This window comes from Gymnogyps californianus, chromosome 24, assembly GCF_018139145.2.
Source record: "Gymnogyps californianus isolate 813 chromosome 24, ASM1813914v2, whole genome shotgun sequence".
NCBI lineage: Eukaryota > Metazoa > Chordata > Aves > Accipitriformes > Cathartidae > Gymnogyps > Gymnogyps californianus.
Genome location: NC_059494.1, coordinates 1,936,395 through 2,179,911, shown reverse-complemented (window position 1 = coordinate 2,179,911; position 243,517 = coordinate 1,936,395). Strand labels below are relative to the sequence as shown.

General features: G+C 46.4%; 11 protein-coding genes across 16 annotated transcripts in view; 7 read left to right on the top strand and 4 right to left on the bottom strand.

Annotated features, from left to right (window-relative positions):
• Positions 1 to 9,369: 9,369 nt before the first annotated feature.
• HAUS8 (HAUS augmin like complex subunit 8) lies at positions 9,370 to 17,988 on the bottom strand. Its single transcript, XM_050910613.1, has 11 exons — positions 17,689 to 17,988; positions 17,249 to 17,319; positions 17,086 to 17,141; positions 16,680 to 16,776; positions 15,859 to 15,972; positions 15,253 to 15,335; positions 13,974 to 14,045; positions 13,312 to 13,470; positions 12,204 to 12,345; positions 10,999 to 11,140; positions 9,370 to 10,234 (listed from the first exon to the last, which is right to left on the bottom strand). Exons 2-11 carry the CDS (start codon positions 17,316 to 17,318, stop codon positions 10,114 to 10,116), a joined length of 1,056 nt encoding a protein of 351 aa, XP_050766570.1. The 5' UTR covers position 17,319; positions 17,689 to 17,988; the 3' UTR covers positions 9,370 to 10,113.
• A 6,931-nt stretch (positions 17,989 to 24,919) lies between these two features.
• Positions 24,920 to 63,701, top strand: MYO9B (myosin IXB). Its single transcript, XM_050910425.1, has 42 exons — positions 24,920 to 24,940; positions 28,201 to 29,094; positions 37,180 to 37,274; positions 38,980 to 39,042; positions 39,169 to 39,268; positions 39,417 to 39,517; positions 39,740 to 39,869; positions 40,351 to 40,440; positions 40,678 to 40,794; positions 41,081 to 41,215; positions 43,195 to 43,316; positions 43,921 to 44,062; positions 44,347 to 44,542; positions 45,113 to 45,188; positions 45,652 to 45,741; positions 46,794 to 46,904; positions 47,996 to 48,035; positions 48,565 to 48,687; positions 49,105 to 49,185; positions 49,392 to 49,502; positions 50,049 to 50,171; positions 50,678 to 50,827; positions 50,931 to 51,097; positions 51,486 to 52,427; positions 52,972 to 53,038; positions 53,411 to 53,541; positions 54,205 to 54,362; positions 54,472 to 54,662; positions 55,131 to 55,229; positions 55,750 to 55,926; positions 56,410 to 56,451; positions 56,991 to 57,102; positions 57,286 to 57,356; positions 57,826 to 58,018; positions 58,347 to 58,475; positions 59,103 to 59,208; positions 59,949 to 60,080; positions 61,051 to 61,174; positions 61,649 to 61,696; positions 62,206 to 62,345; positions 62,630 to 62,757; positions 62,911 to 63,701. Exons 2-42 carry the CDS (start codon positions 28,258 to 28,260, stop codon positions 63,348 to 63,350), a joined length of 6,630 nt encoding a protein of 2,209 aa, XP_050766382.1. The 5' UTR covers positions 24,920 to 24,940; positions 28,201 to 28,257; the 3' UTR covers positions 63,351 to 63,701.
• An 823-nt stretch (positions 63,702 to 64,524) lies between these two features.
• Positions 64,525 to 69,038, top strand: USE1 (unconventional SNARE in the ER 1). Of its 3 annotated transcripts, XM_050910514.1 has the most exons (8): positions 64,525 to 64,626; positions 64,880 to 64,929; positions 65,400 to 65,478; positions 66,006 to 66,158; positions 66,380 to 66,398; positions 67,137 to 67,167; positions 67,410 to 67,572; positions 67,804 to 69,038. In XM_050910514.1, the coding sequence occupies exons 1-8, from the start codon at positions 64,525 to 64,527 to the stop codon at positions 67,984 to 67,986; spliced, it is 780 nt and encodes a 259-aa protein (XP_050766471.1). In that variant the 3' UTR covers positions 67,987 to 69,038. The 3 variants fall into 3 exon arrangements, with proteins under 3 accessions (XP_050766471.1, XP_050766472.1, XP_050766473.1); XM_050910515.1 differs by lacking the exon at positions 66,380 to 66,398 and having other exon boundaries at positions 66,006 to 66,162; XM_050910516.1 differs by lacking the exon at positions 64,525 to 64,626 and having other exon boundaries at positions 64,813 to 64,929; positions 67,804 to 69,037.
• An 8,372-nt stretch (positions 69,039 to 77,410) lies between these two features.
• Positions 77,411 to 128,945, top strand: INSR (insulin receptor). Its single transcript, XM_050910568.1, has 21 exons — positions 77,411 to 77,512; positions 85,831 to 86,382; positions 109,659 to 109,974; positions 111,534 to 111,679; positions 111,978 to 112,122; positions 112,369 to 112,583; positions 114,932 to 115,058; positions 115,694 to 115,944; positions 116,352 to 116,519; positions 117,233 to 117,434; positions 122,134 to 122,405; positions 122,617 to 122,759; positions 123,441 to 123,600; positions 123,925 to 124,024; positions 124,285 to 124,352; positions 124,572 to 124,801; positions 125,148 to 125,258; positions 125,337 to 125,496; positions 126,308 to 126,437; positions 126,681 to 126,815; positions 128,495 to 128,945. The coding sequence occupies exons 1-21, from the start codon at positions 77,431 to 77,433 to the stop codon at positions 128,847 to 128,849; spliced, it is 4,068 nt and encodes a 1,355-aa protein (XP_050766525.1). The 5' UTR covers positions 77,411 to 77,430; the 3' UTR covers positions 128,850 to 128,945.
• A 10,456-nt stretch (positions 128,946 to 139,401) lies between these two features.
• ARHGEF18 (Rho/Rac guanine nucleotide exchange factor 18) lies at positions 139,402 to 190,597 on the top strand. Its single transcript, XM_050910538.1, has 32 exons — positions 139,402 to 139,484; positions 139,678 to 139,771; positions 145,035 to 145,171; positions 145,659 to 146,158; positions 147,799 to 148,009; positions 148,862 to 148,976; positions 149,912 to 149,969; positions 150,184 to 150,228; positions 150,515 to 150,595; positions 150,995 to 151,100; positions 151,657 to 151,831; positions 163,819 to 163,886; positions 165,459 to 165,522; positions 168,608 to 168,752; positions 169,590 to 169,702; positions 169,867 to 170,007; positions 170,504 to 170,754; positions 171,489 to 171,614; positions 172,878 to 172,995; positions 173,418 to 173,666; positions 174,515 to 174,591; positions 176,854 to 177,032; positions 177,428 to 177,519; positions 177,834 to 178,022; positions 178,699 to 178,836; positions 180,018 to 180,139; positions 180,590 to 180,646; positions 181,341 to 181,388; positions 181,984 to 182,451; positions 183,173 to 183,500; positions 185,252 to 185,374; positions 185,468 to 190,597. Exons 2-32 carry the CDS (start codon positions 139,696 to 139,698, stop codon positions 185,626 to 185,628), a joined length of 4,761 nt encoding a protein of 1,586 aa, XP_050766495.1. The 5' UTR covers positions 139,402 to 139,484; positions 139,678 to 139,695; the 3' UTR covers positions 185,629 to 190,597.
• A 5,069-nt stretch (positions 190,598 to 195,666) lies between these two features.
• Positions 195,667 to 199,036, bottom strand: LOC127025517 (ectoderm-neural cortex protein 1-like). The gene is made up of 2 exons (XM_050910552.1): positions 197,240 to 199,036; positions 195,667 to 196,261 (listed from the first exon to the last, which is right to left on the bottom strand). Exon 1 carries the CDS (start codon positions 199,034 to 199,036, stop codon positions 197,267 to 197,269), a length of 1,770 nt encoding a protein of 589 aa, XP_050766509.1. The 3' UTR covers positions 195,667 to 196,261; positions 197,240 to 197,266.
• A 2,056-nt stretch (positions 199,037 to 201,092) lies between these two features.
• PEX11G (peroxisomal biogenesis factor 11 gamma) lies at positions 201,093 to 203,199 on the bottom strand. Its single transcript, XM_050910618.1, has 5 exons — positions 203,134 to 203,199; positions 202,869 to 203,057; positions 202,608 to 202,786; positions 202,364 to 202,407; positions 201,093 to 202,259 (listed from the first exon to the last, which is right to left on the bottom strand). Exons 1-5 carry the CDS (start codon positions 203,197 to 203,199, stop codon positions 202,018 to 202,020), a joined length of 720 nt encoding a protein of 239 aa, XP_050766575.1. The 3' UTR covers positions 201,093 to 202,017.
• A 147-nt stretch (positions 203,200 to 203,346) lies between these two features.
• On the top strand, positions 203,347 to 208,842 carry TEX45 (testis expressed 45). Its single transcript, XM_050910708.1, has 9 exons — positions 203,347 to 203,881; positions 204,421 to 204,524; positions 204,710 to 204,804; positions 204,896 to 205,011; positions 205,360 to 205,478; positions 205,678 to 205,879; positions 206,844 to 206,929; positions 207,479 to 207,648; positions 208,830 to 208,842. The coding sequence occupies exons 1-9, from the start codon at positions 203,347 to 203,349 to the stop codon at positions 208,840 to 208,842; spliced, it is 1,440 nt and encodes a 479-aa protein (XP_050766665.1).
• Positions 208,843 to 209,179: 337 nt separating this feature from the next.
• On the top strand, positions 209,180 to 219,269 carry ARRDC2 (arrestin domain containing 2). Of its 4 annotated transcripts, none has more exons than XM_050910424.1 (8): positions 209,180 to 209,670; positions 215,456 to 215,522; positions 215,672 to 215,819; positions 216,154 to 216,256; positions 216,553 to 216,809; positions 217,155 to 217,314; positions 217,601 to 217,752; positions 217,844 to 219,269. In XM_050910424.1, the coding sequence occupies exons 1-8, from the start codon at positions 209,406 to 209,408 to the stop codon at positions 217,895 to 217,897; spliced, it is 1,206 nt and encodes a 401-aa protein (XP_050766381.1). In that variant the 5' UTR covers positions 209,180 to 209,405; the 3' UTR covers positions 217,898 to 219,269. The 4 variants fall into 4 exon arrangements, with proteins under 4 accessions (XP_050766381.1, XP_050766380.1, XP_050766378.1 ...); XM_050910423.1 differs by lacking the exon at positions 209,180 to 209,670 and adding an exon at positions 213,839 to 214,433 and having other exon boundaries at positions 215,426 to 215,522; XM_050910421.1 differs by lacking the exon at positions 209,180 to 209,670 and adding an exon at positions 213,839 to 214,463 and having other exon boundaries at positions 215,411 to 215,522.
• A 9,938-nt stretch (positions 219,270 to 229,207) lies between these two features.
• On the bottom strand, positions 229,208 to 233,205 carry IL12RB1 (interleukin 12 receptor subunit beta 1). The gene is given in 14 exon segments (XM_050910750.1): positions 229,208 to 229,630; positions 229,728 to 229,821; positions 229,909 to 230,005; positions 230,149 to 230,292; positions 230,394 to 230,540; positions 230,644 to 230,745; positions 230,837 to 231,023; positions 231,026 to 231,322; positions 231,405 to 231,487; positions 231,571 to 231,681; positions 231,860 to 231,896; positions 232,424 to 232,575; positions 232,648 to 232,817; positions 233,003 to 233,205. Coding segments are annotated over 14 exon segments (2,247 nt in total).
• A 6,356-nt stretch (positions 233,206 to 239,561) lies between these two features.
• The window catches only part of MAST3 (microtubule associated serine/threonine kinase 3), a 22,252-nt gene continuing 18,296 nt past the window's right edge, over positions 239,562 to 243,517 (top strand). The window contains 2 exon segments of the mRNA XM_050910686.1: positions 239,562 to 239,608; positions 240,219 to 240,308. Coding sequence (XP_050766643.1) covers positions 239,562 to 239,608; positions 240,219 to 240,308 — 137 coding nt within the window.

Genomic DNA, 243,517 nt, shown 5'->3' with positions numbered 1-243,517 from the left:
CCAACCAGCCCCGGGAGAGCACCTGCCTCGGCTCTCTGCCTTCCTCCTCGAGTCCCCGAAGGTGCCGGTGTGCCTCACGCAGATGCGAGAGCTGCAAAAGCTTAGTTCCTAAAGGTCCCATCAACCTGGACCAGGGCACAGCACCCCCTGCATGGTCTGGTCCCATTAACTGAGCCTTTGTACTCCGAGGCACTGCACTGAGCACCACCAAAGAACTGCTTTCCGACTCAAAATCCAGTGCCAGGAGTGATGCTACTCTATCCTCCTCCATCCTTAGGCCCTAATCTATCCATCTCCATCCCTCTGTCCTAGCCCGTGGTTACAGGGGCTTGAGACAGGAGGGGGAGCTCTCACTACACCAGTCTGAAGAAGAAGGTGCAGCGTAAGAGTAGAGCTTACACAAATCAGGGAAAAGCATATCCAAAGCAACAGCAGAGATTCAAGGTGACAGAATAAATGGCATATCTCACAGGGATGGATTAAATGCCGCATACAGATACCAAGGAATGATTTCTCTGATCCTTGCTGCAGGATCCAGGCAAGCCAGGATCCCAGATGTGCTTCAGCAGAGCTGAACTCTCCCTCCAGGAATAAATGAAAACCCTCAACATAGGTAGTTTGAATCATATTTTTTCCCCCCAACACTACACACTTGGCTTAAGGTAAACTACTAGGAAAACAGAAACAAAATTATAAAGTACCATTATTTTTTCTAGGTTAGCTCCGTTATTTGAACCTCAGTCCCACTTCTTCTAAAAATCACTGATATGGAGCCCCGCATTTTCTTCAGCAAAAATACAGATTTGTATCCAAAAGTAAACTCGATAGTTTACCAAAGGCCCTTTTTCTTCTAGCTTCTGACAAGAAAAACAGCAAATCAAGTTGCTAAAGCTGCTAAACTTGTAAAATTATTTTTCTCCCTCTTAAAATTATTTCAATTGCCATATATTTTAGCAGTAACATTACTAGCTAACACATTTTCTGCAAGTCAGTCCATTCCCTAAAAACACAAAGTCATCAAAAGCAGTGACGTTTCCCTGACTACTTCAGCAACAGGACTTCAGAGGCTGATCAGTCCATAGCCAGGAGAGCAACAAAATGGTGCCTAAATTTTTATCTTGTTTGAAACTTACACTGATTTTAATATGACTTCTCTTAAAAAAATTTAAAATCATTAACTCAGTAGCTTTTTGATAAGTTCAGATTATCTTCAGTAATGGGTAACACTGCTAGATGTGGCTACATTTTCCTACTTAAACCTATCTTAAAAGAGAATTGTCTTATTTTTGTGGAGAGGCATAACAAGTCTAGAAGAGGGAACAGATTTTGTCAAATTAAAAAAAAAAAAAAAAGCTGGGCTAGAGCTTTAAAAAGTATATCTCACCTGAAAATTCTTTATACCAGACAACTTAACAGTCTCAAATCAAAAGGACTATGTATTTTGCAAAGCTCATGACAGTTTTTAGGATTGGACACGACAGTTAAAATCATAGCCAAGCAAGTTTGGAAGGTTTTAAAGAAATCACCTATTTAAACCACTCTTGTTACATCAACAATCCTTGACTAACGTTTGTCTACAGATCCTGTTTTAAGACCTGCCCTAATTGTCCAGATCAGGGTGGAGAACTGAAGGAATTTTATTGAACACAATAAGAACATCAGAAGTATGCTCTCACTACTGAACAAGAAGTTTTTAAAGATTGTTCACCACCTTGGGAAAGGTTGTTTTTATTTATTTTTAATGGGATTTTTCTAGCTATAGCTCATCTGTGGGAGGAGTTGCAGAACATCTTGGAGCAGCTTTCAGCTTTTAATATTATGTAAGCTGAATCCATTTTGCTTGCTGCTGTGCTATTTAAGCACAACTGCTCCTCTCTTGCTCACTTCATTGCTCATGTATCTTCACATGACAAAACAACGCTATGAGAGCTACCAAGGGACTCTTTTGTTTGCCCAAAATTGAAGACACGTGCAAGAAAGCATGAAGTCAAAAAGAGGCCCTCCTAACACATCTTTTCTCTCCATCTTTAAAGCATATAGGGTTTTTCCTCTGATCTCCCATTCCTCAGAAATGTATAATTGTACTCAAATGGTACTATTCTTCTTGTACTAGGAGTTGTACTAGCTATGATGGTCAAGGATATGAGTGACGTAGTCTCTGTAAGAATAGGTAACATATTTTGTTAGATTATGTTAATTAGTTTAAGACATGAACACCCTCCACAAACCTTGCACTAGTATTCTTTGGGGTGATGTCAGTTCAATTGACATTACACTGGTTTTACATGGAATTAAATATAATGCTCACCATCCAGATCTTTTAAGAGCTGTATTTTTCTACAAATGTTTCACTAGAACATTAGTCTTATCTTTCTCCGTACTACATGCAGCTATGGCACAGTTGAGATCAACATCAACTTGCATCAACTGTGTCCAACCTAGTTCGCACTTCAGTTTACAATACTCTTAATAAAATAACTCTGTTTTATAACACAGCTTGGCCTCAAACTTAAATAGAAATGGAAACAATTTAAGAGTGGATTCTTCCTTACTGCTGCATTCTCCTTCAGTTCTTTCAAACTCATTCAAACTCTAGAACCATAGAGATCATTTCGCAAGTAAACCAGCTAGGCTTTATGAGAAGCAACTTATTAGAAAGCACATTAAAGTAGGAATGTTGGGGGTTTTTTTATTGAGACAAACCGAAACATGCAAAGATAAAGCAAAATCTGGTAATTCCAAATTCTTTTTCAGCTTCATCATTTTCTCAGATACATCCACAGAACCCTGTATGCCTCAGTAATTTCCTGTCTGCAAAGTAGGAACACTAATGTTAGCCTCCTTCCTAAGGGTAACACTTCAGAGCATGTTGGAATCCTTTGATTTAAAGACATTAAGGAGGCAAAATGAAAACGAAGCACCTCTGCTGTTCTCATGGTATAGCAGCCCATAACTGATGTACAATACCTCATCAATCAAAACAATGATTTTGATACTAGTCCTGCAGAGATCAGGTAAGTTTTGGGTGAAACAGTATCATGCTTTCGAAAAAATAATTATCTCTACACTTAATCCACACCTCTTTATAGAGCAGACCCACAAATGGTTCCTTACAGACTCATGCCTGAGATCTATGGGGTACATACCAAAAAAACCCACAAAGTGCCACTAAACACCCATTCTGTAGTAATCCACATTTTATCTTTGAAAAAGCTCTGGGTATGGACTTCAAAGAAGCAACATGATTCAGCAATGAATTGATGAACGCAGCAGAGTACACTTCTAAAATGGAGCTCCATCATCTTCAGCATAATGCTATAATATTTTTGAACACAAACCCGGGTATTTCTACATTTCAGAAATCACAGCTAGAAATTATCATTATGTGGAGTATAGCCATTTTAAATCATTGTTAACTTTTTTAAAGGAGAGAATTCTTCCAAATTGAAGATTTTCTACTTGATATTTACTGACTATAAGAAATATCAAGCAATTACAGTCTCTAAAGACTGCAAACCATCTTCTAATTATGAAAGTATGTGCAATCCTGTAAATAAGGCTAGAATCAGCTTGGTCTGAGAAAAAAGGAGGCTTTAGATATCATTTCAAACTATTTAGTTACTGAAATGGAATTTTCTGTGCCTGCCAAAATGAATCCTATTCAGTGTGATGCAACAGGTGTTGGAATTCCAGCAGCCGCTTGCAACCCACATCTGGTAATAGTTAGGAGTTTAAAGGAAGTTCTGTAAGAACTGCTTATGTATAAAAACTATTCATCAGTCAAATCTATGGGCCATATTCACCCACCCGCTTGCACTGTGCATAGTTCAGATTTTTATTTCGTTTACAAAAAACGTAATTCTGCTCCTCATGACATTTTAGGAATCTCAGGCACTTGTCTAGATTGAAAGTGTGCAGGGGATTGGTATGGTTATACTGGTGTGTCAGAAAGGTGAGGGAGGGACTGCAGTTTATAGAAGAAGGTGTGAATACATCTGTATTGGTTCTGACTACATCTAATTTGCATCCTGACCGCTTGTACATGCTCATCATTACTCTGCGGAAGAAAATTTCCCCCCCGCCACGTCACATCTACCTAGTAAATAAACTATGTGCAATGTTAAAATTATCAGACAGCTATTTGTCAAACAAAAAACAGAGTTAACATTAAGCTCTAAATAATACTAATCCTTGAGTACTGTTACTCTCAGCTGTGCCTGCTTTTGCTGTTTTTCCCCCCAATTGCAAAATTCAAATCAGTAATACTCCTCACAAGAATCAAGTGGTAGGATCATGCCATTAACAATTAGCCCTTGTGAACTGCCTCAGCATTAGTGTGATCACTAACTTCTCACACAGATGACCAGACCTAAAGGCACAGGAGGTAATACTCACTTATTTAAAGGTTTTGAGAATACAGGCTCAAATTGTGCACGTAAGAAAAGATGCCGCCGTAAAAAAAAGGCTATTAATGATTCAGTTTTGCATTAAGTCCTGTATGCACTAGATATCAGTAGAAGGTGCATGAAAAATAAATAACAACGGACAAGTCATCAGCTTTAGGGAAGCCAGAATCATTTGTCCTCCCTTCCCAATGGAAAAACATTTGTGTCAGTCGTTACATACCACCAGACAAGAATAAGGTCTTAGTTAATTTTTACAGCATTATATTTGTGGTAAAAAACCACACCCATTTCTTTAACTCCCAGTTTTGTTCTCCCTTTGTGTTTCTGTGACAGCGTCCTTTCTGTTAGCCAAACATAGATATCTAATGTAGAAACTGATAACTGCAAAACAAGTGTCCTCTTGGCTTCGCCATACTACTGCAAGCTTACCAGCAATGAGGATAATGTCTTTTAACAGAAACTACATCAGTCCAGATACAGAGTGGTAGAAACAAGACTGATCCTGCCTCCCAGGAATACAAGCATCTCTAGAACAAAATTACAAGGAAAGGATAATTAAAGAGCACATTCAAAATAAGAATGTAATCTGAGTAGCATATAACAACAGGATAATGATATTGAGAATATAATTATTAAATAGTTCTGTCAAAAATGCTTATTAATCATCTATAGAACAGGACAGGCTGATCTTTCACAGTAGGATAACATTTTAATTCCTGACAAAATGACTGAAATAGTACTAAGAAATCATTCATATGGGCAGATGCTGATTTAGAACAGGAATAGAGCACTGTGCTTAATCAGAAGTGGCTGTCATTAAGACATTCAGTAAGAAATTACTTCCCAGTTTTCTTCTAAGCCTCTACATATGACTGATGCAATAGAAGTTTGTGCATAGCCTCGTGTTTGGTGGAAGTTTTATACATAAGGGATCAAGAGAGGTTGTGAAGTCTCCACACTTAAGAGTTATTAAAAATTCAGCTGGACACCTTTATAACTAGGAATGGGTAGAGGTGTCCTTCTATTATACAAGTCATATCAATTCAAGAAATTTGATTTTGTTCAGTTAGGTGAAGACAAATTTCTCAGGACAAAAAAGGTAGCAAGAAAGGGTTACGGGCTCTCAACCTCTATGGGTACTGCCTATACAGATTCTATACTTACCCTGTCCATAATACGCTGAAGTTGTATAAGTGTACTAACATTGCTCTATAGTCAAGCTAATAAGCTTCATCCTGATTTAGCTGGGGATCAGCGCTGCACTCCTATAGTTACTTGTTTACCATTTCACTTACTGAAATACTGTCCAAAAAGTTCTGAAGAAATACACACAAAGCCTGACTGCTGAAAGGATTAAGTGCCACAGACAGAATATCTTTTTGAGTAGCAGTCCTGAAAACTCTACTCATCCATCAGCTGTTTAACTTCCCACCCCCACATGCAGTAGATATTAAAACACGGAATTAAGTTTTGATACCCTACAGGCCATCTCCGAACACATGGTATCTATATAAACGAAAAACTAGTTATGTCTTAAGAGGCAAATTGTGTTTGCTTCCCTAACATAGGAAATCTAAGATCTTGAAATAGCAGGAAACTCAATAGGTCTTGCATATACATTATCACAGAAATATTTTAAAAGAAACTGATCAGAGGCATTTGAGACTACTCTGCAAGCCTCCACCCTTGTGCTTGCTTTACAGACCACACACAAATACAGCGGAAGAAACAACCTAAAATCATTTCTGTGAGTTGAACAGGAATGCTCACATAATCACTGGAAACGCTCTTAATTGGTGTGGCTCAGTGGTGCATTTCAGAGCTGTTAGATCTTCTGCCGCTGTGGAACTCTTTTCATGTCCTGGCAATCACAGTCCAGCCAGCAGTTTGTTTATCATATTCTGTATGAGTTTCCGGATCTCCAACAAAGTGGTATTTACTCCGAGGCAGGGAAGACTGCAGTAATCCAATAAGTTCTCATTAGCCTAAAATGCAGAAACATCTGCTGGGGTCATGAGCTGCTTACTTGCTGTTGATGAGCAAAGAATCAGCTCCATTTGAAGCTAGTGTGAACAAAGAATGGTAGGGTTGGGGGGGGGTGGTGAAGAGACAAATGGGCCTCGATTATCTCCTGGGCTGCAGCCCCACTATCCTGCACCACAGCCAAGAGGGATGCTCCCTTACCTTGACCCCTGGCGACCCTAACGCAGAAGGCACAGGAATTACAGCAAAAAATGTTTTGACTCAGCCCTCCCAAGCTGGTGGTCAAAACAGTCAGGCAACACCAGTGTAACTGAAAAGAATGTAGTCAGAGCTCCCCAAGAAATACCAGAATCCAGGCAGGGCAATCTGTGCAGTGCAAACCTCGTTTAAAATCTTTGCCAATCACTTTTTAGACAACTAAGAGAATTTTGCAAGGGACGAATACTTACATTTCTGCGCTCCCCCCTTCCCACCCAGACTCTCAGACCTAGCTGGCTCATTTCACAATTGCTTTCAGTTTTTGGAAGAGAAAAAAAGCCTTCCTCCCTCACCTCCCCCCCGCTGTAGGCACTGTAGGACACGTGAATGTTAACAATTGGTCAATAAGAACTTGTGGCCTAAAAGATAAATACATAAGTACTGCACAAGTTCAGATAGAAGAAAACTAAATCTACATTGATACAAGTAACAGAAGTAAGAACACTATTAATTCTAGGTTAAAAAAAAAAAAAGATTGATAACCTTAATAAAAAGAGTCCTTAAGTTGTTTAGGATTCCAGATTCAGAGCATGTGACATTGTCAGAAAATAAGTGGAAAATACAAAATAAGTGGTGTCACATCTGTTTAGCTCCTGCTCCAGTGATTCTGCAGTTCTTTGTTGTTGTTTGTACAGTGTTAAATACAGCAGCATCTAACTCTGTGGCTATTTCAAGGTGGAGGAGCCTAAAACACTTCTGCAAAGAGCCAAAACAGAACCACTTAGAAAGAATATTCAGGAAAATCAAGATGGAAAAGTCTCATTTCAAAATAGTTTAAAACTCTTTCCTGGAGAGGCTGAGCTGCTTTATCTAACACTTGTTCTACCGTTTGTACAAAGAATTACACAAGTGTTCAATTTAAGGAAAAGAATGGCCAGAATGCTCAAATCAATGCCTATGATTCTTCTGAAACAATGAGTGCACATCCCCAAGCACATTATTGTTTTGTACATGCAGTTGGCCTTTAGCTCCAGGACTCCCACTTTGCCTTAGGCTTGTTGTATAGATAATGACTGCCACCTGCAGCAGCAAGGACGAACTACTTCCCCAAAAGATTTAGAGCCTTTAATTGTGATCACAGCAAGCAGAACCTTTCTCCTCCACCCTTCTTTGTGGGAGAGAACTAATAGCATTCCACTTCACTTTATAATATCAATGCAGATATATTGCACTTGATTAGTCTAGAAATTGAGAAAACCCAGAAGGAAGCTGAAACTCTACCCAAGTCCTCTTTCACCCCTCTCCAAATTACCGAGTGAAAGGATATATGTAACATTAAAATCAGAGCATGCACATTTATGCCTTAGATGGAAAATATGTATCTGAAATCAAAGCACTTCTTGTCTGTTACTTAATTAACATTTGGGTGTGTATGGATACACACAATAGTATCTCAATGGTAGAAAGTCACTTGACTGAAGAGTATGGGTTTAATTTAAAAGTATTTCTTAAAAAAAAAAATTTTTGTAGACCAGCAATGAGGTCTACCATCAAGAAATCCTAGGAAAGACATTCTGACTTGTGTCTGGGCAGAGACAGAATTATCAAGACACTCTAAACTTGATTTTCACTTCATCCCTCCCCCCCTCATATTTAAGACGACCCCTCTTAACTTTCTGAGTCTCAGAATGACACACTTATGACAAGCAGGTTAAAGGCATGAGGACACACATCCTAGCAATTACCCAAACCTAGGAAAAACAGTTGTTTGACCAGTAGTTTCATCATATAGGCGCCTTTCTACTGAGATTTCCATCCACCAAAAATAAACAGACTACTAATTTGCAGCTAACCCATGACTTGACTGCTTAGCAAAGTTCCCCCTCCAGTGGCCAACTTCGTAGGTGCAGCTTATGTTCCTGGCCCAGAGCATGATCCTGCTGCGTGCAGCCCCTATGACTCACGGACTGAATGGCAGCACACACAGGTGAACTATTAGGTGCAGATCATCTAACATGTTTGAGGAAGAAGAAATAACAGATGAGTAACTTAAAATAACTCATTGCCCTCCCACTGGCTCATGGATAAGTTGCTGCGAAGAAAATGACACTGATATTATATACAAGGAGGCTCTTAATAGTTTGTTATATGTTGACTTCTCATCCGGTGCACTGCATATCTTACTGATTCAGTTACTATAGCTTAATTTACTCTTATTTTTTAATAAGAGGAGACAAGAATCTAGTTAGACCCTTAGTAATACCAGGAAGAAAGCCTGAATAGCACTTCAAGGAGTGCAAGGAGAATGCTCCAAGTATTTTTTGAGCAGGCCAAAAAGCTTTATAGACACAGCTTAAGCCAGAAAAGTAACACTAAGCAGGCAATACAAAGCAAAGCTTTTGAAAAACCATCACAGAAAGAGGTTCCACAGCTAAAAAAATACAGGATACAGCATGTCTTTCAGAGAGAAATGCATTCCATGTACAAAAATGGAAAGTATGTTGAAAAAACCTGCCACATCCGGCATGTATGTTCATAACAGAGCACACTCATTCTCGGGCACTTACTCAGTAGTTAGGTTTGAGGTTTGTCTCCACATTCACACTCTTCTGGCCTCAGGACTTTGGGTGCCAGTAAGTCATGGCTTGCCATTGGGACTGGTTAGTGCCTATAAGTCTGTCACTGCATATATTGTGTAGTATTCGCCCTATGTAAGCCCAGATGGAAACAAAAGCTTCTGCAGGAGATCAGTGAAGATATTCAAACATGAAGGCTATTGATATAGCAGTGGAAAATAGTCTTTATTACTAAAAAGAATAAAGTCCTTAAAGAGAAGGTGTCAGGTTAACACAAAAGCATTTATGATTTTAATAATTTGTTCCCAAGACAATTAGGCAACAAGCTACCAAAACTTTTCACTTGTTACAAGTGACCAGGCTCCTTCCAAGCATCAGCCTCATTATTTGCTACCCATGTAGCTTTTTCTCTCAGCAAATCCAGAAATAAGGGACAATTAAGAGTTCCTCCAGAATTTGTTCACTGAGTGACCAATGATCATGCTGTACATTCCTACAGATCCTCCTGATGAGATCAGCAAATGCAAAGTACCACATACACGATTCCACATCTATATTCTGATATGCTGCCCTCTAAGGAACGCTACTTCGGAAAGAGATGCAAATCAGTGCACTTGAAGCCAGGTGCAAGAAAGTAAAACAAGAAGTTTAAGAATACATAGGTCATACTTGCTAAGAATAACATTTCTTTTTACTTTTCAGTATTGTCAAGGCAGAAAGTGACGAGAAAGGTGTCACAGAAATTCATGTTAAAAAAAAAAAGTCTCCCTATGGGACAGCATGCAGAACAAAACTCCGTTTCTTATATTAGTAAGCATAGATGCTGCTGGTTTCATATTCTGGTACAACTGAAAATTTGGACAAGTTATATGTTCATACAAGAAGTAAAAAGATAACAAGTCTGCTGGCATTGATTTAGTACCCACCCATTAGTACAACAATACACAAACTTAGTTGAAGTACCAGTGTTTCACAACATCTAGTCCATGATTCTCTTCGCATATTCTTTGGTTATGCAGAGAAACTTCTTTACTAACTTCAAACGACAGGTTCTGCACTTGTGTGAAGCTCCTGGAACAAATGAAGCAAGCTAAATCAGTTACTCTGGAGGATAACAACTCCTGCTTAACCTCAAAGGCTATGCGCCTGGACATTCGCATCATTCTCCTACCACGGAGCCACCAGAAGAAAAAACGTAAAATGTGAATTTTCTTCCCAAAGGCTAGAATTTGGAGGAGAGGAGGGGCAGTTTGCAGGAGGGGGAGATGCGTGGCTTTATGGTCTACCAATCTTCAAAGGTTTTAGCTGTAATCTCTTCTAGGGAAATGAAGGAAGGAAAGGGAATTTATCACGCTTTATCTCTTCCTCATGCTCTCAGTGATACTTCGTATTTGTTGACACAGTACTTGAGGAAAAAAACCTTTTCTGTGCTCCTTGTACCTCCTAAAGGATGATATATTTGCATGGTTGTTACTTAAGACGTAGTGCTTCCAGTTCACTTTTCTTTGTCCTGGAGTTCTCCGCTCTCCTACATATTTGCACTTTACCAGGGCTATTCTTGCTCACTGAAATTCTCAGCTAAAGTGTCAGAGAATGGCACACTAAAGTAGTTCACTTAGAGTACACAAACAAAAAACCCCAAACATCTTTACTTTGACTGTAGGTAGGGTAGGGACAGAAATACAGATGTCTGCTATGAACAGAATTAAACTTAGTGCCACTATCCCCTCAGTTACTCCTCCTCCCATATACATTCTGGATATATTCTGGCGAGACTATAGATTTTACTCTGAATATTTAGCCAACGAGTCTTTTCACCTGATTGTTGTAAATACCTTTGAAGCTCTTTATCCAGTTTCTGAGAAACTTCTTTAAGGTCTTTCAGTACACTAAATGCTTTTGCACTTTCTTCTGAGTAGCTTGGCATAACTTCTGTCAGAAGTTCCTGTGTGATAGTTAACTGCTTTTGCAGTTCATCTACAATATGAGATGTTAAAGATATTATTCAAAAATGCGTGCAATGGCATCAGTTAATACAAGATTACTTAATAGCTGCAGTAACCACAGAAACAGGTGAACTACATGATGGAAAACTAGCGTTTGTTCAGCTTTCACAAACACACTACAAGAAAACTGAGAGCACCGAATTATTTTTAGCTATGAAGACTAGCACCAGCAACAGGCTATTAAAATTGCTAATCAAGCTCTCATTTAGAGTATGAAAAAGATTTTTACGAGATAAATGCAAGAGAAAAAACAAGTTTTAAACATCCATAATTCCCTGGCCAGTTACATATATTGCTATTGGCATGTACCCCCAACACGAAGTTTATCCAGTCCTTTCCTTTAGCACTCACAAACCAAAAATACATATTTATTTCCTTTCAAGCCTTCTTACAAGAATTCTAAGTTCTTCAATAAACCTTTTCCATTTGTTTTAAAGTGTAAGCAAGATTATTGTAAATGGTTTAAGAATCTCGTTTCTTGCAGACCAGCAGTTTAAAAATGTAACTTTTTGTCCAGACTTCAATACAAAACACAAGTACTAATTTATTAAACAAACATTCTCTGATTCAAGACATCACACAATACATTTAAGCTCTAGTTGTACAGGAAATGTGAGCAAGTCTACCCATGTGACTATCGCTCAAACACAGAAACAAGAAGAGATCACAGTATTTCTACAACTCGCTTACCCATTAGGAACAAGAAAGGAGGAGGAATGCTGTGAATACAGTTAAAAGACACAGAAACTCGCTAAAGAAAGTGTATGTGAAAACTGCCCTAGTTTAGAAAGTTATTTTTTTTCCTGCAGCAAGATAAAAAACTTGTTCAAGTGCAGTTTAGTGGTTAAACGGAGACAAGAATTATTCACAGCAAAACATGTGACTAACGTTGCAGCCCAGTGTCCATGCAAGCTCTAAGAGCACACAAAATTCCTCCAGTGGCCCCAGATAGATCCAGCAATAACAATGTAAGAATTTTAGCATACCAAAACCACTATTTTTGAAAATAAATTTGATTAATCAAATTTTCATACCAAGGTATGTTAGCATATCTCCTTCTATGTGAATATTCTTTATGGGTAATTCATGTCTAGTGGCATCCAGGGAAACTGCAAAGCTTTTATATCGGTCTTTAAACTGTTCACAAACAGGAACAAGGGGAGAAAGTACTTCTATCTGAAAAAGACACATGATGAACCAACACTTCTTCAAAAGCAGCCATTTTGTTAGTACAGACCTGGCTCAATACAGAAAAATCATTTATAAAAAACCCCAAGTACCATTCTGAAATGCTCGTTGACAGAGAAATTCAAGAAGATTGTAGTACGATACTCCTATCATGCTGTTTAATAAGTTTTCCTCTACCACCCCAAAACACCTAGGTCAATACCAGTTTCCTTGTTACTGTAGCTCAGAGATATTAGCAACATAGCAGGAAAGCGTTTTATATATGATACTTTGACTGTAGTTAACAGTGTATTCACCAGAAGACAAAAGTCTTGTTTAATTTTCGCAATGCATGTTTCTTAAAAGCAAACATAGGTTCAGTTTTGAAAATTAATTATTCAAAAAGTACTACCTTTTAATTTGACACAACAGAACTAACAAAATACTGAAAAAGAGGGGAGGCTTTAGCTTCTAAGATCACCTATTATCGAGAACTTCATTAGAAACTTGCCTTCTTACAACCAGGCCAGAACTATTGCTGTCTGACGTATAAAAATAAGACAAATAAAGAACAGATGTTCACTTCTCACCTAAGGGTTAGCATCTCAGTTCTAGCCATGACTGTAATTGCATAACTGCAGGATGTTTACATGGTTTAAGACACTTGCATCTCCTGTGCATCAAGTGTAAACTGCTCTGGCAACCGGTGCACTACTGCTGCCTCTTGCCCAATAGCTCTAACTTCTCCTTCCTGCCCATCCACAAGGGACAACCAACAAAGGGACAAAAGCATTTGCTTAGGTTACTAGAGAGCATTACATGCCACAACAGGAAGCAGATATTTATGTTGTTTAAGATGCATAAAATTGTACCCCAGCAGACCACAGAAGCAGAGAAATCTTCTCTGGATAAAGGACTACTTCTTAAGCAGGCTTGTTTAAATATAGCAGAAGCATAAATTGTAATAAAGCCTACCTGTTTGTCTAATGCATCATCAAGCTGCTTCTCTCTCTCTTTGAGCAGAATTTCACGCTTCAACTCACAGAGCTTCTCCTGTTGTCTCTCCTTTTCTTCACACAACATTAGCAAGTTTTTTTCTGCTTTTTTCTCCAGCTCAGCAAGATTTTTTCCTGCCTATTACATCCAAAAAATATTCACAACTAAGTAATTAACATATGCTGAATAAACAAGTGAGCCTCAGACCAGGTCAAAGAGCTTCAATTAATGAATTGGAGACCTCACGCAACAAGCACAGTACATTATAATTAAAGCCTCCCTCTATCTTCTCCCCCCACCACTGCTAATATTTTTGTAAAGGAAAAATATACATATACAGCACTGAGTGAACAAAGAACAAAGTCACTGCTACAACCTTGAACCCCAAACACTCTCACTCACAGTTTTCCCAAAACTTCTGCATACCCCTGCTTTATGAAGAACCAGCACCAGCTTAATAAACTGGCAGTGAATTCACTCTAAGAGAGTTTTCAAAGTCAGTCATACAGTTTTATAACCATAAACACATCAAGTCACAAAAATCTAACTTTTACGGATCAGAAACCAGAGACAAGAAATTAAACAATTCCTCAATATCAAATTCTTCTATCTGAAACACCAAATACTTGACTGACTCTCACCTTTACTCTTAGGTAAGTTAAAAGCAGTGTCTGAGATTCCAGCTCTTCCATCAGAGCACCAGAATCATTTCCCTTCAGAAAAGAAAAGAATGTACTAGATCAATTTTGGTATTTAAACAATTATCTTTTCAATGTTCAAATAAATTACTGAAAGTCCAATTTATGCCTGGAATTATCAACAGTGAGCTTGATGAAAAAAGTTTGGGTTTTTAAACAACACATGTTAATTAAATATACCTCTCTGTTCTTTGTTCCACCACTTTTTGTAACATTTTCAGCAGATTTTCATAATACTATGTGCTGGTTTTGGCTGGGGTAGAGTTAATTTTCTTCATAGTAGCTGGTATGGGACTATGTTTTGGATTTGTGCTAGAAACAGTGTTGATAATACAGGGATGTTTTCATTATTGCCGAGCAGCGCTTACACAGAGTCAAGGCCTTTTCTGCTCCTCATACCACCCCGCCAGTGAGTAGGCTGGGGGTGCACAAAAAGTTGGGAGACACAGCCGGGACAGCTGACGTACCATATGATGTCATGCTCAGCATATAAAGCTGGAGGAAGGGGCGGGGGGGAATGTTCAGCGTTATGGCATTTGTCTTCCAAAGTAACCGTTACATGTGATGGAGCCCTGCTTTCCTGGAGATGGCTGAACACCTGCCTGCCAATTGGAAGTAGTGAATGAATTCCTTGTTTTGCTTTGCTTGTGTGCACGGCTTTCAATTTACCTATTAAACTGTCTTTATCTCAACCCACGAGTTTTCTCACTTTTCCGATTCTCTCTCCCATCCCATCGGCAGGGAGTGAGTGAGCGGCTGTGTGGTGCTTAGTTGTCGGTTGGGGTTAAACCATGACGTACTGGTAGAGAACTTGAAGCTTCAGTGCTACGTTGAATGAGATCCCTAAATAAGGCACTTCAAATTAGGTTGAATCAATGTTAGTTTTCTGAGCAAAAATGTCAGAAAACATTTAAAGATAATGTGATATAATTAAAAGGTATGGACAGGAATACAAAAAGAATCCACTTGAGGAGATGCTACAATTGGAGCAGATTCTTTACCACAAGAAATGGAGGCAAAGCTTCAGTCAGTGTTGAGACATCTGATAAACAAAACAAACACCGCTAGCAGTAGAACAGACTTATCCTCTGACTTCTGTCAGAACAGCTTTAGATCATCCCAGGACCCGAAAGTTGTTATTAAGATTAAAGATAAACTGAAAATCTTCATTTCACACATTTCAAAATAAATATGCTTAACAAATGAAAGCAGTGAGACTCACCGCTTTTTTGGTTTTTTGACGTGTCCCTTTATCTCCTTTGCAAGCAGCTTTTGAACTAGGAGTCTTTTTGCGGACAGTTTTATCTGTATCACAACAGAAAAGTTATTGCTCTCTTCTACCAAAGTATATAGGGTGGGTCAACATACCATCAGGTTCTTCAAAGGCAAAGATAATTTCACATTTATTATGTGTACCAGTAAAGATGACTTGTACTCTATTTCTGGCTCTGATGATACTCATGAGATGTGGATCACATAAGCATTTAGCTTTAAGTGACAGTTAAGAGATAGATGCGATACAATTTTCAGAAGGGCTGGTAATCTAACACCCATCTGTTATAGGAACAAAGACTTGAGAGTACTTTGTTCTTTAATATTTGATCTTAAACAAAAAGAACAGAGCACCCAAAAGATACTAAAAATCGAGAGATTAATTTAAACCCCAAAGGTCTTAACACCTCTGCTTAAAGACACTTGAAATAACATTCACCTTATTTAAGAAAATCCTTTTGTGAATATAGAAGAATACAAGGGTTACTTATCATCAAGTTACAGCACATATGTTAAAAATAATAAAACAAGAAATTGAGTATGAGTGGAAGCTTACCATTAATAGCTGAAAGATCAAGGTCCGGTCGACTAATTTTATCTTCATCTAATAAAGTGGACTGCAAGTCACCTTTCTCAAAACTACTCTGATTTAATGAGCTAGGGACACCACCTGTAGAAAGAAGCTATTATCAAACTAAAAGAATTAGAACAGATTCTGCACAAGTTCACAATTATATATGCTTCACTAATATGTGGCAACCTTATGCAAACTTTTACACATTTATTTTATATACATCATTGGTACACTCCCTAACTTACCTAGAGATAAGGTAGTTCAGAGTGTCATCCTCTTAAACATTTCACAGTTCAACACCACCACCCAGATGTGAAAAGGGAATAATGTTATTTCCTCAGGATTTTCAAGTCAAGTTAAGGTCTTACCAGAAAATTCTTCTGCAATTCTTGCAAAAGAAATAAAAATGGACTGTTTTGCAGACAGGGATTTTCAGTCATTTACACTGGGTTTATTAAAAATTTTAAATAAAAAAAAGCAGGGCAATGGTAAGGGCATAGTAAAAGAGTAGTTCAAAGCCTTGCGCAGAAGGCAAGAGATATGCTTATTTTAGACAACCCAATTACTCAGTTCCAGATTAGTTTTCTATCAGAACATCCAGACAAGAGTTTAATGCATTTGAGTTTACATCCCTCAATCCCACATCAAGTTTCTTAATTCCCTTTGTATACAGATAATAACTGGCAGTGATGCAAGTAATACAAAATATCATCTCTTAACAACATTTTAGAGTTGTTAGGAGTTCCACAGGTTGGAAATACAAACTCACAAAAGAATAGCTTTTAAATTCTGGTAAAACCTACCAGTAGAAGTTTTACATTTCTGAGGAAGAACTGATCTTGGTTTAGTTGCAGCAGATGGTTTAGCAGTAGACGTTGAAAAGGAATTTGCTGAAGTATCCTGACAATCAAGAAACAGATAAGACTGAACACAAGCAGTAATTGCGATCAGCAATATACCTTACCTCCAACTTGAATTCTGACAATAAACAACTACAATCCCAAGGCGTCTTGGTGCTTTGCAAGTCACCTGAGTAGAGTCCCAAGTTCCCATCCCAGTCTGCATCTAGTAATACACCACGACTCCCTCATAACCCCAACAGAGTCATTTTTTGCTTAGGTCTCGCTGCCACACGTCCGAGCCGCCCCTCACGCCATTTCCATCCTTTGCTGAGCGACGCCTGAGCTCGGCAGCGAGGCGTCCAAGTACCTTCTTGGTGTCTTTCTTATCGTACTGCAGGTAGCGAGACTTCACGATTCTTCCTCCTGAAGAAGGAGCAAAGAGAGCTCAGCCGGGCCCGCCGCCGCGCTTCCCACCTCAGCGACCCGCCACGCCTCAGTCGGAGCGGGCTCCCCCCTCACCCCACGGCTACCTTTCCGCTTATTCTTAGACACTTCTCCGCCCGCCACCGTAGTACTGGAGTCGCTCGCCAGCGCAGACATCCTGCAAAGACAGAACGGGAGATGAGAACGGCACCGGGCGACGAGTGAGGGGCCGGGCGGCGAGACGCTCCCCCTCTCTCACCCTCCCGCCGCCTCAGCCGCCATCCCGTTCGAACCGCCGCGCAGGCGCAGCACCGCCCCCGTGCTCCAGGGGCAGAAGAAGCCGCCCGCCCCCTAGCGGCGCGGAGGGACGAAACAAGCCGCCACCGCCGGCCTCACCCGGGGCGGACACTCACCGCACGGGCATGGGGCCCTCCCCGAAGGGGACGCCTCCCACCCGGGCTGCGCCTGCAGAGGACTGCTACGCTCCCCTCCGCACCCAGAGTAAAGCAAGAAATGAGGGCCTGACAACGCTTACAGTATGACTGACCCCAAATGCTGTTCTTTCCCCAGGCTTTTGGTGGGAGGTGGTCACTATCTGCGGCTTCAGCTGGTGAACCTCAAGAACAGCATGCTAGGGATCTTCTGCGCTGCCCCAGTGCTCTAACAAATCGCTGGAAAAGGGCGGTGAGCACCAGCAACACCGCCGCCTCTGCAGCAGGAGCCCTCACAGCGCCGGGAGGCGAGGCTCCCAGCCGAGAACAGCACTGGGGTTCTTCGGTTTTGACAGGAATCCACCCACTCCCGCTTCTCGCCGCAGGGCCCTGCCTCAGAAAACACCTCGCTGCCGACGAGCGCCCGTTCCCGAGCTGCGTTGGGAGCCGCGGGCGGGGGCGAGGCAGCCGAGCCGAGCCGAGCACTGGCCGCCACAACCCCGGGCGACGCTTCGCGCCTCCCGCCCCGGCGCGCCGCGCGGCCCCGCCGCGGGGTGGAGCGCATGCGCAGTGCGCGCGCGGCGCTGAATGGGCGCCGCCCTGCCTCCCCCTACCCGGAAGTGGTGAGCGGGGCCTGTGGCGGGCGGCGGTGCTGGTTGCCAGCGCTTCACCCACCGGCTGAGGTAAACGGCGGCGGAGCGCGGCCCTGTGCCCCCGATGGGTGCCCATTCTCTTCCTTCCTTCCTTCCTTTCCTCCTCTGTGGGCGACCGAACTCTGTGGTGGTGGCGCCTCAGAGGGACGGGGTCTCACACCGAGCCGGGACGGCGCTGCCCACCGAGGGCTGGGGCCGGTGGGGCGGGCGGGGGAGTTGTGTGTGTCTGTGTGTGTCTGCGTGTGTGTGTGTGTCTGCGTGTGTGTGTGTGTCTGCGTGTGTGTGTGTGTCTGCGTGTGTGTGTGTGTGTGTGTGTGTGTGTGTCTGTGGAGCGAGGGGTTCTGGCGGGAGCCGTGGGGCTCCGCCGCTTCTCTTGGGAGCCTGGCGACCGGGAGCCGTTCCTCGGGGGTCGCCCCTGGGGCCGGCCGGGGCGGTGGGCGCTGGAGCGGTGCGCTGCTCGGGGCCGGGATGAGGAGCAGGCTGAAGCTGTGGTGTGGCTGGCTTTTGGGCGGCTGCGTGGGCTTGTAACGGACGGGATGGCAGATGTGTTGCTGCTGGCTCGTTTTGCATCTGATGTGCCCGAAGAGCTGGACGTGCCCTAAGGGAAGGAACATGCCTCGCCGCCCGTCTGCACCTCCCGTCTCTCAGGCGATATGCAGGGGGAAGATCTTGCCGTTGATCAGGGCACGATGTTAACTTCCATCTCCTGCTTACTGATCTTTCAGCCTTCTGCTTTTTCACATGATGTCTCTAACTCTCGGTATGAACAGCCTGTAAAATTTCGTACAAATATCTCGGCATCTTTCAAAAAATTCGTTAAAACTCTCTAGGTTCTTTTGTTTCTTTGTTTTATTTTTGGGCAACTCTTGACAATATCAGTGCTGCTGCTTTGTTGAGGTCGTGCGTTATCATGGTGACCATCATTGCCTAATTGATATATGCCTCTAGCTGTTTGTATCTTGGTAGTGCTGTGTCTTTTTGGTAAGTTTGGTTTTGCAATCTCTGGAAAGTAAAACTTTTGCAAGCTGGGAACATCTTTGTGTTACATGTTTGTAGACTAAAAGTAGCAGAGTACTATCCTGATTCATGACTATTGTGACTATACAGTTGATATAGGCATGTGTGAGCCTAATGTGCGATGACTTCCCAGTATAATTTTTAGCCTTGTTTTCTATTGCTCCATAAGTATTTTGGCAAAATTCTTACCCAGCTTTATTTGCAAGTCCTGTTTGTGAAAAGTGAGAAGTACTTTGGATGCAAATGAGTTCGGTATTCTTTGGAATACCTTCTGGAAATGGGTGGCAGTGTAGCAAAGGGCTGGAGATGATCTCAGGCATCTGGCAAATGCAATTAGCTTTTCAAAGATGTCATCAGCATCCTCCCACGTTACTCCTAGAGTTGGATTGGTATCGGTTTGTCTACCTAGCTGTTTGCAAATAAGAGTTTGTCATGGGTAATTAGAAGCTCTCTGATTTCAGGTCTGTTAGCTGGAATACATGACTGAAGTACTTGCCCTAAAGTAACAGTGTGAGGTAACCCTGCATTCCGGTTTAGTATATTGGTGTCACACCCATCAAGTTTTAGTAAGTCTTTGGTGTCTTTAACTCGGAATCTTGTCAGCAACAAATCCATTTAATGTAGGGGAAGCAATATGGGGAACTTGTAACACATATGTATATTCATATTAGTTTCAAGATTCATTGTGACTCTTTTTAGAAAAGTTAATCTTGATTATTTTTGTCTGTGAACTAATAATGAGATTCTTTACCTGCTCTACATGTAAAGTCCAGTAACATTGTCTGTGCTTATCAGGATGATGCATCTAAGGCCATTTCCTTAATCATTAGTGTTTACTTATTAGCATAGAACTCAGGAGATACTGCAGTAATGTGACGGAACTGTTTTTGTAGAACTGTACAGTTTGGGTTGTTTAGGGTTTCTTGGGGGGTTTTTTGTTGCCCTGCTTGAATGTTTGTCTCAACAAAAAACTTTTTCAGTAGTTGAATGTTGTAGTTTCTGCAGTGACGGGGCAGCTGTCTGTGCAAATGGATAGTCTAATCAGAGTGGGAAGACTCATAGGTTTGTGTTTTTCTGTGGACCCTAAAACACTTACAGAACTGAATAATTTAGAAAGAGTAAATGCAGCTGATGAAAAATTTAAATGAGGTTCACCTAGAAAGTAATGCTTTGTACAGACTGAGTTTTCTGACAAATAATGATTCAAACATTAGACCTCTTGAATAATCCTGTGTATGAATAACTGTTTGACTCATATGCACGTAGTTCAATATTACTTAGGCTAAATATGGCCTTTCCTTAGCTGGATGGTCAAATACCATGATTCGCATATCTTAAGCATTTCAAAAGGAAAAATTCCTACAAGATGCAACTGTATTAGCTATCTCAACAGTCAAGGAAAACGGAGAAAAATTATGATTCAACAGAAAGTCTGTGGTTGAGTACTTTTTTGTGAATTTGAAGGCTGAAGTTGTTTATTAATCACATTTCTAAGAAACAAGACCTACTTATTCTAATATCAAGGAGAAGTAAAGCCTGAGATGCTGATAAGGTTTTATTTTTTTCAATAGATGGCTATTTTAATAGATGATTTGCCTTCTGAAAGGACTAGGAGTGTCTTTATTTCAGAAAATGAAAATTCAGAGGTTTTGTCTCTAGTATATCATGTCTTCTTGATGTATCAAGTGATTTAAGTGTGGCTTGCAGAGTTGCTTTTATCTAGGCTTTATTGTGTTGTTTGTATCTGATTACCAAATGAAACTCAATGCAGATCCCAGAAAAATATGCTATTCCTGTAAAGACCAACAATGTTTAACAGTAAAAGTGTTTTTAAAGGTATTTTTTACATGTGTACATTTTGCTGATGAACCCCTCCTTTTTTTTTTCTTCTAATTCACACAAAAGTTCAACCTAAAGTTTCTTAAGAAAATTACTTATCAGTGTAAATGCAGCATTAGACCAGTGAAATTTTTACTTCCTTTGTTGACAGCTGTAATGCTATTAAGGATAAAATTAAGAAAACTACAAAGGATAAAATTAAGAAAACTACAAAAGGTGGTAGAATAGTCTCCAAGGTTCTTTTGGCTTACATTCTTTGCCTCTAACACTCTCGGTTGTTTTGCCTTCATTCCTTGTTTTCTCAACAGGGCCACATTTTCATTTCCTCTGATTCATACTCAAGCATACATCTGTAAGTCTGACATCACACTTTTTGTAAGGTAATAGCATGTTATAGACCTCTAATGTCACTGTAAGCCTGATAAGGTATCCTTCTCTTGAGGTTAAATTGTGCATCTGAGTCATTAAGAGGATGTAGAGGTCTGCATCTTAGGTGGTTTGAGGGCATAGATTGGGATCAGGGTCTCAAGGGCCATAGGGAGTAGAGAGAAGGTAACTGAGAAGGAAGTGCCTGTAATGAAGGTAATTTCTTTGGCTTTTTCCTGTATTACGTTGCATTACTTGCATTGCAGTCCAGCTTCTCCTTTGTTAGGCAGTCTGTGGCAGTAACTTCCCTGGCAGGGTTGATTACAAAGAGTAGTAACAAATGTGTTGTAAATTTGCATGCTCCATTCAGAACTACTCCTTTTGGAGTAGAAAAAGCCAAAAGCTTTTAGTTAAACAAAACCAAGGATCTAAAGTTGTTTAGTCCAGCAGAATTTTTTTATGACCAAGAAAAATATTGAAGTGTTACTAGAATGCTAAGCAATTTTCAGGTAATCTACGAATGTCTGGAATACTGGAAAAAAAATAAAATTAATTGTGTTCAACTAACGGCAACTGTGTGTCCTTATGACATGAGGTGAGGCAAGGGTTGAGGCCTTTGCCTTACCTGCAATGCACAGTTAATTGCAGAAACTTTAGGGTGTCTTTATAGCCTGTTGTCTTGCTGGAAATTGCTTGCTTTGGAAATCAAGGATTAGTAATAGCTGAATATTTTTGAAATTGCTAAATGTTTTCAATTTTATCAGTCAGAGGGGTCTCTTTTGGGGATGGTCATTGGCGATTCTGATATTCAAGAACATTAGAGGCCAAGTACTTGTGATATGTTTCTACCTTTGTGTTGAAAATTACTTGATGAATGATGGGAGAAGCTTGAATCTTTCAGTTTGAGAAACGCAGCACTGGAAATGTACATGAAAATGTGAAGAAGTGGAATATTATAAAGTTCATCCTCAACAATTTTGCTGTAATGGTAGCTTTCCCTTTTTAACTTCACTATGATTCATTGACTAAATATGTGGCTTCAAATTATGGCCTTATTTAAACTAAACAGATACCCTGCGCTGATTGGGGCGAAGTTCTCTTCTAGAATTTTACTACATTATTAAGTGGACAATGTTGGCTTTAATGCATATTAAAAAAATAATTGGCTTAATGGAGACTTGAAAACACTTAGAAAATACCATCAAAATTACCATATAGAATTGGAATTTTTGGTTTTCTATTTCTATTAACATTGAGCAAAAAGTAAAATTACATATTGATGATAAATTATGTCGCCTACTGCCTTTCTTCTACAAAGTATTGAAGTAGTTACCTGAAATGTTGCCCTACTCAGTGATTTAAGTGGCAAGTATAATCAATCCTCCAGTGATGGACTAAATAGTACAGCCCCATGTTCGCTTAGATTATTGTTTGGTAAGCCCAGTGGGTTTTTATTTTTTTAATAAGCAAATGAAAGTTCTATAATTGATAGGTAATATAAAAATAAATATGGCATTAGACTGTTGCCTTATAAACTCGTTATGTTAGTGCTATTAACAAGTACACTGTTTGTAGAACTTGCAAAGGATGGGGTAGAGGAACAAAATCCTGAAAAGAGATTTTAGATTGGTTAGACTTACTTCCATTTTTCTAGACCTGTTGGAATTATCCTGCTAGGATAGTTGAGTAAAGGTGGCCTGTAACTGGTACCTTATATTTAAATTTGTCTAGCGCTATTCCAGATTTACTTCTCTTCAATCTCACTTGAAATAAGTACCATTAAATTGTGTATGTTATACTGGCACAATGAAACCACTGTCTCAAGGGTGCAAATTGTATATCACTACATCCTTTAACACACTAATCCCATGCAGCTGTTGCCCCACTCATGCCCACAGAATTAATATAGTCTAATGTTTTGAATAAAAGGTTAGAATCAAAAGCTTTGCATGTCTAACTTTTTTGACTGTTTTGTCTTGCCTAGCTTGCCTAACTCTGTGTTTGCATCTGTAAAACAGGAGTGTAGTGAAAAATAATGCTTTGCTGTGTTTTGTAGATGCTGATGACTGTACTTAGTAAATTTTAAGTGCTGTGAAAACGTATACTTGTGCTACAAAAGGCTTGTGAAAAGTAAAACATTTTAAGGCAAACAGGAAGGAGTCTGAATGTGAAGTCTAAAATTAGTTGATGTGCACCTAGTGCCAGCTTCTGCCTCCCACTTATTAAATTCTCTAACACACAGCTTTGTTTTTTCCCCATGCATTAGAGTGGAGCTTCGTATAAGAAAGGGTATTGAAAGAAATTGAGGTAACTTTGCAGAATTTCCATCTACAGAAAGAACTCAACAGTGGTGGTTAGGCTGCTGTTTTCCTGAGTTTGCTGTTTTGCATGCTGAGCAATATGGTTTCATTATTACCTTCTACTCTTGTATTTCTCCTTTTTCTTCCAGTATTCTCTGCACCTGAATTCAGGCGTGTGCTTCCTTGATGAGCCAAATTACATAGAATAAATATTTCAATTGCTTAAAAATTTTTCTAAATAATTAGAGATCATAAAATTAGAAGGAATCATTGTAATTGTCTGTTCAGACCACTTGACATAAATGAGAGGGTGGTACCTAATTAACTTTCCTAATTAAGAGGCACATCTGTAACTGGGGACTGGCCGATTTTCTAAAAAGAACTTTAGCAAACAGGCCTCATCGTTAGTGTCAGTTAAGTTTTTGCAATGTAGGGTAGCCTTCTGGTGACACTTATGTCTTATGTTAGTCTGAGTTTGTCTAGCTTTGAATTCCAGCCACTGGCTTGTGTTACAGCTTTGTCCTCCAGACTGGTGATTGTTAACAAACTCTAGTTCTCCATGCAAGGACTTAAACTGATATCAGTCTCTTCCATGTGTTTCTCATAGACAAAGCTTCTAGAGTATTTTGCTGTAAGGGGGTATTTTCTAACAGATTTTGTTGTTGTTGTTATCTCAGCTTCTTAACTGAATTTTGGATGTATTCTAGATGCAGTATTGGTCACGTAGCTTCTGAGTACAAGGGTAATATGGCTGCCTAACTAAATATTCATTTGATGTTTATCTGGGGATGACATTCACTATCATGCTTGTGGTGTTACATTAGAATAGCATGTTTAAATGATTACTCGCTATGGTTTTCAAGCCTATTTCAGGATAGCTCCCATTCTATCCCTCTGGTATGGATTGTTTCTTGGATAAATTTGAAGTTATATATCTATAAATTGAGCTGAAATTTGTTTAGCATTTGTTTTCTTGCTCCTGTACTACTGAACTATATAATTGATCTAGCTTTTTGATTACTTACTGCCTTCTCAATATCTCTATGATACATTCTTTATCAGTAACTCTTCTCTTTCTTTTAGAACCATCATGAAAATGTTTACTTTGATGCCAGGAATCCAACTTCACTAGAATCTAATCCTCCAGTTGCTTGATGATAACCTGTCCTTAGTTGAATACTGGGACTCATTAGGTAACCAATTTATAATCTGTTCAGTGTATGCTCTTTTGCTTTTATGTTCAAATTTGTGACTTGAACTACTGTTTAGTACGAAGTCAGATGTCTGTCTCTTTTAGAGCAGTATTATCAAATAAATTTGATACCCTTTCTAAGAAAATCACAAGTAGTTGGAGACCAGCAGGTTTTCCTCAAACCTCTGTTTGTAATGACTAGATATTCTCATTCTGATTCTCGGACAGAAGAATTTAAGCATCATGTTATTTCTTCTGGGACTCATGTAGTGCATTTTCAGGTAAATAAACTGTAGGTAACAAAAGCAGAGTTGGTTAAAAGGAATTAAAAGTAATTGGGTGCTACTCTTGCTTAAGTGACTTCTAGAATTTAATTTTTTTTTTCTTCTTAAAGCCTCATAATCAGTATTAAGTGATTCAAAGTAGCATATCTGTTTTAAGTTGTTGAGTGAAAGAGCAGTCTTAAAGCTCAATGCTGTTGAAAACAAGCAAGTACTGTCTGGATTTCATATCTGGTTAAAATGGGGCAGTGTTATGCTGACTGTCTTTCTGTTTACTGTTGATGTGACTGTGCATTGAAATCATGTTTCAGCAAGTTCTTTCTACTGTGGATTATCTTCCAAATCATTCCTGTAGAGCAATGGATGCCTGCTTGAACTTCCATCGAGTTGTATGATGACTGCATAATTTAGAAATCTGTATGTAGCATTAAGGTTGTTGTCTGCATGTTGCTTTGTCAGAAATCTGTCGTCTTCAGGATGAGAGGTCTTTCTCTTTCTAGTTTTTCAGTCATACACACCTGAGCAGACACTACCAGCTATCGCATTGCTGCTTGCTGTAATTGGCCTGGGTTTTTCACCGGTAGAGAAGAGGCCATTTGTGTTCCGGTTTCCTCTTTGGAAAGTGTGATATGGGAGTCTTGAGCAATGTACCAGATATATCTTGGTAGCTGACATGAGATGAGGTTAGGAAATGTATATGGTAAAAATCAGAGGTCAGCACCTTGGTTCAGCTCTTCTATGTGGGCAAAAAGTTGGCGCCACGTTTCTTAGGGTGCTCTTTTGGCAAAAGTGCTTACTGAGGGGACTTCCTCTATCATACCAGACTGTGTGTCTGAAACTAATTGCTGGGAAAAAAAAAGGAAGTCTGCACAAGACTGTCTCCCTTGAACTGCCTGGCTAACTTGAGAGAAAAATGGTCACTGTTGTTCTTTTTTGTCTGTGCTCCAGATTCATCTTCCCCATGAGCAGCAGTCGAGTGTAGATTCTACTATCAGTTAAGGTGTTTGAGCTTCTATAAGTTAAGAATGCTTTACACTTGCACAATTACTTCAAAGGTACTTCAGACTTATTAGCTACTGGTCAGTGATAATTATAGGAAGTGGAGAGGGGACTTTGAGCTCGCTGGTCCATCCTTCCGTATGACCAAGTTCTTGCAATAAGCTTTCCGTAATGAATGAAGAATGAAATTTAACGGGGCAAAAAAAAATATTCTCGGAGGGATCATACAGCTTGACCAGAGACGTGCTGTGGTTTGTCTTGCTGTCTGTGGCTTGCTCAGCCTTCCTTTTGATGAGTACCCACTAAAAATGATCCAGCTTGCATAACAATGTCTTCTGTAAGCTTACTATTCAGAGTTCCCTTAAAGCACAGTTCTCTACTCTGAGGCTATTCCTGAGGCAGAACTATGTCATATGTTTCTGTGAAGTGATTCATTACTTGCAGTGGAAGTGGCAGCTAAATGCTTCCAACTCTACTGATTTTAATTTGAAATGATTGTTCTCTGTGGCCTTATGCAAGTTCCTGTGCAGTTGTTTAGTGGCAAAAAGCAACTTCATTGGCACTTCTCTGCTTTTTTTCTTTTTTTTTTTTTTTTTAGTATCTATTCAGCATGTAAGTGTATAATTAGAACGCTTTGTTCTTGAAACAAAAATTGAACTGATATTCTGGGTATGAAGTTTTACAGTCTGTTAAAGCAAAGGGAGTACTTCATTGTCCTTGTCCTTTTACTACCCATTGATAAGCTAATAAACTGTTGAACTAAAGCAGTGTAAGCAAACCTAGTCCTGGTGATCTGAGTGTACTGAACTGCAGTTGAGAGAAAAATCACCGGCAAAAGCACAGAATGTTACTAAGTCTAGAGGCTTTTAGATGTGGCAGTAAGGAGGAGGTTGACTTCTGTGAATTTGATGTTAGGTTGAAGTTAGGTTGCTGGCCTGCATCAGGGGTGAAAGGAGGAAAAAGCAATCAGAATGAATGATTTTTGGAGACTTACGCATGAGGTTCCTAAAACCCAGTGAGGAAAGAGTTGATGTGATAGGTATAAAGGCTTGTGAATGAAGTGGGTTGTTTGGGATCTTGTTAGCTGAACGGAAAAGTAGTTGCAATAAGACTAATTTTACTTTGTTGCCTAAAATGGAAGATAAAAAGCATGTTCAAACCTTTCTGTAGCAAGGATGTGGTTCACTCAGGTGAAATTAGCAGTCTCTTGTCTGGGTAAATTATACATGTTCAAGAAATCACTATGGTGTGCAGGGTTAGAAGGAGTTGACAGCAGTATTTGCACTAGTCAGGTCTAGGCTCTGTTTCCTTAAAGCTGAGTGGGGGTAAATACTGTACCTATCTTGTGTCTTTCATGAAAAGAGGTCAGTTGGGGGAAATGAGAAAAATGTGTGGATTTCGGTGTCGGAACCATCTTCCTCCTTGCAGCTATGCACTGTTCCTTCTGCCATAGTTCATGGCTGCTCTGAACTGTCACTGCTGATTTACGAAGTGATCAAACCCTGTTTCTACCTCAAGCTGCTTGTGCAGCTTTAAGGGAGGATTTATGTGGGAGGATGAGTAAATGTTTGTGTAGCCATACAGTGAACCAGGTCAGGGAAATTATTTGGGTTAAAACTAACCTGGGGGAACAAGGAAGTTTTAATTTGGACATTTATCCCAGTTCAGTTTGCTTTGTGGCTGTATGAATGCTTGTGCTGCCGTAATGGGGAGGAAGGGATGGCATGGGAATAGAAGGAAAAGTGAAAAGAGGATAGATATTGTGGCAGCTATCCATTCCATGGGATAGACTAAGCAGACTGTTTGAAATAGTATCACTGATGTGCATAAATAGTGCATTTGTTCTTTAATAATTTGACTACTTAATAACTTTATTCTCATCCTCCAGAAAATAATACCTTGCCCTAATACCTCTTGTACACATTTTAACACCTGACTTTTTTCTTTCTTTCTTTTTTTTTTTTTTTTTTTTTTTTTTTAGACGATGGGCACTGCATATTAAGCAGGGGTGGAAGACTGAAGCCCGTTTGGGGACAGAATGAGTTTAAAAGATGCTGACAGTGCAGTTTGCCAGGCAAAGACAGCCTATAATCTTCATATTTACCCCCAACTCTCAACAGAAAGTGCTCCCTGCTGCAAAGTGACAGCAACCAAGGACAGCACATCTTCAGATGTCATCAAGGATGTGATCAATATCTTAAACTTGGATGTCTCAAAACATTACGTGCTCGTGGAAGTAAAAGAATCGGGTGGTGAAGAATGGGTACTTGATATAAATGATTCTCCTGTTCATAGGGTTTTACTTTGGCCTCGTCGTGCTCAGGATGAGCATCCACAAAAGGATGGGTACTACTTTCTTTTGCAAGAAAGGAACACTGATGGGACCATCAAATATGTCCAGATGCAATTGCTTTCCAAGGAGACAGATGCTCGGCGACTGGTCGAAAGGGGTTTTCTTCCGTGGCATCAGGAGGACTTCGATGACTTGTGCAATCTCCCCAACTTAACGGAGACAACACTCCTAGAGAATCTCAAATGCCGCTTTCTAAAACACAAAATTTATACTTACGCAGGAAGTATTCTGATTGCAATTAACCCCTTCAAGTTCCTGCCCATTTATAATCCTAAATATGTCAAGATGTATGAGAATCATCAGCTTGGGAAGTTGGAGCCTCATATTTTTGCCATTGCTGATGTGGCTTATCACACAATGCTTAAAAAACATGTTAATCAGTGCATAGTTATATCAGGTGAAAGTGGGTCTGGGAAAACTCAAAGCACAAACTTCTTAATTCACTGCCTCACGGCACTGAGCCAGAAAGGGTACGCAAGTGGTGTGGAGAGAACTATTCTAGGAGCTGGACCAGTTCTGGAGGTAAATTTATGCTAAAATTGCCTTCTATGAAAATTGTTTCTTGAAAACTTCAAATAACTGCTGTTCAATACTACTTTTGAGAGTCACCTACTTGGTTTAGGCTTTAAATATCACTGGGCTGCATTAGTGTTTGGCTGTGTTGCTTGACTGCTTCTAATTGATTTTCCTTAATTCATCCTTCCGTTCAGTTGACTTCCTGTTGCTTTTAATTTATATTTGACTTAACTTTCCACCACTAAACACTAATATTCTGGGACAGAGGTTACCTGTGTTTTCCATCTAAAAGTTTTGATGGCATTTGAATCAAATCATAAGTAAATGTTTTCATAAAAATATTGTTCCACTGAAACATTAACGGCTTAGTGTAATCGTGCCTTTGTGTGCAGGCATGTCCTGCAGCATTTTTATGAACTCGATTTTTGAGGGAGTTATTTCCTTTCTACAATTGTTTGTTTTGAAGAGAGCAACATTGTTAGTTGGGGAGAAAGTGTGAGTCGGTTTTGGCTTCTAACTGCTACAGCATTTCCAACAGAAAGCAAAACTAAACACGTGAGAAGGGGTACAGCTGGTCTGGCCTTAGGCAGTGGCAGGACAAACTTAAACTGGTCTTTTAGACTTCAGCCTCTCCCTTTTACTCTCTCATCTGAAAGGAAAAACCCTGAAAGCTTGGATGGGTGTAATGGTCACCCGTAATAAAGTCTTCAACAGCAAGGAGCTTGAATGTGGCCATTGTAATTTTTACGTTTAAATATTCTCAAATGTAACAACGCTTTCATTTAAAAACATTAAGCTTTTTTTTAAGCTTTTAGATAAAATGTGAAAAAGCAATGAAGTTAAACTTTAGAGTGTGCTACATTTATAAATGTGATTTGAAAGCTTTTCTGTAAAGAATGAGGAATATATGCAAGTTCTTTTTTTTGCCTTGCTTTCTGCTGCTTGAAAGAAGAAGTAAAATTGTTTGAGGTTTGTTGGTTGCTGGAGTTCAAGTTTGCAGTTCTAAACAGAAAACAGGAAGGGGTCACTGTGGAAAGCACTGTTTGATCAGCTGATCTTTCTGCCTTTGATAAAATTAACTGTTTCAGATCCTAGTCTACCAGACGTGATACGGCTGTGTTGAACCAGGTAGAGATGTAAAATCTTATGTTGTGGTTTGTCCATTGAATGAGAAATGCACATATCCCTAGATTCAAAATTAATAACTTTGCTGGAGTCACAGGTAGATGTTGTGTATGTCCAGGAGTGTTCATGAAGAGATATTTGTGATTTTCTACAGTAAGATTGGTTGTCATAAGCGCTGCAACTTCTTCAGACTTCCACTGAGCATTTAGTAATGCATATCATGAGAAAATAGTCTTGCTAGCTAGAAATATGATGACCGATTGAAAGCTTAGGTTGCAAACTTGCCAAATGGATTCTAACATGGCTGTTGGAGTACATATTGTCTAAAATGTGAGGCTCTTTTCTGAAATTCTCAGAGAAACTTCTTGCTCTACTTCTTTGAGGGTGTTTGTCAGTCACAAATTGATTCAGTGTAAACTTGTCCTCCCAAATATTGCAAAAGATAAAGGAGTTTATGACAACTAAATATAAAAAAATGTAGGAACATCTGAATCCTAAAACGTCTTTCAGAATTGAATACATGTTTTTGTGTTAAAAGTGTTATTTATTGACTTGAAATTATGGAGAAAGAAACCCTTTAGAAACTTGCAGAGGCTAAGATTTGTCCAGGCTGAAATAAATCACTGGGATACCTGTGATTTTGGCACAACTCTATTTAAGGTAATATACTTTTCTGTTTACATAACTTCAGTGCACATCAGAAAGTGATGCTATAGTAGGTTTAGAACATGGGGAAGTAAAATCAAGCTATCCAACTTTGGATACAGGAGAGTGGATTCAGCTGACAGTGAAGCTTCCATGTTTCCCAATATGGATGCTTTTGTGCAATTCCAGTCACTAAGCATAATTTAAAAAAAACCAAGTCAAATCTTGGTCTCGGGGAGGAATGCACGGAAAGCTTACTTTGCTTTGTGGAAGTTAAACTGACAACAAACTCTTCTGCTAGAGTTGGTCACTTCTAAATCCAACTGTGGTGACTCATTTGGGTTTTTACTTAAGGGAACTGAAGTGGTAACAAGGGAATTTTTCTTAAATGGATATTTCAGGGGAGTTTTTGCATGAACGGTTTTGTAGTGTGCCTACACTATTTGAGAACGTTCTGTTTAATTTTGAAGTTTTATTTTGAGTCCTCATGAAAGATGAAAATGTACTCTTGACTGAAGTCTGTTTCCCTGACTTTTATGATGTAGAAGTTGGTTACATTTTGGCTCAGAACTTCCCCTTTTTAGTGACCTCTTATTTTCCTGACACCTAAGTACAATGTGTCTGTTTATAGGCTGAGCTTTTGTAGAAGTTCAAGAAGTTAAAGGAAACATTTCTAGCACAGAGAGGTGAGCGCTAATAGTGTGTTATGAACGTGGATTTATAATTTTATCATTGCATACTCAGTGAACTTGGAAACATATTTTTTACTAAATCCTGTTTCTGTGTTGGCTAACTAATCTCTGTTCAAATCCGTAAGTAATTTGAAGATAAACTATTGTTAATATTTTGGCTCCTTGTTCACAATTTCTAGACTTCAAAGAGTGGAGTTATAGCTGTACCATGAAAGGAGATTTGACCTTAAATGTTGCTTGATAGTACCTTCTCAAACATCTGAGAAAAGAAATACATGATACTGAGACAGTGTAGTTAAAAATTAAATATGGTACTAGTACAATTGCTGTCACATGCGCTAGTGAAAGGAAAGCTGGTCATGGGTTAGTCTCTGATCCTCAGATCCTTCTTGCTCAAACTTGGCACCAGAGTCTGAGCTGTTTATAAGATGCCTTGTTGGGGATCTAATAAGCAGAGGTAACTTGCACTACTTCTGATTACGTTTGGCACTGCTTGCAGCTTTCTAGAGAAAAAGAATCTGAAAGGCTGGCTGCTTCCATGGGACAGTGATGCTTCAGCACAGCCTAAAGCTGTTTTTTGTGCTGGTTTTTAACAGTTCATGAGACATACAGTTGCCTTAGCTGTACAGGAATTGCTCTCAGGTTTTGTTTTTTTTTTTTAAATTGTTTCTCCAGGCTAACGTAGATCATCTCTAGTGAATAGCAGTTTCTTTAAAACTGGTAGGAAGATAAAGATAGGCTCTGTTTTAAGATACTCCTGACTTTTTCATCCTCTTCTAAATTTAGTGATTAAAGTATAGTTCCCTGACTTGGAGTTTTGCCTTCTTGTATTGACTGTTAAGTTCAGTTTACTTACGGTTGAAGTCCTAAGAAGGAATTTACATTTGGGAACTATTATTTGGGTCAAATTGGGAATAGTGCATCAAACCTTTGTTTATTTTATAGAGTCTTGAATGCGAGAATTAACCCTTTCCATACACACTTGAGAAGTTTCCAAGAAATTTGTGTTTTCCTTTCATTGGGGAAAAATGTCTTAAAATGCATGTTTTGGATATAAAATGCACAGTGTGCGATCTAAGACTCTGAATTTATTTTGGAGACCTAAAGTTAACTTATCAGATTCTTCAAGCCAATTAATTTAGTAAAATGGCAGAAAATTGAGCGAGGGGATGGGAGCATGTGGCAAGGGACATAGTAAGAGGGAATTGGAGCTTCCTCTTCTGGCAGCAAAGCTCCTGTTGGCTTGCTGTCTGTTGTTAAATTGTAACCCTTAGTATCCTGGGTTTATTACAAAAGTTATTTTCTTAGTGTGCTGAAAGTTCATTTCCCTCTGAAATGGAAGCTGAGGAGAAGTGGGACAGATGGAAACACTGGGTTTGTCATAACTTTTTCATGAATTATTTTGAAAAGCATTGCTTATTTCCATTTGGATATGTTCTTGAAGATTTCTTAATGGCACTGAACCATTCTTTGAAAAGAATTAAGGCCCGAATAAAATGGGAAGTCGAACAGGAAGCATTCATTAACTGGTATTCTAAAGAAAGTGTTTGTAAATATGAATTAATGTTGACAGCACAATCAGGTGGGTGGGGGGGATGAGATTTTCTAGAACTCAGCATATTAAAAAGCTTGTTAAATTTCATTGTAGAAAGTAAACTTTTATGTTTTACCATTCTATGGAAAACAGAGTAAAGCAATTTGTTGTCAGCTCTGTTTTCTTTATTATAGTCCTATTGTGCTTGTGGTTTTGGTATAAGATGGACTTAATCTGAGTGGTGCTTCAACTCTGGTTTTCATTTGTATTTGCCATAAAAGTCTGCATATATATTTAGTGGGTGTAGTCTGTTCTATTTAAGGGAAAGTAGTTGTTTTGAGGCTATTATCTGCATGTGTTTGTTTTAAGAATCATAATCAGAGGAGGAATGGAACTTCCTTTTTCCATTTGGTTGGACGTTACTAGGTTTTTTTGGTGGAAATGTGTTGTTGCATACTTTTCCCTGCTGCACACATCTCTTGGGGAAAAAATCACCATGTCCTTTATACAGTCTTATCATGTGGATTGCTTAGACTTCCCCAGGACATCATACAGCATGCAGAGTTGCAAAATTACCTTGAACACTGCAACTTCTATGTTAATGAGTGGATATTTTGCAGCGTGTTTGTGAAGACCACTACTAAACTGAGTTCAGCTCTGAAGCAGTCATTTCCTCTTCCAGGGTGTGTAACTTGAGTCTTCGATGTCATTTGGCACATTAAAAGATTGGTCTGTGCAGTGGTGGTTCTGCCATGGATTCGAGTGGTTTACATAGAAACTCTGATAGCTTTTTCAGATTTTGGCAATTCTTATGAAAGAATTAAATGAGATTTTTAGTTGTGTTCCTGAGATAGATGATAGGAGCATGTGTGTGGTTTGGGGTTTTCTTTTTACAGCAAATAACAGGAGAATTTGGCATTGTTCCGAATACTTTTAAAGCTGTCACTGTTGTAGGAGTTTTCAGTAGCAGAATCCAGTTTATGCCTCTTGCATTCCAAGGTAAGAGGATGGGTTGGATGACTTCCTGACTCCCAGAATAGGCTATCCCAACTCTGATTCCTGCTGGCCTTGGTCTGCTATTTTTGACTCACCCTCTTTTTATATAGCTGGTGTTCTGCATTGGAGAGATTTAGTTTTAGTTTTTCATTTTTATCTGACTTCTCATGGACTTACAAGGGAAAACAGTAAATGGGTTTGATTATATAAATGATTATTTCTCTTCAGCTGAAATTGTCTCTTGTCCCATCGCATCTTCTGAATTTCTTTTGTAAAGGCGTAGGTGGCTCTCTGTAAAGGCAAATCAGGAAGATATTTCAGTTGAATTTGAGCTATGTATAGAGTACCTGGCTAGAATTATCTGTGAAAGATGCTTTCCGTGCAGAGCAATGGCTAGGTAATACGGGAGCTTAATTCTTATCTGCAATCCTTTTTTTGTAGGATAAAGCTACAGTAGGTTAAAGGTATCTAACTGCTAAATACCAAAATACTTAACATTTCAAATTGTTGCACCTCTCTGATTTTAGTCAGGAATGTCACTTCTTATGTAGTTAACTTGTCAAAGTATATTGAAGAATATGCTAGCAGTGATTAGAGTTTAAAGTTAAATGTTACCAAAAAAGAAATTCCCCACCCGAAATGTTAAGCGACTTGGAATGTTCTTTAAAAAGTTGTAGATGTTAAAGGCTCTTATGAGAAAACCATTCAGTACATGAAAACTTTCCTAAAAACTGATAATATTAGATCAGCTTTTAAGAATTTGCTGTATGCTTTGACTAAATACCAGACATATGAGATCATAAGAGCCTTTAGTTTTAAACTGTATTCATTGCTTACATGAGTAATCACTAAGAAAAGTTTTTCAGGAAGCCTGGGTTATGGGATTTCTTAACTCTATAATGCCAAAATATTTATTATTAAAAAATAGTGTGGCAAACTTAGCTATACTGTGTTTTGGTTTCTTGAATATAACTAGTAAACTGATAGTTAACTGGTGGCTTAAGTTAGAAAACTTTTTAGAAAGAAGTTTTTCCAGAATCAATTTGCAAGTCCACTCTTCTGCAGCCTGGCAAAGTTCACTACAACAGATTTCTTAATACACTAAATGGGAAGTTGGATGGTGTTCTTCAGAGAGCCACAGTTGAGCCACTGTTGGTGGGAGAGGAACAGGTTTTTTTGATTTACGAAGCAGGCAATTTGCTGTGCTGATGTTACTGGACTTCCACTTTTGGTTTGGTGTTGTTTGGCAACTGTAAGAGTTGACCTGGATTTTATGCATACATTAATAAGCATGTGTATGCAAAATGGGCTCTAAAAAAAAAAATCTGGGCGATAACTTGTTGGATAGTAGCTACAAAAAGATGCTGATGACTGGTCAATGCTTGCTTTGAAAAATCTGAGTGGGGATGCTGTTTGCATTATAACACATGTAGTATAGTGTCTAGAAATGAGAAGGCTGAACTCAGCCTCCGTCATCTATAAGCACTGCTGGAGACAAATCCTCTCTGTTTAGAAACCCGTTGACTTTTCTGAAGTTACAGCAGAATCACCCTGTGGGTTTTCACCCTGCACAGGAAGAGCTCCTTTAGCTTATTCCTTTAGGTCAGAAATAATGGTTGTCTGAAGAATTATAGATGTTTTCTCAGTTTATAAGAAGTTTCTCGGATTCTCTGAACGCTATGCAGCTACATGTAGAAATCTACATGTAAGAGAGCTTTGAGAACCTATTTTGGAAATGGTGATCCAGGTGTCACACTGCAGCGCAGCTGCAACCCTTAAGGTAGTTTGAAAAAAAAAAACCAAACAAAAAAAGAAAAGAGGAGAAGGGAAGAGTTTCAATATACAAACAATATGACTGTCATGAAAACAGTACTCCCCTGGGATGTACACCATAATTGGGCAGTTTTATGTATAAACAGTTTAGTTCTATGTTGTGTACAGTATGCACACGTCCATCACTCACCGGATGCGTGCGTGTGGAGGAAGAGGGTGGCATTTTTGTGAAGTCATTCCACGAATGTTCTGTATTAGGGGAGGCGGATTTCCTAATGGAGGCCTTAATTGCTTGGAGCTTTAAGAGGAAATACCTGTGGCAGGAATTGCTGGTGATAGTCTACACCAAGCAGTGTATTTTTCCAAACAATTGCATTTTATACAGAGTTTCTTCTCTATATGCTGGATTGCTTCCTGCATGTTAGAAGGATGACAGGGTTCTCTTAAGCTAAGAACACATAGTTAAGAGTTGCTGAAGTTAAGGACATTCCCAATAACTACTTCTACTGGACGTTTAGATGTAGTAAGTTATCTTTATAGTTCTTAAGTGTGGCTCTTGCAGAGGATATTTTGTGTTATGTGTGTACTAGCAACTATCAGAGGGCTCATGATACAGGCAGAAATATTAAAGATGCACAATTAGGATTTGTGCTATACCTGTTTTTCCCCTTTCCTAACACCTCATAATGAAACTACATTTTTCAGTGTTGCGTAGCAGAGTTAGCTGGCCTATGAGTATGACGTGGTTTTGTAAACCAAAGTTTTTCTGTTTGTCTTTTTCCTGTTTTTTGAATACACAACTTTGAAAATTCATGGGCTAACTTTATAAATGAGATCTTAATGTTCTGTTCTCACTTAAAGAAAAATTGTATTTATTGTGAAATTTTTGAGTGGGAGCAATATGTTAGGGAATAGGATGTAGTTTGTGGCTTTTCTATGGGAGAGGCAATTTCATGGTAATTGTGCTGTCGTCTTCCTACTGATTATTCTCTCTAAGGTCATAATTGTTAGTGAGTAAGGCTGATGTGCACTCTCTAGCTGTGATTACCTTTCCTGTACTCTTAGAAATATCTAAATTTATTATTCCACTCCCTCAGTCCCTCAAATATTATTGCATGGGGCAAATAATGAACGTATATAGATATGTGAGGAACAGTGGAGGCTTCCTAAGCTGCCTTTTTGGTATCTGTATGCTGCCATTTCCATAGTATTTCGAGTGTATACTGCAAGCTAACAGGAGGCTGAACAATGAACAGAAGAGCTTGAAAAGCTATGTGTTGGCATATTTCGTTTAATTGAAAATTAACTCATTTTGCTTTATTACAGGCATTTGGAAATGCAAAAACAGCACATAACAATAACTCCAGTCGTTTTGGAAAGTTTATTCAAGTCAACTATTTAGAGAATGGTATTGTCCGAGGGTAAGTCCAGTATGAGGTTCTTCTGGGGTTGATCTCTGTGCCTTTAGGAATTGGTGAAGACTCTGTTGTATATAAAATGCTGCCTTGCTGAGGCTCTTCTCATGTGAGAATAGCTTGCCACTGTGGAGTTTTCAAGACTCTCTGACTGAGCTTTGTGGCATGATCAGGTGATGCATAATATTCTTACCTTGCTGTACAGCCGTATCAGGTTAAGAATTTGACTGGTCCTGCATCTTTACCTTCATGCTAAATGAAGGCTTTTTTCATAACACCCATTGTCCTCTTCATTTTGCAGTTAAAAACGGAAGATCTGAATTTTTTAAGAGGAGTTGGAGAGAAATAAAATAGATTTGAGGAAGCCATTTTAAAGAAACAAATTAAACACCACTTAGAGAGATAAAGACGACTATAAAATTATGATTTTACTTGACTTAATTGAAATTATGTGCTTCTATCTGAAGGCCAAACGTGACATATTCTATACCTACACTTGTTTTTTTAAATATGATAGTCACAGCTGAGCCTTAGAATTCTATTTATATTTTTCACTCTGTAGTAGATGCTATAATATCATATTACTATAGTCCCTCAATATTAATCAAAGATTATGCTTCGCTCTTCTTTAGTAGTAGGCACTTTCACTTCAAGTGGAGAATTTTGTCCAAAAATTTTCTGTGATATTAGTAATTTGTGTGCAAATACTTGTGTAGTTACTTGTCTCACATCATGCCATAAAATAATTTCTTTCAGATCTTGCTTTGTAAAATGCATCTTAAATTTTTCACACTTGTATCTGCAAAATTCGCAGCAGTATGTCACACGTCAAGATGTACCTGTGCTAGTTTAGGTGCAGTGCCATAACACATAATATTGGTATGGAATTCTGCCTGAAGCTTGCTGCACTATGGAATGTCACTAGCTATCACTGACTTTTGTGCTCCAGTGTGTCTTTCATTTGGGTCGTCTTTGTGTTTGCAGTTTACAAAATGGCAATAACATAAATGACTGCGAACTCTGTACCACATTTGCTTTGAGTGTTATTCTGAATGAAGTAGGCATCTTTGCAGATGAAGTTACACTAGCTCAGGAGATTGGTACAATTTGAATATATTTGTTTTGTCTTCAGCATGAGAAAAAGCTGCTCAAACTTTGGCCTCATTCATTGTATCCCATGTCAAGGAGTTTAGATTATCATTTAGGAGATTACTTTGTCAAACTGTAAGGGGTCTTCTGTCTGTCTGGCTTCCATTTTAGGCTGATGTATATACTGTTGTAAAAATCTAGCAAATTTATTAGATTGAGAATCAGACAGTAATCCAGTATATTTTTGGGGTCTTGTAGCCTTTGCATTCCTTGTCAGATAACTGTTAATCTCAGAGTAGATAACATATTGTTAGCGCTCTGCCTATCTTGTTTCTGCTTACAGTTTTTCATCAGCACTTCTCTAGCTTCGTCTGCCTCTCTCCAGTTATGTCTACTAAAACCAAGCACTGAAGATAGGTGTTTCTTAGGTATTTCTCTTTCTTCCAATTACAATATAGTGCATACGGAAGTTTTTGTTTTAGATTTAAGATAGTGACTAAGCTATTCTCTTGTATATTTTAGTGCAGATTTCATTGTTTGAACTCTTGGCAGTTGCTGTCTGATGTTTTGTGAGATCTTTTCTTTTGCCCTCATGCTTTTTTCATTTTTTGCGGCTCTTTAGGGCTGTTGTTGAAAAATACCTGCTTGAAAAATCTCGTCTGGTTTCTCAAGAAAAAGATGAAAGGTAAGAGATTAGTACAGTTTACTAACACAATTATAATCAGTGCAAGAGTTTAAAAGCATCTAAAGTATACAGAATAAAAGGAAAATCATTATATTTTCATGAAAGATAAATGTATTGGCTTTGTAGGAACTACCATGTCTTTTATTATTTGCTACTTGGAGTCAATGAGGAAGAGCGTAAAGAATTTCACCTCAAGCAACCTGAAGACTATTTCTACCTCAATCAGGTAATCTGTGACAGGGATTTACCAATGCATCATTAAGTGTTTTCTGTCTGTTGTGTTAAAGGTGAAAGAAAGCAGAACAGATTATACTTGTTTTCTTGTGATGTTTGGGCTTCGTTCTTTGCCTTTAATTATGGATCTCTCTTCACAGCATAACTTGAAAATTGAAGATGGGGAAGATCTCCAACATGACTTTGAAAGATTAAAACAAGCCATGGAGATGGTTGGCTTCCTTTCAGAAACAAAAAAACAGTAAGTAGAATCCTTTAAGCTTTCGTTACTGATAGCTAGTTAATGTTCATGAATTGCAATAAGCTGTATATGTGTTGGGATCACATTTAGTCCAGTAGGAAGCAAGGAGAACTGAGTATTTGAGGGCTTACAGACAAATTCTTGAAGTAGAATTAAGTTTGCTAACCTGTTATAATGAACTCATAAGAAATATTCTTATAAAATTCAATTTTTCTTCCTTAGGATTTTTTCAATACTTTCAGCTATTCTTTATTTGGGTAACGTTACATACAAGAAGAAAGCTACAGGTCGTGATGAAGGGTTGGAAGTAGGACCTCCTGAAGTGTTGGACATTCTTTCCCAGCTTTTGAAAGTAGAGTATTTCTCTTTAGCTCTAATGTTTGATACAGCTTTTTGTCATGCTCTGCCTCAGCATTTTACTTGAATATCTTGTTGCCCAGTTTGCTATATCTAGATCTGGTTTATGGTGCTTCCACAACGTTTATCTTATGGGAGGGGAAATGGATGAAATTGGTGAAATTATTTGGGTTAGGGATGGAATATAGCCCATAGCATGGAAATAGAATTTGTTTACTCACTAATCCTAGAGGTGAGCAGGAATAAATTTAGTGGAGTTGTGTTCTTCGCCACCATAGGGAAACATCTGAACGAATCTAAGCTGAGAATAATTTAAAGAAGTTGAAGAACTTGTAAAGCTATTGATGAATAATAAACGTAGCTGTTGTCAATGAGCTTGGGCTTCTCTGAGGAAATTGTATGTCCACTGTTGCTATCAAATTACTCGTTGGGGATTCTGAGGCTGACAGTAACTCTTGTTCTTGCTTGTTTTGAAGGTTAAACGAGAAATTCTAGTAGAAGTGCTAACAAAAAGAAAAACTGTGACTGCTAATGATAAGCTTATTTTGCCATATAGTCTCAATGAGGTGAGTAAAAGCACACTAGTAGAATGATTTTAAATAACTGAAACTTGCTTTTTTGGATAAAAAAGCTAATATGGTACGCTTTCACATTTAGTGAGGGATGTTTGGAAAGTTAGAAGTTAGCATTAAAGGAAAATTTTGTTTTTATTTGTCTCTGCTAGGTTTGTAACGTTTGAGTGACACTGGTCTGAAATAGAAATGCTTTTTTAAACAAAGTTCTGACCATTGTTTCATCTGCAGGCAATAACAGCTCGTGATTCAATGGCAAAGTCCTTATACAGTGCTCTGTTTGATTGGATTGTTCTGCGAATTAATCATGCGCTCCTTAATAAGAAGGACATGGAGGAATCTGTTACAGTAAGCTTCTCAGAAAAACAAGTCTTTGTAGACAGTTGTGTATTTAGAACTAACAGACAATGCTATAGATGACATGTTCAGATATCTGGGATAAATTTTGAGTCTTCTGAAGTCCATGGTAAATTTCTTGGTAGTATTTAATCATCTCTGTTTTCACAATAGACATAACTGTTAAATATTCAAAAGCTATTAGCATACACTACAGTGCTTTTTGTAATGGTTAGCTGTTGTGGGTTAAGTCACTGTATGACCGATTGCTTAACTAGATTTCTACATCTTCTTTTAGTGTTTGTCCATTGGTGTACTTGATATTTTTGGATTTGAAGACTTTGAAACCAACAGTTTTGAACAGTTCTGTATAAATTATGCAAATGAGCAGCTTCAGTATTATTTCAATCAGCATATTTTCAAATTGGAACAGGTAAGAAATTAGAGTTGCTGAAACAAACTTTTTTGTATCAAGTGCTCATATGTTATGCAAACTTAGCCACTATTCTGCAAAACCCCATGGCATAATTTTTATAATTGCTTGAATATATTTCCAAAAGTCTTATTTTTTAATTTCTTGTTTTATTATTGCTTGTTATTGTTTGAAGGTTGTAGCTTTGCTGTATTTAGTGCTCTACATATACTAATGATAGCGGGGTCTTTCTTCAGAGGGCTAGCATTAAGTTTCTGCTTGACTGCAAGAAACTAAGACAACATTCAGGCACTCCCAGACAGAAGTCAGATGAAACTGTAAACTTTGAGATTGAAAGTCTGTAGGTGGGGTGTTTGTTTCAGGGTTTTTTTGTTGGGTTTTTGGGGGTTTTTTTAATGGTAGATGAGGTGTTTGTTTCAGGTTTTTGTTTTATTTTAATGGTAGGGAAACAGTTTCTCTTATTTTTGTCAGTTTGTACATATTTAATAACCAGTCTTTGCTGCTTCTTCCACCTGACTACATTTAGGGGATACAACTGTATGTTGATATTGGCAGTAGTTCTGAAATCCTGATATTACTGGTGTATGTTGATTTAATTGTTCACAGATGGTATCATCATCTTACAGAGTGCTTTGAGTGCTGCAAGAGCTAACAGATCCTGTTTCTAGACTGAGGTTTGGGGGTTTTTTTGCTCTAGACTTGGATTTTTTCTGGTTTGTGCTGAAGCACTGTTCTCAGGTCACCCTGCTGAAAGAGAGAAGTCATTCTGTAGTATGTGGTATTTTGTCAACAACTTGTAGATAACTTTAAACAAGCATTTTAAAGAGAAGAAAATTACCAAACGTACAAACTTCGTATGTAAATATAATGTTGAGGTCCCTGTTTTGTAATTTATGACAGAAGTGGCTATCCAGGCTAACTAGAGTAAATAGTTACATTGTTTTCTTTTTTCTAATGCCATTTTTCCAAATAAGCTTAATCCTTGAATGACCCATTTCCTGTATCTCTTGCAGCATGAGGGCCCTCAGGGGGGATGTCAATATCTTTTTAAAGAAAGGCTTTTTTGTCTGTGCAAAATGGCATTTCAGTTCTGTAATGTGGCATGCACACTGAGCAGCCTGTCATTAGGCAGACTGAATTCTACCTACTTAAAAATAATCCATTTCTTATCATTGTCATATGGAACAGTGAGAGGTGCTCTTTGTCTTTTGTTAAACATAAAACTAATTTAGCTAATTTTCTGTGCAATATCTTTTTTTATGATAGTACCATATCATTAGGGTTTTTTTCTGTGGGCATTTACAGCATTAAGAAAAACTGATATTTTAGTTCCATATCTTAATGTGAAGCTTGTCCTGTCAAGCATTTGATGCATTGTCATCAGCAGAAGACCTTCGTATTCTCTTGTCAGAGAGCTCCAAATTTTCTGAACCTAAGCGATATACGTTGTTTCCTTAGGGAAGTTCTGGTGTTAATGTTGTGTAGGGCTTAACTACCTGTTTTGAAACTTCTGTTATTTTGTCTGACAGAGCAATTTGGAAATTCTGGAACTTGATATTAAATATTTGTCGTTTCCCTTAATACAAGAACTATGGAAGAGAAAAATAGACTTAAATTCCTCCAATATATGTCTACCTAGGGTTTTTAATATAACGATGTAGATGTAATGTCTAACTCCAAGTTAGTGCTGATTGCTGGGAAGGGACAGCAAAACATTCTTTTCACTGTTTTGGTTTTCAGATAGTTTTACCCCAAGCATCTGCTGTTCAGTGACTTGCCTAGGTGGACCTTTGATCTGACCCAATATGCCTGCTGTTCTGTTCTTATTTATAAATATTTTCCTTATTTTTGTTTCTGCTGCCTGAACTAACAAACTCAACTTGCCATAGCTGTTCAAGGATGTCTTTTAAGCACTTAGACCACAGGACATTAAAGGTCAGGGCACTGTACTGATGAGGGAATTTTCTTGAGCTACACAGGAGGAATATAAGAGTGAAGGGATCACTTGGCACAATATTGACTATACTGATAATGTGGCCTGCATTCACTTAATCAGCAAGAAGCCCACTGGCCTCTTCTATCTTCTGGATGAAGAAAGCAAGTAAGCAACAAACGTCTTCTGAAAAAAAAAAATGTGTGGCAGGGAGGAGGGAAGGACTGTGAAAGGGAACAGAAATACAGCACTTTAAAAAGGAGAGGAATGTTGTGGGAAGCAAAGGGTCATCTTATGACTATGATCTACACTCTAGTTTGCTTCTAATGACTCCAACATGGTGGTGATATAAATTGATGCTAAAATTGAACTTTGGCTTAAAAAAACTTAGAAACTTTCACTTCTGTATTTTACCGTGGAATTACAATTAAAGTAAAATGCATGTATGTAAGTCTTTGGAACATTAAGTAGCAAATGTGGTAAATAGTTAATGTGGTGCTAACTAAACTTGACTGGTGAAGTGGGAGGAAGCATTGATGTACACTTGAAACCTCAGAATATTCTGCTGTGTGTGGAGCTGTTTGGTTTTGGTCCAGAAATTAAGCCCACCTCTAAGATTCAAAGCAGGTGTAAGTCTCAATTAAAGTGTAGAGATCTTGGACAATACAATAGTTTCCACAAGGATCAGTAGGTGTTCTTCACTGTCGCCTTGCACCTCAATAAACGTACCTGTATTTGAAAAATAGCTGACCTCTTTTGCTTTGTATTCTAGTTTTCCACATGCCACCAACCAAACTCTACTTGCAAAATTCAAACAGCAGCATGAGGAGAACAAGTTTTTTGTTGGAACCCCAGTGATGGAGCCTGCTTTTATTATTCGACACTTTGCTGGGAAAGTTAAATACCAGATAAAAGTAGGTGATAGATCCGATGGCCACAAAAAAAAATTCCTTGCCTTTCTGATAGTTTTTGTCCGGGTGTAGAAAACTTGCTGGGAATGGGCTGGATCAGATATGTCCTCAGATGTACTTTAGATTTTTTTTTTTTTTTTTTTTTTTGGTGGTGGTGTAGACTGGACGATAATGTTCACTATAGTGAGAACTATTTAGAATAATTAATTATTCTGAATAGTGGTTAATACCTTGGGTCAAAACACAGCTTTCCTGAGAGATTGTGGTTCAATGTGCCTGTTTTGCAGGATTTCAGAGAGAAAAATATGGATTACATGAGACCAGATATTGTTGCTTTACTACGAAGCAGTGACAGTGCTTACGTTCGGGAGCTGATAGGAATGGACCCTGTAGCTGTGTTCCGTTGGGCAGTTCTGCGAGCAGCTATTCGAGCAATGGCCGTCTTTGCAGAAGCTGGACGCCAGAGAGCTCAGAAGACTGCAGGTATGGTATGAAAAATGCTCTGGAAACACTTTCAAATACTGTACAATTAGTTAGTGCTTGTTGACAGAACTAGTTTACAGCAAAATGTTATTATCCAGATGTGATCTTGGTTTGGTACTAAGGACAGAGCTGATTTGTGAAAATGGCTTAACATTCACACACCAAAGAGATTGTCACTTTTATCTGAGATCATTCAGATTTCTTCCTCCAATAAGTGCACCATTTCCAGCAGGCTGTGCCACATTTGAAGTCCTGTTTGTAAAAGCTGGGGAAGATATTACTAGATCTGGTATGCATGCTCGTCTTATCACTGGTTTTGATCTTCTCAGACCTTCCTGAAGTTTCAAATGAGTATTCAGGATTAAATACCAATTTTGAAAAGCTTTTCTGAGCAGTAGGGAGTTTGAGAAACAAAGTGGTCTAGCTTGATAGCTAAAGTACTAGACAAAAGCTCCAGGCCCTTGTGTACGTATTTTGCTTGTTACAGTTGGTGGGTTTTGGTTTGGTTTTTTTTTTCCTGTTATGCTCATATCTTTGTCAAAATTCAACTTGTTGATTATTTCGTAACAGGAGTGGTACGTCAAGGACCCAGAGTTCCCCTTGGAGAACTCCAGAGATCAAATACACCAGTAGAAAAAGTTTATCGGTGAGAAACACATACTTAACCTGTATCAGGGAAAAGACCTGGATTGCTGAGTTGCATTTTCGTATATCAAATGTCAACTATATCTTTCCACAAGGATAGCAAGTTTTATTTCTTCTATCTTGTTGTGTTTGGCCTTTTTTAATACTATCAAAACAATACTCTAGCTTGTTTTATGTAGGACCCAGTACTACCAAATGTTAGTGACATAGCCTCAGTTCCGTTTACTACTGGGCGTTTGAGTTCTCTGTCTGTGCTTTGTATATGTTGCTTTTAGCATTGTGTGTTCCTCTGCAGCCAGTCTGTGTCACTGAAGGATTCGTAGGAGTGCTCATGGTTTTTTGCAGCCTTATGACGTGGTTAGGAGGCAGGGCAAGTCCTACAGAACTGCCTCCACGCGTTGCTCTGTATAGGCATATTTGCCTTTCTATGGAGTATTTAGGTTTTATACATGTTCCTTTTGCAGCTGCTCAATGCTTGATTTCTCATTTGATTGTTCTGAGGATTTCGATATAAATGCTTTTGAAGACATCATTTCTTTTTATGAAAACAAGAAGTAAGTAGAAATAGGCCTGCACTTAACGGCCAGGGAGGCACATTCCTGGACAGATTGACCTTCTGAGCATGCTCTGTGTAAAAGTGAAGCCATGAAGCACACATAAAGTAGTGACTTCATGCTGCTTCATTATTACTTCATCCCGGACAGTCTCTGTCACTTGTGGCAACTAAGAACTAAAGATACAATTCGGGTGAAAGGATTGGTTGTAGCATAACATATCTGTTCCCTTGTGATATCTTAAAACAAAATCTTGGTATTCAAAAACATTCAGAGGTACCAAGGGAAGCAAGCAACTGCCTGTAATAATGTTGCTGCCTCAGTGAGCAGCTCAGAATGGTGATAGCATCTAACAGTCAGAAGTGATTCTTACGCTTCTGTTATTTTTGGTTTGTGCCTCTCTGGAGAGTAAAGAAGGTAAGTTCTGTGCCAAGACATCACACTTCACAAGCACGGTGCATGCTTAAAATAATGGAATCTGCCATGAATTAGGGACCATCCCAGGCTTACTTTGAAAAGCTAAACGTGTGAATAAGTTTGAAATGGAAATGAAAAACAAAATTTCATCAAGTATTCCTGTAATAGCTAGTTTTTAACTTACTTTTCTGATGTAAGTCTGCTTAAGCAGCCTCATTTTAGTAGTTAAATCTATATATAAAAGTATTTACTGCTTGATTATGAAGAAGCTCATATCTACCTGAAAAGGCTACTTAGCTTAACAAAAAGGTTCCTTGCCCATTAAGTATATTTTGCTAAATTTCCCTCTGTTTTCTGAATTGATGGCTCAAGAATTTACATTAAAAGGTAGAATTAGAGAGTAAGTTTAGTATGAGACCCTGGTAATGAAATTTTAGGGCACTGACAGAGTAGAAGGTGCCGACTTGACATCAGAATCATTCATGCTTAGGAAAAAGTAGTCTGGGATTGACCTGCTACTGTTTGGAGCACACTTGGTGATGGTACCCCTTGGTTTTTTAACTCCTTTTGTTTCCCCCTCTCTCATGGCTGTGTATCTTTGTTTGCCATCTTTGTTTTGCTGTGAATCATTTTAGAGACATGCATGAACAAATCATCGCAAGTATAAAAGGACTTCCATGGCAGGGTGGTGATCCCTGTAAGCTGCTTCGGTCACTCAGTCGACTTCAACACCGCTCCCACTTCATGTGAGTTCTGGTGCTCTAGGTATTGCTTTGAAAGTGCAACAATAACCAAGCAGTTATTCTAGTCCATAAAAAATATACTTGTCCCAACTTTGTCTTCTGCAAAAAACTAAACAAGACAATTAAGAATAAAATAATTCCTTCTAAAAAATATAAAGGCTACAGAGAATGCTTTGTTGCTTCATTGCATTAGCTGAATGTTAAACCTACTTTTCATGTAAACTTGCTTTAAAACCGGAGTATGTAGTACAAGCTTGTTGTTGCAAAATGTTCGACAATGAAATCTCTCACAAGTTATAACTAAAGGTTTCCTGAATTTCAGGATGCTAATGCTGTGTTATACTCCTGGGTTGAGATTCTTTACATGTGCACACCTATGCATGTGTAAGAAAATCAGTCTGTGGTCCGTTGTATAATAAATAAATGTAAACTGGGTGGCATGGAGTTGGAACATGCCTTACATCACAGAGTTAACATGCTTAGAATTAGGAGGATGTGAACTATAGCCTTGTTTCTGAGAGCTTCCGCTTCTAGTTCACTGTCTGTGTGTGGATGAGAGCTATGCCTGAGGTTTGTGTAGTGCCCCAGGAGGTTCTGGGGATGATCTCAGACGTATCAGAATTTGTAAGTGGAGTGCTGGGGCATGTGTTGTCCTTCTGTAAGCAGCTAAGTACTTTCACAGGGGTTCTGGTGCAAGCAGCAATAACTTCTGAATCAAGTATTTTTATTTGATAGTGCCTTAGTATTATGATGAGAGTTCAATGTCTGTACAGTTAGCTAAATCGAATAACTTGCACAAAAATAGTCTGTGCAACTGCAGTTTTTAATAGCTTTAACTTTAGAGAAAATGTTTCACTTTTGAAAGCTTCCAATACCTAAAGAGTTTATTTAAAAAAAAAAAAAACTTGTTGCGAAGCAGTTTGCATTTCTTGCATTGATCACTTGTAAGAGACGTGCATGAACACACCCTGATGCTGTTGTGCTAATTTTCTTCTATCCTTCATCTTGCCTCATAAATTGCACCAACTTATGGCTTGCTGAAATAATCAAAAATCATGAATTTTTTTCTTAAATGATCTTTAATATTTTAACAGGAAAAGTAGAGGTATCAAACAAAAGCAGATCATTCCCAAGGTAAAGTTATTCAGTAGACTTAGATTTCTCTTGTTTTTTGTTTTTTGTTTTTTTTTCACTGTGAACATTTGTTTTGATTGACAGAACTCACTTCAGAAAATACTGTTTCGTAGTGTAGGGAAGTTGTATCATTTATCCTCTTTAGATTGTCAAAAAGGAAGTTTTAGGGTAGGTAAATGTTCACCTTTATAAGAATTGCTGAACAGGAAAAAATTGTGAATTGGCATCTGTTTAATTAGACTAGAGATGCCATAAATACGTAAAGCCATTTCTAATCAAGTCATGGAAGGCAAACACAGTGATTATGTAATTCACCTTGTTCACCTTACACTCTTGGGATGGGGCAATGGAAAGTTTTCACTCTTAAGAAGATGCTTTGGTCCGAAATAGAAATAATCACGAAGTCTAACATGTCATTGAATGTGGAGCTCTAGGTAGTTGGTTTCATTCTTACTCATTTTGATGCAGACAGAAATATTTCCCCTTCAGTTAAGAGACTTGCACTTTGATTATGAAAATTTTCTTCTAGAACTTGCTGGATTCCAAATCTCTGAAGCTCATAGTAAGCATGACTCTGCATGATCGAACTACAAAATCCCTCTTGCACTTACACAAAAAGAAGAAACCCCCTAGCATAAGCGCACAGTTCCAGGTAGGTGACTGATGTGGTGGTACACACCTCTGAGTGCACCCTGAGCTCATGGGAACAGACCTTCCTGGTCTGATGTAGGCTGATCGTGCTTGAAAAACAAAGTGGTTTTTATTCTTGGGATTTCTCTGACGTAGGGTTTATTACTTGATTAAAGTTAAACTACATTTAGAGACTACTCTTATGCTATGAAATGTGTTAGTTCTCTGTACCGATCAGCCTCATCCTTGTATGCAGATCTAGTGGTACTGTTACAGCATATGCGAACCCCACTTTTAATTATCTTGAGAAAAGGTAAAAACAAATACAGGGATCTGCTGTGCAGTATGAGAGAACCTCCATATTGGATGAAATACAATTTTGTGTAGCCATCAGATCTGAAACAGCCTTGTTTCTGAGGAATGTCCTGGTTCATTTCAGACTTCCCTTAATAAGTTATTGGAGACACTGGGTAAAGCTGAGCCGTTCTTCATCCGTTGCATCCGCTCCAATGCTGAGAAGGTAAGACTGCCTTAAGAGCTGGTCTGATCTGACTGCTGAGGATCTAAGTCTTCTAGCCTTGTAATAGATCTCTTTCAACTTGTTCACTGTCATTCTGTATGAAGGTGAAAGGTAACTAGGGTGTGAAAACAGAATGTGCTTTCTCTACTGGACAGAAATAGGACTCTTCAGGCATTTACTAGCTGTTGACTGCTGATCTTTTTCAGAAAGAGATGCTTTTTGATGAAAGCTTGGTGCTTCAACAGTTAAGATACACTGGCATGCTAGAAACTGTGCGAATCAGAAGATCTGGCTACAGTGCCAAATATACATTCCAGGTATGTGAGGAACTGGAAGTGGATTATGCTTTCAGAAATACCTGCTCTTTTTGGAAAAACACACATTGCCTCAGAGTCTTTTGTCTCTCTCTTCATATGAAGCTCATGACCACTTGGGATGAACTGTAAAAATTCATTGTAGTTGTGACAGAGCCTGCATGGTAACAAGTTGTACACTAAACTATTCTGTGAGTCATCTACCAGTAAGTTGTTCTACTAGTTGCATGAAGGAGAGCATTCTGAGTGCTGTGTTGCGAATATAAGCAATCAGTGCTGCACATTGCTGTCTCTGTACGTGAATTAGTTTTCTATAAAATACTCTGTGCGTGTAGCTTTATAGATCACATGTAGGTGATCTTTACTGTTAACTGGAGGCTGAATGAAGCCTGCGTTTTACAGAGTAGGAGAAAATAGCTCAATTTGGAGTGAGAAATAAGTACTTTCAAACCTCTATAGCTTAGATGTCTTAGCTTTATTTTAGAAATCTACTTTAAACTTGTGAATTGCCTTCTAACTTTGATCTCTTGCTGTCTCTGCTTTTCACAGGAATTCATAGACCAGTTTCAGGTGTTACTGCCCAAAAATGCCAAAGCCTCTAAGGAAGACATTTCTGTTTATTTGAATAAACTAAAACTGGATGAAAACTACTATCAAATAGGGAAGACCAAGGTCTGTGAAACTTTCCATGAGCCCATAAGAAATACTGATATACACTGAAAAATTTAGTGCAGTTCATTTACAGGTGTTACTCTTTTCTGCATTTTATATTTAAATTAGCTATTTTAACTCTTGCAAATGTTGACACAGATGTTAGTAGTTGCCTCCTTGTTTTTGATGCCAACCTGTCTTCCTGCAATACAGCACAATTCTGTATTATATGGCTATTACTTTTGGGAAATTGTTGCTATTGGCATTTGTCAAACAGGTCAATGTTTTCATTTTAGAAGGGTTCTATGATTTGAAGGCTGTAAGTACAGTTGTATGTTTTGGAATCTAAACAGTGAGATTTGGTAAAACAAAAGGACTTTTACTTTTTGGGTGTGCTGTCAGCTCATAAGGTTTAGTTCAATAATAAGTATTACCGTTCTCATTTTTTAGCTTGTGGAGATACCTCCAGTGGGGGCTGAAAGGCTCCTATTAACTGTTTATTGATGAACTTTTCTTTAACTGAGCAGGTTTTTATGAAAGAGGCTGAACGGCAGATACTACAGGATACACTACACAAAGAAGTGATCAGGAAAATCATTCTCCTTCAGAGCTGGCTGAGGATGGTTTTAGAAAGGAGACGCTTTCTCAGAACACGGCAGGCAGCCATTGTTTTACAGGTATCTTTGAGAATTGCCAATCTTCTTTTCCTAACAAACCCTCTCAAATAACACTCTCCACCTTCAAGTACCCCTCCCTTACTTTAGAAATCTCCCTTCTTAGGCTTGCTGGCGTTCCCGTTGTGTTAGGATGGCACTGCAGAGGAATAATGCTGCCATTTATATTCAGTCAGTATGGCGAAGATACAGGGAGCGAAAATGCTACCTTCAGCAGAAAAGGAGAATTTGTCTCCTGCAAGCGATGGTCAGAGGGCATCTACAGCGTAAGAGGTAAAGGAAGAGGAGCAATATGATATGAAAACATGCATTTTAACCACTTAGTTACTTGGCTTCACCTGCCAAGCTCATTTTCTGTGTGATATGTTGACTTAATAAACAACTTAAAGATAGTTATTACCGTGTGATACTGCAGTCAGTATCAAATGGCTAGTGCTGTGTGGAAACTGGTTAAGTGCTCAGTACTTGAGCATTATTCAGCTGAGCTGCACTGACGCATGCTAGTCCTAATAAGCAGACCTCCATGCAGTCATACTGGGACTGTTAGTGTATTTGTACTTTGTGTCTGTATTGCTATTTAGGCTGCATTTAAACAGTTGGGTACTTTTCTTGACCACTGGGCATTAAATATTTGTGTTTTCATCTTACAAATTCTTAACAGATTTCAGAAAATGGCTATAGAAAAGCAGAAAGCTGAAGAAAAGCAGAGAGAATTGCAGGAAGATCAAGAGAGAGAGAATGATATGAGCAAGGACGAGCACAGTGAACCAGCAACAGATCAGTTGCCTGCGAAACACAAGTCAGAGCTGGATCAAGCTGTTGGGGACGGAGATGAAACTCCAAACGAGCAAGCCAAAAACCTGAGCTCATCTGAAAAAGCTGCATTACCACAGAAGAACACGACAGAGGGCTCTGAGAAAGTAACAAACAGCCGGGAGAAACGTGAATCTCGCCGGCAGAGGGGGCTGGAACATAACGAGTTGCAGAATAAGCATGTCCTGTTTTCCTTTGAAGGACCATCTTTACTGTGCCATGAGGAACAAACTTCTTCTGAAGAGGCCCTGGAAACTGTTCCAGTGCCAAAGAAATCCACAGCACAAGATGCTGTCCTTCAAGGAAGCAGCGAGGGAGAGAAAAGTCCAAGTGAAGAAAAAGCTCTTTCAGACATGTCACCGTCAAGCGAGATAAAAGAAAGTAGTTCTGTTCCTGAGCAAGTATCAGAAGCAGATAAGGCAACTGATAGAATGAAAACACAGGGGAATCAAAATAACCAGATAAAAGGCAGCCAAAGCTTTAACTGCCCTGAAAGGCCGACAAATCTTGCACTGAATCTTCATAATACGCTATCTGCTACTGGGAGCTTTCAAATCCCAGCTGAATGCTGGGCAGATAAAAACAAACGTCTTGTTCAGAAGGCAACCAAAGATCTGGATAGTCCCACTTCTTCCCCAATCCAGAGATATGTGGATGACCCAGGGAAGCTAAAGTACAAGAGAGAGAAGTGGAAAGGAAAGAGACAGTCTGATGCCAGTCAGAATGATATGCTGAGTCAGTCTTTGGATGAAAGAACACGTGCGGATAAGTCTCCTCGGGATCAGCTAGAGTAAGGGCAGCTTCCTAATTATTTTGACTTTTTCAGAAAACAGACATCTGTAATATTTAAAATTAGATGGAGAACTCCTGAGAGCCTGTACATCTGGGCGTGTTATGGGAGAAAATAGAGCTGTGAACAACTGCTGCTTTTTCTTGGCTCCCAGTCCTGCAGTTGGATCTGTATGGGTAGAATGTTTTCAGAAGCTAACAAAAGATACAAAGCCTGCCTTGCTGAATTAAAATGGAGAGTCAGGGCTTTAGTTAAAGTGGTGTCTGGAGTTTATTTTCATGTGTCTCTTGTCCATTGAAAACAAGGTTTTAGTGACCTGCAGTTTGCAAGCATCATCCCTCTGATATGGCAGGAAATCTGACATACCTTTTTTTTTTTTTTAACTTCTCCAGTACATTTTGCATTTAAAATTGAGTTGCAAGAGTTGATCAGGATTCTCTCTCAGATCTGCCATTGATATGTGGGTTATTTAAAAGGTGGTAAACGTTAAGAGGCTACAGACTTCTATAAAATATATTCTGAAACTAATCTTCTAACATTGCAGAAAGAAGGGGAATTCGTCTTCATTAAGTGATCTCTCAACACTGGCCCAGTCTATTGCCATGAATCAGGTACTGATGCTGTTGTGCATGTTTATACTTAATGATCCTTGTTTATAAATATTAAAGATTATTGAATAATTGGCTATAGTGTGTTCTGTATGCCTGTGTTCCTTTCAGGTTGATTTTTTTGGCTTGATAACCATGTAAAAAAATTTCACTAGCAAATATTATACAACAATTTGAAAACTTAATTTTTAATAAATGGACCCTTGATCAAAGCATTAAATATACTTGGATCTTATATTAGTGAGCTAATATCTATTGGGTAAAGTGTTTTGTCTTGATGAAGCAAACTTTTTTTCAGTATTCTAGTTTTTAAAACCATTTAAAGAATCTGTTTCACTCAATATGTGGTTTTTTGACTCCTCCTCTCTACTGTAGCAATCACCAGATACGATAGAAGAAGAAAAAGGCAACAAGAAATATCCTGTGCAAAAGAAGCCCAGTGACTTCTTACCTACCTCGGATGCAGTCGTTGCCACGCAGCCAGCAAGTCAGCAAATAGATGCCAAGTATGTATTCTGTGTGTGACTGGCCTGCCTTTAAGAAAATGAAAAAAGGAGATTTTCCACTGGTACTTGAATTGGGCATCTTGAGACACGTGTTGACATCAGCTACACGAGTGGCTGTGTTGCTGCTTCGTGTTGATGGAAGCATGATATCTGACCCTGTTGAGGAACAGATTCTCTGCTTCTTGCATGACAGTTGTCTTTGAACTGGTTCTTTTTAACTTAAGAACCACCATACAGGCTCAGATCAAAGGTTCATGTAGAGTACTGTCATCCAGACTGAGAAATAAGACACCAAGAGAAAAGCTTAAGAACCCAGCAAGCATGTAATGCTGTTTCCGTGGCCTGCTCCTCCAGCTTGTGGCATTCTGCAACTCAGGGACTTCCCAAGCCAGAAATGATGTCTTGGATATGTGATGTGTTGTCTCTGTGTCTGTTGCAGGTAGTGCTCTAATCTAGTAAATAGCAGAACGTCCAGATGTGCTTTCAGACTGCCTTTCCTTTTTTCTGCTGCTCAGTTTTTCTGCAGGTTGCACCTTAGAGGAAATATGCACAATAGAGGTTAATCCTATTGTGGGTGTTAGCTGTACTGTTAAGAGCCTTTTCTTGTAGTAGAGCCAGCTTCCATTACTAATGTGACAAACTTGTGTCTGCTTTTATGTTCAGGTCTGCTTTTAAAAGTCCTTTGCGTAGACTTTTGGGGAAAAAGCCAGACAAGAAAATTCCAAAGGAGAGTCCTGATATGATTGATGAAGGAGATAGCCTCTCCCTTGTATCTTGTGTCCTCTTTCCAGAAACAGGAGGAACCCAGAAAGTTTCAGAAGGTGAGTTTCTGTGACTTAATATCCATCTTTTCTGTAATGTTTTGCATGGAAACAAATACTGCAGAGTTCAGTCATCCTGCTTTAATACACAAATTAATTTCTTTCCCAGCTTCTTCTGGACAGCCAAGTCGCCCCCAGGCAGGGGAGCGCCATGTGAAAGACAGCAGTAAAACAAAGAAGAACCGTACTATTAAGATCAGCAAGATCTCAAGTGTGTCTCAGAATTGGCGAGCTTCCATGGTCCGTGAGATTGCAAATGCCAATGAACTGAAACATCTTGATGAGTTCCTCCTAAACAAGGTAAAAGGCACTCAACTATGATAAAATTCAGGTCTATGTTCACTGTTTGTGTGGAATTTTAAAGACTACTTTTCTAGGTACAAGTTTATATTATGATTTAAAGCAAAGGGGAATTGATTTGATAGCTTGACCGAATTAGGTCTGTATTAAGGCCCTTGCTATTCCTTCCTTTAAGTCTCCAAATGCATTATGTTACATTAAATACTCGTGGCATTCATGTTAGTTCTTTGTTTGTTTACAAACAAGTGGGCAGCAAAAGTTGTATTAAAAAAACAAGTTGTAAGGAAATAGTCCTCTAGAGCCTACCTACCTGACTTTCCTATTTTGTATCATCATCACAGTACATTAAGATATGTTGTTTTAAATAATTGGAATGGTCGTAGATAACTAAGCCCAGCAACTGAAGCTTAACACTGGTTGGATGTTCTTGTTTTAATGACATTTGATGCAGATGTATTTGCTTTCTAGATCAATGACTTGCGCTCCCAGAAGTCTGGTGTTGAATGTTTGTTTTTTGAAGCCACAGAGAAGTTTAGAGGAAACATCAAGACCATGTACTCTGCTCCTGTAAGTAGTAAGTCTCAAGAAAGTGAAAGGTTGGTAGGTAATAAATTAATTGAGTGTGCAGTTTAAATGCTTGACCTGCAGCTCTTTAACAAAGCAATTCAGCAACTCTTAGCATAGAATTCAAAACTGAATGTTAGACTTGAAAAAGAACATTTTACAGTTCTGCTGTAATCTTAAGCAGACTGTTTTGTTTCCCTTTTCTCATTTACTCAGCCATAACTTATTTTTAGAAATGGATGGATTTTGCTGTCTTCAGCCTCTTAACGTTGCTGTGTTTAAACACCAAAGAGAAGTGCCAACAGCTTTTCCAATATTCTTCCGACACTGCCTTGTCTCAGCCAAGTGCTCTTCTATGGTGTAGTAGGGAAGTGTGCTAACTTGTTTCTGTCATGGGCTGTTATCTTTTACTTTAATCATGAGCGTGCTTTCTCGCCTCTGAACTTAAACACATAAAAATATGAAATTGTCTCAACGGTATCCAAAAAGACTGTCTTCTGAATAATGTTTTTTCCTTCTCTAGAATGGACAAATCCATGTTGGCTACAAAGATCTGGTGGAAAATTACCAGCTTCTAGTTACAAATCTGGCCAAAAAAAGGGAAGAGAAAGAAGTCAAGCTGGTTTTGAATCTCTTCCAATCCCTTCTGGATGAATTCACCAGAGGATATACAAAAAAAGAGGAATCTGAGCAGCCCAAGGTATAAAACTTACTCTGTTACTGGCTTATAGGATGATTAAACAATGTTACTCTCCTAGGATAAGGAACCTGTGTTACCTCAGAAACCTTTTCCATAGCATTCTTCATTATTTGGGAAACACTTTCCATACATGAATCGTGTATAACAAGTTCTGAATGCTGATACACCTTTTTGGAATTGTTCATTATTTAGCTTTTAGTATTTTCAGAATCTTAAAGTGTTTGCACATTTTCTTTGGTGAAAACTTAGGAGTTCTCTGAAGGTTTTAGAGATGGAATTGCTTTGTCATCAGGCAGTGAGCTCAGTTGCTTTTTAGGAAGTTGACAGTAGGAGCTCAGACAACCCTCATACCAAGCTGAAGCTGCAGTATAGTGTCTCAAATATCTGGAGGTGAAGTAGAGTCTGGGAAACTGAATAGGAAAAAAAAAGGGAATGGAATGTCTGAATTTCAAAGACTAATGCCAGTTTTGTATTCCACTGCAGCAAACCAAAGCCCAGAAGAAGAAACGAAAACAAGATCGTGCAGTAAGTACTTTTTTTGCAATAATCCAAGTCCTCAGCTGCACTCACAGGACACAGGGAAAAACACTCTTGAAAGAGCTTGATTTTTGTACTGAAGTTCTGTTTTATTTTGCATGCTAAATCACTTACCTTTATTAGGAAGATGTGACACAATATAAAACTGTTTTCCGTGAATCAAAGATCTTGCTTATGCAGTGATAGGTGGTACTTAAGCATTTTCTTGCTTGTCCATAGCATCTTTTAGAACCTAATGGCTTTCCTAATCATGGGACTGTTTAAAGGAAAACAACTACTAAATATTAATAACAAAGTATAGCTAAGGTATTGCACTGTGACCTTTAACCAAGGTGGCGAGTCAATTATGAAATGATCCAGCAAACCCAGCTGCCTTAAGATAGGGTGCAATTTGGTTTCAAGGTCAAACCCATCAGCTGTAATTGTAAAATAAAAGTGGAAAATCTAAGATAGGGTAGGTTTTATTATTTTTAATACAACTAAAAAAGGCAAAAAAAGTCCATTATGTTCCTCCTGTCTCCCACCAGATTGAAGAACACAATGGCCACGTATTCACAAACTACCAAGTGAGCATACGGCAGTCGTGTGAACACTGCTCATCCTACATCTGGCCCATGGAAAAGGCCTGTCTCTGCAGTGGTAAGCGAAAACACCTCATTCTTGCCACTTAGTTTACAGTATGTGCAGATTGCTTGTAACTTTGGCATGTACAGATGGGGCTTAGTGAGCAGTACATGCAGGTTATATAGTAAGTGAGTAAGACAAGATACTTAGCATTTTAATGTCGTTTGGGATGCTTCTAACATTTGCTCAATTCTCTAGTTTGCAAGTTGACTTGCCACAAGAAATGCATGTCCAAAATCCAGAGCAGCTGTACATCCTGTGGAAAAAAGGTAAGAACTGCAGATCTGGGATGCGGTACTGTGATACCATGAGTGATGCATGCAAAATGCTGCTTTTTTTTTTCTTCAGCAAATGAACAGTGGATGTTCAGGCACTGAATAAAAATTGCTTAAACAGTTAAGTTCGCTTCTCTGTCTGCATATAGTCAGAGTCAGGTCCTGCAGTTGCAGAAACAGAACATTCTTCTGAAAGGTGATACTCAAGCTAATTTGGGACCTCTTCCTTTAGAGTATGCGTGCTGTGTTGGACAAACTGTTAAAGAAATCCTTCAATGTGTACCATGCAGTTTCTTTATTGCTGCAGTTCAGGAAATCTGCCTTATGATCAAAGGCTTGTAGCAAGCTAGAATAAAACACTCAGCTTTTATTTCTGGAAGCATAAGCTAACTGTAGCATGAAACAGTGGAATTTTCTAGCTTGGGAACAGGTATTCACAGTGCTTGACCTGTATCAATTCCAGAATGAACAGGATGCAGAACCACGTCATTTTGGAGTGTGTGTGAGTTCCCTGACCAGTGAGAGAAATTCAGTCCCCATTGTCATGGAGAAGTTGCTAGAGTATGTGGAGATGCACGGCCTCTACACAGAAGGCATTTACAGGAAATCAGGGTCAGCAAATCGTATGAAGGAGCTGAAACAGCTGCTGCAAGCAGGTCAGGCAATGTTGTCCACCCTTTTGACTTCCTTGCATGATATCAGTTTTCCCTGCAATCCTCTTCTATCTGAAAGTATCTGGCACTTCTTAGTGTTTTAAAAACAGCTTTTTGGTGGCCATGCAGGCTGTATTATTTTTGTTGGCTGGGAAAAGCTTCTTGGTACATATAAGTGACTATCAACAGACTTTTTCTTTTTTTTTTTCCTTCTGAATTGCCACTTTGATTCTGTGAGCAGGTGATTTGAGTATGTCTAATGTTATTTCTTTGGGGTCCCATTGTGTACATCAAAGGAATGAACTGCTCGAAATAAAACATTTCTTTTCAGATCCAAACTCAGTGAAACTGGAGAATTACCCTATTCACACTATTACGGGGATCCTTAAGCAATGGCTACGGGAATTACCAGATCCACTAATGACATCTGCGCAGTACAATGATTTTCTCCGAGCTGTAGGTAGGTTTTAGAAACGTTTGAAGCAAAGGTTTTTCTTTAACTTACTGTGTCCTTGGGAAAAGAACCTCTAAGATGCTCATGTTGGCTAAGCAGCTTCATTGCAGTACACTTACAGCAATGATTTTAGACATTTTACATAAAACACTTTTCAGGGAATTTCTCCTCTAGCTTACTTGACCTTGCTTTAGGATTCCTTTTTTTTGTAGCATAATGTCACTATACAACTGCCCTTTCTAAAAACAGCGAGCATGTGAATAGGTTTCCCTTTGTACAGTTTTTCTCTTCTCCTTGGTGTTCTGGACCAGATCTAGCTAGCCAGATATCTCAGATCTTTAGATTCATTTAACTTCAGTGAGAGTAAGGCACCCAAAATATTGTTGGAGATCTTGATGTGTCACTTGATGATTGCTAACAGCAGCAGCATCTGAAAAAGCAGGAAAATTGCAGTGCCACGAGGGGTACTTTAACATCCAGTTATAACAATTGGTAAATGAAATGACAGCGTGACTTCTAAGAATTTAATCTCTGTCTGTTGCAGACAGTTTGAGACAATGTCAGTAAGTGCTTGGTGGCTTTCCAGTAGCGTTGCACAGCAATTATGATCTTGTGCTTTCTCCCCTTGTGCAGAACTACCAGAAAAACAGGAGCAACTCTGTGCCATTTACAGTGTCCTTGAACAGCTTCCACAAGCAAATCATAATACCCTGGAGCGACTCATCTTCCATCTCGTCAAGTAATGAGTTTAATTACTTCATTTGGAGAGAAACTCCATGTGACTTTTTTGAGTCCCTCTTGGAAGCTTTCTAAAATCTTAAACCCCTTGAGTGTCAGTGTAGGGATTGTGCTGCTGGTTTAGAAATGAAAGAATTGAAGTTGATAGTTGTGCTTAAAAACAGACGCATGCTTACTTCCACCATCTGGGGTATTTGTATCAAATCAGGTAAGAACAGCTTTGAAGACAAGGTAGATCTGAAAGACTTGGTGAGTCATCTGAACACCAGGTTTTATACGGATGGGTACATAGTGAACTGAGGATGTTAGCGTACTTAGTAGGGACTGCATAAGGATTATAAATGCTTGCACGTATGCTCGTCTTGGGAGCAGGGGTAAATGGTACTGGTAAAGGGGCTGCTCTTATCCAAGGAACTTGAGAATTTTCCAAGTGGCCCTCTGAACATAGGGAAAAGGGATTTTTAAAGAGGAGGCACTGAATCACCAGACATACTTTGAGAGACTACCAGACTAGCTTAACCTGGGTGGCTTCCTGTTCCTATTTCTGATGCATGAAACTTTGTCTACTTAGTAGGTGTGAAGTACTTTTAAAACTTATTTGAACTGCTGTACATACTTAGTACCCTAGAGATTTCCTTACCTGTTATGTGGGAACTCTGGCAAAGTTTGATCAGATTGCTTGTATTCTAGAAAGGTTCCCTTAAAAAAAATCTTTTTTTTGTTCTGAACATTGAATTTCAGAGTGGCTTTGATAGAAGATGTCAACCGTATGTCACCCAATGCCTTGGCCATTGTTTTTGCTCCATGCCTCTTGCGTTGTCCTGATACCTCTGACCCTTTAACCAGCATGAAGGATGTTTCAAAAACAACCATGTAAGTTTTAGCAGTCCGCTGCATAGTAGTACTTTGAAATATGATGGAAGGCCAGTACTACTACCTGCATTTGTTACAACCTTATTCATATCAAGCTGAGAAACTGAGGGTTAAGAGTTGCTCAATTCTGGCTCTGCTAGTGCTGCCAATTTATATGCCCTTCTCAGAGTCCTTCCACCCGTCTCAAGTTTACAAAGCATAAAGTAGGATGACTTTTAAATCTTAAATATCAGGTTTGTATTTTACATCAAGATAATCTTTTGAGGGGTTGCACACTAATCATATGTATTTTGCTGGGATACAAGCCATAATAAACAGTACGGTATAGAATTAAACTGTCTCCTGCATACTTGGAAACCCCTGATAGTTTCTTCTACGTTGTTCCTTGAATTGAAGAAGGTTCTGTCCTTGATCCTCTTTGTTCTCCTCACCCTCCAGCAGCTCTGGCTCTCTGAATGCCCCTCGCCATCCTCACTGCATGGCTGGCCTTGCATCTGCCTCCAATGAAAACAGAGTTTGAAAAATGACAGCTTTTTGTAACTTCTTACTGAGCCATGGGGCCATAGAGGTGGAAAAGGGCGGTTGCAGGCTCATTCTGTATCTACCAGTCTGTGCCAACACAGGGAAGACAGGTAGAAGAAGCAGAAGCAGTTAGCAGCCATGGTAATGACTGTTTGCTTACCATTGTTGTATACAGTCAGTGTGAGAGGCTCTGGTGATCCCAGGAAGAACATGTGCCGTTACCTTTAACAGTCTGTCCTGTTTTGCTTGCTGTGTTGGACTCTTCACTCTGTGACCATGCAGTGCTACCCCTTTGTAAGGCATGCATTGGGACGCTTTGATTGCATGCCATCCACGTGTGTGTGTGGCAAACATCCCCAAGCCAGGAGAGGCATCTCATCCCACCATGGTTGTCCCCAGAGCTTTTATAGTATGAAGCTGCTCAATAAACTCTTGCCCTCTTGTCCAGGTGTGTAGAGATGCTCATAAAGGAACAGATAAGGAAGTACAAGATAAAAATGGATGAAATAAATCAGCTGGAAGCAGCTGAGAGCATCGCTTGTCGACGACTCTCATTGCTTCGGCAGAATACGGTAAGTGTTGAAATAAACCACAGAACCACGCCATCCAGCAGAAAGCATCCCACCAGTTTCTTGGGAAGGGATGTGCTATTTATTTATCCTGTCCATCCCATCCAGTAAGTCAAAGATCAGTTGCAAGATAAGAAGAAAAGGGATTTGGACTTGCCCAGAGCTGTAGGTAGGAGCTAAATATACAGCTGCACTGGAGTCTCACTTGGATAAATGAAGGGCGTGGGGGTGGGGATCTGCTCTGGTAGTGGTCAAAATCTATTCCCATATAATTCAATCAGTAGAACTAAGATTGCTGAGTCTCTTACATGGCAAAGGAGTTTCTTCACTCCAGAGATGGATGGCGGACAAAAATATGCTGTGTTCTATTAGGGCAAATACACTTTTTCTTTTGTTTTTGTTGTACTGATTAAAACAAACCAAACTCTGTCTGATCACAAGCCACATATAGTGAACTTGGTCTTCATCTCTCTCTAGCTCTGGCCTGTAAAACTTGGGTTTTCTTCCCCTTATGAGGGGATGCTGGTATGTACACTGCCTGTGTTAAGAGTGCATGGTTTTTTTTTTTCTTATGGTACTATTGCATGACTAAAATACTTACTACATGTATTGTAACTTGGTTTTAAATACTCTTTTGAACAATTGAGACTGCATGTATTGGTGCAACCTTCTCCCCAGACTGCATGCAGGGCTGCTGACCTGTTCTGTCATGACTCTGATATTTTGTAGACATTCTGAATGTAACTGGTATTGAATGTAACAATATTACTTATAAGTGACTACTAAAACTAAGCTGAGGCTGGCAAATCAAATTATTATGCTTCAAAAAAGGTAACAAAACCCCAGAAATCAGCTGAATAGAAAAAATTCTATTACTTTTTGAAACATTTGTATGGATAACTAACTAACTACATCAATTCTGTCAGCCTTTCATTTGGCCTACTCATTTGTCTTCCACCTTGCAACTAGTAGACAGTCAAGGCTTGTATAGCTTCTTATGACTGAGAAGTGTTACACATAAATCTGTCTTGCAGAGTAAAAGCTCACAGGTCAAAGGAAATGACAGTGGCAACTCAGAACTGGACTCACTGCATGAAGAAGAAGAAGTTTCTGAAGCTGATAACCGGGAAAAGGAGATTCTCATTGATCGTATACAGTCAATAAAAGAAGAAAAGTAAGTCACCCTTTATCTCTGTAGGTCATGCCTATTGCAGTTGGAGGTAATACAGATAGTAAAGCAGTATACCTTTTGTCCAAAACGATCTAGTTAATTGTGTTCTATGTGCCTTTATGGAGGTGAAAAGGAAAACACAAATGACTAGCTGAGAGAAAATACCATGAGAATTAATATTTAATGACTACACGCAGGAAGGTTTGCCTCTGAATATGAGCTGCCTAAAGTTGCTCGTATCAGAGACACTATCTTTCCAGAGTGCTACAATCTCTGTTTTGATTTAGGGAAGATATAACTTACCGGTTACCTGAGCTTGATCAGCGAGGCTCTGATGAGGAAAATGTAGACTCTGAGACCTCAGCAAGCACAGAGAGCCTGCTTGAAGATAGAACAGGACGGATGGATACCGAAGGTCAGTATTAAGGTAGTGTGTGTTTTGTTTTTCTTATTCTACATCTTTCACTGCATACAGCCAGCTGACCAGATGTTATCTGGTCACAGTTGCTTGTATCAAGTTACATTTTTATGCATGCTTTCAGTATCTAAGTATCTTGTTTCTTTAAAGCAATTTTTGGATTACACTGCCGTGCTCAGAGCTCCAGTATGCCTGCCAAAGACATTTGCAAAGTGCCTTCTCTTTTGCAAACCTCTTCAAATTCTTCCTCTGCATCCCTGGCTTCAAGACACAGATCATCTTTAACACTGTCCAGGATTAAAGTGCCCCGTCGAACTCCAGTGATGCCAACAGCAAATATAAAACTTCCTCCTGGGATTTTCAAACGTACAGAATCCGAGGGCAGGATTTCGGCTAACGAAGAGTCTCAAATAATGGTGAGACGAAGGGAGCAGCCAGCAAGGCGAACTGATAAAATCCACTCTGTATACATTGCACAAGGGTCTGCAATGGCCCACGCTCAGGAACTCTTGGATGAATACGAACCAACAGCAAAACTAAAACGGAGGTTTTCGGACCCTTACTCTCACATTCCCTGTATAGAGAAGTGAAATACTTAAGCTGTCTGGACTTTTTTGAAGTTGACTGCAGCTTTGGCTTTAACCCTTTGAAGGCTGTGAACTTGTCCATGTTCTTTTAGGTGGCTGCTGGGCAGGCAGCCTGGAAATGTACAGTACTGGTGAGGGTTAAGCAAGGTTGTTTAAAACAAATATTTCTTCACTTTAAATTAAAACCCTGCAACGAAAGTACAACATAAAACATATGTTGAGTAAAATACATGGGTTGAGTGTACAGGAAAAAAAGTAAGTCCCCTGATTCTGTTGCTGTGCCTTTTTCCATTTGCCTTACAATGGACTCTAATGGGACCAACAGTGAGTTTGGGGCAACGTGTGTTGCCTGATTTTTTTTTTTTTTTTTTTTATGGTTTTATGACAACTTTGTGTGGTTTACAGAACTGTTAATGTTGTAATAGCCTTAACTGAGACCAAAATATATAAAAACGTTTATTAATACATTGCACTTTTTAAAAAATACATGTGTTAGTTTATCAATGTCTGTCTTGTCTAATGAACAATTTCTTCTGAAGGAAGCCTTTAATCGGAATCGCGTATCTTTGTCAGTACTTCATAAAGCATTGGGAAAGCTCTGCACAGAGGAAGCCCTAACGGCAAGCCCGGGGTGTCACCTCGGAGCATTTTGGTGCTCTTGGAGCAAACATACAACCCAGCACGGAGCCATAGTGCTGGATGCTTGTGCTGTGCGGAGCTGCCTCATCCTCTCCCCACTTCACAGCTGTGCAGGGAAACCCCTGAGGGCGAGGTGCGATCATACATAAAACGTTTTGAAGGAGCAGGCTGTGCACCAGCCCTTCACGGAATTGATCTGAAATCCCTGGTCTGTTGGCCTTGCTCCGTGTTGAAGTTGAAGGAAGGGCACAGCTCAGGCACTCTCAGTCGCTGCCTCCGGGGCTGTGGCGATGCCACCACAGCACTGCCACAGTGGCCCCAGGCAGCAGCCACCTCTGTGGACGGGTGTGTGGGTTTTTTTTGTTTTGTTTTGGGCTGGTTTGTGGTTTTTTTTTAAATATAACGGCGCTCACAGCGCTACGCTGTAACGGCTCGCCAGCCCGCCCAGCGCCTCCCGCCCCTCCCCGCGCCCCTCCCCAAGATGGCGCCCGCCGCCCGGAAGTGGCTTTGAGGCAGCTTCCGCTGGCGACCGTCCGCCATGGCCGCGACGCGGCTGGAGCTGAACCTGATGCGGCTCTTGAGCCGGTGCGAGGCGCTGGCGGCGGAGCGGCGGGACCCCGAGGAGTGGCGGCTGGAGAAGGTGAGGTGAGGCGCGGCTCGGCCTTCTGGGGACGACGCTTCGCGGGGGGGAGACCGGCCGGGAAGAGCGCGGGGCGCGGGGGCCTCCTGCCCCTCTGTCCCCGCAGCAGCGCGGTTCGGCTCCTGGAAATAAATGGAGGCAGTGAGTGCTATGGAGTGTTAAAACTCCAGCCTCGCTCTCAGCCGTGCAGTAGCCTCTGCCAGACAGAATATTTCTCCTTAATGCTGTCGCTTAAAGGCTTTTTTCTCCTCAGTATGTGGCTGCTCTTGAAGACATGCTCCGAGAGCTGAAGAAGCAGTCCAGGTGAGTCACTCTCCGAAGTCCTGGGGCGGGCAGGTGTCTTTTGTGGTTTCATTAGTCTCTTACCTGTAAGACAGACATAACCCATAAACACTGCAGTAGTGTGTACGTTTCCCTGTGGAAATACCTGTCAGTGAGGGAGAAACTGCCCGCAAAGCAGCTACGACACAGCCCTGCGAGGAGCTGTGCAACTCCGTCATGTTCTCCGACACACTTCCCTGCATGTCAGCCTTGGCCCTGGGCAGTGCCCGCGCCGCTCTGGCATGCTGTGCCCCGAGCTGTCAGTGCCTTGGAAAAGGTGATTTGCAGGGGGTTGCAAGCATGTTCCTAGCCTGAGGCTACATCTGTTAAAACGTGCTTCTTTGAAGAACCATGTGTTTGGTTTTTTTATTTTATTTTATTTGGAGTCACCTGAACAATAGAAAATACTGATAATTTCTGGTTTTCATATTATTATTTTTCAATTCCAATAGCAAGCCAGCCCCAGAACTGCTGAATGAATATTCTCGCAAAGTGGACTTCCTAAAGGGACTTTTAGAAGCTGAAAAATTGGTAAGATCTACTAGTTCAGCTTGAGAAGACTTAAGTGTTCTCTGCTTATACTCACCTTATTGCCTGGTTCCTATGTTTGCCTTTATCTTACGTCTCAAAATAACACTTGTTAAAATCTTATCAGGCAGTCCTTGTAAAAACGTAAATAAATATATTGGATTTTCATATTTTGTTAAAAGGGAGTATTGAATGAAATCTGAAACTTCTTTCCTCCTTTTCAAAAGCAAAGTGTATCTTGCCTACATCCTTCTCGCTTCTTTGATGTGAGATGCAGGGGCAGGTACTGTCCTTTAGGCCTAACACCTCTTTTGGATGGTACCACGTGCATCTGGAGCGCTATGAAATGCCAATACGCTGTACCGCAATTAGTGCGGGTACAGTCAGTGCTGTTGTTCAGACTGACTTCACTGTTCTGTGGGAAGCAGCTGTGGAAATGCTCCCTGCATCCTTGTTGGTCACGCATCCAGGTGGCCTCACGCTGCAGAATGTGATGTTCATGACTTTTCATTGCTTCTTCCTACTCACAGTCTTCATCAACTGAAAAGGCTCTGGCAAATCAGTTCTTGGCCCCTGGACGTACCCCTACAACAACCAAAGAGAGAACCCCAGCTACTAAAACAGTTCATCTGCAGACAAAGGCTCGTTGCACAGGCAAGATGAGGAGTGAGCTGCTTGGTACAGTATGTTTTGGTGCTGCTGCTTCTTTACTGCTACTTTATAGATTGTCTCTTGTTGCATTCGGCTGCCTTTGGTGGCTGTGCCCCAGGCTGGGTGGGGAGTCACCTTTTTCTGGTTTGGATGGTCTAAATACTGGGCTTAGGCACTGTGCTAGGCCTGGAGGACTGTCTTTTATCACTGGCCCTTTGTAATCTTCTGTTTTGTTTCTCTTTCTGCCTCCCAGGACCCCTTGGCTATCGATGGTAAGTTTAATCTGTTGTTTTTTCTAACTTTAGTTAACCTGAGTCTTACAGGGAGAGAAAGAGGAAGGTCAGGTATTAGAGATTGGCTAAAGTGTACTTTTAATTTAGTGGCTCACTTCTTTTCAAGATAGCAGATTTTAAAAACAAACAAAACCAAAAACCCTAACAGATGAAAGCCTAAGTGTTGTTATCAGTATGGTAGCAGGGACTTGCAGGAACCTATTTTTCTAGAATTCGTACAGAAACAGACGTTCTAATTATAGAATTAGCAAGGACAATTTACCTTTATTGTTGTCCCTGTTCTCTTCTGCTCTGAGCAAATCATGTGATTTTAGGTGCTTGGAGTAGGCGTTGTTCAATTCCCCTTAAATATACAGCCATGTTATTCATGCAGGGAACTGGTAGGAATTAATTTGCCGTTTCCATAGCTACTGTTACAGTGGCTGGAGCTAGGCCAATCTAACGTGTCCTGAAAGAGAAAACCAAGACACACGGGCTTAAACCATGCCCTCAGGGATATGATTCATCTGGTTTTTTTCTCTCAACCATAGTTTTGATGTTATGTGTTGTCTTTTCCCTGTGGAAAGCAGGTGGGCATTTGAAATCCATATTCCTTGGGGTAGAGGGCCAAGTAGGATTTGAACATCTGAAAATCCCTTACAGAAAACTTGTTTCTTCGGCCTATGATTGCATGGGAATTTATAACATGCTAAAATACAAATTTAACTCTTTTTCCAGATTCTGAGGAGTTAAACATAAGGAAGCGGAAGTAAGTCAAAATTTCTCATTCTGATGCTCAGTGTTTTGGGAACTGCTTTCCCAGTGACCTTTAAATCACAGATGTACTTCTGTTTGGGTGAAGTGCCTGCTGGTAGAAACTGAAATATAATGACTTCAGCTGACTTAACTGTTCTTATTGTCTTGTCAGAGTTGCAGAGTCTGGGGAAACCTTGGGAGACCAACCCACAAGGAAGTAGAAATCCCAATATTTTTTCCCTTATGCTCTTGCAGAGGCCTTGCATCTGATGAGAAGCAGTCAGCAGTCGAGCTGGATGCTGTGTTACAGCACCATCAGGATATGCAGGAGAAGTTAGCTGAAGAAATGTTAAGTTTGGCTCGCAGTCTCAAAAACAACACTCTGGCCGCGCAGAATGTGATAAAACAAGATAACCAGGTAGCGGATGTTACAGTGCTAACCTCTCAATTTTGCAACTCGGAAGGTTAAAGTGCTAATATGTTAAATACTATACCTATAACTTGATTACAAGTGAGATTAGGGTGGGGAGACTTGGAGGCAATACCTGTCTGCTTCTATAGTGCAATTGAACCTTTTCTCTGTTGGAAGAAATAGAGGTCAGAACTTTCAAATCTGAGTTTGAAACCGTTTGTTCTCTTTGCTCCCCAGACGCTATCGCATTCTCTCAGGATGGCAGACCAGAACTTTGAGAAGCTCAAGGATGAATCTGACCGCCTTGAACAGCATGCAAAGAAATCGGTCAACTGGCTATTGTGGATAATGTTAATTGTAGTTTGTTTTATATTCATCAGCATGATTCTCTTTATCAGGATTTTCCCCAAACTAAAATGATTTTTTTTTTTTTAATTATTATTTAAAACTGCCAGAAGTGCAGTTGGAAAGCTCAGCTGGTATGATAACTGTCAGCAGTCAACTTCTTTGCCACCTATCATGTCCTTAAAGAGGCTGTCCAAGGCCTACCCTTGCATCTCCTTCTTGTGCGGTCACTGCATTCAGTGAAGGGTTTCATGGGGAAAGCTTTCTACACTTGGATACTTGGTTACTTTTTTTACTTAGTGAATATCGTTGCCTACTGAGGGGAGAACTGGGCTGAAGATGGCAATTTACGCTGAGCTGCTAACAAGTTCTTTAGTGGATAGATACAGTCCTCTGTTTTTAATGTGGCTGTAGCAAATGGTACCACTCCTAAAAGGCTTTTACTCAATACGAATATAAGTAACAGCTGAAGTCTTACAATTTTTCCTGTCTTTACAGCTTTACTGCGCTGAACTAGGACCTTGCTGCCAACACAATATTTAATTACAAAGTTATGTACGTACACAGCTGTAGGGTGTAGGAAGAGAATGCTGCCATTGAGTTGCTTGCCTGGCTCAGATTCAGAGAGTATCAACAGGTAAAACTATTCTCAGGCTCACCTTTTTCCCAGATGGATATTTGGGACTTTGGACTTTGCAGTCGTCTTCAGTTTAGACTTACTATAGTAAGGGCTGAAGTTGCTTGCTGTTGCAATGTTTGCTTCCCTTTTTGTATGCGCAAATGTTCTCACTTACTCATTGTCAGTTATGTTGATGCTGTTGCATTAAGGAAACACTGTGACCCTGGCACCGCAGAATTGTACACGCAGTACTCTCCGTACGGTGTAGACCTCACCTGTACAAACCTCTTTTCACTGTAAGATGAGGGCAAAGGAAGATGGTGTTTTCAAGACAGAAATAATAATAAAAAAAAAAAATTCAGCTTTCACCTTTTGGGACAAATTATTCTGGTCAAGAGTGTTCGTGTCAAACTTGTATTCTTAAGAGGTCACTACAATAAAGCAGAGATGAAATAAACTAGAATGAATGCTTTTAAAACACTGCTACTGCTAGAAAAATTTAGAGCCTGCAGTAAAGCCAGGTTTGTTTTGACAACGTAAGAGCCATTGTGCATCTGTGCTGTTGTTTCTGGAGTCTTACTCTGGAAAGCGGTGTGTTTAGGTGTGTGTACAGTTTCACGCTGAGGAAGCGCGGAGCAGCAGATGACGGCCGGTGGCGGTTGCCGTTCCCGCCGCTGTTCTGCACCACTAGATGGGGTGTTGTAGGCCTGTCCGGCCGGTGAGCTCCCCGGCAGCCCTGGGGGAGAGGAGGCGGGGGGGGAAGAACTGTGTGTCACAACAATTGAGCTCTTATGAAAATCCAACTGCTTCTTTGAACGCATCCCAAAGTAGCAGGCTCTGTTTCAGAATTGTTCTTTGTTCTTTACAAAAACAGCTGTGTTAATGAAGACAGTTTACATAAAGTATTTTTATTCATTTAACAGGATGTTTGCAATTTAGTATGCCATTCACTTGTGGATTATCAAATGAGTATGCAATGAAGCACAGCTTTTTCTTCTAGCTGCTCATTTATGTGATATGCTCATTCTGTTCGAGCAAACTTGTTACTTACCTTGAACTTCATAGAAATTTATGGCTGTAGCAATCCATTTATGGACATTTCTACTTTTCCCAGAAGTTTTTCTGCAACTGTAATGTTTGACATTTCACTGTGCTTCGTCAGTGAATGCTGTGTCACCAAATTATTTTTTAATTCTAATTGTTTACTACTTCCCTGCAGGCATTTCAGTGCTGAGCTCTTCTCTTAGAGCAGAGGTTGAATGTAGTTCTGGAATGTTTTTTGTGTGTGAGATATTGGAATGATACAACATTAATGCTTCATCGTCTGTAACATTTTCCCCTTTATTACTTGAAATAATTTTTTCTTTCCAGCTTGCAAAAGACTTGGTGCATCATTGCAGACAAGTATAAAGCTGAATTTTGCTATCAGCCATGTCCTGGCTGTAACTTTTTGGCACTTCTAAATTAGAAGTTCAATTGGAAAGACCTGAAGGGGAACTACTAGTGATAGCTTGCCCGCAAGAAAATATCCACCCCACCAAGTCAACAGCAATTCCTTTACAAAGAAGCCTGCTAGGAAATCAGTTCAGAAAGACATGCTATTTAACTTTTGACTGTTGACATTTCCTGGGTGTTTGTCATTTTGAAGGATGAACTGCCAGAGCTGAGATTGAATCCTGTACCTACTAGCACCTTTTGTGATATCTCGCATGACCGTTGAGCATAGTGCCTCCAGCGCTGCACTGAGCTTCTCGTTACCTCTGACCCGGTGGAAGAATGTTACCTTCTGCCCTGGCAAACCAAACGGATTAATTGCCTCAGTGGCCAGCAATCTGCCTGCACACAATGGCTGTTTTGTCAATTGGCAGTTGCAGGCCTTGGTTTTCTTGAGTTCATTTAGTAATTATAGTCATTCAAAAACACTTTGAAGATCTGTTGCAGTAGTATTTAGAATAAACAATCGCTCAAGGCTTTGTGACATTTCATAGATGGAGTGACAGTTTTTATTTTTGACTAAAGTGTGGGTGGTGGTGGTTGTACGATCTGCTACTTTAGCCCTCAGCTCCATTTCATAGCATGGGGCTCTGATGTGCTTCTCTACAGAATAATGTTCTATGTAGAAATAGCTTTCTGTGAGAGTTGCAAACATTGTGAAGTGAGAATTGCTTAACTTTCCCAAAAGCTTGGGAAATCCAGATGGAGAGATGTTTATCAGGCATAGGGCTGGGCCTTGGTTGGCTTCTTGGCAGACTACCTACTTTCAGACAGCAAGTTAAAAAAAAAATAAAAATCTTTTGGAGACTTGGGTCATGTCAGGCCGGTGGATGCACTGCTTCCGAGCCTGGCAGCAACAGTAACTATGGGTCAGTCCAAGCTTTTCTGGCAAACATCCTTGGTGACAGAGACTCCTTGTGTTATAATACTTAATGTTTAAGCGGTGTCCTCGATCACAGCTAGATTTGATGTTTTGGAAGGATTGTTTACAGTAGATAGGCTGTCAGTAAGGATGCATGAATGGCAGGAGCAGAACGCTGTGTACAACGGCTCCTGTGGCTGGGTAATCTCAGCTTGGTTTGGGCACGTGTTCCCCGGGCTTTACTTTGCAAAGCCTCCGTGTATCAGACTTTATAGGCTGTGAACAGCTTTCCAGAACTGGCAGCTATTCTGCCAAAAGGGGGTATCTTGTAAAAGGGTGAAAACGATGGAGTGGACAGACCAGGGTTCTGCTCCTGACCGTTCACCATGTGATACCGGGCAAGTCGCCTCCATTCTCGTTGTCTCTGCTGTAAACTCGACACGAAACCTCAGAATCAAAGTCTTATGATTAATAGTTACAAGCATGAAAAAAATCTTAACCATGATAAAATAGCAGGTAAGAGCAGAAAATAATAATCAAATTTCTTGGTCTACAGCTGAGTGCTGATGCTATTCCAGAGTCGTACAGCCCAGTGCAGGGCTGGCTGGTAGCTCTTGTCCTGATCTGCCACATTGCTGAGGCTTGGTGTGCGCTCACCGTGTGTTCCCACTGAACAAGAGTGACATTAAAACCCGACTTAGCTAAATCAATACCACCTGTCACATGACACTGCTGTGACATTTCTGGCATGAGCGCTACCTCCTAATAGGAGATGGAAGTGGGAAGCAGCAGCAGTTAGTGAATAATGGATCAGATATGCCTGATTTGTAACATTTACAAAGAAAGGGCGTGTCTCCTAGTTACAGAACAAACTGGTTATCAAAACGGGAACTAGAAGTTCTGTGTCATTCAGAATGCAAAATGTGAGATAAAGCAGCGTGGAGCATACAGTTGCAGTTTGCTGAACTCCCCTATGCTGCCCAGAGGGTTGTCCCTCTCAGACTCTCGATCAGCAAAAATGTGTAAAGAAAGAAAAAAAAGAGACAAAGAAGGCGGGGGGGGGGGGGTAGGGGTGGTGAGCTGTAGATTAGAACTGGTGTAGCCAGTTGGTCGCCTGGAGCACGGCATGCCCATGCTATGTATTAGAGAGTGACGCTGCTGCAGCCGCTAACTTGCACGTGGCTGCTGATAGAGAACAGCATGCCTGGCAGCAGCGGAGTAGGTTGTGCAAACTAGACGTGGGGTTGGCTTAGGTGTACTGCGAGAAGTTGTAGGAAAGAATGGTGGATGAGGAGGCTGGAGGGGACCGAAGGCCAGATATAGATCTGTCTGGCTGTTTCGCAGCTGGGCCCTGCATGCTAGACGCAGGTTGGGAACCACAGCCAACTGTCATGTGGTTCTTGTAGCAATGAAGAAAAATCTAGGTTCTTTCGAGATGAAAAGTTTGATGCTGAATTAGAACAAAAATGTTCTGACAAGGAATGGAAAGTAAGTCTAATATTGCATCTGCCTCTGTGACATCCAAAAATCAAACTGAACAAACCCAGAAACTGGACAAAAACAGATAAAACGAGGCAGCGCTGCAGTAGGCCGTGGAGAGCTGTGATTTCCTTTGTATCCTTCATCTCCAGTTTCTTTAAACTGCGTGTGGCAGAGAGATGCCCTCTGCCATTTTCACCTTGGGCAAAGGTTGTATTTGCTAATGTAACAATAGAATTCTCCAGAAGGATCTGACAGTGTTTCCTGTTTCAACAGTAAAAAACTGGGACTTCTGTCCTTAGCACGTAAAGTGACCAGATCTTCATCCTCTGAGCTTTCTCCCATCGAGAAGAGAGCAGTCACTTATCGGATTTGGTGTGGACGGAAGGAAGGGTAAGAAAGGAACTTTGTCAATCCATGACGTGAAGTATTTTATATTAAGATATTTGGCAAATGGTTCTGTGTGACTCCAAACAGGATGAGACAAATTTTCCAAGGTCAGCTCTCCTGTACTCGGCTTTAGTCACTGAGAAGTCAATTCTGTAACCTTTACAGCAACATCCTGCCAATGATGCAGAGACTTAGCTATTGTTGGCTTCAGCAGCAACTCTTCTGCATCTTCAAAGGACAGGAGGCTGAATAATGTGCGTACTGCATGGTGAGAAACTTGTGAGCAGGAAAGTATGTTTGACAAATCAATAAAAATAGAGCAACCTGAGCAACGGGGTAACTGTTCACCCAGGCAGTAGCAACCTGTTGTTAAGAAAAGGCCATACTGAATGGTGGATGAAGCAGAAAGCGAGAATTCTGACTCTCAGCTCGGCCTTCTGGCTTGCTGTGTGGCTTTGGCTCACTGAACTGGTTTTCAGCTCTTTTGTTCTTAAAACAGAATTACTACTGATGTACCTTCTTGGTGAGTCAACTGCTCTAAAGCTCCTTTGGGGCACAAAGCTGTGTGTTCCTTGAATATTCCTGGACTGATTAATTAGCATGGAACTTTACTTTTGTATAGCTAAAAAAACCCAAAACCCACCCACCCACATGTGTGTTTGGTTCCAGTGTATATTTCATGAGAGAAAGATGTATTTCATTTTCAATACACGAAGCTTTCAGCCAGCGCAGTATCTCGGTGATCGGGAAGCCAAGCTGTGTTCTCTCTCCACATGCAGTTGTGTCAATACAAGGATGTGACTGCGCTCCGAAGGTAGCATGCAAACGCTGATGCATTTAGCGTACCCGTACTGCTGCAGACAGCAGGCCCTGGAGATAAGACTTTGAAGAACTGTATTCTTGGTGCTTAAACAGCTCCGTCTGTCTTAGCTTTGTTAACTTGAGCAGGGGAAAGCTAAATGAAAATGATGATAAAGCTGGCAGTTTCAGCCCTTTCAGAAGGTAGGGAGTAACGTCAAGCTGGTTTACAAAGTCATCTTCCGGACTCATTCATGCAAAGGTGGTTCCTCCTCTAGGGATGTTGCTGCCAGGGATGATGAGCTTCCAAGGACTTCAATTCCTAGCAGCATTGATCTGGAGGAGCTGGGATCTGATTAGGAGGCCAGTACACTTAGGTTGGTTTCATGTGGAGGCACTTGTAGGGTAGAGCAGTATGACTCTGTGTTTCCAAACTCACAGAAAAGGAAGCTTGGGACACAGCTCCACAAAGATTTTTTTTTTTTTTTTTTTTTTTTTCCCCTCAGCCCTTGTGGGCTACAGCAGACCAGTGCGCACAGAATGCAAAAAACTAGTGCGAGGTTTGGGCCCCCCCAATTTTTTTTTTTTGGTGACAATGTATGTCAAAGTCCTTCTTCAGGACTTGAAGCCATGCCAGATGTGCCACGTAGAAGGAACATAATCTGAAACAGCTTTGGGCATGATAACAACATGCCCGTAGCCCTAGACTATTTTAACCTTTATGTTTCTGTATATTTACATTAATGAGCAAAGAATAAGGGCCTGCCTTTTTTTGTTTTTTTAAACGGTGAATGCTGTTGTTTGGAGGGCACTGACCCTACAGACTTTGTGCACCTTTTCTAAGGAGGCCCTAGACATACAGCTTTAAATTGCTATTTCTCTGGCTTTTTTGTACCATTTAATCTGTCCTGTGATTCTTGGCAGCTGTGAAGAGACTGTAGCGCAAAGATGGATCCATGGGACAGCTCTTTCTTGGGATTTCAAAAGGAACAAGGCTTTTGATAGGGCCTGTAAATTTACTGCATTATCTTGTGATGTACTGCTTTCATACTGTACAGTATATAGCACTTTTACTGTGTATTACCTCAGCTGAAATGCCAAAGATGACAAAAACTGAAGTGTGTTTTCATGAAAACACCACAGTGGGGGACCACCATTTGGGTTCCAGCTCTGAAAGTACAATAAAAACTTTGCCATGCTAATTTTCTAAATAGTTTCAAAAGGAAAAGATCCCTGGCTGATACTTTTGGGACACTTTTATAAATTTTGTCCTATGAAGAATATCCTTTGGCAAGTGTACACTGTTCAGGTATGTAATTATAGATAATTTTCTGCATCAAAGAGAAAAAATGTTAAAGGTTAGAAAACAGAATATTATTTAAAAGGTCCATACCTATTTTCCTTGGCTTCCCTGGCAGTTGATACTTAGGATATTTATTTAAGAAACAGACCAAAACAAAAAAAATAAGTCTTTGTGGGGTCAAATAGGTAGATACCCTCTATTTCAAGTCTCTCATATTTATTTTCTTAGGAGGATTCAGAAATGAACCCCAGTAGTTTCTAAGTGTCACAGTTCATAGCAGACACTTATCACTGCTTAGTTATAAGTTACTTTAACTAAACCATGAAACATCTCTGGAGGGGAGAAAGAAATGTGAAAGTTGTCAAGAAAGGAGTCATATTTAATATATCAAACTAGTGATTTTAGTAGTTTCTTGAATCAGAAATTAGAGAAGAGCCTGCAGTGCAGCTATTAGGGAAAAAAAAAAAGAGTAAGCAGGTGCTGGCTTAGTTTCAAATGCTGCTGTTGGTTTATCTGATTGCAAACCTAGTGTACTGTAGCATGATGAGTATGTAGCAGTGAGTGTATGGGAAAGATGCTGGAAAGATTGCACCCTGATGTTCTTAATCAGTAATTAGAAACTAAAAATAGTATTTTAGGGAAAGATAATACATCTGTAGCCTTTAATCCTCCTGTGCCAATCTGTAAGCTGATATCATTATTACATGAAAGGCAATGAGAACATAAGTGAGTAAGCAAAAGTAGGTTGCTATTACAGTCACATTATAAATTCCACATAGCCCAAGCTGTCTATGTGATGTTTGGCTCTGTTTTATGCAAAGTCTATAGTCATAAAGCAGGTTAATTTGCAGGCAGAGAACACATAGTTTTGTTGTTTATTTCCATTCCTTAACTGCCGTCACTTCCTGAAGTATTCTGAAATTAGTTAGGTTCTGAGTCTCGTCTGCACTTGAGAGTTCTAAGTAGTGGTGCACGTTTGAGAAAATGGCAGCAAGAACAGAAATGTGGGGGAAATTTGTTCTCGTGATGGCAGTTCTGATGCACCAACAGGCTGATTCAACAGCTACAGTGCTGTGCAGACACACATCTTCTCATGCTGTGATGATGACAGAGAAAGCATCCCCACTTAAGCAGGGTCTTTCGTCTAAGTATTTAAATAGTTTGCAAATGCCAAGATGTTGTTATTGTTACGCAGGTACCATCACAGCTAATACTGCTTACACTCGGGTGATTTAGTCAGATCAGGCCATTGACCTTACCCCATCCAACTGGGAAACCTCAAAGAACGTCAAAGAGTGAGCCATACCAAAATAGAAGTGATTTCATAGACCAGTCCTCCTCCTGTTCACAACTATGCAATATCCCTGTGACAACTGCAGCAATTCTTTAAATGGAAAAGTAACACAAAGTATTTAAAAGAGTGCAAACTCTCTTAAAGCAATTCAGTGTCTAGAAAAAGGAGCCAATGCTAAGTGACCTGCTGGTAACCACTGGCCTGCCTAGTGGCCCATTGAGCAAGAAATGTAATACAAAAGTGAGATCTGTTGTAAGCTGAAGATGGTGGGGGAAAGATTTGAAAGAAGAATGTCTATTTACTAAGTATTTTTGAATTAAAAAAGCTTTATTCCAGCAGTTTATAACTCAGTGTCTTGCAGAAATGGTTGAAAGCAAGTGTCAGATAAAATGACTGGAAGTTACCAGTAAATGTACTGTCGTGGCTTAGCACGACTACAACCCAGAGAGGATTAAAAAAAGGAGGAAGAGGCATCAAATGCTGAATCCCACTGGAAAAAGACAACCAGAAATTTGACATGGCTATTTGGACTGGGCTCTTTGATACTGAAAATAGCTCTGTTTAGTGAGTCTCAGGACCGATTCCTCCTCCTCAAATCCTTTACTGAGAGGAGGCGGCGTGAAACGGTCACAGTCCGGGAAGAAGCCCTGCTCTCACGCTGGGCTTTAGGCCCTCGGGGAGCAGCTGTGACAGAACTCCTCAGCTTCTCCGTTTTACTCGCTCAAAGCTGCTGAGGCCAAAAACGCTCCCTCGGGCAGCTCTCCCTCCAACATCTTCACCTTCAGCCGGTTTTATAGCGGCCAAAGCTCGCAGGAATCATCCCGGCCGCTCTCCTACCCGAGCCGGCGGGGCGGGCGGCCGCTCCGGCCTCCCCTCGCTGCCGGGCGCTGCCCGGCCCGGGCCCGCAGCCACCTCAGCGGGGCCGCCCCCGGCAGGTGGATGCCGCCGCTGCCCCTCCCCGGCCCAGCCCGTCCCGTCCCCTGCCCGGCTCCGCGCCGCCTCTTGCCGCCGCCCCGCTCCGCTCCCAGCTGACGGGGGCAGCCCCTTGTTTACTGGCCAGGCAGGCAGCCGCCAGCCCGGCCTGCGCTGGAAGGGGCCGCCGGAGCCGGGGCCGACACCGAGGGGCAGGGAGGGGCCGGGCGCTATAAAGGGGGCTGCGGTGCCTCTCCGGGTCTCTTACCGACGATGCGAAGCCGGGCCCGGCCCCCGCGCCCGCCCCGCGGCCTCTGATTCGCCCCCGCCGGGACGCGCCGAGCCGCGGCGGCTCCAGCGACGCGGGCATGGGACCGAGAGCGGTGGCGGTGGCGGCGCTGGCCGTGGCCGTGGTGCTGGCGGCCTGGTGCGGCCGGAGCCGGGGGGAGAGTGAGTAGGGGCCGGGGGCGCGGCCTAGGCGGGCGGCGGGGCGCTGGCGCAGGTGGCGGGGCCCGGGCGGCGGCGGCGGCGGAGCCGCGGCCCCGCGCCGTGAGGGGGCGAGGCGGGCGGCGCGGGGCGGCCCGGCCCCGCCGCGCTTACCCTTTGTACCTGCTCGGGACGAGGCGGGGGGGGGGGCCGGCCGCCGCGCCAGGCCGCGCCGCGGGGCCGGCGGCGGCTGTGGCGGCTCGGCCGGGGCCTGCGGCGCGGGGGAGCGGTGGCCCGCAGCCCTCCCGCGGTGGAGCGGCTCGGGTCACCTTCATCCCTGGGTTCGGCGTTTTCGGCCCCAAACCGCGGTGGGGCAGAGCGGGCCGTGAGGGAGGGCTCGGCGGCGGCCGAGATTGGAGCTGGGACGGTAGCGGGGGAGGGCTGTAGCTCCCCCCCGGTTCGCCTGAGGATTTACTCACCGGCGCGTCCTGATCCTCCGGGTCTCTCGTTCGACCGGGCTTTAAGGCGTGGGACCGGGGAGGGTATAGCCGTGCCATCCGCGCCCTGTGCCGGGGAGGGGGCCGCTCCCCCGGGGCTCGGCGTGGATCAGGTGCGAGGAAGGGCATGGCCCCCCCTCCCCGGCCCTGCTGCTGGGAGAGGTCTGGGCTGTAGCGCCCTGACACTGCTCTCCTCGGCCGGTTTCAGAACCGGCTCTGGTTTCAGAAGGGTTTTAGCGTGGCGAGGCGTAGAGTTGGGAGGTTTTGTCGTTAACCACAGGAATACTTTCAGGTAGTCTTTCGAACCTACAGGTATCGAAGGGGGATGAAGCTCGGAGGTAGGGATCTGTGTTTAAACAGGGTCTTGTAAAATACAAGATGTAAAGACGTTGTGTTGGAGGTCGCAAACTTGTTAACTCCACGGCTGACAGGAGTTTAAGCCTTACAAGCTGTTTTGATGGGTTACGTTCAATAAACTTCCTTAGGAAATTCTTCTAGTTAGAGGTTTTAATTTGGGGTGATGTTTACAGATGTTTTTTAATAAAAGGAAAGTATTTATTTAAAGAGAGCTAACTGGATACGTAAACTGTCTGTCCCATAGACAATCCCATAGTCTGCCTGTTTGTTAGCTTTCCCATTGGAAAAGGCAATAGCAAGAGAATCGGTTCAAGTGCAGACAGTGCAATGATGGGTATTTCTGAGATGTGTGTGCTATTCAGGGAATAAAGCAGGATGTACCCTTAAGACAGCCTCTTTTTTCCAGCAATCGGACAAGTCAGAGATTTCAAAAATACCCCGGTTTCTCCCTCATGCATGTTTTTACATTAGAAGCCTTGAAAGAGGCCAGTGGTACAGTTTTAACTTGGGAGGGTAAGTTCCAGCTGGCAAGCATGTGCAAACCTGCCCGTTACCAATAGAGAAACGGAAAACGTAGTTGACATATAGCACTAATAATAAATACGTATACAACTTTAGTCCACCAGTTCCTAATTTGAAAGTGTTATTATTACTACTACACTGAAGCTTCTTATTTATTTATTTAAATCATATTTGCTTTTTGGTTTGCGAGTGTGTTTATGATCTTAACTCCCTAATCTTTGCTGTATTACTACGTGGTAGGAAAATATGCTCTACAATTCACGGATGGACAAACAGCAGTGATGCACAAGATGTCAAAGCAAAGTCTAGGGTGGAATATTTTTATATCATTCATGCAGTGCAAATACTTTGCCAAGTATTTTGCAGACAATTTGGACGATAAGGTCCCTAATGCAAAAGGTTTTCAGCTACTTTGATGTTTGACTCCATTTTCTGAGAACGATTAGATCACACAGCACTACAGTGCAGATGGAAAACAACACAGTAACGCAAAGGCCTGCATCAGCGTGGCTCGAAGGGTAAATGCACGTACAATAGTTGCATAAGCAAACAAGTTGTTCCCTCAGCAACGGACCTAATGAAGTCTGCTTTCTTGGAGATTTGTGTCCTGCATTCTCTGCAAACATGCCCCATGATAGCACCGCTCTCCAGTGACGATATTCCCCCCACTTCTGGGCCCAACCATACGTAGTTTTTCTTGTGCCCTGTATCTTTCTCTTCCCTTTACTTCTTTTAGACAGTATCTGGTAAGAGGCTGGGGGAAAGCAGCATATCGTATGTGTGTAGGTGGCTCAGTAGGCAAACTGGGTGGATGGTTTGAGTCCACGCTTAAAGCATCCTTTGGATGGAGACGCTGAGTTTTTCCTCCTTAAGCCGTCCCCAGTTTTCATAAGTCTTTTAGGAATATGATGTGTGAGAACTCTTCCTCTTTTACGTGTGACTGAAGTTAGTTGGTGAGCTCAGAAGTTACTGAGAGGAGTAGAAGCAAGGGTTAAGGAAAGGAGACCTGACCGGCGCATAAAATGAAGATACATATATCTTGTTTTGTGAAGAAGAACAGGTTTGTGTGTTTTTTTATCACTGTGTAAACATAATGCAACTTCTTGAAATAAATCTCACACATGACTCATGCACGTCAATTCATTAGCTGTGGTATTTAGGGTGGGATTTACCTCACCCAGTTTTTAGTTGGTTGCATCTACCATCTGAGCAACTTACTTAGGGCTCCTTTTGTGATTAGTAGAAAACTAATCAATACAGTCACTAGAGTTTAGAGTACGCTTCCTCCCCTTCTGAACTCTTCACCTGAGTTTGAGCGCTGCACGTGTACTCCATTGCCTGCTGCTGATGGTGGGAGTTAGAAATCTAGCTGAGATCTCTCTACCTAAATCACCAGGTGGGACAGATTTCACTTTGTATTTCTGTAGTAATAACCTTTTAAAAGAAATTGCTTCTTAATAATTATTTCTGGCTCATACAGATTTTTTTGTGCTTGTAAACTCATTAAGAAACTGGTCCCTTGTTCCACCTCAACCTTGCGTTAATTTTTGATATTCAGGGACTCGGTCTAGAATGAAATTTTGATCCCAAGAGTATAAAGTAGAAAGAGTAAGTGCAGCAGGACAGGGCTGTATCAAAACTAGGCAACAACTGTGTCTATCAGCTGCCCCAGCGTGCTCTCTTGCTATTTTAAAGAGAGGTAGTACACTAACTGTCTCTCTGAATAGTCTGTAAAACCCATAAGCTTTCTGGAGGTCAATTTTGGGGTGACTGTCTTGCGGAATATAAATTATGTTGATATTGGCAACATGTAAAACCTGTTCCTGCTCCCTTTGAAGTAATGAGGATCTTAAGGTCTGTTAGTATTGACTTTTGTCTGTTACCTGGGTGATCTCCCGTGGTCCTGGGATGCTGTCACTTCCCTGCATGGGAAGCACGGCAGTATGAGTCGTGTTTTCTGTTTATGTTTTGAATTGAAGGAGGAGAGCATAATGATATAGCGAACCAGGCTTTATAGGCCAGACTGTGAGGTTATCTATGCTTTTGGCATTAAAGAAAGCGACCTCCGTGAGAGGTTTGCCCTCAGTTCAGCGGCGCTGTCTTGAGTAGTGAAAGATAACAGGTATCTGAGATGTTATCTGGGGGGGCTGGAGGTTTATAGACAGGCTCACTTTTGAGTCCATATCTCAGTTTGCTTCGTTGATCAGGTCTAAATGGCTGAGGTGGAAAACTGAGGTTTAAAAATTAATATTTCACAATTAACTATTTTTATGTTTATTAAACCATTGCTACAGTAGGATAGAAGGTGTCTTACAGTCCCTTCTGCTAACCTGTCACTTAACAGGATGTTTTCCTGTCTCAGCAGTTATCCCAAGAAACACCCGAAAGTCCTTTTTCCCGTTTCCTAATACCTCTTCTAAAAGTATTGGTACAGATTTGCAAAGCTTTTGACTTGACCAAAGTGAGTGTAATTTTTCTTAAATAATTTGTTTATTCAAGTAGACAGCAAACACTATAAAAATGCAGAATTAACTAATAGTTATCTTGAATGGTTTGTGATCTTTCTGTGCAACGCTGCATTATTCTGGTCTTGATTGTTGAAGGGCCAGAGCTCTGAAGCAGTGAATCATTAAGGTTTGGTATCCACGTGGTTTACTATAAACAAGGCTTAAGTTCCAGCTATTCCCCTGGTTAGACTCTATCTTGAAAACTAACCTCTGACATCAGATCTAGTTTCTTCATTCACTACTTTAAGGTTGTTACCAAACTAGTTTGTTCAAGAGGCTTTGGCATCTTGGGGTTTGTTTGTTTGTTTTTAAAAAGCATGCCTTGCAACTTTTTTCTTGGGGGTCTGATGGAACATGTCTATAATGATGTTGGTTTTTTTTTAAGTTACTTTGAATAGCTTGGTAACTAGGGATGGAGGAGTGTTTCCTCTCTGGCAGCGTAATGCTGTGCTGCTGGACATGGAGCCTGTTTCTGCTGAAATTTAGGAATTTATGTTTAGTAGAGATTTTTGCCAGTAGTTTGAATAGGAATAGCTTTGGGCCTACTACTGGAGAATCAATTTGAGATTTTTATTTTCCTGAAAGCTGATTTATGTGTTTTTTGAAACCAGGTTGTCTGTATTATAATTGACTGCTCAACTTTGCTCTCCTTCTTCTGGGATCAAACCTGCCTAGCCTTCATACTGAATTGCTGATTAATTCCCCTGTCCCTGCAGAAGAAATACTGTCGAGAGAAGCTGTGAAAAACACTTATTACTTTGCTTAAAACGGCTTCTTGTTGTCTTGGTAACAATAAATTTATGGGGTGACTTAAGCAGCTACTGCATGAACAGAAGATACAAACTGCTGAAGCGAATTCAAAAGCATGAAAAGATCGAGAACCCTCCAACAAAAAAAGCATATTTTCTTTCAGATATTCTTAACTCCTTATTCTTCTCCTTGATCCTTGAGGTGGTAAAAAAAAGGAGCTCAGATACCGTGGTGGTATTTGTCACAAATGAAACTAAAGTAGAACATGAAAAATAATTAAGTATAATTTTCTCTAACTGTGGAAAAATCTGTATAAACCCTTTTGGTCTTTGTACATTTACAATTATATTAGCCTTTTATTCAATTGTTTATTTCAGAAACAAACCTCTGATTTGTTTTAAACTCCTCCTAAATTTCTATACCAGGCTTATGTCGGCATCTGACTTTGCCTTCCGTTAAAAGGACTTGTGCAGAAGCCCCCGGTATTGGAACCCCTTAAGCACAGCAGACAGTGTGCCAGTTTATTACATTGCTGTTGCTCAGCTTTGAAAGCAGCAGAGTTGGAGTAACTCGGGTCACATCCTGGTTTGCCAGGATGTGTGGCATCTCCTGTCTGGTCTGTGCTGGCAGCACTAATTACAAATAATGCATTCTGCGTCAGAGTTTAGAATTGGTGAAAAACACAAAAATAGTTCTAAAATGCAAAGAACTGATGGATTGTGGATGTGTACTTCCAGCTCTGGTAGATTTATATGATTATTTAACTCTTCAGAATGCCTTGCTGTTTACTCCCAAGCTTTCCCTGTCTCTTTTTAGATTCGGCTTCAGCTAACCTTTCTTCTTTAACACACCTGGTCAAAATATTTGGCTATCTTAGCCTTTGGTCACCTTCTCTGGGCTCTCCAGTGGGGGATATGTTTCAGGATGGGGAGAGCTGAAGGCGAGGGAGGTTTATACCCTGAGTGGGTGTTCAGGTCATTGCATTTTTTGAGGAGATAGGAAGATCTTTGAGGAGCTTTCTGGCTGTTTGGACCAGGAGCAGCACTACTTGTATTAGTAGTGATCTCTAGAAGCCTGTAGTGATATGGGTCAGATTCACAAGCAGTGTAATTTGACTTCTTTTGAGTATGTAGGAAAATGGTGAGTGCTGTGAACTCCGGGAGTGCAGAGGATCAGCCTGTTGCTAGATAGAAGCAGAGGATGCTCTCCGTGAAGCCTTGCTGGATGCGTATCTGTTTCTCAGCCAAATAGGATCATGATTTTCCTCGGTGCTTGGCACCCTGCCCTCTGATGCGTGGTGTGGGGCTGATGCAGCAGATGACCACCCGGGATAGCTCCTTCGGACCGGGTTCCTCAGTTTCGTTACTGGATGATAGGAAGGTTTTCGTAGCCTGAAGTGTAGCCACAGCACTTGGAGGACTTAGTCCTGACTGTACCAAACTGCGGTTCTTTTCGTCCGTGCTCAAGCTTTTGCTGTCTTCTCTTTCCATGGAGCTCAGCAGGGATAGCTGTGTGGATTTAAGGGGTTGTCTGGGGGCCAGCTTGTGGCCGGTTTGTAGAGACTTACCTAATTCTAGTCGAAATGATGAAAGACTCAGGTAATTGTGCTTAGTGTATGTATGCATTTTGTGGCCTTGAGCCACAATAAAACCCTAGAGCTTTTACTCTTGAAAGTAATCCTTAGTCTGTAGAGTTGAGCTGTATTTTTTGACCTTTCCTTTTCCTTAAGGTCAGCTGTATACATTCAAATTACTCTAGGTAGTACTTTATACTGTGATACAGCAACTGGTCGTGGGTACCACCTCAGCGTGCTGTATTTTGCCTGTGTGCTCAGCAAGCAGTAAATAAGAACCAAGATGTTGGATTTTGAATTTATCAGATAGTTTTAGCTGCACTGGTGACTTGTACATTGAATTTCCATGTTTGAGTTTTATTTGTCCTTCTGTTATTTCTCCTTTCATGAAGAAACCACTGGCCTGCCCTGTCACACACTTGCTTCCTTGGAAATACCTATCTTAATTATTTAAAATAAATATTTAGAGTACTTAAACTGGAGCTGTTGCTCTCCCAGTTCTTTTAGCCCACGGTTGGGATGTGCAGCAAGACAGCTTTCTGGCTTACTTCCAGTTTGGCTGCAGTTTTTCATGGGGCAAAGAGGTTGCTGCTAGTTGGTCATCAGATTTCCTTTCCCACTTTTAAAAAGTACATCCTTGATCTCTGAGGCGCTGTGTGCATTAGCTTTTTCTTCCAGAAAGCAATTTATGAAACGACTTGGATATAGTGCCAAAAAATCCCATTGGGCAATAACATTACTTCAAATCCTATATTAGTGTTGCCAGATTTATTTTTTTTATTGCAGTGGAGCAAATTTTTGAATAATCATTAAGATGTTTGCATAGAATTTATTTTTAACCCACACAGCAGTGGTCTGTGTAAAACCATGAGGAGTCAGACAATCGTAACTATTAAACATCTGTTTCTACATCAATTTTGTAAGGCCTGATTATTGCCGGGTGATTTCTTGAAGCTGTGACATGGTAATTTTATAGTCAGTGAGCTTTACATAGTGACAAAAAGAGTAAAGATCGTGTGGTTTTAATTTGGAGGGGGGCAGGGGCTGTCTCAGCTGTAGACAAAAGAGAGAATCCCTAAAGTGGATGCTGTCTTAAAAAAAAATTTAAAAAGAATCCACCTGGACAGAACAGGGACACGGTTGTTTTGCACTGTTGTATTGCCAAGCAGGCTTGCCTTTCCACAGGCTTTTCCCTTGATCATTAAGGTCTGGCTATGAAGTTTGGTTTTAAAAGCATTATCACTGGGACTTTTGTTGTGCTATACAGGCACGGTGCTCTAAATTTCCTTCTTGATTTCTTACCTGTGCTTAGAGTTAAAAAAAATATTTCCATATTCAAACTTTTTGCTTTCCATCTTTTCCTTTTGCTGGTGCGTGGATTCATATTATTCTGTTTACCTTCTAATTTATGCTTCATGTAATTGTTTACTTCGCCAGTTCTTTGGGTTACTGGTTCTACTAAATAAACTGTCCACATAGTCAGGGCAGGGAGATTTGCAACCTTGAGAAAATAATAACAAAAAAGCCCAAATACCTAATCTGAAAAGAATGCTTAGGGCAAAAATTACTAGTGTAGTAAATTACTCCTGTCAGCAAAGTCTGGGCAAGAGTGTAGGCTGTACTCTTGCATGTGTGTATTTCCAGGTTTTTCTGTTCTCTTCTGAAGCACTACCGTTTCCTAGCCATTACTCTTTTCCTATCTTCCCCTCCCTGCAACCATTCTAAATTACTTCCTCTAATCCACTGGCATTAATTGCACAATCTGAGATGAGGTAGGTGTGTTGCTGGCAACAATCTAAAGAAAACAGACTCTGTGGCATGGACATCTTTTACTTTTGTAAACGCCAAATGACGTCTAAGGACTGGTGTTACAACTACAGTCGTGATAGAGGTAATATGCAGAAACTCAAGATGGCAGAAAAAATTATGAAATACTCTCTCAGTCTTATTTTGTAATCGTATACCAGGGAATGTTCCCCACAGTATATTTCTTAACACTTGAAGCATGCTTTATTGAGAATGACCTAGTGAATTCTGCTATGTATTATGGTGCGGTTGGACAAAACTGTGTATTTAGAAAACTAGAACAATTACCTTTTCTTAAATAAATAAATGACGTTGTTCTTTGCCTTCCAGTTTGCAGAAGCATGGACATTCGCAACAATCTGACCCGGCTGAACATGCTTGAGAACTGCACTGTGATTGAGGGCCACTTGCAAATATTGCTGATGTTTAAAACCAAGCCTGAAGATTTCCGTGAGCTCAGCTTTCCTAAACTGACTATGATTACAGACTACTTGCTTCTTTTTCGCGTGTATGGCCTGGAGAGTTTAAAGGGACTTTTCCCCAACCTCACTGTGATTCGAGGAACTCATCTGTTTTTTAACTACGCGCTAGTCATTTTTGAGATGGTTCACCTGAAAGAGATCGGCCTCTATAACCTGATGAACATTACTCGAGGCGCTGTGCGGATTGAGAAGAACAACGAATTATGTTACTTGTCCACAATCGACTGGTCAAGGATTTTGGATTCTGTAGAAGATAATTACATTGTGGCCAACAAGGATGACAAAGAAGAGTGTGGAGATGTGTGTCCGGGAACTGTGAAGGGGAAGAGCAACTGTCCGCCCACTGTGATAAATGGCATTTTCATTGAACGCTGCTGGACCCACGATCGCTGTCAGAGAGGTGAGTCTGCGGAGTCGTGTATGTCAGCTATGGTTTTGCTGTCAGTTTTGAACCTGTCGGAGCTATTGGAGGGCTAATAGGTACCCATTAATTGCTACCTTTAGGCACAGGTTCCTAAAAGCAAGGCTCAAAATTGACGTTAGACAGGTGAAGGACGGACCTTTGGGATGGGGCTGTTTTAGCAGCTCTTTCACCTATGTGAATAATGTATCCAGAAGTGTTGTGCTTGGTTTCTCTGGAAAGTTAGGGACTGCCTAGAGCTCGCAAGTTTAATGGACTGTGAGTGTAACTGGTATCTTGTATAACATTTAAAGTGGTATTAGTATCTCTGGTGGGGCTTGAGTAGGGGATTAAAAGTCCAGATTGACTGAAAGGCTGCAGCAGGCGGAAACAGAACAGTGGGGAAAAGTCTTTATGGAATAAACCCAACTCTAGAAAGGTGTGATTACATTTTTACTGAAACCTTCCTGCCATAAAAAGGTGGCAGGTATGTGGATGAGCGAGCAACGTTTGCACAGAGTAAGAAACTGGAAGCCAGGTCAGACCTGAAGGGAAAAGGAGGAGGAGAGAGGACCTGGATGAGGGTTGCCCGTAGCAGGAGTCCTGGGGAGGGTGAAATAACCGGGCTTTGAGCCTGGGGTTTTGGTTCAGGGGAGAAGGTATGTTCAGAAAGTTAGCTGCTGTTGCAACCCCTGAACTCCAGTTCTTAAACTGTATTAGAGTCGCTTTTAATCTCATACAGATTTGTGTTTTCCAGACTTGGAACTGAGCTTAAATTTAGTTTTAATTGTATATTTACTTTGATTTATGTTAAATCTGAGTGACGGGGAGCAAAGTGAATTGAGGTAAAACTGACACATTTAGGGTTGTCTGTCTTTCTGGAGGTAGTGCATCCAAATGAAGCAGTGTGTCCTAAGACGAAATTAGGAAACTTGCGGGATGGAGAGGATTTCTTGCCAAGCTTTAAAGGGCAATTCTGAGTGCTAAGTGCCAAATTTGAGAAGGAATTCCTACCCGTATGCATAAACTAATGAAATTAATGTGGTTTCCCCTCTGCTACTCCTCACCCCGAAATCGTCTAGGTTCCTTTTAAAGAAAGTGGTTATTTTTTGTTGCCAGAATAACAGGGTGTGAGCAAGAAGATGCAAATGTGTATGTGTATTCCTCTTTTAAAATGAAACATAAGGTTATAAAGCATTTTAGTTTGTAAACTCTTTTGGTATACAGTTTGCAGCAGCACTGAAACCTGGTTTCTTACACATTCGTGTTTTATGTTTTCTGCTATTTCATAAGGTTAACAATCTAACTGAAACTTTTTCTGTGGCTGGACCATTCATAATGTCCCTCGTTCCTGTGAATTTTCTGGGGCTGTGCTACAGCAGGCTGGAATGTATGGTTTCTCTCCTTTATATGACTGCCTATTTCCGTGAAACCTGTAGGAATGTAGTATTTTACCATTGGGGCAGAAATCTCAGCTCCTGAGTCTCTCATACAAATTCAGCTAAACTTATTGGAGGATACGCATACAATATCACATGCTATCTTAGCTTAGCTACCTAAGGAAGCCAAGCTAGTAAGTCCATTTGACTTGAATTTGAAGTTGAAATTTGAATTTGAAAATGGTTTCAGAAGTAATTATATACAGATGCTCCCATCTGGTTTTCTGTGTTCCTTGTAGAAGATTTAGAGAAGCAACGCTCCTACATATTTTGGCTGTAATTGGTATGCATTTTCAAAACCACTTAACAAGCCACGCTTATCTTTGCTTTGAATGCTAAGATTTGTGCCTTTATTTATTGGTAGCTGGTGTTCTCAACAAGCCAGTATCTGTATTATGCTGTGCCTTGTGACACCTGCCTGTATGCTTCTAAAGTTATTTTAACAGCTTGAGTAGTCTTTTAGACTTTTTAGACTTTTTTGACTAGTCTTTAGACTTTCAGCACACATGCTCGCTAGTAACTATGGTAGAGATGAAGTGACATTTATTTAGTGAACCTGTTGGTGGAATCGCTGTGTTCTCTGTTCTTGTGCCAGCCATAATGTATCCTTAGTGTGTGTAATTGTTTTGTCAAGATTATTAAGAGCTTGTGTGAATTGTACTTTGGCTTTCCTTAGCCTGAAGAGCCTCACAGCAACTGCCAGTATGGAGGGTATTAATGTCATGAAATCTTTCCCTCTGCATTTTTGCAGCTTATCTGGGAATCTTCAGCAGCTAATGCTGTGCTGAAGTCTCCCGTCTCTCTGGTTTTAAGAGTATTCCCCTCTTTTATTTTTGCTCTTTGTCTTTTAGCCAATGCTGAAGTGAAATGTTGCAATTTCAGTATAACTTTCTTGGGGAAGTTTGGGTTTGTGTGTTGTTTGTTTTAACGCAGGTTATTTGTACCTCTGGGTTGTTTTATAAAGCTTGGTGCAGAATCTCCTGTTTGCTGTTTTCTGTTTTGCATCTCTGGATGTGAAGTTGTTGCTGTCCGAACTGATAGCACTGCTGCCCTGGGACCGTGGGTCAGGATATTTTGTTTGCTGTTTTGTCTACCGGAAAAAATCCTTAAAGCATATGTAAATATTGATTGTTTTGATGTTACAGAGTGTGTGTCAATTGACAGAGACAAGTCCCAAGCTGGCAAGCTTTTCCAGCTTGCTAAGCTTTGACTCTCGCTGGAGAAAGTTAGGAGATGGGCAAGAAGTTTGAGAGAGCACATGAGGGAAGGCTGAAAGATGTCGCAGGAAGATCTTGTGTGAGTGGGAAGGGAGATGGCAACGGTTGGGGCTGGAGTGGGGTCCTGGGTGTCCCCCATCTCTTCCACACCAGTCCCTGACCTTCCCCTGCCTGCTCTCTGTGGTCGCTTCCTTCACGTTATCCCTGCCACATCTCATACTGGTCTTGCATCTTTGATATTTCTTTATTGCAATCAGCACAGATATCCCAGTTAACTCCAAAACTAACTTTCAGTTATAGCTTATAATTATCTCTGAGGCACACATCCAAGTCTCTGAATCATCCTTGCAGCTATAACTCCAGCCCAGAAATTTTTTCAGTTGGTGATAACATGTTCAAGACAACAAAGTAAAGGATCTTCTTACAGACGTTAGAGCGAAGGTTGTGGATGAAACTGGTTGGGAGGAACTGATTTGTGGGCAGCTGCACGCTTTGAAAAAACAGTTGCAATATTGAGGAATCTGTGTCTGAGTGCAAAGATGTGTAGGTGGCTATACCATAGATTGAGACTGGTCGGGATGTCTTTCCTGAAAGTTTTCTTTTATTTTTTCTAAATTACTTGTGTTGGTGTGAAAAGCAATTCAGTTCAATTAAGGCCAACTCATGTTATATTTTGGGTAGGAAGGGAGGGAAATATGTAGTCTGTTTGGAATTTGGGTCTAGCCTGATGCTGTTCATGGCAGCCAAGTGCTGTTCCTGTTCTGGAGGTTTTGTACCTTTTCAGCCCACATTTTTGTAAGTTTTTTTTTTACATACATACTTACTTTTATTGCCGTAAAAACGTAGTTCTTGGTTCGGTGCAGCATGTTCATGCAGAGAGCGTCTTTGCTGAAGAATGCAGACAACAAAAATGCTGGAAATGCCACGTCCTAGACTTCAGTCTAGATCTGCCAAACATGATTTTCATATTTTGCATTTTTTTCCACATGTTTTTTTTTTATGTAGTAAAAATGCTATATGTCTGTCACTTCACTTGCGGAAGGAACAATTCCCTCTGACATAGGATTTCCTGCCAGTTCTTTTTGCGGTCTTCTCTGTCCGTACGTAATTTGAAGCAGTCTGATGTTTTTGACAGTCTAATTGTAAAGGCAGGTTCAGCCTTTTACTTGCATATTGGATCATCTGGAGGTAGAGTAAGGTAACAGGAAGGAAAAGTGGAATGGCCGCACAAAAATGACCAGGAAAATGATCTGCTATATCAGACAGTCTTTTGGTGAATATTGAAGGGCTGCATTTCTGGAATATAAGGATGGATATCTGAAATACAGGCTTCGTTCCTTAGAGGATATGATGAAATTCAAGTTCTCCTATTCATCCTGAGCGGAACCTTTGTAGGAGTCAGTTATCTTCTTGATCTTGGGACTTCACGCTACCAGGAAATTTGAGTTATTACGAGTGTGGGCCATTTCAGGTTTGTAGATAGACTCTTTCTTCAATCTATTATCTTGCTTTATGCGATAAAAACAAAAGTTGTGTCTCTCAGTGCAATCTAGAATTTGTTGCAAAATATTAACCTCATGAAAAGAAAGCGGAAAGTGTATGAAACCATTTGGGCCAATTGAAGAGGACGGTAAAAGAGAGCTGATAGGAGGGATGGCAGTCTGGAGGAACTGACATGCAAAGGGGCTGCTAAAGAAAGGTACTATATGAAAATAATAATGTTTGTCCAGATTTTTTTGTGATGTTGGGGAAGCAGGTCTGGAGACTAGGGATACAACAGAATCTTTCTTTAGTTTTCCTGTGGTTTATCCAGGAAAATTGTGGGACAGGTAAGGAGCTGAAGAGTAGCTTTAGTAGCTTGCTTTGTTTCCTAGTACAAGCAACACAACAAAGCACTCAGAAAAACATTGCTCAGCCTGCAGTGTCTTTCAGCTGCTGTGAAATAGCACCGAGTGCTTTTAAAGAGACCGGTGCCAGAAGAAATTCTGCAACTATGAACATCTTCAAGGCAGGTTTGAATAACAAAGTTCAGAGGTGTGTGTGGGAAACGTTTTGTGATGTTTACTTAGGTAGAAATACTACTTAGCAACAGCTTCCTGTAATTTTTATGTGCTGGGAATTTCTGTAACCATAAGCTTACTTTTATTACCTTTGTATGGGAAAGGGGTCTCAAAGCACAGAACAGACTCAGCCAGCCTCAAGGGTAAGATATTTTTAAAGCTTCAAACACAAAAGAAATTTTTCCAGTTGCTACCACATGAAGTGGAAGTGCTCCTTTTATTTGGAGATCTGATAAGAACTGCCTTTTTTTTTTTTCCCCCCTAGCTCTGACAAATGCCAGATGGAAGTTGACACCCGATAATCTCACTGGGGCGTCTGTTCTGAACCTTGCCAAGTGACAGCTTTATTGAGTGCATGTAGTGCTTGTGGTTGGGGCTATTGTGATGCTTGCAAACGGCTAGACATCCTAAACTAATTCACTTTAGCTTATTAAGAGTAGTTAAGAGATTTATGGTGCTTGGTGGTGTGATACAGCCCAGAATTGGGGGAAAAGGGGTGGAAACAATCGCTCCATACAAATGGCTATTTAAGAGTATACTACTTTAAAAACACCAAACAAAACCTGGGGCTGTGAAGAAGCATCTAGTTAGGCTTTTCTCCACCGACCTGGGGTGACACAAGAATGTAGGATTTCAATACTTACAGTTTCAACTTGCTGAGAAATCCCCATGCATGCAGCTCCCATGGTCTCACCACATTTATGCTTCTTCGGCTTCTTTACTGCTGCACCTTTACTTAAATGCAAGGGGGTTGAAGATTTTCTTCCCCTGCCCCAATTCCTGACCAGCGCTTTAGACAGAAGCCACTGTCTGATCCGTTCCATCTTTAGAGCATTTGAACAAGAACTAATTCCTAGCTCATCCAACAGTTAATAAGCAGTAAATATAGAGAATTCTCCCCAAAATGAAGATATCTTAATTTCTGTACAGAGGTCTTGTCAAGGCAAAGGTTTTTGGTTAGTTAAAAAGGAGAATGAGGTATTTTGCTGCTGACACGGTGAAAATTGGAAAAGTTTTCATCTTGTTTGGTCTGAGTTGCCATTTTAATTCTTTAATCCTTAGCCCCTTCCCCAAAACACTTGTTATTTCAGTCAGTGTCTGGGCCGTTGAGGAGGCTGAGAGGAGTTTAACCACTTCACATGCAGTGGTTCAGCACTAACGTTACTGGAAGATGTTTTAAGATCTCTGTTCGATCTTCAGTGGTGACGTCGACTGCTTGTGATTTCCAAGGGTGGCATGTCAAGGGTACTTCAGGTAGAATACTTATTTTTTTCCCCGCTTCAAGAACAGTTCCAAGTTACCTTATTTGCTTAGACAAGGGAACTTGCGCTACCCCTTGTTAGATAAAATATAGGAGACTGACTACACTTGGCAGACACATTTGTTGGAAAACGCTGTTGTCTGGGCATGGATGTAGAAGCAGGAAGTCACAGAATCTAAAAAAAAAAAAAAAAAATACTGAGCAACAGAGTTAACCTGTGTTAGTAATGCGTGAATGGGAGAGCTGCAAAATGGTTCACCTGGTGTGATGTGTTTGCTTGGGGAGGAGGAGACTTGTTTCATTCAGAGCGAATTCTGCTGAACATTGCGGGTGCTTTGGTGCCGTAAGGGAAGATAAGGAATTAGCCAGCTTATAGATCCTGTATGTTTTCCTCCCTTTACCCCTCCTTAATGAAGGCAGAGCAATGATTCTGCATTTTAAGTCTTAAAAATTGTAATTAATTGTAAAAGTATTCTAAATCAAATGCAATTCTGATGCCCCTTCCCAGATTTAGGCAAACAAAGCAAAATAAATTTAAGCTGTGTATGATGGTATAACATTCTTTCATTTTATGATGAAGGAACTGGAAATCTTTGTTGTTGAAGGCTTTGAAGGGATTGTGAACCGTTGAGTCCATACAAAGAAGTGTATTCAGTGTGTGTGAGAAGACCAACTGAAATATGCCACTTGGCAAAGCTCTCTGAAACATCTTTATCAGGAATTGGATTTGACAGGGATTGCCTCTGTAAATAAATTTTGTGTTTAAAAAGAAAAACACCACAAAACAAAACACAAAAAAAGTCAAAAAACCCCAGGTGTGACCCGTGCAAAGATTCTTTCTAACTGAAAGGTTGAGGATTTCAGGACCTTTTGATTAATTACAGAGCTGGTGAATAACCAACTGTGTCCTGGAGGAAACAGCACTAACCCTTCTCTCAGTTTGTAACAATAGCTGGTTAAAAGTTCAATGATCATGCTTCCCAATTATATCCTATAATTGTGTGCAAGTTCCTATTGGAGGGATGTGAATGAACTTGCTGGGATGTTGATGCTTCTTAATTAGGGCTGTTGGTTAGCTGGAAAAAAACCATGTTGGATAGGGGGAAGTTGTGGGGGTACTGGCTGGGGTTGTCTGGCAGCGGGCTGAGCTGCTTGGTACGTGCCTGTAGTTATTTCAGTTGCTGCTTGGATCCAAAGTTTGCGGCTGGCATTGCGTAAGCGTATGAACCAGCGCGCTGCAGCTCGGTCACCGAAATACTGTAGATTATAACTGTGTGCGTTCATCGTCTTTAGATTTTTTTTAGGTGAGGGTACTGAGGGGGCACTGTGCTGGCTGGGCTGACATTGTTTGAGAGTTGTCAGCATTGCTTTTATTTTGGCTTGTGACATTTGAAACAAACGGAGAATTAACTTTGGCTCTGTGTAGTGCTTAAATGTTGGCTAAGTGAATATAATGTTTTCATTTGAGTCTGGCTTCCTTGTGAATCTGTATGTAAATGAACTGAAAAAACAGGGCAGGACGCGCGGCACCTGTTCGTGTCCAAAAAGTTTTCTAAAGTGGAATTTCCTTCTCCCTTCTTCAAAATAGGGTCAGAATTGCTATCGAGAAGGAGGACACAGGCAGGGCAAGAGGATGCTCTGTACTAACAAGGAGCTTCTAGCTCAGTACCCTCAGTGTGAATTCCTTAATTTGAGAATGCGCTTTCTTATTTACCTGACCAGAGGCTGCCTCCTGGGCACCTTGAGAGGTTGGAGGCTCTGAGGAAGAAGATGTTTTGAAGGAAATCCCACAAAGAGTTGGAAAGAAAGTCCAGTTAGAGCAGAATGCTGTGATTAATTTTCTTCTACACATTTTTAAAGAAGTTGGGGTGTACGTGGTTTTGCTGGCATCACTTCGGTGCACTCCAGAAAAATAAATGTGATTTTAATCTTGTGCATCAGATTAAAGGTGCCCTTTTTCAAGGATGTCAAGAAATACTGCTCTATTGTAATTCTAAATCAGACAGTTTCAGCTTTTGCAGACATCAGCTCCCACACTGTAGTCGCTGAAGCACTGGCAGGTGCCGGACAGTTGAGCTGTTCAGTATTATGACCCTTGTTCATACAGAAGCATAATGAGGGTGACAGGTATTTAGCAAGATTGGTCCGATGAATATAGTAAAATTTGGAAGGTCTTTTTAGTTGGGGAAGGGGAATTTCATTAATCTGTTTGTAGAACTACTCCAATCTTTTGTTTTCTGTGCAATTTGAAGGCTTCTGGAGATGTACACATCTTATTGCTGGTCACTTGGGACTCCTACAGAATTGCTGCTGCTGCTGGTATGTGGCCACGCTGGAATTTCAGGGCCCTGACATGATGAGCTGAGCCTGAGCTCAAGTTACAGGGAGAGACCGATGTTTTTTAAGTCAATGCACAGAGTTAAGGCAACTTAGGTAGCAAGCTTGTCAGAGATCAGGGAAAATATCTGCAGGCTGAGCAGCAGCAACGTCTAAGGTTGCTGGCTTTCTTGTTCTTCGTGCTCCTCTCGGTTCGCTTTAGCCTGACCCCTGAGCATGATTCCTCATTTAGGGTTTTTAAAAAGTGAATTGTCTGGGTCAGAGAGGGAGGAGGTTGGTCTCAATTTGTTCAACAAAATAAAGCCTGCCGGACTGTAGGACTGTAAGGAAGGGAAGGTTTATAGGGCAAGGGAACAGGCATGGCTTGGAGTTGTGTAGCCATAATTTCCAACTCAATTTTTGATATTTTCTCTGGTTTTGTAGCTGTGGGGGGTTAATTATATTAACAGTACACAGCATTATTGCAATGAAAGGCTTTAATAGCTGTGGGCAGGGGCAGCAGTCACAGCGAAGGAGCCATGCATACAGCGAGGGAGAGCGTGGGCTCTACGCAGTGTTCCAGAGATGCAGGAACAGATGCACCGTTTCTGCCAAGAGGAAAGAGTTCAGTGCTGAGATGTAACGTTCTCGTGTGGCAAAACTGCAAGGCAGTTTGCATGACACAAAATGGGGTTGCCCGTATGCTGGCTGATTTTTTCCCCTATTGATGTGAAGAGGGCCAGGTCTGATACTGTGAGTTCAAGGGAAGGATTATTTGGTGTCTGTGGGAGAGCTGCTGCACTTGGCAGCTTCGCTTTCGATAATGTGAGTGAGATGCCATTAGCTTCCGAGTTATTTGTTCTGAAATATCTGAAAATAGTAACTGAGATTTTACTAAGCGACCTGTGGCAAAAAAATCAAGTTCTAGCTATTGCACTGAACTGAGCATCTGGAAATCTCTCACGCAGAAACTTCAGACATCACACTAAAACTCTGTCATATCAGCCACTTTTTATGATTGAGAAAGTACGTAAAGAACGCTTGCACTTGAAGGTGGGCTTGAACCCTGCTGCGCTGTTAAAGACATGATTAGAAAATCTTAGGAATGATGCAGGAAGCTTTACCCCAGTGTTTTGGGTTTCCTAGGAATAAGGCACGTGCAATTCAGCAGACATCAAGGGATAACTAAGCATTTTTCTGTTACCATTTTAAACTTCATTAGGCATCCATGTTGCATTACAACACTGCAAGGATTTTAATACTTCAAGAGCAATGACAGTATTCATTAAAATTTGAGCATCAGACAAATGTTTTTCTTGTCTTTTCTGCAAAGACAAACCAATTATATTCTATGGGCAGTGAAAACATAACAGTGATGATTTAATAAAACAAATAGGACTTGTTTTTTCTGGTCTTCAGTCTTTTCTGAATGTCATCTTTCTGAAGTAAGGCTGATCGCACTGGATGTGTTTACACAGCTTCAGTTCGGGATGAATGAGTCCAAGAGTTCCCTTGTAAGTACCCCTCAAAAGCTCCCAAAAGCCAGAGAGGAAATGGAGCTCCTCAGTGTGATGTCTGACTGTCTGAAAGTCTTGCCCAGTGGAGCCTTAACACAGCTTAAAGGAATAAGGCTTTTGTTTTAAAACTGTATTTGAAGTGAAGCCTTTAAAGCTCGATAAACTGTTTCTCTGTTCATTCAATTCTGTGGATTTTAGGCTCAGGGAATCTGCATGCTCTGTGTTTCTGGCAGAAGGGAAAGTGTAACGTGCAATAGCAGTCTTACCTGGAGACTTAATGAAAAAGCATTTCTGTGGAAACTGGTGCTTTATCTGAAACAACTTCTCACCTCATCAGCAGGTTTCTACAATTATTAAATTAGCAAAAGAAATGTCATGTGTAGATTACCTTTTCCTTAGGTTTCTCTTCCACACTCCAATAACCTTATCTGCAGGGCTGCTTAAATAATTTGTATAGTGTTTGGCTGCTTTTTCAGTGCTTAGATATCAAGTTTCTAGTCCACAAAGCTAGTCTGCAAGTCTATTAGAACTAAGTATCTGCATCAAACGTCAGTTTTTGTTCTGGGGAATATAAAATGTTCTCCTCTGAGCCTGTTCAGTGTGTGAATTTGGTGGGTGTGATAAGAAAAACGTCCTCGTGTTTTGCATGGCTCTGTTGGCAAAAGGAGGAGTTGCTGCATGATGGTTCTTGTTGATCAGCAGCGGGAAAGAGTGTGTTGTTTTTCCACATGATCTAATCTGTGATAACAAAAAGAACTCCAGATTGTGTTTTTCAAACACGCTTTAGGTGTCTCGGTGCTCAGATTTGCCAGTGACTAACCACTGCGGTAATATATCCATCCACCCAAAGCCTAATTTGAAGTGGCACGGTTTCAAATATGAGCCTTGCTTTGAGACTGAGCAGGACTCAGCGATAAACTGTCAAGTGTTTCGCTTTGTACCAAGTATTTTGCAGAGGATCGCACGCTGGATGTGGACTTGGATACCACCGATCTCTTCTGAGCACTGCCGTTGGCCTCTTGGGTGGTTCTGTGCCCCTCTCTGTGCCTCGGTGGTTGTCTGTAACGTGGAGCTGATCCGAGCGACCTGCTGATGAGCTAGACTTCAATGAACTTCAGACAGCGAATGCAGGAAGTACCTCAAGGCAGAATTTGACTTTAAGATGGGTTTAGACAAACAACTGTCAGAAATGTCTTAGGTGAAGTATTTGATCTGGCCTTGGACAGGTGGATGGACTGGGCAGCATCTCGAAAACTTCTTCGGCTCCCTTCCGGTTGAAGATTGCTTTCAATAACGGCAGCTCTGTGCTGAGATTTGAAACCTCCATAGTTTGCTTAAGAAAAAGACTCTTTGTCTCTGGAGAAACTGATATGGCTTCAGGTTTCTTGTAGAGGAGAGTCCCATCTCTTTCTCTTGCTAGATAACGCTGGTTTGTGTAATTTTTTTTTTCCCCAGAGGACTCTATCCATTGTAAGGTTATTTCCATAAGTTTCCACACACACACAGAGTAATTACTCCATGTAGGGATCGGCAAGTGTCGCGGCTCGTGCTATGATATCAATTAGACCAGCTCTGAATAGTCTTAATTGCTCTGAAATGGACAATGCTGATGGTAACTGGTGATTAGACCGTATCTTGACTCCCGTACTGATAAACATCCATGAAGCTGAAGCTTTTTAGCAACCGTGGCGCACGCCTGCACAGTTTGTGTTATGTAAGCAGATCCTGTTTCTCTCGATGGCCAAGCGTAGTTTAACGGGCAGATAATGAGACTTTTGCGACTACTGTACTTCCTTATTATTGAACAAAGTGACTTCAGTGACAGTCGGTTTTATTTTAAGAGCTTACCACAGCAGAGGCGTGAAATAAAACAGAATTTTCACGGTTCTGACAATTGACAGTTGGAGCCATTAACTATTGTGGAAGAAAGATTGAGAATCCAAGATCTCCCTTGAGTTTAATGTAACTTCAGAAGATTCAGTTCCCTCGTTGGCCTCTCCTTGTTGGGGTGGCACAACTAGTTTGGGATGAAATTCCTTCAGGTTACAACTTTCTCTTGCATAATTTACAAGGAGAAATAGATTAATAGCCTCTAAGGGTGGCTTGTGCAATGTAGTTAATGGTTTTTCTACTAATCTATAGCCATTTGTTTTTCCTTAGGGTTGTATTTGTGTGGCTTTTGGTCATTTTTATCATTTCTCATTTGGCACTTTGATTAGAGAAGCAGAGTGATGTGGCACGGCACACATCCTATAGATCAAAAACTATAGGGATCAGTGTTTGTAATGAGAAGCCATTAAGCAGATATATATCGGGATAGAACTGAGTTGGATAGTTTGTGCGGGGCCACATATTATATTATACATTGAATTGCTTGAAAATGGGCATTGCTTGTATGCTGAAGATGACAAGGGCAAGTAGTAAATAAAAATACATTTCATAGAGAGGTCTCGACTGCTTGGCTCTGGGACTGCAAGCAAACAGTATCTATTTCAGTACTGCTAAGTAAATTCTTATACCTAGAAATAAACTGTGGAGAGCATGCTTACAGCTTTGGGCAAAGGGAGAAGGGTGTATAAATTAGTGGGCATGAGCTGGTGAGGCCAAAATTACTAGAGTAGTTGAGAGAATATTATATGGGTGCATATAATCTATGCATTTGATACTAGTATGCCTAGTAATGAGATACTGCATACATTTCTCCTTCCCACAGTTCAAACAGGATTTTGAAAAAAATTATTGTAGGTTCAGGGAAAACCATGGCACCTATTAAATTACTGGAAGACATGCTTTACAATATTTAGTTTTGGATGTATCTACGTGGGAAATAAATCTGATAACAGAAGGATGTATATGTTAGCCCTTTGGTTGAATCCTTTCATGTGCTGGCTGCTCGCGTGGGGTATAACTGCTCTGTTTTGATTCCTGCCAGGTTGCCTGCTGCCAGCCTCGGGTTACGTCGGGGAGCCGGCAGCTGACCAGCAGCACTTCTTCCAGGGGCGCTGCCTGCTTAGAGAGGCTGCTCGAGACCCGGAGTCGCCTTCCCTCTGCTGCTGTCTCCGGTAGTCGGCCTCTCTTGGCACAGAGCGAAACCCTTTACCCTTGGAGTGGCTGCAGTGGGACAGAGACTGGCATTGTGATCAGGTTCCCACCGCAGCCGTTCCGTGTCTAGCATGGATTTGGGCAGCATGCTAAATGACCGTGCGCTAAAACAGTTTATGCGTGCTGGTAACTTAAGAAAAAAAAAAAACCTGGTTGGTAGAGCTAGTTAGCTCTGCTTCACGGGGAAAATTCATCCTCCAGATACTTCTTTGCACAACTGGCCTTCAGGTGATACTTTACCTTTCTCTCTCCTCATCCTCTCTGGCTCTCTGGGAGGTGAGGCGGGAAGGGGGGATCTGGAGTAAGTTATGTTCCTTCTTTCTCTCTGCTTCTTTTCAGTATCTTCATCCACAAACACAAATGCAATTTCAGTATCTATGTTTACAATTCATGACTATGCCATGAAATCTGTCCAGATTAAAATCTTAACCTCTGTCTGACATTTCTGTGTAGATCATTAGTTATCAGCTTAATCTCTTTGCGGTTAATCTTACACGTCTGCCCATTTCATTACCTTTCTCAGTTACGGACAGCTCCGCTTTCCTATTTGCTGTAAACTGTATGTCCTTTTGGTGTAGATTTGCTCTTATTTTGTGTGTCTGGGTTACATTTTAGACATCTTTTCGCATAACATATCTAAAATGTAATCTTCCTTATCCCCGCAGAGCTGAGTGTGTCAACTTAGCTTTCATTCTTTCATGCCTTGTTTACTACAACATCCTTCTCTGTGGCCTTGAGAAAAGCAATCTTATCCCCTCTCTTATCTTTGCAGAAAGCAAAGGTTATACATTCGCCTCATGCTTTGATCGCATCGCTCCTCATTTTCAGGACAGGGGTTGTAGGTAAAAGTAATAGCTTGTCTCAGACCTGTGTTTGGAAAAATCAGATGGACCTTGTTCTTAGACCATCACCGTACACTGAAGCACTTCTGCTATCTCCATTTGTCTCTGTTTCTCAGTGGGGCAGGTACCAACTGCCATACTTCTCTTTTATGGCTTGTCGTGATGCAGCATCTTCTCTCAATCAGCACTAAGCTGCTGACTTATTCTGGTCAGTCCATGCTGCCGATCACTAAGAAATAAATTGGTCTGACAAGAAGCTTGCCCCCAGCGCTGTGCTGATACAGTCACCTCACCGGAGAGGGTGGTGGTTCACATCCTGCTGGTTCAGAGAGCAGAGATCTGTATTCAAAATACAGTATGGATAGAGACTTTACATGCAATTACACTTATTTTTCGGACATCCGTGGCTGCCTGGACCGCTTCACTGTGATTCTCTTGGGTCTTCTGGGATCGCAATGTGAGTGAGCAGGTTTGGCGGGAGTAGGTTAAAGTGAACAGGGATGTTTGCAGGATGCTGTACATCAGAAAGAGTAATATATAGTTAAATATTAACATGAAGCTTTCATGAGGCTCCCAGGTGGCGTGTCAACCGTTGAATGATAAAAACAAATCCTTGGGTTGTAATAAGGATTGAAATTTAACAAACCATAACAACAAAAAAGCACCCTCATAGCTGTGAGTAAAATTATGAGCAAAGCTTTACAAAAAAAAATTCCCCAAATCAACTTTAAAGATTCTGGTCTTGGTCTAAATTACAAATTGTCTGTTCTGATGTACAGAATTAAGTACAATCTGAGGTGGCTAATGTCCAAACTACTTTAAAATTAACTACTTTCTTGTACAATTGGATTACAAATCTCCATGTTCCTCAGAGGTTAGGTACGCTGAACGTTTCTGCCCCTTTTTATAGGGAGACAGATTTCCTTTAGTGGCTGTTTTGCAAATTACTGTCAGAAGGGCTGGTGCTCCGAAGCTTCTGGCCTCCCAGTCCTCAGGTACCTGAGGCAAAGGAGTGGGTGTGGTGGCTTCTTAATCTTCAATTATAAGCCATCAAAGGCACTGACAGTAGCAAAGCCTGGAGTTAGGATCGGTTTGCATGGGGGCATTATACTTAGTGATAACTGGCTGGGGACTCCAGGTTTTGCCTGAAGATGCAGTGTCAATTTTGGGGCTTGCATATTAAAGAAAAACAAGCAAGCAAGCAAGCAGAGATTGGTGGTTATTTCCGATCCCTTATGCTGCGCTAAGCTCCCATGTAATTTTGAACACAAAGTACAAGGAGCCGGCTTGATCTGCTTGCCAGAGAATGGCACAACATCAGTGTTGTAGACACTAGGTAAAGTATTTACAACTTCTCGTCACTACCCTTGCGTGCACTTTGTGACACTTGTTCCGCCTTTAACAGTGCTGCTGTGTTTTCAAATCAAACTCCATGTTTTGGTATTTTGAGCTCAATTGCCAACATTTTAGCCAGATTTCTGCAAGTTGTTTTTACCTGCTTGGGGAATCAGCTCGATTGACAGGTACTAGGAGAATGAAAACAGACCTAGTCTTGAGTTTTAATTTATCCCCACCCCCCCCACCCCCAGCTTTGTCCCCTAGCTCTCATCAGAGAGAAATGCTTTGCTCTGTAAGTTCAGTTCATAAGGGGCTTGCTGCCATGGTGTAAACACCACATGCACTGCTTAAAATGCATGAAAGGAAAATGTTTCTTTGATCTTTATTCTATCTGAGCAATATTAGGCATACTTGAGTGGGAGGCGTCCACTTCTCCGTGTAAATAGTTGGGGTGACAGAGGAGAGCAGGAGTGAAAAGCTTCAAGGGAGAGAAACAGAAGGGTCTAGAAGATGTGTGAAATGAGAGCCTGTCCTGAAGGTTCGGTGGGAGAAGGTGAGGGACTTTCACAGCTGAGGTTTGTAGCCCAAGAAGTCCTATCCCCAAAAATAAGAGATGATAGTTGGGCTGTCTTACTAACTCCAGCCACGGAGGTGAGCCATCATACCTGAAGTTACGCAGGGCTTGGTACGCCTGGGCACAGGTACTGCGTTGTCCCCTTGGTGTGGTAGCTGGAGAAGCTCATTTGCAAAGGTTATAACTTCTTAAGAAGATACAGAGCGAGTGACCAAAGGCATTGTGGATCCATTGTGATTGACGACTTCCTCCAGGCTTCATCATATTAAGATGACTTATATATAAATATATTTTTATATATTATATAAATAAAAGTATGTGTGTGTATACGTACGTATGCATATATGTATGAGTTCCTCTTAGTAAGTTTTCTGTATTCCTTGGCGTAATTCACATGTGAGTAACCACAGTCTAAACAGCAGAAGGTTGGCACGGACGAGACTGCGTTTCTAGAGAGATCTCCCTTTATCCGCTCTTTTCGTCTGTCAACAACAGAGCTCAACCTTTTCCCCCTATCTCCATTCAACAACTTCTTTCACAGACCTCCATATCCTCCATTATCGTGACTGGACAAGGTGGCACACAACTCCAAACCCTTTTATCTTTTCTAAACTCACATTTGCTGATCCTAACAGGTCCACGCAACAGTACCAGCATCTCCGTCATTTTTAGCTGTGGTGGCTGTTCTTGGCTGGGAGGGTGCCTTGCGGGAAGCAGCCAAATACACGGGGTTTGCAAATGGCACTGGTCCCGCTTTGGAATATTTGAGACATTCCCTGTAGCTCCAAATGAGCACGTAACTTGTGAAAGGGTTGGGAGGCGAAACAAGTTTTTTTTCTTATTCTTGCTGATAGATGAGATAAGAGTTGTAACGTTGTCCTGAGAAATGTCAATGGGAAGAGTTTCCTTTACGTTTTAGTAACAGTGTGTTGTTTTTGGAAGTCACTGTCTATGGGAAGGGAGGCACCTGCAGTTAATTTTATCTGTTCCTGTGTAAATACAGACCTCCTAACGTTCCCAACTCGCAGTTCGGTGGGGTCGTGGCATTATGTACTGTAATATCTTATTTTATAAATAACACTTTAATTTTAGTGCTGATTGTAAAACCTTGAGTTTATTTGGCACTTGCTCCTTCCGAGTTGGTGCTAAGAACTGAAATCCTGTGTGTGGATAACAGCATTTGAGTCGATGCGTTTTGGGAGGGTTGTTCCTTGGACATCTTTGGCGTTGGGGAAAAGGGAGGGATAACTGTTGTTAGAGCAGTTGCTGTGAATTAGTGACATAAAGTTTGCTTGAACATCTTCCGATATTTCCTGAATTTTGCTTGATAACTACAGCCGGTGTCAGGCATTGCTGGCAGTCTTTTTGTAGAAGCATGTTAACATCTTATTTTTTGTTCTGTTCTAGTTTCTCCATTTATTTTGTAGATTCAGGAAGGTCTGGGAGAGCTACTGTTGTTAGTCACCGAGGCGATCACAAGTCCTTGTGCTTTTTACAGTCCGGTGGACCTCTATAACCATGTTCTTCCCAGGCAGGTTGCTGCCGTCGTAATGCCCTGGGAGCAGTTTGCCCTGCGCAGCCCAAGAACTGCTGCTGGTGGGGTTTAGGGTTTAGGTTTCTGTGTCTCTGGTCTTGGTGACATGAAGAAATAATTGAAGGACATAACTCACAGTGCAGAGGGGTTGGCAGCACACTGTTTTTTTTGTAGCAACCCTCTGTCAACCCACTCTGTTACGGAGTTTTAGATTTATACCTAGTCTTCACTGGACACAGTTTTATTTAATTTTTAATAGCTCTTTTCAACCTTATGGTATGTTAATGCACTTGGATTAGGTGTCATCTTGAAGTGTTCAGATCAAATAAATGCTCACAAGAAAATAGATGATCATGAGTAAAAAAAATAAATTTTTTACAGATGAAAATTATGTTACAGAGCTCTGTAACAAACACTACTTAACGACTTACTGAATTTGGAGTCTTCTTGACAGGAAGAGAATGAGTTAATCTTGAGGAAAAGTGATCAAGTAAAAAATGCTATGTATGTATAACATGATTTAGTACATAATTTTATAAGGAGGTAAGACTCATGGATTTCAATAGCAGCAATGCTGCTCAGCACTTGCAGAAATTCAGGAAACAAGCACAAACTTTGTAGTGCTAAATTAAGATCACATGCTTGCGACACATACTCAGAGGAGTTACTGCCGTGGGCGATTAGTCCTTGGGTTTCCTTTTTTTTTTTTTTCCTTGTTGGTTTTGTTTTTGTTTAGAACCGCAAGAACCCATTTCTACAGAGGTCATTATCACAACTATACAGTTAGGAAATTAAATTACAGTTCCCACTGCAACTGTAACACAAGTATGATCCATATGCGTGTGTGTGCAAGACTATTCATGGATAAATTTATATGACAGATATTGCAGCCGTTTACAGTAAGAGAAAAAAACACGGGGAAATGCAGAGCGCTCTGATACTGTTTCTGTGGGACTCTGGCTTTGAATTATACGCGTGTGCACGTCATATAACATTACACTAACCTAAGCTCTGGCATTGAGCGATACGTATCGCGGCCAAAACAAGCCATTTTAAGCTGTGTCAATGCTGGGTTCGTGCTGGCTTCCTCCTACATTTTTCTCCCGGTTATAAATACGCCTCGCGAGTTAAACGCTCGCCGTGAGAAAAGCCCCGCGATAGCCAGTTAAATTGCATTAGCCTAATGAGTTTTGCGGCATCGTGGGCAGAGAGTGGCGTGGAGTCCCGTGCAAGCGGTGGGAGGCGAGGGCTTGTTTGGGGAGCCCCGTTTTGGGTGGCTGGCAAGGGGTTAAGGCGTGTTTGCCTTGTGCAGATAGCAGAGCGGTTGGATGCCTCCCTGTGCAGGCAGCAAATGCATTGGCTGAGGTTGAGGGCGGTTCTCCTGCCGCAGTTGTTTTCTGTCCTGGACTTCGTTGGATCTGGAGCCTCCTAATTGCCTCGTCTATAATCAAAATACAGCTTGTGTAATTCATGAAAAAGGACCTGACGGTGCAAGGCGAGTTTGCTCCTTGCCGCTGGCTGGTCCGGTGGCCAAGAGGAGCGACTTGCATGGGACACGGACGGTGGCCCCGGCCGGCCGAGAGGACCCATGGTGGCCCGGGCTGCCTCTGCTGACCCACGTTCACATGGACTGGGCTTGTTATTGCACAGTAGAAAGATCATGCCAATTCATGACAAATCGGTCCCAAAACCATGTGGGAACATCTGTCCCTGTACAGTAGATGTGCAGCATCTTGACATTCATACATGTGGTTTAGAATTTTTTCTTAATGAACTGCGTACTTCTTATCATACCCAAACCACCATCCGTTTGAATACTCAATTCAGCTCACCCAGGACATTGCTATTTGAACACATCCAGTAGCAGCGGATCCCAAAGGAACGGTAAAACTTACCCTGAGTGATTTTTATCTTTTTCTTTTCTCTTTTTCTGACAATTCACTGCTGTTGTTTTGTTAGCAGAAAGCAAGAAACAAGACCTAACACAAATGTTTTTAACCATAATTCAATATTGAGACAAACTGTGTTTATTAGCTGAACAGCTTAATGCGTAATTGACTTGCCTGTTAAATATGGATCTCCTGGTTACCTGTGTTGGCTCGGGAATATGTTTACAGTATCAGTGTGTTTTGTTTCCACCTGAAGCACAGGGAAGTGGTGAAACGACGGGAGCGATCCACAGAGGTAGAAATTCCTTTGCGCTGACTCTGCTGCCTTTTGTCCCCCCCAGCTGGGCCTCAGCAGCATGAAGAAATGTCAGTTTGAATCTATAATCAGAAAGGTTTGTAAAATGCATTGTTTCCTAAGTCTTTGGAGCCACTCTAGCTAGCTAGTTAAATATTTATTCACCCCTGGAACAACAGGTTTGAACCTCTGTGTCGGCTCCGTTTCTCCCCCATCGAGGGCAGATTAGTTAAGCGTTATGCTGTTTGTCATCTTTGGGACAGGGATTTTAAAACTCCTGTTCTTAAAGATCTGATGAAGAAGTTTCGTGGCTGTGATGAACAGCTTTGCTCCGGTGCCAGTGCTGAAGCACTTTTTCCTGCAGCAGCTTTTATGGTACGGTGTGGTGGCTTCTGCCCCTACCCCAAAATAGCTGTCTCTAACTCGGATTTATGAAGTTCGCTTTCGTCTTTCTCATCTTCTCTGAGGAATGAAGAGAGTTGACTTTTTTCCCTATGCTGAGAGGGCGGCACTGCATTGTCCAAAAGTCCTGCAGCATTAACTAGCATTAACAGAGGCTGGGGATGCGTAGATGCTATGTCTAAGTGTACCCTGTGCCTCCTTGGTTTGTACCGGGCCATGCCACAGCTCCCAAAAGTGCGATCTCATTGCAAAGAGGCGAATCTATGTGGGCCAATGACAGTTATTGAAGTCTGCAAACCTCGATGATGAAGGGGTAATGAGGTGCACTTGGTCAGCACAAACCTATTCGATGTTGTCCTGCAGTGAAAGCCTAATGTGGCAGCAAAAAAACCAAACAAAAAAACCCATCTGACCCATCCGGAGTCACATAACCTGGATGCTGTAGTACTAGTTATAAGAAGCGGTAGTGAAGATATCCTGGAGAGGTTTCTACATGACTTTCGGGTGCTCTCTAGCATGCATACTTAGATGTCATCTTGACATTATCAATTCAGGGTCTTGTGCAATGAGGATTTGCACAAAATAGTGATTGACAGTTTCTGGTCTTGAGTGCTTAATGGAAAAAAAGATGTTGCCTTGGCTGCTTTGCTTTCTTCAAGCTGTCTTTTAGACATCAAAAGCTTATAGAACAGGAAAAAGAGAAACGTTAAGAACAGTTTAAAAATAGTTTAATTGTACATTCTAAAAACCTTTAGAGTTGAGAATTTAAGCCGTTTCTGCCCTGTGAATGTTTGCAGCTGAGTTCAAAATGTGTAAGTAAGTATAGGACTTTGAAGATTAGTTTCCATAACAAATTAAAAAAAAATATTGTGTGGCATAATGTTAAATAGGTGCTATGTGTCACTGGGTGTTTTGCATGAGGGCGAACTTTTCCAAATCACCTGTCTGCTCCACTGACTCCTTGAGAAACAAATGTTGTCTTTTGAATATTTTAAACTTTGTAGTTCTTAAGCATGAAACAGACCCGGGAAAATACCCTTTTGCAGGAAGCGCCGATGACGAACACTGTGACTTGCGCTGCCAGCACTCACCCTCCAGCTTGCACAAATCATTCCTGCATGCGTTCGCCGTAGCAGTTTACTTCCCAGCTGGATGCTAACCCCACTTCAGGGAGGTGTGTGCTGCAGCAAGCACTGGTACTAGCAAGCGTAGAAGCCCTTGCAAGACATCGGTGTGTCAGTGCTCACTTAGGAACACGGGGAGGTGTGTGAGAAATTGCCCAGACTTTTTCCCCCACCATAAACCTTGATATTTTAGACTGGGATTAGTAAGTTTGATAGTGTTTTGGACTAAATTCTGGAATTTTCTGTCTTGTGTTTTTCTGTTGCCAATATTTCTAATAAACTGCAGCCATGATATCTGTTGCTAGACTGTGCTCCATCTGTGGCCTGGTAAAGAATGTATAAACATGCTTTTGAAGCAAGCTTCTAATTTTATATTTAATCTAATACAAGGTATCATCTGCAAGTTGCTTCTGTTTGGCTGTTGCATTTCGATCAGTTACTATTTGTGACAGGTTCACAAAATAAGACCTATTGCTAGAAAAGGGCAAAAAGTTGGTCAGCATAAAAGAAAATGAATTTGAAATACACTCCTGTGTTTCTTGTTAATGGATGAATCTTGAGGGATGCACAGAGAAAATACCTGCAGTGAATGACTGACGTGGAAAAGATATTTGAGATTAAATTGACCTTGTGATAGAATTTCAACCTTATCCATTTCATATTTCTTCAAAAGAGTTATCGGGCTGGAACAAACCAGAGGTTGCTCTATCCCATCTACTGCAGCTACTGCTGCTTATTCCGGCATTAACGGCTTTAACACTCAATTCTGCAATCCTTTAACATGGGGCGGAGCGTGGCAGAGGGGGATTTTCTTCCTAACCACAGCTGGGGATTTGATCATCAAAGCACTGGTAGCACGCTGTACTACAGATCCTACATGCCTCTCATTTAGTTGAGTAAAACTAGTGAATAACACTATTGGTCTGCTCACACATGTTAGCCAGAAATTAAAAATAACATTTTAGCCCCTGAACATCGGTACGTCTGGGACCTCTCCAAATAAAGCCCCCCCTGCTTCAACACTGAATATTGGACAGAAAGCTTGGGAAATTTTGAGGCAGATGGTGTTAATTCAGTGTGAAGTTACTTGGTCTGGCCAGCGCAGATCACAGGAGGACTTATCTCTGTCTTCCTTCACCGAGGGCGCTTGGGCAGGACATCAGAAGCTGTTCAGATGTGCCCTCAGACAAAACTCTCCTGTTTGGTGAGAAGAAGGTGATGTCTTGATCTGCGTCTTGGCAATTCACAGCTGTAGCCCAAAGGCTGTATGTCACTATGCGGATAAATCCAGGCCCATGTCCCCCGTCCCTCATCTAAACTTCTTCCTCCTGCTGTTTAAATGGCTGTGTCAAAGCCGTACTTGGCTTTGGTGCTTGCTCTTGTAGTGGTGATTTCAGCTTTATGATATCTTTTCTGACTTGAAGTTCTGTGGCGTCTTCTGGATTAAGCAGTTGGATTTAATTGGTTCAGCCTCGTTTGAACCGTTAAGACTGAGTGTGAAGGTGCTGAGAGGCAGGACTGTCCTTCCCTTCAGAGCTTCTCTGGGTTTGCTCAGCCTCCCCTCCAGCTCCTTGCTCAGCGTTAGTCATGGTGTTTGCTCCAAGCTGTGCCGCTGCTTGGTTTCTATTTCAAAGCCCAAAACCGCTCATTAAAAGTATTGTGAGGTGCTAAGTAATGGGTAATTAAAAAGTAAGCCATAAAAACCTCAAGCAATAATACTCGTGGGTGCCCTTCTTTTTGGACTTGCTGGGAGAGTCACCGAAGAGCTTGTGTTGGGTGCCAGGGCAGCAGGCTTCCTCCAAGGAAACGGGTGACGGGTTGATAGACAGATAGGAAGCAAATCCTGATAAAGCTGAAGGGTTATGTAAAAGTATTGTTGGACATGTATTATTTGCAGCATTACGGTGGGAAACTTAGTTTCTTAAACTGAGAAACTGGAATCTTCTGGCTGAAACTGGCTATCCCAGGCTGGGAAGCTCTTGCTGTAGAGTCTCATCACTTCTGGGCTTCAGAAATAATGTTGGAGTCACCAAGGCTCTCCTGGGAGCCTCGTAGTACTGAACCGAGAGAAGAGGAAAACTTGGTTTTCTCTTTTTGAAGAGAATGAATGTGAGGGTATTGATGACCCTCACATTAATGAATTGTGAGTGTAAATGATAACACTCTTCACAAATGTTATTAAAATTTGGAATTTACACTGAAAAGTGGAGATGACACAGATGTCTGCGCTTCATGGATGATGCCTCTTTGAAAAGAAAGTTGCCAAGCAAGTAGGATGAAGTGTTGTTGCTCTTAAGCGTTTCACAATCATCCATCATCGGGTTGTCCTGTGATACTCAGTTGCCTTTTATTTTTTCTCTTCACAGTTTGTCCACCAGCCTGCAAGTCCCAAGGCTGCACCTCTGATGGTCAGTGCTGTCACAGTGAATGTCTTGGGGACTGCACGGAGCCAAACAACCCTGAAAAATGCGTGGCTTGCCGCAACTTCTACCTTGAAGGCAAATGTGTGGACACCTGCCCACCCGGTTACTATCGCTTTGAGGGGTGGCGTTGTGTGACCTTCAGCTTCTGCCAGGAACTGCACAACAAATGCAAAAATGCCAGGGAGTCGGGGTGTCACGTTATCCACAATAACGAATGTGTTCATGAATGCCCGTCAGGGTACATCATGAATTCCAGCAAGTAAGTACAAGTGTCTGCAGGTAAAGAAACCATGCTGTAGTTTTTGTACTGTGCTTTTCTCTCGCTTGGACAGAGGATTTGTGTTCTGTGTCAAGACCAAGAAAAGTTTCCGGCGTTGGAGTGTCTGTGACAATTACCTGGTCTACTTTAATATGATTTGCAAACTAATACCTTGCTAATTCAAGCCATTAAAAGCAGACAGGTCTACCTACCGTGTGCCAGTAGTTTATTCTTCCCTTGGCTTCCCTTGTTTCCTCTCAAGTTTGGAAAAAGTGGGAAAGGGAGATTGAGAGAGAGGACAAGGAAGAGGAGCATCCTCAAGTTGGAAGGGTCTTTCTGTAATCGAGTGGGACGAGAGAGATGGGCAGTGCATAGGCTTTAGTAGCCCTGCTTCCCTTCCCCTCCAAAGCAGACCTCGGACTAGAAAGCCTTGCTATTAAGCAGAATAGGGAGAAGTTGTGTCTAATGAAAAGAGCATAGTGTATTTTGAGTGGATCATTCTCAGAATATCTGTCCCTCGTCCCTGTAATTACTTTCATTGAGCAGGTTCAAGCTATGCCAGACATAAATGGACAATGTACCAAACAAGCATAGCATGAATCAAAGCAGGAAACAGCCATTCTGTCCATTCCCAGGGTTTTTCGACAAAGGAATTAAGTAATTTATGTTGCTGAGCTGTTTATCACTGAAAACTTTGTTGTTTGTCCCACAATAACATTATATATTGTGATGAGTCAGATGTCCTATGAATATTGGTAGCTTTGTGCTCGCATGTGTTTGCTCCTGCCATAATAATTTCAGGGAATTTGCCCTAACAGGACTTTTTATTCCATTTCCTGTTTTGCTTTTCAAAAGAATGAACTAGCAGCCCCCAAAGTAGATATGCTGCTTGTGTAACAGCAGCCATCGCTTCTCTCCTGTGCTTCTTCCAGGCTGCCATCAGTAGGACCTCACAACACTGCTCCGTGCTTTTCCTAGAGCATTTATTTCTCTGACCCAGTTGGGAACACATTCTTGTGGTGTTATGACCAGGGCAAGCAATCATCTTGCTGCCATTTAAGAAGTATTTCCCCAGAGCACAAAGCACATGCTTGCTTGCCTTTTTTTAAAGCAACTTTATGTACAGTCCTTAATCAGAGGGTTCCCAGATGAATGGCCAGCTCTCCGCTCATCAATTACATGTTTGGTTAATGATCTTGGGATGGAGACTGGGCCTGAGTTTCTTGATCTTGAAACCCCTGGTATGTATAGCACTGAGCAGCATCGTGGTGGATGGGCTATTCAAAACAGTCAAAATCACTTCATTCTGGTTTCTGTTACGTAGGAAGGGACAGCGTGATAAGCGTTCGAAATGTGGAAATGACAGTTTAAAGAATTATCCGCAGTTACGTGGAGTTCCTAAGAGCCATGTGCTGCTCACGGGAAGTGAATCTGATGGCATAATGTCAGGACGCTGTTGCTTTGAGTTGATTACTCTGCTTTTGAGAACTGCTGGGGATGCCCCAGATGACATTCTGCAAAAGCATCGCATCTGCATTCCTGGCTCTCTTGTTTTTCAGCTTGCACTGTACACCCTGCGCAGGGCCCTGTCCAAAGGTTTGCGACTATGGGAAAGAGAAGACGATTGATTCAGTGACATCGGCACAGGAGCTCCGTGGCTGTACAGTTGTTAATGGAAGCTTAGTTATAAATATCCGTGGAGGAAGTAAGTTCTGCATGAGTAAGGGGTTGGGAGCGCTGGATGTCAGATCAGTGAATATGACACCATCCGTGAGCTGGGGCATTTCTCTTTTGCTTTGACCACTCTGAATCTTAGAGTGATTCAGAAAAATAACCGCAAAGCAAAGGCTCTTGGGATGTTCATTTGGGGTTTTTTGCTAACTGATTTTTGTAAGGTCTTATAAGTTAATGTAAAGCAGTTCTATTTAATATGTTTGGGCTCCAATATCAGTGTTTCTCTCTCTGATATCAGAAAACTAAACACGATGTTTTCCTCTCCATAGATAACATAGCAGCTGAGCTAGAAGCGAATCTTGGCTTGATAGAAGAAATCTCAGGTTACCTAAAAATTCGCCGGTCTTATGCCTTGGTTTCTCTTTCTTTTTTTCGTAAACTACATCTGATTAGAGGAGAAACACTAGAAGCTGGGTGAGTTCTTTCAAAAGGTATTTTATTTTAATGCTTTGAATTGTAAGGAGTGCCAGTGCTATCAGGGTGATTTGTATTGATAAACAATTCCTAATTTATTTTTAAATGTTCCTCTGCCTATGGCTTGTGGCCTGCCAGGGAAGATAGTTTGCATTCATTTTTCTTTGGTGTCTGGATTAGTGCATGAGAAAAAAAAAGTTTTCAGTGGATCCCCTCCCGATCCACATTTTCATTCTCTGCTTTCAGGAATTACTCATTTTATGCCTTGGACAACCAGAATCTTCGCCAGCTCTGGGACTGGAGTAAACACAACCTCACTATTGCACGAGGCAAACTCTTCTTCCATTATAATCCCAAACTGTGTTTGTCAGAAATCCACAAGATGGAGGAGATCTCTGGGACTAAGGGGCGTCAGGAGAGGAACGACATTGCCCTGAAGACGAACGGAGATCAAGCCTCATGTAAGAAAGTCTCAGAATGCACTGAGATTTGCATCATTTTCCTTTCTCTCTGCCTTGCTAACCTCTTACTTCTCTCAGCCTAGCCTACGATGTTTTTCCAGGGACTGTCCTTGTCCTTTTGGTAAAGCACCAGACATGTGACTGGCCGCTTGCTTGTGCACTGCAGCGACACTGTCAATATGCCATGAGTACAAGTACTTAGGGGTTCTGCATCTGGCCAGGAGCCTACTTTGCCAACTTTGGTCTTCAGAAGTTTGCTCTTTGTGTGCTCAGCTGTGATTTCTTCAGGGTTGAGTGTATTGTTGTGTCTTTTTGAAGAGTTTAGCACAACATAACCTCAGTCCAGACTGGGCCTTTGTGTTACTGCTGAGTACCTGATTAATAGTCATAATCTTCTTTTCCCATGTCATGAGGTGACAGTGTACACACAGAATAAACAGAGAAACAGGATTTCCACCTACCTCTGGAGGTGTGTGAGGGAATTGCTATGACAACAGTCAGAGAAATTTTTCCAACAATTTTTGTTACGCTTCTCAGAGGTTTTTAAGCTAACAGCTTTCTTCAAGAACAACAATAAGATAACGCCTGTGTCAGCATGGCTAAGGAGCAAACACACAGTGTTGCTTTATGCTCTGACTGAAGTCGTGCTACTGAAGATCTAGTTTTGCAGACACTTATTTTGGCAGCAATACTGCCATAAGCGCATCCCTCGGGCACCCCCAACCCTGCTGTTTGTTCCCATTCTATGCCACACACAATCCTCTTTCCCTGTTTGTGCCAGTAAAACTCTTACAGGGCCACATGGTGAACCAGACTGTTGAAGTAATATGGGATAAAAAATAGCAAGCCATTTCTGCTTTGTTGTTCTTGGGTTGTGTCATCTCTCTGCTCTGATTTATTGTCCAGCCCCAGAGAGTTTTACATGCACACAGGAACAGGAACACGCACAGGTTGACACATTAGACGCTTAAGCAGGTATTGCCACCAAAAACCCCAGCGTTAATTAAACTGATTTCAGTTCCTTGCATTTCAGTTCCTTGCTCTTTTCACAGCTTGCAATGCAGGTTAGATCATCCTGTGGCTGCACTGTTTCTCTGTATTTGGTGACAGCACTGCTTAAACAACCCTTTCCCCAATTCTGCCCTTGTTATGCTGATGTAGCTATTTGTGAACAGACTTAAAAAGTGAAGCTCTTTCAGCTGAATCGGTTTCCTGATCTGGTTTGCCACATATCAACACATGCAGCCATGCCAGGGCAGTGGGGAGAAGGGAATGTAATGACTGCCTACCTAAAAACTGGCAGTTCCAGTGAAAAAACCAACATAGAGCCGTACCCTCAGGGATATCACAGCTCTAGCCTGGGCAGAGTGAAGGAGGTACGAGGAATTAGCTGCCTGTAAAGGTCATCTCCTCCCGTGCGACACTAACAAGCTCTTCCGACGTTTGGGGATGAGACTGGATTTGGGGTTCAAACCCAGCTCTGTCCTGTGGTTGTGTGCAGCTCCCGGGCTGACTGGTTGTTTTGTTTAAAGGCAGCTGGAGGAGACGGTTGCAATTCTCTTCGCCAGCTTTAACTCCACTCTGCTGAGCTGTTCTCTGTGCCATCCCCCCACCTCAAACCACAGGTTGACAGTGTGTTTGGCTTTTTGTTTGTTTTTACATTTCAAGTCTAGTTTTCACATTGGCAGCATCCTGTTTACCAAAAAAAAAAAAGGGGGGGGGGGGGGAAAGCCCTTGTTTGTTCTGGATGTGGTGCCAGTGAAATGAATGTTCTTCCTCTCTTGTGCAGCTACTGCAGGAATGGCAAATCCAATCAGAGCTACACAGTTTGTCCTTCTTGGGCTGCGTGGACATACCATATCGTAACGCGTCCCTTGAGCCTCAAAACTCCACCCTCTTGCAACTGTTTGTTGTCCTTCCCTCCTGTTTGCAAAGGGACCGTGCTACTCCCGGGCAAGGCTGGGAATTCACGCACTTAGTTTTTGTAGCCTCTGCCTTCTATGCAACCCATATTACTGGGTTCAGCTGTGTAGATCATCATGAATTTTAAAATACGTTGCCTTTAGATTTCCCTCTTATTAGAATTTAGTTCAACTCTTCTACAGGGTCATTTTCATAAAATCATAGAAAAATTGAAGCTAGCAGGAACCTTAGGAGGTCATCTATTCCAACCGCTGGCTTAAGGCAGACACAGCGTCGAAGTAAGATAAGGTTTTGGTGAACAGCTCTTCTCAATGCTGACGTTCTCATATTTATCTGTGGAGAAAATAAACTTCTAAAATAATTAAAAATAGAAACCTTTATTTTTTAGCATTAGCAAAATTACTGTCGCTTCTCTTTTGTTACAGGTGAAAATGAATTGCTGAAATTTTCTTCCATTAGAACGTCTCATGACAAGATCTTGTTGAAGTGGGAGCCATACTGGCCTCCCGATTTCCGTGATCTCCTGGGATTTATGCTTTTTTACAAAGAAGCGTAAGTGATCCACCGTTAGGTTACAAAATAATAGCCATGCTGGGCTTCCACAAATGGCAGTTGGCATTGAAGAGTAGATATTAAACCTGCTGTGGGCGTAGCTATTTAGTCTCTGTGATTGTCTGGCTCCTACACTTAAGTTTCCGATGTTACCCTTATATAAAGTGTTCATTAAGATCCCTGACTTACTGAGTTGTGTACAGTCAAAATTCCTCCTTTAAGAACAATCCAAACATTAGTTGTTCCAGCTATTCTAGACATACATACTCTAACCGTGGATTTTATTACCTCCCCACTATCTCCATGGGATGTTGAGGTTTTTATTCCCTTTGAGGTGGGAAACATTCTTTTAGAATCAAGGTTACCGAGCTGATTTTCATAAAGCTGAAAATAATTAGCGTGGATTTAGTTGTTGGGATCATCTGTGGAACAGTACCTGATCTGTGATGCTGTTAGGAGACTGGGTTGCAAAGCTCCCTATGCTTCGTTTTCAGAATACATACAATGAGGTAGTGATATTTTCTCCAAAGGGTAAAGGATTATAACTTTCAGTGGTGTCTTTAGAAATGTTGTTTTTAAAAGCTTGAATTGGGATTCTGTTAATTTGAGGCTTTTCTTTTTTTTTTTTCCTAAAGTCCATACCAAAATGTGACGGAGTTTGATGGACAAGACGCTTGTGGGTCAAATAGCTGGACAGTTGTGGATGTTGACCCACCCCCACGGTCAAATGAGCCCAAAGCCCAGGCCCAGCCAGGCTGGCTTCTGAGGGGCTTGAAGCCATGGACACAGTATGCTGTATTTGTTAAAACTCTGGTCACCTTCTCAGATGAACGAAGAACGTACGGTGCAAAGAGTGAAATCATCTACGTCCAGACCAACGCTACTGGTCAGTGTCATTAAATTAATGTTGCCTTGCAAGTGAAAAAGAAAAACAGACCTAAATAGTCTTCTGCCTGCTAGTCGCCATAGTCCTGTATCTGTGAAACTTTCCACTGCCATTGCCGCTCTACTTTGGTAGGAAGGTATTCCGAAACAAATGGAAGGGTGTATGCTTCCCTGCATGGGGAGATGGTGCCAGCGTGCACTTCTTCCATCAGGCTCGTGTGGCCACGTGTGAGAGCTTGTGTGCACGCCGGTGTATCCTGCTGCAGGATTGTTGGGTGTCAGTGGACCTACTATGGAGAGCGCTGTTTATTCCCATGGAAATGGAAACTTGCCTGTGTTTGTCCTGTGCTCTGTCAAGCTCTCGCAGAGCAGTGGAAGTGACCTCTGTCTCTTTTCCCACCCACGCAGTTCCATCAGTCCCATTAGATCCCATATCTGTTTCCAACTCTTCATCCCAAATCATTCTGAAGTGGAAGCCACCCTCAGAGCCCAATGGGAACATCACGCACTACCTGGTGTTCTGGCAGCAGCAGGCAGAAGATAGTGAGCTCTATGAACTCGATTACTGCTTAAAAGGTGCGTGTGTGGTTCTCTCTCTGTGCCTTTCTTTCAAGCTTTCTCAGGATCGTCTGGAGATTTTTCACACGCTTTGGAGGTGCTCTGGATGCCGAATTTTGCTGTTTTCAAGACTGTAGTTCAAGAAACAGGCTGAGATGCAGCTGTGTCCCCCCACTGCGCAGTTACATTATACATTAGGCGCTATTGCCAAGTTATGTGCAAAAGCTCTCCAAAAACATTTTTTTTACAAAGTAATCAGATGGTTTTTTCCTTTAGGGATCTCCCTTCTGCACTTGTTCCTTTTCAACTGAGTAATAAGTTTACTAACAGCTATGGAGATAGTAAGGGAAAAATTTCAGTGCTTCTGGAGATCAGTGGCCAAGTTAATTTTTGAAGGCATCCTGTGCCTGTTCTAGAATTCTTTCAGAACACACAGTTTCACTGAGGACTCCCAAAATCTCACCTGCTGCCCTGTGTTACCTAAACTGGGATGAACTGGGGTAGAACTCTGTTTGACTACAGCAGCATCTGAGCTCTGTTTCAAAAACAGCACAGTTTTGAATCAAAGGCCTGTCATAAAAGAGGGAAAGCTGCCTGGCCCTGGATATGAAAGATCAGGATGCCTAAAGGTGCTATGAATCTTGTATACACTCGTTTTGGATCTTTGTAGGATCAAACATCTGCTTCTACCATGTCAAGCATGAGTGATATTAAAATTGTTTTGTCCATAGGATTAAAACTGCCCTCAAGGACATGGTCTCCTCCTTTTGAATCCGAAGACCCTCAGAAGTATAATCAAAGTGAAAATGAGGATGTCAGTGGAGAATGTTGTTCCTGTCCTAAAACAGACTCTCAAATACAAAAGGAGCTGGAAGAGTCTGCTTTCCGCAAGACATTTGAGAACTATCTTCACAACGAGGTTTTTGTCCCCAGGTACGAATACCACATAATATTGCCCAGCTAGTCAGGGGTAGAGAAAGGTAACTGATTACTAAACAAAAATACTGGGCTGGACACGGCCATGTTGCCAGTCTCTCTGGGCTTCCATGAGGCTGTCCAGTCCAGCTGAATATGCATGTGAGAGACTGGTGAGAGCTGAGCACCTACAGCTGATGTTACTACAGATTTGGAAGATCCTGCTCTTATTTCCTGTCTCTGAATTCTCCTCAGCTTGAGAATGAAGTGAGAATCCTTAACAAATAGCTAAATGCCTGCAGCTCACTTAAACTTGTATGATGCCAAAAATAGCTGGTTTTTTCTGTCGTCAAATTTTGTGGTCTCGCTTTTCATCCAGTTGAAAAGAAAAAGGGAAGTTTACCATGCCACAGCCTTGTCCTTTAGCATGGTATTTGCGGTCTTCCTTGCACTTAGTCTGGGAAATACCTCCAATACCATGAGGAATGCAACTGCTGTGGGTGGTGAATGTCCTGTTTTGAATGGCACACACAGTGTCACATTAAGCGGTGTTGAATGTCTTCACACTTCATATGCAACTTACAGAGGAAGCACTGGGAATCAGGTTAGAGTCTGTAACGATTTACCCTCTTCACTGTCATGCATTTTGTGCTCTAAATTTATTCTCTGCTTACTGCCCTTAGCTAATAAACATTTATTTGCAGCTGCTTGACAAAAGCTATGTTACTGCACTGAACATTTTTTATTATTGAGTGCATTAGCAGACAGGGTCTCTTCTCTGCGAGCCTGGTTTGATGCCTGCAGTTGTCACCTGGAAGCTTGTGCAGAGTCACTCCTATTGCTGTTTCTTTGCTGTTAGTGCTGATCAGAAGGACAAGTTTCAGTGTCCAAAGTGATGCCAGCACACACCATATTCAAAAGCAGAGGAGAACCAAGCCATGTACACAAGCCAAACGCTTCTTGATGTAGGCAGACAATTCTGACAATGATTTCTTTTTTTGTTTCTTTTTGTTTCTTTTTTTTTTTTTTTCAATTTTGTTGTGCAGTCAGCCCAGGATGCTTCTCAGGCCAGTTTCTGGGGTATGTATTTTAGGAAGAAACCAATCACCAGGATGTGCCACCTTGTCAGCCTGCTAAGGAAGAAATCTCCATTTCCCTACGCTAACTAATCGTTTTAATACAAGCCCCTTTTGCTGTTATAAGTCAGCAGTAAAGATACCTTCCTGCTGGCATGCGTCCGGCTTGTCTTTTCTGACAGGCTCCAGGCTGTGGCAACGTAAATTAGAGTTAGTTTTCCTGTGAATACCGTTCCTATTGCCTGCTCATAGGGCAGCCTGTCTAGAGCCTGGCAACTGCACATGAAGTGTGTTTTACTTCAGGTTCTTTTTATGTAGCTCCTGATAGTGTATTGACCTCTCTCGAGGTACTGTGTGGACTCCCCTTGAGATAAGAAGCCTTCTGCCAGTCACGGGGAGGAATCTCACAGATGAGGCCGGCAGGGAATATGAGATGGCAGGGGTGCAGAAGACAGAGCAGTTGAGAAGTTACTCCCCCGATGTCTTGTCTCCTTGTTTTCCATGTGCCATTTTTCTCCTCCTGTCCTGTTCCCAGCTATCCGATCCCTGGGCAGTATCCAGTCTGTACGAGGCTCTGCTGCGGATCTGCCGTGCTCTGCCATAGTCCGGGTCTGATCTCACCTGACTTGCTCAGAACCCCTCTGGAAATCACGGAAGCTGTTCCTTCCCCCTGTGCACGGCTGATTAGCTACTCTAGGAGATACTGTCGCAAGTCTTGCGGGTTAATTTGCTCTGGCACTGGCAAGGCAAACTAGAAGTTTCTAAATGCTTCTTGCCATACCCACCTTCCCAGTCAGAGCTAGCGGGTATCTTTACACCACGTGCTTTGTTAACGTCCCTTTGTAGCTGAACAAAGTGGCCATCAGCAGCTGATGCTTTGTTTCTTCTTTCCTGTGTTATTTGCTCTTATATTGGAACAAGTTTTGCACAGATTGGAGCAAAGAGGTGGTTGCATGCTGGAACAGGTTGCCCAGGGAGGTTGTGGAGTCTCCATCTTTGGAGATATTCAAAACCTGACTGGACGTGGTCCTGAGCAACCTGCTCTAGCTGCCCCTGCTCTGAGCAAGGGGCTCGCATCAGACAATCTCCAGAGGTGCCTTCCAACCTCCGCCGCTCCGTGGTTCTGTGGAAAGCATGGAAAGATTTCAAAAGTAATAAAAGTCCTGAGAGGCAGAGGGGAACTAAATGGCTGCGATTCAGGATGTAATTTCATGTATACTCTCCACCATCACTACTGCAGCAGAAGCAGTCTCACTTTTCTCTCTGTCGCTATCCCCCGACCCCCTGTCACACACACTTGTGCCGTTACAATTAGTGGGTTCCAGAGTGAACAAGATCTGGGAGATGGCTCACAATAAAAGTAACTTTTTTTCTGGGTTTCCCAGTTCAGTCCAATTAATTGTACAGACAAATATAGAAATGCTTTTGCCAGCACAAGGGGGAAGACAGGCCAGCGGTTCCTGGGCTGGTTTCAGGTGTGTGGAAAAGCTTGGCTTAAGCTAGCTAAGGCATTTCTTTAAATCCCCCAGCACAGGCCATATTGCATGTGATGAGTTGTCACTTCCATCCTTCTGTGAACCTCACACACGCTGATAGTCTCCAGCAGTAGGAGGAGAAGGAACCTGAATCTGAGTATTTCACAGGGAAGGTCATTGGAGCTACTGAAACGGCCGTAATGAAAATTGCACTGGGACAACTATGGGAAGACATCAGATGTTTGAAAACGCAGAGGATTTGGCAAGAAAATTGCTGCAAATCCAGGATAATAAATATGGGAAGATTGGGGTTTACAGCTTCAAAAGTTTTTCTTGCTTTCTGTTACTTGAGAAGGAAGAAGTTATTCTTGCATTTTACTCTGTGTTGCATCAGTGGTCAAATTACTGTTTTACTTGTGAAAAACAAAATTCTCTTGAACACGAGGAACAGCTGAATCCACACTTTGTAAACAGTGGCGTGTAGCTTTGCTTTTAAGTCCAAACAAGGTTCTGGTTGACCGTAAAGAATCCTTCCAAACGAGGGAGGTGGCATGACCCAGACCTGGGTCTCTGAACTCTGCCCCATTGTTAGGGGACACCGTTCAGAACAATGCACAAGCTGAGACAACAGCAGCTCCAAAATGAGTTAATTAGTGATTAAGAGAAAGAGAAAACTAAAAACTGGAATGTGCTCTGCTGAACCTGCCGTTTGGCATCCCAGTTTTTCATCACGTGGTTGAATATGCTTACGTTGTTGTGTACAACCCGATGTTTAGTTTGAGGAAATCTGAAAATCTGCTTTCCAGCTGGTTGCGTTTGCCGTTGGAGGAGAGATAACAGCAGGGAACGGAGCTGGGAATTGCAGACAAAGCCCTGATCCCCCGGTGTAGCTGTAGTTGGCCAATCATTTGCCTGGTAGTCAGAGGGTGGCAGTGGAAAGTTCAGTTCAGCAGCAAAGATTTGCTTCAACAGCTTGTTACATTTTTAGAGACTGGAGATGCCTCAAGTGTGGGTTCAGTTCAGGTCACTCTTTGTACCCTTTAATAGCTGCACACACATGCACACACAAAAAAAGATCATCATCCCCTTAAAATACATGGTCCGGTTTTCAAATGGCTTTAATTCCTTTTGTGTAACTAAATACTATTACTGATTCACCACGTTGGTTAGTTCCCAACCTGGAATTCCTCGTGGCAAATGTGTGGCAGGACATAAAGCGTTAGAACGAGGAGTTTTGTTTTGGTACTTGTTGCTTTTTTTTTTTCCCAAGAAAATGGAACTTGTGAATGGTTCTTGATTCTGTTGAATTTATTCTGTTTATTTACTGACAAAATCTGACATTAAAGTTGGCTAGTAGCACTCACTTGCAGACAGGGGAGTTGACAGGATCACACTGCCCGTTCTGTTTTTACAACTGCAAAAAATTGCTTTTCAGACTGAAGTGCAGTAATTTGAGAGGCAATATTTGGTTAACAAAACCACACAACTAATAAGTAATCTGAATCTGCGAGTTTTAAATGCGTCTGTTGAAAAGAACGTAATAGATTTGGTGTCTCAGGAAAAGGTTAAAATTATCTATCTGTCTGTCTAGATTCAGCCTTCGGGTTCAGAGTGGCAGATGTATTCCAGTGAGCTGTGAAACTAGTCTTATGCTCTATAAATGCAAGTGTATGACACTTGGAACACGTGGCCCATCTAAGGTCATCAGAGTTGGGGGCTGTGATACGACCTCATTTGCTCGAAGCTAGAACGTGTAGGAGATGAAATCCAAAGCATTGTAACACTGTACAAGGCATCCGTGAGGCAACCTGGTAAAGTTGTATTCAGCTGAGAGGATCTAGAAGAACGTGGATTCTCAAGCAAATGCTTTAGACTTGGACTTACTTATTTTTATTTTTTTTTCCCTGTATGAAGTTGTGCAGGGAGAGTCCCAGGGATACATAATTTTAAAAAGCTATGTGCATTACAGGGGGTAAGACAGATTGCTTGTTTAAAAAAAAAAAACCAAAACCGAAGTCGTGAATTTCTTTGCTGCATTGCAAATACGAGGCTTGAATTTGAGTTTTCAGCGGCACTCTGAGCTCTCCCATTTTAACTCTTCCTTTTCAGATGAATGTGTTTACACTGAATATAACAAATAACATTGTAATCTGTATTATTTAATAGGCCATCAAGAAAACGAAGAGACCTTGGCTCTGTGGCAAATGCCACTGTGGTGATACCCACCATCGCATCCTCTCCAAACAACTCTGCAGCAGCATCTGAGAATGCAGAGGAGCAGAAACCTTTTGAAAAAGTTAAGTCTAAGGAGTCTTTGGTTATCTCAGGCCTGCGGCATTTCACGGGGTATCGCATTGAGCTCCACGCTTGTAACCACGATGCTCAGGAATCCCGATGCAGCGTTGCAGCTTATGTCAGTGCCCGGACCATGCCAGAAGGTAATTATCTTCCTGAGCTTTGCTTTGGGTTGATGAGTGTTCTCAAAATGCTGCTTTTTCTATGGGAGCCGGCTGCAGTACCGAAACGTCGTGTAGGACTGGTGCTATCTTTATGTCCTGATAGGAAGGGATGATGGATGAAGTATTGGCAGTTTTGAATTTTGCCAAAGACATGAAATAAAACTATTATTAATCATGAACTTGGTTCTAGCTAAGGCTGATGACATCGTCGGTCCAGTTACCCATGAACTGGCTGAAAAAAATACCGTGCATTTGAAGTGGCAAGAACCAAAGGAGCCAAATGGCCTTATTGTGCTGTATGAAGTGAATTACGGACGTCTTGGGGAGACAGAGGTGAGAATTTCTGCTTGGCCCTTAGCACAGCACGTTTGGAGAAGTAGCTCCGCCTGGGAGTCTGGGACTGTTTGGTCCTTAATGGTCCTCGTGCGTATGGTGGTCTGTCCTCTCTGGTTTCCTTGTGCACGAACCAACGTGACAGAAAACTTAACTAGTGAATTTGTATCCTCTGGAAGTCTGTCTGGGAGAACATCGAGAAATAAAAATCTGCCTCTATGGTGCCTCTTTGCCAAATAAGCTTCTCTAATTTGCCAGCTTTGCGCATGGAGGTTTTTTAGGAATTTTATTTCACAGAAGGACAGAAACTATACATCTAAATGGAAGTTGCTTAGAGAAATTAAGAAAGCGTTGAGCAGCCAGAGAGCTTGTGGGCAGCCCTGCTGCCCGTGCAGAATGCCAGTACCGTGTGGGTAGGAGGGCTTGCCAGCCCAGGTCAGATTTCAGGGCTGAGGTCTAGTACAGCAAATGGCATATGCTCTCTGTAATCTGAACTACTAAACTGTAAAATGCAAATCCAGGACAAACCACTATCCTGGAAAAGACCTGAGCACGTGAAAGCCCTATTTGTGTGCATTTGCCAGACAAGGAGGCGAGGTAGAAATCCTAGTATGCTGTTACAGAGCTCTGGGTTGTTGCAGAGGTAGCGTAACGCAGCCTTCCTCTTCCCTCCTCCCGCAGGAAGCACACTACTGCGTTTCCCGTAAGCATTTTGCCAGCGAGCAGGGCTGTAAACTCCGTGGACTGCAGCCTGGAAACTACAGTGTCCGTATACGAGCTACATCACTGGCTGGAAATGGCTCATGGACAGAACCTACCTATTTTTATGTGGCCGATTATTGTGAGTTCGTTTTATTTTCAACATTTAATTCCTGATAGAAACCCAGGTTATTTTTGGAAGATGGGGGTTTAGCAAGCAGTGCACAGAGAACTGTAGGGGGTCATAAAATATTTTACCAATACATCTACTTTCAAGAAACTGAAATTACTTAGAAACGTGTGGCTTTTCTTCGTGAGTTCTCATTCTGACCAGCCCTGCATTCTGTATCTGAAATAGCCTCTAGTTTCATGGTTGTTCCAATTTATTCAAGGGGGAGATTTTATTGAGGAAAAGACTTGGATTTTGGACCTGTGTAATACCTCCAGCTCTCTCTTTCTTTCTTAGTGAATGCTCAGCCTAATATTGCTGTTATAATTGTTCCGATTATTTTTGCTATAATAATTGCTGGAATTATTGGAGCTGCTTACGTGCTTGTGAAAAAGAGGTGAGTGCAATTTTATGTTGTTTTCACCACAACAAGCAAAACTTATATCCAAAGGTTTTGTTTATTTGTTGGGAATAAGTCTGTGTTTATTTTCTAATTTAGGTAATGATTGCAACATTAATTTAGTTTAGGAAATATTTTGTGCCTTTGGAAACCAGGACAGTTTGTATTTGCTGCATGCTTTGGGAATTAATCAAACTGCCTTCGGTGCTAACGTGTCAAAGCCTGCAAATGTGCTGAAGAATTTGTGTCTCTTCCAGACAAACCGAAGGACCAACTGGACCGCTCTACGCATCCTCTAACCCTGAATATCTCAGCGCCAGTGACGGTGAGAACAATGAGGGCTTTCTTCAGTGACTTATTTCTTGTGCAGTCATTCAGACAGTGCAGCAGTATGGGATTGGCATTGTCTTTATGGAGTTTTCTAGTCTTTTTTTTTTTAAATTTATACCCGTAGTATCCTGTGGCAGTGCTAAACAAGGCTGCTACAGAAATGTCCCTCAAAAGATACTTGCTCAATTCCGAAATGTTTCCCTCTGCTCAACAGTCTATGTTCCTGACGAATGGGAGGTTCCACGAGACAAGATCACTCTCCTCCGAGAGCTGGGACAGGGCTCCTTCGGCATGGTGTACGAAGGAATCGCCAAGGACATAGTGAAGGGAGAGCCGGAGACTCGAGTAGCTGTGAAAACTGTTAACGAATCAGCCAGCCTCCGTGAGCGCATCGAGTTCTTAAATGAAGCTTCTGTGATGAAAGGGTTCAGCTGCCATCATGTGGTAAGGATCCCTGGGTGCCTCAGATGATTAGCAAGTCCCATCACATAACTAATAGTTCTTTAGTGCTTTCAAAGCTTGGCGGTCAGCTTACAAAAGCAGCCCGTCTGCAGAGGCAGTTGGTCAAAAAGAGCTGGGATCTTTCCATGTGATATTTCATAAAATGCATCTGCCTGCATCGTTTCACTTTTGCTCTTTCAGAACTTCTCAGCGTGACGAGGCTCTGTGGTGCTGTTCTGAGCTCTTCTTCAGGGGGTGTTGGCTTTGCTGCAACCCCCTCTTTTCATAGCTGGGCTCTGCCCGGTGTGTTCGGACACAACCTTGAGGGAATTTCTCACTTCTTTTCCAGGTTCGCCTCCTCGGGGTGGTCTCAAAAGGGCAACCTACTCTGGTGGTCATGGAGTTAATGGCACACGGAGATTTGAAAAGTTACCTTCGCTCTTTGAGACCTGATGCTGAGGTAAAGACAGGAGAGAGGGAGTCTCTTATGCAACAGAGTAACTTGATTTGGTTTTTCATACTTCTTTATTTATTGTAGAATAACCCTGGTCGTCCGCCACCAACGCTGAGAGAAATGATCCAGATGGCTGCAGAGATTGCTGATGGCATGGCCTACCTGAACGCCAAAAAATTTGTTCACAGAGATCTTGCGGCTCGTAACTGTATGGTTGCAGAAGACTTCACCGTAAAAATTGGAGGTATGTAGCGTGTGATCAGAAGGTAATTCTGTGGGTCGTATTTGTTGTAAAGGCAAATATATGAAGCCCAAGACCAATGTGGCAAACGGAGGTGATGTTCACTGGCTACCTTGGGAAATGCAGCACACTCCTCTCTTTTTCTTCCCTGTGAAAGAATTGTATGGACTTCAGTAAGAAGAGCAGCTTTTCTCACCTTCTCTATTCTCAGATGTCTATCCAAAAAGTTTATTGCCTTTCCAGCCTAAGCTGCCTAGGGTTATCTCACTGTTCTTTGCTTTCATGAGAATTATGACAAAGAAGGTGTTCAGTACAACAAACCAAGCGTTGATGCTCCTATCATTAGGTCAGGTGCCTTTTAAAAGTCATTTATCTTCCACAAGAACCACTTTTTAACCCAGACCCTTTTAGAAATAAGTAAATATAACGTTTAAAAATAAACCAAAACCCCACAGCGTGGTGGTTTTTCAGACCTCTTTGGACTTAAAGCCAAGGCAGCGGGATTTCAGGGCAAAGAGAGCTCTGTTTTACTGAAAGAGGATGAATAAAAATAATGTTTAGAATAGAAGCTGTCACTAAAAATTTTAACTCTGGAGTCTCTTTCACGGCTCTGTAGAAAAAAATGCAAGGAAAAGGAAAATGTTTTGAACGTTAATCGCAAGGTGACAAATGACTGCAAGTTGGGCATAGGTGGCTTACTGGGTGTATGAAAATAGCCTGGCGTCAAAGGAAGGAAACATTCATCTGGAGATGTTGCACAGTAAAAGTAGCACGGAAGGAGAGATATTTAACACATCCCAATTGCTTTTCTCAGACTTTGGCATGACCAGAGATATCTATGAGACAGATTATTACCGTAAAGGAGGCAAAGGACTGCTGCCTGTGCGGTGGATGGCACCCGAATCATTAAAGGATGGTGTTTTCACTGCTTATTCCGATGTGTGGTAAGTTGTACTCTGCAATCCCAGATGGATTCCAGCTCAAGAGCTCACTATTCTAACACGCATAGTTTAAATTGTGAGTTGCTGACTTCTTCCGAGTACAGACAAAACAAAAACATTGTTTTGAAACCCTCTTCTTAAAAATATAGTCGTGTTCTTTTAAAGTATGTGTTCTCCAAAATAAGACTATCACTTGTAGATCTCCAGGGTGTTTGATTCTCACCAGGAGCCTTCTCTCTTTCTTAGGTCGTTCGGTGTTGTCCTTTGGGAAATCAGCAGTTTAGCAGAGCAGCCGTACCAGGGACTCTCCAACGAACAGGTGCTAAAGTTTGTCATGGATGGAGGATACCTGGATCAGCCGGACAACTGCCCGGAGAGGCTGTAAGTAGTAAAGCAGGGGACAATCGGCCAAGCTGCGCTCTTCAACTGAAGTGTGGCCAACAAAGGTGGCCCCACGTGTGGCACCTCTTTACCTCTTCTTGGTTGGGGAGGAACAAAACAGCCTTTAGTGAGCCGCCTCTCTCAGAAATTCAACCGATGCAGCCTTAGTGACTCAGGAATTAAAGCTAGAGCTCTTCCCCACTAGAAGGGAAATTAAACCAACCTGGACCTTACACTGTGAGTACAGACTCAAGAGAAGGAAGGACAAAGCACAGGAAAAGGTTTAAAATACAAATAAGCACTGTATCAATGGCCCCAAACAAAATGCTTTTCCTCCACTACAAACTAGGGGATGGCAGTTGGCTTATGTCACGTCGCAAAGCCTGGCCACCATCTGCGTCCACGTGGCTACAGAGGCTGGAGAGCAGCTTGTTAATCCAAGGTCTGCTGAGGTTTTCTGTAATTCATCTCTCTAGACTATGTAAATAGTCTTGAGAATTACAGCAGCTTTTTACCGCTGATTTTCAGAAATCCAATTTATGGCTAATGAGGAGGGAGAGGCAGGAGAATGCTGTGCTGAGCCAAGAGCTGTTTATCATGTCTGAGGCCTTTTCATTTCTGTTGCAGACTCATTGCTCCACTGAAAGTACAAGGCTAGGCTGCCTGCAAGGTTAGGGAGAAAAGAGGGCACTGTGTGGAGACAGTGACAAACACCTCGCAGAGATTACAAACTGAAGCCAGCCGTTCTCCTGCGCCAGGGTTAAGGGTTATTCTCTGCAGCTGCTGGTGACGTTTACTGTCTGGAGGTTCCTGCGTCCCCAGGTCTGCCAGCACGGCTGCCTACCCAGATGCTCCCTAACCTGCTTCCCTCCGAGTAATTAAAAAAATCCCATCCCTAAGTGTTTAACCTGAGCTGGGGCGTTTCGACAGAAGGGTGTAAGGAGTCGCTGCTGAAGCAGCGTGCAGCGGTGAGGGGAAGGAGCCCTGGCTGGAAGAGGGAACGCAGATGGTAACTCGCTGGTTCTGGTAACCTCTTACCCCAGCCCGCTTCTGGCCAAAACAGTGCTTCCAGAGTCAAAAATAAACATGTTTTGTGAGTATCCTTATGAAAAAAAGCCTGCTGTCCTGGACATCTGTCTCCCGTGGCCAGTTACAGACTCCAGTTTGAAACTTTATTTGTACTTGTAAGTTCTTTCTCCATGGTGTCTGATAACATATGACCTCTTGCTGCAGCCTTTCTTTTGGGTGGGATGTTTACAGGACCTCTGTCCTCTGCACAGCCTCCTATTTTCCTTGAAGTTTTAGACGCTTTGTTATCTTTCAGGCTGAGTTAAAATTAAAATTGAATGAATTAAAAAATTGTGACCTGGCTATAAGTGCGTGCGCGCATACACAGAGTATGTGAACTGCAGCCCTGTTTCCTTCGGAAGCCGAGTTAAGAACAATTGAAGGAATTGGAAGGAATTTTTGATCTAGACAGAAATAGAGAAAAAGGAGTGTCAGGATCTACAGGCAAATACGGAGACTGGAAAGAGAACAAACAACTCGGAGTGTCAGAGGAGCAGCATGTGTGGTGGGTGGGTGGGTGGTCCGACACGGATACCAGTCTTGGTCTGTGCCAGCCCTGCCTACGTGAAATTGTTTCTTCCTCCCCCTGACTCTTGTTTGTCCCGATCCAGGCACAGCCTGATGCAGATGTGTTGGCAGTACAACCCCAAAATGCGCCCCACCTTCATCGAGATCATCGAGATGCTGAAGGAGGACTTGCACCCCAGCTTCCACGAGGTCTCGTTCTTCTACAGTGAGGAGAACAAACCTCTGGAAACAGAGGAGTACGAGATGGACTTTGAGAACATGGAGAGCATTCCCCTCGATCCCTCCTCGTACTCGCAGAGGGACAAAGTCCTGGGGCGGGATAACGGACCCTCCATGGCTCTCAAGGGGAACTACGAAGAGCACATACCTTACACTCACATGAACGGTGGCAAGAAAAACGGGCGGATTCTCTCCATGCCCAGGTCAAGTCCTTCCTAACGCTTCCTGTTTGGCCCAAGGGTTGTGTCTGCTTTTTTCCCCCTCCACAGATCTCAGGACTCTTGTTATTGCTGCCACAGTGTATGACACACATCTACAAACTCTTCAGATTTTTAATCATCTTATGATTAATACTTTTTTTTTTTTTTTTTTTTTTTGCCAAGTTGACTGGTTGTCAGTGGACTTATCTGTGAACATAAATGGAAGAGGTTTCCATGGCTGCTGTCCCTTCTGTAACCATGGTTTCAAAACAGGAAGCGACCATGTAAGTTAAACTGAAGGAGGAGCATCCACATTTGCCAACAAAAGACGTGAAATTTGCTGGTATCTGAGCTACAGCGTAACGGTGCGGAACAAAACTTCTGCAGGACAAAAGCATTTTCAGTAGAATTCCAGGCTTTCAGGCATACTTTTCACTACAGCTGAAGGATTCAACACATCAGTCGGACGCGCCAGATCCTCAGATTGACCAATAGCTGCTGCTTTCCTACTTTTTAAATGGGTTAAATCCCAGGGGTGCGTGCGTGTGTGTGTGTGCGCGTGTGTGCAGTATATATATGTGGGGTGTATATGTATAGCAAAATATACACTTCTTTTTTTTGTACATAAGTTTTGTATGTTCTCACAGAAGCTTTCCTCTTCTCGGAAGTGTGTACTTATCTTTTTTTCCCATTTCCCTGGAGTGACTGAATCCTAAACAGATTATTTTTATACTAAGGACTCTTGGGAGTAGGTTTTCTCTCATTAACAAATGAGGAAAACGTGCTGGGAGCCAAAGGAGCAGAAATCTGAGATTTGTGGGTACTTTCAAGACCAAACGAAGTAGGAGTCCCGTGACCCGAGCTACGGAGTTTTCTGTCCTTACAGCATTGAGTATATATATTGTTTGTTGTAACATATTTAAAAATGTCTTTAGTTTAAATTTTAACTTCATATAAATTATTGACTGTTCATGATCCTTTCGGGGAGGGGAGAATTTGGGGGCTTGTTTGGTCTTAAAGTGGTCCAAAGATTTCAGAATGAACTAATTTTAGCCGATTACCCTTTTAGGAGCTATAAAGCACATGTTAAGTTTATACTTGACAGGGCTTTACAATACAGTTTCATGATTTATAGAATGCAGTCAGCTGGCTCCAGTCGAAGCCCTGAGATAAAGTAGTTGGGACTTCACTTGGTTTTTGGGGGCTAAAGGACACCAGAACATCCCGGTCCCCGGTCCCGCTGCTCCTTTGCCCCCGCGTCCCTTGCTTTGCCTTCTGTGCGCGCTGTGCCGCAGAAGCAGCCGGCAAGAGAGGACGAGCAAGAACTCGAACCGAAAAAAGAGACGCTGAAGCCAATCTGAAAGGGGGAGAGCACAAGGCTCTTGGCTCTGCCCGTGAAGCAGAAGCTGAATGTGACTGTGGTTAGCTACCCGCTGCCTGTCTGCTGCTGCTCAGGCGTCTGGCCTCGTGCTGCCTGCAGGCCTTCGATGTTTTCCTGAGATACCCGCGCTGCGTCCTGCAGACTTCCCAGGACGCGTGCATTAGCCACTGCTTTCAGCTCTTCGGGATGTCAGCTTTCGTCTTCTGGACTGTGCTTTGTTTTGCTGCTGTTTGCGTAAAAGACAGAGCTGATTAGCATAAGATGTTAGAAAATAATTGTGAAATTAAACGTGTCTCGTAGCAATGAGGGAGTGTGCTGGCAGGGAGAAGTGCTAAAGCAAGAAATGAAGATGATCGATGTCGCAGGCCCTTGTCATACAGGAGGTGGTTTTAAAAGGGGAGAGGGATGCTCAGTCCTCTGCTTCTCCTCCTGGAGAACTCCAAGAGCCAGTCTGTGTTCTCTGCCGGGAGAAAACGAGGTTCTCCTGACTCGGTGAGAGTGGGGACGCCAAGCTGGGCTGTGGCTTTTTACTCCAGCCGGGGCGGTGCTGCTCATTTCTCCCTGTAAGCGAATGAAGGGGGCTGGAGTCTGTAGGGAAGCGCCTCTGCGAGCCCGCTCCCCGCGGCCACGCTGTAGCTAAACCGGTCGGTGCAACGTCAGGGGAGGACGACGGACTCTGTGCACCACCGCGAGCTGTCGGGCTGTTGCGCTGGTTGAACCCGGTCGGTTCGGACAAAGGTGGAGGGTACAGGTTGCTCGCGAAGTTAGATGGAAAATAGACAGTCCAGACGTGGGTAAGAACCTTCGATTTCAAAAGGCCTCGTTTACATTTCTTCTGCTTTACAAAGTAGTAACTGTTTAGCAGCTCTATACTACACTGCAGGAAAGAAGACATATTCTCACACTTTTCTAAGGAAGAGAAGTTTTTCTTATTAGAATTTTTTTATTTATTTTAATATATAAAACACTGTAAAAAAAAAAACCAACAATTTGTTTTCTTAAACACACAGAACATGTAAATTTGTATCCGTAAAATCTTGGCAGGTGGATGTGGTGGGATTATTTTTGTCCTGTTCTGGTGCAGTCTACCTCAGTGTTTCTTAACAATATTTTTAATACTACGCACCTCTAAACCTGTTTAAATATTCTGGTCTGGACCTATTGTGGATCAGGGAAAATCAATATCAGCTGATTCCAATACTAGGGACCATTCACCGAAGGGAAGGGGTAGGAGAACAGCTCGTCACTGTTCATCGCCAATCTGAGCGGTAGTGACCAAAGGAACCGATTTACAAATTTGGATCTGATATTCTGATATCATCCTCTTAGTTCTATTGTGATTAAAAAAAAAAAAAAAAAAAAAAAAAAAAAGAACAAAAGAGCCATTTCAATGTTTGGACTTTAGTGAGCTAATGACCTAAAAGGAGTAGACTGCTTCCTTCTGGAGCGGTATTTGCCAGCGTGGAGCAGGGACTGTGACCAGCCCTCGTGGTTGGAGTTGGATTGGGGTATCTTGGTCACTGCCCTTCTCGCTGCGCACAGGTAACCCGGAGTCCTCCCGGTAGGATGTGACCTCCTGAAATAAACCTTTCCCAGCATGTCCTTGTTCTGATAACATTTTGAACTGCAGTGATCGTATCTGCGGGAATAGAAGATCTCTTCTATAAACAAACATTGGAACCTTGTATTGGCTCTGGCTTGTACGTGTAGTTGATATTGGTTGGCCCTCTGAGTACACATGATTTGCAACACTCAGATCACTGAACAAGGGAGTATGTGTTTTGCTTTGTGGACAGGCAGTCCATTCGCACGGCTCATATTGTCATCTTCTCTCTGCACCACATGGAGCAGTTGTTTATACCCAATACTCTGCGTAAAGATTATTCCCGTCGTCCTTTCTACATTGTGCCAAGGGTGAGGAAAGGCGTATGGTACTAGTGGCGAGGATACCGTTTTTCCCCTTCTTAAAAACAAAAAAATAACACTAGCAGTTGCCACTTGTGGCCGTTAAAGATGACACTCACGTAACTATAGAATTAGGAAGAATAAATGAACATCCCCTGTAAAGCCCAGCTCTCCCTTCTGGAAAATCCTTTACTCTCAGCCCGCAGCTGACACTTTGGTCTCTCTTGTTGGAAGATCCTCGCCCTGGGGATGCCCAGGTCCCTCACTTGGATCTCGCTGATACCTGTTCAGAGGCACTGGGGCTCGCGTACAAGTTGGGATTGCACGTGCTAAATGTAAACCTCCTCTGTGCGGGGTGTTGCAAAGGACTCCTGCCCAGGAAGGTGCGCTGTGCCTTCGTCAGGGGAGCTGCTGCTCTTCGCTCCGGCACGATCCCCGTCGGGGTGAGAATGCCGCAGCTGCAGCGGAAGCACAAGCGCTCGCTGCTGCTGAGGAGCCAAGCGATAGCGCAGGAAAGCAGGTAGAATGGCTGGAGGAGGGCAGCCATGACCGGCAGGTGGGAAGCTCGCTCTTTTCTTGAGGTAGTATTTGTTGGAGGGTTGGATCCTGCTCTTTGTGGGCAGAGAACTTCCCGCTCGCAGCGCTGGGCAGCAGGACAGACTCTTCAACCTGTTCAGGAGCAGCTGGAGCCTCCTGTGCGCAGTCTGGGGACAGGGAGGGTACCAGCAACTAGCCAGACCTTCACTCTCTCTAAAGCTGGTGAAGCAGGATGCATGAGAAACAGCTTTCTGTGCTCTGCTGTGTTTTCTCTGAGCAAATGTTTGAAGCGTGAGACTGGATCGGTTTCTCAGAAACGTTTGCGTGTTAAATTCAATTGCCACTTCCTGAACGCCTCTTGCAAATCTGGTACTTCTCTTGCAGTACAGTGCAGCATTGCAAAGCTTGGCTGCTGGGTTAGAAACGTGTCTTTCTTGGCTGCTTGTAAATACTCTATTGTGTTGTAAAATAGAAGAGCTAATAACATAAACTCTGTGCCAGCACTGGGTTGGGAAAGGTGATGGGAACTAGACCACGCTGCAAGGAGGATGTTTTCTGTTGATCATAAAGCAGCTGTGTTGGTATGGAAGAGGCTGCTTTTAGGTTGCTAAAGGGTACTCTTAAGTTTATGGGTAGTGTATCTCTTTCCTCCTAAATTTGTATTACAGCGATGGGACACTTGGCTGAATTTTAGTATGTTGCATATAATGTTGGTATCTCTTTGGAAAAATCTCAGAGTCACTTACTGTGTTATTGACCTGACTACGATGAAGGCAAATAGGAAAAGACAGGAGCAAGAAGGGTGCTGTGTCGGTTATTCTCGAGCCTCCGTTTTAGGGGAGGGAGAGAGGCAATCGACTTCCCTCTTAACATCGCTGCAATATGAAGACGGACCCTGAGGTACTCCGGGCCCTTCACTGCGAGCAGTGATTCCCGATACCAAGACTGGAACCTTGTTTTACAAGTCAGAAAGTAAAATATCGTTGTGCCATACAAACCTTACTCTCAAGGCTGTGCTAGGTGCTCCCGTGATCCATGTGAGATCGGTTCAGAGCCTGGAGTGAGCAAGAAACTGCAGATAAACCCTCTGATCCTCTCGCTGTGTCCCAGCCTCCCTCGAAGCTGCCCGCCGCCGCGGGGAGATGCGCAGGAACCCGGTCCCTTCCGCGAAACAGCCGATGCCCCTCGTAGTTTCCTGTGCGCGTGGTGCGGGGAAGGAGCTGTTGAATGGATTGGAATCAAGAAATAGTTACTTCAGAAATACGTGAAATTCAAAATAAGATTAGTTTTGTATTTGTATGGACTTAATTGAATTTGGCCTTTTTATGACCTTCTGCTTGGCTCTGTGTTAACTCTGCTTGGATTCTGTATGTGAATGTTGGTGTAAGAGCATTAACGTGTTCAACCTGTTCTGTCCCGGCTTGCCTTGTTACGAGCATCACAAGAGTGAAGCCAATCGTACAGTTGACTTTTGGAGGAACCTGACTGTTCAAAAGCAATTCTAAAGCTACTGGTTTTAGCAAATCTGTCATTAAATGTGCATTTCTTTTTAAAATGAAATTGCTTGTCCTTCTCGAAAGTAAGCACTTATTCTTGCAGTTTCAGCAAATTAACTGCAGCACAATGCAAGCTATAAGGGGACAGGTAGAGAAATGAATTTTTAAATATTGTATAATAAAGTTAGTGTTAACTCCTACAGCGTTGTTATTTTTTTGCCAACAGAGTTGCAATCGGCAAGAAATTATGTTTCTGGTAGTCGTTTTGTTCTGAGTCCAGAGTTCCAACTGATGGCACTAAATAGTTTCTTTTTCTCAGTCCAGAAGAATTCCCTGTGGGAGCAGGGGCCGGCCGGCCGGGAGGACCTGGGATAGTTCTGGCAGCTAAAGAGGAACCATCAGCGGAGTTTAAATGTGGGCACAGATGCGTTCGCTTAGCTGAGTCCCAGCCCCTGTTAAGTCCCAGCCTCACTAGTAAAGCTTGAGCTCAGGACTAATTACCTGAGAGATCTGAGCTGGACTTGATACCAAAGTGCTTCTGTTAATCCAGATTCTCCCAGCAGCATCGGGCAACGCTTCACCGTCTCCGTTTCCGAATACTTCGGAGTATTTTGGCTGATGGAGAATTTTAGAAAGGCCGCTTCTAAATGTGAAAAGATAGAATGTTATTTAAAAAGGAAAAGCGTTTCCTTTTGCTTTAGTTTGGGGAATGGTTTTATTCTTGGAGTATCAGTAACTGGTTTGTGTTTGAGGACCTGCATGGGTGGGGGTACTGGGCATCGGCTTTATCAAACACAGCCAAAAGCAAATGCTTTCTGCTTGCACTTAAATAAACTAAAGACGGTTTCAGTTACATGTTAAGCGATGTTCTGTGAAGTCTTTTTTTTTTTTTCTGTTTAATCTTGCTGTTCCCACCTTTCTCTCTGCATATCTAAGGTTCCAGAATACAAATAGTCTTGCAGATACCTCTTGTTTGAAATAAAGGATCAAATGTGCCATGATTTTTTTTTTTAAAAGGAAGGAAAAAAAAAAAAAAGAAAAACCTTCCCCCTTGATTTTTTCAATGTTTTCATATGAGCCAAGCAGTGACATGTACAGAAAATATATTTGAATATTAAGAAAAAAAAAACCTTGCTGTCAGAATATTGAACAATTAACTGTTTATATTAAAATTCTGAATAAATTATCCAAGAATAACTCTGTTCATTTTGTGTCTGCTGTCTGTGCAGCACTGAATGCTGCTTTACCACAGAGAAAGCACTAAATTCGTATCTTGGAATAAGCAATACTTTCAGTTGCAAAATGAATGGTGTTAAGAAAAAAAAAAACCCAGATCTGCCAATTATAGGCTTGTGGTCTGAAGCCAGTTTAACTCCTCTGCCTGACGGCCTGGGCGATCCGCGCTGGGCTGCGTCCTCGCTGTGGGGTTCTCGGCAGCCTGATGCCATCGGGTAAACATTGGCAAAGGGATTCCTTCTGCCTGAAAAGGCGAGAGCTGCTGCTCTGTAATGTAATTCTGTTATTTCCACGTGCACAGACCCAGGCTTCCCTCCCTGTAGGCAATTTTTAAAAAAAAATTAGAAGTCTGAGGATCTGCTTCATCCCTGTCCTGCGGCTGAGCAGCTGTAACCACGTTTGCACCGGGAACTGTCTCGCCTCCTGTTCTGCGGCAGGCTGCGCTGGAAGTGTAAAATCTGTCTTAACTTAAATCTTGTTTTGTTTCACCAGAGGCGAGATTTCCTTCCTGATCAGCTGCACCAATGAGGTGGGGGACTTACTGTTGCTATTTTTCTTCTCACTGTATTTAGCCGCTCAGTTAAGATACCCTGCTTTCCTTCCATTCAGCAAAACCGTTCGGTGTTGCGCTGTTCCTCGTCGCCTCGGGATTGCCACCGCCCGCGCCTGCAGGAGCAGCCCCTTCCCCAGCGACGACGTGCACGGGAGCGGCTGCCGATGCCGGCTCCTCGCGGGGGCCGATGGCCGGGCGGGATGCTGCAGCAATGCACCTGGTGGAATTAATCGTTTTGGCTTAATATTTCCTTCCCCAGGGCTCTGTCCAGCCCCAGCATGAGTCGCCCAGCTCCCCGGCTGACAGCCTGTGCTCTAGCTCTGGCTCTTCACACCTCGGCCCTGGTGCTGGTCTTTCCCTGCCCGACCTGAACGTGTCTGGGGCTGCTCTGGACCCGCACGGAGCTCTGCTCTCCGACCTGCCCCTCCGGAGGACCCCAGGGATATTGTTTGACACTCACGCAATTAATTGTTATAAAAGCGAGTAGCGTGATCTTTTTCAGAGGGGTCGAGGTGAATCCTCGCTGCGCTCCTTGCCCCTGGCCCTGACAAATTCCAGTCACTGTTTCCTCAGGCACCTCAGCCCAGGGCTGGGATGGGCTGGGAGGGAGATGATGATGGTGGTTGAACAGAAAGCGTGCGGTGCTGATGCCACCTAGTGCCTCTGAACATGGGACTGGACAAGGCAACCAGAGCTGGCCCTGCTCTTGCCCACTGTCCCGTGCCTGTTCCAGGCACACCAAGGAGCTCAGCCGGGCTTCAGCCCTTTTCTAAGCCCATCTGGAATTCTCTCACCATGGGAGCGATGAGATACAAACTGGTATTTTAAGATGTTTTGGAATTGCCTCTTCTGGCACAGGCTTCTTCTCTGGGGATCCTAAAATGCAAAATTAAGCAAAGCCACAAAGCTTGAACTTGCTGTCACGGGAGGTTTGCTGCCTGCTGGGCTCTCTGGGATGCTGTGGAGAGGCTGCCGAGGCTCGGCCAGCCCTCATGCCGTTATCCCTCATCGCTCTTCCAGGCTGCCTGCACAGCTCTGCTTTGGTAACCCCCAAACCATGTCAGGCACTGGGCAGGAGGAGAAGATCTCGTCCTCGTTCGAGCCGAGGACAACTCACCACCCCGTCAGCTGGAGCAGCTGCCTGGTGTTGAGGAGCAGCCCTGATCTCTGATACTCATCGAGCTCTTGTGGACTTCAGAGAAATTAAACCTTAATTCCTCTTTGCTCTTGTGGTTTCCTGGAGCACGGGGTAATTGCTATTCCAAGTGCTGCCAAAGCTGCGGTCTCTGAGTAATTGGAGTGTGAGCGGATCTTGTTCTGATTAGGGCTTGGCTGGGGTTGGCGTGCGCTCGGGGCAATGGGATGAGGAGCGTGCGCTCATCAGCCCACGGGGCTTGTTGGGAAGGAGCGAACGGCTGTGCCGAAAAACCTGAGCCCGGGCCGTGCCAGGGGCTCTGCCTGCCGGACCGCACGTGGCCAGGGCAGGGCAGGGGGATCACCCCGCTCGCTTTGGGAGCTGAAGTGCCTGTCTCTCACCTGCACGGATGAATATGGCCAGCCCAGGCGTTTCTGTGCTTTGCTATCGCTTCACCCCGTGTAAGACTGAGACCTGCTGGGCTTCGGGGTGTCTGTTGCTGCCCAAGGTCAACCCATGACAGCAAAGACAAAGGACTCGTTAACAGGAGCCCCGTGTGAGGCCTCGCTGCCCCTGGCAGGAGGCTAACGAGCGATGGTGCAACGAGCCCGCAGGCGCAGCCCATGTGTGCCAGGCTCTCAAAGCACACACCAAGCGGTTTTTCTCTGAACGGAACAGGAAGCAGTTTGCGGCAATTGCTGTCCTCGCAGCCATTGCTGGTTCAGCAGCGCTACGGGCCCCTGCACTGGGCGCTTCGGGGTGCACGACCCCCTGGGCGATTCTGCTGGATCCTCCCAGAGCCCGACCCCTGTGAGGGTGGGAGCGAGCATCGGGGCAGCACCGGGGCTGCCGTCGAAGGAACTGCAGCATGGGAGAGGCGGGTTTGTTTGTGCTGTTGGAAAGGGGAAGCGGTGAGATGGTTGAGCCAGAGGCCCCTGTGAACAAACCGGCTGCACGGCTGCTGCTTCCCCGATGAGTCTCCGCTTCTCACTTTGCTCCAGCAGCTGGAGAAGAAGCCAGGGCTGTCAGGTGCAAGCGTGCACGGGGAACCCGCCGGAGAGATGCCTCCAGCCCTCAGGGTAAGTCGCTCTCTGCACGAGCTCCATCCTGTGACAACGGGGTTGTCACTCATCTTCCTCAAGGCCTTCTGAGGAAGCAGCTTGTCTTGGAGCCAAAAGTCCAAGTCCTGGTTTTCGTTCAGCCTTCCCCCTGCACACGCTTGAAGGCAAAACATGCGCTGAAGAGCCTCAGCCTACAAGGAGCTTCACTCCGCTGCGAGTGAAGAGGAGGAGATGAGGTCGGGGTTTAACCCACAGCGTGTCCCCATGGCTGGCTCTGGGGCAGCACTGGGGTGGCTGAACACCCTACGGGTGCTGCTCTTGGCTCCTGCTGCGCCACAGCTGAAGGTTTGCAAGGACACCTTGGCACTGCCCACAGCTGGGTTTGGGCTGGGCACAAGAGGGGTTTGCGCCTGGCTCCCCCAAATCCCCCTCCAAACTGCCCACTCCAGGGCTGGGCACCCGTGTTATCGGGGAGATCAAAGCAGAGGGGATGTGGGGAGGGTTGTGCTGGGCAGATGACGCTTTGGGGTTTGTGGCCGGGTGAAGGAAATGCTCTTCGCCACCTGCCTTTGCATACCACCAGCCCAGCATGGGCTCTACGCCGTGGAGGTGCCTGTGGCCGTTCCCAAACTGGTTGGGCTCTGCTCAGCGAGGCCGCAAGCATGAGCTGAACAGTGGGGAGAAGGTTCGGTCTGGCCCAGGAGCCCAGCAGCCACACTGGGGTAAAACTCAGCTTCTTCAGCCTAATCGAAGGGTTGGGAGCAAAGTTTGGAGCCAGTCTGGGCTGCGGGGCTGGTGCCGATCGGGAGCAGTGGGCTTGGAGACCTCAGGGTGGGGAGTTTGGTCTCTTGGGGCAGTCTGGAGATAGCTGAGATAGCTCCCACCTGCCTCCCTGCGTGGGAGAGCTGAGGAGGGCTTGGGGAAAGGTCCTTGCCAGGGGATGGGGACTTGCTGCGAGCTGCAAGATGACGCTGATGTTGCGGATGGACAGGGTCTCACTCCTTCCCTTGCAGAGGCTCTGCCGTGGCACCTGAAAATGATGCCAAAGGTGCAAATATCAAGCCTGTGGTCTTAACTCTTCACCTGCGTTGAAGGTGAAGGTGACTCTTACCCAGGTGAAGGTTCTGCCCCTGCAGAACTGCCTTAAAGGTGGCGGTTTGTCAGGCTGACAGCTGATAGTCGTGAACGGAGCAGGGAGGTGTTGGCAGAGAGGGGAAGGGGGTTATGGTGTGTTAACAGCTTGTTTTCAGTTTCTATCTGCAAGCCTCAAGCAGCGTTCAGGGGCTGTGCGCGCTCCGGGGCCACTAATCCTCAGGCCCCGCTGTAGGAAGTCACTGACCCGTCACACAGGTGGGAATGCCAGAGACCAGGAATTTCTCTCTGGCTACAGCTTCCATCAGCTGATACTTCTGACAAAACACTTGGCTTCTCCACTCCCCCCTTGGCAGCCCCTGGGCTGCAGCCTGCAGTGCTGCCTTAAACCGCGCTGAGCTCTGCCGTGCTCTGTGCTGTCGTCTCCTACTTGGGGTTCTACCTTGCGCAGGGCTCGGAGGGCTCCCAAATGTCAGACTCGCTGCTCAACCACTCCTGGCCATCGTTTTCGAAGCGCTGGAAGAAGAGATGGTCCTTTAAGCGAGGTAATGGCCTTGTGTGCGGGGAGAGCAGCCTGAGCTGTGTGTCGGGAGCTGGGCTGCTGCAGGGTGGTCAGGAGAGCCTGTCCCGGACGAGCAGGTAGCAAAGAGTGCTGGGGTCCCCGGGCAGGGCTTGGTGTTGGGTGCACCCCGCTCCTCTCTGCAGGGGACACTGCGTAAGTGTTGGTTAATGCTTTTCCTTCCACTTCATCTTCTTTTCAAGGCACATAAATGCTTTTAGGAGCTGGGTAATGGGTTAAATATCAGCCTTCTGGTTTTGTAATAAATCTGTTTCGTTGCTGCCAGTGAGCTGGAGGTCCCAGTGTTTGCAGACAGCTGTCTCTGCACGGCTGCCTGGCAAGGGCTGAGCCTTATGTCGAGAGTTTGGTGTTTGAGCAGATGCTACGGAAAAGATTCCTCCAGTCTTTCAGAGAGGGCTGACGAGCAGAGCCCCCGTGTTTGGAACATAGTCTGAGCCGTGGCGGTTTGTGTGGCACCGGCTGGGCTTCACAGTGTCCGACAGCAGGGATGGGAAATGCCAGCAATGGTGTGAACCGGCCTCATTCCTGCATGCAGTGCCGTGACTTGGAAAGAGGGAAGTGAGAGCCCCAGGAAGCGGGACATTTGCAGTCCCGGAGGACCTGGACATTGCTGTCCTTGCCTGCAAACACTGCCTTCAGGCTGATGCTTTGGGGTACCTTTGTCTGTGGCATTACAGCTCTTGATGCTCTTTCTCCTTTGTTATTCCCCCTGCCCAATTCTCTTCCGACGTGGATGTGCAGGAGACCAAGATCCAAACTGAACGGTCAAAGGAAGGTTAATTCAGAGCAGGAGGCAGGGTCATGCAGGCTCTGATCTGTGGTGAGCCCCGGCTAGGACATCCCACTCCAACCTCCCCAGTGCTGGGCCTGCTGGGCAGTTATGGGCTCACTGGGAAGGCTCAGGTGGGCTAATCTCTGTAATAAATAAATCAGCCTCACAGTGCTCACAAGCACTGGCTGCTTTGGAGAGTGTCTGGGTAGAGCCCTCTCACCCCAGCATCTGCTTCCAGAGCAGTTTGTCCCGCTGGGGTGTGTGCTGCAGGCACAAAACGTTGGGGCCTCGCTCAGCTCCTCTCCTGGCACTGGCTTTCTGCACCGTAGCACTCGCTGGTCCGCGTTGGACCTTCCCTCAGTGCCTGGCAGAGTCACTGGAGGAAGCCGCACGGTGACTCTTAGCGTGACTTGAAGAGTATCAGAGGGGCTGCAAATCCCTCTCAGCCCCGCCGAGACCCTTCAGCTGAGAGTGAGCTGAGGACTGTGCTGGCCCCCACCTCCCCTGGCCCTTCATGCCCAAAACCCAGGCCCCAAACGCGCTGATAAGACCGCAGCTCGCTGTACAGTATGTTACAGTGTTGGACAGCTTATCTTCTCCCCTCCTCCAGCCTGGGCCGCATGAGCCAATTCCCACCGCTGCCAACGGCCGATGATGTGGGGCCCAGACCAGGCGAAGGGCTGCACTTCATCCGATTTTGGCACAGCGAGTTTAGCACTTGCTTTACAGAGGTTTTACCCTATAGCTCTGGACATCCTGCAAGGGCGGTACGTAAAGGGCAGCTGGTGCGGGGCCAGCAGGGCAGGAGCCAGGAGGAGACTGAATAATTTTTGTTTCTTGTCCGTGACACTCTCTGTGGTTTCCCAACAGTCTCTACCCCTGATTGCTGGGAAATGCCAAGACGCTCTAGTCTTTCCTTCCTCCTGGGATTGTTTCACATAGCAGAACTGACCAGTGCCTTTGTCCCGCCGCGTTTGGTGGGGCCTTTCCCCAGTGGAAATGCAGAGAGTGTTTGATGCCTGAAGGATGTGATCTGCACGGCGAGAGCTCACATCCATGTTTCCTCTGATGTTTCCCCTGCCAGCGCCAGCCTGGCTCCAGGGTCCCTCAGGGACCTGCAGCATCCTGCGCCGAGCAGCGGAGCAGGGGGGTGAGGACGGGCCGCTGCTGGCAGAGCTTGTTCCAGCGCTGGCTGCTCTGGTGCTGTCTCCCGCTGTGACACGTGCGGGTGCATCTCCAGTGACCGGCCCGTCCGAGGGAAATCAGCAGAGGCAGTTGCAGGAGGGAGGTTTCAACTGCAGGTCTGAAATGGAAATATTTAAATCTTTGTTGGGCGCCCAGTGGCCTTGCATGCAGTTACAGCAGCATGGAGTTTTCTTCCTTTAGACAAACCAGCTCCGCTGGCTGATCCCATTGGCCCCAGAGCATCAAAACCCCCGAGACGGTCCCAGACTGTCACATGCAGTGGACGCCTGTCACTACTTCCTTCCTCCCCACGCAGGAGCCCAGAGTTGTGTTTCGCCTGCCGGGAAGCTCTGGCAAAGTGCAGCAGAGCCCCGCTCCTGTGCAGGGACCTGCCCGGCCCAGCCAGCGACGCTTCTTCCCCCAGCTCTGCCCTGGGAATTCCTCCGATGAGGCTGGTCCCTGCAGCAATAACCTTTTATGGTTCCCAGCCAGAGGCGAATTAAGCAACTGCAATACCTAATCTGCTTAATGTTCTCCTAAAGCAAACAGCGTATGTTCTTGAAAGTGTCATTTTGTCATCCCATCTCCAGCTTCAGCTGAGTAAAGGTGAACGCCGCTGCCTGCCAGTGCCTGAGGAGCTGAGATGCCCCTTCCCCTTAGCACCACGCCGCAGCTAGACAGAGCACGGGTCCTTCCAAACAGGCTGGAGCGCAGAGTCCAGGAGACTCGAGGGGCTCCAGAGTTTGCCATACTTGCTGATATATGCGTGACCACTTCGATCGTGGATATAGGGATGTTCACAGCCCCCCAGATTTGCCTCCCTCCTGTGCGTGCTCCACGCTGGTCCTTCCTTGCTCATCATGCCAGAACCTGATGCCTGAAAGCGTTTTTTTTCCCCCGTGAGCCCCTCCAGCAGCCCCACTTGGCCGAGTTGTCCGCACAGCTCAGCTCTAGACGTGGTGCCAGCCCAGCATCAACCGACTGAGGCGTTAGATGCGGGGAGCCCTGAATTGTTGCGTCTGGTGCTCACACATTGCCTAAAATGGTCTCCCCATCGCTGTAGCCCCGTGCGCGCCGCGTGCTGCTGCCTAACGGCCACTGCCGCCGAGTTCACCGGAGGCTGGCTGCAAAACCTGATTTATCGCGTGTTGAACGTGAGTGTCTGAAGTCTCCGAGGAGGATATAAGTCGTTTGGTGGGCCTGGAGGGGGTCTGTTGACTGCAGCCTATGTCTTGGCCAAATCCTGAGCCCTGCGTGGCACAGGCAGAGCACAGGGAATATTTTCCAGGCCTCCAAGGAGCTGACTCTGTTCCAGGGATCCACTTCAGAGCTGCAGGCTGGAGCCTGGTGCTGGCCCAGAGTAGCCTTGGCAGGATGACCGGACCCTGCTTGGGAGGAAAAAACCTCTTTGTTTTAGCTAAACCTGCGGGCCAGGGCTCTGGCCTCTGTCAGGCCACAGCGCTTGTCAGCTCCTGCAGCTCCATCCCTGCTGCCTCTCAGGGCTTTGCTGCTTTCTCTGTGGGTAGTTCGCTGCTGCAAGGGATGGCGAGAGCAGGGAATCTCCTTTTTCTTCATTCCTTGGACTTGTTTGAGGGGAAGCACCATTTGTCCCAGTCCCCCTGGGACCCTCCCCACCACCTGGTTGCTCCCCTTGGGTCTGTTCTGCCTTAGCCTTCATCCCAGCCTGTTTTGGGGGTTCGGTGGCTTCGACTGCCCGCTGACATCTTTGGCTGCTGTTTCCTACAAGCTCATGCCAAAACCTGCGCTGGTTCCAATGGGTATTCACTTCCAAATGCTGATTTTTGATTGCAAGCTGAATAGAGGCAATCCAGGTGCATCTGAGGAAAGCAAAAGGTGATGTTCAATAGCTCACTAAACCTCTGCCAGTTTTACAGATAGAGCATTATAGATGTGGCTCGAGGACATCCTGGGCAGGAATTCATCTATTAATTAAAAATGTCTTGTGAAGTAAATTCTACAACCTTGCTAGAAAGCCTGTTTCAGGTTTTCCCTGCTTTTATAGTTAGAAAACCCTTAATTAAAATAATGCCTTCAGAGAGTGCTTTCTTTCTATATTATTTATAGACCCTCACTTGAAATTATCGCACACACTTAAACACACCAAACACTCCTTAAAACAGAAAATCTGGCATCCGCAGCGTGCAGCGGGATCCAAGGAACAAACCTCCAAACTCTCCCTCACGTTTGCTGCCTTTTTCTAGTTGGCACCACGCAATTTCTGGCTGCATTGCAGAGCATTAAAACCCACAGCAGGATGCAAGGTTTCCAAGAGTGCGTTTTTTTAACAATATCTTCCTCATATTAATGTTTTTATACTTGGCTTTCCTGAAGTATGATGGGTTTCTAGCAGTTTCTTGCCGTTTTTTCCCATTGGGTAGATACGGCCGCTTACAGTCTTTTGCTATTGTTCTCTGCATCTTCAGAGATCCACCACGGTGCTTCGGCCAACAGCCTGGCTTTTGTCCATTCGCCTCAGCTGTATGTATCTCGAAGGAATAAAAGGCCTCCGTGAGTCATGCGATGGTTTAGAGATCGTGGCTAACATTTACAGTGTGTCTCGTTACATAGGAATGTGCTTCAGTCAGCTGGACGATCTATTGTACCACGAAGCACATCCAGACCTTGTTTTTGTTTCTCAATGAGTTATCGGATGGTGTACACACACTCAGGTTCACACTCGCTTCACACTCCTGCGTGGGGAAAATCCACGTGAGCGAGCCGGCACCAGGAGAATTATGTGCTCCCACTATTGCTCTGCATATTCAGTGTTGTCTGGAGTCACAAATGTGCCTCCAATTTGGCCTCCCAGTGGCATCCTTTATTCCTTATGGATGAAAATAAAATCACTGTCAGTATTTTTATTCATAGATTTCTGCTTTAAAGGTCCAGAATGTCAATAACAGTCCTAAAAATGTGCTTAACTCTTCTGTTTTACTGTGGAAACAGCCTCTGCAGCACAGGGCATCCTACGAGGGTCTGACTGGCATGGTGCAAGCCTGGTCTCTGCCTTGCACATGCCACGGCTCGAGGGATGAAATTTCTGCTGTTAGGGGATCCCTGCACCAGGTTCCCACAGGATCCAGACTGCTGAGGTCCTGAGGTTGCCTGGCAGTGCCTGTCTGCAAGGGGCTAGGGAGCAGAGGGCCACGTGGAGCATTTCAGTGCTGCCTAACGTCACCCGTCTGTGTGCGGTTGATTTTACATCCCTCCTGCCGTCTGGTCACATGCTGTGACCTTCTCTGTCTTGCAGGGTCCGACTGCAAGCCATGCTTACGGGAATTCACTGACCACAGCACTCCTGCTTTGGAGTATCCCAACTCCAAAGGTTTCCTCCCATCCCTGATTGCTGAGGATGACACCTTCTGCACCAGCATGGCTGAAGAAAAGGCAAGTGTTCTCTTTCCTTCCGCTACCACCGTGCGAGGCAGGAGCCAGGGTCAGCAAACTGGGTGGTCAGCACCATATTCAGAGGGGTCTGTGGTGGAATAAGAATGGGGGAAAGGGGTACCGATCCAGACTGTCAAGGAATACAAGGTTATATTGCTTCTGCTGCTGGGAAAAGTCATACCTATGTGCTTTGTATTGGTGTTAGGGGGAATAAGGCACAGAGAGATCTCAGGGACTGGAGGAAGCCGAGCTGGTGGGGCTCGGGCAGGTCTGGCTGCAAGGTGCAGTAGGAGAGTGCTATTAGAAAGTCTGGTTTGAGAAACCCAGGTGCAGGCCTGGCCCTGCTAGCTGCAGGTGGGCTGTTTGCCATGAGAAGGGAAAGGAAAGCAGCTCCAGCTCCGCACGGGAGGTGTCCCCTTCGCAGGGTGGGTGCAAGGCTCTCAGACGGGATTTGCGCACTCAGGCTAAGCTGTCGCTGCCTTTGCAGGAGGACTCATCTTCCACAGAGCTGGATGTCCCAGCAGCGGACTTGCACAGCAGCACAGAGGATCTCCTCTCAGACTCTTCTCTCCATGGCACGGAGTATTACAGAGATCTGGGACTCCTGAGCCCACCAATTGCCAAAACAGCGCCAGAGATGGCAGCGCAGCCAGAACAAGCAACCCAGGCTGTGTCTGCCATTCGCTTCTTGGAAGAGAGACCAGAGGCTCTGAGCAAAATGTCTGTGGATGTTGCTTTTTCCAATCCCATTTCCTGCTCCGTACGTTACGGCGAGGCCGACTGCCATTTTCTGAACAAAGGCCACATTTGCTCCTGTGCAGCGGTGCCAGAAGATGGTACCAGCACTTCTGAGTGTCCTGCAGAGGCGGACAAAGAGCTGGATCTGCAGGAAGCCGAGGAGTCCTTCCCCACGCTGGTGAGATCTATGTCTACCTCTCGGAGGCACAGCTGGGAGAGCCCTTTATCACCCGTGGACTGCAAGCGCAGGTACAGCAGGACTGTGAGCAATATGTGATATATACGGTACAATGATGCTGCGTGAGGCTGGAGCGATCACGCTGCCCTGAGCTCTAGCTGCTGCTGGGTGGTCTCCCTCGCTTGTCAGCATCTGCCAAAGCAGCTGGACGCCTACTGCTCATGTTGGGTGGGATGTGGAGGAACAGATGCTAGGGCAGCAAGAGGCTTTAATGTCTCCTTGGCAGTAGGAAGATCCTCTTTTCCCAGTCCTGGGGCCGGGAAGAGGATCTCTCATCTGGGGAGAGCTCGTTTCTGTCCGGAGAGAACCTTGAACAGCATCAGCTGCCCTGATGGCCTCCATCCATTGCCTCAAAGGGAACTTTGCCCACCCCAGAGGGATTAAGAGAGCTTTGTCAAATCCTTTTTCTTCTTGTCTGTGAGTCGGCTTGGTGGGGCCTGTCCCTGCAATCGCCACAGTGTCCTCCAGCCCTCCGTCCTCCACAGGGCTGCAGAGGAGAGTGTATTTTGTAGCGCGATGCTGAGCTCTGGCTGGGAGTGGTTTCCAGGCCTGGCATTACTGCCGTCCTGTGCTCCTGCCACATGAATGCCTTGGGCTCCAGGTTCCTACCTGCGTGCTTTCCCTGCTGACAAATGTATTGATCTCCTGGATGACTGGGAGTTAGGTGCAAGCCAGCAAGGACTATTTTTATCTCTCCTCCTTATAAGGTACCCTAAAATTATCTCAGCCTGAAGTCTTGGCAGTTCTGTATCGAGCTCAGACTTTGGTTCTCAGACCTATTGTTGTTCCATGTGCCGTGGATCATTCACAGTTTATGCTGTGTAACAGGCACATGAGCAACGGCAGCACAGAGCGGCTGTCAGTGTCAGGGACTTGTTCGGTCCCCTCGCTGGGTGATTAAGCATGTGTGAGCGCGGGGCCAGGGAAGGGGAATACGCCCCGCTGTCCCCTAAGCAAATGCTTCCTGAAGCCTGTCTCTGGCAGCAGGAATGAAGTGACAGTGATCTGCAGACAGAACCCATGCAGAGAGTAAGATTTTCCACTGAGGCCTATCCATCATTTTGCTCCTATGTTGTTGGCACTGCAACGGCACTTGGTGTTCAGGAAACCGTGGGGCACTGGGGGAGCTGGTCCACCCCTCATTTCCCAGAAAAGGATTTCTTTTTCCTTCCTTGAAGCTGGGCCCTGGTGGGAGCAGGATTTATGACATGATGCCACAGTGATGATTCGATAAATGACAACATCTGCCATTTCTAAACGCCCAGAGGGTCTTTCCTGGCATTGCAGCTAACAGGGCAGCAGCTCTCACACAGGCGAGGCAGGCTGCTGCCTGGGTGGCTGCACAGTCTCAGGGGTTGCTAAGAGATCAGCAAGAGCCGTCCAGCACTAAACATCCTGGGTGACCAAAGAGCTCGTGGACTCGCTGATGGCAGCCAGAGAAGCTGTTTTTAACAGGCTCAGGACTTGGTGTCCAGGCTGACGCTTCCTGGCATTTCCTTTGCCATGTGCCTGCTGTGGTGACCCTCCTTGTCCCAGCTGCATGAGCTCTTTAGGACTGTCCACCCAAGGCTAGGACATTGCAGCGGCTGTGCCGTGCCTGGCACAATGGGATGGATCTGCTAAACTGGCTTGTTCCTCTTCCCTGAATTAGGTTCAGCCTGGATGCCACAGAGATGGGCAGCGACGCAGAGCAGGAGGATGTGGAGAAGGGGAGCCAGTCCTGCCCGCAGCCTCGCGTGTCCCTTCAGCTGCCCAAAGGGGAACTGGAAACCTGGAGCCGCGGTGGGGGTGGCATGGTGATCAAAGTGGAGATAGAGCCGTTGCACCCGAACCTCACAGTCAGCCCTGGCTTGGAGGAGGCGGTGAGTGTGCGAGGGCTGCGTGCGTATGGGCAGCAGGGCAAGCTGGGCGTGCAGCAGGCAACACATGCAGGTGTCAGCTGCAGGCTGGACTCCTTTGATGCCAGCGTTGAACCAGGTATGCCAGAAGGTCTGCAGGAATCTCAGCAAGGATGGGCTTTCTCTGCTCTGGGACAAACTGCCCCTTCTTGCAGGATAAAGGCCCTGGGAGCTGGCTGATGCACAGCCCTCTTTTCCCATATATCTAGCTGGAATTTCCCTTGCTGTTGCCTCTTGTCCTGTCACTGTGCACCTCTAAGAAAAGTCTGGCTCCATCTTCTCTATAATCCTCTGTCAGGTAGTTGAAGACAGCAGTGTCACTCCCCTTTCACACTGCTTTCCTCTGGGGAATATCTTTGGATTCAATTAATATTAAAAGGACAATTGCATCACAGTGCTATGTCTCCTATAAAAGTGAGAAGTGCCTAAGAAGGTTTCAGCCACAAGTGTCACTTGCTCCAGCCTCCCTGGAGCCCACACCTGAAGCCAACAAACAGCTGGGCCTTATGGTGTCCTGCCATCATAACCCGGACAAAACGAGAGGGAAGGGGTGAGGTGTCAGCCTGTTCCCAGTGATATCTTGGGTCTTGATCTAATCCTGTGCTCTGATATAGGATCATTCCTTCCAGCAAGGGAATCTGCCCTGGGACACCCAGGGTGGGCATGCAGGGTAGGAGGCTGTGGGAAGGCAGGGAGGATCACTGGCACTTAAGTTGAGATTCCCTGCCTTACACCTTGCCAGCCATGCTGTGCCCCGAGGGAGGCTCCCTTGGTGCACAAAGGGCCAAAGATATCCATGACTTTTTCCTTCTCCAGGAACGTGGCAGCAACGGGAAGAGACTGAGGTCAAAGTCTGTCCCATCAGCCTGTGAGACGGTTGCCTCCCCTCAGATACCTTGCAGTTTTGACACTTCTCTTCCAGCCGTGGAAGGTTGGTATAGACTATATATAAGGCATTAAATGAGTTCAAGGTGTTTGTGATTAAGAAGATAAAGAACCAGAGATGTAGCCTCTGCAAGCCTAGACATCCTCTGCCCTTCCATTCTACATGGTCCCAGGAGCTCCTGAAATAAAAACTCAAGCTGACTTTGAGTCTGATCCTGGCTAACAGTGTAGTCTGAGCTCAGACATGCCCGTCCCCAGTGACACGCTGCCATATAACCTCTCTCTGGCTGGTGCATTGGCCACTCCCTACTCACACAAGGCAAAGATGATTTCCTCGGAACAAAAGGCACTGCTTCATCTGCCTGGGTTTAAATGTGCCCCTTCTCCTGTACCCCAAAGAATGGGGCAAACATGGTCTGTGTGCAGCAGTGCCCTTAACTAACCCACCGTGCACAGCTGGCAGGGGAGCAGGCTTTGGGACAAGGCTGTCAGGTTTCGGCTTCTGCACTGAAAGCTGAAGAGCCTTAGAAAAACAGAAGCACCCTAGCTCCTGTAAACTTAATTTTGGCCTTCTCTGTGCTGCTGGAATCCACTAACCTCTCCCACCTGTCTGGACTGCCCCAGAGCAAAATGTAGAGACTTGTTAAGAGCACAGCCTGGGAAGTGGAGGGGAAGCTGGCTGTCATGGGGAAGGTCTCTGGGGTGGTATCAGCTCCTACCCTCAAGCTGCAAGCAGGATCCTCAGAAGATAATGTAATTCAGACTGGAGAAGGGAGGGGTAACACAGAAAAGTGATGGAGCCTTCACCTCCCTCACAGAAATGCAGTGCAGCCTTTTCCTCCCTAACTGCTCCCAGCACTTTTCCTTCCCCATTAAAGGCAGATATCCCAGCAAGATTAATGGGGTCTGATTGCATAGCTTGGAACATGCTGCTCTGCAAAGGCAAACCAGGATCCCTGCTGAGAGTGTTTTGTGTTCCAGGTGTTGAACCCCCTGCTCTGGAGATGCTGGAGAAGGACCACGTGTCCCCAGACCACGTGTAGGTATTGTCAGTCCTGGCTGTTTTGAGATGGCTGAGGTTCTTGAGTATATCTGAGCTACTGGAGATGCAATAGCAAAGGAGATCCCACTCCATGCTGGGGCACAGCTGAGTAGTTGGTCGTAAACCAGCGCCTGATGCTTTGTGGGGTGCAGAATGTCTTTGCAAGGACATTTTCTAATCCCTCGCTTTTCTTTTGCCCCATCCCTGGTAGGCTAATTGTCCAGCAGGTACTTCACGAGCTGAAACATTATCATGGGTAAGTGTGTCTGGGAGAGGGATGTGGGTGGGGAGGTCATAGGTCTGCCTAGGACCCACCTGGCAAATGATACTTGGTCCCCTGAGGGGCAAATCCCCAGGGTACCAGAATCACTGTATTCTTCCAGTGAGACTAGGGTAGAATTGCAAGGAGAAGTAGCATTTCACGTGCCTCTTCTGTAACTCTAAACATGTTCCTGCCCTGTCTCCAAAGATGAGCCTTTCCGCTGACCCAAAAGTTCTGCTCTTGTGTTCTTTGCTGTGTCTGACATCTTCTCCCTGCACAGGGCGAAGCAGAGAGCTTGTGTGCAAGAAGGCAGCGATTCTTCCCAGCAGAACCTCACCTGGTTTGAGTTCCTGTCTAATGAGTAAGTGAGACAGACGGTAACCCACACGCTTTGTGTTCCCAGAGCAGACTGATTTCGAGCCCCCCTCCATCTAAGCTCTACTGCCCTGCTAATGCTGTGTGCAGGACACTGGTATCTGCAGTGGTTCAGCCAGGATCGGCGCCTCGTTGTGCATGGCACTGAACAAAACCACAGAGACAGCCAGAACTCGCACACATAATTTGAAAGTTCAGCTCCTTATTTGCAAATGTCCCATTAATAAATGACATGACTGATGCCGAACCAGATCCTTCAGGAGATGGAAAGCTCAGAGATGGGGTCCTAAAGTAATGCATCAGATGAACTTCATCAGTGATCTCCCTGAACAGTGCTTGGCCAGTTAACTTCCCCTTAGTTAAGATGTTTTTGGTCTTGTTTCAGAAATGAGGACAGTGGAAAGAGTGATAAAGCAGAGAAAGGCACGAAGGTGATGCGACGTCTGAGTTCCCTGCGGAGCCGAGTCACCGGATCCTGGCAGAAGGATAAGGTGAGGGAGAGACGCTGAATTTGTGGAAGGAATTGTTGAATTCTTCAAGTAGAAAAGGGGATCTGACCCCAGGGACCAGTTAGTTGGATTGCTTTTGGATGGCTGAGGCCTCTGTATTGGTCAGCAGATGCACTGTGACCCCTAACATAATGCACTAGACAGTGATCCCTGACTTTCAGCCCACCTTGCTCCAGGGCATGTTCTGGCTGCTCTCATGCTGTCTTAGCATGAGTTGTGCAGACCAAGAGAGGAGTGCTTTGGCTGGGTGACTGCCTGGGTCACCCGCTGTGGCAAGGAGGAGAGCCTGCAGAGGCACAGACACGTGCTGCAGTGCTGTGTCCTGCCCTTCATCACACATGGACCTAGACTAGAGGGACTGGCCCGAGCCTTAGGAAGGCATTTGGGAAAAGCACTACCATCCCAAAGGTTCGGGCACAAAGGTGCCCATTGTATTTGCTGCGCACCAGCTTTCTGCACGCTTGTTTTTACCAGCAGGGAAAGGAATGTGTGGGCAGTGCGAGGCCTGTAACGGAGCTGTGTTTTTCTCTCCTTCCAGGGTAAGAACAAAGAGCAGCCAAAAGAGAGAGAGAAGGAGAAAGAGACAAAGGAGCCAAAAGAGAGGTGGAAAGAGATCAATAGGCACCAGCTTGTGCCAGGGGTTTTCTCCAGTTGCACCAGCTGCTCACTGTGTGCCAAACCTCTTGTGAATAAAAGTGGTCTGCAGTGCCTGAGTGAGTATGACTGTCACTGTCTGGCTCTGTCACAGCCTGGCTGCGCCCCGCTCCCCAGCCTCCCCTCCGGCCCAGGCTGGCCATTCCCCTGCTTAAATCGGCCTCATGGATTGCTTCACTTTTCTGCCTGGCTTGACTGTACCCTACCAGTCTGCTTGGCCTGGCTTGGTTGTTCCTCCAGATAGTCTAATGATCTCTAAATCCTGCCTGGCAATAGTTTATCCTCATTTTCTTTGGCCACTTGACCGTTTCCTGCCCCTTTCCCCCAAGGAGGGTTCTAGGTCAACTTTTCCTGTAATAATTTTTTTTTTTTCCACGAAGTTCTGCTTTGCCCAAGCAAATATCCCTGCTGCCTGAGTGAAGGTGGATCTTTTAGGCTGTTTTTCACAGCTGCAGTGATGTGTCAGCTCAGCATGTGCCTTATGCATGGGCACAGGGATTTCTAGAGCACCCAAAACTTTATTAACTAACACAAAAGTCAAATGGTGCCTCCCAGGACTTGCATGGGTGAGATTGTTGCTTTTCAGATGTAAGTAGTGCACAGGAGTGGCAGCTGCTCCTTTGCCAGCATGCATGGGACTCCGTCCTCCTATTGCATTCACTGTGGCATTGCTGCATGGCTTTGGCTGATGGACAAACCCTGTCCCTCCTCTTTGGGGCAGGTACTCAGGGCACTGAAGAACACTTTAATTCCCAAGGGATTGTCTGTGGGCAGAGAAAATCTTCTGGAAATGAGAAAATTGCTCTCTTTCTCTATCCTGTATCCTCAAGCAATGCTCGCTCTCCAGTAAGGGTCTCTCAGAGGCTCTTAAGGTCAGTAAAACCTTCCCGGGGCATAAAAGAACTGCCTGCCCTTGGACATGCGCTGTGAGAAGCATATTTTCCCTGCAGGGCAGCTGGAGGGAAATTGAAAAGGGCCAGAGGCCCAGCTATTAGCGAACGTTTTTCAGGCATCACAGCAAAAAGTAGGAAGCAGGGAGCTGAATAAGAGCAAGTGCCTTGTGGACATTTAGAGAGAACCCAAATATTACAGGAGGAGGCAGAGTTATGCCTTGCCATTCCTGTCTGAGGAACCTCCTAGCAGAGGTTCTGTTTGCAGTCCTGCAAGCTGCTTTACAAAAAATATCTGAACCGGAGAGGATACAGACAGTCCTTGATCCCCAGTGCACCAAGAGCTTGGAGCCATGCTCTGTGTGGTCTTGGGAACTCTGAGGTCATTGCCGGTGTGAGTGGTTCTTCTCTGGATAACTGCTATGGAGATCGGTGATCTGGAGCGCAAGGAGTTGGAGCTAGCTGTCGAAATGGGAGTATGGCTTGGCATATCGTTGTCCATCATAAATGTGCGGGGATTAGACATGAGTTATAGTAACTTTTACCTTGTTTCTCAGCTCTTCCGTGAGGAATCTGTGTTCTTGAGTCTTGCTAACATTCAGGAGAAAAACTCCAAGGTGGCTGAGGAACTGGTTTGTGCTTGGGACTCTGTGCCATCTCCTTTGGCTTTCTGGGCTGCTCAGGGATATGCTGGCTAGGCTACCGTGGGCAGCAGAGCTCGTTTTTGCGTGTTCCCTTTGCGGTGGCTTGAACTAAGGCTGAATAATTGGGCAGGGTTCTGAGATGTTCGTTAAAATTAATGGCCCGCCTGCGGTCAGATCTGGACTGGGACTCGTGTGACAGGTGTTAGCCTGAGAGTGCCTATATTTGGATTACGCTGGGCTGAAACCTTTGCGAGCCGCTTCTGGGCGGCGGACTTGATAGTTGATATCACTAGCTCCCGTTGTTGCAGCTGGGAGCAGCGCGTGGTCTCCTGACAAGTCACTGATAGGGCTCTTGAAAAGCAAGCTTCAGGGCCACCGCGTAGCCAGAGTGGCAGGCCCACTTTTCAGAAGTGTGAGCTGCTCTGAGGATATTTGGCCGCTCCTCTTGTTTTCTCCTAATGAACTCGCGTTTCACCACCTATACGCTTTGGCCCTCCGCCAGCTCGCGGTCCATCTCGTGGTCGGGTGCTGCTGTTTATGTTATGGCCATGGTATTTTTAACTGCAGCACCACCACGTGGCAGAAGACAAAACAGGCTCATAGAAAAGACAAAAGATGGCGGTTAAAGAAAGGGATGAGCTGAAGCCAGGGGGAGGAAGGATGGGGAAATGATTAAGAAGCCTGAGGTCTTTTCACTGTCCAGTAGACACAAAAAGTCTGGGGGCTTCCACGGGTGTGATGAAACAGAGGAGCGAGAGCTCTTCGTATTAGAGAAAGTAACAGCAGGAGGAATTCTGCTTTTAATTCAGAACAAGGAATCATCGTTCTACTAGAAACATGCCCGTGAGCTGTGAAGAAGGTAGGCAGCCCGGGTGGCCCTGTACATGGTAACTTGTGTCCCTCTCCCACCTGATTCCTCCCATCTATCCTCACACCACGCAGTACAAAGTCTCCCAGGGAAGGAGGCTGTGGTGTGTGTCAAGAGTATAGATGCAGGAGAGTTTCTGCAGCTCCAGTTTCAGAGTCTCACAGATGTGATGTTAGGAGCCTGGCAGGGATGAAAAACAAAGAGGAATGATTGCAGTCAGTGGGATCTCGACAACAGTGGCCACCCAAACTTCGCTGTTATGTAAACTTTGAGCTGTGAGTCTCTAGGTTTATTGTTCACCTGGAAATGGAGAAAGCTCCTTTTGAGCCTTTGCTGTCAAGGGTGGAGAAAGTTCTGTGCCTAAATTAATCCTCTCTTATAAACATGCTTCCAGAGTTTATGCAACAGGAGTTAGATGAGTCCCAGGAAAGCCCTGACAGGCGGAGAGCTCTCCAAGCAGGCTGGGCCATGGAGGCGAGCCAAGGATATGCTGTGGAATACAGACGGCAGGAGGATTGCTTCCCTCCTAGCGACTTGAGCTTGAGCACTGGGGTAGAGGTGGGTCTTCTACATCTTCTTTAGCTGAGAGTTACACCTCTATTACTTTATGGGAAAGAGAGCGCCCTGGCCCCCATAGGGAGGTCAGATTGACCATCCTGTTCAAAAGGAAACCTATAGCTGCAACCAAAGCGTTTGGTGGGCTTCACACAAATTCCTCTTCTTTAAGAGAACATGCTCTGTTTAACGAATCTTCCTGAATAATACAGGCTGAGCTGGACACCAGACTGTCCACCTGTCCTAGGCTGACCCTTGCTGGCTGCTTCAGTGTACAGGCTGATTTGTAACAAATTGCTGTAACAACTAGTCTCCAGGACTTATTTAAGGCACATTGTGAAAGAGGTTTGGAGAACCATTTCCTTTCTCACAACGGTTCTGTGGGTAAATGGAGGACACGGGTCTCTGCAGTTTGTCAGGCAAACATCCTCCACCCATGCTTCTTTATCTGCAAGGAAGAGAGACCAGAATGGCTTTTGGTTTGGACTTGAAATTCAGTGTGAAATTCACCTCTCACTTGGCACTTGTGCCTGCACGCTTTTGCTTTTAGGCTTCCCAGTGCAGCACCAATAAGCTAACACGGGAAGGATAGTTTTGGCTTATATTAAGGAGGAATTACTTGATTTTTCTATCCTGAAATTTCTGCTCATAGCCCACAGAGAGTCCTGAGAAATCTGAAAAGCAGCAGGGAACCTGAAACTTTGCATTTCTGGGGAGAGATGCAGCCACCAAAAAGCTTCTATTGTGGGAGGAAAAAGGAGGTTTGGCGGCTGTAACATGATGACAGTGATAAATGGACTGGGAGTCCCACTTGGAATAAATGATTACTGACAGGAGTCCAAATAAAACAGGCGAAACCAGAGCGACTGCGATAGGCTGTGGGTTAATGTGGTTATAAGCCAATGAAGCAGGATCTAAAGCAAATGTGAAAGTGGTCTGCAGCGCTGGTTTCAGAGGAAACACTGACTGAACTATGAGTCTGCTGACATAGAGCTGGCTCTACCGAACTCTAGAGGTTTTAGAAAAGGAAGCTGAAGAATATACTATTCTCAGTGCTTCTCCTTTTCTGCTTTTCACTTTCTTTTCATATCTGGGCAGTATTTCCTTCATCTGGAACATCTCCAAAGTGCTGCTCCTTGCGTTCCCTGACAAAACCTCAGGATCTTGTACACTTGGCCTGACAAATGCATAAGGCTGCATGACAGTAACCTGCAACTCATTCAGTAAGAAATCTTTTGTTATTATAGAATTACACAGGGTTAGAAAATTGGTGCTATTCTCTTCTTTGCAATCCAAACCTTAGCTCTAAGCTACGGAGTCTTTCAGCTGGTTGCTGTGCCAGATTTTGCACTGATTTTGTGGAGATGCCCTGAGGCCAGCCGCACAAGCACAGCACGTTCTCTCCGTGACAGCTGTAGTTGGGCAATCTGCAGTGCTTTATTTTTACATTATTGTGAAGCACAAAGTTTGAAGTGTCTAAGGATTAATCTGTCACCAAGTGACAGCCAGCTGTTCACCCCCAACCCGCTTTATTTAATGATTATTTTTCTCTGTAGTGCTGAGAGGCCCCAGTAAACAACTGGGACCTTATTGTACTTAGTCCTGTACAGAAGCAGCACAAAGGGGAACATTTCTGAAAAGCTTGCAAATAGAAGATGAAGAGAAAAATAAAATCGATTAAACAGGTCGCAGTGTGGAAACCAGAGACAATATTGGTCCCATGGTAGTCTAGGATTTCAGCACATTTCCAGCCCAAACGGTGGCAGGTTCTTTCAAAGCAGCGCAGGAAAGCTGTAGGGTGGATTTTGAGAGGGAAGTTTGTTTTGTAATCGTGTATGTTGCCTTTTCAACCTCGGCAGGCAACTTGGATGTGCGTGATTTAAAATATGACAAACTTGCGATGGAGATCAGTATTGTAAATCCTCAGAGTGAATCATAGATCAGGAGGTAAGGTTAGGTCATGCGTTCTAATTTTTCCTCCCTGCACGGAGTACTTCAGCAGCCCAGTGCTAGTACTAGGTCAAACCTTATTTATGTCAGGGAAAAGGTGGTTTTTCGACCAAGCAGTTTAGTTATACAAGTCAGTGCGTGAATGTGCTCATCGTGAAGGTAATTCCCCTTTGCTTTCGCTGTTTGTCTGCACAGGGGTCGTTTGCGAAGGCCCAGGCAGGCAGTCGCGGTGGCGGGGTGGATAAGGAAGCCGGCACCCCAGCCTCGCCTTGGCAGGAGCGGCCGTAAACACCTCAGCACGCTTGGAATGACAAATCCCACCAGGCTTTTAATAACGAATTACGTATTTAGAGTAAGTCCCGGGCGCTGCACAAACACAGGAACTACTACCATGTTAGAGCTGTCACTCGGGATGCTACATCCCATCCGTTAAGGGCTTGTTTAGTCTTTGTTCCGCCGCAGCCAGGCGCTGATGGAAGGCAGGTCCGCTGGAGATCCCCCGTGGTGCGGCACGTTTACACCCGCCGGCTGGGGCAGGGGAGAGGCCGGAGCGGTTCTCAGGCTCGGGGCGGGCAGCCTGGGACCCTCGTCTGGGAGAGGCCCCCGGTGGCTGTCGACTCCGGCCGCCTCCCCCGTCCCGGGAGCGGGCTGAGGAGAAAACGGGGGCTGCGGGCGGTCGTGCCTTCCCTGAGGGGAGAGCGTTGGCTGGGGGTGGTCGTCCCTTCCCTGAGGGGAAAAGCGCGGGCTGCGAGCGGTCGTGCCCTCCCTGAGGGGAGAGCGCTGGCTGGGGGTGGTCGTCCCTTCCCTGAGGGGAAAAGCGCGGGCTGGGGGCGGCCGTGCCCTCCCTCAGGGGAAAGGGACCCTCCCCTCGGCCGGGCCGTGGCGCGCAGGCGCGCACCCGCGTCTCCCTTTTGCTTCCGGGACACGGGGGCGTTTCCTGTTGCTGTGGCGGCGGCTCCGGGGACCGAGAGTGCAACCGGCGGCTCCCCGGGGAGTCCGGTAAGAGACCGGGGTGTCAGCGCGCCCGACGGCGCCCCGAGCCTCGGCCCCCGGCTCCCCGGGACGCCACCCCCTCCCGGCCTTAGCGAGCCCTCCCGGCACTGGGAGCCCACCTCCCCAGGGTAATGGGTGGCCGCGGCCCGGTGACCGGCCGCTCCCGGTCCCTGCGGCGGAGCAGCGCTGCTCCCGGGGCTTGGCAGTGCCCGCCTTGAAGGGGGGGGGGGTTTCAGCGGGGAGCTGTGGGGGCAGCCTGCCCGCCGGCCGCTGCCGCCTAGCAACGTCCCGCAGCGGGGAGTTACACAAGGCCGGCCTCCTCGGGCGGCGCGGAGGAGATCAGAGTTTGGCCAGGGCAGCGGGTTTATCTTCCCTTTCGTGACAAACCCTGCAGGGTTTATAGCCGTCCCAGCGTTAGCAGCTCAAGGCTTAAGCTGGGGGACAGGAGGTAGCTTGTGAAGATCCAGTCTTTATCTTTTAGGGGCTGAAGAAGGAGCTGAAATATTACTGTGTGCGTTAGGGAGGCGAGCTGATGCAGCCTGATGTGAAAATGGTTCACTTTATGCCACAGCGTGAGTCTGAGCATCCTTATGCTTGTGATAATGAAATCCTGTGCCTCGTCTTCTCGGTGACTAACACACGTACTAGTAGTGCTGGGGCTGCAGCAGTGAGAAAAGGCCGGGATGTGCATAAAATAGACCTTAAGTGTGTTAGGGGGAAAAAAAAAATGGTGAAAACTTCTTCTTACCCACAATTGTGATGACTGACCCATTTTAAATATTCCGCAGCCGTGGCATATTAGGGAGAGGAGCGGGAGATAATATCAGATTGTAGGCTTAGCTTGTACGTGCTGGAAAGTAAACCCCGGTAGGAGCTAGGAGCAGTGACGGATTTTGGAGGAGGTGGGGGGAAACAGGGAGTGATTCAAACGAATAGCTTTCTGAATGTTTCTGGTACTGTATTTGGTTTTGCTGCTCTAATAAATAAGCAAAATTTCTGAATACTGTTTGAAGATTTTGAGCTGTGGTTTTGTTATTGTAGTATCTGTGTGTCTTCTGTGTAAAACCAAGAGAAGAAATGGCTGCTGCTCAGTTCCTTCTCACTCCCCTCTTAAGAGAGAGTTTTGTAGGTGTCTTATTTATTTGGCACTTTTAAAAAAATTTATATAGTAGTAGTTTTTCTTTGGTATGGTAAAAAAAATAAACCCATGAAATATGACTCTCAAACAGGAGCCATCAGACATTGTGTGTTGTAGTTCCACCTAATGTTTACCTATGAAATATTTTAAATACCTTTTATGATTGTCATAGTTGCTGCTTCAGTTCTGTAGCGTTCCCGTAGAATGGGGGAAGGGTTCAGCATGAGAGAATTGAAATGGTATTCCTATTTCTTTTAGGACAATATGCTAATTTTACTTTGCATTGTTTAAAAAACAGAAACATCAGTTGTTCATTTGTTTGGTTTGGGTTTCTGTGCTTAAAGAAAACCTCAAGGCCACCAGAACTTGCAGTGTTGGGAATGACACAACCCCACGCCCCCATCTGTCTATCTGATATTTTGACAATAAAAGCAGATACAGTGAGAAAGTAATTATAGGTTGTTTTTGGAGACAAAGAGGAATGCTTTAGCAGGGAAGCTGAAACTTGATAATTTAGTGTTGCTGCGCTCTCGCGTGGACTGTCTCTATTTCAGAATGTGAAGTATCTCATCACCCTGCACCCCTCCAGTTTTTGGTTTCTGCCTCTGCGTAATTAGGCGAGTTAGCAAAACAAGTAAACACCGGTCACCAAAGCCACTAGGACAAAGTTAAATCTGCTCTGAGTTCCTGAAGATATCTGACCTGGATTTGCCGAATACAGAAACTTCTTCATGTTCCGCTGAAACTCCTCCTCTTTCCTGAGGAGATGTATCACAAAGTCACTCTGCTTCTTCTGGAATGCTGTAGTTGTTTGAAGTGTTTCTCAGCTGTTGTGTTGTGTATCTCTATGTATAAATTCAGATTTTATGCATTAATCATTCGTATGCAAGTTGTTTCCTTTGTCAGTTCAAGAGAGAGGAATTACCTTGTATGGTGTAAGGGTGAGGAAAGAGGGAAGAGATTCTTTTTGATCCCGGAAGCATCGGACATTTGAAAACAGAAAAGTTGTTAATTTCACAAGAAAACTATTTTGTCCATGGCTCTCTTCTGCTGGTTAGATTTAATAGGCAGTGAATATATCCTTAGCATTAAAATAGTGCTTGAACTCCTTGTATCGTTAGAATCGCTGTTAAAAGGTGTCCCTGCCTGAATTTTGCTGTTTTAAAGGATTTTTTAAATCTGTCCTTTAAAAAGTACCAAAAAAAGGCATGCTTGAGGAAAAAAAAGTCAGTAGTTCAATTTTTGATTAATCACAGCATATCTGTCTGTTAGTTGTAGTTGTTTGCAAATGGCCTTTTAAGAGTTATTTTATTGGGCAGTACCATTCTGGACCAAAGGTCAGGGTCATAATACTCATAATATCTGGTGAGTCATAGATTTGTCCTGGAATCCAATTCTGGAAGACATTTATAGGATATTGCCAGTGTCTGATCCACTGGAAGGTATTCCAGCTGGGGGAGAAAATGTATTCGCCAGCCCTTTTTCAGCTAGGTTCCTTGCCCTCTTGCATACTGTGAATCAGTGTTATGCTTTTGGGCATTGTAATGTGTTGTCCAATAAAATGCTCTTAAGTTGTAAATTGGTTTCTGTGAGCCTTTGGGAAAGCATCTCATTAATAAGGGAAGGTTTTTTGTTATACCAGATATTAATTTCATTACCCTCAATCGTGAACCAGATCTTTTATGATGTTTATGAGCCTCTTGGTCTTAAATATTTCTTTGCTGGATGAGGCCCCTGTTTCCGTTAGTCTATCAATGAGTAATAGGGCATCAATGGCACTAGCCCATGGAAAATGCTTCAGAGGCACTGTGTAGTAAGCAGATGTGGGATAATGTGATGCTCCCAAAATTCTGTTAGTTCCAAAACCGTTGATTTAAGCTCAGAAACAACCACGATGGGTTTGCTTAGTTTCTGTGCTATGTGTGGTATCAATTGCTGTTGTACCTTTAGCTCTAGTAGCGGTGGTCCTGTCCCCATCCAGTCAAGGTAACCCAAATCCTTGGACCTCCTAGGTGTGTAGGCAGTTTAGCTGGCATTCTCAGCACTAGCCAGAGCTGTGGCCCTTCTGCATAGTCTGTGCTGAAATGAAATCCTTTGTAGGATCTGTTTTTCCCTGCCAAATTAATCTTCTTGCAGTTCCAGTGAGTGATTGAGGGAGGAGAAGATGGCGAAGAGGAAGGGAAGAGCCTGGGTGGCAGTCCTCTGAGGTTTTAGCTCTGTCTTTCTCAGGAATACCTTCTGTGCCTCTCCAGTTGGAGAAGAGCTTGCTGACATAACTGTCCATTTCATTTTTGTACTTTCCCAAATTCTTGATCTGAATAAGACCAAATGCTACCAGTTACTGATGGTACATGCAAAAATATTTTTCTTTGTCAGTTTTGAGTTTACCAATGCTCCTTTTCTTTGGATGGCCGTCTGTGTTTTCTAAGGTTAGATATCTATTATTTCTGTACACCTCTAACAACCCTTTGCATGTATCTGTGCTCTTAAATATCAGTCTCTGTGTGCAGGTTCCTGTCACTTCTTCACTGTCCTCTGTCCCTCATTCTTCTCTTTGCTGTTTTCTTGACCCCTGCAGTTCTCTAATACCCTGTTCAGAGAGGCTGTCCGGAAGAATAAAGAACGCAAAGATATCTTGCATGCAGAAAAAGGAAATCAAATTCGCTAGTATTCGAATGCTCGTTCTCATCCTTAATTGGAGTGTACTTGGTTCAGCACTGTCTGCAAAAGTGTGTTGAATAGGGAAAGCTGGAGCATATTTTATAAAATTAAGTATGCTTATAAAACAGTCTGATTCTTCTGTCAGTTTTCAAAATTCTCTTCTCTTACGTGGGCAAAAATAATGCCACTTGGAAATCATTAAGTTAATTGCATTTCAAATAGTCTCTTAGAGACTCAAGTCCTTGGATTCAGCTGCAGTTTTCTAAGGCTTTTCTGTAGCATTTTCCTGTTTTCTAGTATGTTCTCTCCTGTTGTGTAAAGAATCTTTCAGCAGCATAAGAAACTAATACACAGCACTATTACATATGTCAGCTGATTATGTGAAAAATACGTACCGAGAGTGATATAAGATGTTATCTTTAACAGAGTAAGTGCATGATTTTAAAATGGAAATACATTTTTAAGTTGATATCCCTTTTACAGTTAGCTTAACAAGATACCCCAGCTTTTGAAGTAGAATTGGTCCTACTAATCATTAATAGGAAAAGAATTATCGCATGTAATCACTGAAGATATGTAAATGTCAGGGAATATGAATGTCTAGTTAAAGTTTGATAAAATGTTTATAGATGACTACATTACACAATTCTAGACGAATGAAGGAGATTTCAAGAGAAGAGGCGATGTCGCGGGGCCGCATGGGAGGGCAGTGGCTGTATGAACACTTCCCTCCATCGGTGTGCCTGTTCTGCCCTGAAGGGAACCCGTCTGTAAGCTAGACTCGAATCCAACAGAGCTTGACGTCATGGAGAATTTTTTCTATTTCCTTTTGTGTGGTGATTTTTGTGCTACAGTTTGCTCCTTTTGTCTCAGGAGGAAAGGGGTTTCCATTGTCAACTAGTTGTTTGTTATTGTGGCCTGTCTTATAACAAGCTCTTCGTTTTCTGGTGATAGGTGGAGGCCTTATCAATGCTGAAATAGCTAATATATTTGTTATTCTCTACATAGTTTTAGCAAGTGAATAATTTTGATACATTTTTATCATACATTTGCAGAGGCACGTACACTTGAAATTAGATATAGTGCCTTTTGTTTTGTTGCACGGGGTGCGGTATTGGTAGAAATATCACAAATAAAGGAGAAGTTATGGGAGGTGATTGTTGTGGAAATTTTTTGTGTGGCAGGCACTCAAAGTGCAGTATTCTGCTCTTATTTCCCACACTTGTGGAAGTTGCATAACATGTAAGCATCTTTCGGGTCTGTGCACTCAGTCTTTCTCTCAGTCTTGTTTTTATATCTTTATTAATTTATTTGTGTTTAAGGCCAAGTAAGCATTTTGCTCCTGTTCTCAGAGCTTTACTGTAATTATGGAAGACACTTGTAAGTGAGCATTTCTCTACGGTAGCCAGGAGCCTTAAAGCAGATCACCAGTCTTGGTGCCAGGCGTGGGTGATAGTTCTGTTTGGATGAAGAGATCTTAAATAGTTTTTTCTCTGTGCTTTAAACATAAACAGGATTTTCTTTGGCAGATGTGGTGTTCATCTTCCCAGTTTTGTTCTATTTCTCTTAACAGGCATGCCTGAAATATGTGGGAAGAAACAAATCCTGGTTTCCTTTACTATCTGAGTTGCTGGTGTCCTGCTTCTGCTTTTGATGAAGGATTTTATTTTACAGATGGGCAGAAAGACTGCAGAAAATATTTCACACTACCAGTTGTCATCCTGTTTTCTCGATCAGTAGTTATTATAAAAAAAGAGATTGGATTTTACTATACTATTAATGGTTTTATGCCTTTTGGGTGAGAGAGGGCTGCTTTAGTGCCTTTATCTGGAAACAGTTCCTTTGTGAAGCTAGAAAAGTGGTAATGCTCTGATGGTGGTAATACCCTGATGATTCTGTGGCGCGTTTTGAACTTTACGGTAGTTACTTCAGCTCCGACTAATACTCAATGCAGAAAGGCAGCTATACCTATGGAGCCAAATAAATTGCTGCCTTCTTGAATGGTATCAATTTTGAATTGAGAGACATGGAAATAACCTTTGCAAATGTGAGGAAAGCAGTGCTCTGGTTGAGTGGGGATGAAGCAGAATACTGTTAGTGCATTCGATAGTGTCTCTTTGTGCTTGCATGTGTGAATTGCATTACCAATGATTCTGAGTCTTATTGAAAAAGCTTGAGTATTTGGTGTAAAATCAAGAACAGAACATGCTCAACAAGGGTGCTCGCTGAAAAACCTGAGCTTACTCTGCATCTCTTCCAAAATTAAGATCTTTTATGTGTCACTCTTCCTTTCCCTCGATGGGAATGACGAGAATAATTTAAGACTTTTTTTTAATGTGTGTTTCAGATTGTGCAGTGAATGTCCATAAGAACTGCAAGAGTTTACTGGCTGAATGCAGCAGCATCAGACCCAAGGTGGGTTTTAAAATTTGTTGTTCTTTTATAATAACAGTGCTTGACATTAGTAAGTTTAATTTAGTGCGAGTGTTTTAATTTACATCAGTACAGAATCTTGCCCTACATCTTCAAGACATCGAATAGTTATTAACTTGTCATTATAGTAATTTATGACAGTGTGTGTAGGGAAAATAAAGTGAAACGTTTTATTGCTGTACTGAAAATTGCTTACCATTGCTTGTGTCTGTCAAAACTGTGACTAACCCTTATAAGAATGCTCAAACCCATCACTTTGTTTGGGAACATAACTGAATTATATGGTACCTCTGAATTTTATGCCACTGTATTTTAATAGATTGTGCCATCTCAAAGCAGACAGAAGAGTGTGAGAGGTGGAGGGGAGTTTGGTTATAACAGTTGCATATTATTTATCAGCTGAGCAATGCCGAATAAGTTATTTCATTTTTGAACTGTGATGAACTTTATATCTTGCTAATCTGTTCATTTTTTATCTCTGTCACCATGGTGCCTGTGATTGCACGTAAGGTCACAGGTTGGTTTCAGATAGCTGTCTATCTGTCGGTTTTTTTATTCTGGAATTGGTTTTGAAAATCATTTCCTCCTCCTTATAACTAATTATACTTGAGGGAGTTTTAGTTTGTTTTAACCTGCAAGTGTTGATGACTTCAGAGACTGATAGCAGATTAGGGAGTACTATGAGGGGGGAAAGAGAGAGCAGAACAGCTCAAACCTGGGCAATTAGAGGTTAGAGGAAGTGCTTTCAGCCATTGGTGATTTAGAATGTAACTCTTTTGAGGGCAGAAATGTTCTTGTGGGGGTTTTGATATATACTTTTAAACTTCTCAAGGCATTGTGCATTTTCCTTTTAAACTGAAAAATTCACTGGCTCTGGTGCTTTCATTTCCACCCTTTACCATCTCCCAAACTTTCACGGTTGAATCAGCCCTGACAAACCGCTCCTGAAGAGAGCAAAGAGGGAGCGGTAGCACAAAATGATAGGAGGAATGAAGTCAGAAATGAGATCCTCAAAGTGAGGCAAGACTCCCAAAAAGCCATTTGTTACAGACTGTATTACTTATTTAATTTCTTTGCATCTTTGATAAATTGTATCTCAATGAATTGTAATATCCTAGTGTTGTAAGAACAAGAAAGTTGTACAGATTACCAAAGATGCAATTTTAAATGGGCAGTCTAAATTTTTGTTGAAACTGGCTGGGTTAGTTTAGTTAGTATTGCTGTAAAGTAAACGGCAACAAAGTGTAGGTGGAGACTGTCTATGTAAAGGGTTTGCTCTCATTTAATTATTATCATAGGTTTAATTCAGCTGTAACTTCATTTTTCATTCTATTTCAGTCTGATTTATACTTGATGGGGTTTTTATACAAAGTGTTAATGTCTATATTGCATTATTCTGGAATGTGAAAAAATCAAAACTTACTGTGTCAAATCTTTTATACTTTCAGTATACAGCTTCACTTACAGTTAGTGCTATATGATAGGAAAAATATGATTCATTTTGGACTGAAACTTTGGTCTGTATGTGTAAGAATATTGTATTTTTTCCTATAGCAGAAAGATTTGCAGCACAGACCTTCTGGATCTCCACAAAGTTCGCCCCAGTGCATTTCCCCAGGTTTGTACTAAAGAATGATTTCTGTGCTCAAGGCTTATCTGTTCGATTGTATTTTTTTCTTTAATATGTTTTAAAGGCTATACACAGTGTGTTATTGAAGTATAGAAAAGGTCTCTTTTAATAAGATGGCTTCATTTTTTTTTCTATTGGGAATGGCTTAGAGGCTCCTAGCAATCTCCTGTGTGTTTTTATCTTTTTATCTTTTTATTTTTCTTTATACCTTCTTGCTGTGTAACCTCAAAATATCATGGTGAAAAGAGATCAATAAGCTAGTTTTTCATTGATTGTCTATTCTCTGGCCTCTGAAAAGACTAGAACTGTGAACTTTGTTTTACATCAGATTTTCATAATTGTCTATTTAAAACTTGCCTGCAGCTAGTGGTTGCTAGAAATCTCTAAGACAAGCTAGCCCTAATGGCCTGAACATAAATCTTTGTTGAAACAAAGTGGGAAAAGGGATCTGGGAGAAAAAAAACAAGAAGAAAGAACAGCTCTGTTGCAGCACAGGCTTTGAAATAGCTTTTTGCTACTGGAAAAGACGGCCACAAGTGTATAATTTAAATGGCATTTTAATTTGTAGATGTTACGAGGTCTGCATTAACAGAACAGGTTTCTTGACTCTCAGGTGATTGACCGTAAGTAGAGCAGAATTATTTTCTGCCTTGCAGTTGGTCCATTTGCTTGCTTTGATGGCTGCAAGAAACACAGTTGACATGAACATTCAAGTGTTACTGTTTCATATGTTTTTGTTAGGTATCATTTGACTTGCATTGCAAGGTGTACTACTTTATGAAACGATTCTTACCAAGAGAGCGCAAAGGGAATAATTGTTATAAGAAGATAAGTGGCTGTTTGCATTACCGTGAATGGTTTTGTGCATTTAGGGGAAAGTGCAGAGGCTAAAATAGGAAACAATAAGGAATAATGAAAATAGGAAAAGTTGGCTGTAGGGCTTGTCGTTGAAACAGCTCTGTGGTATGTAGTCTGGTCTGGTGTGATAGGTTAACAACGATCGATGGGGACTCTCAGCAGTGTGCAGACAGTGCTAATTGAACTCAGAAAATGGCTTTTTGTTGGTGCAGACTCTGCTAGGCAGCCAGTACTTATTTTCCATAGTCAAAAGCAGAAGCTGGAAGTTAAAGGAGCAGCTAATAGCATGGGCATTGTATGTTTTCACCCACGGTATAACACTGCAGACTGCAGTGCCCAGCAAAAAAAGCCAAAGGTATTGTATCAATGTAAAAGAGAAATACATTTTAAGAAAGGTATAAACTGTGTTGTTTTGTGTCCCCCCCATCCCTCCTCTCATGTTTTGTCTCTGGAGATTTTTAGATTTGGCCTACCATTGTGAAACAGAATTTTTTGTTCTTGGCTTGTGGAGCACAGAAGGAGAACTTGATGGCTGATTATTTCAATACTTCCCCAAATGGAAATGGGAGGGCATTTGTTATTAAGCCTTTGTTTAAGAAATCCGCCTTTACAAATCTTGCTAATACCTACTTAATCTGCTCTTTTGGGACAATGGGCTTGGAGCTCATCACTTGGAGATGATGGAAGAGGACTAAGTTTACCCAGTTTGCTGTAGACTGAGAATGTACTCTGTGTGTAGCTAGGAGATTTCAAACCCAAACAGATTTTGGGAAAGGTATTTCCAGCAGGAAAAGATGTGGTGATACAATTTCTATTAAATGTCATTGATGAAACTTCCCTGCAGCCCTAATATGATTCTAGTGAACTGTTTCAAGGAAGATGAAATGAGAGACAAGCAGGTGTAGAGTATGGGATATCAAGAAATGTGGAAAAACCTGTTTCATAAGAAGAAGCATGAATACCTTGATTTAGCTGTGTTTCGTTGAGCAAGGCAGAAGTGGAGGGAGAGATAATTGTTAGTGGAGGTACATCGAGGAGTGCAGACTAAGAAGGGGGAACTTTTGGGGATGGGTGGACACCAATGTTTTTACAAGAAAAGTTGTAAATTGGCGATGCATAAACCTTGGCTGGGAACTGGAGACCCTCTTGAACTGCCACAACAGCCTGGTCCTGAAGCAGCCTCCCAGACACAGTACTGGAAGAGGATTTCAGTCTGGGTGTAAGACAAAGCTTGCTTGCAATGGCAGAGTCCTGGGTTCAAGGATCCATGACATCTCTTCCACTCCCATGTCCTTAAAAGCACTTTGAAAAAAGGGCAGCTGCAGACCTTGTCAGTGACAGGTTTTAAAGATTGTCTGGCTGATTCTTCATCTTTGACTTCCCTGAAGTTCCTTTTTTAAAAGGACGTATTTTGTCTCCTGTTCCTTATCATTCATTACAGACATTAGTGCTAAATAATTGTATCCATTTTTTATAAGTCTATTACAGGCTTCCATGTATTGTGTAATAGTGATTAAAGTTTTAAATATCTTTCCAGTTCACAGTCTGTCTAGATTTAAAAAGCATTAAAAAGCTGCAGTATTAAAATTAAATTTAGCTCTGGTATCTATTATGTTCAGTGTGTGTGCATGCAGATATAAATCACTGTGTAGCAATAAGCATTGCAAAGAACTTGTGGTTTTTATGTGATCTCAGATTTTTCTTGTTTGCCATGAAATGTTCTGTGCCCTTATACGGTAGGGTGTGAATAATTGTGTGTAGGTTCTGGTGTTTTACTAAAGGAGAAGATACTTTGCAATTTCCACACTAAATGGGCACAGTAGGGACCAATTTCCTGCACTTCAGACCTGCTGATTTAGCCGATACAGTAAGTTAAGTGGCAGCTTTACATTTCTAGAAGGATCACAGGTAGTATAAAAACAGTGCATCTCTGGGGCCACTTTACTGTGCCAAGTCTGAGGGCAGCCAGTAGTGAGCATGGGGAATACAAATTCAAAAAGCAGCGGCAGAAGCAATACAATTCCAGCTCATCCTGAGCTGTCTTTTTGTGGTTCCTTTTCAAGAAAATGGAATGAGAATGTTTTTTTGGACAATGAGCTCTTGACATCCAAGATCCTGTCTGTTCTCCGTCCGCATTCAGAGAGAGGTTTGAGAGCAGGCGATCTGCAGTGTACGCCTCATTTTCTGAGTACCAATTCAATTTTTGCCTCTCTAGCCGCTTCTTTGAAGGAGCAGCCCCGAAGTCTTCTCCTGGGACCGGATGGCACCCCAGTACTATCACGGAATCTCGGTATGACTATCGCCCAAAGAGGAAATTCTCAGTCTTCATTGAATACTGCTGGAGCTGTTAATAAATTTGGGTAAGTAAACTGCTTCTCTTCTAATTCACTAGCTTCTGCTGCATGCCGCCCCCCCCCCCCCCCCCCCCCCCCCCCCCCCCCAATGTGAAAAGAAAAACAATTTCAGAACTAAAGCAAGAACTCACATTGGCTTTCAAGCTCAAAAGAGATTTATTGAGCTTTTAATGCTGAAATTCATTTCCCTGAACAGTAAGCTTTTTTTTCGTTTAAATCACCTTGTCTTTAGTCCCTCTGTACTGTGTCATGAAAGATATCATATAAAATAGGGCAGTATTTGAGCATCTCTGTCTAGATTATGGTTTTCACGGGTATATTTGTCTTCAGACTTGTTGGAATTCAGTAATCTCTTCTGAGTTCAGTTATTGTAGGTTGTGCTAGTTCTGACTAGTGTAGGAGACAGCAGTGTTTTAAATTGCAGGATACCTTGATTAAAATGGTAGACAAATTCAAAGCTATCTGCTGTTTTAAGTAGTTGTTTACTTTTTATGTGCCACAGTTAGGCTCCCTTCTCAGTGAAAGTGCCCTTTGTACTCTGAACTGGCTATGGCTTGTCACTAGGTGATGTCTTTTGAAAAATGTCATAACAGAATTTGCATACTTGCTCATGTTGCTGTAATTAAAACTGTAATATTTCAGTGATGGAGTTGCTAAATTGATTTGACTGTTTAAAGTTGGAGTGCAACAATAGCTTTTATATATTTATTTGAAGTTAATTGCACTATAGTTTAGGAAAGAAGCTTGTTAAAGTAGTTGGATTTTTTTTTTTTTTGTCAAGCAACTTAAAAAAATGTTAATGTTCTGTTTTGGTCCCTTGGTCTAATTTCTTTGGCCATTTAGACTAATTGCAGGAGACATGGATGAAGGGGATTCAGGCTTTATAAAATTTAAGCAGACTTCAGATGACGTTGTCTCGCTTGCACCGTCAACAGCAGACTCCATTTTTCTGGAAGGTATGGAATTTCTGTGCTTTTCAGGATTTTTATGCAATTTCTTACATGGTCTTAAAGCAGCACTGAGATGTTTTTACTCTTGTTGTTGTTGTTAATGATGGTAATGAGGGATATGGTGGGAAACAATTTAATAATAATTGAAATTGAATGTGCTTTTGGTCTAGATGCGTATTCTGTATCCCTCCGAAGTGAAATAGAAACAGATGCTCATGAGTTTGAGGCAGAGTCTTGGAGTGTTGCAGTGGAACAGTCTTACGCAAAAAGGCAAAAGAAAGACGTTATAAAAAGGCAAGATGTCATTTATGGTAAGAGTATTTGTTATTCTTATAACTTTCTATTTCATAGTGCCACTGTTTTGAAACAAAGCAGAAATAATTTTTATTGGCTCCCGTTTTGACTTATGCTTGAAAACTAAAATTGAGTGAATATTTTCAAGACTGTTAGCTGTCTTAGTGTGCACAAGTCCTCCTATTAATGATTTTAAGCAACCCATAGTTTTCAGTATGCCTGTGTAAGCAGCAAAGCCCAGCTATACAATTAGGGAATAGCTCAACTGCAACTTAAATAAGTCTATCTGTCTTAAATAAGTCTTAACTGTCGTTAAATAAGTAGGGTCAATCACTGTTTTGTTGGGAGATTGACAGGGCAAATTTAGGAGCTTCACATCAGTGATGCAAAGATTGTGGTGAAGAAGAAGGTGGTGCAAAAGATGGTGGCTTTCGGAGCCTGCTCTTTTATATCTCACTAGTCACTGCACAGCATATAAATGACTTTTGATTCTTTTATTTCCCCCTTGCCCAGAACTAATGCAGACTGAAATGCACCATGTTAGGACACTGAAAATAATGCTGAAGGTATACTCCAAAGCCATGAGAGAGGAACTGCAGTTCCCAAATGCAGTCATCAACAAGCTCTTCCCCTGTGTGGATGAGCTGCTGGAGATGCATGGGCAATTTCTGCTCCACTTAAAGGAGCGACGAAAGGAATCCTTGGAAGAAGGCAGTGACCGAAATTATATAATCCAGAACATTGGAGACCTCTTGGTAAAACAGGTGTGAATTAAATTCTACCAATGTTGTTGACACTATTAAATTTCTAAAAAGCTAACTGTAAGGTTAAAGTTATGCTATGTAAAGATTGATTTAATACTGGGTTTAAGATTATCTTCCCAGTGTAACGTGTGAGTATGACTCCCAGGAACATATCTGGTCACAAATAATATGAAATGTTCATTAAATGTTCTTTGGGCATGTGCGTATGCATGTTGTGGGATATGCGACTGCAGGTGGTTTGGTTCTATTTTTCATCTGTTCCAGAAGTAAAGTAACACATTCCTGGTGTCCATCCCAAACATGGCTCTCCTGCATTTAATGCCGAGCTTCTTGGTTCTGACCTTTTAAAAATGCAGTAAAGGTCCTTTGAACTCATTACAGCTTTAGCACACGTTCTGGTGTGGAGTGGATGCAACAATTTCTTTCATATATCATGACCATTTTTTGCTCTCCACCTTTTACAGTCCTCAGTCTTTTTAAGTGCAGAGGCCCCGAAATCCTTTTAAAAATTCTCGTAATGACAACCATCATTTAATATTTGATTATCTTGTGGTATTCCAAGCTCTCAGATGTCACACTGCGTAAATCTCTTATTTCTGGTACAGAAGAAATTGAAATATTGAAGAAATGTCTCAGAAATCAGTTACCATAAAACCATGACAAACCTGGGTCTTGCAGTGGAGGTAGGTTTGCTCTTAATGATTCATGTCTTTCATTCTTATATTTTCAATTAGTTTTCAGGTGAAAATGGGGAGAGAATGAAAGAAAAATATGGTGTGTTCTGTTGTGGACACAATGAAGCTGTTAGTCACTATAAAGATCTGCTCCAAAGCAATAAGAAGTTCCAAAACTTAATAAAGGTAAACTACAACCAGAAGTCTCCCATTCTGCCTGTGCAAAATATACTTGACCGCTTTGGGTTTTATTTTGTACTTGAAGATGTCTTAAATTTGAATGAGCGCGTTTAGAGGCGTATTCGTGTTATGTGATGGGTTGTTAGCTTCTTGTATTTAGATCTTTTGAGCTCTTTGGACACAAAGCCACAACTAGCAGGTGTTAAATTTGAGGCAGACTCTTGAGAGCACATAGGACTGGGGAACAGAGTATTTGTGCTATTCATGACTCTATCACTGACTGCCTTGCTGTGTGGCCATCATTGTAAATTGGCTTGATAATAAATTAAATCAATGATAAATGCTGATGATGAACTACTATAGAAAAAGCAGGTACTCTTAGTCAAGTTTTGCCCACTACATCATCTTTCCAAAACCAGAAGATTGGCTCCAGGGTGGTTTGTTTATCTGCTGTACACTGTAATGTGCAATTAATAGGAAGGGCTGAAGAGACACAGCCAAAGTGGAATCCTGTAACCTGAATCTCACATGGCATTGCACAGTCCTAAGTATTCTCATTTTCCAGTCATCAGTAAGTGATACTGTGTGAACTTTCCAACATAGCTCTATACTTATAGTTCTTCTTAACTAGATGTCTTTAGAAGTGGGAACCCTTTACTTTCAAGGAACTAAATAAGTGACCAGAGTTTTAAAATATATAGCCTCAGTCCTTGTAAAGAAAGATCTTGGTACTGTATTCTGCCATCAGAATTGATCTGTACCTGCAGTTAGACTAACTAGTGGGATTCTGATGCTTTACAGTCTTCCCTTTCTAAACAGAAATATGTTTCTGTAGATCAGCCTACTGGAGAACATACAGTGGTGAAATAAACACTTAGTTTATTCATTATTGACCTAATTTGGCTGTTAGGTGGTTGGGTCTGGTTTTAAAAATACAGTTTTCTATGTATTTAAGGACTGATTCTACTGTAGAAGGCAATTAGTTAGCAAATAGGCAGTCAAACAATTCAGATTTGGAACTTTCTCTGCTTGGCTCCAGATCTAGTTAACAGTAGCTGAAAATAATACCTAAAATATTTTCCAGTAATAAAAGCAATTTTTTTTAATGTTATCAGGAGTTTTGCTTTAGTAAAAGAGTGCAGCTAATTTTGTGGTGCTATGCCTAATCATACAAAAATGTTTTGAGACAGAAAATGTGTGCATGGAGAGGCGAGGGAGTTAGAAGAGCAATATATACAATGGATGTGATGAGTCTGTCTTGTTTTCTAGAAAATCGGCAACTGTTCCATTGTGAGGAGACTTGGTGTTCAGGAGTGTATCCTTCTAGTTACACAGCGCATCACCAAATATCCAGTCTTGGTGGAACGTATTATTCAGAATACGGAAGGTAGGTTGTTTAATCTTCCCTAGAAGCTTCACGGTTGTCTGCTGATCCTTCTTCTCCCATGTTTTGCATGTTCTTTCCTTGGACAAGGAGGGACAGGCTGGTACTGCCTTATACCTGCTTTCTCACTTCTTCGTTAGCTGGAGATGCCGTTCTAGATGCAGATCCAGATCAGTCTCACCTCATCAGAGTGTCAAGAGCAGCATTCAGTTTCAAGTCTGCAGCCACAAAACCATAGTAGTTAAGCCTGTCAGTTCATTAGAGATTTAGAGCTTTAGGATATTTTGTTTTATTTTTAAACTTAAGCTCTTAGGCTATACTGTTAGATGTTCAGTATGGGACCTTCATGTTAAAATATGTTTGGGTGGCTCATATCTTGCATTCCAGAGTTGAAAATGTGACTGACTGCTACTCTTTTCTCTTAGCTGGAACTAGAGATTATGAAGAGCTGACTCAGGCCCTTAGTTTAATTAAGGACACAATCACTCATGTAGATGCCATGGTAAATGAGTGCGAGAAGGGGCAGCGCCTTAAAGAGATTATGCATAAAATGGAGCTAAAATCATCTGGGAAATGCAAGAATGGGCTTTTCTTCCGGAAGGATGACATGGGACAGAGGCGGCTTCTACTGGATGGGATGCTGTACTGGAAAGCTGCATCAGGGCGACTCAAAGGTAAAGGAGCACGAAGGGGAAAAGTACAACTAGGAAACAAGATTATTTTTTTTATTTTTTTTATTTTTTTTTTAGTAACTGTTTATTACTGATCGATTGAGTATAAAATAAGATGACAATAACCTGCTAGTTTAATAGGATATTGGAGGAAATAGCACTTGTTCTATTCTTGGCTTGTCCAATAAGCATCTCTATAACGGTGCATGATAAGTTCCTTATGCTGTTTGCTTATTATCTGTCTGATCTGCTTTCCAATTCAAGAGGGAGGTCTTTAGATAGATGACAAAGCTTTGAGTCATACTGACTTAGTCTCCTGTGGAAAGGCATTATCTTGTGCTAGCTCTGGTTCACACTCTGAAAAATTGTGTTGTGTCAGCCCCATGACGCCTTCATTCTGCATAATGTCTGTTTTGCCAGAAAATCAAAACAGTGTCCATCAGTGAATATTTTAACAGCTTCATTGCTCAGGTGTTCAAGGAGAAGCCTCAATGGCACATAAAATGCAGCCAAGAGTAGGTGGTACTGTGAACATCTGCAGTTCTAGAAGAATCTGCTGAGGGAGACATGTTCCCTTGTGAATGTTTGAGTCGATGTGTAGGATGCCTATGTAGGTGTTTTCAATTTTTAAATCAGCTCTATTTGTATTGTGCTGGTTCTGCACAACTGCAGGCTGTCTGTGGACAACCCAAGTGGAAGGCAGTAGCAGACCCAATATTGCAAATGTTGATGTGCTACTCCCTGACCCACGGGAAATTTAAGTCAAGTGATTTTTTTAGTCTGGATCAGCCTTTCTGCTTTAAAATCTTCTTTGTGTTTTTCTTTTTTTTTTTTCTCTGTTGTTACTGTAGATATTGTGGCAGTCCTGTTAACTGATGTACTGTTGCTCTTACAAGAAAAGGACCAAAAATATACATTTGCATCAGTGGTAGGTATTGTTCTCCTTATTTATACATTCACTTTTTTATTTATGAAAGTGACAGTAACTACAGAAGAAATACAGTTAGAGATGTTAGATACTTGTTATGGTAGGTTCAGAAGGAAAATTAAGTGAATAAACCAGCCAGCTATTATAGAATCACTTTTTCTGAAGCAATTCTGGTACTTGTTGAATCCCTCCTGCTGCCTCTTAGTGCAAAATAGCGTTCCCTTGCATCAGCTGGTTCTAGCTGCCACATCTCCTGTGGTTTTCTGATGCCCTGAGCGTGTTCTGAGGTTCACTGCTTCTCCTTTTCTTGTGCTGTGACTTTCCCTTTCACTGAACTTGGTTAGGCTGCTATGTTATACAAGTCACATATGTTCAACATGCTAGAACTGTGCTTTGAAAGGCACTTGCAAGATCTGCTTCTGTATGTTAATGCAAAGGGAAAGAATCTTCCATTTCAGTTAGAGACATGGTAACCAGGGTCATAGTAGCCTAAGATTTACTGGGGGCAGAGAACTTTCCTGAAGTAAATGTAATAAGCACTAAATGCAGATGTAATTACTGCAGCACTCGAGAACACTCAGTGGATTTGCTTGCTTTTCTAGGGCATTTCCACACGTATCCTCAGAGCAGTTAATTGTGTACGTTTTGTCCTGATCTAGTTCAGTTATGGCTGCAAGAGAACCAGGAACAGAGAAACTATTTTATGTAATTGTTTTCTTGGTTGTATTTTTTTCAAGACATTAACATTAGAGCTGAGTTCTAATGGCAAAAGCTATTTTGGTGACCTCAGGGCTGTAAAAGCAACTGCTTTCCAAATTACCCTTCTTCTAATGCACAGAATGGGGATACTTTCACAGATCAGGATGGCTGGAAATTGTTTCCTCTTGAACAGCATTAGGTGAATCTTTGAACAATAGTCCATTTTATGACATTGACTCTGATAGACTAATTCTGCCCTGTTTTCCAAAACACATCTGAGCTATGAGCAGAAGAGCAAGTTCATAGAGGGGAAGAACATACTGTTAACGTACAGTGTCTCAACTGTTGTGGCAGTTTTCCATATGACTGCCGTTGCTTTGAGATAAGTGTGAGTAGCTTACATCGAGGCTAAAACATTGTTCCCGACAAATAAGAGCATGCATACATGTTCTTAGACAGTATAGCTGTTCCACTGCAAGGTCATGCCCTGGTTTATATGTCCCCTGGTAACTTTTCTTTTCTGTGAGCATATATCATACAGTTGCTTATGATAGTCTCCAAAAGCTGCTGTCTGCTACATGGTGGATTTTTTTTCCCTCCAGTAATATGGACTACAGTTAGACTGATAAGTTTTTTTGCATCTTTGTGTGTATACAGTTCATTTGAAATTTAGATATCACTTCTCCATAGATAAATCAAGCGAGAGGAGCAAATGGATCTGTTCAGTGAATCTGTTCTTCCCACGACCTCTATTCATGGCTTGAATTGCAGTACAGCTGCTCAGAGAAGTTGGCAAAACCTAGTGTTCCTGCTGTCTGTTTCACAGTTCAGTTGTCTTATCGTCACTCTAGATTACGCTGTGAAGGTTCAGCAGTTACAAAGAGCTGTTTTCTTCTGGGGAGGATCTTTCTAGGCTACATATATTGGACCTGTGCTGTATGAAGCATAGATAGGTTTTTAGTAACTAATATCCCTCCTGTAAATTTGTTTTCATTGCAAAGACTGACAGCTAATCCAGTTAATCCTTGGTTATACAATATACTATCTGTCACCTTGTTTTATTATTCACAGGGCCTGATGGCACACTGTAACACCTCTGTATTATGTTTTTTTCTTTTGTAGCTAACTGGCCAACTTAGAATTTCTAACGCTTCCTTTTATTCTCTTCTTTCACTTCACATGTGTCATTAAGGTTTTTGTCGTCTTTTTCATATTTTGTTTTTGCCTCTTTTTGAGCAAAATTTCTGAGCCTGTTCTTGACTTCTGGGACCCAGTGGGAATCCTCAGGTGTTTAAATTGATACATGCTTTAATATTCAATCAGGTACCAAGACCTCTTGTTTTTGAAATGTACGTTCTTCATTCCATGTTTTCATCTATGGTTGATGAGTAAAAAATGACAATGTCAAAAGTGTCATGTGAAGAGGCCATAGCAATACAGTCAGTGTTGCGATGTTATGGCTCGTGGTGGCCCTGCGTAAGTAGGAAGACAGGGGGAGCTAGGAAGCACAAACCCTAAAGAAGGTCTGTAATGTAGTGCAATGAATTATATTTTGTTTTACAGGACTCTAAACCGCCAGTTATCTCATTGCAAAAGTTGATTGTAAGAGAGGTAGCTAATGAGGAAAAGGCAATGTTCTTAATTAGCGCTTCCTTAAAAGGACCAGAAATGTATGAAATTCACACAAGCTCGAAAGAGGAGAGGAATTCCTGGATGGCACAGATCCGCAGAGCTGTAGAAAGGTAAATTATGAGTGAAAGCAGGAGCGCTGGACTTCTTGCTTGTCTGTCTTCTCTTCGCAGGACTCATAGGTGTAAATTTATTGTAAAAATCCATTTGACTATCCCTAAACTTTCTTTGTAAGACTGAAGCATGCAATTCTGTTTGTGTTCGTTGGGAAGAAGCCACTCAAAAAGATGCAATAAAAACCAGCCAAAGACTTTATTCTGCTTTTTTAAAAAAATAAACAAAAAAATTGGTTCACTGATGTAAAATGCAACAGGACTTTGGATAAGGGAGGAGGATTGACACACAAGATAAACCATATCCTAGGCAAAAGCTTCAGGTTGAATCCTGAGATGGTTTTAAGTTATCTAATGTGTAAATCAAACATGTATCTGTCTCTGCCTTTTTACAGCTGTCCTGATGAAGAAGGGGGAACATTTAATGAACCTGAAGCAGAGAGGAGGCTGGCTGAAGCAAGAGCTGCTAAGTTAAGAGATTTTCAAGGTAATGACTTAGTTATATATTCCACGAACTGCTTCTCAGCATCATTTGTGATTTATGACTGTCTTATTCTTTTATCACATAATGTGATCAAGTTTCTCCTTCATAAGTCTTTCAAGGTAGTGCAAGATTATATAGAAATAGTTAAGTTAAGTAAGTCTAATAAGCTTTGTATGCTCCATGAGTTTTCCCCTTAACTGTTAATTATATCTCTGCATTTGATGCCCTGACCATAAAATGAATAATAGTCTTCGAAATTGAACATTGCAATCTGACAGTGATTAGGAAGGCAGAACTGAGTTTGTTTCTTCCTTTAGAGCGTTTGAACATGAAAGATGACCTGATTATGCAAAGTCTGACTGAGAAGCAACAGATTTATCTAGAAATGTCTGAAATGAATGGGTTTGAAGACCATTCCCAAGGATCCCGATCTAGGCTACTTCTTCGGGGGGATATCTCAGAAAATCTGCAAGGAGAGGCGATTTTGAAGTCCGCAGTGACAGAAGGTAAATGCAGTGTGGGAATGTGTATGCGTTCACTCAGATACAGGGGTGGGGACAAGCCCATAGGATCTAAGTACGGGTCCTGAAAATCATCCCGTAATGACATAATACTTTTATGTAACACTGTTCAGACTTCCTTATTCTCAGAACCAATCTGCAAGATAGGTAAAGTGCACCTGTGTTTTTAGGTAGAGGACCTTCTCTCAGCTTGGATTTTTTTATTTTTAAGGATCAACCAGTGAAGTCTTAGGATGAGTCTATTCAGATGGGTAACTAAGTGCTCTAATAATACACCAGTCCTGAAATATAATATTATATGAGGGTTATATATTAAAATAGCCTATCTAAAGATAGTATGTTTAGAAAGAAAATAAGCACAAACATAATTTTTATTTTGGGGGGGAAAAAAAAAAAAAAGAAAAACCAAACACTCAAGGCTTGATAATCTAGCTTGCCATCAAGGAAGAGGTCACCTTTATATGTGCCATACAAAAAGTCTGTCGTAAAGAGCTAGTCATGAAGGAAAATTCATCTGTACTGCAGGAAATCTCTCAAACTGCCCGATCTTTTAATGTACTTGATGGTTGAATTTTTATTTTTTTTTTAACTTGTTAGCAAGATGCACTTGTCTTACTCCATAGACATGGCTGTTTACATGACATGTTCTCCTCTTTCCTAGCTGAAAATCTCCAGAACCTGATCTTCACTCACTTAGGCAACGAATCCTGTCAGCCTGAAGATGGCTCTGGGTCAGGACTCCCCAGGAGAGCAGAGACCTTTGGAGGATATGACAGTAGTCCCTCAATTTCAAATAAAAGTAAGAAAGGGACCATTCAGCATTCTTCTGAGCTTCTTAGCTCTTTACTGTGTTTCTCTGTACAGAGAATGAGATAAGAACCATGAATTAAATGAGGCTCTGATATAAGGAAGCTTCACCAGGTTCTAAAAGGAAGATAAGAGCAAATTTCTAGCATGTGGTATGAGCACGTTCTATCTTTTGCTTCTGATACCAACACTAGGGAGCAGAGTAGGGCTCTCGGTGTTATGCTAAGGGCATTACCTTAACGCATACTTTCTAATTACCACAATTCCACACAGAATTTTAATTTTGTTGAAAAAAATAAGCTTGACCTGAAAACCTAGCAAATTTGAATTCAGCTGCCTGCTTTTATTATTGAATCGTGAAAACTTTTTTCTACTTTCTTTTGTATCTGCGGAGTCACTAAAGGGTTGCTAAATGCTTAGATAATATAAATGGTCCTTTTGGCACAGATGATTTGTCAGTTAATTAATGAAATGAGTGGAAGTACTAGATACTATTTGTCTCCATTTTTGCTTCATGCATTTATTGAAAAATAAAATGGTCTTTATTTCACTGGTTGTTAATCTCTAGAATACTTCCTGTTGTCTCCGAAAGGCTAGTTGTTTTGTGTGGCAAGTTGATAGCTTAGCACTTGAGAGGCATGATAATTTGGTTTTATATTTGTTCATTTGATGCTGTACCATTAACGCTAGCTTTAATCACCATGCATCTGTTTCAGCCTGGCCTCTGATTTATATGTCTGTCATACTATAGGTGCTTTATACAGTATGGTTTCCATGTCCCCCTACTTTCTTCCACGGTGACAGTGGTACTGCTTTGAATAGGATTTTTCAACTTGACAAGTATTCCATGTTACGAGCTTGCAATTCTGGTAGCCACAGACGATCATTTTCATGCATACGTTGTGGCTGCTTCACTTAAAATAGCATAACGTAATTTGAACTTACTCTCCCTATTTATCTTAACCCACTCTCCTCGAGTTTTTATACTTTTTTGAGCAGTCCTGCTCGTCACTGTTCTCTACTCTTCTACTTTTGAATTAGCATGGAGAAGCCATGCAGTTGCATATTGGTTCTAACTTCAAAGTCACAGTTTTTTCTGCTTGCTCTGTTATGTAGTGAGTTTTCACAGGCCCTGTGCTGGTGTGAGCTACTCACACTCCACTCTTCTTTCAGGTGGTAGTTTTAGGAAGAACAGTGGTGGTGACCAGAGACAGTGGGAGTGGAGAGGCCCTGCAGTAAGTTCAGATGTGCAACTCCATGACCTCCCTTCTGATGCAGAAGAAGGATCTCAAACCGTATGTTGGGCTTATGCATGATTTTAAATGCATTTCCTCATGTTCCTCTTCATAATAGTGGTGCAGAACAAGTCTCGCAAAGTTGAAAGTTGTAATAGCTGGTAGGGCTAGACTGTAACAGAGTTCTGTGTGTCAAATTACTAGACTCTATTAAGGATGTTTTGTGGGGCGAGTTGATAGCATAGCACTTGAGAGGCTTGGTAATTTGGTTTTATATTTGTTCAATTGATGCTGTACCATTAACGCTAGCTTTAATCACCATGCATCTGTTTCAGCCTGGCCTCTGATTTAAGTATTTTTGATATGTGTCCTTCAGTGTATGGGAACAGTCTCTGCTCCAGTGGTAAACGCTGTTCCCTAGTGAGATGAACCCTTCCAACTTGTTCTGGCAGCACTACCAATGCCCAGCAAGTGTCTCTAGCGCAGATGTTGTTTTTGTCTTTTTTACAGAGTGATGTAACAAGGCTGGATGACAGCAGTGGCTTTCAGCCCACCATAGAGTCTCAGGTATGTTACTTCTGCTGTTAGGAAATCTAATGGCAAATAGCTGTATTATAATAATAGCATGCAAAACCAAACCAACCAAATGAAAAAAAACCCACCAAAAAACTCAGTATTTTTGATGTCTGTGGAACCACAAGCACATTAACAGCCTGTACCTTATGACTCTAATGCATTATGAATGCAGAGATAAGAGTCCCATTAGAAAACAAAGATGGGTTCTGGGTATGTAGATATGCGTTTCAAAGAGCTGGCTAACTGCTTTTCCTGCATCTTTGGAGGGATTGCATGTTCTCAGCTCACTGACAAAACTTGCCTCTGAATCTCCCGTGCGTGCTATACCTGTGTGGTGATTCAGTGCTGGAGCATGGGAGGAAGGGATCATTAAATAGCTCCTGTGAAGAAAACTGGTGATGAAGATTGCGCCCTGGAATCCCAGTGAGATTTGCTGGGCACTGATTTATATCTGTGCAAGGACTAATACACTGAAATTCATCATGCCTGCATATTGCTCTATTGGCTGTTACTGTGTTAGAGTACTCTTGTAGCCATACTTCTATTGTGTGTGGTTTTGAACAGATACTGTTGATTGTGTTCACTGTTTTAAAAAAAAAAAAAAAAAAAGTCTAATGCATCAGAACAGAGCTCTGTTCCAGTGTCTAATGTCTTTTTTCTTCCCCCTGCCTCCCCTCCTCTTCAGCTTGTCCAAAGGATACAAACGCTGTTACAGTTGCTCTTCAGTCTTCAGGTAAACCACTATTTACTATCCAAGAGGTTTGTTAGGCATTAAATGTAATAAAATTTATGCAGATGTGGAGAGGAGTTTCCTTGAAAATATCCCCTAAAGCTAGACTGAAGTGCAGAATTTAAGACCTGAGACTCAAGGAAACAAACACTGTGTCTGGTATTTTGAAGGAAGCGTTAGATCTGTTGTCTTAAGTAATTGTTTCCTTTTTCCTGCTCACTTAAAGGCAATTCTTTTGCTGCTTTGAGCTCCATCTGCTCTCCGTGCTCACTTCTTAAAATTGTTGTTGATATACACATGTGTGTATGAGTTGTTTTTACTGTAACCTTGTAATCAGCAATATTTTGACTGATTGGATTCAGAGTAATAATTCTAGGTGCAAGAAATGTTAATTTTGACATACGTAAGCGTGACTTATTTGCTTAGCCATCTTCAGTATCATGTCAGTCACGATGGGCTGTACAAGCTGGAAGTTAGATCTGCTCTTGAAGACAAAAGTCTCTGTGATCTAATCTGGTAGATGCTGTTGTCTTTTGTTTAGCTGTGCATGTGTTTTGAACCCATGTGCCTTATGCTGAACTTCTTATTTCCCCTCCAGGCAGTGATATCTCAGCAGGACAGCTACATTGAGATGCAGCGAGCCACCATGGTAGACCGGGAGAAGCAATACCGGCTGCAGTCTACACGAGGCAATCTGCTGCTAGAGCAGGAGAAACAGCGGAACTTTGAAAAACAGAGAGAAGAACTGGTGAATGTACAGAAACTTCAGAGCCAGCTGAAGCTGGAGCAGCAACGCCTGGAACGGGAAAGGAGTCGGCAGCAGAGGGAATTTGAAAGCACAGAAGCTCGGCTGCAGGAGCGTGAAGAGGAGACTCGGCAGCTGAGAGAGAAGTTGAATCAGGAGAGGGAAGAATTCGAGAGGCAGCGAGAGGCCTATCAGCATGACCTAGAGAGACTGCGGGAAGCTCAGAGAGCAGTCGAGAAAGAGAAGGAGCGTCTAGATCAGCTGAGGAAGCTGAAGAAGCAGAACACAGTGTCAGGCACGTTCTCCCCAGAAATGGGACAGGTGAGGAATTCTTTTTCTTGGGAGTTTTATTTCTGTTAACCTGCTTGCCTCTGAATGAAGGTTGCCCTTTTTGCAGAACTAACCCACATTCACTTTTTACGGGGCTCCTTAAACCATCATCTGAAATAGCTGGTGATGGCTACTGTCAGAGAGATCAGAGCTTGGCAGTTCCCCAGTGTCTGTGAGATTCCACCCAGACATTTGGTAATGAAAACATTTTTTAAAAAATCTAGAAACAGAGAATAAGTTATTTTTGAATGTGGCTGACTGAGGATTTTTTAAATACAGGCACTGCCCTATCGCAGGCAGGTGATTGCAGAAGGTGTGCTACATTGGTACCATTCTGTACAGTTGATTTTTTAAAAACATTTCTTATGTTTCAAAATGTGAAGGTTGGGGTCTGATTAAATTGGCTCATTTGTTACTGTCTTGAAGTCCCGCTTTCTGTCCATCCTGTCATCACCTAATGCAGTATGCTTTTGTGTTCCTTTGCTAGGTGCAATATTAAGCAGTCTGGAGCTGCTGAGGTTCTTTTCAGTGTTCCAGGACTTATAATGTTGCTCTTCCTTCTGTTTGCCAGCATGCTTTGGGCTTCGTCTAACCTGTTGCATTTTTCACTAGAAAGTGCTTTATGTTTTCGGGGCTGAGGGTGATCTCTCCTCGTTGTATCTGAGAGGGTGAAAATACCCGTTTGACTTAGAATGCCTTTTTCCTCACGTAGAACCAGATGCTAAGTCATTCTGTTAGCTTCAATGGAGAAGGGGTGGAACCATCTCTACCCATCTTGAAAACCTCTGTGAGAGTGAGCGTCTCCGGGATGGATTACCTGGAACGGCCAGACTTGGTTCGTAGGGACAGTACCACCCTGGAGAATCGTCCGGTCCTTGCATTGAAGAATGAAGTGCCAATACATCTCCTGAGTGCAACTAATCAGATACAGAAACCGGCTGCGGTCCAGCAGCAGATTCCTACTAAGCTGGCCACTTTCACAAAAGGAAGCAAAGAGAAAGGTGGGAAGAACAAAGCATCTCATAGGACAGACAGTTCAGGTAAGTGTATTTAAATCCATTTCTGATCTCTGCCAGCATCACAGGGAGACAGAACACTGCAGTTTAAACCTCTGGCTACCCATGTGGAACCCAGAAATTAATATGCTACAAATTGTTAGTGTGCTTACTGCAGTTAGTAGGCTCTTAAAATCCTAAAGTTAGGAGTTACATGTGTATACTATTTAAATTGGAAATACAGTCCAAAGGGATAATGTTGAAAATGGAGTTCTGTAATCCAACAGGACAGAATGATGGTGAGAAGTTGTAAACCTGGATGTAAAATCTTCTTGCCTAACTGTAGTGTTAAAGGAAGAGAGAGAGAAAGAAAAAAAAAAGGGGGGGGGGAGAAAAAAAAAAAAAAGCTTGTTCTGCATGAGTGAAATGTTTTGAGGCTGGCTGAACCTTTTTTCACTATCTGTCCAGAGTTGTAACGGCATTGAATGCAATGCCTTTCTTAGCACCAGTCAGTCATTAAATACAGATTTCCAGGCCAGAATTGAGATGCTGTGCGTGTTGTAGAGTTGAAAGGAGCTAATTTTGTCAGAAATAGAAGCAAGTAAAAATACAGTCACCCTGTCATGGTGTAATTTCTGCTGCTAACTGCTAGGTACTATAGTAGTAATCTTTGCCAATGACAGACACAGTAAAAACCGCTTTTTCTCTACCGCTTAAAATAGCCTTACTGCCAGCTTAGGAGAATGACCCATAATTTTAAGTTACAAAATTATCTTTTTAGCTTTGTGTAGGATTTAGACTTGGCAAGTTTACCCATCACTTGGGCCTACACTACTACAGTGGACTCAGGGCCAAACCCGTCTAGGGAGAGGAGGGGGAAAGTCTTTTGCACGTTGTAGAAGCGTCTGTCTCTGTCATGCCTAAAGTTTAGTACAATTGCAAACTTGCTTATGTTTTTGCACGTAAATGAAGCCTAATATCCTCTTACTCTGAATACCAAATGCTGGTAAATGGGAAAATAAAGCTCTAATACCGCATCTCCCCGAGTTTATTTTTAATAGCTCTTACATAATGATCTCTGCAGTGGAAATGTACTTAATGGTGTTTTTCTGTAATTTATATGAAAGGTATAAAACACAAATATATTGGTCTCTATTCTCTCATGAGCATTAGTGGGATGCATGCTTGTTATGCCCATATGTAGACCTTCAAATAAAATGGAACAAGACTTTCTGTACCAGAGGCAAAATACCGTGTATTGAATTTGGTTTTTGTGACGTGTAAGGAATGTGTACTGAGAGGCGTTCTTTGGATCCAGAATAACGGTTTCATGAATTGCTTTTGTTGTTGAAATCAAGAAACTGACAGGCCATAACACCAGAAGCAATGTACTCTGCTGCTGAGCAGCTGAGGCAGATGGAGAGCAGAGACAAAAGTTCATCACAGTTCTGCGTGTTAAAAGTAGCACAAATAGCCATTGCTATTTGAATGCTAGGGGCAAAGATGGGGTTTTTTTCTCTGCTGTGCTTTATAATACTAGGTTTTAAATCTGTGGTTGTCAGGGGCTGCTAGTAACTGAATTAGAAGTCCTCAAGGAAGAGGAGAGAGAAAGTATTCATGGTCTAAACAACTGAAGAGGAAATTTAAGTAACTTACAACAGAAGAACCAGCTCTTTGTGGTATAGCAGCTTCCTTGGACATGCAGAGGTGTCAGTACAGTGGGCCCCAGCGTGAAATAGTGAAAGTTGTGAAGTACTGCTAGCCTCAAATACTAATTTGTAAAATACTGTCTTTAGCATCTGTCGATCAGAAGCAGCTGCTTCCCCCCAGGCTTGTTGGACGAGAGGAGGGTGTCCTGAGGGGCAGACGATCAGCAAGTCCAGTCCTCCCAAGCAGCCAGACCACTGCGTTCCAGCCAGGTATGTCTTGACCAACTTGCATGTCCATGGAAATGCATCAGGCTCTCTGTGCAGTGTCATGAATATGTCTTCTTCCATTTCTTTTTTCTATAGAATTGTATGGCCCTACAGATGCTCAGCCGGAAGCACTTTCATCTGCCTCAGCGAACCTGTTCAAGCCCAATAACGTTCACGTTCAGACCCTGGTGACCTCTCAGCCGAGTCTGTTAAATGTGCAAGATGATACCAGCAAAGAAGATGTAATTTTCTTCTAATTGTTTCCATTTAAAGATTAATCTTCTGACATACTGTTTCAAGAACTCAGGCCCCAGCGTTCGACGTGACAGAGACCTGACATGGATGTCTTTTCATCCCTGCCTCATTACTACTAGCAAGGACCAGACCAGGATTACTGTTCTACTTTGTTGGCTTCTCTGCCAGCAGCTCAGAATGAGGGCACAGTAGTAACAATTTGCTTTTAAATTCTCCAAACATGGAAATGTATTGACACATGGCATGGGTATATAAATTCAGAGCATATTAAAATGCTGCCATTTATTGTAATGTGCTCTTTTCGGAGAATGTACACTCTTTGTAGGCACCATCTTGTAAATTGTTATAGTTGGTGTTGAACCGCCCAGATTTTTATGTAAAAAATTTTAGTAGTAGGCCCCAAAATGGCTGCGAACTTTTAAATCCGTTTTCACAGGTACATGGTCAGTAATGGATTATGCTAACAGTGTGTTGATAACTAGTTGACTAGCAAGCCAGTCTCCTCACAGCCAGGCGTGACAGGCACTGCGATACCCGCTCACCCGAGCCAGACTAGCATCTCTGTTTCTTTTGTGAATTCAGTGGAGCACATGCTCAGTGGCCAGGTACAGTGGAAGAGAGAAGGTAAGCTTCTTAACAGAGTCTTCAAGGGTCGGGAGCTCCACCTGCTTGTGGATGAGGAGGGTTGGACATGTGAGAATATACAACGATAATGAAGAGTTGGACTAAATGCACATTTCATTGGCCATCAGCTTGCACTGGGATACCTGTCTCCTTGGAGACATTGGGTAGCTCTCCATGTTAGTGAGAGCAGTACAGGTTCCCAAGCAAAACTCATGAGTTGATTCAGAATGAACTTAGAGACTTGGATTTTGTTCTTAGCTGAAGACATGCATAAGAAGCGTTTGAATGCAGTAATTTATTGTCTTGTTTAATCCTAAGTTTTCTGCATCTTTTGTTTGTCTGTTAACTTGTTGGGACTTTACTCCAAGTACCAGAAGATATCAAAGCTGCTGTTACTGCAGAGACTTCTCTGCAGCACTGTGTTAGGAATGAAGGGAAACAGTTTGGGTTTAAAATTAAAAAACAAACGAACAAACAACCTCTTAGCTAAACCTGTGTTGGTTTAGCTGCTTACAGCTAAACCAGCTTTGATACCTCTTGTTAAATGGGTCAGTTCTTAATCATGGAATGGGATGACGTTAAGTGTTCTGCTCAAAAGGCATTATTTCCCTTTGTACTAATTTGCACAGTCATTTTGTTGTATTGTATTACTTCTCTCTGTATCTCAGTTCTTTATTACACACATCACCTAAGGATGTGTGTTCCAATATATGTTGAATGTGACCAGTCAGATATATTGTGCACAGGAGAGATTATTTAGAGGGTATTATTACAGAATTAAAGAAATCAGCATCTCGGAGCTTAAAAACTTGGGTTAATACCTTTCAGAACATGATTGATAATAGTTTTTTTCATATCTTTAACTCTGGTTTAAAGTGATTTTTAGCAGCAGTGGATGGAATGCCTGGTCAGTTCTCCATCCAGTCGCATGGCAATGGCAGCGAATGGCAATTTGTCAGTCTCCTCAGATCATTGATGCTGTCTCAGCGGTTAGGCCCTATGTGATGTTAGTAATGTTCTTTAAGGCCGTTAACTTCACTTTGCTTGAAAGTTTTAAAATTATTTCAGTAGTTACAGTGCAAGAAACATGATAAATTTTCAGGAGAAAATATAGAGTTTATTTTCAAGTGGTGGTAACTTGGGTTATTGTCTTCAGACAAGAAATTGAAAAACCCAAATTTACTGGTCAGTGTGAGAGGGGAAAGATAAGCTGCAAAATACTAAATTGGTCTTAGGGAGCAAGCACGCCTTGCTGTAACACTTCTTGGATTTAAGGGTCTTTTTCTTTGCTAAGTGATACTGGTATAAACCTGAAGCAATGGCACTGAGTTCAGTGAGAGGAAACTCCAGACCATCTGCCTTGTTACCAGACTGGTGATACTCCCCCACCCCCCAACAAATTATTACTGTGAAATTGGACACACTTCACTGTAATACCAAAGGACTGCTTGGTAAATCATCAGCATTGCAGAATTTACACAGATTATCAGTGGCTAGATTTGCAGAAAACAGTATGGGGAACATAGTGATTTTTGCATTGTTGTGATACGATGTTGATGACGGTTAGAACATAGTTCTACCCTATATTCATTTTTTGTATTCCTGAAAGCTAGGTTGGAATGGAGGGGAATTCTTCTTAAAATTAATGTAACTTCTGATCAAGCCAGCGTGTGCGATCCAGCGGCTCTATAGGACTGATTTTTCAGTCAACTGATGTGGAGACTCCGGTCATCTCTGGTATCCGTGTAATTTCTCCTGTAAACGTACAGTGAAGCAGCAACAATGCACAGTATGTTCTCTCCTTCGTGCTGTGGTTTGGGCCACTCCTAGTGAAAACTCTGTGCCCCCATTGCCTTAAATTACCAGGTTTTTAGGAGTTTTAGCCTAAAGCTAAGTTGCATCAGTGGAATAAACCACCTCAACCAAAGAGGGATGTCTCTGGGTATTTGAAAACAATTTTTGGAAACTTTTATTTAGTTTCATTTTGTGCCTGTCCTAAAGTATGGGAGAGAGCGTTCTATGGACTGAAGGGGTTTATTTGGCTACTTTCTTCTTCTGTGCAATGAATGAACTCAGATATAGAACAGTGACATCTGGAAAATAAAGTCTGCAGTGAGGTCTCGTTTCTTTTAATGTTTTAACTTAAACATAACTGTTTAATACTCATTGTAAGCAGTGCTTCGAATAAGTTCTGGCTGTTAGCATATGGACCCAGGACCGTTACAGGCTAGGCTGTTGGTTCAACACCCCAAAAGCTCCTTGGAGTATGGGTCTTCAATCCGTAACTGAGACATTACCTTAAAAGTCATTAGCTGTCCTCAATACACGTGTCTAGCTGCAGCTAGCTTTAGGAAAACTGTTTTCACCTTGAATAGAGACTGCATCTTCTTTCACTTGGGTCAAAATCATGTAAGTGCCATATAGGTATTCATGTGGCTTCCTGTTCAGTACCATACCCAGCGTGGAGAAGGTTTTAGAATCAGCAAATGCTGTGATATCTCATTGCTAGTGCGGAGTTGACCGTACCAGAGTATGGTAAAGTTATTTGTAGAAGGCTGAGGGAAGCAAGTGAAAGATTTCCTTTAACTGAATAATGGGTCATTTCTTCGCTTTTGCAAAACTGAATCTGTGAAATTGTTATCAAATCACTCCAGTTGAGTGAACTAGTTTTGGACTCTTTACTCAAATCTCGTTCCTAGAAAAATAACTCTAGGCAAATTAGATTGCAAAATACTGCTGTGTCCTGGGCTAAGTAACCTGCTATTGATTCGGAGTAATATCCTTTCCCTTTGACTTTTTGATTACTTCAGATAAAAGTTTCCTTTAAGTGATATCTGAGGATTAGACAGTTCAAAATTCTGTGCCTCCCAGGTGCCTTTTGGCTTCTTTCTGAGCTGGGGTGTGGAGGAGATCACAGCACGAGCTTTGAACTGCCGCCTTCTTTGCTTTATGTCACAGCCTTAAAATTATTGTCATGTTTGTCCTTTGATATTGTGATGTTGCAATGTAGAGGCTGTTTCTATGGTTCTGATTTTCAATTTTAACTCCGGTGTAAAGGATGCTTCCTCTTTCCCTTCCCATCTGGAATATGGTCATTTTGTATTTCAGACTGAGGATCCCTCCACGTTCAGTAGTACTGAGCACATCTGCCCTGTGTGTATTGTAAATGCTTTCCTAGTTTTTAACTGTGCTATCTGTGGATTGTAGTTGTGGCATGTCCCACAAATTGAGATCGCTAATCATTTCCCAGTGTGAGGCAGAAGAATTGGTATTTCTAGACATGCTTGCTCATCAAGGTAATAGCATTCCTGCAAAGGTAGGAGCAATTCTAAATAACTTGCGGACAGTTTTGTCTTTCTGAGTAATAGTCAGATGGTCCTGCATACATGGAGCTTGGTGTTTGTCATTTGCATTTACAATGAAAGTTGAAACTTAAACTAGGAAAGGGTTAAAAATATATATTTTGTTTCACTTCTGCTTTCAACTCTGCAGAATAGGAGCTAAGGCTCCCCGGTGCTGCTCAGTGGAGTCCCTGTGTGTTGTGCCCTTGTGTAAGGGAATTTGGAGCGTTTTGTTGTCTTCCCCAGCAGTTCTCGCATTGACAAGAAAAGAAATCTTCTTGACGCCAGGTTAGGCATGTGCTGTCCTTGCCTGACCTTCTTGCTGAATAGGTAAAAGAAAAAACCCTTTTCCCCTGCTCTCTCTTTCGAGGCCAGACCCAACATCTTTGTAACCACTGGCGGCTCTTTATCATTTACCATCAGCATGTTATTCATCGAATACCAGTTGTGTGAGCTCTGGTTCATACCATTTGTGCCATGTTTATAAATCGGTTTTTTGTATTTTTGTACTGAAAGAAATTGGAGCACTTTAGAAAAGTTTATTTCAAATTCCATTCCTGTTTGTACCCGGAAGGAAATCTCTCATGAAAGTAGATCCTGTTGGCATAACTGCGTGCATCTCACTCAGAGCTGTGAACTCTCTTGATGCTCTTTAGTCTTAGGTCTGGTTTCTAGGCCCACCTTGCACTGTAAAGATTTAATAAATAATCATGGTCCATGGTTAAATTGACCATTTTGTTGGGGAAGTGTTTGGTTTTGTTTTTTTTGTTAGGGTGTAAACATTGTAAATAATTCCTTTACTGTTGATACTGCAGTAGCAGCATCTTTGTAGTCTTTATTTTATTTGTAAAGTTGATGGTTAAATGTTAATATTCTGTTTAATTGTGCACTCTTGATTAATTGTAAACTTGATCTTAGCACACCAAATGATGATTTTTACAATGATTGCAATGTTTCTCCACTGAAGGATTTCAGAGCTGCAATAGGACTGAAACCAACTTCTAGCAATAAAAAAAAAAATATTAAAAACTGACTGCCTTTATATAGATAATTATTTATTATTTTCTATTTGAACCGAAGATCAAAGCAGCAGCCACTTCTCACGTGCTTCTCATTTTCTACCCTGGACAGAAATAATGTGCCATATGAACAAAACTCGGGACAGTTTTCCAAAGGAGAGGACGGAACGTAGGAGGTGTTAAGTGGAGGATACTCGTAGCTCCAGACCTTGCCAGTGAGGTGAGCACCCTCCGAAGAAATCAGCTGGTCTCAAAATGTCTGAACTCAGCACACTAGTGAGAGAGTGAACTTAGCAAAGTTGCTTATGTTAGCACGTAGGTACTTCGCGTGGTGCCAGTCTGAGACATGCCTGGCTCTGTCCCAGACAGTATCAGTTCCCATTTGGAACAAGTAGAACAAAAATAGAAACTTTCTCCCTAGCGCTTGTGCCAATTTGGCAGCCCTCGCTCCCAGCACCATCCCATAGCCTCTGGCTGGTGCAGTGCTTCCCAGCTCCGGAGTCAGCAAGTTGCGTTTCCTGATAAAATCCCCACTTGCGGCACGCTGGCAAGCTAGCCCAAAAGCTGTAACCTCAAATAAGTTCTAGAGATTAGAACAGATGCAAAACTGGGGAGAGAGTGGGCGAACTGGGGCTTGGATCGGTGCTCTCAAAGGAAGAGGGATGGTTTTTATCACCAGAATCCTGCGCTGTAGCCAGCGTTGAGGAAAACCCTCAGCCAGTTTTGGATGTGACAGTGCCAGCGGTGCAGTCTGCGAATCACGCTGCACAGCGATAAGTCTTTGTGTCTATCAAAGCGTCTTCGGAGGAGCCAGGCTCTTTGTGTACAGGAGTCAGTAGAACACAGTCTGGATCTTTCAGGCTCTGAAGTGCGGTTGACATCCGGGTTGCGGCACAAACTGGAACTCAATTGGAAAAACACAATTTTTTCTACTTTTCCAACGTATGTAAACAACCAAAAACTTCTAGGCACGCCAGTGTTTAAAATATGACTTGATCTTTATGGGAAGTAACAGACTGATGTGTTAGTGAATGACGTTTTAAAGTGTGTGTGTGTGTAAGCTTTTGCTTGCGCTTCCTTTAAGAGAACACTTCTTAGATCTGCTGCTGCTCGGTTCGGCTTGCAGGGAGCCGAGCTGCAGCGGCCGCTGGAGGTCTCTGCCTCTGTGCCCTTTCAGACCTCCCTGTCTTTGTCGCTCGAGCAAGGCGAGTAACTTCACGTCCATTTCTAAATCTTTTTCAGCAGCAAGAAATGGAATCAAAGCGATTTCATGGGGGACAGCTGAGAGGGACGGTCTAGGACAGAAGTTACGAGGAGCTGCTTCCAGAGCAGTGGGTTTAATTTTTATTTTCTAATTGCACTGTACTCTCCTGCAGCCATAATCATGTGTCAGAGCAGTCGGAATTGTTTCTAGAAAGACAGAAGAGCCTGGATCAGGGAGATCCAGGGTTAACGTGGCCAAGAGGGATCCCTGCAGCACAGATTCCCACTGGGAACTGCCCGGCTGCAACAGCCCACAGCTCAGCAGGGGCAAGTTTAAATCTTGGGCAGAATTTGCATCTGTTAGAAGTTTGGTGCTGCTGCAGCCATCGGCGTTCAAAGGAGTGTGGGTGTTTCTGTGTTATGCTTCAGTTCTTGCCGCAACAGCAGGGCAGACATTCCTTTGGTGATTGCAAACGCCTTGACTGACAGTATCATTGATAACGCTGTCACTCGTCTATGAGACGCTCTCCGTTTTTCACAAGGAGGGTGTGATTTCAGGAGAGGGTGTGATTTCAGGACGGATGGCGGTGCCTTCAGAGCTGTTAACTTGCTCATACCAGTATTCCAGCAGCTCCGCCCTGCCTTGTCTCTCTTTAAAATCTGTAGCTAATTAACCCGAAACCCAAACCACATTCTTTCTATTTGGATGAATCATTCTGAGGCCATAGGCAATGACCAGCTTTATGCTAAACCTTCCTCTTTCATGTGGGCGAGACGTGGCTGATGGTTCCCATACGTGCATCTGAGATTCATCGGCAAGCCAGATGCTTGAGGACAAACATGCACAAAGGATATTGGCTCCGCAGTGTGCTCTGACAGGGGGAATGTGCTGTTTGCTGCCTTTCCCCTTCCTCACCCCTGTGACTCAAATCCGGTTTAATTTCTCATCCCAGCGATGGGGCCAGCCCAAGGCTCAACAGACAAGGGACGTGGGGCCTGTCCTTGCGTGGTGCCTACATTGTTTGCTGCTTCTGGGCCCACGGGATCTGGCAGAGGATAAAAGCCAAACCCTCTTGGAGCTGGCAGCGTTGGAGTGTGCGACGCATGGTCCCTGGCTCTGGGACAGTGTCGTATGCACAGGAGGCTCAACCAGGGCAGGGATCGCTTTGTTACGGGGCTCCGTGTACACAGGAGCATGAAAAATCCCCGTTGAGCAGTGCAATGCAGACGTGCCTCTCCCGTGTCAGAGCAGCAGTCGGTGCCTTTTCACTGTATGGAGCAGAGTGTGTTGCTAGACCTGGAGCCGTCCTGGATGACTGCATGTGATATGCAGATCTTTCAGGGAATTTCGGGCAGGTAGATGTGTAATGTCCTTTTTCCCTTCTAGAACGTTTGAAGTCAGGGACAAAATCACACTGCGTGTAGTTAGTGCTTTGCTTTTCCTGGGCGGCCATGAACTGTCATTGCAACAGCAGCGTGTACTCCCGTTCCTTGCTAGATGCGTGGTGGGTGTACTGCAGAACATTTGAATGATCCAGATCCGATCTTAGCCAGAAAAGGGAATTTCTCTGTCACTCCTGTGCTGGTTTTTTGCAATTAACAGCACTGGCCATCCACAATGCAGAAGGGAGAAAGGCTGTGTGCTGCCTTGGCACTCTGGCAGCAGGGGTTGCTGAGCAGAATGCACCTACGAATGCGAGAAGCAGTATAGTTCACTTAAAATCAACGCTGGCTGTCTATCTTGTGGCAGGAGGGAGGTGGGACAGTCTGATGCGGTATTTCTCTGGCTATGGTGGCTTGTAGGCTTTGTGTGAGAAGAGGAACATCCCATGGGAGAGCAATGTCATGCTTGGATTGTTTTGGCTTTGAGCCTAGTAATGCCCATATGTGTTGCCTCTTCCAGATGTGATTGCGGGCTGGGGTCTAGCTCCTGCAGCTGGAGGGGTGCAGCCACGAAGCGGGGTTCTGGGCTAGGAGGAGAGGCCTAGGTTTGAGCTATGTTGAGATTCTAAATTAATTCTATTAATTCAGGAGGATTTCTGTGCCGGTAACCAAATTAACCCCTAAACCAAATTCACCTGCAGCCCAGTTGGCCTAAATCTTCTGGCCCCAGCACTGAAGCAGCGAGTGGATCAATGCATGGAAATGTCAAACTGGGAAAACAGGTCTGTTGGGACGACGTCAAGCATGCAAGAGCAAAAGGTGTCTAGTTTTCCCCAGGGGTGCTCCCCGCTGTGCCGGGAGCTGGTTCCTGCCAGGAGGAGGTGGAGCTGGAGGGACAGCGTGGGGCTTTCTGCCAGATGAAGGAGGATGAAGGCAATGAAATGCAGCTCTGGCTGTCTTTGTTGCCAGCAGCGGGGAGCCGCTGCAGAGCAGCCAAGCCCAGGTGTGCTTGAAGTGCCGGTCTTCCCTGAGAGGTAGTTAGCTCTAAGTATAGTTTGAAGTGAGGAAACTATTCACAGACGCTTGCAAAGGCTTCAGCAGTAGGGCAGCTCGCTCCCCGAGCTGAAAATGCCGTGAGCGTGCCTCAGATAACATCCCAGTGCCAGGAGCAGGAGGCAGACAGAGACCCGTGTTGCTTTGTCCCTGGTGCAAAAGGCGGATGTGGCTGGGAGCCAACCTTTATTGCTTGGCAGCATAAATAAAACAGCTGCTGCTCAAATGGCCATGAATGAAACCTCTGCTCCTCTGACTTGCTGAGCAAAGTCAGACTTTGTCCGACTCTCAGGAATAGCTGTAGATATAATCAAGGTGAAGCAGCTCCCGGCTCGCTAGCATGGATGCCGATGCTTCCTGCTGGCTTCTAGTCCCGGCTGTGTCCTGTGCTGTGACTTTCCCCTGGGCTGCAAGCTTGCTTGCCTGCCTGCACTTGTGTGTGCAAGGCATGGCCAAGCTGGGAGCTGCCCCGTGCTCCAGCTGCTGGATGGTTGGACTTGATGATCTTAAAGGTCTTTTCCAACCTAAATGATTCTATGCTGCTGCCCGTGGTGCTCCAGGCTGGGTTTGCAAGGCCCTGTGGTGCTCCAGGCTGGGTTTGCAGGGCCCTGTGGTGCTCCAGACTGGGTTTGCAGGGCAGGCCGTGGGCTCATCTCCCTGCAGCCTGGTGCACGAGCCTCCCGTTGGGCTCAGCAAGCGATGGAGAGGCGGCACAGCAAGGGTATATGAAAAAAGGCCCAGCCTGGGGGTTGAAAATGGCAGAGGCATCAGAAAACAGGATGGAAATGAATTCAGTTTATCTGCTTCAGCCACCAGCAGCAGGGCAGCTTTCTTCCTCCCAGTCTTGCCAGTTCTTGCCTATACTAGCAGCTAGGAAGGGTTGTGACATTGATTTATTTAACTCTGAAATTGAATAATGGATCACACCCAAACCATGCTTCTGTGGTGAGACAGTTGCACCTTTGGTGCCTGTTTCCTCTGACCAAGCTGATTCCTGTCTCATGCCTCCCTCCCTTAACAGAGCTTTTCCTTCCCAACCGCTGCCCCCACCATCACCTGCAGCAGGGCCCGGAGCACACAGCCCTCGGGGAGAGAAGTGCCAGCGCTTTCCTCCGTTCTTTTTGGCAGTGAGGCAACCCAGCTCCACAGAGGATGAGCAGGTAAGGGCAGAGAATAGCTTAATCTTTGGAGTTTTAAACAGATTTGTGTGTCCTTCAAAGCTAGAAGGCAGTACAAGACCTGAGCTTTCCTAAGAAGTCCCGTGTTACAAAGATATAGGAAGATCTGAGCCCTCGACGGCCGATGAAGATTTGGACTCAAGCAGGGAATGCTCTTCGGTATTTTGCTAAACATTATCTCAAGCACGCGCTGGGAAAACTTGCAGCTTAAGCATACAGAGCAGGCAAGGGACACGATGGATTTTATTCAGATTTATTGAAGCAGCTCCAGGCTGAGTAATAAACACACATAACTGCTATATAAAAAAAAAAAATGTACAGAACCAGCCCATGGGCAAAGTACTGTCACGTGTTAAGACATTTCAGGCAACTGCCTCTGGTGCTGCCTGCATTCCAAGTCACAGCAGACAGCAGCGCAGTCCAGAGCCTGCTGCCAGTTACTTAGGAGCTTCCTTTGTCCTTCCTAGTAAATATCACTTAGAACAAAATATTCAATGCGAGAAGTAAAAAATATTCCGCTGGTTCCTGCTCTTGAGATCACACGAGTTAGGGGAAAACTTGGAAACCTTTTGCCATCTCAAGGGACAGCACAAGCTGCCAGTCCAAGGAGGTCCCTCCGTGCTTGTCCCCTCCCTGGTCTGAGCAAAGGGGATTTACAGAAGCGGTTCAAAGCCAAAGCTGTGTTGCCGTGAGCCCTGCTGATGCTAATGAGATCCACGCAAGGGCTGGCATCCAGTTCACAGACTTGCTAGGTAGGAGGAGGCGTTCCTACTGCCCATGTCTTCGGTCTGGATCCTCGGTGAAGTGAGACACTGGCAAAATCAGGTGTGAAGCCTGTAGTGCAGAAGAAAATAACGTGAGACCAGTGTGCAGCAAACCCGAGAACACTCCCCAGGCCTCGAAACCTCGAATGCTGTTATCACGGAGTGACTGCTGCATATTTCCCTCTACATCCAGGAATTTTCTATAGGTATCGCAGGATATTATACTACATTAAACAAGTTCATTTGGGTAGTAGACCTCTTGCAAGGGGAAAAGAAAAAAAAACCTGCAGGGATCTGTCATTCACTGGCATCTTTTCTGCCAAGAGCCTTTAGAAAGGTTTAATTCCAGTTGCAAATTTTTAAAAAGTTAATGGCTGTGTAGCAGGAAAGAAATGGCATGAAAGGGACACCAGAGAATAATTAGAAGCGGAGAAACCCTGTGTTTCTATGTAGACGGGGCTTGTCTTACAAATGCAATTACCAACCATTCTGGGACTAAATCCCAGCTATAATCTTGTTCTGGCACCAGCTCACAGCCCTCACGTCCCACAAGACATTTGGGTGCCACTAGCAGATTAACCCTGGCACCAGGAGGAGGAGGCTGTGCTAAAAGCAGCAGCCAGTCCCCCATGGCACCGCGCGGTCTGTCCCAGCTCCTGCAGACAGCCTGCCCGTTAACATAATGATCGACTCGACGAGCTTTCTGTACCAGGGACGACACCCAATCCTCCTCACAGAGAGCATTCCCCAAAATCTTTGCATAGGCCAAGACTCAGTGGAAGGGCTAGGATGCCAGGTTAAGTGTCTTGTTATTTATACTAATCTTCTCCCCGCAGCGTTTCAGCACCTAAAGAGACGTTCTCTCTCCTGCAGGGTTTTAGATCCCAAACTACCAGCCTGGAAGCACCTTTCCGGAGCTGATGCTCGCACAAGGCTGTTCTCTAGGACAACTCCAGTCCGGATCCACGTGCATCTGCCCCTCAGGGTTTAACCCTTGCGCAGCACAAAGTTATATAGAGGAGCTCTGGGTTGATCCGCAACTATTTACCTTCCAGGTTCTTCGCCACGCCGTGACTCAGGCAGACAGGTACTTCCAGGTGCTGACGAAGGCGGTGGGGATGAGGGAATAAGGCACCGTCGTGACGCTGCTCCAGGTGTCGGATGATGGGTCGTAACAGTCCAGCGTTTTGCAGCGCTGAGCCCCGCAGTAGCCCCCCACCACGTACAGTCTGTTACCCGACGTAACAGCGCGGCAGCTGATGCGCTTAGCGGTGACGTCCCCAAATTTGGACCACTGGTAGGTGTCGCTGTGGAAGCGGTAAGCGGAGCTGGCGGAGAACTCCGTGTCCCCCCCGATGACAATGATGTGGCTGCCCACCACGGCGGCGGCCGTGTACCGCCAGGGCTGGGGGCAGCTGGCGGGCACCGTCCAGCGGTTCTGGCAGGGGTCGAAGCACTGCACCTTGGGCAGCTTCTCCTGGTTGGCGCTGGTGCCGCCGAAAACAAACAGCTTCATCTTGGCGCCCACCACGGCGGCGTTGCTTACGCCTTCTCGGAGAGGAGCCACCAAGGACCATTTGTCCAGCTGCGGGTCGTAGTGTTCGACTTGCTTGAGAGAGACGGAGGGAGAGGCCGGGAAGGCACCGCTCACTGCTGTGTGACCCCCCACCACGTACAGACAGTGGTCCAGCTCAGCGGAGCCGTGGCCAAACCGCGCCACCAGCATGGGAGCAGCTTTCGCCCACTCGTCGTGGAGGGTGTCGTAAACCCAGACGTCTTTGGAAGCGCCGTTCTCGGAGCCTTTGCCGCCGGTGATGTACACTTTGCACCCGATGGCGCAGGCGCTGCATTCTTTACGAGGGCTGGGGATGTCGGCACGAGGAATGATCTCGCTGGTTTTATGATCCAGCATGTAAATCTTGTCGCACATGAAGGTCTGGCCACCGAGCAGCAGCAGGGCCTGGCTGACCTTGCGGGGTCGGGCACAGCACCCTGTCACAAGGCCGTCGTTTTGCAGGATCTTCATTTTGCATCGTACGGCGTCGGCCACGATCTCCTCCCCCAGCTTGTGGCTGGTCACCAGCTTCTCGCAGGCCACTTGCTTCCGCAGGTAGGACTCGGGCAGAAGGGCCAGGCGGACGGAGCGCAGCAGCTCTGGCAGAACTTCATGGCGTCGGGGCAAATCGTACCGGATCCAACCTATAACGGCTTCGTAGACCAGCGTCTCATCCTCTACCTCCAGCTCTTCGCTCTCCACCAGCTCCAGCAGCTTGTCTTTGGGCAGTCGGAGGAAGTCTTCCGTCTTGCAGAGCGAGGTGAAGTTGGCCAACGCCATCCTCCAGGACAGCTCCAGCAGCCGCTCGCAGCAGTGGGCATCGGACAGCAGCAGCATGTTCAAGCAATTCCCAGGGTAGAGATTCTTTTCCAGAAAGTCGGCCGAAGCATCCCGAATGTCCTGAAACTGCAACATGTCCCCGGCCTCCAGCAAGGACTCCGCGTTCTCCTCGTTAATCAGCACCCGGGCCGAGTAGGCGTAGTCCAGCAGCAGCTCCAGCACCTCGGGGTGGAGGGAGTCGTGGAAGTTGACTTCGGTGTCTCTGCTCTCCTTCAGGCCCCCGCTGAACATAGCGTCGAAGTAGCGGCTGCAGGAGGCCAGGACGGCCCGGTGGCAGTGGAAGGCCTGGTTCCCCGCTCGCAGCACCACGTCGGTGAAGAGGTGCCGCTTGCGGAGCAGGTTGAGGTGGGTGAGGAGGCTGTCGGCGTGGCCCGGTTTGTGGAAAAGGTGGATGTTCATGGAGCCGGAGCTCGAGCGGGATTTCCGGTTCTCGTGGCTGCTGACGGACATGGTGGTGAAGCTGCTCTGCAAGAGAAAACCGGAGAGTCAGCAGGGAAAGGCCGGCAGCGCGGTCACCGGGGGCCGGGAGTGGCGGGGGTGCAGCTGGGGCCGCGCCGGAGGGCTGCAGCGGGACGGACGGCCGCATAGAGCAGCCAGCGGCGGGAGTACGGTACCCGACCGGTAAGGGGAGCTCGGAGTAGGGCGTCCCGCAGCGGCGGGGCTCGCCTAGCGCAGACCGAAGCGGGAACACCGGGCGGTCCCGGCCCAAACGCCGGTGCAGGGCACGGTCCCGCGTAGTACCGGGGGGGCCGACGGGGGGGGTGCGATGTGCGCTCCCGGTGCTGCCCACCCCGCCCCGCCGTCCCGCACCTCGCCCCGGGGCCGCCGCACTCACCCACCGCTCGCCGCTCGCTCTGCCGCCGCCGCGCCCCGCCGCCGCGTGGCCGCCCCGCCGCCGGCCCCGCCCCCTTCCCGCAACCGGCGCGGCGGAACAGCCAATCAGCGGCCGCAGCGCCCTCCGCTCGCTCTTTGTGAATGAGAGCCGGCGGCGGGTGTGCGCATGCGCCGCCCTTTAACCCCTTCCTACCCGGCGGCAGCGTCTCCGGTTGTCCCCGTTCCCCGGAGCGCTGCTCCCTCCCCCGACCAGGAACAGCTCTCCCGGGGCAGGAGCACCGCTCCCCTCCCGCAGCGAGGCTCAGGCAGCAGTTAACAGCCGAAAAAGGGATGGTAGAACCGATGTGACGCTCATAAAGCCCGGCTGCAGCTTTGCTCATGGAGTCACCCTGCCATAAAGGGGCCATAAAAGCAGGAGGCAGGGCGCTGAGCTGGAATCAGCAGCTCGTCTGCTAACGGCCTTTAGATCTCGGCTTGCTGACAAAGGGAGGTCACGGCCGGAACAAACCATCCCCGCTCAGCAAATGTTTTCCTGCACGGGGCAAAGCAGGAGCTGAGTTGGGCCGATGGCCGCAGCAGAAAAGAGAGGGGGGGGAGAAAGCAGCAGGTTTGGGGAGGATCGGGTCTGCCCGCGGAAAGGCTTGTGCCAAAAAAGAGCGAGTGCTGCCCTGGACAGGCAGCAGCAGCCACCATAGGTGCTTAAATATTATCTGTTGGTAGGGACCAAAAGCACCCTACAGAAAAATACAATTTCAGAAACTCCGAATTACCAGATTTTGCCTTGACCGTTGCATGTTTTTGTCCTGCGCTTCACTGGCTGCGATTTAAAACTGCCCGATGAGGAAGTGGATGACGCAAACGCACTTAGACCAGCTTACAGCGTCCTTTCTCTACATTAAAGTTAAAAGCGTGGCCTAGAGTTTTACTAATTTGGCATCGGAGGGGTGTGCATTTGGGTTTTTAAATCGCTATAGCTATACCTTGTCCCACGCTAAGCAGGAGAGCGTGTTCTGAAGGGATGGTTTAACGAGGTTAAGAATACAAAAAGATAGAATCTGATTTCTTACTAAAACCCACTAAATTGCAGCAGGAGCCGCCGCAGCTGGGGACAGGACTGGGCAGCAGCTACAGCTGTCCCTAAGCAGCAGGACCCGGCTGCTCCGCGTGACTAGAGGAAAAACAAGAGTCTCTTCCAGATAACGCCCGCCCACGCTCCGAGTTGTATCAAAACCTGTAAATCTGACACCAAATTCTGAGCACAGTCAGGAAGGCGTCCTCAGGGGCACTTCACAGGGTGAAGGTCCAGATAAACAGCAAGGACAGGGCGAAGGATAAAGAGTATCAAGACCTCGCTCTGCTCTTTGAACACAGGCAGGAGATAGTTTCCTGTGTCCGTGCCAAAAACAACCACCAAAAAAAAAAAGAGGTCAAACCTCCTGGAAACGGGGTCTGTGCCGTACCGCGTTGCAGGGAACACAACCACCACGCAGACTAAGCAGAACTGTTTTCAAAAGATGCATTTCCATGACAGTTAGTCAGGTGCTCTGAATTATTTCGGGAGAAGGAAGGCTGGTAACAGACGGGGAGCTGCAGCTAACGCAGCACAAACGTTTTCTGTCGCCTAGGCACTGTTTGGAGCTTTCTAGAACCAGATAAAGAACATTTGCCCAGTTAACAGAAGGAATGATCACTCAAGGGCACCTTTGAAGCATCCGTCTCGTTTATTATTGGCACCGCCTAGAAATATAACTGTAAAACTCATCTTGGCATTGGTTTGATTGGTCCTTTGAAAGGTGATTAATAAATTCGCTGCTTCTTTTAAAAAGAACAACAACAAAAGTCCGTTGGCTGCTGCCAGAGCCTGGTGAAAGAGCTCCACCCGGTGGCATTCCATAAAGGCACAGCTGGAGGCTCAGTGCTGCTTCTTGTTCACCCAGGAAGTCTCAACTTCCAATATTTCTCCTTAAATGAGCAACACAGACTAGAAGAAAGCTTCGCAAGGCACTGCTTACGGTTGCTATTTCTTTCCCCTCTCGCCTCTAAAGAAACGCAACCGTCACAAACAAAATAACCGCTTGCTCCTCCTTGCGCTTGGGGCATCTGCTCTGGGCTCAAACACCGAAATATCTGACGGAGAAACTTCCACGATACGGGTCACCTCCCTGGTTCAGACGAAGCACCAAGCGCTGAGCCCGGAGCTCGAACTCACAGGATCCATCCCTTAGAAGTTTTGTGTGACAGAACCGTGGCCGTTTCTCCGCCTAACGCTGACTTTGTGCTCTTTCAAGTGACTGGAGGGTTGCATTTGTCTTTTGGGACAGAGGAAGGAAGGATGGAAGTGACTTTTTTCCTCTCTATTTTACCAATCCTAGATTTCTTGATTTTCAGAGGATTCGCCTGAAAGATTTCTCTGATGAAGAGTAATAAAAATTGTTAACCGTAAACAATCCTCTCTGTAATAGACATCTTGACAACGGTCCCAATTACAGGACGCATGAAATTACCATCGTCGACACCCAGCAGAGTTAAAATACACCCTGCCTCACTAAAGGCGTTTTTACCATGTAAAAATTGGGCTCCTGAAGCTTAATTATGGTTTATACAGTTTCAGAATTTCCTCCTCTAGATGCTTGGTAGATACCAATCAGGGAAGATATGGTCCCCAGGAGACCTACTAACCATGGAGGAAAGCGTCCAGCCCAAAGAAATCCCGGAGGCAGCCAGTGGATTGCATTGGAGAGATCTGCCGCGTCTGTGAGGATGCTCAAAACCTCAGCCTTCACTTGGGCTTTCGCTTCCTTTTCACTCAGAGGCGAAGGTGTACTGTTGGAAGCAAAAGTAACATTAGCGATAGGCCATCGTGTAATAATAATTAGCGACAGCTCACAGATATATCTGGGTTAAATTAGCTGTATAGCCAAGGAGGGAAATCATACCGCTTGTGCTGCCTCAGCTTTCTTCTTAACCGGAACAAGATTCTCAGGGATCTGAAAACAAGACAACAGAGTTATTTCTCCTACAGCGTCAAAGGGGAGGGCTTTTTTCTCTAGCATTAACTGCATCCGTGAGGAAGAGCACCCTTCTGCAGCCGAGAGGGTCCTTCATTTTAGCCTGATGACAGGGAACACGGTTCATTCCCTATCCGTCTCCTTCCCACCGCAGCCTGCGGCACCCCAGCCAGCCTTACCGCAGGATGCCCAGGAGCAGGGAGAAGGCCCAGAGCGCCGTGCTCAGAGTCCACCACTTCTGAGAGCCGACGCGGATGATGCCAGCGTCAGCCGCCCACGCGACGTGCTCGCAGGGGTAGTAGAGCTGGTTGGCCAGGTTGCAGAGCACCGACAGCCCCCGCACCAGGCCGTCCTCGTCCTGCGGGGAGCACGGGGGACACGTCTTGGCGCCTGCGGCGTGGCCGGGGAGGCTGCCGGTGCACCCCGTGCCCCACGCTCACCTTGGGGCCCAGCCCGTAGCCGCAGCTATAGCTGAGCATGGCGAAGTCGTCGAAGAGGCGCAGGACCGTGCGGCAGGCGCTCAGCTGGGCCGACACGGCCAGGAGGCTCCCGGGCAGCCCCGATGGCGGGGACTGCGGCCCGGCCAGCGCCCCGCCCGCCAGCTGACAGCCATAGCAGAGCGTACGGACCTGCGGAGGCACAGCCCGGTGAGGGCCCGGCCGTACCGGCAGGACAGGGCCCCGCCGGGCCGCTCCCGCCACTCACCACCCGGTCGCGGCCGCGGTAGGTCTCCAGCACGGCGACCAGGCCGCTGAGTGCGCCCGCCGCCATAGCAACGCTTCCGGGATGTGACGGGGCGGGGCTGGCGGCCCGCCTGGAGCTGGCGCGGGGCTCGCCGGGAAGGTGGCGGAGCCGTCGCCATGGCGACGCGGCCCGGTGACTGTCGAAGCCCGGCCGCGGCCTCCCGCTTCCTCGGCGATGGCGGCCAGCGCGGTGCCGGCGATCCCGGCGCCCCTCACGGGCCTTCCCTTCCTGAAGGCATCCCACGTTCAGCTGGGGGCCGAGCGCTGGGCGCCGGGAAGCGCCCGTCAGCCATTTTCTCACAGCCAGTTCCCCCCTTTCTGGGGGGTTTACAGGCCGGCGCCGGCCCCGCCGCCCCGCAGCGGGCGGGTGCTGAGCCCGACTGGGGGTGACGGCGGGGAAACCTGCTCGGAAACTCGCCTGGCGTTTCCAGAGAGGCCCCTGCAGCCGGTGGCCCCGGTTGTTCCCCTGGAGTCGCATGTCCGCATGCACACAGACCCCCGCATCCGCGTCCTCGCCTCAGTGACGAGGGAGAGCTTCCCCTGTCCCCGCACCCCCCTTCAGAGACCCCCCCTGCCCACCGCCGGGAAACGGAAGGATAACTTTCCTTGTGGAGACAGGGAGAAAATAAGGCTCCCTCCATCCGTCTACACCTTCTCGTACCCAGCACATGAGATCCAGCCCGCTGCCAGGCCGTGGCACTCGCACAGGGGTGAGCTGTTTTACGGTCCCGTCTGTCCCCAACAGACCTTCCCTGCAGTCCTTGGTGCTGTGCAGGCTTCCTGGGCACGGCGGGGTTCGGTGGTTTGGCTCCGAGTCCTGCTATGAGCAATTAAAGCTGTTGTTAGAACTATTTGGATATTTCGCTTTCTCTTTTTATAGCCGAGTAAATCAATCTGATGCTCATAGAAGAGGTTAATAGCACTAACTAGAGCCACTCGCCAGCCAAGCTTTTGCTGCGTAGCCTTTCCAGGTGTCTTCTACGCTCGCTGTACCCTCAGATGCTGCAGTTTTCACACCAGAGCTGCATCGCTTCTCATGCACCGCATCCATGTTCTGCAGCATTGCAGCTCACCTTACTGCAGTTTGCTTTGCCATTTAATGACACGAAATAGACTCAGTAGTACTGCAATGCTAAAAGAGCAGCTGCCTCAAGATTGCAGCTTCAATATCATTAACATTTCCTTACAAGGCTAAATAGAGCATTTTTAGAAATAACACCGTTCATTTCCCCTTCTGGCTGTTTGGCAGGATGTGTTCCCACTATTAAAGGGGATGGACAGTCCTATTACCACACTTCTTACCAAGCACAGTTTAAGGGTGAATGGAGTCCACCTGCAAAGCCAAGTGAAAAGGTAACAGCATGATTTTGGGGAGGACCAAGACACAGTTAAAGGGCAGCGCGTTCCCATGTTGAGTTCTGTCCTGAAAGGGGTGGGATCTGTGCAAGTGAAAACCAGATGGATGGAAAGACAGAGAGGGGAAACAAAGGGATTGTGCTTTAAGTGGCTGTTCTGTAGCTCTCTTGGCTTCCCTTCAGCACATGTCTCCTATTAAATTTGGGGATCCCAGAAGCAGTGGATCTATGAGCGAGCAGAAACATGCCTACAGTGCCCCAGACAAGAGGACACACAGGTATCAGCAGGAGAACCTGGTGGGTATCCCCAGGAACTGCTCTTTCTGACGAACATTGCTATTTAAGCAGCTCATATCTGGTATCTTGCAGAGTCTATGACAAGGAACGTGCTGCCTCCCAGATCCACCGCACGAACCTGCAGCTGGGGGACGGTTGCACCAGATTCTCCACCTCGACGTCAGAGCTCTTCCCAGTGCACAATCTAGGTAGGCTAAGTCTGTGACACAGAGGCAACGTGTACAGACCACTACTGAGGTTTATAACGAGCTGAACAGTAGGATTTATTACTTGGTTTTGGTGATATAATTATAGATAAAGATATAATGCATTCATATAATATGTATATAATTTTATATTTTTAATGTTTTGTAGTTTTTACATACTCAGCATCAGTGTTGTCACTGTGAGGCTCTGTTTCATCCTCACTCCACTTCCCTGGCAGGTTAAATAGCTGTATTCATTCCTGTGCTCTATTGCATGAGGAGAAGCTGCTGTAGCTGTAAATCGTTCAGAAACTGGAGTGCTCTGACATCCTTCACTCTCGCTTTTGCCAGAGCCTGTAACTACTGCCCGTCCAAACACATACGTTTCATCCATCCCCAGAGGTGATGAAGACCGTGAGAGAAATCAAGCATTAGCAAGAACTACTACTACGCAGCTCTCCTACCCAGAGGTCTGTTCCCAGCTTTGCTGTGCGGGTGTTTCTCTGGTGGAGACCCTCTCTTCTTTTATGTACACTACTCTGGCACCTAAAGCCGATGCTGTTGTCCCTTCTCCCCTCCCCGCTCTGGGCTGTGCAGGGTGTAATGTGCAATAGGGTGCCTTTCTCAGCCACAGCCTCTTTCTGTTAAAGCAGCTCTTGTGTTCTCCAGACTGACAGGTGGAACCTCGCACCGAAGCCTGACTTGCTACTTCAGAAACATCGAAGCAACGTCTGCTTGGGAGATGAGCGTTCAGGCTCCCGTTTCTTCAGCACAACGCAGCAGTCAGACTATCAGCTGCCCCGCCAGAGCCAGAGGGTGACGGCAGACACCAAAAGCCACCGCGAGAGCCACATCCCCTTCAACTACCACAGTAAGGCCACGTTGCTCAGACTGTCGTGGTGCCGTATGAGGCCTGCTGAGGTTCTCCTAGCTCTGTGCAAGGGACAGCAATGCCTGGTGCTCTGGGAAAGGAGGCAGCCCAGACATCTCGGGTTGGAGATGGCAGGAAGGCACTGGTGCAGCATCATGTCTTGAGTAAAATGAGACTGTTACCCCAAAACCAGGCAGGACAGCTGTGCTCAGCCCCATGCCTGCTGCTGCTGGCTCTCACAGCGGCTCCTAATCTCAGGCACTTTCACCTCCCCAAATGACATCTCACTTACCAGCCACTTTGATGCCTGTGCCAGCCATAGGCACTCACTGCCATCATACAGCAATGTTTAGCATGTTCGGGTGACGGGAATGATTTCTGGGACATGAACCCGTGGCTTGATCTTTCTCCCTTGCTACATTTGTTTTTAGAAGTTGTTTTGCATTTGTATTTGGGAGGAAGGAGAGGATTTTGATCAAAAGCTGTGCTTATGCAACCTCAAGAAGGGATGCGGTTAGAGCTGGTCATGGAAGGCATTAAGAAAATCCTCCTCTGACATTGCCTCCTCTTTCTGATGACCAGTACTTGGCAGCTAAGAGAGAGGTCCCTTCATGCCATGTTTCTGTTTTTAAACCATTTGTTTTACTAAATGTGGAACAGATCACAGTTGAATTGATCTTTTCCTTGGCCCCAAACTTCTGGAGCAGCTCCATAACTAGCACATGGAGTGATATTCCTGTAACTGCCATGTGAATTTCTTCATTTAACTTCTCACCCTGAAAATTGTTTTCTGTCTGAGCAAAGGTTTTCAGCAAAGTGCTGACGGCAAAGCCTGTCTTTTCCTCTCGCTAATGGAAATGCACGCAGATCTGTGACTGCAAGTCAAACTGCAAAGCTTTTCTGATGTTGCCTCCTAATTTTCTGGCTTGAATTTACTTTTTGTTTCAATTCTGTCTGTCAGCAGATGAAAGTTCTGTCACAACCATGCAGGCCATGCTGGTCCCACACAGACAGCAGAAACAACGACTCCCTGAAGACATGCTACAGCAGGTACAGCCTTAATAGGCTTGGATTTACCACGGGGCGGCTTGGGGAAGCGGGATTATACCAAGCAAAGCTGTAGCCTCCCCATTAACATCATCAGTTTTGGTGTGTGCTCTTGAGCTACTTGAGATGGGACAGCCATGCATCAAATCCTGTCTGCCTCCAGTCTCAAGTAAATGCTCTGTGGGGAGAAGAGTCGTAGCTGAGAAAAATCTTTGAAGGGAGAAGAAGGACAGGCAACCAAATCCCTAAGCCAAGGAACGTTGGAGGGAGGGGGAAGGTGATTCTGGTCCCCCACAGAGGATCAGAGGAGGAAAATTGGCATGGCTAGAGGTGTCCAGCCGGGGTAAAAGTCTCTTTGCACCACCAGCAGAGAAGGCTGTGCATCTGCCAGAGAGAGAGGATGCAGGCAGGCACAGACTGCCGCTGCCCAGGGGGGTGACCCCTCCGGTAGCAACACGAGGCTCAGATGTAGGGGGCTGCCAGGTTCCATGTCACCACCTGCCTCTTCCCCAGCCCCGTCCCCATGTGCTGAAAGCTCTTCTCTCTCCTCAGATCAAATGCTCACACCTCGGGCTGCCCTGGAGGGCGCAGGACCTCTTCAGGACTGAGCAGAAAGATGAGTTCACGCCCAAGTCCAGAGGCCCGGCAGAAATCCAAAAGGCAAACTCCCAAGTGAGCTGCGTCCCCCTGGGGACCCTGAAAGGATACTGTCCCCAGAGGAAGGTGCTCTTCGCACCATAATTCTCCCTTCTTCAGTGACCGCCCAGGACTTGCTGCGCTGTGGACTGCCTGTTACCTGTTAACCATCCTGGTGCCCTGCTCTTGGCCCGTCTGTGTGTTATTACAGGGAACATTTATTTCACGAGTTGAATGAGGACATACGAAGGCGGTGTGACAGCAAGAATAAACACCGGGAGATTAGCCCAGAGACGTGGGTGACACATCTCTCTGCCTTGCAAGACCCACCGAGTGCCTCTAGGCAGGCGCTGGGGCAGGAGGAAGCAGATGGGGTAGGGGGAAGCTCAGAGAAAGGGCAAGAGATCAGAAGCAAAGTGAGAGGCGCTGTCAGGGCTGTGTGTGGGCTGGCATATTCCCTTATTTGTTTGGATTTTGGTGTCAAGGCCTGAAACCAAAGGTCAGTGAACAGTAGGGCAGAGAGGTAGCTCTCCCCAGCTTATGATGAGTGGGCTGTTTTCCTAGAGGTGAGCCGTGTATTTTTGTTAAGTCGATAACTCACATGGGTTCGCTGAATGCTGAGCTTGCACTAACTCTGTTTGGGATATAGGTGTTTTAAAGAGAGATCAGTGTGGGCCGGTCAGCCCCCTCCCTCGGGGGGCCGAGGGAGCCGGGTCAGCTGCTGCCTTGTCACAACTGCCGCTTCACAAGCTCTGCTCAGCCTTTTGCTGCAGATGGGCTTGATTCACGTGTGCTGTGAGCCAGCACCAAAGCATTTGCGCACGGGTTACTAAACCATTTCCAATTGCTGCAGTTTGTGTGTGAGCAGTGGCTGGGCCCACGAGCCCTCGTGCTTTCCTCTTGGGATTTGACTCTACGTCTCTCGGGAAAGGGACAATCTTTGCTCCGTGCGTACTTCAATGAAGCCGCGTGCTCGAGTCTTGCAAATGCACACAGGCACCTCACATCTTACGCCGGTACGTTGCAAACACCTTGATTTAAACACCTAGATTGCATCATTTGGTGTAGTAACAGGGACTTGCATCTGCTACGAGTTCGCCCCATTACCTTTATGTGACCCTGAGGTGGCATTGCCACCTGTGGTACTGCAGAAGCAGCCACTGTTCACTGGGGATAAATGGTGAACATCACCCGTCTGGTGGAACCAGCTGGCTGGGAGAGCTGTTGCTGGGAGGACCCTGTGGTTATTCACTTTCTTTTTCATGTGGATTTTGATGTAATTTCACACACAGAAAGTAAAACTGGCTTTTGGGGCAAGGGTCCTTGCTTTCTAAACTCCTCTCCCACCCCTTCCAGCAATGCCCCAGGAATGCTTGAACCAGGAAGGCCAAACAGCCTTTCTTTGATTCCCCCAGCTACGTGAAATCTGCCAGCACGGTTAGTGGTGTGTGACACCCCTCCCTGCCGACGGAGCCACCAGCACGTACCAGTTGCACGTCGACAGTGTCTGTGACTCAGAGATAAGATGAAGTCACGTTATTTCTCCATTGGTTTAAAAATACGTCACCCGTCTCCGCGGCCCCATCCTCGGCACGGCATCGGCCTCCCGCACATGAGGTCAACGCTAAAGCATCACTGCAAAACAGGGTCTCAGTCCAACGCTGGGGAAGATTAGGCCTGCAGGGCTGGGCCAGTTAGGGGCAGGGATAAATTAGGGGATCTCGGTGCAGCCTTTGCTCTTTCCTCCCCTCCCTGGAGGGCTGCACAGCTGCTTGCCCCGCTCGCCTCAGCCCAGGCAGGGACCAGCCGCCTGGAGCTGCCGGATAAGCAAGGGCCAGCAGCGATGCAGCCCCTGGGATGCGTGCGGAGCTTGGCGGTGGAACTGGAGGACGGGCGAGCGTGGGGCGCCTACGGCAGCGGGGAGCTGCTGCACGGGCGGGTGCAGCTGGAGCTCCGCGGCGCGCTGCGGCTACGGGCGCTGGAGGTGTACGCTCGCGGCCGCGCCGCCACGCACTGGCTGGAGAGCTACAGCGTGGGGCTCAACACCGTCTACCGTGACTACACAGCCTACCAGACCTTCCTGTACCGCCGCTGCCAGCTCATCCCCGGTAAGGCTGGGGTATGGGGGTGGTTCTCTGCTCCAGGACGTTGGGTTGGGACCCCCTTGGGCTGCAGGCATCCCCTCCGGGTGAACCTCTGCCCTGATGGGTGCTTGCCAACCCCAGCAGGGTTGTCCCTCTTGGACACCCTCTTCTCACCTTTGCCGAGGGTTTCTGTGCTGCTGGTTTCTTGGAGGCTGCCTGCAACCTCGGGGCTGGTGAGCACGAAAGAGTTGTGGCTTTTGTTCTGTTTGCACAGGGAAGTGCAAATAGAAGTGTCTGTTCGCAAGTGTGGAAAGAGCACTTAGTAGTTCAGTAAATATTTGTTTTCAGTTTCCTGATGCTGGGACTGCATGCCCGGCTGGCATGTTGCTTCCATCTACTGCAAGAGGACAAGCTTGAATTCTTTGTGTGGTTGGGATGAAAGGATCCAGAGCCGAGGGATACAGGACATCTCAGCTGTCCATCCGCTCATTAATTCTGTCTTTGCTTATGAAAGTGCATGTCTTTTATCCTCCCCTCCAACGATAGTGTTACAGTCATGGCTCTGGGGCTTTTTCTGCCCCTTTCCCTGCTTCTGATGGCCTTGTTACTGCCTGTGACACAGTGCTATGTGTTGGAGATATGTGAGAAACAAAAACAATCCTGATTTTTGGGACAACAATGTGCCGCCCAGCCCTGGAGATGGCCGTAGGACTTCACTCATGCTGAGGGCCTTTAATTGTGTCAGTGGCCAAGTGCAACCCAGAAAGTCATGCTGTAGAGGTTGCAGGAGGAAACTAGAGAGATGGAACGAGGACGTGAGCTGCCTTCCCGGAGGTGTTCTTGTCTCTGGACTGCACTGGGGGTGTCATATTCTCTGTTTCTGGATGACTGTACCTTGCCATCTGCTCCGAACACCTGCATTACTCTGGAGTTTCTGTCTTTTGGCAGTGGCTCTTCCATGCTGTGCCTAAGGATGGCCCCTTTGCAGCTGCAACTGTGCTAAGCGTCCCGATTATTACAATTAAGGACATGGGAGAAGCCCTCGACCTGAACTCCAGCAGAGAAGGTCCTGAGCACTTGGGCCCTGCAGTGTTTGGACAGTGTCTGCATTAGCTGTAAGGTTACAGGGTGCGTTTTATTCCCCATGATCCCTGCAGTGAATGTCTGTAGGGAAGCCACAAGCTGCTGCGAGCGTGTTTGGATTGTGCTGCTGGGATTGTGTACGATAGAAGCCCCTGGAGCCATCTGGAGAAGGGCGCTTGGCCAGGGGCTGGAGGAATTGCATGAGCTGCTCGGCCTCGTCAGCACCCTGCACTCCTGTAGCTTGAAGCTGATGGTTTCTGGCCCTTGCCTACTGCCCGGGGAGAGTTAAACTGGGCTCCTTGGGGAGCAGAGAGCCTCGCCAGAACTTGTGGGCTGGGATTTTATTGTCTCTGTCCATACGCAGATTCCTTTTCTGCTTTGTGAGAGGGACACGGGCGCGTGATCACAGGAGTGTTTTAAGGGAGCGAAGGCTGTGGGCTGCGGAGAAGTGCTGTTCTGCAGCCAAAATCGCTTCCTTCGGATCCCGCTGGGTCCTGCTCTGCCCCGCTGTCCCCAACGGCAGCGCGAGGACCTTCCTGATGTCAGCTGGCGAGAAGCTGCTGAAAACGTGCCATCACCCGAAGGTCCCTGTGACTGCTCCCTTCTTGTTGCTTCTCGATGAGATCAACTGTGTCTGCGTGGTGTTTAAAAAATGCAGGTTTTGTCATGGTAACAAGGCAGTGCAGAGGAGGGAAGCTAGGCAGAGATAAGAGCCCTCCCTTCTGCTCTTTCCTGAGCTGTGAGTTTATCTGCAGTTTCCCGGCAGGGTGGTGAGCGTTGGCACCGGGGTGCTGCGCTGTGAGACAAGAAAAAGGGTGAAAGAAGGACGTTCAGACTGCATGGCAGGGCCATTAAATGTGTATTGTGTAATCGTCTTAGATAGGGAGCAGGAAGAGAGGAAAAGATAGGGGTTTAATGGGCAAAGGCAAGGCAAGGAAGGCCCACCTTCTGCATGAGGTGATGTGAGAGGGCCCTAGGAAACATAAATGCTTTTTGTGCAGTGATCCCTTCTGTCCGAGGGTCCCGCAGCACTTCCCAGAGGTGTAGGTCCTGCCCTGGTGAGAGGCAAACATCTAGAAGCCATTTTATTTTCATGGAGACATCCAGGAGAGTTATGGCACGTGGGCTAAGAGCACATCGGGGTTCCGTTGTGGGGTGGCCCTCGATCAGCACCTTAATCCTCGTACATACGCAACACTCGCAAATCCGGCAGGGATGGAGCTTATTCCTCAAGCCGGGAGCATGCGCTTGTGCAAGGCTCTGCGTTGTCCCGTCTTGTCCCCATATTGAGTCAGGGTAGAGCTGCTGACTTGCCTTTTTACCTGCTGTATCCCCTTCTCTCTGCCTTTCCAGGGACCTTTGTGTGGCTCCAGGGTCAGTGGGGAGAAGCCAGCAGGTCCCAGCAGCGGATCAGGGAAGGAGAAGCCCCTTCTGAGCTGGGCAGGGTGTCAGGTCCTGTTGGGACCGGCTTAAGCCTGGCCAGACTCTAGGTGGGGCTGAAGAGTTGGAGATCTTTCCTGCACCGAGCCTGGCCTGGGTTTTAGTTGGGTTTGGGCACCCAGGAGCATTCTTGAATGGAAAGCCCTTGGCCGCAGTCCCACAGGCCCTGCACCTAGAGATCCCGGGAGAGAGGAGAGACCCTCTCCCGGCGCTGGGGTCCCACAGAGGTCAGAGAGGGGCTTCCCACCTCACGTGGAGGCAAGGAGGGGTAGCTGTGGACATCTTGTGCAGCTGACGCGGGAGGGAGGCTTGCAGAGATTCTCATCCCGTGGGCGAAGGCTGAGTCACGGGCTGAGGGGTGTGTGCCGACAGGCGGGAGGAGGAAGATGCCAAGCGTGAGATGGAGCTGCCTCAGCCCGGCCGAGGCTCCGGACCCTCTTGAGAGCCCCACCACCTCTAATGTCACCGTGCATCGCAGCGGGGACAGCGGGCACCTTCCCAGAGCTGGTGTCACCCGTTAACTCGTGCTGTGACGTGCCTCCCTTCCTTCTTTCCCTCTCCCGTTGCTGTCGGGCTCCCTTTACAGCGTTTGCTATGATTCATGTTTGCTTGTGGCAGCAAATGGTCGCGCACATAAAATAAAACACAGTCCCCTTCCCTTGGGGAGGGAGACAGACAATTCCACTTAGGCTTTGGAGACAGCTAAAGCTTTGCAGGGCTTCAGCCCAGCTCATTTTCGGTGGCTGAGATCAACCCAATTCAGCACAGCAGGTCCTGCCCAGCATGGCTGGGAGCAAGTCGAAAATCCTCAAAACTTTGGCGGCCAAATGCTGAGTAACATTTTTAATGCCTGTTTTGTCTTATCCCCAGCCCGTGCCCGGGGTGGAGAGCTCTGGTGCTCTGCAAATGTGACAATCCTAATTCAAGCAGAAGTTTCTAAAGCTGCTTTAACACTTTTGGGGGGCGTAGACCCCTTTCTCCTCCCTTTTACAACATCTCGGGGTGCTGCTAATGGTGATATCCGCCCCGAGAATCACCAGTTCCCAGTTTTCATGCTCTGGCTGAGCACCGGCAGCAGCAGATGCTGCCGACAGAGCGAGTCCCCATGCCGTGCCTGCCCATGCAGGTGTAATTTGTCGCTGGGTTTTGGAGTGGCACCACACAAACCCCGGTACGAGCTGGTAAAAAAACAGCGCTCGCCTGGTTAAAAAGCGCAGGGAAGATGTATTGCTCCCTCTGTAATTGCACAAGCTGAACGGGAGCCAGTTCTTGATTTCTTAGAAATAAGTGAAGCGATGTCCCAGACCACTTTTCCCTTCGTCACCAGTTGGCCCGGCCACGCCGCGCGAGGAGCCCAAATCCAGTTGCAGCCTGTTCCGACCCCTGGGAACGGCTCTTGGGAAAGGAAGGACGTGGATCCGCGTGCGGCACGGCCCTCGCCTCTCGCCTGTGGGAACTGGAACGTAAAGGGGCTGCTGCTCCGAGTGAGAAATCCCCCTGGCACAGCCGCTGGCTGTGACCCTGGGAACACGGATTCTGGCCGGTGCCAACTCAAGGACGTAGATGGGATGGGAGCTGGAGGGGGTTTTGGGGGACACTGAGCCACACCGCAAGCAGATGGGGTTATCCACGGCAGGGCTGGCAGCGCTCAGCCCCGTGAACCATCCCGCTCTGGGACACGTTCACCGTGGGCTACCGTGGTCGTGACACCCATCGGGATGTCTCGGTGCGGCATCGGGGCAGCCGGAGGAGTTGGGGAACGGCGCACCCCCAACGGGTCAACACCCCCCCCAACCCTCCCACGCTCCCCACGGGAGAGCCCACGGAGCCGGGAAAAGGCGGAGCCGACCCGCACATGCTCGCTGCCTTGTTTTGCAGGGCCCGGCGGGGCCGCCCCGTCCCGTCCCGCCCCACCGGGGCCGCCCCCGGGCGCGCCGGGCACTTAAAGCGCGGCGGGCGGGCGGGCGGCCGGGCGGCGGCGGGGAGGTCGGGCTACGGCACGGATCGAGCTTTAGCCATGCTTTTCGATCGCCTCAAACGCTTCTTGATCGTGCTGGAGGGGACGGAGCAGGACGCTCCGACCGCCTTCAGCCCCGGGCAGGCGGTGTCGGGCCGCGTGGTGCTGGAGCTGGCGGCGGCGGCGCGGATCGGAGCCCTGAGGCTGCGGGCGATGGGCGCTGCCCGCGTTCACTGGACCGAGTCCCGCAGCGCCGGCTCCAGCACCGCCTACACGCAGAGCTACAGCGACCAGGTGGAGTTTCTCAGCCACCGCGACACGCTGCTGGCACCCCCAGGTACGGCACCCACCCACCCACCATCACCCACCCCACTCCCCCCGGGGCGGCATCCACGGGTGCGGCACCCCCCGGGGTGCTCCGATGCGCCCGTCGGCTCCGAGAGCGGGGGTGTGGGTGCACCGGAGACCCCAGGGGCTGAACTAACGGGTGTATGGGGCAGCCTGGGACACCCCAGCTGCTGGGTGCTCCAGACACCCCAACCAGCTGAAATCGGGGTGCTTGGGACACCCCGGCTGCTGGGTGCATGACACCCCGAACAGCTGAAATCTGGGTGCATGGGGTGCCTTAGGGTCTGGGCACTCTGGGGACTGGGTGCATAGGTCCCCTGCAGATGCCTCAAATGCTGAGTGCACCCCGGGGTCCTGCTGTGCACAGCCAGACCCTGCTGCTCTGCAGGGCACCCCAATTAGGGACTGACCCCACACAAGACTCCTCCTTTGCTGTGGGTGCTCCCTGGCAGGGAAAACAGCATTGGAAAATGCCTGGGGAGGTTCAGGAGCTTGCTTTGAGCAGGGGGGTTGGACTGGATGATCCCCAGAGGTCCCCTCCAACCCCAGCTGCTCTGTGCAATGCAGGCAGGACAGGGGTGCAAACCCTGGGGGGCACGGGGGGCTTGGCTGGCCACCTTCCCGGAGCTGCTCCTGGCTTGGCCGGGCATCTGTGGGCTCTTGCTCCCAAGCCACGGTGCAGGGTGGCAGCAGGATGACGCAGAGCCCACCCGGGGAAGCTGCCCGGCTCTCCGAGGAGGTGCCCCTGGGTCGTGCGTGCCTGGAGACACGTGGAAAGCAGACAGCGCCCGGCACCTGTGGGACGTGCCCCGCTCTCATGTCACAGCTGCGTTAGTGCTGCTGCAGCTCAGTCCTGGCAGAAATATTCCTGTGCCGTCGTGCTGCTCTCTTGCTGTGTGCTGTACATCTCAGCCACTGGTTTGCCCAGGGAGGAAGTTCTGCAGGAGAGAGATAATCGTCTTAAATCTGTTTTGCCCACAGACAACGGTGAAGTCACTGTCCTGCAGGCAGGAAGGCACGAGTTCCCCTTCACCTTCCAGCTCCCCGAGTAAGTTGACATTTTTTTTGTTGCCTTAATACAAACGGGGAGAGGAGCCGCTTGGTGCGTGACACAGGTCCTGGGAGGGGGGACAGGGCACCTCGAAAATGAGATTCTTTCAGCAAAGCCTTTCTAAATTGCTCATTGCTTATACGCAGGACCCTGGCTACCTCCTTTGAGGGAAAGCATGGCAGCGTGCGCTACTGGGTGAAAGCCAAACTGCACCGACCCTGGTCGACAGTGAAGAAAGTGAAGAAGGAGTTCACTGTGATTGAACCCATCGACATCAACACGCCTGCCCTGCTGGTGAGCTCCCCCTGCTCCGCCTCGGGGCATCCAAAACTTCCCCGGGAAGCCCACGGGGAAGGTGTCTGCCTCCCCTCCAGCGTTACAACGCAGGCCTGATTTCCCGAGGGACTCTTTGCCCCCCTGTGAGTTGTGCCCTCCAGCGTTACCTGCACTGGGCAGAGGTCATCTGTGTCTCTTACGTTTTGGAAACTTTAATGCGTTGCAACAGCATCTTGCATCAGATACCTAAGAAGTTGCCGATGCTCCCCGGCAGGTTCTCAGTGCCAGGGAGGTGCTTGCTTTGAGTTTCATCCTTTCTTACTAAATAGCTGAAATATTTCCCTTTCTCCAGGCTCCCCAGGCAGGTGCTAAGGAGAAACTTGCTCGTGCCTGGTACTGCAATCGTGGCCAGGTTTCTGTGACTGCCAAGATTGACCGAAAAGGCTACACCCCAGGTGAGATGACGCGCTGGTGCCCTTGAACCTCTGTGGGCCTTGGGGTAGACCCCAGCGGGAGGGGATTTGGGGTCACTGTGAGCTGGGCTCTTGACTTCTGGCATGAGATCAGTCAGAGAGCTTTAGTGTGTGCACCCGATGCGGGCAGCCTCCTCGGGCCAGGCTCCTGCTAGATTAAATCTTGGGCCTGCAGCGCCGGATAGCATGACCAACCCTTGGTGATCCTATGCAGGAATTCCTTGAGGCAGGACCGGGCTCCGTCTCCCCTCTTCCAACATGTGTGTCTGTTTTGGTAGGTGACGTCATCCCGATCTTTGCTGAGATCGACAACTGCACAAGCCGAGCGGTGGTGCCCAAGGCGGCCATCATCCAGACTCAGACCTTCATCGCTCGGGGCACCAAGAAGCAGAAGAAATCGGTGGTGACCAGCATCGTTGGTGACTCCATCGCAGCGGGGAAGCGGGAAGTGTGGCATGGGCGGGCGCTGAAGATCCCGCCGGTGGGGCCGTCCATCCTCCAGTGCCGCATCATCCAGGTGGAATACTCCCTGAAGGTGAGGGACCTCGCGGGGAGCACTGCAGGCGGCTCAGCTCAGTGTTGAGCGTTCCCCTTCTCACCAGAGCTGTGCTCATTGTGCCTGCTTTGGGCTGGTGCAGAGATTTTGGGGCTGGTGATTTGTATGAAGTCTTGGATTCTCCCCGTTGCCCCATTGCGTGCTCTCCCCGTTGCCCCATTGCCCCTCACGCACAGCACAAGAGCTCGTGCAGGAGCATTTGCATGTCCCTTTGCATCCCGCTGCAAGAATTCCCTCCTGGCCAGCTCAAGCTGGAGATATCTGCCCCTCCGGACTGGGAAAACACCAACAGCTAAGCTTCCCTGCTGTCTCCTGTCTCTGCAGGTTTGTGTGGATATTCCTGGGACGTCCAAGCTGCTCCTTGAACTGCCGCTTGTCATCGGAACGATCCCGCTGCATCCGTTCGGGAGCCGCACGTCCAGCGTCAGCAGCCAGTACAGCGTCAACCTGGACTGGCTGAGCACCATCCCGGAGCAGCCGGAGGGTGAGCATCTCCCTCTCCCCGGGATGTGTCTGGGTGCTGCAAAACCCCCTGGCCAACCCGCTCTGGATAGCGAGGGTCAGAGCAAGTTCTCAACCGTGCCTCTTGCTCCAGCACCAGCTTTTGCTTTTTTACTTAATTTTTTTGGTTGTGGTGCTGCATCTCCTGGGTTCCTTCCTGAGGGAACTGGGAGGGTTTGGGAAACAGTGGATTTGAAGCCCTTTTACCTGCGTGTCTCCCATTAATGGAGTGTGTTTCCTATTCCCTGATGGTTCTCTTCTCTCTTCAGCTCCCCCTGAATACTCGGAGGTCGTGTCCAGCCCGGAGGCTGAGCAGAGCCTGGCTCCGCCGTGCCGCAGTGAACTCGGCGGCATCCTGGAAGGTCCCTTCTTCACCTACATCCAGGAGTTTCGCTTCCGACCGCCTCCGCTGTATTCGGAGGTAACAAATCCCCCCTGGGCTGGCAGGGCTGGTGGAGATGGCTGGGATGTGCCCGCTGCCGAGGTTTTTGACTCTCAACTTGGCTTTGCAGATTGATCCAAACCCCCCTTCAAACAACATCCGTCCGCGCTGCATGACCTGTTGAGAGAAGCGCATCGGATGCAGTTGACAGCATGGCGATCCCTTGGGATGAAAGCTTGCACCCTCGCAGCACTTCGGTCTGGAAATGGGGACACGGTGGCCGTGAGACCAGAGCTCCTGCAGCGCCGAGACCCCGGCTCCGCTCACTGCCCTCAACTACTCTTGTCGTGACTGTCCCACGGACCGACACCAAGCGTGGTGTTGTGGGCTCGTGCATGGTAGGAGAACACGTGAGACCCCGCGGCGTGGAGCGGCTCCGTGTGTGGTTGGGCAGGACGCGGCGAGTTAATAACTGCCCCAGGATTTTGGGGTTCAAAGGGAGGATATGTGCGCTCCCCTTGCCTGCAGTGGCCATGCTCTGGCAACTCCTGTCATGGAAAACAGGAGCTTGGAGGTGTTTCTCAGGATTACTAGAGAATATTTTAATGTTGCTCAGATTTGAGTGCCGTGGTAATGCAGGTGCAGCCCTTCTCCTGCAGTAGCTCACCAGGATTGCGGTTCCCTAAGAAAGTAAAAGGCCTTTTTCTGCCCAGATGAAGCAGAGACTTCGTCCACTGCTGATAATCTTTGCCGCAAGCCTGGCGATGCCTGCAGGGGGAATGGTTTGAGCTAGTCTACCGAAACTAAAGGCTTCCATGGGCTGTTACCAGGGCAGAGGACTTGGGGGACAAATTTATGATCTGTGGCAGCGTTTTGGTGCCGTTTACCAAGAACAGGAAAGCTGGTTCCTGTGTGTCGGCGCCAAACCTGCGCAATGTGCTGATGCCTCCCCCGTGATGGGGCTGAAACCGACCCCCAGACTGCGGTACCAGCACGGGGGTGTTGGAGCTGTGGCTCTGGCATCTCCCTGGTGGCCAAGGAGAGGAGAAGGAAGCCCGGTCTGAGGCTGGTGGCAGCCACAAATGCTTATGGGAGATGTGGAGTTGAAATGAGTCCTTCAGGGCCAGGGGTCCTGCTCAGGACGGGCTTGATCCTGCACCCGTAGAGGGGTCAGTGGCCCCAGCGCGGTGAGGACACAGCAGCAACCTGTGCTCACCGGTGTGGGAACTGGTGAGCCAGGCATTGTAGCAAGGACCGCTCGAGCGTGCGTGCCAGGGGCTGACCCCGCTCGCTCCGGCATGACCTGAGCAGAGTTCGGGTGCTGAGGACCTTTGCATTCCCTCACTGAGACAATCCTGCCCGCGGGGCTGCTCGCTTCCCCGCGCACAACCAAAGCCAAGCGTGCCTTAGCCTCCATGCTGGGGCCGCGCTCTGCTCGCTGGGGATTGCTCAGATGATCTTTTGTATCTGTGAACACTTTTGTAATGACCACTCTTGTCTCTATTCTTTTTGTACGACTTTTTGTTGGGGAATTTTGGTTCGAAATAAATTCTTTAAACCCAGATGTTGCCTGGATATTTTTCTATTGCTCTCTTTCTGCTTCCCATTGCCCGGAGCTGTGCAGCTCATGTGGCTGTTGGGATGTGGGAGCGCTCCCTCCCCTCGCTTCATTGCCCCATGGGCACCCAGCTCCGCCCTGCGCCCAGTCCCACTCTGCACTGGGATTAACTGGGTCACTTGGCCAGCGCTGCTCCCCAGCAGGATTGGTCCCCCGTGCTGAGAGCCCCCCTGCCCTGCCTGGATGTCGGGCTCCCCCGGCGAGTGCCGAGAGCGATGCTCCGCACCGTGCCTCCAGCCCCTCCACCTCCGTGCAGGTTTGGCCCTTTTCCCATCCCTGACTTAGCAGGGCTGGAAGCGATCCTGTTGTATTTTTCCATGCTCGCTTCCTATTTGTGTCCGGGCTGTCGGAGGACAGACATGCCTGGCAGGGACCTGGCAGGTCCAGCTGAGAGCCAGGACACTCCCGTGATGGCTCAGCCATTCCCAAGGAGGCTTGGGATCAGCCCCACACTGTGCCGGCTGGGAACGGCTGCTGCCGTGCAGGAAGAGCAGGGAGGCTCCTTCACCTGCTTCCTTGGGTTGGGATTTGGTTTTTAACGGCATTTCTGTGCTCCGCATCTCTGCTGAGCACAGCAAACCTTGGCACGTGCAAAGCAGGGCTTGAGTCAGGGCTTTAGTTATGTCTTCCGCAGACCGTGCTGTTTAAAAATATTGCCGCTGGAATGTGATTTCCTTCCCCCCCCTCCTTTTTTTTTTTGTTGTTGTTGTTTGCTGAGCTGCTCAGCGCCGCGGCTGCATCAGAGCACGTGCTCCCGTGGTGGGCCAGGCGCTCGGCCACAGCCCAGCGAGATAACTCGTCCCCGTGTTTGCCTGCGAGAGCCTGGGGCTTGTGCAACCTTTATTCAAATCTGATTTTTTTTATTTGGCATCCCCAGCCGCACCGAGTAATCTTCCTCGGAAGAGGATTAACCGGCCTCCCCGTGAATTTGTTTGCATCCTTGTTCAGGGAGATGCGCCCCCAGATCCGCTGCTCGCGGTAGCGGTGGCCGGTGCTGCGTGGCCTCGCGGTTCAGCCGCGCTGGGGCTTTTCGGTGATGTCAAAGAGGGCACAAACCGCAGCCCTGCAACCCCCTGGTTAGAGATGCCTCCGAAAGAAACCCTGTGATCAGCCCCCTGGGGCCGGCGTGCAGCCAACCTCCGGCACGGCACAAGGGAGCCATTCTATGCCGGCAAACGCCGAGCGGCAGAGACAGCCGGGGGCTGCTGGTCAGACCCCGATCATCTGCCCCGGCCGCACAAGGGGATGCTTATTCCCAGGGCCGGAGGGGGAGGAAAGTCTCCGAGCACCCCGTCCATCCCACTGAGCTTTTCTGGGAAAGCAGGTCACGCCGTGACGGTGACAGCCACGGGGACAGGCTATGCTGGGCAGGGGAACCCAATGCCGGTGGGCACCGCTCCCGGTCCCCACGTGGGAGGGATCTTTCCAGCAGAAATTCTTGCAAATGCCTCCAGGTTTTTCTCATAAAGCCGGACAGTAGCGCAGCGAGGCGGGGGGCACGGCCGGTCTGGGTCTCTTGCCAGCAAAGGGCTGCGCTCCTGAATCCCTGAGGGGCTAAAAATACCTTGTCTGGATATTCGGAGCCGGCACGAGGTGCAAAACCCCCCCGGGCAGTGCTTTTGCAACCGCTGGCAATGCCGCCGGTGCTCCCTCCAACCTTCTGCTGTTTATCTTCCCCAGCTCCAAAGTCCTTACTGAGCAGCCCGGGCTGTTCTCCTGTTTATTGGCATGGGGGGAGTCGGGGCACGCGGGGGCTCCCTGGGGGTCTGCTGAGCCTGGACGGCCCCGTGCCATGTGCGGTGATACCGGCCGCGGCACAGAGACCCGATGCCGGGCAGGAGACGCATTACGCAATTACAGTGCTGGGAGTATTTATAGCTCTTGGCCCCGCGCGTTGGAAAATGCTTCCCAGACCACCCGGCAAAATCTGCTCCTCGTGAGGGGCATGGAAACGTCGTCCCCCTGCCCCCGGCTCTGCTCCTTTCTCTTTTCCTTTTTGCCCTTCAGTCCCCAAAAAAGTGTGGGACCCCTCTGCCCCAGGCACTGGGGTGCTGGGACCCCCCCACTGCAGCTCACGGCTTTGCAGGGTGCCGGGACCCCCCAGGCTGCCACTTATGGCCCTGCAGCCCCTTTCTGCAGCGCATTGCGGGGCTGCTCCTTCCTCCCAGCTCTCCCCATCCCCGGAGGATGCTCAGTCCCGGCACGGTGGCCGTGGACTTCGCTTGAGGCTGTTGTCCTCCGGCCGAGGGTCAGCGGCGGGGGGCCAGCGCGGCTGTGCCGCGGGGAGGGTGACACGCGAAGCTCGTGGCCGTCTCGGCGCTGGCAGGGACAGAATGTGCCGGCGCCGGCGCAGCCTTTCGAGGGCTGGGGATTAGCTGCACGGCTGCTGCCTCCCAGCCTGGGCGCCCATCCAGCTCCCAAAACAAGCGCCGCCTTCCCCCATCCCAGCTAGGCTGAGCCTCGCGGGGTGCAGCTCACCCCAAAACACCCACTATGGGGGCCCCAGGAGCCGGTCTGTTTGCAGGGGGGGGGCAGTCGGTGATGATAAATCTGGATTTTGTCCAAATGGGGATGCCCCGCTCTGTCTCCATGCTGGGGACGGGGCCGATGCGCCGCCCAAATTCAGCATCTTTGCAGCCGGTGGAACGCTGGGCTCGCACCGCTCGCACCCCGGGGAGCAGCGAGTCGGCGCTGATGGGTGCTCAGGAGCACGGGGACCTGCTCGTCCCCAAGTTACAGGACCCGTGCTGTGCCAGCGGGTCCCTGAATGCCTCGGGGACACGCACACGGTCCCCGGCAGCTCTGAGCCTTGCTTTGGTTTTGCTCCAACCTTCGGTGCTGCGAACAGCACAGCTTGGCCCTGGCAGCATCTCTGGGGACCCCCTTTGCGTGGCGGTGGCAGAGCTCTGCCGGGGCGCCGGGAAGCAGCCGTGCACCTCGACATGCCGGGGCGGCATTGCAGCCGTCCTCCGCCTGCTGACTCAGCCGTCTGTTTGCCGGAGCCGCTCCCACCCACAGAAACCGCAGGCAAAGTCCCTGCATCCCTGTGCCGGGGCTTTCCACGCCGGCTTGACAGGAATCGCAGCTTTTTCCTGGAGCAGTGGCTGGGCTGGTGCAGGCAGTGAGCCCCTCCGGGTGTAGGGGAAGACTGCGGAGAAACCGGGGTCGGTTTATGCCAAAAAACGGGCTCTGGAGCAGCCGGATGGACGTGTTGCATGTGCCGAGTGTCCCATCCCCTGGGAGCATCATGCCGGTGCGAGTGGGCATCACAGTGCTCACCGAGACACCCCGCAAGCCCCGACGGCAGCGGGTGCTACCGGTGCCGGGTTTGCCACCGGTGCCGGGTTTGCCACCGGTGCCGGGTTTGCCACAGAGCTGGCTGATGCCACAGGCTGCCGGGAGCAAACTGCCGCCTTTATTCACTATATCAAACCCAACCCCTTATTTTTCTGGGGCTGACCCCCCATTTGGAGTCCCTCGCTGTGGGGCTGCCCAGCTCCTTGCGCGGTCACCGCTCCCTCCCTCGGGCAATGAAAAATGTTTATGACTTTTTGACTTTTATCCGGTTGTTTGGGAGCGAGGAAGGGGCCAGGCGCCGCGTACAAACATGTCTATGTATAAACAGCGAGGACTGCGCGGGGGGATGGAGCCGCCGGCGCCGGGTGCCAACGGGGACCCTCCCCACCGAGCCGGGTGTCCCCTCTCCTGCCAGGACCCCAGTACGGCGTCCCAGGCTCAGTGACCCAGAGCTGTCCCCATGGGGATGCAAATATTTTGGCCTCGTTCAAAAAAAAAACAACAACACTAAAAAAAATGCCCCCTCCCGAGTCATCCGACGGCGGCGCGTGATGTGTTGGCACACAAACAGGGTGCGTGGGGATGGTGCTGGCCCGGCCGGGGACGCGGCACGGCTCCCACACCGGTACGCAGGGCTGGGCTGGGATCTGCGGGTGACATGGCCGTGCTCCATGTCAGGGACATGGCGTGACGGGACTTTGCTCCCAGCGCCGCTCCCCACCTCAGCCGTGTTTGCCATCACTCCTGGGCACTGCTTCGCAAGCCGTGTGGAAGCCCCTGTCCGGTGTGGGGTGCCCATCCCCTGCCACATCTCGGGGGACACGGCACGGTGGCATCCTGTGCCCTGACCCCCGCATCTCCCCGCAGCTAAAACCTTGCTTTGCGCGGGGCTTTTGGCACCAGGGAGGATGCGAGCGGCACCGCCGCCCTCGCCGGTGGACTGGTCCAGGTGCCATGGGGGACACGGCTGTCCCCTGCCGAGAGACAAGGACTGGGGGGCCCTCACCCCTGCTGCTCCCCGGCCCCCACTCCCGGGGCAGCTCCTGCGATGGGTCGACCCTGGCAAACCCTGCAGCTCCGATCCCCCCATCTGCTCCCCAGTCTCCAAGTATCCAGAAACGGGGTCGTGCTCCTTTTTTGTTCCCCTTTTTCCCCCCACCCCTGCAAGAAGCAGCAGTTTGGAGCTGGTTTCAGAAAAAAACCTTGAGCCAAGCCCAGTTTGGAGGAGAGGAAGGCTCTGAGTCAGCTTGCAGGGATGCCCACGCATCACCAGGAGCTTGCAATTAACCCCCCTCCCCATTTACTGACCTCATTAGCAAGCCTGCACCCAATTACTTTTAAATGCAAGGGTTTATGTGGAGCAGGGAGAGGGATTTTCCTGCTGAGCAGCTGTGTAAATGCCACCATATCCCAGCATGGTGATGGAGGCAGCGATAGCCCCGGGGGGGTCCCAGCCGGTTGGAGGTGGCTGTGGCGGGCAGTGCCGGCGGGGAAGGCGGCCACGGCTCCACCGGACGGTCCCGGGGGGCCCTGAGCCGGTTTGCTCTGCTTTCCCGGCAGTTTTGTGTGTGAAAAAATGAGGGAGAGTCAATCTGCTTGCAAAGAGCTGGTAAACACCGGCGGAATGGATCTGGGGGGGGATTGCTCTCGGTCCTGTATTGACTGCTGCAAAGCTCAGCTGGTTGCTTGCTCCGGGATCAGCCCTTTCCCTGCGTGCACAGGGTTTGCTGCAAAAATGGGATTTTTTGGAGTTCTCTGGTTCCTACCGAGCCAGCTATCCTTAGTTCAACCCCGGCCGCCCGTTTGAGCAAAATATGTTTACACCGCAAACCTCTGGACGGCTCCGCTGCCAAGCGGGCAAGGGAATGTGTGTGCCGGTAAGGGCGCCGTGTCCTTTCCTTCCAGTTCACCCGATAGCCGGGGAAGCACATGGAGGCAGCCGCCCGGCTCCCAACGCCCTTGTTTTATGATTTCTTTTATTATTATTATAAAGTTTCATTTGAAAAAAAAAAAAAAAAAATTCAATAGCTGTGGCTTTGCCGCGCCAGGCTGCTGCCAAAGCCTGGAAAGCTTCGGCCGTGCCAGAGGCTGAGCTGCCCCCGGGGCTGCCGGCCTTGAGCGCAGCCATCTGAAAACATTAAAACTGCAGAAAGAAAACATTTCCTGCCATCACCCGGGCGTTTCTTGCATGGCAGAGGGAGAAGATGGTTTCTAACCGCTTCTCCCGGCTCGCGTGCTGGGGCACGCAGCATCCTGGTGCGATTTTGCAGTGATTTGAGCACCCAGTGCAGCCCCGCAGGGGATGGGGCAGCTCTGAGCCCCTCTCGGTGGGGAAAAAAAAACCATTAAATATTCAAATTTGATGCTGCTTCAAGTCATTTTCCATTGTTGGGTTTGGAAATAACGCTCGCCCGGGTGAAGCTGTTGCGGCAAGCGAGCTCAGCCTGACGCGAGCAGGAAAGAGCCGGGGGTGCTGGGCGGCCGCGGGCCCTGTTTGCAAAGTAAAACTGCAGTCGTTGTTGTTGTTGTGACACCCGTACGGTTGCGAAACACCGAAATACCCGTGACTTTCAAAACAAGCGGAGCCCAGCTGTGGCCAGCGGCTGTCTGTCCAGCTGTGGCCGTCTGTCCAGCTGTGGTCCCTGCAGCCCCGTCCCCGCTGCGCGGGCACGGCTGGGATGCCTGTGCCAGCGATGCTTGGGGGCTTTTTTTTTTTTTCTGGTGGGTGGGTGAGAACCCCAAAAGCTTTTCTTAGGGAGGAAAAGCAAAAATTCCCCAGCTGCAGAGGTTTTTCTGCCCCGAGGATCTGCCGGGCATCCCGGCCACGGGGGTTTTGCGATGCTGGGGGGGGGGGGGCGATGAGCCACCTTGCCCCTGGGTGAGATAAAGCCCTTGAATTCTGCTTAAAGAATAAAGTAATAATAATTTAAAAAAAAATATATATATCCTAGGGATCAGTTTGTTTGCTTAGAGATTAATTCAAAGCAGCTCCTGAACAGTCACCTAATCCCCCCAGGAGCGGGTGGCATTGTGTAGGTGGTGGCAGCGGTGGCTTTTTGCCCAGCAAATAATCCTCCTCCCTGCCACGGCTCGTGGTCAGGCTGGGCTCAAACACCTCGCTGGCGTCGGCTCTTCTCGGGGCTGGGGCTCGGGGAGGGAGAAAGGGTGCTGGGTGCGGGGAAAGGGCTGGGAGAGGGCTGGATGGACGAGGGAAGGGGCTGCAGGAAGGGCAGAGGAGGGAAGGGGTTGCAGGGTTGCAACCTTCTCGGCTGCCCATGCTAAAACCAGGCTGTTGCTCTGCGGGGCTGTGTTTCCCCAAGGCTGGGAAACAGGTTAAACTCCTCAATCTGGGAGCAAAATTCCAGCCTGGACCCACAGGGACAGACCTCACCTTCCCTGGGGGCTTGGACCCCCCAGGAGCTGATGTTTATGGGGCCATAGCAAACCCTTCCAGCTATTTTGTGTTTTTCCTCTGGTGCCAGCTGAGGTTGCATCCCCCAAAATCAGGGAGCCCAAATCAAACCCCCAGGCTCCGAGCATCTTCCCGCAGCTCCGGCTGGCTGCACCGCGTGCTTTCTCGGGATGCAGCACTGAATTTTCCACTTAGCAAGAGCAAGCGGAGGCGGCGTGGGGTAAATCCACCCATGCATGTCCCCAGCGCCGTTTGCTTTTGGGGACACGTCGCCAGGACCCTGCGGGAATAGGGAGGGAATAGGGGGAGGTTTTTCCCCTTTAGGGCAGGGATGCTCAGTGCTCGCCTTGGCAAACGGCCCCTTCACCCACGGCGTTTGGGCAGCGCCGGCACCAGCGAGTCTAAACAGCCACACCGAAATAGTCAGCGTATCAGGCAATATAAAAAGGCGTTGCAGGACATAATCAGATGTCCTTCCCTAAAAATAAAAGGCAGCGGGTCTTAGATTAGCTGCTTGTAAAGGTGTCGGGCTACGTGTGTGCACGGATGGCTGGGGTTGCTCTGCTCTGCTCGCCCGGGAAGACCCCAAAGCCGGGGGGACCCCAGAGCTCGGGGTGCCTTTGGGATTGATGCCGATCCGGCTGTGCTCCCGCCATCCCCCTTGCGCTGGGCTGAGCTGCTATTTTTTTTTTCCCCGTTGCGATGGCTTTTTGCTGCTTACCCCCGAGCTGTCCTAGGAGGAGTCCCCTGTTTGGTGTAACGAGATGCCTGTTCTCCGGCTGCGGGTGGCGGCGTAATCGGGCGCAACCGATGCCCTGCGGCACGTCTGGGTCCTGCATGGGGTCGGATCCAGACGGAGGAGCCGGGAAGGTCATGTCCTGGCTGTGCAAGCTGGCCCAGCAGCCGTCCTTGGGTTGCTGGGCTGAGAGTGGCTCCCGGAGATCCATTTAGAAAACAGTCCTGTGAAATTTAAACTAATTAGAAAGTCCTGAGCCGCTCGCTTGCACTAATTAGCAAGGCCGGCTTAATTAGTTTTCCCCGGCACGTTGCCCGTGGGCTCTGCGCGGCACCGTGTTTCCGGCAGAGCACCGGCCAACTCGGGACACGTGTGGGACAGGATGGATGGGGCTGTCGGTGGGGACGGGGCTGTCCCCGAAGGCATCGGGGGGGATGTGAGCGGCACCGCGGGTGGGATGGATCCCCGGAGGGTGACCCCACGGGGGTGATGGGGGGGTCTCCAGTCCCCCCCCCCCTCCCCCGGGGTGTTTTTAACGCAGCGGTCGGGACTGGCTGTCCTGGCATGAACTTGTTCCATGAACAAGAATGATTAACCGGCGGCGGCGCTGGCCCCGAGCCGGGCAATGTGTTTACCAACGCCGGTGGCACTTCCTTCACCGCTCCGGCCCCAAAAACGGGCTGTAAACAGGGGCCGGGGCTGAAACCCGAGTGTGCGCTCACACCGAGCCGGTAACCAAATACTTCCTCCGCACGTGGCTGGCCCGGTGCGCTCCGACGGTGAGCCCGGCATCGCCCAAATCCCAATAAAATCCCTAAATCTGATCTCTCCAGCTGGGTTTCTGGGGCCAGGAGGATGCCGGATCCCCGGCCGATCCCCAGGGATTTGGGGTGCTGGAGAGCAAGGATGGAGGCTGCCAGCGACGCAGGGGCCCGTGGGGTGGTGCGTGGTGGGGAGGGAAAGATGGATTCGCTCTGCCGGGAGGTGGGGAAGCACCGTGGGGACGTGGGGCTGGTGCCACCTCGTGGCTTCGCCGGCAGCTGAGACGCCCTGGACGTGCGGTGCCGGACACCGGTGGGCACGGTGGCAGTGGGCACAGTGGCGAGGGGTCCTGCATGCCCACAGCCGGCCGGGACCCCCAGCCGTGGGAATGATGCCATCGCAGCCGTCTCCATCCCCCAGGGGCGCCAGGAAGAGCCGTAAATCCCAACCCACCCACGGCTGCCGGAGGCCGTGCGGAGGAATGTGCCGAAACGCAGCCATGTGTCGTCCCAGCCGCGCTCCCCAGTTCATTATCTCCGGTCGGCATCAGCACAGTTTCCGCCCACGCGTGCCAGCGCTGCAAGCGTAATTTTGGTGAAATCCCTTGCAAAACACGACCGGGGCTAAAAGCAGCAGCGAGGAGGCCGAGCCGTACGCCGGCGGCTGCGGCAGAGGCACCGCGGCTGCGCTGGCACTGCCTTTCCCTGGACTTCCCCGCGCTACTAACCCCATTTTTTTTTTTTTTTTTTTTTCCCTTTTTATTTTTTGCACTCTCAGCAAGTAAACGCTGACGCCTCCGGCCCCTGCACGCAGGGCAGACGAAACCGCAAACCGCTCCTCATCTTCAGCAGCATCTCCAGTTCTGCCCCAGATAAGGCCCGAGGCGGCGGTGCGGCCCCATGTGGGGGTGCTGGGGGGCCACCGCCTGCCCCAGGTAACCCCCGGTCCCGGCCCCGCTGCCTGGCTGCGTCCTCGGCAGTGCCGTGGGTTGCCCTCGACTCGAAATCCTTGCCGTAACCTGCCTGGTGAGGCAGGGGAAGCCATCTCAGCCCTGCTGCTTCATGCATTTATTTTAATTTTTTTTTTATTTTTGCATTTATTTTTAATTCTTTGCACACTTCAAATTTTTTGTACATTTTTAATTTTTTGCACATTTTTAATTTTTTGCAGATTTTTTATTTTTTGCAAGTAGCCGGTGTTTGGCGCTGAGGCCGTTTGTGCCTCCATCCCGCCGGGGCGATGCTGGCCCCCGCTGCAGCAGGAGGGCAGGAGGCAGCCGGCTGGGATGAAGCTCTGCCTCTCCTCCAGATCCGGCCAAGGAAATACCCTCCGCCCCGGCCGGACTCTGCAGCCGCCTTCCCTTGTTATTTATCGCCAAGGAAAGGTTGAGGCTGGGAAGCGCGTGGCCAGATCCCGGCCCCATGCAACGCTGCATCTGGAAGCATCGCCTTCTGTGTCCTGGAAACCAGAAAATCCCCTGAAAGTGCCGGTGCGACCATGAACCCACAGGATGGGCGCTTCGGCATCCCACATGGGCGCTCGGAATCCCACATGGGTGCTCAGCATCTCACGTGGGTGCTCAGCATCCTGCATGGGTGCTCAGCATCCCATGGGACCCCCCCACATCTCTCTCCTGCTGTCCATCCCCGCTGCCCCAGCCTGGTGATGGCTATGGCACCAACTTCTCCGGCGACGGGTCCCATCCTTCCTCGTCCCTGATGATGACGGGTTTGTCGGAGATGAGCAGGGCAATGGGGACCAGTGACTGGTGCAGCCCCCGCCTTCCCTCCTCTTCCTCCTCCTCTTCCTCCTCCTCTTCCTCCTCCTCGCCGGGTGGGTGGCCGGTGCAGCTGGTGCTGCCAGGCAGTGGAAATCCCACCGGGCTCAGCACCTCCTGCCTGCGGTAGGCAAACGGCAGCTCCTTCGTGCAACCCAGCGGGCACACCGCTGCCGGTTCTTCAGCCACGGGGCCGGGCTGCGGCGTGCCGGGCCGTGTGCCAGCGTCGGTCGTTTCCTTGCCGGGATTCGGCTCTGGTATCAGCAGCTCAGCCGGGCTGAATCTCTCCGAGGGCTCCACGAAGCCTGGCCGGGGCTGGTCCTAAGAGTCGGATGCATTCGGGGTGGGAATGTCCCGTGCCAAGGCCACGCACGGGTGCCTGCCGGGGTGCAGGATCCGGCTCCTCCTGCACCTTGCATCTCACCTGGCTCATTTCGCCGGCGAAGAACTGGATGGCTTTGCTGCCCACGGGCTTGGGCAGGGGTGGGAAGAGGAGGCGGCGAGCCCTGGGGAGGGGGTGGTTGGTGAGGGGGTGGGTAATGGTGGGGGGGGGGTTGGCTGGAACGGGGTGGGGGCGAGGGTGCCGCCGTCACCTCTTTTTGCTCAGCTGGTAGATGGCGGCCACGGCGGGGAGACCGAGCGAGATGCCCAGGTACTTCAGGTTGGATTTCCACGCTGCTTTCTGGGGACCTGGGGATGGGCACAGCTGGGTGGTGGCATTTCTGTCCCCAGCACCCCGTGTGGGACACGGGAACTGTTTCGGGGCGAGGGTGAGCACCCCATGGAGAGCACCCCACGGGGACCAGAGAGGGGACGGGGTCTCCAGCCATTACCCAGCGCCTTGGTCTGGAAGTGCCACCAAGCATCGCAGGTCCCCCCGCTCTCCGCCGTCACCTCCCAAACGCCCACCCTGTAGGCTGTGCCGGGCCGTAGGTTTTGGAGGGTGTAGTGCGACGCCGCAGCGTCCGCTTCGCCATCTGGGCAAACGATAACGAGCAGGCGGTAGTCCGGCAGCTGCCTGCAGGTTGCAGGCAGCGCCCTCCTCCTGCCCCACGGGGACGGGGGGGGTCCCACTCACAGGTCACGTTGTCCCCCTTGGCCGCGTGGCAGATGAGGTACTTGGCCAGCACCCCAGGACAGGCGGCACGAGGGGACGGGCTCCACCGGAGGATGACGGTGGCATCACCGGCGCTGGCATTGATGCGGATGGGCACGGCCAGCGAGGCTGCACGTGATGGGGAGGGATGCAAAAAAAATGGGGGAGCGTTTCGGGAACCCCACTTTTTGCAGTTAAACCGGGCGCAGACGCTCCGTGTTTCCATACATACCGTTGCTGGCGTAGTGGTGCTGCAGGGCGAAGGTGGACCAGCCCCGTGCCGGGGCCCGGCTGTGCACGGCGAGGCGGTAACACGCCGGTGCTTCCAGTGCTCCTGCGGCAGGAACCGGGGACGCTGGTTAAACCTTTGCCAGGATCCGGCCCCAGGCGAGGGGGCCGGGCAGGGGCTCGGGGCGCTCCCTTGCCTCTCTCCACGTGGATGCTCTTGGCAGGGAAATCCCGTTGGATGCAAATGCCCTGTTTTGGGGCTCCTGGCAGCGGCTGCTGCTCGAAGCAGTAGGCAAAGCCAGGGCTCGGTGCTTCCCACTCTGCTGTCACGGTGCCGCCGGCCACGCTGATGTCCTTGAAGCTGAGATCTGGGATGAAACGGGGGGTGCGAGGGATGGCTGGGAAAATAACTCCCTCACGGCTGCCGGGGAGCTCAGTCCTTCTGCGGGGCAGGTACCTGCATGCTGCTCTGCCGGCACACGGAGCTGCTGTGCCGGCCCCGGCCCGGCAGCGTTGGCTGCCCTCAGCAGGATTTCGTACTCAGCCCCGGAGATGGTGAGGTTGTGTGCCGTCGCCTCCCTCCCCAGCACCACGGTGTCTTCCTCGGCCGGCTCGGCACAGCGGCACGCCGGCATGCGGGCGCGCAGCGTGTAGGTGACGTCCCCTTGCTCCTCGGGGGCTCGCTGGGGGAGGGAGAGGGGGGCGGCTCGGGGGATGAAGCGGTGAGGGGACACCCAGGAGGGTCCGCAGGGGATGCTGCCGTACCTGCCAGCTCAGCCTCAGCACCCGCTGCCCGTCTCTCCCCAGTTTTCCCAGCCGGTAGCTCAGCGCCGGGCTCGCCAGGATTTCTGCAAGAGGAACGAGCCCGGCTGGGCTATCGGCATTTTCGGGAGCTGTTGGGATCCCACCCGCCTCCTCTCCTCTTCCTCACCCTCGGGAACGAAGATGGAGCTGCTCCAGTCGCTCCAGTAGCTGCTCCAGTGGCGGGGCTTGTGCCGGAGCTGGACCTCGAAGGCGCCGTCCCCCCCCAGGGCGCAGGTCACTAGAGCGGGGTGGCAGGGTCAGGTCGGGGGTGACACCCCCCCCCCTTTCCCCCAGCTTTTGGCAATCACGGGGTGCTTGGGGGGCCGGGGGGGAGCGCAGCGCAGAGCCTCCCTGCCAGGACCCGGGAGCACCCCCAGGAGATGCTCGTCCCCCGCATCCCCACAGGCTAAACCGACCTGAGTCATCCTTGTCCGTCACTGACTCGCACGTCACCTGTGGAGAGAACCGGGGACGGAGGCACCCCCCCAGTAAAACCAGTATGTTACTGGGACATGAAAGCAGATGCTGCCGTGTCCCCCGAACATCCCAGGGGCTGGGAGAGCCAAACGGGGTGCAGGGGACATGGTGGCCAGGAGGATCCCCTCGGCCGGGGTACCATGCCTTCGGCCCCAGGACGGCCCTTGCAGCAACCGAGAGGGGTGGGGGGTCCCTGGCTGCGGGGGGTTTCACTGGGGACAAGCGTCCGGATTTCATCCGTCGTCGTCATTGGTATAATCTGGGGTTTTGCCTGTGTAATCCCCATGAATCGCGGCCTGATCCTGTTACGGGCGGCAGTGGGATCCCATGGCCGGGAGGATGGGGCAGAGCCGATAACGCCGCGAAACAGATGGGACATGGATGGGTTTGGGGAGGGCACGGTGGCGTCACCGAGCCCCCGCGCTCCCCAGCCTGCCTGGGCTGCCACAACGCTGCTGACCGTCCCGTCAGTCACCGCCGGCTCCGGCAAATGGTGTTTTTACCTGCGTCCAGCCGCGGTCTCCCATCCTCCGGAAGCGAGCCTCCCGCTGCGGCGGCTGGCCCCCACGGTGGCACGGTGGCCACGGCACCCGCAGCCGCAGCCGGCCACCGGTCTTGGTGAAGGGTGTCCCGGCGGGGGGCGGATCCAGCTTGACTGTAAAGAGGAGGTGGTCTCGCGGTTATCGGTGCTGGTGCTGGTGCCCAGCCCGGCCCCGCCGGCACTTACCGGCCTCATTGAGGTATAGCGTGAGGTTGGGGGTCCTGTGGATGTGGTCCCCCCCGCGTGCCTCCACCCAGGCCGTGGCGTTGGTGAGGACGTAGACGTGGTGATGCTTCAGGGTGTACGTCGTCCTCGTGCCCACCTTGAACCGCTGGCACAGCTGGGGCGTCACGTAGCTGGGGGGGGAGAGTGGGCGCAAGGTTGGATCTGGATGGGACAGCACTCACCCTCCGGGTGGGCTTGGGATGCGGAGGGCACATGTCCCCATGTGTGCCCGTGTGTCCCCATGTGTCCTGGTCAGGACACATCCCATGGGCTCCCCAGGACGTGGTACCCATCCCTGCCGCGGTGCTCGACTCACCAGAACGTCAGGAGGTAGGAGGTGTTGCCGGCGGGGCCATGGGGCGGCCAGGAGCAGAGGAACCAGCGGGAGCCGCATTGCTTCCAGCAGGAGAAGCTGGGGGCCGCGGCCGTGCCTGCGGGAGAAGGCAGCGGCTGGGGGATTCCCGCACCCCAAACCCCAGCGGGTCGGGCATGGCCGAGATGGAGCAGCGGCGTAGCCATTGCCCGATCACCCTGTTGCTCCCCCAGGGGATCGGAGCAGCTGTGCTGGTGATTCTCACCCAAAAAAAACCATTTCCCCCCTCCCTGGGGATGCAGCGCTGGCCGGTGCCGCTCGCCCCGGCTCCTGCCCGCTGCCAGCAGGGATTCACCCGGCTTTACTCTGTCCCTGTGGTTTTGGGTGAGCGTCTCCATCGCAGCAACAGCTCCCCGGGCCTTATCGCCCCCGAATCGTTCATTGAAAGTCTTCTGAAGTTATCTCTCATCTCCCAGTGCCGCAGGAGCACTTACCGCCCTGCGCCAGCACCACCAGCGCCGCCAGCAGCCACCCCAGCATCAGCCACCCGGGGTGTCCCACGCCAGATCCGGGGCTCCGCTGCCCTTCCCGGCTACCTGCTCCCCCGGCACCCAGTGGGTGCCCCCCCCCCAGCTCGGCGGCAGCCCCGGCGCTCGGCGCAGCTCCCCGCGCCCCGCGTTTCCTCTTCTGCTAAAAGCTTGCTGAAGGGTGGCTGTTCCCAGGCAGGGCAGAGCGTGAGGCGTGATTGCATGCCTCACTTTTACCAAAAGCAAAAGAGAAAGCAACGAAAATATCTCCCTTTTCTGCCGGCACGCCTGCTGGGACTTGGCCAAACCCTGCCTCGGCTGCACCGCATGCCCCAGCCGCACCGCGTGCTCCGGCCTGGCGAGAAGTGCAAGGTAAGCAAAAGAGATGTCTTGGGGTTTTGGGGGTTTTTGGCTTTTTTTTTTTTTGTTTGCAAGCTTCACGGCATGTTTTTGATCCCCTGCCCGTAACCAGGCGCATCTCGAGCAGCTGCTCCGAGGTTGGGGTTGTTCAGGTTTTCGGCAGCGTGTGTCTGCACACGCGTGTGCGCGCGCCTCTCGCCGAAACCGGGCTCCTGTGCCCATCCCCGGCACGACTTGTCCCCTACGGCCGCGAACAAAGCCCCAGTGAGGCAGGAGAGCGCGGTGTCACTGGGACGCCGGCAGCCGCGTGACGGGGTGGGTGACCCCGGGACGGCGGAGCCGGGTGGCACCGAGGGCTGCTCACAGAGTCCCCTTGTTCCAGCAGAAAGCGTCCCCTTGTGTGGCTTTTGCTCGGGGCCGGAGAGCGGCGGTGGCGGGAACGTCCCTGCGCCAGGACGGCGTTGCCAGGACCCCTCCGTCCCACTGCTGTGGGCATGACCAGGGTCGGGGCACAGAGGGTCCCCTGTCACCTCCTGCCCTCCTGCCTCACTGGGTGCCCTCTCCTGCCTGCCCGGGTGGGGGTACACACCAAGCTGTGCTGTGCCGTGCCAAACTGAGCCGTGCCGGGCTTTGCCATGCCGCAACATACAGCAGGACTGGGCTGTACTGGGCTGGGCCGGGCCATGTCGTGCTAAACAGGGCTAGGCCATGCTGTACCATGCCACGCCAGGCTGTGCCATGCTGGACCATGCCATGCCAGACTGGGCCGTGCCCTGTGCCATGCTGGACTGTACTGGACAGTGCTGGGCTGTGCCAGGCCATAAGACCCATGCTGTGCCATGCCAGCCGCAGGACAGACCTGGGCTGGACCACACCGAGCCAGGGGGGCTGCTCCCACCCTGTGCCCCGCTGTGCCAGCCCCAGGCTGTGCCGGGCCAGGCTGTACCGAGCCAGGCAGACTGTGCCAGCCCTGTGCTATGCTATGCCAGCCCCAGGCCATCCTGTGCTGTGCCACGCCGTGCCACGCCGTGCCATGCCATGCCAGACTCTGCCATACTGGGCTGTAGCAAGCCAGGAAGACTGTGCCAGTCCCGGGCTGTCCCGTTCTGTGCTGTGCCAGCCCCACGCCGTGCCGTCCTGTGCTGTGCCATGCTGTGCCGGGCTGTTCCAGCCGTGTGCCGTGCCGTGCCGCGCCGTGCTGTGCCATGGCAGACTCTGCCATGCTGGGCTGTACCGAGCCATGCAAACTGTGCCAGCCCCGGACTGTGCCGTGCCATGCCAGTCCCATGCCATGCTGTGCCATGCCGTGCCGTGCCGTGCCAGCCCCGGGCTCGGTGCTGATGCGCGTCCGGTGACGCGGCGGGACCGCTGGGCGGCGCCCCGGGAGCCCCGGGCGGCGGCGGCGGCGGCGGCGGCGGCGGGGCGGACCGGGCGCACCGGGCGGAGCGGGCGCAGCGGGAGGCGGCGGCGGGCGCGACGGGATGGACGAGCCCAGCATCCTGCGGCGCCGGGGCCTCCAGGTGAGCACCGGGGAACGGGCACCGGGCACGGGGAGCGAGGCACCGGCGGCGGCCCGGAGCCCGGTGGGGTACGGCGGGGAGGGGGCGGGAGGGAGGCGGGGGAGGGGGGGGGAGCCCAGCCCCGGTGAGCCTGGGGTGAGGTGGGTGCTCTGGGTGCGGGTCTGCAAGGAGTGGGTGCTGCGGGGGCGGGGGACTGTGGGGTGGGTGCTGTAAGTGAGAGGTGGGTGCTCTGGGTGCGGGTCTGCAAGAGGTGGGTGCTGTAAGTGAGAGGTGGGTGCTCTGGGTGCATGTGAGATGGGTGCTGCGTGTGCAAGAGGTGGGTGCTGCGGGTGGGAGGTGGGCGCCCTGTGTGTGTGCAAGAAGTGGGTGCTGTGGCTGTGAGTTGGGTGCTCTATGTGTGTGTGTGTGTGTGCAAGAAGTGGGTGCTGCATGTAGGAGTTGGGTGCTCTGGGTGGGTGTGTGCAAGAGGTGGGTGCTGTGGGTGAGAGGTGGGTGCTGTGGGTGAGAGGTGGGTGCTCTGGGTGCATATGAGATGGGTTCTGCGTGTGCAAGAAGTGGGTGCTGCAGGTGAGAGGTGGGTGTTGTGCGTGTGCAAGAAGTGGTTGCTGTGTGTGTCCATGGGAGGTGGGTGCTGTGTGTGAGAGGTGGGTGTTGTGCGTGTGCAAGAAGTGGGTGCTGTGTGTGTCCATGGGAGGTGGGTGCTGTGTGTGAGAGGTGGGTGCTGCGCATGTGAGAGGTGGGGGCTGCATGTGAGCAGCATGTGACGGGTAGGACAGGAGCCGGGCACCCAGTGCCGGGAGCAGGGCAGGATACAAGCCCCAGCCATGCCGCAGGGTGCTGGGGGGGGGGGGCACCCACCTGACTGGGGCTGGGGGCTCCCGTGGGAGCACCGTGGTCCCTCCAGCCCAGCGCACGATGCCGGTCTGTGCCGAACCGCTGTGCCAGCGCCGATTTGCCTCTCCAAACAGCCGCCCCTGCCATTGCACTGTGTTCCTGCTCCCGGCAGGCCGAGGGGCACCCATCCTCCCTGCCCATCCTGCACCCACTCCCCACAGGGACACCGGCATCCTCTGACATGCTCGGAGGGGTGACGACCACGGACCCCCATCCCGGCTCACAGAGCTGAGCGCTGAGCCCGATTTTCTGGGTGACCTCACGGCTCCATCCCCATCTGCAGAACGGAGCCGCAGTAACCGGGGGGCCCGGCCGGAGCTGTCTGGGCGGTTGGAGGATGGCACGGCGCTGCCTTCATCCGAGCTGGCAGCTCCGCGGGGCGGCTGCGCTCTGCCGCATGCTCAGCCCAGGAAAGAGCCCTGCGCGGGAGCTGCTTCCCCACGGATGCAGTCGGATGGAGCCACGGCCATGGGCTTTGGCGGTCTTGGCCGTGGGTGTCGTTCCTGGCAGTCCCTGGGGAGAGCAGAGCCGTGGGGCCTCGGCTGCGTGCCCACATCCCCGTGGCAGGAGGGGTGGGAAGGGGCTCCCAGCAGGGAGCGAATCCCAAAGCACTGAGCAGCGTTGCTGTCCCCGATGCCGTCCCCAATGCTGTCCCCACAGGGATCAGCTAATGGTTAATCCTGACTCCCACCAGGACCTGCTGATGGGAGATGCACCGTGCTGGATGGGTGCATCGGGCACCCTCTAGGTGCTGGCCCTGTGGTGCTGCCCCACGCGGGTCCCCAGGGCACTCAGGGGATGCTCTGCCTGTCCCCGGGGTTGCAGCGTGGCCGGAGAGCCCCCGGCAGCGACGGGTGTTGGGTGCCACAGGACTGCTCTGTGCCCTTGCACCCATAGATGGGTGGGGAGGCTGTGCCGTGGGGCAGGGGTGAGCGTGGGGTACACGGGTGTCTGTTCTCTGTCCCACTGTCCCATCTGCTGAGCAGTAAAACCCTCAGCGTCACCCTTCTTTGCCTCTTCCTCTGCTCAGGGGCTGGTGGCCGGTGGCATAGCCCCGGGTGTGGGTGGGGATCTGGGCAGGGTGACGGCAGGGCTGGTTGAGGGTGCTGGGCAGCTCCTGCTCCACGCAGGGACCCTATGCCCCCTTCCCCAGCCCAGGCCTGGGGTCACCCAGTGCTGCTGGGTGCACTGGGACACCCACACCCACCCCGGGCACCCACCCCCTGCACCCACCTGCACCCCCAGCACCCACACAACCCCAGGGCAGACAGACACCCGTAGGCCCTGGGGCTGCCGAGTCCCTGTGCGCCCAGGCATGATGTCACCCGTTGCCATGGCAATGCTGCTGCATCACCGCGTTGCAGCGCGTCCCAACTCCGGGATTTCCGCAGGGGCTGCGTGGCGGGGGCAGCGGGACAGGGCGGGGGCAGCCCGGGGGGTGTGGGGTGCATGGGTGCTGCTGGGTGCCCCGACATGGGTGGCAGCAGCCCCAGCCCGCGGGGAGCTCCCTGCCCGTGTCAGGAATGTGTCTAAGCTGCTTAGGGGTACGGGGCCGACGGGCACTGGCGGTGGGCGCAGGATCAGGGTGACGACGGGGCATTAGCCAGCACGTGCACCCGTCACGTGTGCCAGCATCCCGCGGCGTGCCAGGGCACACACCGGCCCGTTCATGCCGTGCCCCTTGCAGCGTGCCGGTGGGATCCGTGCCACTCTCTGTGGCATGCCCGGTGGCACATGGGTGGTGGGCATTGGGTCTGTGCCGGAGCCGGCCGGTGCCTGCTGCACCAGGAGGATGGCGTGGGCCAGGGTTCCTGCCCGCACAGCTGCCCTTTGCCCTGTTGCACCACCTGTGAGCAAACAGCTCTTGCAAGAAATATTCCCAGCAGCTGGAAAAATAAACAGCGTGGGGGCCACCGGCTGCTCCCCACACCCGGGGTCGGGGGGACGGAGTAGGGGACAGGGCGCAGCCACCACCCCGGGGCCACGCTCCAGCCAGGCGGCTGGGTGCTGCTCCCGCTCCACCACCCTCGTGCCCTCGCTCCCAGACCTGGCCACGGGGCCACCAGCCCTGGGGACTTTGGAAGGAGATGTCCCTTGCGCTGACCCTGGGTGGGTGATTTGTCACCCTCACCCAGCACGGCAGAGCTGGGGCACCCCAGGCACGGTGAGCGGGGACCGATCCTGCAGTGAGAGCCTGGTGCGGGCAGCGGGGATGCTGCCGGGCGCGTGGCCGTGGCTGGCAGGAGGTGGGGGTCCCACGCGTGGGCACCCCCCGATGCCTGGGGCCACGCTCTGACCCTGCTTCTCGCTTTTCTCGTTGCAGAAGGAGCTGAGCCTGCCGCGCCGAGGACGAGCGTAAGTCCCCGAGCTGGGCCACCCGGGGCGCGGGATGGGGTGTCACCGGGAGGGATGCACTCGGGGACGCGGCACCGGCACCGCGGGGGGCAGTGGGGACGGGTGCCGGAGGGCACCGGGGCTTGTTGTGCCCATGCAGAGTGGCATCGCCGTGTTCTCTGATAATGGAGGGACCTGATTGTGCGTGTGCTGGGGCGTACTGGGATGTACTGGGGTGTGCTGTGCTCTGCTGCAGGTGTATTGGGCTGTGCTGGGGTGTATTGGGCTGTGTTGGGGTGTTCTAAGCGGTGTTGGGGTGTACTGGGGCGTGGTAGGAGGCTGTTGCGAAGCTGCACCGGGTTTGTGTGTTGGGGTGTACTGGGGCCGTCCTGGGGTGTTTTGGGGTGTTGCGGAGGTAACGCAGGGGGGTCTTGGCGCTGGGCTGGGGCTGTCAGGGGGTCACGGGCTGTGTGCTGGGGCTGCTGGGAGGACACTGGGGGGATGTTGGGGCCGTGCTGGGCTGTGTTAGGGATGCACTGGAGCCATACTGGGGCTATGTTAGGGATGCACTGGGGCTGTACTGGAGCTGCGCTGGGGCTGCGGTGTCTCAGCACCGGCAGCGCCCCAGCACATCCCGGGAACGGTATGGATCGGGGCTGCCGCTGGACCGGGCCGGGCTGGGTCGGGTGCGCCGGGGGCTGCCGTGCCGAGCCGTGCCGTGCCGTGCCGAGCCGAGCCGTGCCGTGCCGTGCCGTGCCGTGCCGCAGGGGCGGGCCCGGGCCCGGCGGGCCGAGCAGGGAGCCCCGGCGGGGCCGCCGCTGCCGCCCGCCCGCCCGCCCGCGGGAGCCGCCCAGCGCGGGGGCAGCCGGTGCGGCGGCGGCGGCGGCGCGGGAGCGGGCAGCGGAGCGGGGCGGCGGCGGCGGCGGCATGAAGTCGCGGCGGGACAGGCTGAAGATCCCCTCGCTGACCTTGGAGTGAGTCGGGCCCGCGGCGGGGCGCGCCGGTACCGGCCCCCGGGGGCGGGTTGCGGGCGGCGGGGCCCCGGGGGCATCCCCGTCCCGCTGCACCCCCATCCCAGAGCATCCCCATCCAGGTCCATCCCCATCCTGGTCCATCCTTATCTCAGAGCATCTCCATCCCGGTCCGTCCCCATCCCGGTCCATCCTTATCTCAGAGCATCTCCATCCTGGTCCGTCCCCATCCCGCTGTATCCCCACCCCCGGGCCGCAGGTCCCAGCCCTTCCTCCTGCACCCACAGCCCCGGACCCCCCCCGGTGACACCCCCCACCCCCCGGCAGCACCAGAGCACCCGGTGTCTTCCCCCGCTGCAGCTTTAGACCCCGCAGTGTCCCTGCTGTCCCCTGCGCTCCCCCTCCAGCTCTGCCCCACTCCCCTCTCCCCACCTTGCCTGGGCCCCCCCAGCCCTGCTCCCCTGGCTCCAACCCTTGTCCCCCCTTCAGCCCTTGCCCCTCTGCTCTTGGCCCCTGGCCCCCTCCGGACCCCCCAGCCCGGCCGGGGGGGCTGTGCCGCCGGGGTTGCCCACCGGCACCCACTGATGCCGCGCCGGCACGTCTTGCCTTGCAGCTTGTCTCCGAGCAGTCAGAGCCCGACGCTGCTGAGCCCCTGCAGCCCCTGCAGCCCCTGCAGCCCCTTACTAACCCTGCACCCCTGGAGGTAAGACCCCCCCCCAAACCCTCCTCGGGCACCGCGGCCACCAGCTCTGGGGAAGGGGAGAGGGAAGAGAGGTGGAGACAGGGGCAGCAAGGTGGGGTGTCCCCCCCCCAGGGATGCCCTGGGGGGCCCCAAAAGCGGCGCTGTCTTCTGCAGGGCACGTGGGGCAACGTGGCTGGCGTCTGTCCCCAGCCCTGTGCACCCCAAAAGTGGCGTGGCCATGCCGGTGGGCTCCGTCTCTGCCATTGACTGGTCCATTTTGGGGAGCCCCGATGGGAACACCATCACGGTAGCTTGAGCTCAGGCTCCGAGCATCCTTGGTTTGAGGGGGGATCACCTCAAAATCGGACCAGGGCAGGGCACCGTGATGGGAGCAGGGTGGGAGCGGGAATGGCACCTTCACCCGGCCCGGGAAACCTCCCTCGCCGCTTTTTCTGCTCCGCCGTGGGGGAAGGGGAGGGGGGGGCTGCTCTGGGGGATGGATGCCCCCCACCCAAAATGCCGCAAGCCCCTCGCAGTGCCCCACCGGGTGCTGCCATCTCGGAGGCGGGTGGCCGGACCCTGCGGCACGTGCCAGCTGCACTCTGCCCTGGGGACAAGGTGCAGCGGGTGTGCTGGCACCCGGCGGTCACACCCCGGCCCTGTGCCCCATGGCACCTGCAGGGTAGAGCTGTGGCCTGCCCGGCACCCATGGGTGACACTGGGTGCCTCCATCCATCTGCCGGGAAAAGTGGCTGGCACCGGGTGAGAGGGAACCAGCAGGGAGCTCTGCCGCTGCTCAGCAACAGGCAGAGCCATTTGTTGCGGGCAGGCAGGCAGGAGGCAGGGTGCTGCCTGCGCTCTGCCTGCACATGGGGGTCCCTGCCTGCTGCGCTCCCTCGGCTAGCCCTGGCTGGCCACCCCTTGCCCGCAATGACTGCAGCATGTGGAAAAACAAGCGCGGCCACGTGGTTGCTCAGCCGAGGCCTTGGGGAGGGTGTTTTTGGGATGCTCGCGGTGAGGACGGGATGAGGATGAGGACGGGGACGAGGACGGGCAGTCCGGCAGCACCCCTGGGTGCCTGCACATGCTGGCATCTCGTGGCTGCCGGGCAGGAGGTGAGGGGAAGCGCGGTGCTGCTGGGTTTGGTGCTGCCTTTTCACCACGCTGAAACCCTGCCCAAACCCACCAGCATCGGGATTTCTGGCCGTGGCACTGGCCGGCTGCCGCCCGGTGAGCGTGGCGATGCCATCCCACGCGGCTCAGGAGGTTCCGCCGGCCCCGGCGTGCCGCCGCGTGGGGTTTTGTCACTGGTGCTAAGAAGGATGGATGTCACATGGGTCTTTGCTCGGGATGTCCCCGGTTAAACGTGAAAGCCGGAGTGAGAGGGAGGTTGCGGGGCAGCGGGGTGCTTGCCGGGGTGCTGCCGGGCGGGTGCCCTCCGAGCATGGCATCCCATGGGCGGCAGGGTGCCGTTAGGGGAGCGCTCCCCCTGAGGGAGCCCCAGGCTTTGGGGCCGCCCCTGCTGACCTGGGGGGGGATTCGTGCCCCTCGAACGCATCAGCGGCGGATGCTGCAGCTCCATGGTAACCCTGACCCCATTTTGGGGTGCTGCCCCATCTCTATGGTAAGCCCAAGCCCCATTTTGGGGTGATGCCCCATCTCTATGGCAACTCCGAGCCCATTCTGGGGTGACGCCCCATCCCTATGGTAACCCTGACCCCAATTTTGGGGTGATGCCCCATCTCTAACCCCGATCCCCAATTTTGGGGTGCAGCCCCATGCCTATGGTAACCCTGACCCCATTTTGGGGTACAGCCCCGTCTCTATGATAACCCCAAGCCTCCATTTTGGGGTGATGCCCCATCTCTATGGTAACCCCAAGCCCCATTTTGGGGTGATGCCCCATCTCTGTTCTAACACCGAGCCCCAATTTTGGGGTGCAGCCCCATGCCTATGGTAACCCTGACCCCATTTTGGGGCACAGCCCCATCTCTACGATCACCCCGACTCCATATCGGGGCGCTGCCTCGTTTCGATGGTAAACACCCCCCCCCCCCCCCAGACACCCCATTTCCCCCGCCCCTTTTGGGGGTGCTACTCCCGTCTCCATAGAAACCCCGACCCCGTTTCGGGGCGCTGCCCGTCTCCATGGTAACCCCGGCGCCGCCGGGCGGGAAGGGGCGGGCGGCGGCGGGAGGCGGCGGCGGGAGCCCGGCCCCGGCCCCGGTCCCAGCCCCAACCCCCGGTGCCGTCCCGGCCCCGCGCGCCCACGGCGGCGCCGTTCGGCCGTGCCGGTGGATGCGGCCGGGCCCCGGCGGGACCGAGCCGCCCGCGATGTCGGACCCGAGCTGCTGGGGAGCCGCCCCGCCCGGTTACCGGGGCCAGCGGGCCGCCGGCGCCCTGCTCCAGCGCTCCAAAAGGTACCGGGTGGCGGGGGGGGCCTGCACCGGGGGGGAGGGGGGGGGGCACCCCGGCGGGCGTGGGTTGGGGGGGACCATGCACCGAGGTGCGTGATTTGGGGGGGCTTTGCACCGGGGGGGGGCACCCCGGCGGGCGTGGGTTGGGGGGGACCATGCACCGAGGTGTGTGATTTGGGGGGGCTTTGCACCGGGGGGGGCACCCCGGCGGGCGTGGGTTGCGGGGCAGGGCACCGGAGGGGCACCCTGGGGTGCATGGTTTGGGGGGGGGGGCTTTGCACCGGGGGGTGCACCGGGGTGCGTGGTTGCGGGGGGGGAGGGGTGTGCACCGGGGGGTGCACCGGGGTGCTTGGGTTGGGGAGGGACAACACAATGCATGGGGGGGTGGGCACCGGCGTGCATGGGTTTGGGGGGTGTCTTTGCACCGGGGGGGCACATGGGGGTGTATGGGTTTGGGGGGGGTCTTTGTACCGGGGGGTGCACCCTGGGGTGCATGGTTTGGGGGTCTGTGCACCAGGGGGTGCACACCGAGGTGTGTGGTTTGGGGGTGCTGCGCACCATAGGTGCATCTTTTTGGGGGGTGCTGTGCACTGAGGGTGCATCCTCAGAGCCCCGATGTTGCCGGGTGGGGTGGGCTGTGCGTCAGAGGGTGTGTTGGTTGGGAGCCCAGTGCCACGGGGGGTGCAGAGTTTAGGGTCCCAGAGCACTAGGGGATGCCCATTTTGGGGTGCTGTGCACCAGTCCCGAGGGGGGGGGGGTGTGGGTTGGGGCTCTTTGCAGCGGGGTGCATGTCGGGAGGGGGGTCGGTCTTGC

What these genes read in the sequence shown, in the direction of transcription:
- HAUS8 (XM_050910613.1), bottom strand. Translation starts at nt 17,318, where the DNA reads ATGTCTGCGCTGGCGAGCGACTCCAGTACTACGGTGGCGGGCGGAGAA. An exon ending in ATAAGAAAGACACCAAGAAG is followed by an intron (nt 16,777 to 17,085) that starts GTACTTGGACGC and finishes CTTGATTGTCAG; the next exon opens with GATACTTCAGCAAATTCCTT. An exon ending in TGATCTTTCAGCTATTAATG is followed by an intron (nt 15,336 to 15,858) that starts GTAAGCTTCCAC and finishes GTTGTGATACAG; the next exon opens with ATAAAACTGTCCGCAAAAAG.
- MYO9B (XM_050910425.1), top strand. Translation starts at nt 28,258, where the DNA reads ATGAGTTTAAAAGATGCTGACAGTGCAGTTTGCCAGGCAAAGACAGCC. An exon ending in TGCCATATAGTCTCAATGAG is followed by an intron (nt 40,441 to 40,677) that starts GTGAGTAAAAGC and finishes TTTCATCTGCAG; the next exon opens with GCAATAACAGCTCGTGATTC. An exon ending in CATTGCTTCGGCAGAATACG is followed by an intron (nt 61,175 to 61,648) that starts GTAAGTGTTGAA and finishes ATCTCTCTCTAG; the next exon opens with CTCTGGCCTGTAAAACTTGG.
- USE1 (XM_050910514.1), top strand. Translation starts at nt 64,525, where the DNA reads ATGGCCGCGACGCGGCTGGAGCTGAACCTGATGCGGCTCTTGAGCCGG. An exon ending in TTTTAGAAGCTGAAAAATTG is followed by an intron (nt 65,479 to 66,005) that starts GTAAGATCTACT and finishes TCCTACTCACAG; the next exon opens with TCTTCATCAACTGAAAAGGC. An exon ending in TGATAAAACAAGATAACCAG is followed by an intron (nt 67,573 to 67,803) that starts GTAGCGGATGTT and finishes TTTGCTCCCCAG; the next exon opens with ACGCTATCGCATTCTCTCAG.
- INSR (XM_050910568.1), top strand. Translation starts at nt 77,431, where the DNA reads ATGGGACCGAGAGCGGTGGCGGTGGCGGCGCTGGCCGTGGCCGTGGTG. An exon ending in AACGAGGTTTTTGTCCCCAG is followed by an intron (nt 117,435 to 122,133) that starts GTACGAATACCA and finishes ATTATTTAATAG; the next exon opens with GCCATCAAGAAAACGAAGAG. An exon ending in TTTTTATGTGGCCGATTATT is followed by an intron (nt 123,601 to 123,924) that starts GTGAGTTCGTTT and finishes TTTCTTTCTTAG; the next exon opens with TGAATGCTCAGCCTAATATT.
- ARHGEF18 (XM_050910538.1), top strand. Translation starts at nt 139,696, where the DNA reads ATGTCAGACTCGCTGCTCAACCACTCCTGGCCATCGTTTTCGAAGCGC. An exon ending in GAGCTGAAACATTATCATGG is followed by an intron (nt 150,229 to 150,514) that starts GTAAGTGTGTCT and finishes CTCCCTGCACAG; the next exon opens with GGCGAAGCAGAGAGCTTGTG. An exon ending in AGCCCACCATAGAGTCTCAG is followed by an intron (nt 180,647 to 181,340) that starts GTATGTTACTTC and finishes CCTCCTCTTCAG; the next exon opens with CTTGTCCAAAGGATACAAAC.
- LOC127025517 (XM_050910552.1), bottom strand. Translation starts at nt 199,036, where the DNA reads ATGTCCGTCAGCAGCCACGAGAACCGGAAATCCCGCTCGAGCTCCGGC.
- PEX11G (XM_050910618.1), bottom strand. Translation starts at nt 203,199, where the DNA reads ATGGCGGCGGGCGCACTCAGCGGCCTGGTCGCCGTGCTGGAGACCTAC. An exon ending in GCTACGGGCTGGGCCCCAAG is followed by an intron (nt 202,787 to 202,868) that starts GTGAGCGTGGGG and finishes TGCTCCCCGCAG; the next exon opens with GACGAGGACGGCCTGGTGCG. An exon ending in CTGCTCCTGGGCATCCTGCG is followed by an intron (nt 202,408 to 202,607) that starts GTAAGGCTGGCT and finishes TCTTGTTTTCAG; the next exon opens with ATCCCTGAGAATCTTGTTCC.
- TEX45 (XM_050910708.1), top strand. Translation starts at nt 203,347, where the DNA reads ATGGCGGCCAGCGCGGTGCCGGCGATCCCGGCGCCCCTCACGGGCCTT. An exon ending in CTTCCCAGTGCACAATCTAG is followed by an intron (nt 205,012 to 205,359) that starts GTAGGCTAAGTC and finishes CGCTTTTGCCAG; the next exon opens with AGCCTGTAACTACTGCCCGT. An exon ending in CATCCCCTTCAACTACCACA is followed by an intron (nt 205,880 to 206,843) that starts GTAAGGCCACGT and finishes GTCTGTCAGCAG; the next exon opens with ATGAAAGTTCTGTCACAACC.
- ARRDC2 (XM_050910421.1), top strand. Translation starts at nt 214,025, where the DNA reads ATGCTCGCTGCCTTGTTTTGCAGGGCCCGGCGGGGCCGCCCCGTCCCG. An exon ending in TCAACACGCCTGCCCTGCTG is followed by an intron (nt 215,820 to 216,153) that starts GTGAGCTCCCCC and finishes CCCTTTCTCCAG; the next exon opens with GCTCCCCAGGCAGGTGCTAA. An exon ending in AGGTGGAATACTCCCTGAAG is followed by an intron (nt 216,810 to 217,154) that starts GTGAGGGACCTC and finishes CTGTCTCTGCAG; the next exon opens with GTTTGTGTGGATATTCCTGG.